This window comes from Tachypleus tridentatus, chromosome 3 (genome assembly GCF_004210375.1).
Source record: "Tachypleus tridentatus isolate NWPU-2018 chromosome 3, ASM421037v1, whole genome shotgun sequence".
Taxonomy (NCBI): Eukaryota; Metazoa; Arthropoda; class Merostomata; order Xiphosura; family Limulidae; genus Tachypleus; species Tachypleus tridentatus.
In genome coordinates, this window is record NC_134827.1 from 4,422,178 (window position 1) to 4,665,970 (window position 243,793).

General features: G+C 31.9%; 4 protein-coding genes across 37 annotated transcripts; 2 read left to right on the forward strand and 2 right to left on the reverse strand.

Moving 5' to 3' along the window:
• The first annotated feature begins 15,325 nt into the window (after window positions 1–15,325).
• On the forward strand, window positions 15,326–71,273 carry LOC143246241 (general transcription factor 3C polypeptide 4-like). Of its 4 annotated transcripts, none has more exons than XM_076492613.1 (14): window positions 15,326–15,491; window positions 17,308–17,440; window positions 28,493–28,610; window positions 29,352–29,548; window positions 37,446–37,575; window positions 38,179–38,264; window positions 40,335–40,492; window positions 49,189–49,324; window positions 50,000–50,098; window positions 51,690–51,798; window positions 56,701–56,746; window positions 63,877–64,121; window positions 65,512–65,566; window positions 70,067–71,273. In XM_076492613.1, the coding sequence occupies exons 1-14, from the start codon at window positions 15,357–15,359 to the stop codon at window positions 70,496–70,498; spliced, it is 2,079 nt and encodes a 692-aa protein (XP_076348728.1). In that variant the 5' UTR covers window positions 15,326–15,356; the 3' UTR covers window positions 70,499–71,273. The 4 variants fall into 4 exon arrangements, with proteins under 4 accessions (XP_076348728.1, XP_076348729.1, XP_076348731.1 ...); XM_076492615.1 differs by having other exon boundaries at window positions 15,346–15,491; window positions 17,322–17,440; XM_076492614.1 differs by lacking the exon at window positions 50,000–50,098.
• Tcs4 (Threonyl-carbamoyl synthesis 4) lies at window positions 67,946–109,562 on the reverse strand. Of its 23 annotated transcripts, none has more exons than XM_076492624.1 (10): window positions 109,269–109,562; window positions 108,791–108,951; window positions 106,726–106,825; window positions 91,743–91,900; window positions 89,053–89,182; window positions 87,688–87,892; window positions 82,530–82,809; window positions 72,034–72,105; window positions 69,301–71,380; window positions 67,946–68,367 (listed from the first exon to the last, which is right to left on the reverse strand). In XM_076492624.1, exons 1-9 carry the CDS (start codon window positions 109,302–109,304, stop codon window positions 71,293–71,295), a joined length of 1,230 nt encoding a protein of 409 aa, XP_076348739.1. In that variant the 5' UTR covers window positions 109,305–109,562; the 3' UTR covers window positions 67,946–68,367; window positions 69,301–71,292. The 23 variants fall into 23 exon arrangements, with proteins under 23 accessions (XP_076348739.1, XP_076348740.1, XP_076348748.1 ...); XM_076492625.1 differs by having other exon boundaries at window positions 109,412–109,556; XM_076492633.1 differs by having other exon boundaries at window positions 82,530–82,650; window positions 109,269–109,545.
• A 7,139-nt stretch (window positions 109,563–116,701) lies between these two features.
• On the forward strand, window positions 116,702–161,079 carry LOC143246245 (transformer-2 protein homolog beta-like). Of its 7 annotated transcripts, none has more exons than XR_013025871.1 (12): window positions 116,702–116,833; window positions 125,725–125,879; window positions 135,813–135,887; window positions 136,887–136,901; window positions 140,547–140,598; window positions 145,754–145,882; window positions 147,422–147,481; window positions 151,266–151,381; window positions 151,541–151,722; window positions 153,070–153,352; window positions 153,727–154,017; window positions 159,168–161,079. XR_013025871.1 is itself a non-coding variant. In XM_076492645.1 (10 exons), exons 1-10 carry the CDS (start codon window positions 116,810–116,812, stop codon window positions 153,759–153,761), a joined length of 756 nt encoding a protein of 251 aa, XP_076348760.1. In that variant the 5' UTR covers window positions 116,702–116,809; the 3' UTR covers window positions 153,762–155,960. The 7 variants fall into 7 exon arrangements, 1 of the variants encoding a protein (XP_076348760.1); XR_013025873.1 differs by having other exon boundaries at window positions 151,541–151,635; XR_013025874.1 differs by having other exon boundaries at window positions 151,541–151,635; window positions 153,070–153,166.
• A 1,485-nt stretch (window positions 161,080–162,564) lies between these two features.
• Window positions 162,565–236,146, reverse strand: LOC143246244 (bifunctional 3'-5' exonuclease/ATP-dependent helicase WRN-like). 3 transcript variants are annotated; one of them, XM_076492642.1, is made up of 27 exons: window positions 235,959–236,146; window positions 232,533–232,752; window positions 227,389–227,481; window positions 225,607–225,736; window positions 219,418–219,487; window positions 218,410–218,474; window positions 215,496–215,607; window positions 212,403–212,477; window positions 211,345–211,427; window positions 208,057–208,163; window positions 196,805–196,911; window positions 190,778–190,938; window positions 189,544–189,635; window positions 184,926–184,998; window positions 183,502–183,610; window positions 178,664–178,846; window positions 176,155–176,251; window positions 173,619–173,672; window positions 173,215–173,270; window positions 170,637–170,668; window positions 170,073–170,120; window positions 168,506–168,788; window positions 165,757–165,874; window positions 165,164–165,430; window positions 164,694–164,946; window positions 163,951–164,096; window positions 162,565–163,087 (listed from the first exon to the last, which is right to left on the reverse strand). In XM_076492642.1, the coding sequence occupies exons 2-27, from the start codon at window positions 232,737–232,739 to the stop codon at window positions 162,938–162,940; spliced, it is 3,171 nt and encodes a 1,056-aa protein (XP_076348757.1). In that variant the 5' UTR covers window positions 232,740–232,752; window positions 235,959–236,146; the 3' UTR covers window positions 162,565–162,937. The 3 variants fall into 3 exon arrangements, with proteins under 3 accessions (XP_076348757.1, XP_076348758.1, XP_076348759.1); XM_076492643.1 differs by lacking the exon at window positions 170,073–170,120; XM_076492644.1 differs by lacking the exons at window positions 218,410–218,474; window positions 219,418–219,487; window positions 225,607–225,736; ... (1 more) ...; window positions 232,533–232,752; window positions 235,959–236,146 and adding an exon at window positions 218,281–218,304.
• Between the last annotated feature and the right edge of the window lie 7,647 nt (window positions 236,147–243,793).

Below are 243,793 nucleotides of genomic sequence, written 5' to 3' on the forward strand. Positions count from 1 at the left end.
TTCTGAATTAAATAATCTTCTGTTACATCATGAATATTTTAATAAAAAATAAACCTTTTTAATCAACGGTGGTTCTAAATTAGGAAACAAACAAATATTTTTGCCAGTTTTGTTGTCTATACACCTCATTTTATACTCTCAATACATAGACTAAGACCTCTATTTTACCAACGAATAGTAGGATTGACTGGCACATTATAACGCTCCCATGGTTGAATGGGCGAGCATGTTTGGTGTGACGGGGATTTGAACCCGTGACCAATAGATTGCGAATCGAACGCCCTAACCACCTGGTCATGAAAGGGCTATGTAAAAGATATCGTTAATTTATATATTACTTTTTGGCTTTAATCTACATAGCTAGTAACGGCCCGGCATAGCCAGGCGGTTTTCAGCCGTGAGGGCGTGTTAATGTGTCGGTCAATAACACCATTCATTGATAAAAGAGTAATCCAAGAGTTATCGGTGGATGATAATGACTAGCTGCTTTCCCTCTAGACTTACACTACTAAATTAGGGACGACTAGCGCAGATAACACTCATGTAGCTTTGCGCGAAATTCAAAACAAACTAATGACAATATTAGGTTGTACTTTTGTTGCTAAGCGACCTAACATAAAATCCATTGTTTGAACGTAGTGTAACCAAAACGCACTAACTTTCCTACGTATTAAAAGTTGCTAATCTAACTTATTTTTACCAATAATTATTCTATGAATAATCTTAATGAATGATCTTAATTTTGATTGGCTTACAAAAATATTTAACGACGTTTAACTTCCTCGAGGACACTTTTCTATCTCTTGTTACTGAAATTTGGTTTCGCAAAATTTATTCATTTCAGTTATCTATGAAATGTGAAATTGAGGTATACCATTAATTCTGACAGGCTATAAACTAGCCTTTATAGTCTAGTTTAACTATAAACTAGTTATAGTTTATAACTATAGTTATAGTTTATGACTAATGTAAGTCATATGGCTTACATATGAATACTCAATTTTGTTGGCATAAGATGTTCCCAACAGGAGTTATTTCAAAATACGACCATAAGATATTATTTTGTTAGGAAAACACAGATGATTACCCAAAATAAATGTAAAGGGTGTTCGGAAAGTAACTGTGCAGTTTTGTAATCATATTTTATTCAGTCTATGTCAAACCAGCAACTGACAGCGGTGTTTAGAAACAAAATAAAAAGGATCCAGGTCTGTATTGATGCCAACGGGGTCACTTTCAACATTGTTTATAATTGTCATTTATATTTACCTCCTGTATTCTATATTGAAACATGTCTGTTAATAAATATATAAGTGAACAGTGACTTTCCGAACACCCTGTATATATAACCTTCACTTGAAGGTTAATAACCGCAGGCAACATGTTTTTAAACCACTAAAGCTTATCTTGTTCAGTTACAGCTGTTTGTTATGCTCAAATCCTAATTTGTTCATATACAGTATGATCATCTGCTATTAGAAGCAGAAAATATAAACACTGTTTAAAATGAAGCCTTGCATCATTTGATATGTTCTCATAAAATCTTCAAACATTTTTTTATTGTGAATATTACTTAATCTAATCTAATGTCTTGTCATGAAAGAATATTTCTGTAGTTTTTAAAGTAACAAAAACTTATTTTGGAACGAAAATACATCTAAATAAATTATAAAGAAGTTCTCAGATTGTTTTCTTTTTTTTGTTTTCCAAACTTTCCACTAGAATTCTTTACTCACCACTACAAATGCTCTGGGTAGTCAGCATCTCAATATCAACAACAAATTACTGCTCCAACCATTTTATTTATTCTACAAAGTACATTGACGTAGAAGATTATAAACTGTTCTGTCTAATGTTATTTAACTGTAGGCTCGAGCTATTTTCAAGTCTAAGTTTCATTAGTGGTCGTTTAGACCACAAGCTGTGACACCAAAAAAGGTTATGTTGAAAGACAGCAGTAATATAACCGCTAAAGAATAAAAAAAATCACACGCGATATTACACATGAATCAATACATTTTAAAATAATTATAAGCTACAAAATATAAACCAGTACTTCGGGAAACGCAGACCAATTCTAACATGCATCTAAATGCCTAGTTTACAGGTGGTACTCCATAGAGTTGGTTCCCCAGTGGCACAGCAGTATATCTGTGAATTTACAACGCTAGAAATCGGGTTTCGATAATCCTGATGGGCAGAATACAAATAGCTCATTGTGTAGCTTTGTGCTTAACTTCAAACAAACAAACTGAAATATTTTAAGTAAAAAATTGTTGAAGTAAAGTGATAATTATTATTTTTACTCCAACTATAGAATTTAACATGCATTCAAGACGTAAAGGGAGTTTTGTGGTCCAGATAGGATTATAGTGAAAGGCGGTTGATGAACAGCACCCACCTCATTCTATTGAGCTTGCCTCGTCTTATCAACTTGAAGTCACTCCTGTAGTTAACCTGCTGCCACAGTATAGGGCAAGTTTAGTAGCAACGGGTCACGAACGCTAATCCTCAGATTGACAGCCAGAGTCCGGCTTATAGGGGTTTGTTTAAGGTGAAGCACAAAGCTACACAAAGATATATCTGTGCTCTGCCCACTACGGGCATCAAAACCCGGTTTCTAGCGTTGTGAGTCCGCAGACATACCACTGTGCCACGGGGGAGAGGACTCACAAGAGATTCATTACAAACCTATATTAATGTATTAAAACTTAATTAATGAACAACGTTTACACATATGCACCATATATTTTATATAAATTAAACCGCTATATGGGGAACTTTATATCATATTATAGAGTCGTCAGCTCATACTTAAGAGCATAAAATATCGCTGTGAATTTCGTCGTAGCTTCTTTAAGTAAACACTGTTATTTAATGGTTAAGATCTTCTTCAGTAGTTATTACAAAATGATTTTTCGCCCATATAAGCTAACTTATCAAAAGTGTCTTTCTAATAAAATAACATTTTATGTGATTCATATAAACAAACAATTGATCGAAACTATATTAAATAAATTATATCAATAACATTAACTAAACCGCATTTCTATGACCAGAGATACGACAACGAAAATCGATCAAAATTTCAAACTAAAATAGCTAATGAATATAATTCATTAGAGTTCATTGAAAATTTCCATATGGTTAAATGTTGAAGAATATTTTTTAAATATTCATCATTGGTGTTTTTAAGCTACATATCATATCATACTTTATGTAATATTGTGTAACTTAGGCTCCATTGGATTAAAAATTACATTATCAGTTTTTGATTTTGTTGTTTTCCTCAGTGTTGCATGATACGAGAACATGCCCTATGCTTTTGTGACAACATCATCATTGTGTGATTAGCTATTCTTGTCAAAGTTTTAAAAAGTGGTCTCAGGATTTTAGCAGTAAACATGAGAAATAAAAATGATAAAACTTGGGTCTTGATCTGAGTAAAGGAAACAATGCATATATTCTATTTTGTAATATTGCGCTTTAACAAACGGGCAAATTATATTAAAATGAAATAAAATTAGTGGCAATAAAAAGTTCTAGATGTAGGGAGAAAAAACTTCATAAAAGATTAAAGATTTTTATACGTGTTTGTTCTAGAATCTAAATTTACTGCCATTGTTTGAACGTTACTAAGATAATATACACTAGACTTGATAGCATCGTTTCTTACATCCAAACACGTCTGAAAATAAATATTGACAGCGAAGAGAGGATGACACTGCCTCTCATAAAGCCTAGATGTTTTAGGAGTTGCAACTCAACTTTCGGAACCGATGGATTGGGATACTATTAAATGTTACTTATGTGTGCGTTATTGTTTTTAATGTCTTAATAAAACTATCCGTAAAGCAATAAGATATAGCATGAAAAAACTATATGCTACACATTAATTTTTACACAAACAAGATAGTCCAAATAATGAAGCACCAATTTCGGAAAATAAAAAACAAAACGAAATTAAACACATATTATGATACTCAGATAAAACAGATATCCAAAGAAAGTGAATAATGTAAGTTCGCGGAATAACAGGAGAAACGATCAACAAATTTACAAAACTTATTCTAAATTATTTGAACCTGGCTGTCTTTGTGAAGTAAAGAGGCTATGCACAGTGTAGCATGCAGTGAAAACAACCTTTATTCAATAACACAAACCACAATGTTTGCACTAATAAGACAAAATACAAAAGAGCGGCATCTGAGGGTTCGAATCCCCGTCCCACCAACCTTGCTCGCCCTTTCAACCGTCGAAATGTTATAATGTGACGGTCAAACCAACTATTCGTTGGTAAAAGAGTAGCCCGAGAGCTGGCGGTGAGGGGTCGTGACTAGTTGCCTTTCATCTGGTTTATCACTGCTAATTTAGGGACAGCTAAAGCAGATAGCCCTCGTGTATCTTTGTGTGAAACTCAAGAAACAAACAAACAATACTAAAGAGCTAAAGGTTAAAAGCGGGAATAAGCTCGTGTAGACTGAACATTATATTATACAGGGTGTTTGGAAAGTCACTGTACAGTTTTGAAAGCAACGATAACAGCATTCATTCAGTCTATTTCAAATCAGCAACTGACAGAGGTGTTTAGAAACAAAATAAGGATCCAAGTCTGTATTGATGCCAACGGAGATCACTTTCAACATTGTTTATAATTGTCATTCATATTTACCTCCTGTATTCTATATTAAAACATGTCTGTTAATAAATATATAAGTGCACAGTGACTTTCCGAACACCCTGTATAATTAAAACTAAAATTTCATACTTTTTCCGGATGACTTGCGCCACCGATGTGATGGTGGGCCGTCCACATCAGAAAATAAGAGAGGTTGTTGATTCTAGTTATGACCTCACCAACCCGTAAAAGAGTTTAATGTTTACGCTTAACCTTGAAGAAACATTTATTGGGGGAACACAAAGGTTATATATTAGGTGAATACCTCATAACAGTAGGTAGATATAGCAAAATTTCTTTCTTGACCAACGTATTGTATAAAAACTGCACATACACCTGAATAAATGATTTTTTTTCTATGTTAAAAATAGTGGAGCAGCAAACACATATTACGCCACCACGCATTTCTTCCCTCCTTTTATTTTCAGGGTGTCTCAGCCATCCCTAATTTTAAAGTTTGAAACCAATTAAGTTGACTCGCAACAATAATAAAATATATAATAATGGTCACATTAAACAAACTCAAAAAATAAAATTTTGCTTTAAATTTCGCGCATAGCTACTCGAGAGCTATCTGTGCTAGCCGTCCCTAATTTAGCAGTGTAAGACTAGAGGGAAGGCAACTAGTCATCACCGCCCATCGCCAACTCTTGGCCGTCACATTATAAAGCCCCCACGGCTGAAAGGGCGAGCATGTTTGATATGACGGGGATTCGACCCAGCGACTCTCGTATTATGAGTCGAATGCCTTAACCACCTGGTCGTGCCGGGCCAAAAATAAACCTAACATTGGTTTAGTTCAAGTCTTAATAAGATAGACTAACAATGGTACAGTTTGCCTGGTTACGTTACATATAAAATAAAATACATATCAAATTGTCACAAACACAAACCAATCTAATACATTACACAAACAACAAAAATTAATCATTTAACTCAGATACAACTATTACAACACTGGATGAAAGATACGTTGTAACCGAATGTGCATGGTGATGACCTTTGAGAACGACTCCTTGTAGGAGAAGGAACGTTGGCTATAAGTACAAATACACAAAAACATCAGATGTGTTACAAAACGTGTTTATACTCAACATATATCTGTGGATTTCCAAAATTAATCTAACTCAGATTTCGCTAAATCAGGGTGCAAAGTAAAGTTCAAGTGATGAATAAAGGTACTTTTCTCCATTGCACGTAACCTTCAGGGCCTCCGAAATGTATATCAACAAATTTTTTTCAGCATCCCTATGTATTGTAAATGGTATATTATACCACATTCTATCATGAATTGTTGCTGAATTAGCAGTGTAGTGTGAAATAAATAGTTGATAATTCTGACATAAAATACATAATACCATACTAAAAGGCACTCTGGCACGCACTCTTTGAACCCATCTGTGTAAATAGGGTTAGTAAAGAATCGCTGATAAAGCGTAAATCAAAATCATAAAATGAGCTATTTCACATTAAAGAAAGAGAATAACCTTTAATAAAAAACAATACAAAATTTAAATTAGAATATTAAAATTAAATTCACCTGTACCAAAATAAAATAAACATAAACATAAAATCACCACACATTACAAAGACGCATTAAAATAATTTACAAATACATTAAGGCATATTAAAATAGTCCACGATTAATCAAATACAAAAAATTAAATTATAATAAAGAAAAATTAATAAAATAAAAATTTTAATAAATCAATAAAAATTAAACCTTCTCACAAAAGTCAGTAATAAACATGAAACATAAAATCATGTTAAATAAAGTTCTTCAAAAATGCAGAGACCACACAGGGAAAAAAAAATTAATGAAACACAGAACACAATCAAAGTGCGAAATCACACTCAATGAAAATATAAACAGACACACACACACAGAAAGAATTACAATAACTGTCCTGAAATCATTACATAGACACATTTTACTTTTGTGCAAACTTTAGGACCAAGACGATCCATTTGGTTGCACTTGGAATTCAGTACAACCAGTGGTTTAGAAGGTGTGTGTGTGTTTTCTTATAGCAAAGCCACATCAGGCTATCTGCTGAATCCACCGAGGGGAATCGAACCCCTAATTTTAGTGTTGTAAATCTGTAGACATACCGCTGTACCTGGGCCCGGCATGGCCAAGCGCGTAAGGCGTGCGACTCGTAATCCGAGGGTCGCGAGTTCGCGCCCGCGTCGCGCTAAACATGCTCGCCCTCCTAGCCGTGGGGGCGTATAATGTGACGGTCAATCCCACTATTCGTTGGTAATAGAGTAACCCAAGAGTTGGCGGTGGGTGGTGATGACTAGCTGCCTTCCCTCTAGTCTTACACTGCAAAATTAGGGACGGCTAGCACAGATAGCCCTCGAGTAGCTTTGTGCGAAATTCCAAAAAACAAACAAACAAACAAACCGCTGTACCAGCGAGGGACAGGTTTAGATGTAGTTACGTGACACACATGCTAACATTGAATCTTATTATAATAATACATGTATTTAAAATACCTTTAGTAACCTTCCATTTTTGACGAAAGATTAAATAAGATATTTTAACTATTGTAAATAAAAGCATAATACGATTTTAGGTTATTTTGCTTATATTTTATATAGTATACATGAAAAAAAGTTAATTGATTAACTATTTGGAATTAAACACAAAACTACACAATGGGTTATCTGTGTTCTGCCTACCATGAATATCAAAATCCGGTTTCTAGCTGTAGAAGTCTACAGGCGTGCCGCTGTACTGCTGAGGGACGAAGAAAAACCTTTTTGTAACATCAAAACAATCCGGATCCAACTTCCCTAGGGGTATTAGATTAGAAGTGATAATTCTTTCTTCCTCTAAGCCTAACTTTCGTACCTTTGGTAACGCTGTGTGATAAAAACTTTAAATCAGCAGCCTTAACTGAGTTTTCAAGAATGAGAAAAGTGTTTGAATTTCTTTTCTCCTGGAGCAAAAACAAAAGACTTAATTTTATACACAGCGTTAAAATATTACAGAGAAGAAGTATTTAATATCAAGACAACTTTTCCATTATAAAAGTATTAAATTTGAAATCATAAGGTAGTAACACTAACATTGTAATTGTGTCTAAGATATTAAATTTGAAATCATAAGGTAGTAACACTAACATTGTAATGTGTCTAAGATAATTTTAAAACGTAAATGAAAAGAAAAAAGAAGAGAAATGTGTGTGTGTATTTTCTTACACAGAGGACAAAAAGTGAAATAAGATAATAAATGAAAACAAGAAAATAAAAAAGAAATTTATACTTTTGGTTTTACACAAAACATACACTTGAACAGAAATATATATAAAATATATCCTTAAGACAAAATATATATACAAAATGTACACCCATCTCAGCGGTAGTAACAAGATCCAACTGTCCTCACCCTCACCTTAATGCTGTGACCAGATCTTCTAAAGCAGTCGTAGATTTTAATCTAACCACACTGACCACAGTAGTGGCCCAATTAACTTGCAGGCATGGATTAAGGCTCTCCTTGTCTTAGTGAAATCCGTCTGCAACAAGAAGATCCTCTTTTCCAAAGAGGTATGTGATGTTTATCGTTGGAAGACATTATTCTTCCTTCCTATGCATAGTCCAGTCCTTAATCCATTCCCCCGGCCCTCTCTTGTAGTGCCACTTTAACAACTGGATCTTCTTCCAGATTAGTCAGACGGTAGCAGTTGTACATGGGATTATCGAAATTGAGGCTGGTCCCAAGGTCTCTCGGATTACAGTATTGATATTTTTTTACTTGGCAGCTGTGGGGTCTGTAAGAACTGTTCAATAGGTTACTATTTAGACAACCAACTCCTAAATTGATTCAAAATATTAGTTTATAAAAAACAGGATATTTATGTCACTATATACAGATTTTGATCCGTGGTATCGTCCTTTTTTATACATAATTCTCTAAATAGAAAGTTCCTAATTTGAAATAAACTTTTTCATTTCATCATTTTATGCTGTGCAAATATAACACGTTTCCTACCTTATTCTTCATTTTACCCATCGGGTCTAGTCTGCTAATTTTCTTAGAATAAAACTCACCCAACTTAGTCAACTTGAAATTTACCTTCTAATTACCCTGTTCAAATCTTCTGTTATAAATTTGATTTACCAAATACTCTTAGAAATCAATTAATCCGAGAATATCACGCCATTTAAATCACCTTGTAAAATTATGTGGTCTAAATTAAGTCTAAATTAACTTATAACTAACATATAAACCATTTAAACGTTACATTATTTTTATAATATTAACACAGGTATCTGTTTATATACATAAATATATAACACACATAGAGAGAGAGGAAAATGACTAGCTTCTTATCTTAACAGTAGTTAAACAGAAAACTGGTTTTAATTATCTATTTTTGCCTTCTAACAACAACACTACCCACCTTGCAGTTAAACAACCAAAAAAACTACCGTATTTACATGAGAAATCGATTGGCTTAGGTTTTGTAATGAAAATCATGTGAGCTATAGATTTCTTTTTTTCATATTTTCTTAATTGGCACATTGCGATTCGAAATCGCATGTGTATGAGAATTAAGTTACAAATCTATTTTTCATCCCCGCAATTTTATTCCTTGGCTGCTCAAGAGGCGTTTCGTTTAATGCCATAAGTGTGCAGGGACAAAAGTTTCTTTGAAACGCCAATTGCATATCTAATGTAAAGATTTGTAAAAACAACATTTCAGGTCTGTTTGTCTGCCATGAGTCAAAGTGCAATAGACAGATGTCAGTGTGCCTGAACACCACACCTATAGAAAGATATCTCACAGAACCATAACAATAGAACTACAGTATAGACCACGTCTATTCGTTAGCCTCACAAATTTCTTATGGATATTTATGAAGTTTATCATGATGTTTGGAAAACACAGAGTATAACAATTTTGTAGCGTTAGAATCCCACTAACACATTTTATTATCTGTATTCTTCCGTATTTACTCTAGCCTTCGTGTTAAAGAAAGTCGCCAACCGACAAGTGCATCATAGGCTTTGGCAAGAACTGCCTTTATTGTTTTGGCGCCATACTCAATTATGTTGTACATGTGGTGTTGATACGAGCATGAGATTTTAACAGGATGCTGATCCCATGCGCGTCACATTGGCGTCAACAAGTGCAAATCTGTCTATTCATCATTTGCCATACCTGAGATATGAAATCCAATAAACGTGTGCTTTAATACACTCGTGACGAAGAACAAATACGATTGGCTAAACAAATTCTTTCCCCAATCAAAATATTTCTCACCAAAGATGTATGGATGAATAGTTCGTAAATTGTGTTCTACCCAAGTGACACATTTAAATTTGATTTTAATAGCTTTTACGACTTCTACCCTTGTTTCACATTAGACTCATAATGTTGTCATTATACATATAATCCGCATTTAAGGTAATATCTACCAAACACAACTCATTTACATTTTACCACATTCACGCTATGGCACATTAAAAGTGTGTTTGATTTTAAAAAGGTTACAGTTCAAAGTAAAATATTTTCTTCCACATAAAACAACGTGTTAAAGTTGGTGTACGAAATTTGCAGAGTATTATTATATGTACATACTCTTGGGAGAAAAATGTTGAATGAGGAAGAAATTTAAAATTTATATAGCCGGATTTTAACTATAAAGTTTTTTTTAATAATGAGTTCACCTATGAATTTATAAAAAAGTATTCCTTTATCATGTCTTCAGTTTTTGAGCGTTGCTGTGAGTTGAACTATAAGAAAGTTTGCTAAGTGACACTAAATTCATCTGCTTGTCCACTGAAAGATTAATACTTCTTAGACGTAAGTGGCTCAATAAACTTAGTTCCAGTTTACCATTCGCGTGGAAAAAGTGAACGAATTTTGATCATACGTAACACAAGCGAAGTAAATTTCACAGAAGCTGTGAAAACGACACGTTTGAGCTTTGAGTGACTCTGTGCGTTAGGGGAGAACTCCGAAAAAGTAAACAAGTTGAGAGTGGCTTGCATAACTAAACTTACGTGTTTTAAAAACTTTACAAAAAGATTATTTCATACTGTTTAATCGTAAACAGGTGTGTGTGCTTTTTCAAGATGAAAAAAAAAAGAATTTACATTATACGTGAGTTTAATGCAATATACACTTTAGACATTAACTTAGATATTGAAGTTTTATGGCTGACCTTAAGACAAAAAAATAAATAGAAGGTTGTTTACGATAGTGTGATTAACAAAAAAATAAAAAATCTACCTGCTCTGATTGAAGCTCATATATTTTGTTTCCATTTTTTCCTTCGGTCTGTCATTTTAGTCCTTTTCAAGATTTTAGTCACTCTTCGTCAACTTCAGTCCCGTGGGTTACATGCTTACTGAAACGAAAACTGTGCTGTCAGAATAAATTTTTCACTGTATATTCGAGAATGATACTGAAAAAATGAAAATAAACATCGCTTAGATAACACCTCAAAAGATGTATTTAATAGTATCGGCGATTAAGGAGAGTTTCAAAGTTCCAGAAATGAAAGATATTAAATTGATTCTAATTCTAGTTAGTCGTTTTTTTGTTTTTTTTAGTTTTTACTTCTGTACAGTGTATTCATTATTGTTTACCTTTTCTGTTCAGTTTTGTTTGTTTTGAATTTCGCGCAAAGCTAGTAAATTTAGTAGTGTAAGACTAGAGAGAAGGCAGCTAGTCATCACCATCCACCACCAACTCTTGGGCTACTCTTTTACCAATGAATAGTGGGATTGAGCGTCACATTATAACGCCCCCACGGCTGAAAGGGCGAGCAAGTTTGGTGCGACAGGGATTTTCTGGTCAGAACAAGTTTCTATATTTTTAAGACCTCTACCCTAAGTTTCACAACATTTGGATTGCCTGGGTAATGGAAAATAGCTAATCATAATTTTCCATTCTTCCCCAGTTCACATAACACTTCGATTAATAAGATGTTACTTCACATGTATAACATACAAGTCTACTCGTCTTTCAACTATGCTTAATTTGGTGACTTCGTTGCTCTTTATCGGTATTTTGATCTTTTGGTAGACCTGGGAGGGTCAAGTTCACCTGAACCTCTTCCTCCCCCTCCATCTTCCTGTTAACATGAAGATGACCCAGGAAGGTCGAAACGTTGTTCATGAACAATGAACAAATAAATAAAATATTTATTCGCTAAAATACATGTATATTTACCAGACTAGCGGTTTCTTGTTGTTTGCACTTAAACTAGCTGCTGAGACTAGAAATGTTTACCGAAATAAGTCTTCGTGATACAAGAAAAACGTAAATTATACCACACTTTATTAAAGTCACACAAATGTGTCAAGTGCGGTATCCCATACTCCTTGGACTACCTACACCATTAACTGCTCTAAATAATATATTAAAAGAAAAGAATCCTCAACTCATACCGTTGGTATTCCTTGACTTCCACGAATAGTGAACAAAGTATAGAAACGAATTCATACAAGCGCCCATAAAGAAATGATTAGGACCTTTATTCATTCATACAAATATCATAACCATGCAAAACACTGATACAATATATATATACAAAACTCCCTAAATATTCCCCACTTCAGAAATATTCTAATTTAATTACAGAAAAGTAAATTTATTAATTTTTGCAACACTTATGTTTATGTATTTCCAAAGTTTAACATTTATTTTTTTTCTGAAAATTTCTATCTTTCACACAAAGTGTACACTCTAGTTTGATTTGGTTTGTTTTGAATTTCGCGCAAAGCTCCTCGAGAGCTATCTGTGCTAGCCGTCCCTAATTTTGCAGTGTAAGACTAAACGGAAGGCAGCTAGTCATCACCACCCACCACCAACTCTTGGGCTACTCTTTTACCAACGAATAGTGGAATTAACCGTCACATTATAACGCCCACACGGCTGAAAGGGCGAGGATGTTTGGTGCAACGGGGATTCGAACTCACGACCCTCGGATTACGAGTCGAATGCCTTAACCTCCTGGCTATGCCGGGCCGATACACTCTAGAAAGAGAATAATGGAAGCCTTATTGCGTAAACGTTTTTGTAATGCAGTCTGTTTTTCATTTATTCAACTGTCTTTACTACTTGATAATAGGTTTTTAAAAACAGCACAATTCAAATTAATGGATGTGATACAAACTTTGCGTTCTCACAATTCACAACTGTGTGATTTTTTTACGAATGGTTATACGTGTATATATTGTAAATTAACAAGGGAATGAAATAATCACTCTCTTTTTTATATGCTCAACTTTGTTAATTCATTTATTTTAATCACGTTTGAAATAATAACCAAAGAAACACATTTTGAGTTATATAGATCTGTATGCAAATTCAAATGACCTGGATATGTCCTAGTAGTTATAGAACTCGGTCGGAGTATCTAATCGTTTATCGTTTGAGTCCTATTGCAGCAAGAACACTTTCCACACTCTGAGATCGAGAGTGTGCTGTAAGAGTTATGGCCAAATCTCACTATTTGCTCTTCAATCAAATAGGTCTAGATTACTTCAATAAGGATGTAATCAAACCTACACATACAGTCCTAGTTAAACTAATGTTCTTACTGTGAAGAGCATACTTTTATTTAAAATTATATTTTGTGATTAAAAAGTGATTGTTGCACAGATCGTACTTATATTTCTAGTTGTCTAAATCTTGAATACCTAACACGTGAATTTTGTTTTTAATGCCATTCACTAGCTGATGCACGAGTTTTATATATAAATACATTTATATACATATATATACGTGTGTGTATTATACACTCACGTTTTCGCTACCTCCATTATAGTGAGTTGATACAAACTCAATGAATGTATATTTCCAAACATGATAGCTCGCAATAGATTAAGAGTAAACTTTAAAATATTAATTAAGTATTACAAACTTCTCTGAAGTTAAAGTCACTGCTTAATAGATCGTATAAAATCCGCATACTTCCTTAAGTCTTTCAATGCTACTTCGAAATATCAGTTTGAACTTGCTCCATTCAAACTTTCCTACTAAAACATAAAAAATGAACACAGCATACGAAATTTGTTAGGCCTGGCATGGCCAAATGGTTAAGGCACTTGACTCGTATCTAAAGGTCACGGATTTTAATCCCCGTCACACCAAACATGGTTGCCCTTTCAGCAGTGGAGGTGATATAATGTGATGATCAATCCCACTATTCGTTGGTAAAAGAGTAGCCCAATAAGTATACACGTGGGACTGCCTCTGCAGGTTACTGGTGAGGTCGAGTTTCATGGACTTCAGAGAACTCATGTGATGCCTTTACCATGACTGATGACATCACAACAACCAATCAATCCACCCAAAAGAAAAGAAACTGAAGAATGCGACACAAACCCAACCGCCTACAAAACGTCCAAAGACATTGCATTGCTGCCAAGTACCCTTCAACATGAGCATCCATTTACTACTCCCTAATATAACGACCCATCACCTCAATTGTTGAACTTTTTCAGATAGACACTTCTACCACCTCACAGTTACTGCCCGAACAAAAAACAGATGAACCAAGCTGCATTCACTTCTTCTTCTTAGGGTTACCTCTCAATTAGTGACGAAAAAGACAGACTTTTCCACAAACAACCCGCCACATTCAACCATATGTCCATGAAACCCAGCTTTCTCTCACGATAAAGTTTACATCACGTAGACCCTTTCCTTTCTTGCCTCTAGCAAACATGCTTTATGTTAAGTTCAACAGGGCACTGGCCTGGCAATCATTAGGTACCAACCAATAAAAGTAGGTTTCCTTGGGGTCCCGTTTCCCACACAACTAATTCCAGAGGTTGGACTTATAAATGTCCTGCTGCCCTGAAGCCCAGCAGACCCTATCTTGGCTGCTGGTTTTGTGTTAACTGTCTCTGGTTTTTGCCTGCTTTCAAACCATCAACCATCCTGTGCTCCTCAAACTATCAAATGTTTTTGTTTTGTTTTGTTTTCACGCAGCCATTCCAATACTTTACATTTAAGTTGTGTGAAGAGAAAAGAGTTTTCTAAACACTCTTAACCGCGTTTACCCCAAAACATTTACTTTTAAGCTAAACGTTTCAAATTAAAGTTATTATCATTATTTTACGACTTACATAACTTATTCATTTATTTCTGGGTCTTTGTCAACCATAGAGTAATAGTAAACGAACTTGGGTTGGTTTATTTTGAATCTCGCGCAAAACTACACGGGAGCTATCAACGCTAGCCGTCCCTAATTTAGTAGTGTAAGACTAGAGGGAAGACAGCTAGTCATCATCAACAACCGCTCACCATTGAGCTACTCTTTTACCAACGAATAGTGGGATTGATGATCACATTATATCACTCCCACGACTGAAAGGTCGAGCATGTTTGGTGCGATGGGGAATCAATTCCCGCGACCCTCAGATTACCAATCTAGTGCCTTAACGACTTAAGGCATGCCGGGCTTAAACTTGGATTGGTTTTCAAAAACAATAGAGACTTTTATTCGCCAAGCAAAACTTAATACATTCCACTTACAAAAATTATTATATCCAATTAATCATATTAATTGTACAACAGTTTATAAATACGTTTTATTTAAAAAAAAAAACTAAATAAGTTTTCTTTCTTTTTTACGGCTCTGGCTTTTATTGAACATAAGCGACCTCTAACATTTATGCTCATTACACAGCGCGAGAATTGATTAAATGTTTAAAATGTCTGATGTGTTTAAAGTTGTACATTCTTCGTCATTTTCTGGTTCTGTTAATAATGGTTTCTCAGTAGATTGGTCTGCTGATAATAAGATAGCATTCTGTACAGATAAAGGAATTCATATATTGGTAATATTAGTTATATATATTAAAGATTAACAGTGTTTTCAGAAGTGAAGTAAAGAACGTCTTTGATGCTAGTCTTAACACAAACTTACTGAGTGATGAAATGGATACTAGTAATATATAGAGTTGCGACTGCTAGTTCTGATTTCTGGAAATAACTAAAAGTAAACTGTTCTGTAGCAGTGCAGCTATTACTGCCGCATTGTAACTTGTATTAAACGTCGAAAACTATGAAAGAAAGATAATTTCAATACTTATGTGAAGTATATTTTATAATGTTTGTTATATAATCTATAGTATATGACGTATTTAAAACCTTTATAAGCATTTATGCATAATTAAACCATTTTTAGTATTTTATAAAAATGTTTCCAAGTGTGCTGTTGCTCATGGAAGAACAAATAGAATTTTAGGTTACGTGTCCAGAAATATTTAATACAAGTGTAATAAGGTTATAATTTCATTGTATAGGTCACTTTTGGAATATTGTGTTCAGTTTTGGGCTCCTTATCTTAGGAAAGAAATTGAGTTGTTGCAAAAACTTTAGAGAAGGGTTACTACAATAGTGCCTGGGATGGAGAAGTTATTTTCTCTTCAAAAAAGAAGGTTCTGGGGAAGGGGGTCTGTTATTGAGGTGTTTAAGATTGTAAAGGGAATTGATGATGTTGATGCATTATCCTTTTTTTTCGTATGTTTGTACATAACAGAACATTAGAACTACAGGACACAAATATAAATTTTGGCAGGGTAGGAGTCATCTTCAGTTAAGACAGCTTTATTTTTCAAACAGGGTTGTTAGCTTTTGTAATGGGGTGCCTTTAGATGTGGAAGTAGTAAAACTTGAGTGATTTAAGAGAAAGCTTGATAACTATATAAATTATATGGGCTGATTTTAAGATTTTTAATTTATCTAGTAGTTGCAGTTTACTTGAAGGATGAAACAGCTGAGGTGACCAGTATGTCCTATATTGCCCAAAATGTTGTTTTATTATAACATAAAATGAGTACATTACCTGTGATTGAGTTTCTTTCTAATAGAGTAATACTGAATATTCTGAAAACAATTTTAAAGTAGATTTTATATTTTTGGAAATCAAACTGCAAAAATGCACAATGAACTTTCCTCTTCACGTTCATACCACTAAGAAAAATAATAATTGCATCAATTTCTTGTTATCACTGGACAAAGATTAGAGTTCTTGAACATTTTGAAATTTTTAGGGAAACATCATGAAGTTCCAGAATAAAAAACAGACAGATGGTAAATAAACTTTTGCCAGCCTGTTCAAAAGGTACATAATATCCAGAATAAAACAAAATATTTACAATTTTTAATTCCGGAGAAGAGTAATAAGCCTGCCTATATCATGGATAATGAACACACTATATAAGCACAAAAAAAAACAGTAGGTTTGTCTTTTTTTTTCTATTAAACTGTTGGTTTGTTTGATACATTTTATAATATAAGAAGGCATCTCTGTTGTATTATAAACTGTGCCTTAATTTAAATATATTGTTGGAACATAACTAGCTTTTTTGTTTGCTAAAATAAATTTCAGCAGAACTAAAATGAGCTAGCAACTGATTTCTGTAAATAAAATCCAGGAAGTTTTATTTTTTAGTTATTTTGGAAAAAAAACTCTAAGTCATAGGAATATCTTGTTTCTTACAAATTTATCAGCTTTGAAAGTAACAAAGTTTTTTTTCAAATCCAGTATTTTCTTTGTATATGCTTAACAAAGTTAGGGATTACTTGAAAATGCAGACATAATTGTAAATACTCTATTTCAGTGTAATATGTATGAACATTTGTTTTTAGGTATCTTCTTGTAGTCCTCTGGAACTCGGACCAACTCTTCCTGAGCATAAATATTTCATTCCCTCACCAAAAGAAACTTTAAGCTTTGGTACTGGTATTGAAAGAAAGTTTTTTCCTGTTAACTTGACTACTGGTATGTATTTCATGCTAACCTGTAAGTTTGGTAATAGGTGCCTTTAATAGTCAGAAATCATGAAAAACTCCATTTATTTGTACATTGAAAAATATTAATCATCTTAATTACCAAAGTTAATTATTTTGTTATAATGCATGATTTTTTGTCTTCATTTTCATTAGCTTGTAGTTATCTTCATGGATTTAAATTAATATCTAAAGTTGTGATCAATGATTTTGAGCTTCACTCTTATACTGATTGAAAACAAGTATTCATATCAGTGCTGAGAAAATATATGATTACACTGTATACAAATCTTTAGAGTGTGTATAATATTGCTTGTTACAAATAGTTTCATGTAAAAAAGTTGTACAAAGTGAAAGTGAATTATTAATATCTTGTACATGTTGAAACTTTAAAATTCAAGTAACTAAAGAACAGCATAAAAATTTTATAAATCAGTCGTACTATTTTAAATATTAAGTTAGAATCACTTAGCAATACTTAAAATTAGGGTTTCACAAGTAGCTAATTCATTGCAAAACAGGTCTATATTTGGAAATGTGTAAAATACACATCATGTATTTAATTTTAAAAAAATCATAAGTTGGAAATAAATTGATGCACAAAGACCAGGAAACTAGTTTTAACTATTTTACTCCTAAAGGTTTTTTTTTTTTTTCATGTTTATCTGCTATCATCTGTTTATTAGAATCCTTGAGATATCTGTAGAAACTTCTATCTCAGCATAATCAGTTGCTAACATACAATATTTTCAAATTGGGTTGCTGAGTGCTTGTTATTTGTTGAAATAGTGTCTGTATAATGTTTCAGCAATACTTATGAAACAGTTTCCATGGTTAAGCTGAGAAATTTATTTAAAAAAAAAAAGTCTGACAGTTACATTGTCAGCAAAGGAATATATTTTTAATATAATATCATCTGTAGACAACATGAAACAGTTTAATGTTTAAAGGCTGCCCTTGCACACTCACTCTTTGGGAGAGTAAAACTTTAAACCAACCTTTTTCCGTGATCAAATCATCAGTTCCTCTCTTAAATTCTTGTGAGAAGCTGGCCCCTGTTACTGTCAACAACAACTCATTCCTTAAGTCAAACACTGTATTAGCAAAATAAAACTTAACTGGAACATAACTTTTCCAAATTTCATACTTGTGTTCTCTCATCCTTGTTATCTTTAAAACACAGCACAAAGAATTTAGAAGCTTTCCCCTCGGTGTAAATTCTGTATGTGGTAAAGGGACCTCCCAAAGAAGGTTCTGTTCTTTCAGTTTACCTCCTCTGGGATCTAAACATCCACCCACGTGTTTGCCGTGCATGGTGACCCATGAAGAGAAGGAGAGGATCCTGGTGGTTGAGGGGTCCAACCCTGACACACCACTTTGCCCTTGAATTTCTGTAGTTGGGCAGCCTTGGGGTGGCCCCCCCTTGGGTCAGTAAGCTGGTTCACTTGGGCTAGGGTCAACCAAGTACCAGTGTTGGATGTTCTCAGCAGGTATTGTGGACATTGTATCTGATGCTGGTGTCTTGGTATAGTGCTCACGAAACCCTGGCATTGTTGCAGTGTCCATGTGTCCCCTCGTAGGGCTCCATGGTGAGTGAGGTCAGTGGGCACCAAAATTTCCCTTTCTTTATTATGGATACTCCAATGAAAAATCTCAATAAAATAGTGAAAAAACAATCTATAGGTAAATGATCATGTCTTGAAGATTCTGAGCAGCAATCCTCACCATCTCTACCACCTGCTAGTACCTCACTTTTTTATATTGCATTCACTTTTAGACAAACCTTTAGGGCAAATGTCTCCCTTTTTCATTCAGAAGGGACTAGAGCAGGGGTTCTTAACCAGGGGTGCGAAGATGATTCCCAAGGGGTGCGAGGATGCCCATGAATAATTAAAGCAAATCTATATTTTTACATAAGAGTATGCTTTATATTTTTAGCTTTTTTTATATTTAAGTTTCCAGGGGGTGCGAGAAATTACTGATTTGAAAGGGGTGCAAACACTGAAAAAGGTTAAGAGGGACTTGCTGGCTCTCCAAAGTTAGTAAGAAGCTTCGATCTGGTGACATATTGGTGGAAACATCCACATCTCAATACAGTGAACTCCTCTTGCATTCAAAGGCAATTGGGGATATACCAATTGAGGTTACACCTCATGCTACTTTGAATTCATCACAAGGAGTTATTGTTGAGAAGCATTTGAAGAACATCCCCGAGTCGGAGATTCTCGCTGGCTTCTTCACCCAAGGAGTTTCTGCAGTGAGGCGTATCTCCACTCACAAAGATGGAATTACGATGCCAACACTTACATCACAACGTCCACCTGCCACCATCAAGGTAGGCTATCTTAAATGCAGGGTACAGCCATACATTCCAAACCCTCTTTGATGTTTCCAGTGTCAGTGGTTCGGTCACTTAAAGACATCATGTTGTGATTTCCTGATGTGTGCTCATTGTGGTGGCAAGGACCACGATGCCTATGAGTGTGAAACACTCTCATTGCATCAATTGCAATAGCTCTCACCCATTCTACTTTTATTCCTGCCCTAAATGGTTGGAAGAAAAAGAGGTTCAGCATTTGAAAACAATTCATAACATTACTCATCCTGAAGCTCAACAGTTGCCGTCCACCACTTCATCTCAAACGTTTGCTGCTGCACTTCATCCCACAACTACAGTGAGAGTGCAGACAAATCTTTCTGTGCCTCCAAAAGAATCATTCTCAAAACAAATGAAAAGTCTTTTGACATCCATGGTTAAAAAAGTTGATGAATCAACTTCAACATCCATCTCTGTCATTACATACATTCCAACAAACCAAAAGATCCACATCCTTTGGTTCCAGGTAAAGGCATTTCCTCGGATACATCTTCTCCCACCCCAAGATGCAAAACAATCATTCATTCACGTCCTCAGTCACTGGAATCCCCTTTCAACAGCAAAGACCTGCCCAATCGATCCAGGGCAGGATCCATGGAGGCCATCTTGATACAATAGAACTGTTGAGGTTTACGTTCTAATCTGGATGACATCGCAACATTGATAGCTTCCTACCATCCTGTATGTCTTTCCTTACAGGAAACATTTCTGAAACCTGCCAATACAGTCATCTTTCAGCAGTTTTCTCTGTACAGAAATGACAGGCTGTGTGATGAACGAGTGCATGGAGAGGTGGCACTGATTGTTGATCAACATGTGCCCACCCTGTCTTTACCACTCGACACACCCTTGGAGGCCATAGCCATCCGTATTTCCTTGAATCGTGCCATCACTTTTTGTTCTCTCTACCTGTCGCCTGGAGAGACATATGATCAATCATACCTCAACGCTCTCATTGAACAGTTGTCTTCTCCGTTTTTAATTCTGGGGGACTTTAATGGACATCATCCCCTCTGGGAAGTGCTGATATTGATAGGAGGGATCACTATGTAGAGCGTATGCTCTCTGATCACAACCTTTCTCCTTTCAATACTGATTCTTCTTATTTTCATGCACCTAGTCAGTCCTTTACTGTTATTAATCTCTCAGTTTGCTCCCCTTCATTATTCTCCCATTTTTCATGGAGGGTTGATAATAATCCATGAGGCAGTGATCATTTTCCTATAATTTTTAGGGAGACTGGCTGTGTTCTATGCCACCCGACCCGTGTGCCCCAATGGAAGCTGGATCAAGCAAACTGGCCCTCTTTTTCTGCTCTTGCAGAATTTGGTTCTGCCATTGTCTGAAAGACATCAATAGATGATTGTGTGGCAGTAGTAACTGACAATATACAAGCAGCTGCTCAATGTATTCGTAAAACCTCGACATGTTTTCCACTATATCCTCGTCTATGGTGGAATCCTGCCTGCCACATGGCACAGAAGGCTCAGAATTGGGCCTGGGATACTTTCCGTAGATATCCCACAATCTCAAAGTGCATCACTTTCCAGCAGGCCCAAGCACATGCTTGGTAGGTAAGACATCAAAGCCAGAAGGAATCTTGGATTAAGTTCACATTTGGCGTATCTTCTACCACCAGTTGCAAAGTCATATAGGACAAGATTCAAAAAGTCACTAAGCAATATAACTGTGTCCCCCTCTCGATCTTGCTCTCTGATGGCCAGGAAGTAGCTGATACTCTAGGTAAAAGCTTTTGCCGGGTTTCAACACATTTGCTTCTTCCTCCACCTTTTTGGGCATCAAGACTCGGGCAGAGTGATCAACTCTTTCCTTTCAAGCTGATTGTCTATATGACTATAATCGTCCTTTACACTGGTGGAACTCGAACTGGTCCTTCATCGGTCTGGCAGTACATTGGTTGGACCTAATGATGTACATTATGAAGTGCTGTGCGATCTATCTCCTTGCTTCTCTTGCTCTTCTTCTGATTGTTTTTAACCAGATCTGGCAGGAGAATGTTTTTCCTGATGCCTGGCACCAGGCTATTGTTCTACCTTTCTCTAAGCCTGGGAAGGATCCCAAGATTGCTTCAAACTACCATCCAATTGCTTTGACATCTTGTATCAATATTCTTTGACATTTGAGAAGGCTTATGATACAATATGGAAATATGGCATTTTGCAAGAATTCATATATATGAGTTACGTGGCAATTTGCCTATTTTTATTAAATTTTTTAATGGACAGGAGATTCCAAGTTTGTGTGGGTTTGACACTTTCCAGTTATTTTCTACAGGAAATTTGGAGTCCCTCAGGGCTGTGTTTTGATTGTCACAATTTTCAGTATAAAAATTAATGCCATCACTAAACAACTCCCTCTTACTGTTGCAAATGGGCTCTATGTTGATGACTTTCACATCTCATGTCAGTTGTCGAACATGAAGTACATTGAGTGGCAACTACAGACTGCCCTTAATCGTTTACTGAAGTGGACCACAGCAAATGGCTTTAACTTATTTCTCTCTAAAACCATTTGCATGCACTTTTGTTGCCAAAGGGGTATTCACCCTGATCCTGAACTCTGTATTGATGAAGTTGTGCTGCCTATGGCCCCTGAGACAAAGTTCTTAGGGCTTATCTTTGACCGTAAGCTGACCTTTATACCACACATCAAGCAGCTATGGGTAAAATGTACAAGAGCACCAAACATCCTCCATGCCCTCTCTTCCACCACTTGAGGAGTGGATCAATGTTCTGTGCTAAAGATATATCATGCTCTTATTCAGTTGAAACTCGACTATGGATCATTGATCTGTGGCTCTGCCAGACCCTCAGCCTTAAAGATGCTGAACCCCATTAATCATCAAGGACATTGGCTCTGCACTGGGGCTTTCTGCACTTCTCCAGTTCAGAGCTTATACATAGTCTCATGAACCTTCTTTGCACCTCTGCCGTTTGCAGCTCTCTTTACTATATGCTACAAAACTTTGTTCCTTACCAAAGCATCCCACCTGGGGTTATGTTTTCCTTCCTTGTAGAGCCATACTTTTTCAAAACAGATGATCTGCCATTGCTCCTTTTGGCCTTCATATCCAGATGCAGTTGGACGGATTGGTCTGTCCTTTGCTAACTTTGTGTATCTACTGGTCAGCCCATCCAACCATGGCTTCTTACAGTCCCCAATTGTGACCTGTCTTTAAGTCATCTGAGAAAAGTTTTCACTCCTGATTAGAAATACTGTCTGCTATTTGTTGAACATCTTTCGAACCATCCTTCCATTCCTATTTATACAGATGGTTCGAAATCAGGTGACTGTGTGGGCTCTGCCATGGTTTGTTGTGGTTTGGTGGTTGCACACAGAATCCCCTCTACAACTTTTGTGTTCACTGCTGAACTGTATGCCATTTCTCTTGCCCTGGATCACATAGAAACTAAGCAGTACTCAAACTGCACTATTTATACTGACTTCTTTAGTTCTCTACTGGCCCTGAAATCGCTTCATGTTTTTTCACACCCTGTTCTTGCCTATATTCAAAATCAACTGGCCCATTTCTCTTTAATATCTACTTCTATACAGTTTTACTGGATGCCTGGTCATGTTGGTATTCACAGGAATGAGCTTGCCGACACTGCAGCTAAGTCTATCTGCTCTGGCATTATCACTGCTGTGCCTGTCCCATACATGGACTGTATTCAAGGCTTGGCTCTGTGCCAGCTGGCAGTTGACTTCGAGTGAGCAACATGAAAACAAGCTTTTCCAAATAAAACCCTCTATTGGACTTTGGCCGTTTTGCTTCCGTAAGGATCAGAAAGAGGAAGTTGTTCTAACTAGACTACACATTGGTCACAGTTTTTTAACTCATAGTTTTCTTTTATCTGGAACTGATGCACCAGTGTGTAGTCTGTGTAACACTCAGGTCACAATAAGCCACATTCTACTTTCTTGCCATTGTTATGACTCAACAATGGTATCATTTTAAACATGTTCTGTACCAAGGTTTATCCATAATGTTAGACGGTGTTATTGATGATGGTGACACTGTCCAACTTGGTAATGTTTTTAGTTTTTATAAAGGAGTTAATCTTTTTAATGCTATTTAAGTTTTTTAATTTATACATTAGACCTTTATTAATGTGATTCCCTTTTAAGAATCAAAGTTTGATTTGAAATTAGAAAATGGCCGGAACATTAAATAACTCAAAACCAGGACTGGAAAGGCCAACTTCAGATAACTAATGCTGCTGTTTGAACTACCCATTAGTCATGCTGGCAAGTTATTACAATTTTGCTGCAAGTCTTTTAAAACTTTTATTTCTTTACTTTTTGAAAAAGGCCATAATGTCAAATAACTCGGAACCAAGACTGGAAAGTCCAACTTCAGGTGACTGACAGTGGTTTTTGTACTTACCTGTTAGTTTTCCTGGTGATTTAGGATAGTTACAATTATGCTACAGACAGTCTTTTACAACTTGTGTTACTGTAGTTTTTCTCTTAACATTGTAGCCTAGATGTAGATATTAGTTTTATGTTCTTTTATGTTTTCTTTAAACTTTTTGTTTTACCATAATTTCTTTTTGTGAATTTTTCTAAATTTACTTTTAACTTTTTACTGGATGTTTTGTGCAGATAGCATAGTTGCTTTGTGCCATAAAAGACAATATCAACCATCAACCAGAAGCTTTTATCTTATCTTGGAACCTTCAGTGATACCTTCTTTTGCCTTTCATATCTCAAGAAAAAATAAAAGCTCTTAAACTATTTCTTAATATAACCCTTCCATCCCCAGAATCATTGCATTAGAACCCTTTCCTATCGCTAAATATCCTTTCTTTGTTACAGAAATCAAAAGTGCACAATGTATTTGAAAAGAAGCTTAATAAAGCCAATGATATTCTAGTGTATTTAAAGAAATATTGATTACAGATCTTTTGACTTATTAATCTCCAAAATGTCAGATTTACATATTTTGAAAAATTACCTATATTATTTAAAGCTTATTCATGTACTGTAGAGGTAGTAATTATAGGACATTTTACTCAAATGTTTCTGTGGCATAAGCCTAGTTAAATATAAATGAGAAAGATCAAAGATCTTAGCAATAGCCCCTGAGGTAGTCTATTGGTAACAAATGTCCAGTTTGAATAGACTCCATTTATTACAACTGTTTGCTTTCTCCCATCTAATCACCCTACAATCCAAATAACTAGTTTTCCCCAGCTCCTGCCATTGTCATTTTTTGTTGTGTAACATCTTCAAAAAATATAACAGGGTAGTAAGACATGATTTTCCTGTAATTAATCATGTTGGCTTTCATTTAAGATATCATATTTCACTAAAGGGTTTTGTAAAGCATATTTTATTGTACTACAATTTTTCCCACAACAGAATTAAGACTAACTGGAGTTACAACAAACCACTCATTTCAAAACTTGAAAGGCACCTGCCCAGTTTCTGTTGGCCTAGTAAAAATAAGACAAAATCTCACATACTTAATTTTACCTCCTTTAAAACCCATGGAATACTCATTGTGAGAAATATTTCTAATCTTGTAAAAGCAGAAGGAAATTTAAAGTAACCTTGCCATCAACATTATTTTAAGTACTTGTTTCTAGTATTTTGCTGACCTTTAACATACAATGTTCTCCAGCCAGTTATAACATGGATTTGAGGGGGTGGTTTGGTAATTTGTGGAATAACTGAGGAAGTGGTTGTATTACCAAACACAGTACGTACGTATATCTTTTTTAAATGTTCTTAAATTGGTACAAACAAGAAAATAAATATGTATTGACTTCAGTATAAAGCCAGTAAATGGAATTTATTAAGTTGAATCCTTTTTTAAAAAGTCAGTAAGAAGTATTCAATCTTAACAGGTTCCATGCAGTTCATCCCTTATATAAAAAGTGAATTCATCCACTCTTTAAAACTATCACTATTAAATAACCTGTAACCTCTAATTTGAAAATAATTTCTGTTAACTATTCTCCTAATTTAACCACATTTAGTATTTTCTGTAACAACATAGCCTTCCATTTCAACAAGATCTCTGAACACTTCTCTTTTATTCCTGTTAGTACTAACATAAGAATAATAACAGTTAAGTTTATTCTTCATTCTACTATGTTTGTTTTTAAATCAAACAGGCATATTTTTAAAACTATTATATGATTTTTACTCTCAAGTTTCCTTTCTCCAATTTTCTTGCTGACCTAGTTATTCCATCCTAGCATATGCAGTTCGTACAAGTATTGTTAATGATTAATAGCATATTAGGTGTTGAGAATAATATCTATTATCACACTTTCCATCTTCAGAGTTTTGACTGATGCCTCTTCTAGTATTTCCTCCTTTGCTTTTCATAGAATTATAAATGTTTGGTAATGGAATCTCACTGTGAAAATTGGCAGTAACATGAAATTTGTAAAACTGTTGACTACTATGCTCTGGAAGAGAACATGAATGTGCCTGTGTGACTGATTGCACATTATGTAGATGTGTGTTTGTGATTAAACCTTAGCATGCATACAGGTCAAACTGCACATGCAACAATGTTTTAATGACTAACATTCAAACATTTAACTACTTAATTATCATAGTATCAAATCATAGATAACAATTTATTATATAAATTTTGAGTTAATTGTGTAAGGACATATTTTAAAACAACCTCAACTTCTAGTGTGAGAATTTGGATATAAAGTGTAAAGTAAAATACTTCATTCAATTTCATCATTGATATTCTGAAGCTATATTTTTATATTCTTCAATATTATGGAGCTAAAGAGCAACCAATGAAAATTCAGAAACCTCTTATTCACAATTTGCTAATTATTTATCAGCGCTGATTCCATTTATAGTTATAGTTAATAGAAAAACCTAGATTTCCACTTATTCATTGCCATAGTTGTCATACCATGTGGGGTTACAGATAATTGACAATTTAGTCTGATGTGAGAAAAAATTTTCCCATGAAAACACACTGGGGAGAATAGTTGAATTTCTGACTGCTAAAGTCACAGGGTTAGAAGAACTCAAACACTGGTATTGGCAATATCTAATTAGTACCATAGCTATTGCAAACCTTGTCCTGTCTGCTAATTTTTCTTAATTTTCAAGCTCCCTTACTACTATGCAAATTTAGTTAAAACTGGCTTTTAATGAGTAAATTTAGTGCTTCCCTAAACAACCTAACTTCTCTAAGTGAAACCCAGCTCTTTGTTCTCAGAGTTTTCTATTTGTTTTATCCTACATTGCTGATTTAGCAACATTTTGTGGTAGAGTAAATAAGTGCTCCAATACAGTACTTACCTCTGTTAAAAAGATTAGCTATTCTCATTCAGTACTGCCCTCTGTATTTTATATGAACTTTTTCTTTATGCATGTCACAAGCCTTGCACCCCCCCACCCCCCATTGGAATTAGTTAATTTGTATCTTTTGCAAATCATAACCCATGGACTACATGGGTAAAGCAGAAGGGGATAGCTGCCCATCCCTGTTGTGTCTTGAATGAATAACTCATTATGTTCTCTCTCTCTCTCTCTCTCTCTTGTTTTTCAAAATAGGGTTTCATGGTCACTCATTGAACTGTCCCCAGTGGTGACATTCCTGTGGACTTTCCAACATACTCTCACAGTTCTTCTTGGAGTGGAGTATTGGAGTTTCTACCACTTTCCAGTTCCAAGCCACTGAAGTTGCTGACCATTGAGGCACCCTTCTAAAAGGGCTTCACAAAAAAAGCTGGCTCTAAGCATTCAGTTGAAAGTAGAGCAGTAGTGTTCTGCTGGTGTAGGTGCAACGTTGCCTCTACAGGAGTTGATCTGTTTCATCACTGGAGGATGTGGCTTCCTGTAGCTATTTACATAATCATAGGAGTTGATTTATCACTGTACTGGATGGTGTGGCCTTCTTATACCATTTACAATAAAGTGGAGTTGATTAATCACTAAACTAGCTGATATGGTATCCTACCTGTTATTTCCACACATGAAAGCACCCCAAATTCTGTCTTTTGATCTACTTCTGAATTTTCTTATTATGGAGTCCTGTTTACTTCAGAATGACAAAGACCACACTTGGCAGCACTGAATGAGAATAGCTAATCTTGTGAGAGGAGGAAAGTACTAATTGGAAATACATTTTTGTACAGGAAAATTGTAACTTTTGTAGGTTCTAAAGGTTGTACAAGTATAACTGTGTGGTGGGTAAAACGTTTATCCTTCACATGATAATTATCTTGCATTTTGACTTAATAAGAGTATGAGACAAAAATTTACAGATGTCTTGATTGCAAATATTTTTCTAACTTTTATTAATTTTTTTGTGTATAACATACTGCTACATTTTACTAAAAACTTGCCATATTTTGTGTAGATAAAAATAAAAAATTTAGAATTACAGGTCACTTTCAGTGGATTAACCTTGTGAACAAGATGGATAATTAAGAATATCGCTGTTAAATTAAATAACTTTTTCCCATATGTACTTTTTCTTGTTAATTCTGTATATGTTTATTAATTTATTAGGAGGTAAGGATTTCATGGCTCAAACTGTTGTGTTTAAAATTGAGGAACAAATTAGATAGTAATTGGATCAGGATCAATCCATGGTACCTTTTTCAAAGAATGACAATCCAAGCTATATGTCAAAAACAATAAATTGTTTTACAGATGAGCTTAATACTGTTATGCTGGATCACACTGTAAGCCCACAAACAGCCAATGCAACACGTTTTCTTGCTTATAGACTATCCAGATGGTCACCTCTCGGCCTTGCTCCCTTAGATTCGTGAGTTCATTTATATTTTACAGTTTTGTTTACTGTTTGTTTCATGTATTTTTTTTTTATTTGAAACATGATGTGATATATTTTAGGAGAAAGAAAATTAGTTATTCAAATACAGCTTCTGTGAAATATAGTTCCAATATTAAGAATATATTAATTTTCATTTAAATAATCAATTAAAAATAAATTAATGGTGCAGCTGGAAAACATTTTGTCATGGTTATAATTAATGTGTTAGCATAGTATGAAATGTGTAAAGCTAACATTTTAAAAACATGTAATATGATCAGCTAAATTAGTTGTTTTTGAGCTTCATCAGCTCTCATTGCCCATTTTAGATTATCAATAACAAATGTCATGCAATTGATATAAAGGTATACCCTTGTAGGTGGGAAAGGTTGTTTGACTTAATATATGTATAAATCTACTATCAAATTGATTAGAAAAGTGTGTTTGAGGCTTTCCAGTTAAGATTTAATAACCATGTTTTTTCTCTTTTTTTGGGTTTAATTGACTGTAGTTCAAAACTGTTAAGTCCAACTGAGGAATCTTTTCAACTATGAACAAACAAGCAATGGAGATTTTTGTTGCAGAATTAGATAGGCTCATGGGAAATAAATTTGTGTCACATTTAGGATAAAAAATTTGTTTTTATAAGAATTATTACATACCTAAGCAATAGAAACTGTATGTAAATAAATATATTCATGTAAATCATCAAACAGATACTTCTGTTGTATTTAGGTGTCTTTTAGCTACCTTGACTGCAGATCATCGACTACAGGTATACCAGTTCTGTAAAAAAAAGATTCAGGAGGTAGAAGACTTATCATTGAAGCTTTATGGACATGAAAGGAAATCGTGGAAAGAAAGTTCTGCAGTTAAGGGACCAAGTGCTTTCCGTATCTTGCAGGACCGTACTTACAGTCTTGCAGCTATGGGTTTGTAAATGTTCAACTGTGTTTACATTATATGTAATTTAGAATTATTGTATTGTGTAAATATAATAATAAGAGTGTTAAGTCCAGAGCAGTTTTTATTTTTCTGATAGAAAAGGGGAGATAACTTTCCACCATTAGCACCACTTTTTAACACCATTGTGAAACTACGTTTCACTTCTTATAGATCTGTTCATTAGAACAACAAATGTTAATGGTATTTTATTAATGTTGTTTATGTTAGACATCTCTGTATTATTATCCTCTATCTTCACACATACATTTGTATGTTGCCCAACTTTCCATGAAGTTTTCAGGACATTGCTGAGACAACATTATTTGCTACCTGTTGTACAGTCCTTTTCTGCATGTGAATCGAAAACATAATGACGAATCACCTTTAAAGCTGCCAACTCCTAAGTTAGCAGTTTTTCTCCTTCAGTCTAATTTGAACATTATTTATTCCCTGACATGAGGCACTTTGAGTTAAGACATGTTCTTCTATTTGTTCTCAACATTTATTTATCTAACCTTACACCTACAGTTTGCCTTTTCACAATTAGCACCACTTTTTAACACCATTGTGAAACTAGGTTTCACTTCTTTCACTTCCTATAGATCTGTTCATTAGAACAACAAATGTTAATGGTATTTTATTAATGTTGTTTATGTTAGACATCTCTGTATTATTATCCTCTATCTTCACACATACATTTGTATGTTGCCCAACTTTCCATGAAGTCTTCAGGAAGTGTCTGAGACAACATTGTTTGCTACCTGTTATACAGTCCTTTTCTGCATGTGAATCGAAAACATAATAACGAATCGCCTTTAAAGCTGCTAACTCCTAAGTTAGTAGCACGTTTTCTCCTTCAGTCTAAATTGAACATTATTTATTCCCTGACATGAGGCACTTTGAGTTAAGACATGTTCTTCTATTTGTTCTCAACATTTATTTATCTAACCTTACACCTACAGTTTGCATTTTTAGTTTTCTTTATCATGCATTGATAATTTTTCAACTCTCACCAGGCTCAGACACATTTTTCATTGATGCTATACTTGTGAAGAAGAGCTATATTCATTTTATTTCCCTCTGCAAATTTTATGACTTCTAGTTTGAATGCTACTGTGTAGAATTTACAAGACTTTGTGGAAGGCACTGTGAGATGAGGTAGGTTTTATTTTTTAAGAATTTATATATACTCGTAACAAGGATTGAAAAGGGTCAAAAAGGTATGGGCTTGTCTTGGGTTGGTTAATTAAACATGCTTCATTGAGCAGATCACATGATGATCTTCACAACTAAAATAACATGTATTTATTTAAGAAACATTGAGAAATTTTGATGATTAATACTAAGATAAGTTGACAATGTATAAGTTAACAATTAGGCAAACCATGAAGCCTTTTTTTTTTCCAAAAATATGGTAATTGTATTCTTATGTATGAATATTATTTTATTTTAGGTATTAATATTACCTCCACAAAGTAAGATGCACCGGTTTGTAACGGTCTACATATATTCGTAGTTAACTTTATTGTTTTATTGTCCATTGAACTGTGTCTAACTAATAATTCTGCCACACAATTTATAAATCACTTGGTAAACACATAGATCATGTCAACATATTGAATGATATAATACACAAGATGCTCATGAGCATATTTTCTAAAAAACATTTTTTCCGTACTTAATGTAATCTTATTGAACTTAAGAAGCTTCAAGCATTTACATTTTTGTAATCATAAATAAAGAATATACAGGAAAAACAAAAATACAGTTACCTTTGATCTTGTTTTGTCTTTTTTTCTGTTGAATGCTGATAAAATTTAAGTCTGCTTTTTTTTTCCGATGATATTAATACATTAAATAATCTTTATTTACTCACATAATGTGCCTAAGAACCTAATAATAATATAAAGAGAAAGCAATGTTCTCTAATTATTGTAGTTTAACTGGGTCTAACTAGTACATGAGGGACTTTAAAGAATTCCTTTATTGCTTGATCTGAACATTACAAGATAAATTTTCAAACCCACAACAAAGTTAACAGTACTCTGTACTAAAAACAACATAACATTATACAACATTCAATGTAGGTGAAAACTCTTTTCTTGTATTTGTTGTAAATAATATAGTACAAAATGTTAGAGAACTACTGGCAATTTGTGAAAGAGGGGATGTAGCAAGTATTTCTAATTGAAGACTATTATAATTAAGCCTTTAGAATACCCATGTTATAATGTGTAATTTACACTAAATTCTATAGTTCAGAATGGGGTGATAATTAATTAGAGAAGAAGGAAAATCTAGAAAATAAATATAAAAATTAAGAACTTAGTTGTATAATATTAAATTTTGATATATTAAGAAGGTTAAGGGTGTACAGACTCGTATTGAATCTGAGAATGTCAAGTGACAATCAAGCAACTCAGCTGAATTATGGGAAGCAATGCACTACATTTGAAACAATACTTCACAATTATGCATTGATAAAATTATAAAACCATGTGTACTGCTATGGTTAAACCAAATACAAAATACTAGTGCACAATACAGTTTATTTTTATTGTATATTTTGTGTAATAATGTGTATTTACATAATTATTTTCAGTATAGTATGCATTTATTTTTCATTAGTTCATTTGATTCAGTTTTCAAATATAACTACTGTAATATTTTACAATTTTCTTTCAGTATGCAAATTTTTCCAGTACCCAACTTTCCACAAGAGCATACTTCTGTGCTTAGGAATGTAGATTTGTAGTTCTTATTGCTAGTAGTATTGTAGTACAACTTTAATTGCCAGTGTTTAAAAAGCAGTGTTCAGACCTCTTTTTCTTTTATTTAGAAATTTAAATACATTTTTAATGCCATCTTTCATTAGTTTCTTGGAAACCTTTATCTCATAATTCACTGGAAAGAGAAAATGCTTTCCAAGAATATTAAGCATGAAAAGTAATTCAGTAATTGTGAAATATTGGGTGGAACTTAGGTTCACCAACATCTCTTTTGAGTAAAGCATATTATTCAAAGGAAATGGTAAATGGAGAAGAGGCTTAAATTTTAACTTCTGGTTCACTCTATGAAAAATTAACTTTTATTTCAATAAAAATTTCTGTGACTGAGTTGAGGGTACTGCTATATGGGCTTTACTGTTGGTCCATCCCTTGCTTATGTTCCATCTTAGTTATCATTAGCAAACCCCAGGTAAATATTTGTAATATAATGTTCAAAAAAAAAAAATGTTCACCTTTATTCGTGCATTGTAGAATTTATATTGACCATCCAAATGAATTTGTGAAGTAGTTGCATCTCTCATGAATTTGTGTTGAAACGTGGCACACTCAAATGTTATACAGCTCAAAATCTTTAACAGTCTGCCTTTCACTTTGAGCACACACTGGTCTCATATCTTTTACAGAGGAAGTATCAAGAACCAATTGCCTTCAGCACTTAAAAAGATTGTGCATTGCTAGTTGCTGCTTCACTTTAATAGAGCTTTGACTTCAGTGTTTCATGAGTATTTTGGGTTGTTCTGGTATTTCAGGAGTTGATCAAGATTCACCGATAGGTATCTGTTCATTTAATGACTGTAAATTTGCATTTGGAAAATAAGATGAATCCTGATGTTGAGCAGAGAATGATCAAAGCTTTATGTGATGTGTATTAAAAATCTGTTTGCACTTGTGTTTGTTTTCCAAAATGTCTCAATATTCGGTTATGTTCCTTGTGATTACCATATATAATGCCTTGAGTCTAGGATACATGTTAATATGTATCATGAAGAGTACTGAATTTGGTGCTGATTTTGTAAAAATATCTTTACATCTCAGAGAGAGATGTCAATAAATGCAGTTTTCTTAAACCTAAGAACTGGTTCATGGTAATTAGTGTATTTTTATGTACTGTGAGCTTTTGAAGGTAGTGAAAGAACAAATTGTGATGAAACATGCACAAAACAAATTTGTGTCGTGTATGTTATTAATTGATGTATTACTTGAAGCTAAACAGATTTTTGCTTTACCTTAGCTGATCATAACTTCAGTTGTCAGAATATATTTAACTTTTTATTAAAGAAACGATTAATTTGATAAAAGTTATAGATTTCTGTAATTTGCTACTTTTCCAGTTAGCATATACAAAAGCAGGACAAGCCTGACCTAAAGGCAATAGAGGAAATTGTCGTAGTTTGAATAATGGAAGATGAGTGGTTTGTCAAAAAGTTTCAGTTTGTTTTTACTTAGCAATCATAATGTACTAACACAAATTATAATATTTTCACTGTTAAAAATATATATATGCACAAAATAATTTAAGTCATACCTACTTTAGTCTTAATGATTTTATGGAGAAGAAATTATAATAAAACACAATTTTTGGAAGATTTTAAAAGTGTTATGAGGTATATTTTGAAATACTTTTGTGTTAGTTTGTGACAACACAATATCCTGTGTAGTACTTGGAGAACAAAAAAAAAAAGTAAATTGAGCAAGTTGTCAGAAGTCTTGGTATGAGAGAAACTAGTTGTAACACGTGTGTCCTCAAGTCTCATGTTGCATTTTGATAGGAAAACTGATCAACAGCACCTATGTGATCCTACAATTTTTAATTCACTAATTCCTTTAGATATATAGGAAATTTTTTTATCTTAAAGTGATTTTAAGAGGTGGTTAAGTTCAGCAGCATTTTAATTGAGTGACTTTTAACAGTTTTTCTTCCCAGGAAGTTATCTGTTTTAAATACAGTTCTTATTGACTTCCAATTCATTTGATGGCCAGAATACCGTATGGAGAAAAACTGTATTTTTTGTATTTTCATACTTGATGTCTTTTTATGTTCAGAAACTATAGTGTCAAGAAATCTTCTGGTTTCATGTACATAACTTTTTTCACATGATTGGCATGGTATGAACACCTAGTGTTTTATCTTTTAGTACTGTTCTGTTGAAAGTCAGGTCTTCTTTACTAGTATACAAATATTTGTTTTGTGATTCTAAAATTATTCATCTTTGATATTTCCTCTAGTGGTTCACTGTTAGTGTTGCAGCTAGTATAAAGTTTACAAGTTATAGTATAAGAACTAATTGTTATTTTGATTTGTTTATGGTGGTAAGAAAAAAACGTAAACTTACCTTAAAGAAGTTGTTGGTTTTCAGTATATTGAAAGATGGGTTTGAAATTTTTTCTATTCATAAAAATGTCCAAAAAAAGAAATTTCTCATTTTTCATCCCTACAACATTAAACTTGACAGCTGGGCGAAGGAGAGGAAGTTTGTTGGAATGTTTTCAAAATACTTTCTTTGACTTGGCCATGTAGAAAATATATCATCAGCACATTGGGATCAAGGAATTTCTGAAAGTTTTATATGTATGAAAGGAAGTAATTCTGTTTTGAAATATTCCATGAAAATGTTGCACAGCATCAAAGAAAGTGGATTTCACATGGCTATCCAATATTTTGTGTAAAGTGCTTTCCAAGACAAGTATAAATGTTGTTTACACATATTTCAATTAGAGAGATAAAAGTGTCCATGGAACATACAAGGATATGCTCTCTTAAGAAATAACAGCATCATCAACTGGCACATTAATAAATAAAGAATCAACATGGTGAGATTTTTCCAACAACTGGAAAGAGATGTTCACCTAACCATTTAGCAAATGGTGCATGAAAGACCCAGTGTTATAAATCATGGATCTATGAAACAATCTATTTTGTGGTTGGTTGGTTTGGCATTTTATGGCACAAAGCAGCTAGGCTATTTGCACCCTATTTTGTGGTTTAATAAAACTGCATGTAATGTAAAAAAATAATTATGTTTTAATTTCTTTAAAATATCTAGATAACTAGCAAGAACTGTACTTAGAGACCTGTTAAAATCAGACACTTTATTTGGTAAACTAAACTAAACTAACGTGGCAGGGGTTCAGTTTAGAGAGAGAGAAATCAGAAGAGTTCTCTCCCCAACTGGGGTGTTCAGGAACTTTGTAGTTCCTCTTCGTCCCCTTACATGAGAAATGTTTTAAGATATCCGTGGAATTTTACTTTTTTAACATTTCAAAAAAATGTAGTGGTGTATTTGTGAGTGAGAGGAAGGACGGAGAACTGGACCAAAGCAGCGAAAGTGAAGTGAGCCAGACCTTGGCTCGAGGATGGAGTACACTGGCGGCTGGCTAATTGGTTTTTTTAAAATTTACTGTAATTGATTAGATACCCTTGACTGGGAAAACGGCCCTTTTCAGAATCAGGCTGGGACCTACAGGTCCGATGCCAGAGATTTTGCTGTGGGGGGAAACGGGAGTGCCCCGAGAAAACCACTTTCACGGCCTGGGCCAATAATCTACCCAGACCGTGCCCGGAAGTAGCTGGGAAAAAAAAAACAACAAAAAAAACACAAAATTGAAAAAAAACAAACAAACAAAAAACCTGATGAACTACGTTGATGGTGTCTTTATTTGGTAAAGATTAGAGCTATGTTTTTATATACCTACCCATCTATAACAAGTTCTTCTAATTTTCTTTAGAAAAGTTTGTTTAACTTTGTAATTAAACTATTTTCATGTAACTTCAGCTTTCTTATTGCTTCAAAAAGACAGTAGGGTAAGGATGGGTTGTCACTTTTATTATTACAGTATGATGCACTAATTATGCAATTAGTTGGGAGTTTTATATTTTCACCATTGTTTTTGGCTGACTGAACAATGCCCAACAGTAAGTTTGTGCTTACATTCATCTGCATTTGGGTTCATATTGTTAAAGGAAGAGGATAATTCATAACCTAAAAATTATTGTTCTGGTTCAATGAATTAAAAAGTAAATAAGTTACAGGTTCAAAACATTTTTATCAAGTTATGAAGCTTTATACCATAAACTGTTTTTGACCATATTATCAAATTTGTTTTGAGGCTTTGAGTCTTGAAGTACGTATGCAGCTTTATATGATGCAAAAAAGGCATTTTTAATTTAGGAGTTAATCTTTTTTATTTGTCCTTTCTTTCAAGCTGGATTTTTCAGTGTTACTGAAAGGAAGTCTGATTTACGTCATTATTTTTGGTAGTCAAGTTTTGGAGTAGTGTTGTTGTAATATCTAATATTACTAGTGTGCCAGACTGCAAATTGAAAGGTCTAAGATGATGAGAAATTAATACAGTATATAAAGTAAATTTCACTTTTTTATATTATTAACAACATTAAAAACTACATAAGATATACAATGTGTTTTATAGCCTTATTAAAGTAAGCCATGTAATACTATTTTAAAAAGCAAGCTACTTTATTTTTTAACATTGACTTTCACATTATAGTTTCAAGAAAGATTGGCATTGTATTGGTATGCTTAGAATTGCAGAGAGATAAACTAGGTACAAATGTTTGGCCGTGTGCATCTTAAACATACAAGGATCAGAGCCAGATTAAGACCACAGTGGGCTTATAAATAAATTCATTTCTATTGATCTCCATTTATGTATAAACGTTTTTGAATGACATTTTACCTACGAAAACAATTCTTTCCAAAATATAAAACTTTTAAGATGCTTGTTTACAACCTCAAAATTATAGAAGGGTATTTAAAATTTTAAAAAAACTACAGTGAGCCTTTTGGCACATTAGGCTCATAGACTACTACCTATTTTGTGTTTGTATAATCCAGTCCTGTCTGGTTCATGGAAATATATATAATTATAGTAAAATGGAATGTTTTTAAGTACTTAAAACTTAATGTGTCAAAGCATTAGTTATGAGATATTTTTGATAAATTTTAATTTTTAATAACAATAGTTTTGGAAATAAATGTTATATAACATGTGTGCACTTGTTTAGTCATGTTGATTAAGAGGAAATATATTTTTTGTGCTGATGTTGGTTCCTTTATGCTTGTAATTTTACTTCCAGAAATAACCTGGACTGAAAACTTTGCTGTGTCCCCTTCCCACCCAGGTTATCCCAATAGATGTTGCTATCTGATTGTAGCTATGAGGAGTGGAACAATTATTTTTTGGGAATTTTCTAGAAATAATAACAAGTAAGTTTGGTTATACTAAAGTTATACATTGTTATTACTAGTTACATAATTTATAATTTTATTCCTGATGACGAGAAACCCACTTGAAGTAAAAATACATTTTCAAGACGGCTGGTATGCTTATTAAAACTTTAATACCCTACCAGCATTTTGAGAATACATTATAATTTTCTTGTTTTATAATTTCTATTGTAAATGATATTTTAGAAAGTGTTAAGAGTCACAGGAGAAATGTCTTTCAGATTTTTGACTGTGATTTATTTAGTGTGCAAATTTGTTTAATAATAATAAAATTTACAGCAAAGCATTGGGGAGAAAATGTATCTTCTATTATGCTTTTAATTTTAATATTTAACTTGTATGTTACAAATTGTTTGTACTTGTCTGTAGATCTAATTTGTATATTTGTATTAAGAACTCATTGTTTTATTGTCTAGAACATTATAAACATTGTGATATTGTTATTAAAGGTATTCTTTCATTCGTAAACAGGTATACTTTAAAAAGGATGATGCATTTTTGTTGCTGAACATTAAAATTGTAAGAAATGTGATTGATACTTATATTATTAGTTTGATTCAAGTGTCTGTTATTTTATTCTAGAATAAATATTGAGTTAGGACACAAATGGAATTCTCAACTAGGAATGGTGACAAGTTTGTGTTGGCAGCAGACTGGTCCTCAGTCAGGTGAGATTGTATATTATTGATATATATAGAATTCTCCTTACTTTAATTTTCATACTACAGCTTAAAAGTTTTTGAATTGTTGTTGCAGATTTAAGTTAATTTTCTTAATGATTGGTTTTGTATTTTTAGCTTTAATCATTTCATCTTTAAAATGTTTGAAAAGTTAAATTTATGCTTAAGACTGAAAATACTTATAAACATCAATGTATTACTTGGTACTATAATGCAAAACATGATAATATGTTGCTCTTAATTTTATATTAAATGACAGGAGTTATTGAGCACTCACCTGAATCAAAACTTAGAGACTTCTATAAATGTTCATGAAATTAAAGAAATAAGTCTTTAAAACCTAACATTTATATGATTAGAAAGATCTTTGTTGGTGTTTTCCAGTTGGCAGTAGAAATAAACTATCATTACAAGTTTCTTTAGGTAAAAAATCAGAATTTCTAATGAAGTATTTTCACTAAAAATTTCTCTGAATATAAGGAGTCAAACTGCTCCAAATGCAAAGTAATTTTCATGTTAACATTAAAAATACTGTTCATCATCTGAAAATTCTCAAATTTAATTTCTATAGTTTCTAAGATCTTCTAAATAAATTTCACTTTTTGTTTCAATGAATTTTATATTTGACCTGTCATTTTCTCCACCCTAACTATATGAGGCCTGTCAGCTTGACCAGTCTTCTAACCACAATAAAAAAAAAATGAAATAAATCTAAGTTACCCTTTTTGTCTTTCTAGAATGACTTCAGATCATAACAGAAAGCTACATTTGTTTTTACCTAAATTCTATTGTTTTATTTCCCTTTGAACTGTGTCTAACACTCATGTAACACAACTTGTAACTTATTCAGCAGTTGTGTAGCTGATATTACCCTAGTGAATTATATAGTACACAGACTTCAAGGGAGCATACATTGTGATTTTTTTTTTTTTTTTTTACCTAATCTAATATGTTTCTCACCTTTACATTTCATTTACCATAATAATAATAATAAGGATATATGTGAAAAACAAGAAATATAGTATTTACCTGGGTCTTTTTTTTCAGCTGTCAAAAATTGATCCTACTTTTTTATACTAATGGTACTCCTTCACTGAGTAATTTTTTATTTAATTAAACAATGCACCTAAGAACACAGAATACTAACACATAAAAAGGCAAACAATGTTCTATAACTGTCATACTTTTTCTTCTTTCTAACTATGCAGTAAGAGCTGTTATTGAAGCAGTGTAAATGCACTCTCTGAAGTGATCAATCACGCTTCACTATCTTGCAGTCTGACAGATGAATCTGGGTTTGGCAGATGCCAGGAGAATGCTACCTGCCTGAATGCATAGTGCCAACTGTAAAGTTTTGTGAAGGAGGAATAATGGTCTAGGGCTGTTTTTCATGGTTTGGGCTAGGCTCTTTAGTTTCAGTGAAGGGAAATCTTAATGCTACAGCATGACATTTTAGATAATTGTGTGTTTCCAACTTTGTGGCAACAGTTTGGGGAAGGCCCTCTTTTGTTTCAGCATGACAATGCCCCTGTGCACAAAACAAGATCCATAAAGAAATGGTTTGCTGAGGTTGGTGTGGAAGAATTTCACTGGCCTGTATAGAGCCCTGATCTCAACCCCATCGAACACCTTTGGGATTTACTGGAACACCAATTGCAAACCAGGCGTTCTTGCCCAACCTCACTCATGTTCTTGTGGCTGTATAGGAGCAAATCCCTGCAGCCATCTTCCAAAATCTAGTGAAAAGCCTTCCCAGAAGAGTGGAGGCTGTTATAGCAGCAAAAGGGGGACCAACTCCATATTAATGCTCATGGTTTTGGAACGAGGTGTTCAGTGAGGAAAAACATGGGTGTGATGGTTGGGTGTCTACATACTTTTGGTCATGTAGTGTACTTGTTCATAAGCACAAATTCTGGTTATAGAATCAGTTCTTATAAACTGTTTAAATGAAGGATCTGAGAAGCTAACCATTATTTAAAAATCATTGTTGTGTTAATATGACAAGTGAATAACTTTCTCCACATGTATTTATTAGATGTTATGTATAATATTTTGTAGGGTTTTTAATGGTTGGAGCTCTCAGTGGCCAGGTGATAATTGTTCCTGCAGTTGTTCTTGCTGATGAAACTGGAAAAAACAATTTTCAGATGGGACAAACCTGCCATCTGTGGGAAGACTGTGATAAAATTTCTGTTAGCGCTATTTGCATTGTGAAGGTAAATTTTTGTTACGAGCTTCCAAGAAAATCAGTAATAAAAGATTGATATAATTATCTGAATATATGACTAGAGTATGCTTATTTACAATTGGGTTTTTCTTTTGTCACCTTTGCCAAGTTTTCACATTTAATGTGCTCTGCTGCAAATATGTGAATGCTTGTAGATATGTTCAGTTTATATGTATTAGTAAACTGCATGAATCTTAGGAACAAAAACATAATCTTATAACTTATAACTTACTCCATTATTTATAATATTTATTATTTTTTAACATGTATGGAAATTTCATTGCATAGTATATTGATTTAGTTTTAACTTAAATCTCTTAAGATATTATAGCAATTATGATCAAAACTTGGTTAACAGCAAAGATAATCAAGTGATGATTCATTTCTCTGTATACACGATTATAGTTTTTCATTTCCTTCTTTATTGATTATAGAAAAATAAGTGCTTTTAGTTTATTTGCTTTATAGATTCATATGATTTTGTTTCTGTAGTAAGCCTACTTTCATACAAAATTGTTTTAATAAGACTTAGTGTCTTTCTTACACTATCAAGAATAGCAATGCTTCTGCATTGTGATTAACTTATTTTCCTCCCTAACATGCTTATTTAACAATTTTTGGACCAAGGGTTTAAAAGTAGTTGTACTCTGTATCCAAGTGTTCATATAAACTTCTATCTATACCGTAAATCTTGATTGCAGGCTTATCTAATTTTGTAATAGTTGACAATTCACACAAAAAAGTACCATCATTTTGAATGCAGCACAGAAAATGTGGCCTATTATTTCATTTAAAAAGAAAAATGAAATAAAAATTGAAACAGATGGCACTGTTAGTTTATTCCAGTATATAGGGCCAAACTCTTTTCCAAGATGTATTAGGATTTTGTTAAAAATAAATGCACGTTGAACATTCTACATAACAGTAAGAATAAAAATTCACTTTCAAAAATTGAAATGGTAATAAGGCAATAATGTACAAGATTTCGTTTTAATTTGTCCTATCATTACACAGTTTTCAATTAATTGATAAAAATAAAGCTACGTCTAGTTCACATGACTGTAAGGAATTAATTTATTTACTACAAAAAAAAAACATTTCTACATCTTACTTTAGTAACTTGTAAGCCCAAGTTAACTAACAAAATTTCAGAATCCAAGCAGAAATGTCTTACTAATGATACTATAGATAACTTACCATTAAATATACAAAAATCCTTTGTTAATTGATTAATTAAATTAATAGATGCAGTAACTTTCATTAAATACTTCACTGGATTATGAGCAAATTTTTATGCACTGATTACTCATTTTCATGAATACTCTCTCCAAACTTTATTATTGTTACATCATGATGATCTTACTAGATATCTTAGGAGTACTTTTATTAATTTTTTAGCTGTAATATCATAACACTGTAACACAAATTTTGTTCCTGGATATTATGTGTTATTTACTAATTGCTTATGTTGTAAAAGTACAGAAAATGGTCATTATTCCCTTCAAACTTTGCTTTTGTGACCTGGATAATGAAATTTAGAAATCAACATATTTTCTATGTAAAAATGGGCAAATTTGCACATTTTCATTTACATAAACTCTGAATGAAACAGCAGGTGAATCAAGATTTACATGTATTTATACTAAAGTTATAGAGAAATGAACAAAAATGTTTAAAAGTGAGTAGTTTTTCAAGATTTGCAACTGTAATTTAAATCACTTTTACATATCAGCTCCCAAATATAGTCTCCCATCATGTTTTTGTTATACACTCCTTGGTAGCAGCATTCAAAGTCCAGTATATCTTGGTGGATGTACTCACCTTGCTCCTTTGAGTATGCTCCCATGTTCTTGAATTTATCAAGATGAGCATCAAGGATGTGGACTTTCAGGGACACCCTGCAGCCCATTTTGCTGTAGTTCTTCACTAGAATCTCAACCAATTCCACATAATTTTTGACCTTGTGATTGCTCAAGAAGCCCCAAACCACTGCGACAAAGCTGCCCCAAGCTTTTTTCCCTTTCTACTGAGCTTCTTGGGGAATTCTGTGCACTCCAGGATCTTACTTATTTGTGGTTCAACAAAGACACCAGCTTTTACCTTTGCCTCAGACAGCTTAGGGAAGAAGTCTCGGAGGTACCTGAAGGCTGCAGACTCCTTATCAAGAGCTGTGACAAAGTGTTTCATAGGACCCAATTTTATGTGCAATGGTGGGAACAACACCTTCTGGAGGTCCACTAGTGGCTCACACTTAACATTATGCCTCCCCACAGAGAACTCAGTCTGTTGTGGCTAGTTCTTCCTGTTGTAGTGCACTGGGGTGTCCCTTTTGTCCCAAAGGCAAAGATAACAGGGAAACTTGGTAAAGCCTCCTTGGAGACCCATCAGAAATGCCATCATTTTGAAGTCTCCGATAACCTCCCAGCCATACTCATCATACTTCAAGACTTCTAGCAAGGTCTTGATGCTGTTGTATTCCTCTTTGATGTACCCTGAATTTTAAAAGGTCTAAAATTTGTGTAATATAAAATCTTACTACTCAAGCAAACAAAAATTGTCTGTCTTACCTTCTAGAGTTTTTTTGCAGTGCTCGCAGGTAAAAGGAGGTGTCCAGGATTTGTCTTGATCCCCTACAGGCATGCCAAAATATGCCTTGTAGGCTTCAGACGTTTTAGCAGATGCTGTCATAGAGTACGTTTTCACTCATCTTGATAAATTGGCCATATACGTAGCAGAAGGCGTCTGAAGAATGCTTGCAGCTTCTTGATGCCATCTCTGATAAAATCAGATAGGTTTGTGTGTTCACTTAGGCAGCTAGAACTAAACTGAAGTGTTGAGCCCCTGTATATATATTATTATGGAAAGTACTAGAAATTTCTAAAAGGTTCTTGAAACTTCTTGTAAGGTTGAGAAAATTCTCTATCAGCTACTCAGCACCGAATCTACCTGGAATGTTCTGGAAAATGGGTAAATTTGAAAATTTCATTACCCAGGTTAAAAAAGCAAAGTTTAAAGAGAAACATAGGTTTTTTTCCATTTACTTTAGGTACAAGCAATTAGGAAATAACAATTTCTGCCCAAGAACAAAAAAAAGTATATATTTTTACATAGTGTGATTTGTAGCTCTCTCTGTAACAAACAACTAAAACTATAACTTACAATACTATCCATTCTTAGATTGTAAAGTTCCTTGAACAGTTCCAATACAAAAATAATGGTATGCTGATATGTTCGTTAATAAATTCTTTAGTGGTTTTCTCTTCCAATATCCATGGTATGTAGAAGGAATGGTCTCTTTTTTTCCCTTATAGTCATTGGCTGTCCTGTCACTTGGACATTTCTTCCTAGGTAGGTTGTCAGGTCAGTGTTTTTTCCTTGTTTATTCTATGGAAGTGGTCGTTACAGTAACCTCTAGAGTTATCCAGTTGGCCATTCATTTGCCAACATTTTTCCAAAGATAACTGTGGTGAGTGATCTATGTCTTGGACTACCCTATCATTCTCTGTTCAATAAATGTTATTGCAGATTTTTTAACCCTATAGCACTGCTGCCATTTTTTTAAACTTATTCTGTGGATATCATTGAGTTCCATTCAAAATTTAATTAAACCACTTTAATATGAATGTATTTTAATGAAATTACTATTATCAAATACATTGATTTTAAAGTTGTATGCTATCTAAGTTTTATTTCTTTAGTTTAAGAAGAAACATTTAAAACTGCAGTTTTTGCTGTCATATGGTTCACTTGTTGTTACTGGTCTAAACATTAAGCTATTTTACATGATACTGTGAGAAAATAGTATAGATTGTAGGTATAGGTCAGATTAAAGTTCCACCTGTCTGGAAAACTTTCAAGAATTTTTTATGGGGGTTTAACATTCCAATATTTCTAAGCTTAAGGTCAGCCATGCTTACTTGCAAAGTGAAAGCTATGTTGTCAAGGGACAGTTTTAAGTTGAATACTATGCTTTATAACCAATAGAAAGAGCAGCTTTTGCACTCTTCAGTTTTAACCTGAAGAAATCTCTTCCAGTATATGGATACATATAGTATGAGATAAAAAATAAGAAGCTTAGTCGATTGTTTGCTTGAGGGGTGTGTGTACTGCTTGGCATCTCTTGCCTTATATATGTATTAGTTTGCTAAGCAGTTAGATTGTATGTAGGTTTTATATATATATTTTAATTAGTTGTGTAGTATTTGTGTTTTAAAATGCATATTTGAAAGCTGTATGATTGTATACATTTAACTTGATGTAGTTTGACTTGGGGAAATTTGTAAGCAAGATTGCATCACTTCCATTAGTGAAAGAATTTGTGGATGACCTTTGTCCTATAATACTAAAGAACAGTATGGGGACTGGTTAACATACCTCTATCAAGAGTAATAGACAAAGAATTGGAAAGGAAAATTAAAAATAAACTATAAATAAAAAGATAGAAATAAAATTATGCATATAACAAAAAAGGTTTCAAAATTATTATATGAAACTTTAAAAGGTATGCACATATTTGCATTTCCTAAATTTAAACCTTTCATTGCACTCTACACTGATGACAGTATTTAGAGTTTTATTGATGTAATAGAGAAAATGAAAAAAATTAAACATTTACTTTAAAAAACATTTGATATTCATTTAGGAGGTCCTAGAGATTATGCAAATGAAATGTGTGAACTATTCAGAGTTTGAAGGCAAGTAGCTATAGTAAGTAATGAATATTTTATTATAAGTAGTAGAAAAAAATCAAAATTACATACTGAATTTTTTATAACACTACATAACCTAAGGATTTTTAAAGTCAAATTTTAAAACTATTTCCCCAACTAGTTTCAGTTTTGTAAAGAACTCTAATGAGAATTACATACCTGCTTACAATAAAGGTAGATCGTGGTAATGGGATTAATATAACATGACCCTTTGTAACACCTTAATTTTAGAGTTTGTCTTTTCTTCCACAAATACAATTTTACCCTGATGGAATCCAATCTAAGCAGCGTTAATATAATAGCAACTTTTTATTTTACCTCAAGCTGAGTCTTTACTAAATAAAGTCATCTACACCATTATACTAGATCCAGTAGAGCTCTTCCAACTAACAATACCTAAGAACACACTGGAATGCTTGATTTCACTACACCTTTCTCACTAGATGTACATTTATTCCAAATAATGTGGTATGAATATTTCACTTCTTTCTGGTACAGTGACTATCCTCTCTGTTTTCATTGAAAGATCAACTTCTGGTGTAGTAATTGCCATGTAGTTCACACATTGTGAAGATTGCCTTATTGACATTCATGTCTCCATATGAAATCAGCTGGCAATATTCACTCTTCTATGTTGTAAATTATACACCATGAGATGTAGTGAAACTTCCTGTAGTAAAAGGGCAACTTTCTTCTTGTTTGAACTTCCATCTGCTGTTTGCACCAGTTCCTCTTCTTTCGTTATTCCAATATTACTACTCTCAACTTGACTGCCCTTTAGTACATAAAATTTGCTCATCACTATCCTGAACTCCCATCTAATTCCACATGGCTCAGCTGCATTTAAGCATGCAACAATTATCCATCAAAGGAGTACAGTACTCATTCCTATTGCAGCTCACTCGTTCTATGCATTTGAACTCAATATTGACTGGTTCTAGCTTAGTTTTGCCTTTTTTATTTTTAGCTGTTAAGACAGGAATATAAAATATTTATAGCTTAATTTATTTTATTAGTGATTAAAAACATTGTATACAAAAACATAAAATACAACATTAAGATTTCACTCAGCTTCATTTGTCATCAGCTGTTCTGTGCTGCATGACGAGTGATTTTAACCACAGAAACATATTCAGGTTGTGTTGGAGTGTTGCCCAGGTATGCATTGTCCTCTTCCTTACAGACAATTGATATCTTTAGTCTGTTTTAACAAAGGTGTTTTGTAATAATTCCCAAGCATAGCTTTGTGGTAATTTTTTACTTATTTTTTATAGGCATTAAGAGGGTGGGAATGAACTTCATGTCTATAGCGGAAAAAATGCAGATGCTTAGGAGCTATTCATGTCTATGTTGACAATTAAAATAGGAATTGGCAGTCAAAAGAAGTATTATAGAAGACAAGGTGGAACTGCACTCATGTAACTTATGAAATTCTGAGAAATCAAGTGTGACTGACTGACTGATGGTGCTTTGCTTTTAAGATTATGATTGTGGCAACTTTAATAATTTTTTATAGTAATGTGATTAAACAAGAGTGAAAAGATTACAATTTAAATAAGAACTTAAATATATTAAAAATTTTATTTAGATTTAACATTTGGCTAACTAGTTTGCTACACTAGTGCCTTAATTATCCACTATTTCTGTTAGCCACAGTTTTTTGTTTCCTCTGGACCAGCACAGATATTCAAGGCAGTGGTGTATATATTTACTTTCACAGGAGTTATTGAAAACTAATGACCATGTGATGTCAACAACCACTTTAGTATTGCATGAACTATCTACTTTTGGTCCCATGTGTGTCTAAACACATGCACTGATTAGTTGAATTGAGAGAAAGAAGAAAACAAAATAGCACAAAATTAGTAATTTGTTGTCCAACCAAAGTTTTTCATTCCTGAAAAATCATGAATGCTGAATCACCTATTAAAATTTTGGAAATCTGGAACTAATTTCTCATTTCGTAAATTCTAATGCATTCTGTTGCATTCAGAATTTAATTAAACAACTTTACCATCAGTGAATGTGAATGAAATTAATATTAAAATGTAGGTTATTATTCAAAGTTTTATTTTATCCAAGTTTCAAGGCCTTTGTTTCAAAATAAATAATTAAAAAAACTTAAAACTTCAGATGTATTATCACATGACCAACAAGCAATGAAAATTTTCTATTTTGGCTCTCTGTATCCTCAATACTACAATGGCAGTTGAGAAGAGGTACATCTAGACAATAAGATGCTCACATTTGATTTCTTCATTTCAAAGTTCTCTGAATGAATGCAGTTGAAACAAGTAATATATGTTTTCAGTTCATGACATCTGTCACACCCACCTTCAACAAATTTGAGCTGTATAGCCTACATGTAGATAGTATGTACACTAACATATAACTATAAGAAAGAGCACATTTTACACTAAAATATAATAGTGATTATTTTGAAATTGGTGCACAATCCTTTATGAACTATCTAGATCCATTATCATCATGATTAGCAATTTCACCTTACAAATTATAATATTGAAAATATAGCTTACAACATTTTATTGGATTATTGAAATAGAGGAGCATAATCAGAATTCAGTTATGTAAAGTTTTGAAAAAGATCGAATGAATAGGGTGAAAATACAAATAAACTGCTTCATTGCAACCTTTGAGAAACAGAAATCCAACTGTATTTGTTACTTATATTTGTTGTTTTAAAAATATTGTAATGGTTATTTTCAGCACCAAACATTTAAGTTTGATTCTTGTTTTACAATGAATGTTTACAAAGAAATATTTTTACTATAAAGTGTGGAGACTTCATCAGTAATGCAAAACGTTTCAGCATTCTCCACCTTTGCCTTTGTTTCCCCCTTTTTGTTTTTCAGTTCTTAAATCAGAAATCTAACTAATTCTGAAAGCATTATCTTGAAAATGTTGGTGCTTATGTACAGTTATGTTTTGAGTCAGAGTTATTTCAAACAACTTATTAGGTTTATTTTGGTTTTGCACTGAGAGAAAACTTTTTTAAAATTTAATCTGTGATCCTTGAGAACATTTTTATTATTTCAACTTTACATGCTGCATTCTTTTTTTGATACAGTATAAATATTCTTTTGATGAAATGAGAAATTCAATACAAAATGTACTTTTAAGATCTCAGATGATTTTAATTTGGTAATTAAAAAATTGTTTATTTTTATTTACAGTGTTAAATTTCTAGGTTTTAAAGAAATAATTTATCAGTGAGACAAAACAAATGATAAAAGTGTGATTGATTGAAATAATACAATAAATATAGTGATTGTCAAAAAAAAATCAATATTTCAGTTTAGTTTTTCTGGAAAATTATATCTTCACACCAAGATTTTATGTAATTCTAAGAGAGGTTTTTTGAGAAGAGGTGAGGGAGTATGTAATGGAATGTCATTCCATAATTTGTATGCAATACACAATATATACCTTCACTAGCTTTATGTGATCAAATAATAGTTACAACATTTCATATAAACAAGTCGAAGTATGCTGCATCTACTGATATGCACTTTTTGCTTGCAGGTTTATTACAGTTGAATGTAACTTGTTATTGAAAGCTCATAGCAGTTTTTGTAATATTACGTACACTAATAAAGTTATTGTTCTGTAGACTGTACCATTCAGGATAACATTTAGATGTAAGAATAATACTTCTAAACTGAAATAGTGGAAATCTGCCCATTCTTTGCTTATTTTTAGACTACTTAATGGATTAGAAACCATCTACACTTAGGTTCTCAAAATATCCTCAGTTCAGTATTCAGGTGACACCACAGTATTATCACATTTATTGAAGTTGTTTTGTAAAATTAATAACAAATAAAAAAAAAAAATCTACATTAATGTGTGTTAATAAAAATTAACATTTTTATTAGGTGTAACATAATTAAAATATTTATTATTTAGAAATGATGCACTATTCTATTCATTTTAAACTTTCTTTTGAATGCAACAGGTATTAGCTGGGTGCTTCCTAACAGTTGTCAGCAAGGGTTTTCATTTGATTGGTAGTAAGATATTTGTGAGTGACACCTCCATGACCATTGAATCAACTGGATATACAGCTGGGCTTCATCAACTCACAGCCACAGGTACGATATGCTGTTTTAAAGAAGTTGTAATTAGTAGGTAATGATTCATACAGGATAATATAATGACTTAGTCAGATTCATAACTGAATACATAATATATGGTCCTTGTACTGTACTGTTTTAAAACATGGATCTTATTTTGTTCAGTAAAGAAGTGTTTTAATATTCAACTGAATGTAGGAAGGATAGCAAGTCTGGAAAATTCATATTTTTTACTTCTTCTGAACAATAGCTGTCTATCTGAAAGAAAATTTTGTATGTATTTAAATAGTTTTTTTTAGTAATTGGTCTAAAATAGTAAAGTCTAATAAGGAAACATAATTTTACCTTTCTTGGGAATTTTTATTTTATTACAAGATAAACACCTAGGGGACCTGGGGCATATTTTGAGTCTCATGTCAAGAAAATACAACAACAAGAAACATAAAATTTGACATCTGTTAAGGAGACAACACAAAGAAAAATCTCAGTACTTGGTTATATATCAGTGAGATTGTAACTAGGAAAGTAATTAATTAATTGTGTATAATTATCTTGAGTACAATTTATGTAATTTAAGAAAACATTATTTTAACGTAATTTGAGAATTTAAGTCAGTCGTTGCTATATGAAATTGTACTTTGCATCTACATGGTTTAATACATATTTTGAAAGTTTGGGTGCTTAATTTATCAGGTATGTGTATTTTGAAAGAAGAACCAAGTAAAACCGTTTTACTGTTGAGTTCTGCTGATGGTCGTATTGTAAAGATTGAAGTAGACTCTCAAGGAAAAGGTCAGTGTAAACCACTATGCCAACATGAGAACCATACACCTTCAATAATTTATTGTAATGTTTGTAATTTTTAGAATTGAAACATCACCATGAATAAAGCTATATAAGCTTCACTAGCAAATTAATGTATGCAGGTTTTGCAGCAAAATAGAATGAAAGGTAATCAGAATCATATTTCTTTATCCCTATTTATAGTTAAATCACTTTCTTTTAAGTGCATTTGTTTGATCCAGTAAGGGGTAAGCATATGGAGATGGAGTTAAACATACCAACATGTACTGTTTAACAGAATGAATAAAAGTTCACAAGTGGGTGATTTAACTATGTTACTTTCCAGTTTCTTTTTAGATTATGTAGACATCAGCATGGATATTTGTATGTTTCTTCAAATTCAGTAACACTGACACAAATATTACAATTCTTAGCACAAAAATGGTGAATCACTAACAACTCTACATGCATCTGTGCCTAAAGAAAGCAATATTTGCTAATAATCTGTGACTTTTATTAATTCTATTGAATAGTCAGTAATCTGTGATGTATTACAAGCTAGAGAACTAGAATAAAATAAAGCCAAAAACAAGCTCATTAAATCAACTTTTGATAAGTAGACTGAAAGTGGTCATTTAGAGTGAGCTTTGTGATTCAAGAAATATCCAAACTGAAATTTTATTCATGCATTGTAAGAATATGTAACAAGAATTTAAAAAAAAGTCGTATATGTGAAAATGCTTAAATAGTTCATGTTACACATTTGCTTTCTATACTACACCCACAGTACTATTGTATTAACTTGAATTGTTAAAAAACTGTCATGCTTATAAGTGCTATTGAGTTATCCCTTTAACTCAGTTAGTAGAGCCTTGGTATGTTGGACTCAATAGTAATAACAATGGTATTTTTTAATGTGAATACCACAAATTTTTGATTCTTTAAATGTCTATAAAACTAACTGTGACCATTCAGTTTTACTTCTAACATTCAGTATTTCAATAGCATCACAGTTTTAAAAATGTTTAAATGAGTCAGTTTTATGGTGGCTAATATATTGAAGATGAGGAAATCATTAAAACTTAATATAAAAAACTTCCTATCTAGTAGTCATCCCATTATTTTATATCTGTGAGGATATTCATCTGTTAAAAAATGAATTAAAATACTCAAAAACTGAGAGTTTAGCATTATGGTAAATTTTGAGAAAAGTATGGTTGCTTTTTTTTATTCCACTTGTATATTCTGTTTTCGTTTTTTTGTGGGTTTTTTTCAGAAACAAACTTATGGAAAGGCAAATATTCTAATGGAATCATAATCTGAATAAAATTCTGGTATAGTCTTCAAACATGTAAAGCAAACTTTTTTTAATCGTTTTTATATACATCAGCATTTTCTATGGACAAAATGCCCATCATTTTATTTATATTGGGCCTATTAACTTGAAACTAATGTCAAAAATTATATTTTATATATCTGATAGTTACTTTTAATCATTAATGTTTCCAGTCTTCATTTAAGTGTTGGTATTAGATTGTAGCAAGCTTTTATTGTTACTTGTTCCCATAAAATTTATTACAATTAACTGGGACTGTTCTAGAATTGATTTTCCATCAAGAAGAAATACTTGAAGAAGTTATCCATCCTAAGTGGTCTCCTTTTGGAATATGTTCTTCACCAAACAGAGCTTTAGTGTGTTGGACTCAAAAGTGAGTGCAGTGCTATTTGAGTATTTTAAGTTTAATACCAAATATTCTTGATTCTCTAAATGTTTATGATGTTTCAACTGTGATCCATCAGTCTTCCTTTTAATATTCAGCATTTCAGCAACATCACAGTTTTAAGAGAAATTGACAGTTAATATATTATAACTATTAAACATTTATTGTGTCTAGAAAAGTAAATTGTATATGGTAGATTTTGTAGTATTAAGTATGTAAGCAAAGCATAACATATACAATTCAATTATTATATTCTTATTTATAATATTCAGTTTACTCTATTAGGCTTTTGTTATAAGTCTCTTACATCCTCCATACTATTTCACCATTGTAGTTTTATTTTTAATATTTATAATATTCATAATAATTTATAATATTCATCAGTGATGTCGAGAAACCCACTTGTTGAGAAATTTATATGCAAAAACGGCTCGTTTCTCAACAAATGGGTTTCTTGACATCACTGATTATCATTTCATCACGGCGATTGTACGAGAAGTGTAAGTTTTTTGTGTTTTTCTCAGTGTATTTGTACTTACCTGTTACCATTATGTCTGAACTAGCATACCGTACACCACTATTAACAGTACACGCTCACACGATCGTTAAGAAACTGAGAAATTTAAACCAACAAATTATTAATAGAAGAAATGACATTTATTTTATTCAACAATGTAGAAAACTAACCCCTAATTTTGTAAAGGTAAAACTTTCAAAAAATTTTAATACATACACAAACATTATCCAAAATTTACAGACAAAACTACTTAAAGCCATGTTGAACACAAAATACAAAGAACTACATGACTTACAAAAACAAAAAATGAACCTAGACCATCAACTGGCATGCTGCATTAAACCAGAGATTTACGGACTTATGCAACGAAACATAAACCAAATCAATATTAAGAACGACAGAGACAAAAAGATCTGCCACAACAAAAAACTAGAAAAACTAAGATGCAAACAACAGAAAAGACACCAAAACAACAAACCGTTGACTAACCTCATAATTAACAGATCCGACCGTCAATTAAACACAGACGAGAAACATCTACTTAACAAAGGACTCAACTTCGCAATAGCACCTAGGTACATTCCAACCATAGAAATCAAAACATGTTTAGAAGACCTAGCCAGGAGCCTTGTGATACTTTCTACAAAGAAGAAAAACAAGGAAACAACCAAACACAACCAACAGAAAGAAGACAACTTAGATAATTTTATTGACATCCAACAGCCAAACTTCCCAGGTAAAATTACAAATTTATATTTTCCAGAAACACCTAAAAACAACATCTTAAACGATTTTTTCAAAGAATTTTCTCACAAAACCATCAACATAATTTCACAAAACAGAAAACTAAAAAACAATCTTACAAAAAGAGACATTAATTCCATTAAAAACCTAAAACAAGACAAAAACATAAAAATTCTAAAAGCAGATAAAGGTAACGCTATAGTCATATTGAACACGAATGAATACATCCAAAAAATGAATAACATCCTATCAGACACGAACAAATTTAAACCAATACACACAAATCCAACAAAGACACACGAGACGCAACTGAACAAATTACTACTACAAATGAAAAAAGCCAACACAATTTCACAAACACTTTATTCCTACCTACGTAAAACCGACTCATGCACACCGCAAATATAAGGCATCCCCAAACCTCATAAACCAGATTGTCCATTACGACCAATAATGTCCACATATGAATCATTTAATTACAATCTTGGTAAATACATAGCATGGGCATTCTCCAAATATGTAACATCAGCCAGCTCATTCATCAAAGACTCTTTTAATTTCAAGTCTAATCTAAATCAACTTAATCATAAAGCCTTAATGGCCAGTTTTGATGTTATATCCCTCTTTACAGAAGTTCCAACCACTGAAGCCTGCAAGATAGCCTTAGAACTCTATATCCGAGACCCTAACCCAACTATAGAAATTCCCAGTAACCAGTTAACAACCCTCATAGAATTCACCACGATAAAGACAAACTTCATGTTCAACAACCAAAACTATATACAAACAAATGGCCTAAGCATGGGCAACCCAGTATCACCAGTTCTAGCCAATATTTTTATGACACATGTTGAAACACAAGCAATCAATACAGCATTACATCCACCACTATACTGGTACAGATATGTAAATGACACGGTTGCGGGATTCAAATCTACAGAACACATACTTAATTTTTCAATCACATTAACTCTATACATCCCAACATTAACTTCACATGTGAACAGGAAGAAAGCAATCAAATATCATTTCTTAACCTCAAAATTACAAGAACTGACACACAATTCAAAACAGAAACCCACCGAAAAATCACCCATACTGGACTATACATTCCTTGGGACTCAGCACGTGAAACAAAACAAAAACTCAACATACTAAGAAACCAAATAAACACAGCCATAAAACTATGCTCACCAGATAAAATTAACGATGAATTAGACAAAATAAAACAATACTTCATCAACATCAATAAGTTTCCTCCACAAACCGTAGAAAACATTATACGCACACACCTAGACAGAAAGCAAAATCAACCAACTAAAGTAAATACAGCTCAGGAATCAAAAAACCACAAAACCATATACTGCTGTATACCATATATTCCTTACATCAGCAAACAAATAACCAACATTTAGCAAAAATTAGTAACAAAATATGACATTCCAGTTAATACCAAATTTATTCAAAAACCAGGCACAAAACTGAGGTCTATACTATGTAAAAACTACACTGACAAACACCACACCAACATTATTTATAAAATACAATGTGATAACTGCCACGACTTCTATATTGGAGAAACAAGTAGAAAAATGGAAACCAGATTCAAAAAACATAAAAAGTCACCTTTACACGTTTTTGAACACTGCAAATCAAATAAACACAACATAACCATAGAAAACACTCAAATACTAAATAAAGAAACAAACATAAACATAATTAAAGAAGCCTTACTTATACAACAACTTAAACCCAAAATAAACCAATATAAAGGAACGCCTTTATACCTATATTAATATAATAAATAAAATTATATATTCAAACATCTAATACCGCCCTCTATGTGAACCTGACGATGACCAAAGAAGGTCGAAACGTTGTTCACTCTTCTATGTAAAATATTTTCTCAACCCAAAAAGACCCGTTTTGCATATAAATTTATAATATTCAGTTTACTCTATTAGGCTTTTGTTATAAGAAGTCTCTTACATCTTCCAGACTATTTCACCATTGTAGTTTTGTTCCAATCATACAAACTTAAGGCATTTTTATCATGAAGTAAAATCATTCTTATAGGAGAGTTTGTCACTGTTAAACAGTGTAGTTCAAAAGGTATATGTCAGTAACTTACCAGAAAACAAAGAACTGTGAAATTCTGAGTATTTGGTATATTTCATTTTACTTTTCTGTGGATATGATGCTTATGATTACAGAAAATTAATCTCTGCTTTTGTTTTTGGCCATATAATTTCATCTGTTTTAATTTTATTCATTTAAAAAAATTATGCAAAATTTCTATTTTATACAACAAAAAATTATACCTCTAAACAACTGCAAACAAACATTCTATGCACTACTAAAAAAATTGCTAACACTAAATAAATAGTATGATTTATTTGCTTAAATAAATTACAAGAAAATGTGGCAGTAATTCTGTGTATTACTGCTGCTATAAATTTTCAGTATTTAGAAAATATCAAATCATGTTATGTGAAAAAACATTTATGTAAGTAATGTTTGGATTTCTAATAAAAGACCATTACCTTGATTTTATATGTATATGTATATATGGATGTACAATCAAACTGTATTTTAGCAAATATGTATATATTGTATTAATTGATTATATGATTTACAAATCGGTTAAATGATTTCAAAGTTAATACAGTCAACACCTAAATCTTCATTTAGCAGAAAACATTTCTTGTCAATTTAGCTGACTGTAAGAGAAATCCACCAAAAAAAAGTAGAAAAAAAGAAAGTTTTGGAAAGTGTGAATATTTGAATTATTAAATGTGACCATTTTGCTTATTATTTTTAATAACTTGTAAAATTTTATTGTTTAGATATTTTAGACAGATGTTGGTCGAAGTTCATACTTCTAGATTAAGTAACCTAAACAACTGAAGACTGTTTCATTAATAAAATTATTCAAACAAACAATAAAGAAGAGTAGTATATATGTAAAAACGGCTCGTTTGGGGTGAGAAAATATTTTACGTAGAGGAGTGAACAACGTTTCGACCTTTTTCGGTACCTTTCTTTTGATGACCGAGCCGTTTTTACATATATATTTCTCTACAAGTGGGTTTTCTTGACATCACTGATTAAAGAAGAGTAGCTTTAATTCACCCCACCATGTCCATTACAACAACTGTGTGCATTTAAATGGTAATGGTTTAACATTGGGATGGTTTATCATAAAAGACACAGCTGTATCTCTTGCATATCATTAGTTCAAGTCAGTGGTATATTTTATTCTACACAATATACAAGTTAGACATGGGATAACATTACTATTATTGCACAAATGGATCTTTTTTGTCATTAATTTGGAGAGAATATTTTGAATGCTTTCTTTTATTATTTCTTCGAATATGTAGTAAACTCAGACTGTACTCTTCAATGTTGTAACAATCTAATTTTATAAAATACTGTGTAATTCAGCATCTTCTCATGCCTGCTTTGAAATGTAGTGAACTTGTTTTTAGATATCTGACAAATTTGTTAAATAGATTTATGTCATAACAAGTGTTGAGTAGTTAATTGTGTTAAACCTAATGTTTGTTTTTTTTTAATTTTTTAAATTATACTTTCTTGAGATTTTAATACACAGAACTTTATTCCAGTCTTATAACATGGTATGACCACCTAGTAGTTCTGGAACCAGTAAAGGTAAGTCCTTACTTTTCCTAGGCTTATTGTGTTTTTAGGATATTTTCTATCAACTATAATTTACTGTTTATGATTTTATTTAAAATATAATCATTTACTTTTAATTTTTGTGCATTACTTAGCAGCTCAGCTAAGCTTCAGAAGAGAATGAAATCATTTAATTTTCCACAAATCTTGAATGATTGTGGGTACCTAAGAACAGTATTTGTGTATAGTAAGATTGAAGGATATTTTTTTGGTAATAAAATAATCTTTCTATACAAAATATATACAACTCTTGAGTATTTATTTCCTCAATGAAATTAATAAACAAAATTTGACTGCTTAATGTGTTTGTGCTTTAACTGAATATTTGGAGAAATATTTTCCTTCTTCCTATATTTTTAATTTTTATTATTAGAACCTATTTACTACCAAACTAAAAATGAAATGTAACTGTTAAAAAGTTATAAGAGAAGAGGTGTAATGTTAATTCAGCCTTATTTTTCATGTATAACTACAAAGTTAGGTTAGGTAGCACATTCAATAAATACACATCTTAATGTTTTTTATCACATTTTAGAAGTTATACATATGGCAGTCTTTACATCCTTTTGGAAGTTGGTGATAAGAACAATTTGTAGAAAGATATCTGTGCATAATTTCAAACTAAATATAAATTATAATTGTCTTCAACATATTTCAAAAATACTTAGTATAATTAAACTCACTTTACTTTTAGTCATGTTGTGTTATAACTAACTAGGTGACAAGAGCCATTAAAAATTCCTCTGAACTTGTTATTGTATTTCCCGTGGAAAACTAGATTGAATTGAAAGTAAAACTAACAATTGTCTGTGTAGAAAATAATGTAATACGAGGTCTGTTCAAAAAATATGCGGACTGTTTGAATTGCGCGGCTCCACTTGGTTCCAGGGGAATCCGCTTGGTGTCGCTAGGTTCACACAGATCAGCTGATTACGACGCCATTTCCCGATTACAGATATCTTCATTTGTGTATTAGCTATGCAGTTTTAAGTGAAGTGCGATTTTTTCGTTTGGCAGATTTTAGAATGAATGACCTGAAGGAGCAACGACTTGTGAAATTTTGTGTTAAACTTGGAAAATCTGCGACTGAAACTTTTGCTATGCTTAACACGACTTACGGTGATGTTGCTATGAAGCGTACGGCATGTTTCAAGTGGCATTAACGTTTGAAGGATGGTCGACAGTCCATTGAAGATGATGAGCGTCCTGGACATCCTTCCACGTCAACTGACGACCCACACGTCAACAAAATCAACACCCTGGTGCGGGCAAATCGACGTCTGACTGTCAGGGAGCTTGCTGAAGAGTGTGGGATATCAGTTGGATCTTGTTACGAGATTTTGACCGAAAAATTGAAGATGCACTGCATTGCTGAGAAATTTGTGCCTCAGAACTCGTGAGTTTTTGGCCAAACACTCGATCACTGTTCTTCCCAACCCCCAACCCCCTACTCACCTGACCATGCTCCTTGAGATATTTTCTTGTTCCCCAAACTCAAAAGACCCTTGAAAGGAAGAAGATTTGAGACGATTTCCGAGATTAAGGCAAATGTGACGAAGGAGCTGGAGGACATTACAAAAGAAGCGTACCAGGACTGTTTCAACAAGTGGAAACATCGTTGGGATAAGTGTGTGCGTTGGGGAGGAGAGTACTTTGAAGGGGTCCCAGACCTGTAACTTCTAAATAAAGTACATTTTGTTTTATGACGTCAGTCCGCGTATTTTTTTAACAGCCCTCGTATGTCATTCGATGCATTAAACTTTGAAACTTTGGCTTTCTATTGGTTTTAAATAATTCAGTATTGAATGTCAAAGAGAAGTATTGGTAATTTTCAAAAGAAAAATGCGACAAGAGGGGTATGATTTTCTATCTGATGACTCTATAATCAATGATATTATAACAAGTAATTTACATTAGATTAGATTTTGGAGGTTTGGTGAATAAATCAGAAAAGATGGGTGTCACAATTCTCCAAAGGGAAAATTCTAGATTTTTTAAAAGAAAGAACTTAAAAATTATATTTATTGTTAAATGTGGATTGTTAGTTGTATTTTTATGCCACATTTATTAGTATACTATAAAAAGAAAGTAATTTAATTAAATTTTGGACACAATTTACTAAAACCTCATGATATGCACAGAAAAATATGCATCAAGACAAATATAAATTATAATTGTCTTCGACATATTTCAAAAATATTTAGTATAATTAAACTCACTTTACTTTTAGTCATGTTGTGTTCATTAGAATCAAAACCTTTACTGACTTTTCTCTACCTTCCTGTTGTAAAATATACACACACATATATCTGTATTCTGTCATAGACAAAAAAAGAAACTTAAAAGCTTCTTGTTTGATGCATATTTTTCTGTGCATATCATGAGGTTTTAGTAAATTGTGTCCAAAATTTAATTAAATTACTTTCTTTTTATAGTATACTAATAAATGTGGCATAAAAATACAACTAACAATCCATATTTAACAATAAATATAATTTTTAAGTTATTTCTTTTAAAAAATCTAGAATTTTCCCTTTGGAGAATTGTGACATCCATCTTTTCTGATTTATTTACCAAACCTCCAAAATCTAATCTAATGTAAATTACTTGTTATAATATCATTGATTATAGAGTCATCAGATAGAAAATCATACCCCTCTTGTCGCATTTTTTCTTTTGGAAATTACCAATACTTCTCTTTGACATTCAATACTGTATTATTTAAAACCAATAGAAAGCCAAAGTTTAATGAATCGAATGACATATTACGTTATTTTCTATACAGACAATTGTTAGTTTTACTTTCAATTCAATCTAGTTTTCCATGGGAAATACAATAACAATTTCAGAGGAATTTTTAATGGCTCTTGTCACCTAGTTAGAAAGCCAGAAAAATTATAATAGTTGGGGGATAATCTCTGCTTTTTAAACATTATTAACCTGTATTTTTTGGTGCATTATTTCATTAAATGAAAAATTATTTAGTGCAGTAGTACCATTGTTATAAAAAATGGAGTTAAATATCATAAACAGAACAAAACAAATATACAGCCTAGGTAATAGTTTGTTTCTTCTTTTATATGTGTTATTTATTTTTATAACAATAACTAAGTTACTAAAATATAAAAATAGGAATAGTTTTTTTGTTAGTTTAGATTAGGTGAGATAAATAATAATAAAATTTTTTGCAGAATATGCTTGCAAGTATCTCATGCATAATGTGAGCTGCATGTTTGTCCTGTAATTTACAATTTATAGTAGCACAGACAGTATATACAGGGGCAAAAGACAATAAAATAATAAATTTTAAATATAAATAAATGTATACTGTTATGGGTTTTAAATTGACCAACCTTATAACGGTTTGAGTAGAGAAAATAAGTAAAATATGAAGTTTTACTGGAAAAAAAGAACAATTGAAATTTGTTTTGGAAGTTTTAAAGATTATGCAAATAAATTTTGAGAAGCAGAAAAGGTAATTGTTTTTTAACATGGAAATCACTTTGAACTTGGACTAGTATATAGAAAGATTAAATATATTCACAGGTTAATCTTTAGAAAACATATTTCTGTAAAAAATCTGATTTTTTTGCATACACTATATTTGTAAAAGTCTGCCTAATTTTGAGAAGATATACAAAGTATATTAAAAGTTATAGTAGTAAAGTATAACAAGCACAAAATGCTTATGAAGTTGGTTGATTAAACCAACCTTATAATGAAAAAGTTAATACTAAATCCTATAGTGCATGAATTCAGTTTTTAGAGGAGTATAAAAATACTTTTTATTTTAAATTATTTAATATTGAAAATTACATTAGTCTCATTTTCCAGGAGTAATTCATTATTATTATTAATTCAATCTTCATAAATTCTTTTTAGTTTTCCACCAATACATATATATTCTTGGTACTACATTTACTTTCATTGTAAACAGTCTTTCCATGCTCTTAAAACCTATTTAAATATATGCCACTTAATTACTTATTTTTTACAAACACAGTTAAGACCTGGAATGGCCTGATGGACAGGATGTTTGCCTTTGCATTCTGTGGGTCATAGCTTCAAATCCCTGTCAGCAAACATTCTTTTTCAAGACAAGTTTTCATTTGTTAATTGATAAATTTTTAAGTAAAATACAGCATCCTCAAATTTCCATACTATCTGATATTAAGGTCTACCTGCTGGATGTAAATTCAGTACATATGAGAAAAAAACAAAAAAACACGTCCTTAGCATCATTAATTAAACTATTACCAAACTTTTATGCTTTTGCTATCACATTTTTATGTTTAGCTTTCAATTGAGATATGAATAATTTCATGTGTGAATTTTGATAGGGAGGGTCAAAGCATCACGATAATCAGCAGTAGGATGAGCAGGAACACTTTGAAAGCAACTGTAGGCATAATATTGTACTTGGCTTGCTGCACAATATCTACTGGGTAGTTCTAAGTGGTTCTTGAATACTTTTACACATCATTTTATGACTTCCATGCTTCTTATGCTTAGCTGTTAAGCTTGTGATGTGCTAACAGATTTTAGTCACCTCACCACTTTAGGCCATTTTTTGCAGCCTAAACACCAAAACAGTGCAGGAAATGCCTTCTTTTTAGTCAACAAAAATTTCTAATTAAATTAATAAAAAAAATATTTTTTAAAAATAAAATGTCCCCCACTAGCTCGTGAGGGGCCTGTTAAATATAAATTAACAGAGTAACACATTATAGTGAATCATGTTGTATTATATACATACAAATGATTTGTGAATTTTATTTGTTTATTATGTGAAAAAATATAAATGAGGAATACTCTGTTGATTGTTTGAAAATTCTAATTTTGCGATTAATAAAGACTGTTAAAATATTCTAGGACTTGTACATGATGAATGTTAATGTTTCAGAGAATTTAGAAGGGTATAGATTTTTGTTTGCAGTAAGGGACATGTTCCTGTTGATGATACAAGTGAATGAAGATTAGTCCATGTAATGATTTTTTAATAGAAGATAAAATGGGCAGTAAATTGGATTTTTTTCAATGAGTTATGTAAAACTACTATGTGTTGAGAAACTACAGAATGATAAAATAATTTAGTGCTGGAGTTTCTAGTGACTAATCTTATTCAGGTAGTTTACTATATTTTTAGAAAAAAGTATACATTCAGTTTATTGTACCACTTTTTTTCAACAAAGAAATAAATTCAGAAGAACATATAGTCATCAAGTATTTCAGAAAATGCTTAAACTAATTGAATTTAAAATGCATATATGAACATAGTGTACTTGATAATTGGGAAGTAGTGTTTCAGGATTAGGGAATTTGCTTAAACTTATTGGTTACCAAAAGGTTGACAAAATATGCAGATTTTGTGCTTGTTTTCTTTTGGGAAAATTTTTTGGTTTTGTAGATAACAAAAAAAAAGGCTTTAATTATGTTTCCATGTGAGAAGTGGATGAGATAGATTTGTATACTTTTCATTACTTTAGAGGGAGTAAATGAACCTGGCATGATCAGGTGGTTAGGGCACTTGACTCACAATTTCAGGGGATGGGTTGGAATCCCTGTTCCATCAACCATGCTTGCCCTTACAGCCATGAAGGTGTTATAAAGTGAAAATCAATTCCACTATTCTTTTGTAAAATAATTGGTAGTGAGTAATGTTGACTAACTGCCTTCTCTCTGGTCTGTTACTACTGAATTAGGAACAGCTAGTGCAGATAGCCTTTGTATAACTTTGCACCAAATTTGAAAATGAATAAACAAACAGTCCATTAAAATTCATCCATCAGTTGAGAGAGTACAGCATTTTGTGAAGAAGATTTTGCTTCTCATGAACATCTGAACATGCTACTAAATAAATATTTGGCATCCATCCATCTGTCAGCACCTTCAAAACACATACCTTACAGGTTTAAGACGTAAGCTTGATGCTTATTTATAATTTGAATGATGCAAAAAAGTTAAAATAAAGAGACTGCTTTTGAATGTATTAACTATTATTCTAAACAACCAATAAAAAATCATAAGTGAATGAAATTGAAAAATGTTAATATGTGTGTTACTATTGAAATTTTTCTAGTTTTTGGTGTTTTTTCACATAGCCTTAACTAAGTTACCTATATAGTAACTTGTTTGAGTGACGATTATGGACACAGCACAGATAGCCCATTGTGTACCTTTGTGTTTAACTATGAACAAACAGACTATTTTCTATTCTTTTAAATATGTTTTGGGAAGTTTTATTATGTTTTTTAAAAGTAAACAGAATACTGTCAAGTCAGTTTCAAATATTTTCAGTTGTATTATGTAAAAACTAGTGCTAAAATAAGGTAACAAAGGCTTTATATGTTATGTAAATAACATATATTGTTCCTCTGTGACTACTAACAGGTATCTTGTACAAGTTATACAGAATGAAAACGTTTTTATTCATTAATATAGTCATCACTCACACTAGTTTCAACCCTGAAGACAGAAAAGGCTCTGTGATTGAAAGATAAAATTTAAATTTATGTGTAACTTTAATACTAGAAATAAATGACCTTGTAACACCAAATTCACTGTTTTTCTTTAATTTGACACTCATTGTTTCACTTCATGACTTTCTCAAAAGTGTTTTACTAAAATATAAACCACAACTGACAGTACGAGCTTCATTTTAGTATTATAAGGTAATTTAATTCTGTTAACGTATCTTCTGTACACCAGTATGCACTACAGAAATTAAATAATAGCATGTGTGTTACTTGTACAATTTTTTATTTTTTTTAGAATATCTTTCACAATAAAGTGTTAACATTTCTTTTTCAACCAGTTTCATTTTTTTACAGTGCCTTTGCAGCATTTTGTTCAAAATTATAATTATTTCCAATTAAAGCATTGTAAACAATTTCATGTTTATTACAAAAATAATAAACATTTTTAATAAACATGTGACCATTGAATTACAATAGTAATTCATTATTTTTTGACAAATGACTACAATTCTCATCTCTACTAAAAATTGTTGGTCAACATAGATATAAAATACTTTTGTTATTATTTTATGGAAGTAATTAATTCAGAATTATTTCACAAATTCAAAACTCTATGGATGGTTACAGCTGTACATCATGACTACAATATCTTCTGAAGCTTCAGTAGAAAACATGCTAGTTAGTATTTCAAAGACCACAACTGACAGACAGCTGACAAGTCCTCAACAGTTTTGTGATTACTGGGATTACTTGGATTGTATCAGAGCTCACTTTGGTATAGAAGATAAACCAACCACAGCACTTACTGAAATATTGCAACTGGAAGGTGATAAATTAGAACAACAACCTGTCCAAACACTACAACTAATTAGGTAAGTTGAGATGTTTCAAGAAAATGTATTTGCTAGGACTATAAAATCACAATATTTTTTCAACTATAGTGATGACCATTTTTTGTAACTTTCTCTTTATAATGAATTGGACTTTTGCCATAATTACAGCTCAATTTGACATGATGTGGCCTTCAAAAGATGCCAGATGCTATTTTACTCTGTTGTTTGGCTCACTCGTCCAAAATTATGGTGTGTAGTGAGTACCACAAATGTAGACAGATGAGACCATATACCAGAGATGTTTACTTTTTATTGAGATCAGGTTATTTTACTTCACAAGGCTAGGAAAAACCTGATATTTTCACTGCTGAGCTTTTATAAGTTATTCACACATCTTAAAAGTTAAAGAATCTTTTGATTAACAATGCTCAGCAGACCTTTTAGAATAAGTTGCAGCATGCAACACAAATTGTAAAAACAAAACATTGTGCAAACATGCCAGCTTTAGTTGCATTAAGTTGTGCTACTATACAACACACATCATTCTGTCTCAATATTATTTGAATTATTTTAGATTCACTGATTCAAAATGGGTAAACTGTTCTAACTCCTTAAACCTGAGTGGACACTACTAATGCCCATCCTGATTTAGCCATTAGACAGTGACACCAAATGTGCAACATGGAAGAGGCTTGAGACTATTTAAATAATCATTATTTCTTCATGTATGTAGTCCTGATGCTGAAGGGGAAAACAGAATTTAGACAAATGACATTTTATAAAGTATGGTGATAATTATTAGGAAATTGTGAAAATAATTACAACACAACACACAAAAATTTATTGATTTAAGAAGTTAAGAATCCTTACTATAGACTTTGTTTTATGGTTATGGTCAGCAACAGTATTTGATTACATCTTGAATGTTAAAGACCAGAAATAACAACAGAATCAAGTGTTTCATGTGATTATTTTGTTTATACTCTTCCAACATTCAAAAAGAAAAAGACTTAATACCACCCATCTTACATCATTCTTACTACAGTTATTTATTACCATGAATGTGTACTCAAAGCTTCACCAAAACAATACTTTTGATTTCACATAGAGAATATTTTTTTTTAATTTTTTGACTGGTTGTCTTATTACAGTTCTTGTAATATTCTTCACCTTGAACAGTTAGAAATAATAGAATACTAATCACTTTTTAAAGAACCTGTTAAGTTTAGACACAATCTGATGCTTTTGCATATATTGAGCACATCTAGGTGGATTTTCCTGTCATTGAACAGACCAACAGTGCTGTTCTTTACTGAGAAAATTGAATTTGTTTAATTTTAAATTATTTTGAAAACTCAAGTACTATTTAAAGTTTAGTATTACTGTTCAGAGGTTTAGTGTGTATAAAAATGTACTTGTATCTTTTCAGGTTTTTAATTAAGGTACAGGTTATGAATACAAATACCCAGGATACACAGTCTCATGTAAGTTTAAAGTTCTGCAAAATTATTAAAGGTATTATTATAACACACAAAGCAGGTTACAGGTAGGATTTATGTATAACATTTTACAATGTTCATGGCTGGTTACTGTGCATCTATAGACTTTTCAAGATTTAGTTGTAAATAGTCAAGTAAAATTATTCACTAATACAGTAACAAAAGAATATTGACACACTTTCTGTAGTGTTTACAGAACATGTGAAGTTCAGTTATGTCCCTGAAGAAAAATGGCAGTAAATTACAAGATTGAAAAACAAAATAGAGTGGTACTGTTATAGATATTGACTTTCTACTTTGTTTTACACATTAAATTTTGGTTTCTATTATTTGTAAGCTTGGTATTTAACTGTGTGAAAAATCTGCTATTGTATGTACTTTTATTGTATTTATTTCAGTGTTTTGTGTTAAGACTAAGTTTGAGTGAATTTATTACTCTGTTTAATTAATTCTCACTTGTTGCATAAAAGACAAACAGATTATATGAAAAAGTAACTATCATTACTAGCTGGGACATTGTGATGATCATATCTAATTTGTATATTAAATACATATTGTTGAAAAAAATAGAAGTTATATCTTAATGTTTCAGCTAACGGGCAGAAATGTGAATTAGATACATCAAGTTAAACAGTACAGGTACACTTCCCTTTGTAGTCTTAAACATGATATAATTTTCTGAGAAAACATCTTGCCTCGTTACACAGAAAAGCTGTATTCCTTGTCCATCTGCCTAAGAGACTTTCATACCACTAGCCTTGAGGCAATTCACACCTAGTTTCATGTGTTGTTAATGTGAACTGCAGTGGTGCATGATAATCATCATGCTACAGAACCCTCAATCAGTAGATGGATAACAAGCCCACATGCACAATAAATCCTCCTGTGCACTTTCACTTATGAAAACTTCATTCTTTTTCTTAGCATTATACTGAACAGATATGTTTAATTTCTCATCTGTATAAAGTGTAGTAATATTTGTATTGGTGTCAAAACTTTTTCATTTTCTTTTGCTTTTGTTTCAAAAGCTTTAAATTCTATTGTGCATTCTCAAATAATGGTAACTTACACTTTTTCCTGAGTGAGTGACATTATTAACACACAAGCCTTATTTCTACTATCATTTATGGAGGTTCACTAACTGTTAGGGACAGTACATTCATTGTTCAATATGTTGTGGATTATAACATGCTTACTTGGCCTCATACTGCCATCTTATTGACCACATTTCTTTCTCCTCAGTTAGGAATGAGATATTGGATTGTGACTTTTACCTCCTTTTTATAGTGTCTTACCATTTGAGAAACTACTTTCCAATCTCTTTCTGGTTTGCATTCCCAGTTATGTTCCTTCTTTTATCTTTTGCCTGGTTCCTTTTTTATTTCTTGTTTTTACTCCATAATCCAATATTTCTTGGGATTTACCTTGTCATTCCTCCTTGGTTGTTATCAGGATATATACTGTTTCATTTCTCTAACAGCTCTTCTCTCATACCAGAAATACCTCATCCTTCTCGTGTTTATGTCCTGACTTGTAGACTTCATTTCCTTCACTTGATTCCCTGTCCTTAAGTATCGTACTTGGCCAACTCGTGGGGATCAGATCTCTTATATTCTATATTGTTCTTTGATGCCCCATTCTTGTCATTCTATAATTGTTAGATTTATACTATTATATAAGTTTAATGTGAGTGTTAGGATTTCAGTGATTTTAAGTATACCATAAATGTTATATTAACTTATTTTAAAAAACAATAGTTTATTGCAGGTTTCTTTATGTAACTGCTTTCAAAATTATATATTGTGCATTTTGCATGTTGTGAATTAGTGAATGTTCTGTGTTATTGCATTGTAATATCTTGTACTATGTGTAAAATTCTAAGCTTCAGTCAGGCTAGAAATATGCTTCCAAAATGTAAGACAAAGATAGATAGATGATTGACAGTTTAACCCTTAAGAGCATGTAGTGGCAATTTTTAAAATAAAATTATTACAGATTGTATTGTAAAAACAGTGTAAAGAAGAAATAATTTGTCTTGTCAAATTATGTTCTATAGTGATTAAACCAGCTTGTGTGAAATTTGATGAAAAAAGGTAATTATTTAAAGCTCTGGTTACAACAGTGGTAACCAACAATTGGTGATTTTAAGGGAAGTTATCACAGACTGTATTGTAAAAACAGAGCAGGACGAATAATTCATCTCATCAAATTGTGTTCTAAAGTAACTGAACTAGCCTGTATGGAATTTTATTTTAAAAAAAGAGAATTATATAATGATTTCGATATAACTGTAATAACAAACAGTGTAATGAACATTTATATATATGTTTGACTTTTGATGTATAATTATAAAACACATGGACTGCATGTTGTTCATTTATTGCTGATAATTATTGCCAACAAGTCACTGTAAAGAATCTGGCCTGAACTTAAAACATGTCATGCATTACCATCCTGTTTTATTTCACTTAACCTTTTGTCTGAGGCACTTCTTTGCGCTTTAGATATTTTTCTGTAAATGTTCATTCCTTTCTCTTTGTAAGCTTCTTCTGCTCTATCTCTCCTTACTTTGTTTCCTAGCTGTTGAGATTCATTGGATTGGACTATGTTCTTTGCTGTATTCCTTCCTCTTCCTCCTTATGTATGCAGTATTCATCAGGCTTCTTTTTTTTTGCTCAGGTGTCTTTATTAGTGTCCAGTTGTCCCTTAAAACCTGGATTGATATTATATAGCTTCAGTCCTTATTGTCTTCCCAGGTTTTTCTTTTTTAGCCTTGTCCTTTACTCCTGTTCCTCATGTAAAGAAACAAATGATTATTTACACAATACTGTCTTGCACACAGTTATCAGAACAATAAATAGATAACTTACTGACAAAACCTATTGTTACCTTTTCTGTCAACTGCACCTATTTTTAACCATTCATGAGATAATCTATATGTATATGTTGTGACAAATTAAGGGCAATATACACGAGATTTGTTTGCCTTGTACATTTTTTGTGTATTTTAGTTTAACATTTCCATTCCTGTTATCCAAGATTTAAAAATAAATATATTTTCAAAATATTTACACATTTATAATTTATAACTTGGAAAAGTTCACTATAGTAAAATATAATGTGGTTAAAATCATTGTTACCAGTGCACATCAGTTTAAGTAAAAATTTATCTATTTCAACAGTTTTAAGGTCAAAAAATCATTAATACTCTTTCATTTCATAACATTTAGTTAGTGTAATTTGCTTACAAATAATGCAGTTATGGATTTTAGAATGTTTCTGCCCATCTTAAGACAGTTTCTTAGCAAATATAAAGAAACCTATCTTGCCTTAAGATTATATTCTAATTGGCCATATTCTATTTTTCATGTGATTTCCTTTGTTTCAGATTTTAGTAATGGAGTTCTTCCTTTCATTTATTTCTGTGATTCACAGTAAAAGATCTGAACAGCCAGAGCTTTCAAAATATAAGTACCATTGGATAGAGTAGATTATACATTGTTAATGTAGAGGGAATAATGTGGTGTACAATGTAATCTATAGCTTCACAGAGCCATGAGAATAGGTAGCTCCTTGAAATAATTGTTGTAGAAATAACTTCTGATCAGAGTAAACTAGTTGTTATTAATTCATAATAATTTCAGTATTAATTTTGCACACGTCTAAATTATTGGATAAAATGTACCTGATTTCCCATTTACAAATGAACCATTTTATACCTTCTTTTCTTCCTCTCTCTCTCTCTCTGCCTTAGTGCCAGTTTGGGAGCATGGTTGTGCTTGTTAATATCCAAATTGTTTTCAGCTTGACCCATTTTCATTCATGTTTTCTGTAATTTGATCAAGTGGGAAAAATATGTCAAGAGACATCAATGATTCCCAATCAGCCCTTTCTGGGTTACTTCTAAAATCTTAAGAAGTTCACACTAACAGATTTTACTGAAATAAAATGAAAGGTTTTCATATTCAGAAGACTATACAAATAAATGTTTCCTGGCATAAAATCATTGTTGTATTTCCTTGTCTTTTGTGCCTCAATCCACTACCATCGCTTTAAAAACTCTGTTGCTGTGTGTTATACATTTCTTAATGATGGAAAAGTCTGGTGATTAACTTTGGGATAAAATTTACATAACTAAGAAAAAAGAGTATTGTTCACTTAAGAATTTAAAGGAATCTCCAGATAAAGGCTAGTGAAATTTAATTTGCATTGTTAAACGTTAGGATATACTTGAAGGACAACGGGCTGATTTTTCTGTTCCTAAATTTTAAAATACTCTTTTTGAATTTATGCCACTAACACCATCACTTCAATACAAATTATGAGTTAGCAATGTGCATAAATACTTAAAATGAGAGTATGTTTTGTGTGTTTCTTTGTTTACAGAAAAGGTGGACATCAGTACTAAAGTTTAAGCACATTAAACAGTAATGGGTATGTTAATCATGCATGAATTTTACTTTTATTTATTATATCATATTTCAGAAAAAACTGCAAGTGGTAGAAGATCTACTATTACGTAATCACATCTTATCCATCATTTCCATGTTCCAGCCTAAGCTTGACTCATTGTTACAGATTCAGCACATTTCCCTGATTCTCATGTGTGACTGGTTATTTACTAAATATGACATAGTTGTATCTGAAGTTTACAAAGTATGTGGTAAAGATGCACCTCAAAATCTTAAAGATATCCAAGCTCGAGAGACTTGTCCAATATGTAAAAAGGATGTCCACTTCACTAATGCTCTTTATGGGTCCTGCTCCAATTCTCATACATTTGGTCGATGCTCTCAGTCACTACTGTTGTGTTCTAAAACTTACTTAAGGTGTTCATCTTGTTTAAGATTAATGATATGGCCAGCCGTGTGGAATGAGCAGGAACATTGTGCAGTGTGTTCCTACTGGCTTAGATGAGAAAGAACTTTCTAGACCTGACACCTTAACTTTGTAACCAAATGTCTCATAAATCAACAAAAGGCAAGAAAAAAAATATAAAGGTAAATATCGAAAGTTAAGTTTAGCCGGTATAAAGCAACAGAGGTATTCTTTCTCCCCTACTTAACAGTGATAGCATTGAGCTCGAGCAGAGTTTATGTATTTAGTGTTATTAGATATTTTAATTGTAACTTAGTGTGACTGAATAGAATTTCCATAGAATAAGCTCTTAAATGTAAGATGTCTCCTTAGTAGTAACAATTTCATAACCATAACCAAAAAAAATTATATTCAAAATTTAAGGTCTGTCTTTAATATATAAATGCATGTGCAATGCCACAGATAAGTGTTAACTTTTATTAATAAGCTTTATAGGTTATGAAACAAATTTTTACATTTTTTGTTGATTTTGATCTGTCAGGACTGAAGTTTCTATTGCAAAATGGAAGTCATGATGTTTAGATTATTACAAAATAATTCTTGTCCTTCCTTAAATAAGCTAAGCAGACCAACCCTTCAAACCAGAAAAATTGTTTGATTGAACAAAATAAGGAAAATGTTATAAATTGTGATGATTGTTAGTAGATAAGTGTTTAAAGCTAAAATTTATAAACAATTCATCCATTCAGTTCAATAAAACTAGAAACTAGTTAGGGCTAAGAGGATAAATAAAGTATGGTGTTTAACCAAAACTCTGTTGCAAGATATTTAAATTGTATATGATATTTAAATAAAATATTTTCTTAATCATATGGAATACTGTGTAGATATTATTAGTTTTGGGGGATTCTGATCTTTATATTCCTAAACTTGATGGACAGTTCCTCTACTGAGGTGGAGATATCTTTTCCTAGTGGACACCTAGGGAGAAAATTATGAATTATTTTAATCTTTATGCCAAAATCTTTAAATTGGATATATTAAGATTTCTTACAGCAAAAACATTTTACCAACCCATAAAAAGTGTCAATTTCACTGTACATTTGCCACTAATGTTTGTTTTCTTATTTGTGTTTTTAATGTAATTATCATTTTCTAAATGTTTCTGGCTTTATTAACAGTTGCATAAAGTTAATATGCTATAATTGGTACAAGGAGTTTGTTTTTATTTTAAAACTATAATTATTTCAAAGAAGTAATAGTATCATCAGTAATAACAAAATGATCTGTTCAGTGTATGAGCATCTAAAGTTCAAAAACTATTAAAGGCCAAAGTTTCCACTATTCTTGATGACAAGAAACCCACTTGAAGTAAAAATGTATTCTCAAGACAGGTGATATAGGTATTAAAATAAAGTACCGAACAAAGTTTCAACCTTCTTAGGTCATTTTTGTTATTTTTAAGTTTTAATTCCCATACCAATTATATTGTGAATAACATTTCCACCTATATCAGTCCTAAGCAAGAAATATCAATCAATTTGTAACATATCTAATTCTGTTGGTTACATGACTTAAAAATAAATAAATTCTTCTAACTAGTTATTTAGCACAAATCTTATGAATAATCTTACTTTGCTTGTATATCCACTTCATCCAGATTTTCAGCAATTCCAATGCCTGCTCTGTATCTTTCTATGCCATTCCTACATTATATACAAGACATTCTGTAGGTTAATTTATGTGCAATAAACCACTATAGTAAAATAATTTAGACAGATACAGTTACTTGGCTGTACTGGAAATATTTCCCTGCCCAGGTAAATTGGTAGTAAATATACAGTGCAAATCACTCCAAATTAGTCTTTGTAATTTTTTTTAGAAGTGTACATCAACAATTAAACTAACAAAATATCCACCACAATAATAAAACTGTAAGTCCAGTGTATTATGTTATTTTTTGAGCTCAAATATTTCCTTATTCTGGGTACAACACTTAATGTATCTGTTGCTGGAAAAGACTTAAACAAACCTGTCTACTAAGATTATTTCTTTAACAAACTGTTACTGCTACAAAATTTATATCAAACACTTTAGCTTAATGCCATTATTTTAAGAAAGATATTAAGCAACTCATTGGTAAATTTATGTAAACTTAAATTTAAAAAATTTATATAAACTTAATGAATTACAAAAAGAAAAACAAAATTTACATAGCTTTCACAACATACTTAAATTCTAAGTCTTGCATTTCACCATCTTTGAAATAAAGTGGCTCTAGCATACAAATTTTCAATATTAATTTTCTCAAAATTCTGAAAGCTGTTTAGGGGATAATACAAAAGTTTTTATTAGCCTATCATTGTTTCTCTTTTAATTTATGTTTAATCTGCGACACCCCTACCAAAGTCCAGGATGTAGCAGCAGATGTCAACAATGAATAGTTTATCACAAGTGTCTGTATCCATTCACTGACCATTCTAACAGCTATTTCAACTTTGAAAAACATCGGTTATCTTTCGTGATTTTGATCTCCTACCAGCAAGATGGAAACCATGGTGTCTGTCCAAGTGTTTGTCTCCCATTTGAAATTATAGGAGAATAGGCATGAATAATGTTGATACACATTTTATTTCACAAGCAGAATATTCTACACTAAGTTGTTAAGAAGTAATCACACTATCATTTACATTTCAGGATGGAACAAAGAATAAAAATGTAGATTTGCATAATGTTATTGTTGAGTGGCTCTTAACATGAGTGAAATGCTCAACAATTACTTTTTTGTGATAGGTGTAAAACTACTTTGGTTTTGAGTGAAACCAAAGAATGCAACACAATTAACCTTTTTGAAGTCTGTGAAATTAGTTAAAATACTAAATAAAATTTTCTTGTCATTCAGGGCAGGTACTTTTGCTTGTATCTCATAAAATATTATATTCTATGAAATGGATCACTGAATAGATGTAAACTTGTTTGTCAATATGAAGAAATATTTAATGTGTATTTAAAAGACAAATTATTTTTGAAACACTACATTATGGTAATTTCTTCATATACGTACATTGATGAGGTATAAATTTGTGAAGTAGATATACTTAAGTAAAATATTTTTCAGGATCAACTTTTTGAAAGTACATTAATCTTTAAGCACTTTTACTCTAACATAAGTACATATTAGAAAAAAGTATTACAATCAGCTAGAATTTTGCCAAACTCTGTAAAGTACACAAATAAGAAACCAATCACAGGACACAGAAAGTAAGGACTTTAAAGTATCCAATCCCACACAGGCAGTTCTGTCAGCTGATAATTAACATCACTTCCATAGCTCATGTTTCATTAAAGGTAGTTAAGGATGTTAAAGGTGAAGATGTCAAACTGTGTGGGTGTTGGACATACCTAGAGAAATTCTTCACGTTTAAGAAGTGGTAGGAAATTCTGTCAACCTACATTGATTGCTCAAAATGGTTGATTTCCAGCATACATTACATTGCCATCCAATCTACACAAGCACAAATGGAGGTAAAGTAAAGACTATATATATATTATATATTTCTAATACACTACATTATACAGTGGAACCGTGATTAACAGGCACCTTGGAACAATAAAATTGTGCAATCATAGACTGATCCTTTCAGTCTATTTTTTCTTGCAATAACAGGCACTTCAATATTCTGGATTAAGGGCAGTATCTTTACTCTTGTTCTCTATACAGACACTAAATAAAGTGGTAAGTTATCTTTGTCCATATGGTATACCACTAAATCCCAGAAGGATGACCAATGTTCAATCATTTGTGATATTCATTGGATTGGCTCTGAATCACATGTTGTAATAAACATTTTCACAAAGTGCAATCTTATTACTCTGGGGAATTCTTATTGTAAACACTCAGATACGTAGGCTGATAAATTCCATGTTGTGTTCCTGGAACATAGGTCAAGTTGTGTTTAAAATTCAGAAATTTAGTACATGGCTCATTTCTGATATTAAGAACATGTTGCTAAAGAGGGCATTTCAACACAGTTGGAAGAATGCTTTTAATGTCAAGGTTCTGCTGTATAGTATGTGTTATGAATTTTTATTATCAAAAAATATTTCTTGAAGTTTGAACCCAAAATTATTTGTCCAAAAGAAAAAATAATAAAATTTTTTTATTATTCATTGAATTTAGTAAAATATAAGAAAATTGGATCCAATATGCTTAAAAATAAAATGTTAATAGAAAACTGTTTTGGTTTTGGTAAGCATTTTACTTGAAAACTGCTTGCACCTTTTGTTATTTACTAATCACACAAAAACAATGTTAGTGACAGATTTAGGAACTTGATTAGGATATGTGCTAACCATAATTCCATAATAGTAATCATTTTAGGTTTTTATATGTTAATTGAATATATGAATGAACATATTAATATAATATACAATGGTTGTCTCTTCAATGTAAAATGTTGTTGCTATTTTACTTTGATTTTGGTTATATCAATGAAATCTGAAATTACAACTTAAATGTAACCCTGAGTCTGCCACTGTAACATGAATGATGGAACTTTACACAGAATCCCCTTCCTCCTTCCCTGAGAGATGATCTGCAATGGTGAATAGCCAAGACCCATACATCAGTGAGCATACCACTTTCTCCTGTGTCCAGATACATGTATTCACGGATGATGAGCTTGAGTTAATCACCACAAAGCTTCAAGCTGCTGGTTGGCAGACCAATATGTCTTGCACATAAATTTTCTCAAAGTTCTAGTTCATTGGGTACTGCATCACTATTGTCTAGTGATGATTTGCTTGGACAACTCTACAGTACTGGCTCATATTAACCAGCAAGGGGGCACCTGCTCCAGAGATATCTAATTTCAAACTTTAAATATTCTGTACTGGGCCCATGCATATCATGTTCATCTTATGTCATGCCAGGTGCTTTCAGTGTACTCTATCCCACAGAGTAGTAATTAGATCTGCTCATTTCAGGGGCCTTTGCCTTCTATGGGGTTCTTCCCAATGGGATGCATTTGCCACATGCATCAATACCAAGGTACCCTTCTTTTGATCACCTTTACTACATCCACCAGCTCTGGCTGTTGATGCATTCAGACAGGAATGTTCTTACAAATACCTTTGAGTGTGACCTCACATCAAATTGCTTCATCAAGTTATTTCTTTGATACACTCCACTCCTTGTTCAATTCTCTTAATTGTACACTATTTGCCAGCACAACCTTGGTTTCCAAGGTTACAACATCTTTTCCCACCTTCTTCAACCTTGATCCCCCATACTACATCCCACCTGGTTTTTTAGTCTCCTTGCTTTCTGGATATTGCACAGTTCTCTCCTATATCTTTCATTTTTCTAGATACTGTAAGGTTTCTGCTCATGCATTCCTTTCAAGCAGTCTACCCTTTTTGATTGTAACATTAATGTGATCCTCCATGCTCTAACTTTATCTCTGTTTGAACCACCTTGTGTTTCTTATTTCATTTGTTCCTTAAGACCTAGTTATTTCTTCTCTTGGGACTGCAAAAGTTTATCTTATTTGTTTGCCACTGATGTTTCATGTACCCTTTATCACCATGCCTATCTTCTCCTTTATTCTTCTAGTTCCTTTCTCTCACAGTGGCTCAGCAAGGTTGTTCCTTCTATCTCCCACCTTTACCCTTGGCTGGATCCTGATAGGTTTCTGTGTCCAGTCAGGGCTTGACATTGTTATATTGCATGTACAGCAACTATCTGAGATACATGCAATTGTCTTTTTATTCCCTGGCAATTCTCCTCACTTTGTGATCTTTCCTATGTTACCCTTACAAATTGGTCCTTCCTACTTGTCTCAGTCTTCCTCCTCCCACATCTTGTTCCATGTTTCATGACATCAAATCCATCCTCTCACATTTTTCCTCATTTGTTATCTTTGTTGTCTTTTGGAAGAGATTTTACAATCTGGCATGTGGACTATGTCCAGTACATTCATCTCCCACTATCTTCATCACATCATGATTTTGCCCTCCTTGGAGTTTCATCTTCCACCTGGGTCCATGTTCTGGACTTTGATGTAACTTTAACTGGTACGTTTTGTACCTTTCCTCTTTTTTTCGAGTGTCTTTCTTTCTTTCCATTTTTATTACATAAATCCTACTCAGTGGTGAACGGTGCTTAATCAGGTGTTCTTTAACTCTAAATCTGCACAATAAGCCATGTAGACTTGTGTTCTCATCCATGACTCCACATCCTCATCGTCAGCATAAGATTGTTGGATGGTTAGCTACCTCAATAATTGCTTCATAAAACATGTCCATTCCAGGCTATACCACAAATGGACTGCATTGGTAAAGTAAAAGGGGATTGCTGCCCATCTCTGCCATGGCTCAATGAATAACTCAGTATGGTGTGCTTTTCAAAATTTGGTCTCACATTCACCCATTGTGCTGTTTCTGGTGATATTCTTTTGGACTCTCCAATGCTTTGCAACCCCCTCTTGCTCATGCTAAGTATGGGAGAGTTTGCCACTTTCTAGTTCCATGGTCCACTACCCAAGTGGCCTTGGGTACAGAACAGATTAGAACCATTGAGTTGAGAGGAGTGCCATGGTGTTCTGCTGATGTAGGTGCAAGTGGCCTTCTCAGTAATTGATTTATCCCATTGCTGATGGAAAAGCCTCCTGATCAAAACATGTGGAGTTGATCCATCACCTGACAGATTGATGTGGCCTCCTTATACCATTACAATGCCATGAAGTGGATCCATCACCAGACTGGTTGACAGAGCTTTCTGTTACACATTCAACACACTCTGGAGTTGATCCATCACAAATGCAGTTCACCTGTTTTAGTGAAAGCCCTCGTCTTACCTTTGTATGGATATCAGTTTCCAGCTTTCAGGTTTTCTATTGGAGTGAACCAGTCAACAGAAGTCCTCATACAAACTGACTCCATCCTCTTGATGCTGGATGATGATTCCCAGATTGATGAAGTGGTGATGATCCTTGTGCCATATCCAGTAATCAGTGTGGGTTTGTGGTGTAGACAGTAGGATCCTCATCATACCCTCACATGAATTTCAGTACCCAGCAAGGTGGTTTATGATGTAATTGATTTACCAAGTATGGTCTGACACACCCTAGCCACTCTACATCTCGCATTTTTTGCCCTTATGTTTTACAAATTCTAAATGTGGGCAAATAGCATACCTGGCTCAGAAGCAGTGTGGTTCCCCTCTTCTGATTTTCAGATCTATTTCTTTCACTGTAAGCAGCATCATTTGGATGCTTTGAGGGGAATGTCTGTCATTCACTTGCACCAATCCCTCTTCCTTCTCAATGGGAGATTCTAATTAATCTTGTAAGAGTGGTAAGTACTGCATAAAAAGTTATAATTTTCATATACTTAAAATAGGTAATTACCTCCACTCTTTTCCAGTGCCTATACCTTCTGCCAAATTTCAAAGTTAAGGTTCAGTAGAGGAAGTCACATGTATCCTATGAGTATGTCATGCTCCTACTGATTAAGAAGTGGGGCATGATGATTTGTATGAGACACATATCTTCTGATTTTAACACAGGGAAGTGGAAGGCTTGAAGCATGTGTAAAGAAAAAGTTTGCATCCAGTGGGCAGCACTGAATGAGAATACCTATTGGAAATACATTTTCAGCATAGGAAAATTATAACTTCAAAATAACAAAACATGCAACTCACACATGTAAATTCATATTCAGAATATGAACATTTAAATTATTGAGCTCAAAATTGGAAAAAAACTAAAAAAAAATGAATTGCTAACTAATAATACCATAGCTATTCTCAAAACAAGAACATTAGTCCATGAAATCCACCACACATTGTAAAAACAAAGCTTAGAAACTGTCATAAAACCTTAATATTTAGCATTGACAGAACAAATTATCCTATTGTATAGCTTTAGAAGCTTTTTCTTGGGGAAAGTTTAGTTCTAGCAAGGTACAAAGTGCCAAGTTAATGAAAAATTCCTTTTTTACTCTACCTCTAATGTGCTGTTTTTGTTTTGTTTTTTATTACAGCATATCCAGAAGTACTTGGAGGTGATGGTAATCAAAACTGAAACTTCAGATGGTTTATCACAAAAAAGAACACAAGATATTCTCTGTGATTAATTCTAAGAGTGTCCAAGCCCATACTCGATAAGATAGTTATCAACTTTATTATGGAAAGATCTCGATTATTAAACATCATGGAGTTGCAAATATTCCAGGAACTTGTTCATAGGATGCAACCAGACTACAACTTAGTGTCAAGACTGTTTGTAAAAGAACTAATGAAGCAACTAGAGAGATAAATAATTTGGTAAATGCAATGATCAAAGTGCAGTACATTACCAAAGCTACTGACTTATGGGCATTCAGAAGATAAAGCTTTATTGTTGTGACTGCTTATTTGCTTGACATCAGTCTTCTTAAGAGGAGTTCTACTACACTAACATTCAAAGTGGTGGAAGGATATGTTCAGAGTATCAGATCTGAGACAAGATTATCAGGAATACAACTGACTTTAGATCAAAATTTTGTGAAGGTAGTTGAGGTATTTGGGGAAGACAAAGTAGAACTACTGTCTCAGAATGACAAAAGCATTGGAAAACAGGTCCAAATAATGACAGAAGATTCAAAAGATATCAGTTTTCAAAACAAGAAGGATGACATCTTTAAATATAAACTCCCTTCACATCACTGTGCATGTCATCTATTAAATTTGATTGCTGCAGTGATTCATAAAAGAAATTGTTCAGATCAACCTTTGGAAAATGTCTGATGGTTGTGGACCAAAGTTGGTCAATCAACAGTACAAACAGAAATTCTTGAAGCAGAATGTTAGCAGATTTGACCAAATCCGATAAGGTGGAATTCTACATTCTTGGCTATTGAGAGGATTTTGTGAATTAAACAGAAGGAAGAAGATACCAGTAGGAATATGTGTTCAGCAGTCATGATTATAATGTAAACAGTAATTCATGATTTCCTTGCTTTCAAATTGCTGGAGTGATCTTTACCTCTTTCATTACATGTATGTAATGTCATTCATTTATTAGTCAAATGGAACTATAGGACACTTTTTACTGATCTTGATATCAAATGATCTGCGAGGCCAATGACACAGTTATACATGTGTAGAATCTAACCATATGTTAAGGCTTAACGTAACTCAGTAAAGTTTGATAATCCTATTGCAAATGAATGGAGAGGCCTAAGAAACAGTTTGATAAAAATGTGATAACTGCAACTGTATATTAATTTAACATTTGCTTCAGGTTAAGTCCTGTAGAGCTGAAGTTCCTGAGAAGTATCACATAGTGATGAAAACACTGGATATCTTGCAATCTGAAACTAACACACATATGGAATGCTGCTTCCTACACTTTTATCAACTATAAGTAAGGCTTAATAAAGTTTGCCACTCTGTAAAACTATACTGTTCCTTAGTAGCTGCCCTTAAATAAAAGTCAGTATTACAGAAGTGGTTTGCCACCATGTTGGAGAATCCAGAATTTAATGCCACAGCCCTCCTACCACCAAAATTCGAAACTACATGGACCAACCAAAATTCCCTTTCTCCAAAAAGTGAGACAATTTGTTTATTAATTGCTTCCACTGAGGTTCTTTCATGAAAATGCAATCAGCCTCTGTCAGATGTCAACAGCTCTTATGGTGGGAGCTCAAAAGACTTGTTACACATACAAAATTAAAAATATTGTCTTTCCACTCAAAATATGTCATGAGATAATGCACCTATATTAAGAGATCCGAGTAAAATTGGGCTGTGAAAGAAACTGTTTATAAATTGAAGGTTTTTATTGTACATATCTCAACTCATACAGTTTCCTTTTCATATTTATGTCAACAATCATTAGTTTTAAGGTTGTTTTTTTTTTTCTGAGTCCTATCTGCTATATATCTCTACCACTGCATGGACTTTCTTTCACCATTAATATTTTTAATGACACTGTTCTTCTCACTAACCTCTGTTCTGTATCACTTGCTACAGGTGAAGGTTTTATATTTGTTTCCCTTTTCTTCTGCTCTTAAGCTTTTTACTACCATTATTTCTAATTTATTCTCATTGTGTTTGAAATGGAGAAGAAATCACCTAAGGCACAGGAAACAGATGAGACCTTCATAAGAAAATTTCTTTACACCAATGAAGAAGCCCCAGCAGTGTGAGAGAAGAGAGCTAGATTCATACCTTGCCAATTTGGTTAACAGTAGTATGAATATTCTAAAGTCTTTTCTAAACAAATACACTACTGCCTGCTCTGTTCCTGGACTGATTTTTTAGTCCAAAGTGAGCAAGACTAGGCAGTAAAACTTATAAAGTCTGTTGGCCATGTACACTGCAAGATGTTACTTGGTACTTAAATACTTTTTACACCTCTGCATACATGTAGTTACCAACAAAAGACATTCAGTATGCATCTACTCAAGGTATATACATTCCAAAATTTGAAACAAGAATAATCATAATTACTGACATACATCACCTAGAGACTAAAGTATACTATCACTTTCAAGATCTCAATTGGCAGTCAAATATGTACCAGTTCCAAAATAATAGAATAACAGTTAAACAAGAATTTTCAAATGAATCCTAAAGCAATTTGTACAAGACTAAAAACCTGTACATTTTTTGTACTCTTTAGCTCTAAAAACAAATTATAATACCTTCATGTTACCCAGTAACATTTTTATTTCTGCTTAAAATAGGTCAAATAAACCTACAAAATTGAAGATATGCCTACATATTTAACCAAAATTTTTAATATTGGAGTCGTGACATCTTGAAATACAAATCTAACTTTCTGCAGGAGACATTCTGCTGTCCCTCTGTATTGAACTGGTACACCATTTAGTTATCAATAATTATCTAACACAGATACATGGAAATATGATAAAAATTGTGCAGTATTTTTGATGTGGAAGTAAATGTGGTAACTCAGATGCATATAGAAATTCACAAGTATTAGTCAAATATAAATCCCTTTGGAAAGAACCTTTAATTAAAAAACTATTTTTGCAGTAGCCTACTGGAATGTCCAAACTTTATTAGTTATTTACTATTAGTATGTTTTTTTTCTTGTATAAATATGAATGACACAGATAACTTATGAACTTGGAAAATACTTAAAAAAATGTGTTTCATCTATAGATATTGCATAAAAAAAGCAAGTTAGAGAATGTATATATTTTTCCATCCCATTTCTAGTCCAAAATTTTTATATCATCAAATGTCTTTTTTCATTAAAAACAAAATTACTAAAATTGATCACTAAGTAAAATTTATCTATAGTTTTAGTATATTCCTTTATCTTTTCCGTATAAAAATACATTTCCCATTTTCTTAGTGTTAAAACATAAGTAACTATAAAGATTTTTATTTCTCACTTACAGTGCACAAAATTACCAATATTCTGTGTCTTTGTTTGCTTTGTTCTTTCATTTTGTTCCTATGTAATGCATTGTGTGAACCTCTTAAGATTAAATTCCTATATTCTAAAAAGTTGTACATCTAGTTTTTATAGCAATGGCCAGCAGAGTTAACTTGATTATCTGTGTTCCTCCAAGTTGTTAATTAATTATATTGCAATGTTCTTGAATAAAATAATTTCAGATTTTTGTTTTGGGTAAGAACAGCAGTAGTAAATTAGATAAAACTGAAGACTAATTTGTGGCTACTATATGGTTAAAACTTGTGTGTAATGTACTAGTCATATCAGTGTATCATGTCTAATTTAAAAAAATATATACAAGACAAAACATGATACCTTATAAATAAAATTTGACTGTTGTATTCCATCCAACCAAATGACTTCTGGTATTAAGGGAAGGACTGTGTCTAGAGTGTTTTATGCTGGCATAGATATTATTACAGTGTTGCTGTAGAGAACTTAATGGAGAGCCATATTTGACTTATAAAGAAAGAGGTGTTTGAATTTACTATCCATCATAGTAAAAATCAGTTAATTATTCTGGCTAACAGTGGTGTTTAGGTAGTATAAATATTGACTAGTAATACTTATGTAAACTGAAATGAACACTTACATAAAACTACTGATTATATCATTAAATTTCTTTGTGTGAAAAGTATGAAATACTTTCTTACCAAGCTATCATAATCCCATTGTCTGTACATAATTTTGGTGGAGGGCACACAAGTTCAAAGTCCATGTGATCACAAAGTAACTTTAGAGCAGCACGGATGTAATTATTGCAAGCCACACCACCTGAAACCACCAGAACTTTATTGTTCATTGGCAAAAGTTCTTTAAGTTCACAAAATAACAAAGCTCTATGTACTCTCTTTACAATATGGTTGGCAACAGCATGTTGGAAAGATGCACAAATGTCGGCTACATTTGGGAGAACAAGGTCAGCAATAATATCTATAAAATATAAAAAAAATTTACTAATTATGTTTTATTTTAGGGGAAAAAAATCAATTATTTTGACTAAAAACATTCAAGAAAATATTATTAAATTCTTTCCAGGCCTATAGAATATTTCTGGACAAGTAAGTGTATTCATGCTAATTACCAATAATTAAAAAGCAAGAAAAAACAAAAAGGAGCTATATACATATCATAAGAAAACATTTAAAACATAAACTACTAAATGTAATAAATGTATGTAGATCTGCATAAGACTGTTATAAATAAAGACAGCATGAAACTAAAATATTCTGAATCTTGGTTATTTCCTTGTGCAACAGAATCTTGTAAGTTATGACAAGCTGATGGTTATACCAAAACAAAATAACTTAATATAGCTGGTACATAATAAAAATAAACATAATACAAAAAATCTTAACATTCTAAACTTTCAATTTAAAAATACTTCATTGGTGGTTTGAGCACAAGAAATTTAAAAAAAGGTTATAAAGTCTCACTGATGCATTCAACTAACTTAAGTATGCTTGTTTCTTATATTTAATGCAAAGCTATACAGACTATCAAGCTTGCTGACCCCAATTTTGTTAACAAAATATTATTTAGAAAACGAATTTAGGTATTCTATCAAAGTATTAAAATAAAATATAAATAATCACAAAAATAAGTTTTTGATACATTTACAAGTATGTTTTGGTAACTTAAAGTTGCAGTTTTCTCTACACAGGTTCAAAGCCAATAAAACTGTTTGTTGTTTATTTTATTATAACGTAGTACAACCAACTGATCTGAAATGTCATATTCTTTCAGCTTTTAGTAGTACTCAAGAATTGCTTAAACAAGACTTTTAAGGCTGCTAATTTTTGTTACAATTTATTAATCTTGATATATGTATATGCAGCACACACTTTACACGCATCTGGTATTCAAAACTTATCTTTGGATTTCCACAATGATTGGTTATAATTATTCTTTGTGTGATTATATAGAATGAAGCCTCTTGTACAAGTGAAGACAAATATATATTTGGGAGGGAAGGAGAGGATTATTTTTCACACCTAAAGTAAAACAGCAAATGTTGAAAGAGCCTTCAAATTTATTCCAAGCATCTGTAATAACATTATCCAGCTGAAGATACATATAGTTATGCGACAATAATTTAAGCTACACAACATATAAATATTGGAAAACTTTAATCAGTGATGACAAGAAAACCCACTTGTAGAGAAAAATATATATGTAAAAACGGCTGGTTTGGGTTGAGAAAAGTTTTATCCAGAAGAGCGAACAACGTTTCGACCTTCTTTGGTCATCATCAAATTTACAAAGAAAGAAAGAGGAAAGTGAGCGATAGCTGACCACATGTTTGAAGGGGGTTGTGCAACTGAGTGTAGGAACATAGAGGGCATGCTTAGATGTTTGATTATATTTATTAATATAGGCATAAAGGTGTTCCTTTGTATTGGTTTATTTTGGGCTTGAGTTGTTGTGTAAGTAAGGCTTCTTTAATTTTGCATTTATTTATGTTTGTTTCTTTATTTAGTATGGTTATGTTGCATTTATTTGATTTCCAGTGTCGAAAAACGTGTGAAGGTGACTTATGTTCTTTGAATCTGGTTTCCATTTTTCTACTTGTTTCTCCAATATAGAAGTTGTGGCAGTTATCACATTGTATTTTATAAATAATGTTGGTGTGGTGTTTGTCAGTGTAGTTTTTACACAGTATAGACCTTAATTTTGTGCCTGGTTTTAGAATAAATTTGGTATTAACTGGAATGTCGATTTTGTTACTAGTTTTTGCCAAAATTTTAATCAATGCACAAACATTATCCAAATTCACAGAAAACAACTACTTAAAGCCATGTTGAACATGAAATATAAAGAACTACATGACTTACAAAAACAAAACATGCACCTAGACCATCAACTGGCATGCTGCATTAAACCAGAGATTTACAGACTTATACAACAAAACATAAACCAAATCAACACTAGGAATGACAGGGACAAAAAGATCTTCCACAACAAAAAACTAGAAAAACTAAGATGCAAACAACGAAAAAGACACTAACACGGCAAACTGTTGACTAATCTCATAATTAACAGATCCGACAGACAATTAAACACAGACGAGATACATCTACTTAACAAAGGACTCAAATTCGCAATAGCACCTAGGTACATTCCAACCTTAGAAATTAAAACATGTTTAGAAGACCTAGCCAGGAGTCTTGTGACACTTTCCACAGAAAACAAAAACAAGAAAACAACCAACAGAAAGAAGACAACATCAACAATTTTATTGACATCCAACAGCCAAACTTCCCAGAAAAAATTAAAAATTTATATTTTCCAGAAACACCTAAAAACAACATCTTAAACGATTTTTTCAAAGAATTTACTCACAAAACCGTCAACATAATTTCATAAAACAGAAAGCAAAAAAACAATCTCACACAAAGAGACATTAATTCCATTAAAAATATAAAAATTCTAAAAGCAGATAAAGGAAACACTATAGTCATAATGAATATATCCAAAAAATAAAGAACATCTTATCAGACACAAACAAATTTAAATCAATACACACAAATCCAACAAAGACACACGAAATGCAACTAAACAAAATACTACTAAAAATGAAAAAAGCCAACACAATTTCAAAAACACTTTATTCCTACCTACGCAAGACTGACTCACGCACACCACAAATATACAGCATCCCCAAACCTCATAAACCAGATTGTCCATTACGACCAATAATGTCCACATATAAATCGTTTAATTACAATCTTAGTAAATACATAGCATGGGCATTCTCCAAATATGTAACATCAGCCAGATCATTCATCAAAGACTCTTTTAATTTCAAGTCTAATCTTAATCAACTTAATCATAAAGCCTTAATGGCCAGTTTCTGTAAAGTCCCAACTGCTGAAGCCTGCAAGATAGCCTTGGAACTCTACATCCAAGACACAAACCCATCAATATACATTCCCAGCAACCAATTAGAAACCCTCATAGAATTCACCACAATGAAGACAAACTTCATGTTCAACAACCACAACTATATACAAACAAATTGCCTAAGCATTAGCAACCCAGTATCACCAGTTCTAGCCAATATTTTTATGACACAAGTTGAAATACAAGCAATTAACACAGCATTACATCCACCACTAGATTGGTACAGATATGTAGACGACACGATTGCGGGATTCACATCTACAGAACACACACTTAATTTTTTCAATCACATTAACTCTATACATCCCAACATTAATTTCACATGTGAACAGAAAGAGAGAAATTAAATATCATTTCTTAACCTCAAAACTACAAGAACCGACACACAATTTAAAACAGAAATAAACCGAAAAATCACCCATACTAAACTATACATTCCTTGGGACTCAGTACATGAACAAAACTAAAATTCAACATACTAAGAAACCAAATAAACACAGTCATAAAACTATGCTCGCCAGATAAAATTAACAACGAATTAAACAAAATAAAACAATACTTCATCAACATCAATAAGTTTCCTCCACAAACTGTAGAAAACATTATTCACACACACCTAGACAGAAAGCAAAATCAACCAATAAAAGTAAATATATCTTGCAAATCAAAAAATCGTGAAACCATATACTGCTGCATACCATATATTCCCAACATCAGCAGAAAAATAACCAACATTTGGCAAAAACTAGTAACAAAATATGACATTCCAGTTATTACCAAATTTATTCAAACACCAGGCACAAAACTGAGGTCTATACTATGTAAAAACTACACTGACAAACACCACACCAACATTATTTATAAAATACAATGTGATAACTGCCACGACTTCTATATTGGAGAAACAAGTAGAAAAATGGAAACCAGATTCAAAGAACATAAAAAGTCACCTTCACACATTTTCAAACACTGCAAATCAAATAAAACACAACATAACCATAGAAAACACCCAAATACTAAATAAAGAAACAAATGCAAAATTAAAGAAGCCTTACTTATACAACAACTCAAGCCCAAAATAAACCAATACAAAGGAACACCTTTATACCTATATTAATAAATATAATCAAACATCTAAGCATGCCCTCTATGTTCCTACACTCAGTTGCACAACCCCCTTCAAACATATGGTCAGCTATCACTCAGTTACCTCTTTCTTTCTTTGTGAACCTGGCAATGACCGAAGAAGGTCGAAATGTTGTTCACTCCTCTGGATAAAAAATTTTCTCAACCCAAACCAGCCCTTTTTACACATATTGGAAAACTTTGGGATCCTCCTCCCCTACCCCAGAATGCAGTATATACATAGCCAAGGAATTACGCATGTGCAAGGAAATAGGGAATGAAAAGAATATATGTCACAATGCACATCTTAGATGTGCAAGCTGTAGACACTATGCAGTGAAAGGGTTACAGGAAACAATTTTATATAATTTTAAACAATTATAAATATGATTGTTATAGCTTTATCATAAAAGTGAGCACTCTTTTATATAACTTGTATATGCAATATCATGAGTTATGTTAATAAAAGTCCATTTAGCAACTAGGAAGGTCGAGAAATTTGCTTTGTGAAAATTTAAAATATTCCTAATATATGAAAAACAAAATTGTTGCAACAGTTTATATCAAAAGTCAGGTTACTTTTGATTAATTAGTAAAAGGAATAAAAAATACAGTGCACTTAATGAAAACAAAAATTATTTGTTTTTTAGACTATAACACATTCTACAAGCCACAAGCTAACTTACAATAAAATTAAACAGTCACTTATTCACAAACTATATTTTGTTGACATATTAATTCAAATTTTACAAATTAATACAAAGCTAGCATTTACTTTACTACCATGTTTTTTCTCCTCTTCTGTAATGATCTTATATGCTCTGAACTTTAATCCTGAAAAAGAGAAATTGCAATCTCTATACTTTGACAATGGGGTAGGAAAGTTAAAGGCATGAGAATTTCCTTCTTTAGCTAATGTTTCAATAGCTTGTCCTCCTCCAACAGTTGAAAAGGCAGGAATGTTCCGGAGCTTTAGTCGTCGTGCAATCTGAATAAAAGAAATGTTGTAAATATCGACACATCCTTTCTCTGTGAAACACTAATTACTATGAACATGAATCAGTTTATACATTTATTTTTCATTTCATTGCTTTCACAGACTAAATTAGGCTCAACAACCTAAAAGGTAGGTATTCAACTGTAGGTAACCTTTTTTAAATTCACATAGTTTAGAGAATTTTTACTTATTAAATGTCAGGTAATTTAACTCGAGAATGAATAATACTCAGCAGGAAAAGGGTTATAGAAAAAGTTATGATTTGGATATGATTTTACTAAAGAACAATACTGTTTTCTTAAATCTCCTGTAAAAAAAATATTGTAAGCATAATTTGTTCCTTTTACTTTTTATTATTTTTGTTAGAATTTAATAAATACTATTTATTATGTAATGTAAAATACAAAATACATTACAAGCATTAAAGCCAATAACTATAGCAATGTAAACAAATACCCACAATGCAGAAGATAATTAAATAAAACCTACATTATAAAGAAACCTCAACAAACTGAATATGCCATGTTTATGTTCAAAGTTTGCCTCTTAAAATATTATAAAAGGTTTTTTAGGTTGCTGATGAAATATTTATGAAAACACAAAAATAAACCTATAGCATCTCAAGACAAATTAGAATTTGTAGATTTACAGTTTTCAAGAAAAATATATTTTAAATTAAAAAATGGAACAAGCATTTCTTTTATAAAATAACAATATCACCAAGCTGATTAATTACTTGCTAATGTCATGCTTAGAGCAATGTTGAACACAAAAAATGCAATGCAAAGGCTGCTATAAGACAATCAGAAAAAAAGCTAAAAACCAAAAGTTCTAGAAAAATATCTCCTTATACTCAATTTCTTAATATAGAAAGTTCATGGAAAACACTTCTCTCAAAATATCTTTTTTTTTTTCCAATGTGATATCAATTACATTGTGTCATTAGCTTATGTTATTTATTTTAGAACAAATTTAAAAAAATGTTTTAAATATTTTTATACAAAAAGCATATAATCTAAAACAATAACTTCACACAATACCCAATTTTCTGTCTACTCAAGAAAGTCATTAACACTAAACTAAGTTACATATTATTCAAACTTAAAAATACAAACTACAGTGGTAAAAAGAATGTAAGCTGCTTTAGTTACCTTATCAAATGCTTCCCCAGGGGCATCGTCAAGTGTCGAGCCCAACAACAAGAAGTTGTCAATATTCCTTACAATGGCAAGCTGACAGTGTCCACCCGAGACCAAAAGAACCAGAAATGGAAACTCAACGCTAAAACGACATCATATACCTTTTTCTGTTTTTCCAAAATTGTTAATTAAGAGCAAATATAAGAAAATAAGATACATATATCTGTGCAAAGTGCACAGAAAACTTGTTAATTATTAGAACAAATACAAGGCTAAAAATGATCAAGCTAAAAAATTTTGGTAAGGTTGGGGTAATTGGATATCGGTAAATGTCATGGTTAGTAGTCTATATAATATAATCACCTAAGTTTAATAATTGATTAGTAACTAGATACTAACAAGTTATTATCCTATGTTTCAGCCATTGTCTAAAGGCAAGTCTTGAGAAGAACTCAATGTTGGTAGTGGCCAGGATGTGATTTTGTGTTTTCTTGATAAAGGATGTTGGAATTGGAAATTCAAATAGGGTCTTAACCCATTAGACATTAAATCAACTACCTATTTGAATGTTTTCCAGAATGGGTATTTGAGTTTTTCTAACTTTTCTGCTCAGTTTACTGATAATGTAATCAATTAAGTGGATGTAGAAGTCTTTTGTTTTTATTTTTCTCATATTTGTGGGTCTCCCCTCCTATAAGCTGTGATAGAGGAGTTATGTATCTTTGCAACAGTCATGACAAGAGATAAGAATTTGGTATAATTTTTTCTATTTCTTTTGTGAATTGTATTGCAGGCTTTTATCTGTTGTTTGGTAAATTCTTAAATTCCTCTGTGTGCATGTGGCCATACTATGGATGTATCATCAACACATCTGATTCACACCAAATCTTGTGGAGTACAGCAGCTATTCTGAGGGTGTTAACTTCAAATTTCTGTTGAAAGGGTTAAGTTCCTGGCTAGGTCTTCTTGTTGTTAACATGTCTTTATGTTGAAAATAGGTTGTGTTCATACAGAAGATTGTGAATTCTATTAAAATAGACATTACCCATTATGTCATTCCTTAAAAGTTCTATCATTTTCAAGCTGTAGTGGAATATTTGTAATGTTTTGCTAGTTAGTACATTATATAGAGGTTGGATACATCAAAGATTACTGTAACATCTTTCAAGGTTATTGTATTTGCTTTTATAATCTCTATAAATGGTCTAAGTTCAACATGTAAAGATGTTTTACCTGTCAGTAAACTTAGCATCAAAACATACCTTCTAATTCCAATTTTAATACAAGTTTTGATTTCTTAATGTGTAAGGGAGCTCTTTACGCGAGTTCTCAAATTTTCACATCTATGTATCATATGATACCTTTCTGCTCTGAATTCTTCTGTTTTTCTTTATGTGGATTTCAGAATGTCTACCAATTAGATACTGATAGGCCAGAATTTAAAACAAAAATATTTTATTTTCCGAGATATAAATAGATTAAATCCACCACTAAAGCTTTTCTCAACTCTTCATGCTTCTGGAAATACTTATTTATTCATGCTTATTTGTCAGTAATAAATGTTTATAAGCAATAGAAAGACTATTTTATTAACTACTTGAGTATGAAACCTTTATGTTAATTTATTTGGGTAAAAAGCATCATTTTCCAAATACATTTTATTGAGTGAAAACAAAAGTCAATGTTTCAGTAAATGATGAAATTTAAACTTTTTTACAGACCAGTTAAAAAAACAAATTACAGTAGTTTGGGAGCATTCTGAAAAAAAAAAAAAAGAGTGTAGCCTTGTTTGTGAATTTTAGGTAAACCCTGAATGTGAAGGGGGAGGTGTTGCCACCACTGTGGTATACGGTTAGTTTGACTCTTTCTTTAAAAGTGCTTAAGTGTTTTAAGCAACTTTTTGACTTTTCTTCCTTGTGTTAGCAGTTAGGTTGAACTTGACTTTTGTGTAGTAGCCGTCTTCAATAGAAATTTGATAAAGTATTGCCCGTTCTCTGTGATTACAGCAGCATAAAAATGTTATAATGTTTCTTCTTTTTTTTTTGGTAGCATAGCTGTAAATTATGTCTTCTATGGATGTAGGCATATCCAAAGTATGCATTTTGTTATGTGTCATGGTACAATTTTATCTGTAGTACATTTTCTTTGGAATCTGTTTAATAATGGTCAAGTACTTAAGTTTATTACTGTATATTTACGTATTTGTAGTGTCAGACCTCAAAATATCCACTTCAAACCCCAAGATCAGACTCAGATGTGTTTACGATACAATGTTAATATGGCCACACACTACAGACAAGATTCCTGAATCTATAAACCACCTGAACAAAACAACACCTACAGTTCAATGCATAAAAAATAGAATAAAATAAACTCACATCCCTTGATACAAGTTACCAAGACACCTAATTTGTATATTACACAAGGTTACAAGAAATGCACAGATCTGAATAAATAACTTAACTACAAATTAAATACCCCAACAGCATGAAGACACATCACAAAATACCTAATTTCCACAGTTAAAAAGATGTGTAATTACAAAAGAGGAAGAAAAAAATCAATATCAATAAATATATATAACCTTCACTGACAATGATTACTTGGAATATGTGATAAAGAAGGAAATAGATGAATACCAGGAATAAAGCAGACATTGATCCATGTTCACCAGTGTTAAAGAACTCAATTCTAATACTCACTTCTGTGCCATTCTGGCAGTCAAAGCATGAGCTTCCATATGGTGAATAGGTATGAAAGGCTTAGCTGTTTCTTTGACAAGCTGTTTGCTATACTTAAGACCAACTACTAATGACAGTGGAAGGCCTGGTTTCACTGTTGTAGCAATAGCAGAGAGATCCTATAATGAAAAGCATTAGATACATGCTTATACTTTTTTTTTTTTTTTTTAATAGTGTGTTACAATCTGATACCTACTTTTAATAACACATCCTTGTAATGTAGCAGGTTCTAGAATAAATTAGGAAATAATACATTTTACATTAGAACACTAAAAGAAAGGAAGGCAAGTAAAAGCAGGTCAATAGCCTGTAATTCAAGATTATTTATGTTAAAATCATGCCATTTTTATACACTGAAGTGAAATACATCCTTTAATTTACTTGAACTAGTCCAAGGCTCTGCACTGTCCCCTTAAAATGAGGAAACCCATAGGTTCACAACCTTTTACATCCTGTTTGCACAGATATCAGTAACTACAGATAGAAGATCTGCATACAAATTTATAAAATTCACCTGAACAACCTGACTAAAATTTCATTATTTACTTGTTACAGAAGGATATGATAAAGTTCTTTCATCTACAACAACTGTGTATAGTAAGATACCTATTTTCATGTCCTTATTTTTAAAGCTTTAGAATTATTGTTTTTATTCAAACTGATGTCAATACATGTATGATTTAGTAAAACTCCATAAATAAATTTCTAACAGTTGTGTGACATTGTTTGAGATGGGTAATTTAGTGGCTTACATCAACAAGTGTCAAGTAAACCAACTGATTAGTTGAAAATAGTGTTTCCAATTGATACCGTTTTCAATTATTCCAACAATTAACCAAAATTACAATTAAATCAAATGTTACCGATATAATATAATCATTTAAATGTATAATTTTCCTACACAGAAAATGTATTTCTGATAGGTACTTACCTCCTCTCACAAAATTAACTATTCTCATTCAGTGCTGATGGTCAGTAATCCACTCCTGTTTAACCCATGCAATCTATGGATGGCACAGTTCAGGACATGCATTTTTATGAAGAAAAATATCACTAGGTTATTCACGTACAAGCAAACTTATACTGCATGGTGAGTATGCAAAGCCAGGGAAGATAGAGCACAAGTCAAAATGACTATACAATGCAAATTTAAAGTAAAGAAAATCTGGTCAGGCACCACTTGCCATACAATGGGATCCATATAATGATAAACAAAGAAAATGCCCCCTGAAAAGAAAAGAAAGTATGAATAGAAACTTACCAGTTGGAGTCACTCCAATGTCTGAAGAATGGCCACAGGTGGAAGACAAAAACCTGACAAAGAAGAAACCTCAATACGATGAAGATAATGGGAGACAAATGTATTAAATGTTGTCTACATGCCTGATTGTACAATTTTCTCTAATTGACCCAGACCAAATTCTGGGAGGAAGATGGCAAGAAGAAATAAACCAGTCAGATCAAAGATCAAGCCCAATTAGTAAGGGCTGAACATGAAAGAGCACAAATGGAGGAAGACTGCCAAGGGATAAAAGTTTGGGATGACTACCATGGAAAAAAACCAGTACAGATAATAAAACAATGAGAAGCCCCCACACAGAAGCCTATTCAGATTGAGTTGAGATTAAAGATGAAGAATGGAAGGAAAAGAAAGAGACAAAAAAGAAGGTGCTACCCTTCTGAGCAGCCGAGGTATTTGAAAGAAAGGAACAGTTTGGATAAAGTAGAAGCTAGGTTAGGTGATAAAATGTATACAAAACATCAATAGCAAATAAATCTGACCATCAATATCCACAAGCTAAGAGAAGAAGGAAATGTGTTATAAGGGAATGGTGAAATCTGGAACATGAGGAATGTGATTCAAACAGAGATAAAGTGTGGGAATGGAGTACCATATTAACATCCCAATCCAAAAGGGTAGATCATCTGTAATGGCAACACTCCCTAATGAGCAAAGTGAGGACAGGTGAAGTAAAAACTCTTGAGTTATTGGAAAAACAAAAATGCAATCAAGAAGATCAATGACTCCTGGTCAAAGAGCCAAGTGTAAAATTCCACCACCTGGGCCACAGTAGACTGGTCAGCTGAAAGGCCTCGAGTTATAAACCACCAGAAGAATTATTTCCTTTTTTTACTGATACAGTTAACAGGATGAGAGGAACGAAATTTCCTAGCCAATAACTTGATAAAAGCCACAGATGGATATGCAGAATGTGAAATGCAGGATCAGTGACTTAGGTTAACGAAGGAGGAGGGGGACAATATAAGAGAAGCAGATGCTGTCATTGCAAAAACCATAGGTGTGCTAGCCAACAAGGATCAATCAGAGGAAGCCAACAAAGAATAGCGTGGGTGAGAAAGATAACCTAATGAAGCAAATCAGAAAGGAGAATAAACAAATATATTTGTAGTGTCAATCTTAGCTGAAGACATCAATTGCCAGAGCCTGAAGATGAGGGACAGGAGACCATAGAAGAGGTAATTTATAATTGAGGTCAATAGCAAATACATCCCCTTGGGGAGAACTGCACCAACTTCAAAGCTTCGTGAAAAAGAGGGGACCTAGGAGCCACTCCATTAGATATACCCAGCCAAAAGAGGAAAGACAATCCACAAAAAGACAAAAGCACCCAGCACATGACACACAATGAGATGAATGCATTGCATGTGGGACCAGTATAACTGATCCAACATCTTAAAACACAGATCCATCAACTGGGTCCCCTTGGTGACTGATATGTACTATCATCATAGCATTATCTGAATGAACAGTCACCAGAAAATGTCAGTATGAAGAAGGAAGTGATTCAATACCAAACATACAACTAGTCCATATCTTCCTGGTAGTTGACCCTGCAGAGATGCATCTGTAGAAAGAGGTAGATGCAGATGTGGGGGAGAAAGTAGCATGCATGCTGATGTATATTCCTTGTCCAACCATCAAAACAGATCATCTTAGAGGGCTTACTAAGAAGGGTAAATGGAGTAAAAAGATAATCCTGTGCAAAGTTCCATTGATTTTGTAGAGCCAAAAGAGGGGATCTCATATGGGCATGAACAAATTCATTGGTTGGTTGATTTGGTGTTTTATGGCACAAAGCAGCTAGGCTATCTATGCCAAACATCCAGTAAAAAGTTAAAATTAAAGTAAAATTAGGAAAGTTATAAAAGGAAATTAAGGTTAAATAAAACAAAGTTAAAAAGCATAAAACCAATGTTTACATCTAGTCTTCAGTGTTAAGAGAAAAGCTACAGTAATACAAGTTGCAGAGGACTTTCTGTAGCATAACTGTAATTATCATAACTCATCAGGAAGACTAATAGGTAAGTACAAAAAGCACTTTCAGTCACCTGAAGTTGGCCTTTCCTATTCTGGTTCCAAGTTATTTGACACCATGGCCATTTTCAAAAAGTAATAAAAATTTTAAAAGACTTGTAGCAAAATTTCAATAATAACTCATCAGGATGATTAACAGGTAATTGCATTAATAAAAGGGACCAATGACATCAACAAAGACCACATTCTAAAAAGTGATAGAACCTCATGATGGATCCAAGAGGGCATGATGAACTAACAATTCTAAAGAATGGAGTCATAAAGGAGAAAGCTTGGTCTGGATCTAACTGATATGATTGTCGAAAAGGACCCCCCCCCCTCCAAAATGAATTAGATATTTAGTAGAGCTGAGAAAGGACTTCTCCAACCCACTCACGCAGACACTGAAAGAAGCTGCCAAGTATGGCTGGCTTACTCCAGTTCAGAATGAGCCTAAAGAAACAAGTTATCCATGTAATAGTGAAAACTTAACCCCAGAACATAAAGATGTGAAACAAGCACTTAGACTACCCAACAGAAAATGTAAGAGGCTGAAGTAATCCCAAAAACTGGGCTCAAAAATTGATAAACCACCCCTAGATGGACAAACCAAAAATAAGGACAAAACTAGAGTAATATAGTCATAGGGAGATAAACATTGATAACATCTGTAAATCTGAATAAAATGTCCACCTCAGGAGTGAGAAAAGACTCCATGATAAACTAAGGCAGATAAATGGAGAGGTTGAGGTGAGATAAATCTTTGATCAGCCTCCAATCCCTGGTTTTCTTGAGAACAACAAAAAGTCTGAAATAAGAACCTGTTGAAAGTTGGAGAACAAGTTTGATGGTCCACTGAGATAGCAATTCTTAAACCACTTCTGACATATGCTAGCTGGTTATAGGGTCCCGAGAAGGAGGGAAGGAAACAGGGAAAGGAAATATGGGGGGTGGGGAGAGAAAAGGGATCAGAGATCCTTCCGATAAAACCTGAACAATGAAGGAAGCCAGCAATAAATAAAATTGGCAAGCTGAGCTCTCACTAGACTAGAACCGACTCAGTGGTCACCAGTGCTGTTGGCAATGTGAGATGCATTATATATAAAAAGGATAGAAAGAGGCACCTCAAGCAGCACTGAATGAGAATAGCTAATTTTGTGAGTAGAGATTAGCAGAGATGCCAATCATTACAATTTGAGCGTAATCATTATGATTTTGGTGTATACATTACAACTATACACTCATACAGACAAATCTTACAACTTGTTGCAACTCCCGAATTATTATATATTATATAGGCCTATATAATAAAAGTGATAAACTGTTCCCCAGGGACTTGAAAGGGGTGAAAAATAAATTTCTAGAGAGTTACAAGTAAATTTTGATAATAAATAAAAGACATAGTCCAAATGGCTACTTGCAATAATCCTATTTGTGCTTGAAATAATAAAAAATATTTGTATCTCAGACGTCTACCAATAACTTAAGTGTGGTGCTTCTCCATACTGGGCACGTGGGGGAACCCTTAGTTACATCATCAGTGCTTGTCAGCCAATCAGCGCTCGCATAGATTGGTATTTCTCATTTTCTAAGCAGCATAGAAACACCAATGCAATCGTTCATAAGATGGAAAAAAGAGGCCTTGTTCACCAGATTGTCTTGTTTCTGGCAAATCTAAAAGGAATAAAACTGTGAAAGGGCTCTGTCTACAATCCTTACGCTCAGTCATTTGAAATAGTTGGCATCTCTGGATTAGTACTGTATTAGAAACTAGGGTTTCCAATTATTCTCTCTCTTGAAATAACCAAAATTCTGCTGTTAGATTTCTTTTAACCAATAATTGCATTTTATTGAGTCAAGAATCATTTTTCATGAACAATTTACATTATTTTTAAATTACATTGATTAGTTGAAAATACTTTCCAATTATTACTGTTTTTATAATTCTAACAATCAATTAATTAAAATTACAATTAAATAAATTGTAACCAAAATAATCAACTAATGAGAACTTGGGTTTCCAGTTTGTTTTATTTTTATTATCCATACAAGTCATAGCTTTCCTGCACTGAAAATGTATTTCCAATAGGTATTTACCTCCTATCACAAAATTAGTTATTCCCATTCAATGCTGCCTTCTATAAGAAAAAATTTTCTTTACATATGCCACAAACCTTCTGCTCCCCCATACTGGAATTGAAAGACTCCAACATGTCTCTTATGCAAATCGTCATGTGTTACTCTACCAACAGGTGCATGACACACTCATGCAACTTCCTCTACACTTCTCTACCAAACTATCACTTTGAAGTACACCAGATGTTAGCACCAGAGAAAAGTGGGGAGAAAGGGTGGGAAGTGCAAGTGAAGGTACGTATTTATTGGAAATACATTTTCCATATAGGAAAATAAGTCACAAGATTAGCTAGAATCCCACATTGAGAAGGAAGAGACCTGTGTGAGGGAATAACAGAAGTACCCCCTGATAATGAGATTCAGATCCAAAGATTAGAAGAGGGAAACCACACCATTTCTTAGCCAGGTATACTCTTCACTCATTTGTGGAATGTGTAGAACATCCAAGTGAGAGAGCATGTGGTAGGAAAGTGATCCCAATTAGAAAAAAGGTATTGTAATTCAACTGCACAACAAGAAAGATTGGCAAACCAGGATGCACCTCTGAGTGTAAAGTGGTAGACTGTACTCAGTAAGTCAACTACATAAGTTTATAAAATTGTTTATAAAGAGTTATTCAGAGCCAAATATTTGTGATGTCAATTAGTAATTCCACTTATGACAAAAAAACTTCAGCTTCTCCTCAACTGGTAAAACTGAGAAAAATTTACTGAAGAAGTGAAAAGTCTTGGCATAAGTTTTCTTTTCAGTTGCCCATGAAAAGTTTATCCAAAATAGAAGAGTTACACATTAAACACATAATAATACTAATGTTCTTGAGTTGCATATAATGCTTATGTGAAGAAGTATATAGTGATAAAATTTATCTTAGTTTCATAAAGGAATTAGAAACAAGTGCTGACACACTACTAAAATAGTGGCAGACTGTACTCAGTAAGTCAACTACATCCAAAACATCCTTACAGGGTATCAACATCTATGCAAGGATAGGATAAAAATCATACCATCTTTATCTCAATCTGAAGAACCAGGGATTAAGAACAATCTTAATTTCACAAGAATTAGCTATGAGCTATCAATCAAGGAATTTGAAATCCAGTATTAAAAGGATATATCTTATATAGAACCAACTCTTCCAACCATAGCACAAGCCAGGACCATCCAAAATGGCAATAACATCCCAACAAGAAGACAACATCAGATAGATAAGGACAGAACTGGAACAATTCCACGCACCATCAGTATGGCCCACAACACAGATGGAGGAGATTAAGGGAAAAAGATACACAATTTGAACTCATATTAGGACTTGTTTTGATTGGTTCACTCTAATCCAAAAATCTCTTTGCAAGGTACCTACATTCACACAAGGTTAGAATAATGGCTCCAAATCAAAGAGGTGAACTCTAGTCTGACATCTCACCCTGTTGTACTGGTTATCACAAATAGAAGGATAATATGTTATCTACACCTGCAGAACACCCATGCCTTACTCTATGACTGAATGGTAATGTGTGAAACACATTTAGCAGGGTGCCTCCATGGTCAACTACCCCAATGGCTTGGAAATGAAAAGTGCCAAGAACTCCCATACTCCACTTAAAGAAAGTGACAATGCAGTGGACAGTCCAGAGGAGCATCATCACCAGAAACAGTGCAATTGGTGACCACATAACCTTACTTTGAAAAGTAGATCATACCAAGTTATTCACTCTAGACATGACAGGGATGGGCATAAATCCCCTTCTGCTTTACCCATGCAGTCCATATGTGGTATGGCCTGGGAAAAATATATTTTTGAAGCAAAATATTGAAAGGCTATTCATCATCAAGTGATATTGTGGGACACCCCATTTTTATGGTGAGTGTGCAAAGCCATGGAAGATAAAGTTTGAGTCAACATGACTGAACAGTGTAGATCTAGAATTAAAGAATACCTGACCAGACACCACTCTCCATAGAGTAGGATCCATGTGATAAAAAGTAGATAAAGGCCTGTGGAAAAAAAGAAAGTAGGAACAAAAACTTACCAGTTAGAGTTGCATCAAAATCTGAATAATAGCCACAGGTGGTAGACAAAGCCTAGGAGAAGAGGAAACCCATGTTATGATGGAGATAGTGGATGAAAACATAATGGGAGTAGTCTACATTCTTGATTACAGAATCTCCTCCACTGGATGACAAAGACGAGAAGCAAAAAGAAAAGTGGGATGTCAGACCTGATGAGAAAACACCTGTAACAAAGTCTTGGAACAAGAAGGTAAGAAAGACTAGACCACAAGAACCAAAAGATGAAATCAACTAGTAAGATTGAAAGATGAAAGACCATGAAGGAAGGAGGATAGCCAGGGGATCAAGAACTGGGAACATGTACCCCGGAAAGTAGCAGTGCGGGCTATATAACAAAGAACCCTGACTTGACACAGAAATCCATCTGAATCCAGTCGAGAATGAAGGAGATAAAAAGAAGGGAAATTGGAAAAAAAGGAGGAACTACTCTCCCAAGCAACCAAAGTCTTTGAGAGAAAAGAATGATCCAGATGAATGAGAAGATAGGTAAGAAGATAAAGAATACATAAAATGTCAATGGCAAAAAAAATTGACATTTGATGTTCACAGGCTATGAGAAGAAGGAAATATGTTTGGGGGGAAAGATGAAACACTGAATAAGAGGAAAGTGGTTCAAATGTGGGTAGTGTAAGGGAATATAGGGCCACCTAAAAGTGAGGAAACCACAGACCCACAATCAATAAAAGGACCAGGTGAGAAATCCTGCCACATAAACCATAGTAAGCTTGTCAATGGGAAACACCCTGGCAGTAGACCAACTGTAGAATACCTTCCACTTGCATTTGTGCATCTCCATGAAAGATGGACAAATGAAACTAGCTAACAAGGAAGTAATTTGCCATATGAAACCAGATCACCTTTCCAAAAATGGACAAAAGCAAGGCATGAAAGATGCAGGATGTGAAAATTGGGATGTAGAATATGTGATCAAGGTTTATAAAAAAGGGAGGGAGGAATTGAAAGAAGGGCAGGAAGAAGAGGAGCAGTCATTGTAACCCTGGAAATCGAGGTTGAGCTGATCAAAAGGGAGCAATCAAGAGGACTCAACAAGGAGTGGAGTGAACAAGAGAAGTCACCCAATGAAGCAACAGGAAAGACAGGTACACAAAGATACTTGAGTGACCAATACTAGCTGAAGACATCTATTGCCAGAGCCTGTGAATGAGACACAGGTAACCAAAAGAAATTTAAATTAGTGTTGAGACCTGTAGCAAAGGCATATAAATGGGGTAAACCAATGGCAAAAATTCCTGAACATAAATTATCTAATCCCTACTTTGTGGGATATATCCAGATGAGGTGTAAAAGACAGTCCAAGACCAAATTGAAAGCACCCAATACACAACATGCAATAAGGCAAATGTGATGTGTGCTTGGGTCTGTCATAATAGATTCAAAGTTTGAAAACATAGATATCTGGATTGAGTGCCCCCTTGGTGATTAATATGTACCATCACCATAGAACTGTCCAAATTAATCATGAAAAAAACAATGTTGAGCAAAAAGAGAGAAATGACGGAACACCTGATGTATGGCTAGAAGTTTCAGAACACTGATATGCAAAACACTTTCATCCACAGACCAGTAGCCTAAAGCTTCCTGGTGATTGACCCATTCCCCCTTCCCTGAAGGACTGCATGCATGCAAATATGCAGATCAAGATGAGAGGGATAAAGTAGCATGCCCACCTACCAATGCAGACTGTCTCACAGGGAAGGAGAAAGGGAAATGGGTGTGGAAAGAATATCCCAAGCAAAATTTTGTCATTCCTTTAGTATCCACTGAAAGGATCTCCTATGAGCATGACTGAGAGGAATCAGTGATGTCATGGAAGATTACATCTCCAAAACCAATAGAACTTTGCAAATAGTAAGAACATGGTAAACCAAGAGTTCCATTGAATGAACTCATAAAGAAAAGGCAGTGTTCGACTGATATTTGTGTCAAAAAATACCTCCAAGTGGACAAGATATTGAGTGGATACAAAAATGGACTTCTCCAATTTGATTAATCATCCCACCCAAGCTGCCACAAAAAATAACTGCCCAGTATGATTGGTCTATTCCTGTTAAGAATGAGCCAGAAAAAGCCAGTCATTCATGTAATAATGAAATCCCTGCCTCAGAGCATGGAGATAATGTGCAAAAGCCCAAACTATTTGTAAAAACATGTAAATTTCTGAGGCAAGTCCAAATGGGAGGGCCCAACATTGGTAAACTACAATGAGATGGAAAAATCTAAGACAATGATGAGACTAAGATAATATCAGTATATTTAAATAAATATTGGAGACATCCATTTTTGTCATCCACAACCCTGAAGAAAATGCCCATCTTAGGATGAGAAAACATTCCATAGTGAACATGGGTAATGATAAGAAGCAGCTGAGGTGAAATAAGTCAATAACTGGCTACAAATATCTGATTTTCTTGGGGGCAATGAAAAAGTGAGAACAAAAATTGAATCCTTCTGACAAAATCTGAAGAACCCATGGATTGTCGATGAATGGATCCTAACAATGAAGGAATTTGAACAGCCGAGCCCCCACCAGACCTAAATCCACTGAACAGTCACTGGTACTTTTGGCAGTGAAGGGTACATTTTCAAGGAAAATTATAACAAATATCTAGAGTTGAGGAAACAAATAAAGAAAGGGAAGGTGAAGGGTGGGACATGGGAATTGGAAGCATATGAGGCTCTGGTTAAGACAAATGGACTACAGTGTTTGTAAGGATGGACTGTGGCTGTACCAATTTTACCCAAGGCTCAATAGTTTATGGGACCATATCAAAGACAACATCCCAGAAACTGGGCCATACATAAATCCTTAAAATATGGTGAAAGTAAATGGACCTGACCCAATACAGCAGCACAGCCTATAATGTTCCAACAGCAAATAAACCAACTATGTAATGCCAGAGCCAAAGACGATATATAGGCTAAGATGAAGGAGAGAAGGGCAAGGGTATCTACAGAAACCCCTTGGACTTCTGTGGAGAGACTCAAATACAAGATGTATGAAAGAAAGACTCCTTAGGAGGTTGTTAAGGATAAGACACAAACAAAAACATTGGGCACAAGTAAGACTGACATTTGATTCAAGAGCTGCCCCCAAGTGGGTAAAAGTAAACTAACAACTCCTGATCTAAAAATAAATAATCTTCACAACGATAAAAAAAGGCAAACTAATCATACCTCAAGTGGTATGGTATACTAATCCCCTCACTTAATTGCAAAGCAAACTAATCAACCTGAACCTAAATATCAGGTGGAGGGGAGAACAAAGACGGTTGGAAAGATTATTCATGCAACAAGAAATGATGAGGTGAATAAGAAATAGGTGAAAGAGATAAAACATCACAAACTTGATACAAAATCCATAAAGACTGCATTAGGTATAGAAGACTCCTCAGATTGAGAATAGGAAGGAACAGCAAACTCTGGAAGCAGAAAAAGATAAAGTCCTCTTCAGCCTGCACAGGCTCAGCCAGTTCATGTGGAGCCTGGGCAATACCTGTGGACAAAGTTTGTCCCATATGACGTTTAACCACTCAATCTATAAAAATAAGATAAATCCACCATCAGTTCGCATGCACCAGCAGCCTGGGAAAAAACACTTGTCACTTGTGTAACTCCTAAAATGGTAATATTAACATCATAATTCATTAAACAGATAAGGTTCACCAAAATTGAATGTAGAAATAAAGTGGCAAGAATTAACTGATAAATATTAATATAGGAATTGGATTGAATGAAAGCAAATGATGTGAAAAAATAACTACTCTGTAAGAAAATCAAAGTTGAACATAAAGCATTAAGCACACAAAAGAGCATGTCCAAACTCAAATCCTACCAAATGAGAAGTGATAGTTCAGTAGAGAAGTGCAGAGTGTCATGTACTACAAGTTATAACGGATGAGCCCCCCAATTCATTAAGTAACATATTGCAGTTTCATTTCAAGTAGCCTGAAGCTGAGTTAAATTGTAATTTAGATTTAAAATTTAAATAAATGTCAGTATGTATCCAATTTATGGTATTTGCCAACAATATTGATATACAGTTTCCTTTTTTAATACAAATATATTTTAATATATAAACAATAACACAATTTACAATAATGGATATTACAAATAATGATCTTTACAAACTTAAAAACAGTATTGAGTTTTCTTTCTGGTGGTTTGGAACTTCCTTGATGTCGGGCCTGGCATGGCCTAGCGCGTAAGGCATGCAACTCATAATCCGAGGATCGCGGGTTCGCACCCGCGTCGTGCCAAACGTGCTCACCCTCCCAGCCGTGGGGGTGTTATAATGTGATGGTCAATCCCACTATTCGTTGGTAAAAGAGTAGCCCAAGAGTTGGCAGTGGGTGGTGATGACTAGCTGCCTTCCCTCTAGTCTTACACTGCTAAATTAGGGACGGCTAGCACAGATAGCCCTCGAGTAGCTTTGTGCGAAATTCCAAAAAACAAACAAACATCCTTGATGTCTAATTGAGGTTTAAAAGGAGTGAGTTAATATCAATTTCATACAGGTACAGGGAATTAACTTGCTCTGTATCAATCTTTCTTTGCTGGCCACACATCGAGTGCTGAAGTTATGTAATGATTTTACAAAATTACTAATAATGTTTGATGTGAATGCACTGAAGTTAAATGCTGTGTAGTGTTCAAAATCTATAAACATTCCTGGTGAAACATCTAAAGTCCCCGATTAATAAGTGTTAATCACAGTTATAGCTTCCAAGTTTATAGTACCCCAACAAAGCAAACTAATAACATATACTGTCTTTTGGTACATAATATTGGTCATATTTATAGTTGTAAGGAAAGTGTCTCAAAACTTCATCTTAGGCAACAATATTAACAACAAACTAATTTACACATTCAAACATATTGTGGATTCTTACACTCAAAAATCTCCTACAACTTTAGTAAATAGGCAAGAATTATTCAATAAAGATATAATAATACAAGGTATGTACATTTCTAAATATATATTTAACTTAAACAAACATCAATATTAAAGTAACTAGTAACAAATTACAACTGAAGAAAAGACTTTTCAAGATCGTTTGTAAATGTAATTCTACAAAAATGCATATTCTAACTGAGGAAAACGTTAGGACACCACCACATTTATTCCCACTTAAAACGGCTCAACTCACACACAGATGTATCACACCAGGTGCACATGATTAGAAGATCGTTACTCAGCATTGTGAATGAGGCTTGTCCTATTAAAACCTCAGACATTTAGTTTGGTGTGCTCCTGACTGTTGAAGTGAGAGTGAGCACCATGGTGAAAGCAAAAGAGCTATCTGAGGCCTTCAGAAAGAAAATTGTAGCAGCTTATGAGTTTGGTAAGGGATTTAAAAAGATCCCATAAGGTTTTGAAATCAGCCATTCCATTATCCAGAAAATAGTCAACAAGTGGAGGGCTTTCAAAACAACTGTCAACATGCCCAGGTCTGGTCACCAAGCAAGTTCACCTCGAGAGCAGACCACAAGATGCTAAAAGAGGTCTCCAAATTCCCTAACATGTCATCACGGGACCTACAGCAGGCTCTGGCTACTGCTGATGTGAAAGTGCATGCCTCTACAATCAGAAAGAGAATGCACAAGTTTAACTTGCATGGGAGGTGTGCAAGGAGGAAACCTTTACTCTCTAAGAGAAACATCAAGGCCAGACTGAAGTTTGCCAGAGAGAATGTAGACAAAGACCAGGACTTCTGAAATAATGTTCTTTGGACAGACAAGTCCAAAATTGAATTATTTGGACACCAGAACAGAGGATATATTTGGCATAAACCAAATACAGCATTCCAGAAAAAGAACCTCATACCAACTGTGAAGCATGGAGGTGGAAGTGTCATGGGTTGGGGCTGCTTTGCTGCAGCAGCACCTGGACAGCTCACAATCATAGAATCCACCATGAATTCTACCGTGTATCAGAGGGTGTTTCAGGATCATGTGAGACCATATGTAAGAAAAGTAAAGCTGAAGCGTACCTGGACCCTGCAACATGAGAATGACCCAAAACATACCAGTAAATCCACCAAAGACTGGCTGAAAACTAAGAAATGGAAAGTCCTAAAATAGGCGTGTCAAAGCCCAGATCTTAATCCCATTGAGATGCTGTGGGGTGACTTGAAACAGGCTGTACATGCAAGAAACCCCTCAAACATCTCACAGCTGAAAGAATTCTGCATTGAGGAGTGGGACAAACTTTCTTCAGACCGATGTCAGAGACTGGTATATGGCTACAAGAAGCGTCTCACTGCAGTTATTTCAGCCAAAGGGGGTAACACTAGCTATTAGGGGGTAGGGTGTCCTAACTTTTTCACATGACTGTATATGATACTAAATCTATCACTAGAGAAAGTCAAATGTATCATTTGAGCATGTCATACTCCTTTTAGTAAGGATGTGATGCATGACGATTTCTATGAGAGACATACTAGAATCTTGCAATTCCAACTGGAGGACCAGAAGGCTTGTGGCTTGCTTAAAAAGTTCATATACAAAGGGGAGCACTGAATGGAAATAACTAATATTGTTAGAACAGGTAATTAATGTTTTGGAATTGCTTGTACATTTTCTTTTGTTTTATTAATTATCACATTTTAATAAAGTCAAAAACTGATTTTTATAAACAATTTAAGACCTCACTTTTAAATTACACTGCCATTATCACATGCCATTATTAATTATCACATTTTAATAAAGTCAAAAACTGATTTTTATAAACAATTTAAGACCTCACTTTTAAATTACACTGCCATCGTCATTTGACATGTACTCCTTTATTAGCATGCAAAACATTTAAAGCTCAATATAACTGTGGTAGAACATTTTTAGAAAGAAGAGGTAAAAATTGTAATAACATCATCAAAACTAGTGTCAAAGTATGCAGGGATCAAAATATTACATTCCAGAGGAACTGAACTTTGCCTTAGGAATTTGGTCTTTTTAGTTGGCTTTCCTGATCAGAAATGCTAAATCCTTCCATATTCCTACAGTAATAGCCAATGAAGTAGAATATATTGCATGGATTAAATAAAACAAAATTCATGAGAAATTGCAATTATAATCTTTCTAATAAGCTTTCTCTCAAGTGAATTTAACTTGACTTCATTATTTCAATCTCTGAATATGTTACATTTTTGCTAAATACTTAAACATTTAATAAAAATAATATTATCAGTAGAAAATGTCATTAAAGAAACTGTTAAAACATTTCTATACCAGTAGTTTTCTACAGGAATAAAAAAATATCATTAAGTCCCATCAGGCAGTGGAAAATAGAAAAAAATAAAATGCAAGTATCGCAAACAGTTTTAAGAAATTCAAATAGGATAAGAAAATATGCCTAAAAAGTCATACAGTTAACACTAATACTTATTGTACACTTAGATATACCTTTAATTCATATTGACTTCTTTCCAGTGCCATGTTAACAATACCTTGTATGTGCTTGTGATGTAGATCACGAGCAACAGGTGGTATAATTCCTCCATGCCTTAAATAAAAAATCACAATACCTTTATTCTTTAAAATGTATTAACATCCTATTAACATAATTGTGCATTAACAATTAGTTTCATTTTTCTTTTGAGTTATAGTATCATATCTGGTTACCTCCACAAAGAGAGAAAGGTGCCATGGATTAATCTATTTTTGGGATGAGGTGTTAAAACCTACTAAATTGTTAAAATTATACTAGTAATGTTAAGGTAAAAACTCACAATAATCGAATCATTTTTTTTTTAAAATGGTGAGAACTGTAACACTTTTGACAGGGTATGAGTCATCTTCAGTTAAGACAAGTTTTATTTTTTTAACAAGTTGGTTGGCCTTTGGAATGAGTTGCTTTTTATTGTAGTATCTGCAGTTAATTTAAGGGAAGGACTGATAAATATTTGAAGGATATTTTTGCCAAAGCACTGGCTTTGTGCATTTTATTTCAGAGTTTAGTACAGTGGATAGGTTGACCTAGATAAACCAATAGGTCCCTTGTTGTCATCAAATTATATATGTGTGTATCATAATATACCAATTTTTCTTAAACTTACACTTTCTTGTGTCACATGACTTTGTTTCTGGTTGTTGAGCATTTTTATTCTGTAACATTAGGCCCTGTAAAATAGAATTCTCAACCTACAAGCACAGTGCATGAGAGTACTACTCAATCCAAAAACCTCTAAAGACCCCACCTGATTTTCCATGTGTCCAATTTTATGATTAGATTGGCATAACTGAAAATAATCTAACATGCTTACTCTTAAAAGAATTATTTTCAGCTTTGTTGAAAATCATTGTCACTATTTTCTTTAATTTCAAAATAATAAAAAGAAACCAAGCAAATGATTGCTGCTCTTTAAATGAACTCTTAAATTGAGTCTATACAATGATTTTCTTTGTGCAACTTTCAATTCAAGACTCAGTTTTTCTTTGGCTCTGCTTTCTCTTTGGATCTTTTTCTTTCTAATAAATCACTTAATCAATGAGCTAATAATTACTTTGAATACAAGTGTTCAGTAATTTATTTATTTTTGTTACTATTATTGATTATGCTTAGTAAAATATATGATAATTGTTTGATAGAGACAACTTGTTCTTGTTATTTGTTTCCTAGTTTGTCTTGCAATATAATTAACAAAACATGATAATCAGCTACAAATTTTATGCCAATGTCTGAGAATTTCAGTTGACTAAAGCAGCTTTTGTAGATTTCAGGGTAGTTATTCTACTTGTATTCTATGAATTACTGTCACATGAACTTTAAAATGTATGATTATCTAAAACAAATTTAGAGGCAAAAGCTATTTGCATGCTATAAAAATCATTGTGAAGTTCTTATGTAATTGGATGGTTGAATATTATATGCACAATTAGATTTTTTCTTTTGCCTTAATTAAATGAAAATTGTTTATGATTATCGACTTCCTAATACCTCAAAAAATATATTGTGAAGTACTGTACAAATTCATAAAATTTGGGGTAGGCCTTTACCACAACTAAGATTATTACACACACAATACGTAACAAATAAACTATATTGTACACTTTAGCCCAATCTTCACTCTTCAATTCAAATTTTTATAAACAGAAATGACAAATTATAAAAGTGGATATGAAGCCTGAATTTGGGCTATTTTGTACTTTATTATCACAATAGTTTTATTTTTATGCTAAACAATGGCTATTCATGCAAGGTTTGGTATCAATAGAGCATACAATAATGAAAAAACAACACAAAATGATTTTACTTTTCACAGTTTATTCACATGAAAAATCATGTATTTTAAAGAAGTTAAATCTGTGTAATAATTTGTTAAACAAATGTAAGAATAAATTACTGTTCTAAACATCCCTAAGTGTAAAAAAAATAAAGGATAATATATACAAACTGTGAACAAGGCGTTCTAGTTTATACAAATAACAAATACATCTTATAATGATTAAATACTTGTATAAAACTTACTCAAGATGAATTTGCAACTGAGAATGCAATGCCTCACCAAGTATATTTCCATCTGCATCAACAACTGCTGCCCCTGTGTCATCACAGCTTGTTTCAATTCCTAAAATTACTGGTAAACTTTGCTTGTTTGTATAATACAAACGCCTCCATAAGTTACTGACCTGTTTGTAACATACATTACTATTTAAAATATTGCGACTATATTCATACATAAAAATCCTATTTAATAACACACTCGTGACATATACCGCACGTTGCATAGCAAATATATAAAAATTACAATAAAAAATACTATAAATATAGTCAGTAATTTACTTATTTAGTAGTACTACTAATATTAATACAATTTTTTAATATAAAATCCACATTAACGAAGAAGAAAATCAGATTCACAATAGATCACACTTTTCGAACTTTATATTTACAACCATTTCAATAATCACGCGTGTAAAACATAATACTTCAAAACGTGCCCTACACAAACATTCACAAGCCTAAAGCACTCTAAGAACATTCGTTAACTCCCAGTTTCGTCACTTTATAATTAGTTACACCACAGAATCAGAAGGTGGTATCTATCTATCTCTCTGGTGTTTGGGTATATATATTTTGTATACCCACGAGGATCAGGTACACCAGACCTCTTCCTCCATACATTACATTGTTGGAATGGACTGATTAATATGTAATAATATCAACTTTCAACTGGTCCATTTCAGGGCTTGGCCATTTATATTTTTATTTCATTTTTTTTTAAGTCTAGTATGTAGGTGGCTGTTTTATTTTTATTTTAGCACTATTTTATTAATTATTATTATTTAAATTTGATTTTATCTAAAGATCAGATGTACAAATGTAACGGGGAGAGGTGTTGGAAGCAATAGCACCCTGGATATTGATGTGTAATATTGTGAATTTATCCATGTTTAACAGAGTTCATGATGTATGTTAACATTTGTAGTAGGTATTTTTCGATGTTTTTCATAACTATTTTTGGGCCTGGCATGGCCTAGCGCGTTAAGGCGTGCACTTCGTAATCTGAGGGTCGCGGATTCGCGCCCGAGTCGCGCCAAAACATGCTCGCCCTCCCAGCCGTGGGGGCGTTATAATGTGACGGTCAATCCCACTTTTCGTTGGTAAAAGAGTAGCCCAAGAGTTGGCGGTGGGTGGTGATGACTAGCTGCCTTCCCTCTAGTCTTACACTACTAAATTAGGGACGGCTAGCACAGATAGCCCTCGAGTAGCTTTGTGCGAAATTCCAAAACAAACAAACATAACTATTTTAATGATTATGTCTGTTAGACTGTTTTCATTATTTGGATTTGTGTATTCTGTCAATATTTCAGAGAAGGTAGAAGTAATTGTATTGGTTGGTGTGTTTTCAATATTCATAGGTGTTGTTTTGTGTGTCTTCAGTTGTTTTCGGTAGGTCTTCATTACTTGATGGTTTTTCCTGCATGAATGATGTTTTCTTGACTACTGCAGCATAAGAGTTTATTTGTGTGCTTATATTTTGTGGTGTTTGAATAGCAGTTGATTTTGATTGTTCTTGGATTTTGTTTATTTGTGGCATGTTCATGTTTGAATTTTTAAGTTCGTTTAAGTGTGCCTTAATATATTTGTATTTTTGGCATCCTTTATAATTTGCCGTGTGTTCTTCCCCACAATTGCAGCATTTAGGTTTGGGGTTTAGTTTGGTACATTGTGATATGTGGTGATTTTCTCCACAGCCTACACAGAAAACGTGGTATCTTTGTTACGAGCGGGAAATTGAAAACGGCGCAAAAACAGCAAGAATTTAAAACACAAATTAACAGCATCAGAAATAAAATTAGAGCAGAAATTAAACAGCTAAAACAAGAAAAAATGGATAACTTCTGCTCCCAACTAAATGAACAAACCGACCCTAGAAAGTTCTGGTTACACCTAAAAAGATTCATTTTGTGAGGTTTTCTTAAGTTCCAGGGGTGTAGATCCTGGGGGATGGGGATACACATCCCCCCTTCATTTTATGTGGGGGGTATGGTGCATACAATCATCCCCCCTACAGTTTGGTCTGTTGAATTGTTTTATTGCATCACAGGCCTACAAATTGTGTGTTCGTTCTTGTGATTCTCGTCTTCTTACCAATCGAATTACATAATTAGGCCTAGATGTAGGCTTTTTCAGTAGCCGAAATGTACATCTTTAATATAGGCGTGCTTCTAAGCTTTTCGATCTTAACGATAGTTCGTAAGTATCAGTCAGTAGGCCTAAGTATACATGCAAGTATCGTGGCAACACAATTACTCTGTGACTGCATGTTTACAGCTTTCAGGTTCACATAATCAGAGATTACCAATTTGCAAATAGAACAGTCCACATAAGTGGTTGCAAAAATCATCCCCCCCCCCATCGGGTGTAAAAAATCTACGCTCCTGGAACCTACTACAAGAAAATACCCAACACTGGAACATAAAAACACCTTAGCGCAAACCAACAAAGAAAAAGCAGAAGCCTTCAGACATCAACTACAAAATACATAATGACCCAGACGTGAACAGATATTTCCACAACAAAGTAAACAACCATGTAACAAATAACATAGAATTATACAAACCATATTTTCCAAACAGTATTATTAACAGTAACACTAATAACACTTATGACTATAATACTCTACTGCTCACCAAAAAAATCACACTAACTGAATTCAAACAAACAATCAAAAATTCAAAAACCAAAGCACCAGGAAATGAAGGCGTACAAACAGTTATCCTCAAAAAAAGGCACTCCAAAATTATTTGACCACCTATTAGCTATCTTTAATTTATCTCTATACTCTGAATACACCCCAGTTTCTTGGAAGCAAGCTAATATATTAATGTTCCACAAAGAAGGTAAACCAGCCAATAAGCCAAATAGTCATCGACCAATCAGCCGGACCAGCTGCGTAGGTGAAGAGACTGGGCCTGGTTATGGTACATACCAGCCACATATAGAGTACAAATCTTTCTTGACAGGTCTATACAATGTGGTCCATTAGAATGGTCCATTAACATGTAAGTAAATGCTAGGCACATTAGATAGGTCTGTTTTATAATGGGAAGATCAATCTGAAAAACTGTCAAGTTTCCGAGTTTAAGTAAATGACTACATCTGATATTGAAAAACATATTATAGATATTATATTAAACGAAACACGGTTTTAATTAGATGCAAGATAAATGTACAGTGGGTGTACTTGCGTAGACAATTTCTTTCTATAGGATTAGAAAATCGTTCAACAACATTTGTCTCTCTCGAGATGTTTTTAATTGACTAATTCACTGTGTTGACAAAATAAGACTGATGTAAATCCAATGTTCTATATTAACAGAAAACGTCCAGTTTAACCCGAACATATGTGACTTGTCATTAGTTTACAACATAGTTAAAGTTGTAACATGTAAATACCATATACCCAGTCAATGCGAGACGTTGTTGTTATTGGCCCTGTGAAATATAAGTAAGCTTACATCACACAATGTTCATAACCGTTTTACACTAGGTCTGGCATTTTCGCAATGCACAGTCTCGTAATAAGATTACAGGAACCCAAAAGTATAAAAAATTGGGGGATGCAATAATGTGTTTCGCCACTGTAGGTGCAACTAGCTAATCATCAACAATCTAGGCAGTTGAAGTAACAACGCTTAATGCCTAGTCAATCAACACTTTACACAAATGAAAATGATAGTTAAGTACTTAAAAACTCATTTGAAAGGTTGTTGAAAACATTGCTTTATAAGCAACTGTGTAATATTTCATGATATAATTTAAGTACTAAATTTTGTGATTGCTGCTTTGGTTTTGGTTTATTTTGAAATTCGCGCAAAGCTACACGAGGGCTATCTGCGCTAGCCGTCCCTAATTTAGCAATGTAAGATTAGAGGGAAGGCAGTTAGTCATCACTACCCACCGCCAACTCTTGGGCTACTCTTTTACCAACGAATAGCGGGATTGACCGTAACATTATAATGCCCCCACGGCTGAAAGGGCGAACATGTTTGGCGCGACGGGGATGTGAACCCGCGACCCTCGGATTACGACCATGCCGGACCGGTTGCAACTTTATTCACTTCATAAACTAGAATCGTCATATGGTTGAAGAATCGACGACTGAAAAAAACGTTTGTGACCTTCGATTTTCTAGTCATTCAATAAATGTTCTGGTGTAAACACCATTCAACATTTTGAGAGAATTACTAGCTTGATTAGGCTGAATAATGAGAACATTAGGCGTTATGGAGCGTAGTCTTAGCTAAATTCTACCTTGTATACTTGAAAGATATATGACAATCCTGCTTGTAATGAGGAAGTTGTTTCCTTGAGTTTACCTTTATATATAGTAGTAACAAGCACGACTATTAATCGTGGATGATGATAACTTTTAGCTGAAAAAAAGTCTTAGTTTAGCCAAATTCTCTCAGTGATTGTTTACTTCGTGATGTGTGAGAAGAAGAATGAGTTAAGTTTGATTGTTCTCAGATGGCAGCATATTATGGGACTGCAGCTAACCTAGAAGTTAATCTGAGTAGGTCATCAAAGTGATGTATGGGAGCTGAAAAAAGTCTTTTATAAACTATCAGAATTTGTGACAGTGACTAATGACAAAGTATATATGTAGCAATAAATGAGTATAAATAAATGTGTGTGTGGCTTTGTGTGAACATCACTTAGAACCATTCACGTGTGTTTTATAACTATCGATCAATTACATATATAACACAAAAGTAAGTAACAGAGGTGCGGATATACATAGGATTTAATTTAAGACTTTGTGTTATAAAGTTAACTAGAATTTGCTACTTAAAGATACAATGCACCTGTTATTTTTATTAATTATTGTAAGATAAATGAAATATTTGGTAAGTAGTAAAATTTGTGATAATAGTGACGAAGAAATTCAAATTATTTTGAGAAAAAATATGCAGTTTTACTTTTTGGAAGGAGAAATTCCAAATATTTTATTAGATGGATTTGAAATATCTAGGTGATAGAAAGAAGAACAATTCTTGGTTGAAGAATATACCGTGTGTTCCACTTGCCCAAAATGGAAAATAAAGGACAACACGGCTACGGCTCAGTCAGACAACTGCCAAAGCTTCGGGATTGGAAAGTTCTTAAGTTCTCATAATACACGTTATACAAGTGCTATATTGCATGATTGCAATACTTAAACAACTTATAAAGCTGTTGTATTGCATCATCCACAAAACGCATTTGCACCTAAATGCCATAAAGCCTTAAAACAGACGATGTTTTTAAAGAAAATTGGGGAAAATTGGGTGGTGTAATAATTTTTCTACAACTGGGAGACAAGCAGTAGCTTAACTCTCTATCAAAGTTTCATTTTGGCTCTAATTCCAGCATTTTCTCATCTGGAAGGCCAGATAATTACTTTCAGCTCTTTCTTCCACATTGGGTGAACCATCTTAGCTTGAGATAACGTCTTTGTCTATAAATTCACCACTCTGAAACTCAATTTATTTTTCAAGACAGTTCAAGAGATCCATCTGTGACATATGTATACATCTTGTCAATGTGCTCCGTGTGCTTTTGCATAGCTTGCATTGAAAACCTAGAGTAAATGATGCTGATGTTAAGTATCTTTGTTTATGCAGCCTTTGAAACAGAAGGAAGACTGCCACTGATCTCGAGCATGAGATAAACGAACGTGTACCCAAATGACAGAAAAGTGTCCAGATTTATAGTATCAAGAACACTAAACGAGAATGGAATATTTAGTTGTGTAGCAGTTAAAAAAAAAACATTTAGTTCTACCTTCAAATATTGTCAAGAGACTGAAATTTGCTAAAATGTGCATAAACTGGACTGTTGTTGATTGGAAAAGGGTGTTATTGTTCAAAGCGTAGGTTGTACGTCTGGCGGAAGAAAGGTGAAATATACATATCTTAATTCATAGCATCTAGCATGAAGCATGGGGGAGGCCGTGTGATGGTGTGGAGTGCTTTTCTGCTAAGGTGACAGGTATTTGCAAAATAGATAGAATAATGAACTAGCGCAATTACTATCAGATACTGATCAGTCATGGTATACCCAGTGGTTTGCGTATAAGGATCCTACTACCAAGATGATAATTGCCCCAAACACTCATCCAACCTACGCAGGAATTACTTAGCTAAGAAAGAAGCTGTTATAATCATTTAAGTGATGCAAATGCATCCATAAACACCCGATCTCAACTCAATTGAGTATGTCTGGAACTTGATAAATAAAAACTTGACAAATCAAAAGTTACTTTCAAAGACACTTTATGCGATTGTATTAGAGACATTTAGAGTAAAGCTTCAAAGGACAGTTTGATTAAATTATATATTTAAAAACGGCTGGAATGGGTAGAGAAGGCACTAATAGAGGAGCGAACAACGTTTCGATTTTTTTTTAGGTCAGTCACTACTTCGCGTCACGTTCGGTAGGTTGACAGTGTGTGATAACCGCTTCTCTTTGGCTTTACAACGTTTAGTGAACGGTGTGAACTCCAATCTGTCAAAACCATTTCACTTACTTCTAAGTATGTTACTTTAGTGCATTTAATTTACGAGAAAACGAGAATCGCGTCCCAATGTACAGACAGATTAACCAAGGCGATACGTGTGTGCTCGTAACAGTGTGATCAACACTCCGTTAAAACAGCGCGAATCCTACAGTGAGCCAGTCTACAAAAGTTACAGACGTGCCTGTAAAGATAACTCTGACAAGAAGGTCGAAACATTGTTCGCTCCTCTATTAGCGCCTTCTCTGCCCATTACAGCCGTTTTTAAATATATAAATTTCTCTACGAGTGGGTTTTCTCGTCATCATGGAGTTTGATTAAATATGTTGAAACAATGCCTTGAAGACTGTTTGCAATTAATAAAAAGGGGACACACAAAACACTAACCATTGCCGAACTCAAGCACTTCCACCGAGTTTCTATTGTACTAAGAAAGAAAATTAATAAGATTTTGATGTTTAATCCATGGCTTACCTTCCTTTGTGTTTTGAAAGTAGTGTGAAATCTAATTTTTGACTTTGTCCTAACACTTTTGCACAATAATGTATGTTACAGCCAACAAATGCTGTGAGAAGAGGATCAATCGTAGGTGATATCATCACAAGAGAAAAGGTACAAAGTTTCTTGCAAAATCATAATCTCTATTTCATCGAGGACCTATTCAGTTTTCAACATGTTTAGTTTAATAGAGATCTATCTTGTGAGGAAGAGAGCTGCTGACTTATATATTGTTTTTTATTTGTGCCCGTAATAAAGATTATTTTTAATTTTTTAAAACATGTCTAGTATGTTTGTTTTATTTGCAGATAAAAACTCAGCCGAGTTTCTAATTCAGATCATTCTAAAAATTATCTTTGATCCTTTTACTATCAGGCTCGGCATGGCCACGTGGTTAAGAAGCTCCACTCGTAATCTGAGGGTCGCGGGTTCGAATCCCCATCACCCCAAACATACTCGTCTTTTCAGCCGTGGAGGCGTTATAATGAAGGTCAATCCCACTATTTGTTGGTAAAAGAGTAACCCAAGAGTTGATGTTGGGTGATGATGACTAGGTGCCCTTCCTATAATCTAACACCACTAATTTAGGGACGGCTTGTGCAGATAACCCTAATGTAGCTTTGCACGAAGTTCAAAAAACAAACAAATCTTCTGCTATTAAGCAGAATTATCTGATACTTCTGTGGAAATCAATTTATTTGAGAATAACACATAACTGTACATGTATTGTTTCGCATAGATTTTTTGTTGTTGTTTTCCCAGATGTTGTTACCATATTGTTTTATTAGTTATTTTGAATTATTCGAATATTATTTGAGTTCAAATTTTCGTTAGAAAAACAAAAACATAATAACACAACAATAGATTTTTTTTCTTATAATGCTTTAGACTCCTAGCGTTATATGTTGTTTGTGTTTAGTGGCAAGTCCAAGGTTGTAAGTTGTGCGTTTATATAACATTTCATTCGAAACGTGAAAGACAAAATGAGTTGTGGAAGTGATAAAGAGGTAAGTATGCGTTTGTTTGTGTGATAAAAAATATATATTATAACTGCATAATCATAAGATTAACACTTGGTTTTGTTATCTGTATCAATACTTCTTTTCAATTTAAATAAGTAAGTATTGGGAAACAAGACCTAATGCCATGTTAAAATTATATTTAATTTTAAAATTAGGCCTAGTAGTACTACTGTTTCGTAAAATATTACTTTATACTATAATTTATAGCAGTGTTAGGCGTAAATATTGTACAACTTGCAGTACAAAACTCATTCTATTCAGTGTACTGTAACATACAAAAATGTTAGCACGAGATATCTGCGTCTTACATGACCATAATTGTCTCAGTGTTCAGTCTAGTTTGTATGTTTTTTATTAATAATAATAACAACATACTATATTGTTTAATTTAAAGAGAACAAGGAGTCTGTTACCATTGTTGTTGTATCAAGACTCGTATCCACTAGATTGGCTAGAATAAAGTTTAAAAACAAAACCTCTTAAATTGAGCTTTTATCATTCACATATTTATCAAACCTTATGTAAACTGCATCTACCACATCTGAAAGCAACCCCTTGAAAAGGTCAATTACCATGATAGAAAAATAAGACTGTCTTAGCTGAAGATGACTCCCATTTTACCAAAATTTACATTTGTGTCGCCTTGTTCTATCCTTTTTGCTATTAAAGATGAGAAATTAATGATTAAGTCTCCCTTTCATTAGAGAAAACAATTTCGGAGATCATAACCTGCCATCAGAAAACAAGTTTTTCCATCCCAGTAGCTCTCTTTGGAACCATTTCAACAATTCAAGGTCCTTTTTTAAGATAAGGAGACCAAGACTGAACACAGTATTCCAGATGAGTTCTGCCCAGTGATTTGTACAATGAAATTATTATTTTCTTCATCTTCTATTCAGTATTGTTGTAAATATACCTACCATTAGCAACATCACACTGCTTGGTTGATGCAAGACTGACCAACAAAAACATCAATATCATTTCTTTCTATGTTGAGGTTCTTCTCATCAGAATTATGATGACTCTCATGTAATACCTTTCACTTACTACAAAAGCCATCTGCCATTTATTTATCTAGTTCGTTGAATAATCTTCATCCTTTTGTAAAGCAGCAGCAACCTCATCATAGATATGAACACCTGAGAGCTTAATAGTCAGTAAGTTTGAAGCAGTTTTTATCATTCTTTTGCCTACATTAATGTAAATCAAGAAGAGCAAAGCTCTAAATACTGAACCATGTAGTGCTTTTGTGATATTAATCCCAACTATCTGAACTATGTGTACAGCCAAATTTAACCTTCTTCCATCCAACTATTTTTTGATTCAATTAACTAGCTTTTTACATTTATCTGTAGAAATATTTTTTAACAAGTGTTGTGTGTGTCACTTAAATACTTTCCAAAAGCTCAGGTGAATCAAAACTACATACTTATCGTCAATAACAATAATCTTTTAACAGAGTATTAGTGAATCAGTAAGGAAAGATTAACTACTAGTTAATAACTTTGCAAAGCTTTTCTCAGACTTCTGAATTTTTTTGCCATCACTGATGTAAGATTATTAAGTCTATAACTACCTGCACATACCCACTTGGAGAAAAAAAAAATCAATATTTTAGGGAATTATTGATTTCTTTTTAAAATTCTTGCAACATGCTAGCCTTTATTGTTACTGTTTGTAAAATATTTTGTAAGTTGATCATCTTGAAACAACAGTCTTAACTGAAGTCGTACCCATTATTTTCAGATCTAAAACTTACATCTTCTCATTCTATTGTATTCATATTTCAGTAAGAAGAAATTAGAGGCATTTGCCATATCAACACAGATGTTGTTACCAGGAGTGCTTTTATGCCAGATGAATTGATAAACCTTGCCTATTATGTTATTATTAAACTTAATGGTAGAAATAAATCAGTACTTTTATTTTTGTTTTTTGTTGGCCAGTATTCACTGGATTTTATATATCAATGCTATTACCAGCCATATAAGCCCTACCTTGAAGTTTACTATATCCTGATATTTTGCTCTGAAAAACATGTTACAATATCATTACCAAATCCTGGAGCTAAGAATTTTTGGGGCTATATTTTGGCCAGTTTCTTTCTTACAGTATTATCATTACTTATATATATTACTTAATTTAGCCTAAAACCTTCTCATTTTTATAATTTTAGCTACTTTGATGACAATAACTAAAGAACAGATAAGAAAACCAAGAAATGTATCACCTGTGTAATCCTGTTTTTTGTCTTCAACTGCTCTTTTATGTTAGCCCCAACACTTTACATCAGTACTACTGGTCTACAAAATAATTTTTAAGTAAATAATGCAGGGAGAAACAGAATCATTTTATTTGAACAGCTAAAAAACTTTTTTCTGTGAGAAATTTCTGGCTCTCTAATCGTGCGACTTGAGCAGTTAGAACTTCAGCATCAGCTCCCACTGTGTTTATTGTGAGAAAACAATTTTCTCATCGGTTAAATCATCAATTATCTGGAAGTACACAAAGAATGGATCATACTCTAAATCAATCAGTTATATTCTAGGCTTTCTATTGGTTATAAATGTAATAGGGTTCAGTCTCAGGAAAATGTATTAGCAAATTGCAAATTGGAGCAATTCAAAGGTGGGTGATGGCAAAAGGTTATTGCATTTTCATTGATTGCTCTTAAATTCCATAATATTGAAGGATATAAAATACAGAATGGGAAAATTAATGAAGAAATTATACTGAATATTTTATGTAACATTTCATAATTTAAAGGGGATGGATGAAAAAATCCAAAGGTGGAAATTACTCAAGAACAAATATTCAAATTCTCATACTAGGGTAACTTGAGATTGTTTTAAAAATTTTCATATATAATTATGAACTTAAAACTTGTATTAAAAACTGAGTTACCTATGATTTGATATCAAGTTTGTGTATTATGGTAATTAAGTAGTCTAATTAAATTTTGAATGTAATTCACTAAAATGTTGTGACATGCAATTTCATCAGCCCATGTGCTTAATAGTTCATACCACCATGGCATCTGTTTACATTCTGTATGTCATGTTTGAATCATGGAAGGTGACAACTGACTTCTCAAGTTTTATTTAGATTTTACTCTGCCCTTAAATCCAAAATGACTGTTAAAACTTACTACAAGTGATTCTAGTACTAGTAGTAATACAAAAAAAGCAAGAAAAACAACAGAAAAAAATTTTGGTATCAACAAAATTGGAAATCATCAAAAGGTTTGAAGGCCAGAGACTCGCAGAAATTGGCAAGGCTTTCAGCTTCTCACCATCAACTGTATCAACTATTAAAAAAGAAAGTTATCCAAAATGCTAAGTTTTTAAAAATTGCAATTGCAAAATTACTAACTAGGCATTTTCATAAAATTATGGAAAAAAAGAGAGCATCTGTTAGCTCTATGGGTGGATAGCATGAAACAGCAAGAGGATTCACCGATAACTAACATGTCAGAAAAAGGCACTTTCATTATTTGGAGATCTGCAGAAAAGACGAATAGACAGAACCAGGATCCAGTACAAGTGTAAAAGAAACTACAACTTTCACTGCAAGCAAAGGCTGGCCTGTCAGGTTTAAAGAAAGGCACAATCTACAAAGCCTAGGAGGCAATTAGTGAGGCAACAAGTGCTGAAAAGGAAGCAGGAGTAGCATACACTGCTGGCCAAAATCTTGAGGCCAATGAACATAAAGAAAAAATATGCATTTTGCATTGTTAGACTCAAACACTTATTTGAGTAAAGCTTCAAAAGATGACAATAAGAAAAGGGAAAATAAAAATAATTTTTTTTAGCATTTAATAGGGAAAATGTGAACACTATGAAATTAATCTAAATACATGCTGGTCAACAGTTTAAGACCATACTGAAACGAAATGTTAATCGGTAAACACTTAACGAAATTTAATCATTTGTGTTCAAGCATTAGCATTGTTGACATCTCCTGTATTACATTGGGTAAAAACATGGCAAAGGCTAAAACGTTGACAGAGTTTAAACATGGCAGAATTGTTGAGCTGCAAAAGCAAGGTCTGTCTCAACATGCCATCGCTGGTGAGATTGGGCATAGTAAAACTGCTGCTGCAAATTTCTTAAAAGACCCTGAGGGATATGGAACAAGAATTTCAAGTGGTCAGCCCATGAAAATTTTGCCAGTGTTGAGCAGGAGGATTTGATGGGTTGTCTGGCAAGACACCAGCTGATTGTCGAACCAGATTAAGGCTCTTACGGATGCAGAATGCAGCTCAAGAACAGTAAGACGGTATCTACGAGAGAAAGGCTTTAAAAACCGTAAACATCTTTAAAGGCCACGCCTCCTTCCACACCACAAAACAGCTCGGTTAAACTTTTCTGAGAAGCACCAAACATGGGACATAGAAAAGTGGACGAAGGTTTTGTTCTCTGATGAAAAAAAATTTAACCTGGATGATCCAGATGGCTTCCAATGTTACTGGCACAATAAGAATATCCCACCAGATACATTTTTTACACAACACAGTGGTGGAGATTCCATCATGATCTGGGGTGCTTTCTCCTTCCATGGAACGATGGAGCTTCAGGTTACACAGGGGCATCAAACAGCAGCTGCCTACATTGGCATGTTGTAGAGAGCATCCTTATTGACTGAAAGCCCTCACTTGTGTGGAAATGACTGGCTCTTTCAGCAGGACAACACTGCAATCCACAATGTGTGCAGGACAAAGGACTTTTTCATGGCGAATAATGTGATTCTTTTGGACCATCCAGCGTGTTCGTCCGAACTGAACCCCATTGGAAATGTTTGGGGGTGGATGGCAAGGGAAGTCTATAGAAATGGACATCAATTTCAAACAGTGCATGATCTTCATGAAGCCATCTTCACTACTTGGAATAACATTCTAGCCAGCCTTCTGCAAACGCTTATATCAACCATGCCAAAGTGAATGTTTGCAGTTATTCGCAATGACAGCCATGCAACTCACAACTGAGACCTCTTGTTGGGCATTTCCTACCCTGTTTAGGACTTCTTTTTGGTATAGTCTTAAACTTTGGACCAGCTAGTATTTAGGCTAATTTCATAGTGTTCCTATTTTCTCTATTAAATGCTAAAAAGTTTATTTTTATTTTCCCTTTTCTTATTTTCATCTTTTGGAGCTCTATTTAAGTAAGTGGTTGAGTCTAACAATGCAAAATACATATTTTTTTCTTTATGTTCATTGACCTTAAGATTTTGGCCAGCAGTGTATCTGCCAGTTCTGTATTGGAAGAAGATGCCACACAAGAAGACCTATCATGGAAAGAGAAGTCAGCACTAAGTCACAAAGCTTTCAAGCTCCCTGATTGTGGGAGGCATTTTTAAGGGTGATTTCAAGTTAAAACCCTTTATGATTCATCATTCTGAGAATCCATGGGTTCTTAAGGAGTATATCAAGACCAAGTTACCACTCATTTGGAGGTCCAACAAGAATGCCTCGGACAAGAAAAATAATTTTTGAGGATTGGTTTATTTACTTTTTCTGCCCTGAAGTGGAGGGATATTTTTCTCTGAAGAAATCTTTTTATAAAGCACTGCCTTGTCGAAAACACACCCAGCCACTTTATCAAATACCACTTGTTTGATCCAACTCATAGATTGAGGTGTCATAGCTACTTTTACAGCATGCTACTTACAATGTATCTTTAGATAAATAAATGTGGCAGTGGACAGCAACAGAAACATTCCATCAGAGATTTCTGAAAATCGTTCAACATCAAGGATGCCGTAGACAATATTGCAGAGTCTTGGGAATATGAATGGAATTTGGAGAAAGCTGTGGCCAGAATGTGTACAATTTTCAAATTAATCCCTAGTTCAGAACTTATCAAATAAATTGTCATTAGCAAATCAGGTATGGTTTAATGGAATCAAAAAGCAAGACATCAATGACTTACTGGTATTACAGCATGAATTACTGACCAGTAAAGAACTTACGAATATTGACCAAGAATGGACTGCATATGAAGAGGAACCAGAACTGCAGTTGTTTTTAACATGAAAAATGCTGTCAGATTCTTTTAATTTGATCAAACTGTGAAAATGACTCAAATGACCCAAGTTATGATTCAAGCCTTAAAACATAACTATAGCATTCAAAGCACCATAACCTCATAAAATAATTTATAAAGAAAAAGGTAAGTGCACAAAACAAACAACATAAACAGCATTATTCAGCCAACCAAAGTCTGCACCACTGCTTCCTTTTGCATTTCTTCCTGACCATGATAATGATGTTGACACTACTGATCCATTGGTTTCTCTTGCTCAAGGTGATAGCTGCAAAGCAGATCCTTCTGCCCTTATCTTTGTTGATAAGCTAGCATACATACTGATAAGTGATGATCCTTTTGCCTGTCCATAATTAATGACTCTGAAGCAGAAATTCATTCTGTTTCTTCTCTTACCAACCATTGACATGATACAATGCTCTTCATCCACACTATCATCTTATGTGTCAACCAAACCACTTTCTGTATATACAGTACTTAATTTGGATGTAATAAGTTTAGCAGTGGCTTATATTTTATGTTTACCCCATTGTCAGTTTATTATGTTTTGGCTAATTTTTGTTGTTGAGAATTTTTCAATTATATAATTGTAGTCAATGGGAAAAGCTACCTTGCTTTATGAAATTTTACATTACAAAAGATTTTTCAGGAACATAATACTCTTGTAAAGTGGAGTCTAATTGTAATTAATTCTGACAGCTACAAACCCATTAGCTTACTAAATATCCTTGACAAGTTGATTAAAAAAAAATTAAGCACAAACAGCTTAAATGCTTACCTAGAGACCAACAATATTATTAATAATACACATAAATCAGGCAGAAAACATAGACAAACCACTTGACTACCTTATTAGACTTACCAAAAACATCTGCAGCAATTTCAACAGAAAGCATACCACAATAGCTACCTTTCTAGACATCCAAAATACCTTTGATTTGATGTAGCACAATGGGCTTCATTATAAACTAATAACCTCGAACCCACCCCTGTTAGGATCAGCGATGTGGCTTCTAGGTCCTTCACATTAGAATAAGGAAATTGGACAATCTTTATTATTTATGGTACAAACATAACTTTGGAAGCTGGACAGTTGCTTTTATTTAATCTGAGTTCTTTCTCCAAGTTGTACAGAATGGTAACTTCTACCTGACTGTTCAAGCATAACATAATTTACTTAACTATGTAACATCAAACTTATCCAGAGAAATTTGCACTCTCACATGACTAGACTTTCCCACACAACCTTAAGGGAGGTCAGAAGCTCAAGGCATCATCTGATATTTTATTGGAGTATACAACTGTCTGCAATCATGTGTCAGGGAGAGATTTACAGCTATGATTACTAAGGGCAGACTAGGTGTTATCTCTGAAGAATGATAAAGAACAAAGGTAGTTATAATGACATTAACTTTCATGACCAAATGTTATACTTCTTGAACTACAAAATGTTTTGATTACACAGATAGTTGGAATAATAGAAAAAAAACAGTAATAATCTGAAGCTCTAATTTTGATTAGTTGCTTACTTTCTTCAATTGATGTCATAACTGAACAAACTTTAATTAATTGAAAATAATGAAAATCACAATTGTAATATTTTGGTTACTGAATAGTTGGGATAATTGGAAGCACTAATTTTGATTAGTTGAGTGTTTTTGTGGTATTAATCAATGAAATTAAAATTGTTATTACTAGATAGCTTGAATAATTAAAAACACTAATAATCAGGAACATTTATGTTTTTGTAACTTTCGTCAGTTTCACTTAATTTCATTCAATTTATTTTATGTAACATTAATAAGTGTAATTTATCATACCAAGCAATTAAGGTAATTACCCGGATCTAATAAAACATTGGCCTAAAATAAGCAAAAATATTTTAAATAAGATCTGTGATGTTTTGAAGAAAGATTGTTGAGAAGAATATTTTCATATATAGTACATTCAATGCTAATCTTAATGTATACAAAATATGATGCAAAGACTGTCTCTAATTTTGTTGGATTTTTCAAAAAGATGCCTTGTAAAATAGAGGATTTCCAACAAATTGAACCAGAATTGGACTTGTAACCAAACCTTTTAGGACATGAATAGTTTATGGTTGATCCTGGTATTAGTACAGTAACTTTATTGGAACATAGTATTAAGAAATGAGATGCCACAGACAAAATCTACACACACAACATCCAAAAGGACAAGACATAGCAACAATGCTACAAAAATGAGAAGTACTGTAACATGCCTCAACCTTCTTCCAGTGCTTTTTCAATATACCAGTGAGAGTAAAAATAAGATTTAGCATCTGAAAAATAGCAGGGGTAAGGTATTTACATTATTATTTATAATAAGATATGTATGCAGGCAATTTTTTTCATTTTATTACATTTTCTAAAGCACATAACCCCTTGTCTGCCTTTCCGTCTTAGATAATTGCCTCGTATTATTCCTCTGTATTTTCACCAAGAATTTGTTGGGAGATCTAATATGTAATATACACATCATCTTAAGGACATTATGCAGTGTAGAAAAAGTTATGCTCCTTTCCTTGAAAACAATGCTTTTAAACTTTTTTGTTTGTTTATTGGTAAAATAAAAACTTTTTTTCTAAAGGTAAAACAGTGATATTCTGTGAAGAAATGTTGAAAAATGGAATAATCTTGAAATTTGGTACTTTCTTTTAAAATTGTTTTATTAATTGGCTTTATTTATATGCACACACACTTCAATTTTGGTGTTTGATGAGACACGTAGTCTTCCAATATGTTACTAATGGTAGCTATTAAAATAAACATTGAAGCTCAGTTGCTTACTATAACATATCAACATTTTCAGGGTAGTGATGATCAACAAGAAAACGTCTCTCACAATTCAAGAGAGAAGAGTGCATCCTCACATAGTTCGTCTAAGCAAGGTGTACAGAAGAAATCAGTGTCAAGAAGTCGTACACCACGTTCACACTCAAGATCCAGATCATACTCAAAATCAAGGTATGTCAAGTAGAATATGTTAGCTTGCATTTTTATCATCCTGTCTTTAGTCTTGAAAGTAGCCAAACATTTGTGTCCAACCTATTAAGATTGAAAGGATGGTGGTGTCTGTCCATGTAGAAATAAGAAAACAGAGTATGATTTCAATCAAAGTATTCTGAGATTGAAATGTTGCTTATCTTGTCAAGCAGAATCTTAAGTTTAAATGAATAATCATTCAAGGGATTACTTAACAAAACAGTAGTTTGACAAAACTATTTTTCATTACTTTAGCCAAACTACAAAATTCATTGAACTTTAAAAAACAAAAAATAACTGATTTGCTTTTTATATGTAAATTATTGCTTCATGCTGCAAAATAAAGTATAAATCATGATTTAAATACCAAGAGCTGGCAAAGTATTAGAAACCAGGAAGCCTAAAATTTGTGTTGCAAATGTTGTAAACTGCATATGTTTCCACATTTATTGGAACTTTTCCATTTTGGATTTCATATTGAAGGCATCTGAAACAGCATTTCAGATGTGAAATGCTGTTCTTAAAAATTTCTGAACTTGAATTCAAAATTGAAAAGTTGCAAGCATTTGGCTGCAACTTATTTTTATAAAGATTCCAAATTACCACATTTATTAAAGCACCTGTTTAATATCAGCTTGATATATGCATAAAACAAATTTTCATCTAACTAAATGTACACAAGTTATTTTTCTGCTAAAGTGACTTATCTGCATGTGTGTTTGATTCTGTATTTTAAGAACTCGTAAAAAAAAGCCCTCCATGTGTACATTTTTGTGTGTAAAAGCAAGATAAGTGGCACTGAGATTGCAGGTTCATCTAACAACACCTGCACACAGGTTGCAAGACAACTTTAGTTCTAATAGTCTTTTTGAGACTTAAGTTGTTCTGTATGAGGTATTTATTTTATAAATATACATGAATGCAACATTTTCAACCCATTGATCATTAGAATATGTAAAAGCTTGTAAACAGACTTTGAAAATAGAGTATAGTTAATTATTTAGCAAGTTGGGTTTCTTTTTCTCATTAAATGTATTTAATGGGCCATAATTGGCTATAATTGTTTAGAAGTAGGTCCTGAATTTAAAGTGATTTAGAAGCACTGCCTGAAGCACTTCAGCTTAAACTTAAGAAATGATAATGGAAAAACAAGAGCATATGTTTAATGGCTGATTAAGAAATGTTGTAACTAAACTATCAAAGTGTTGAATGATATGTCTCAGTTCCATCGAATACTGACTAATCTTTTAACCCATTGTTCTGAATAAGGCTGGTGCAGAACTTCTAACAGGTGAATAATGTAAAATAAAGCAAACTAATGGATTTGATCTGCAAGTTTTTATTCTTTATTTGTAGGCTATAGTCTCATCTGATTATTACAGAGTAACTCATTTTGGCCCCATTGGTTTAAGCTGGTTTTCACGTGGGTATATAACATGTAATGTACAGAGCTGCAGTGATTATTACATTGTTAGAGGAATCAGGTAACACACTTAGTATTTAAATATTTATTCTGATGCTCACTTAATTAATTACTTTTAGATATTTGTTATTCAAGTGACCTCCATCTTCAGTCTTTATAGACTGTCTTTATGATGTATGCTGTTATGTATAAAAAATATTGATTGTTATGTTAGATACTGAAAAGTTGTGCTTGCATGTGGTCATAAACTTGTTAATGAGCCAGTGATGAGAAGAGGCATGAGAGCTATGCTGTGATTCTAGAATTTGAAACTACTTTATTGACATTGTGAAACAGTGAACACTTAAAATCGAGTACTTAGCTAAGTTACAGTCTCATGAAAGGTGAAAGCTTAGAATAAGAGAAGTTTCACTTTATAAGTAGTTAATATGTAGTGAAGTTTGGTATAGTAATTAGTTGGTACAGTTTAGTTTTTTTTGTTATTCCGTTCTTTTCCTTGGCATCATCTAGAACAAATGTGTATAAAATTATTAATCAATTATGGGAGTTGTTGTTTTTCAGTGAAATAAAATTTTATTTTCTTTACCTTAACTCTATGTATTCAGTTAATTTGACCCACCTGTAACCACCATAAAAATGTGAAGTAAATCTAAATTACCTTGTTTTTCTCGTACAATGACTTCATATTGTAACAGGAAGCTACATTTTTATATCCTAAATAGCTCAATTCTGTAAACAGTATCCAACTGTTGATACTTAAAATTTATCATTTTATTGCTTTTTCGACCCATGTCTAATTAATAATTCTACCAAACAAAAAATAAATCACTTGGTGAAAATGTAGCTCATGGTACCTTGTAGAATTACATAAAGTATGGTCTGCTTGTGAGAATGTCTCATTGAGAACTAATATTTTTATGTTGTTTTTTTTATCTTACCTATTCTAACCTGATAAATTTCTAAATTTTACATTGTAGTTACTTTTGTAATAATCTATACAAGATTCAGTGTCATGTAACTCTTCCTAACTCTGCTGGTTGCACAGACTTTTATGTGGTGCCAAATGAATCTTCTTGTTTAGAGGTTTTCACAAAGATAAAGCTTTTTGCATTGCATTTTTCTCAGGGAACCCAGGAATTTCCTGAAAACTTCTTCCCCTAAACTGCTGCACTTTCCAACTTCTAAACAATATAAAATGAATAATCTCTGCCCCAAAGATTGCACAATGAGAGTGGGTCACATTTTGTTATGCTTAAAATGTTGACAACCACTGACTCTAGATTTCCCTAAACCAGTTGATATGTGAGAGTCTTATTGATCATTCTAGAACCCACAAGAAGCATACAACTAGTGGTAGCAGGGCATGTGACATGTCATTTATGGATAGTATTTGTTTGTGCATGCACTCTGACATTATTATTTTTCTTTTCAGTGTTATTTATTAATTGCTGTGGCAATAAATGGTTATGTAAGTTGCCCAAACATATTCTTTTATGTATGTGGTAAATTTGCTGTAAAGAAATAAAAGCGAAACATCACAGAATTTATCAAAAAGCATGTTATGCATATTTTGGAATAAAACTTATGGACATAACAAATCCTGACTGATGTGCAAAGTTTGCATTATTTGTGACAAAGAGTAGAGAAAATGGACTAAATGTAAGAAAAAGTCTGTCTTTTGGACTTTAGTGTGAGCCTAGAAACAATGGAGGTGACTGGAGTTGTTGCTTGTACAATATGCAAGATTACAACACTTAATGTACTAGGGAAATTTCTTATCCAAACCTTCCACCTACTATAAGACTTGTTGCTAATAGGCATGTACATACTTCACCACAGGCTGGATACAGTTTTTTCTGATTCTGTAGTAAATCAAAATAATTATAGGGATTGGTTTCAACCTGAAACATCTGGTAAGCCACAACTTTTCACACAAGGTGAATTTAATGATTTAGTAAGAGATTTTTGTCTTCCAAAGGATTCTTCAGAGATTTTAAGCTCCAAACATTGAGCTAAAAACTTGCTTTCTCCAGGAACTTCATTTTAATGGTACAAAAATTGTGAGAAAAAGTTTATACCATACTTTTTGCAAACAGATTCACTGGTTTATTGCAACAGCATTGCTGAATTGGTATCAATGCTAGAAGCTGCAGTCTGTGAAGCAAGTGAGAAGTGATTGCTCATTGATTCTTTCAAAAGAAGTCTAAAGGATGTTCTCCTTCCACATTTGTAACATATAAATAAGTTCTTATTGCTCAGATATTTTACTTGAAGGAAACACACAAACATCTTGAACTCTTTCTTTATAAGTTCTTATTCAAAGAACATGGTTGGCTATTTTGTAAGGACGTCAAAGTCCTTTGCATGTTGTTGATCATCAGTCTGGTTATGAAAAGTTTCCATGTTTGTTGTGTAAATGGGACAACAGAGCACAAAATCATCACTGAATAAAGAAGCAATGGCAATGGTCATGTAGAGTCAGCCTGATACCAGGATCAAAAAGTATTGAACTTGAAAGTTTGGTTGACATAAAGAAAGTCCTAATACCTCTACATAAAACTAGCCTTGAGAAAGCACTTTCTAAAGGCCTTGTACAAAGATGGTGACTGTTTCAAGTACCTATATGGGCAATTTCCAGCTTTTTCAGAAGCCAAACTTAAACAAGGGATTTTTGTTTGGCCCCATATTAGGAAATTGACTTTGGATGAACAGTTTTCATAAAAGAACAGTGAGGAAAGTTGTAAAAGATGTTATTGAAAAAACTTTTAGGAAACAAGAAGGATCCAAACTACAAAAATATTGTCAGTAAAATGCTCAATAAATTCCAAGAGTGGGTTGTAATATGAACTTGAAAGCTCATTTTTTACACTCAAATTTTGACTATATCCCTAAAAATCTTGGTGTTTTCAGCAATGAATGAGGAGAAAGGTTTCATCAAGAGATCAGGAAAATGGAGAGGAAGTATCAGGAAAGGTATTCAATTAACACTTTGGTACATGATGGATGATTACTGCTTGTCATTGAAATGAGATGTTTCAGATGCAAGACAAAAGAAAGTCCACAACAGGTAATTTTTAGACTAAAAGGTGTAGATTTCATTGTGGTAAATAAAATAATTTGATCTAAGAGAGGTTTTTCTTTGCAATTTCTAAAAAATACTTACATGATAGAAAAAAACGAATAATATTTTCAACATCTGCCATATCTGAATTTTGGAAAATCCATTAAAACTAAAACATCTTTTTTGAAGTTGAAATTTGCAGGCCTGTGTTATCATTTGTAACTTGGTTAAAGAAATTTGCATTATAGCAGCAATGATCATATAAACTGAAAAAGGGCTTGCCATAGCTAGGTGGTTAGGGCTCTAGACTTGTAATCTAAGAGTCCCAGGTTCAAATCCCTATCACACCAAACATGCTTGCCCTTTCAGTTGTGGGAGTGTTATAATGTGATGGTCAATCCCACTATTTGTTGGTAAAAGAGCAGCTCAAGAGTTGGCAGTGGGTGGTGATGACTAGCTGCTTTCCCTCTAGTCTTACACTGCTAAATTAGGAATGGCTAGTGCAGATAGCCCTCATGTTTCTTTGTACAAAATTCAAAAAACAAACAAACAAGCTGAAAAAATGCAGAATAATACTTCAAGCATTAAATTTGTATTATGGTGGCTCTGTAGATGTGGGCCTATGGCCCACAGGTTTGCTAGTAGTAAACTAATATACATGAAAACAAGAAATATGGTACTATTATTTTTTGTTGACAACTGTTGATGCATGTTAAGTCTACTGTTTTTTATATTAATGATACTAGTATATTGAATTTTTATTTAATTAAATAATGAATCTAAGAACACAAAATAACGTGCACGAAGCTGACAATGTTTTTAACTATCATAGTTTACCTCGCTTTCTTACTACCTGTTAAGAGCCTTTAAAAAATTAGCTAAGCTTGTCTCTGTGAATACAGTAAGAGAAACCTTCAGAGACGAGGTGAAACACAATACTTTGTATAGTAAACAAAGTAATACAGGGTGTTCGGAAAGTCACTGTGCACTTCTATATTGAAACATGTCTGTTAATAAATACATAATACAGGAGGTAAATATAAATGACAATTATAAACAGTGTTGAAAGTGACTCCCGTTGGCATCAATATAGGCCTGGATCCTTCTTATTTTGTTTCTAAACACGTCTATCAGTTGCTGGCTTGAAATAGACTGAATAAAATATGATTACAAAACTGCACAGTGACTTTCCAAACACCTTGTATAATACATCAATCAATAGATTAAAGACTTTCTGTTAGTTATAAATAATATAGTATAGGATATTGGAGAGCTCGTGGCAGTTTGTGAAAGAGAGGATGTGAATGGGTGTGATAAGCCTGATTTTCTAGTTTATGTATCTGTAAACAAAAAAGTTGGAGGTTATAAAAATTATGCTTTTACCTTAGTAGTATCTATATGAGTGAATTGTGTTAAATTTAGTACTTTTAAGATGTGTGGTAAATAAGTTAGAGAAGATTGAAGACCTAGAATGTTACAATTCTTGTGCTCATGGAGATTAAGGATTAAAAAAAATTCCATATAAATTAAAGTTAAAACTTGAATTAAAATTTAATTTTTAACTACATTTTGATGCCAACTTTATTCAATTTATAATGATAATAATGTAGTTTGATTAAGTTTAAATATAACTGAAGGGTCATAACATGCGCACTTTGACTTACCTGTAGTTAGAGGGTTAATGGCAGAAGGTTATCTGAGTCTCCAAGAAATTTAAACAGACTTTTTATCCATTCCTGATAGCTACAATCTATTTTTTGTTATCTTGTTGTTACTGGGAATGGGTTGTCACTTTTGGTGACTTGCATTCAAAATTTTATTCAACTACTATTTTATGAATTTGTCATTATCTTTGGTATCAAACTGTATATTATCATTCAAATTTTCATATTGTATGTTATTTAATTTCTTAAATCAAAAGTAACTTTTAAAAAAAACACATGCAAACATCAATTTGTGTGTGTTACGTGGAATGTTGAATGCAGCAAATTGGATGTTCATGATATCAAAATATGAAGTCTATAGTTTTGTAGAAATTAGGAACTCAAATTACCAATATTTAAAAGATAGAATCTAAAATAAGAACCTCCAATCTTTTATTTATGTAATTAATCAAATACAGTGGCTCCCTGCTTACCTCTTTTGGTTATTGGAAATGGTCCTTTATATACACTTAATTCTGTATATGACATGTGAATAACCAATCAAAAGCTAGTAATAATGTCCCACAAGTGTTTTTCCCAGCCATTTTCAAATATAATGGCATTGTTTCTTTCATTCCTGTTAGGATTTTGCTGGATTGTTTTTGTTTTTTTTACCCACATACAGTTCCATTTCTAAACTTGATAAATTATAATGAATATATATGGTATTGATATAATAATATTTTTTTTGGTCATTCAGATATACATAAATCTAAAACAAATTTTGTTTTACATTCCCCAAATGCAGAATATCTTAAGACTTCGCAACTGTTGACAAGCAGCAACTGAGTACAAAGGTTGTAACTAGAAGAAATAATTGTTTGGTTTTCTTCTTTGTTTACTGTTCTATCTTTGAAGAAAAATAAATGTAAAATCTTATTTGTATAAAGTAATAATGTGTATACATGTATAATAACTGAAACGTGATTGTATTTTACAAAATACTAGTCCATGAAAACACAGCCAAGAGTGAAGGTCAGTTTTATATTCTTGGATGCAATAAAAAGAGTACATGTACACTACATCACTAACTTCTATCTTAGCCAGCAGTTGCTGAAAGATCAGTATAATAAAAATAATAAAAAGAATATATATAAATGTATAATGCTATGACATTTAAGCTATTTAGATTAAACAATTGTGTTTTTGAGTTACAATTTTAGTTGTTCTAGAAAAAAAAAACTTAATTTATATTTACTTCCTAATTTTTTATAATGGTTACAAGACCAATCAAATCTATCAAACATGTACAGAGATTCTGATTTGATAATAAAACAGATAGAATAGAAGATTTTTATTTTGAAAAATTTTGATAATCTGGAAGCTATACAGATTTCACATACGAAATTTGAAAATTTTCTTGTGCATGAAAGTGTTTTTAATCTTAAAATGATAATTACTCAGCATGTTGCATAGTCAACATTCTGAATGAAAGAATTACAAGAAAATCTTTAATTAAAATATCTTAATACTTAAGTTAGAAATTTTATTATGCATACAAAACTGTGTAATGTTTACTAATAACCTGCACTTTTGTAAACATATTCATGTATTATCAAAAATCATAGTATAATTACTCTCATAGATACCTTCATGGTTAAGACCTGAGTGGATTCCACCCAGCCTGTAATGAAAGGGTTAAAGTGTATAAATGTATGGTAACAAATAAATTGAAAAAGTCAGTTGAAAAAAATTGGCTCAGTAGGAATTGGAAAAAAATCCAACTAGTTGAATAAGTCAGTTGATATTTAATGCAGTTGGTCATTAATATACTATCATAGTAAAACCTACTTATTTGGCTCACACTTGCTACTTTTCAAAAATATGGTTTTTATGGTCACCCACTACATTGTCTCCAGTTAAACAAAAACAAACCTTTTTGGCATGCATCCAATGGGGGATCTAGACACTTCTCTGAGTCTTCCTGACTCAAAGAAGTTCTGCCCCCTTCTAGTCGAGCATGGGAGGTCCTTGCCACTTCACAGTTTCTGACCACTGAGGTGATGAACCTTTTAAGAATTCCTTACTGAATGTGCACTGCATTGGAGGTAGTTTGGGTGGTAGTAGCACTATTTGTGTGGTGCAGTTCACCACTGAAATAGCAAATGTGCTCTCATCCTGAAACGAAAATCTGTGTCCAGTGGAGACAATGAGTTGGCAAGTTAGACTCAGTTAATACAGCAAGGGTTCCCAGCTTACAAACGTATGGCTTTTTAAACACCTAAGATATTTTTTTCATGTTTTGATTTAAAATATGTAGAACAGCTTGTTTGTGGTGAACAAGAACTACATACATGTATATATACAGTTTTGACTTGTTTCAATTTTACCAAGTCTTTTCCACCAACTGAATCACAGTGTCATATGGTGAGTGGTGCAAATGAAATAGAAACCCTATAACCCAAGTGTTGTGCCCAGAGAGCACCAGCTATCTTTAGGGGAACTTTGGAAGCAACCAGCTACTAGGTGGTTTGATTAGTCTTTTGCCCCTGTCTTGTCATTTTACATGCTGGAATTGCTGTGGACCTCCAGGCATAGTTTACCATCTTTGTGAATCTGTTGTGAAACATTAAGTGTTTTTGAAGATTTATTAATTCAAGAAACTTGCATAAATATTTAATATAAGCAACAATTTAGAACTTGCAAATTTGAACTTGTTTAGGCCTAAGATTATTTCAGGTAGTAATCAAATACAAAAGAAAGATTAAGAACAGAAACATGAAAAAAATTACTTGAAAATTGTATTGCTAAATGCAAAACACATGTGAGATCTTCTAGTCCTACTGGATCTTGTATTTTTTATTTACAAACCTTCAGGTATATTGAATTTGATAACAAAGTTCCCTCACTTTGACCCAAGAAACATGATTGACTTTTGGTCAGGGTTTTCATAATCTTTTAAGAATAAGTATGTGAAACTGTTTAAGTAGACACTGTTAGTGTAGTTTAAAGCTTGGGCTGAAGTTCTGACATTGTGCTGTTAGACATGATTCTCATGGGGTGGTTGGTCTAAGGACTAGCTCCACAGAAAAGTTCCAAATTGAACTGTTACAGATGCCATTTTCTGCTCATATTTTAAACAATGGTGAGAATAGAAATGAAAAATAAGTAACTGTAGAAATTTACAATACTTACATGCTTTAGCTTTATAAGAAATAAGGAATTTTTCTTTTAAGACCTTTTGTATAAATACTGTGATTGCCCTACCAGGTATTATCTGAAGTAGAAGAAGCTAGTTATTAATGTGTTTGTTTTAAGCATGTTACATTTATTGGCTAAGTCAGTAACAGTACAACTATATTTTGTTGCACATGGGTGAGCTGAGAATGAACATTAAGAGCATACCAGTAACCATATGATGAGAATATATGATTTGTATAGTGTGAATTACACTTTCCTTGCACTTCAATTTAAAAGATTAAAAGTGGCTTCAGAATGGTCAAAAGACAACTTTTTAAAGTTAGAGAAAATCTAACTGCAGTTGACAATTTCTTCCAGTAGTATCTGTTCCATTTTAAGTTTTCATTTACAAATGCTATAAATATACTTTCAGATGTTATTTTTATATAAGAAATATTATATGTAATAAAACCAATAATGAATCTGTGGAGGCTTTTAACAAACATTTTACTAGCAGTTAGTTGACATTTTTAGACTTTACTATACTTAATTTTCTGTGTTATGTAAATACAATTTAAAGTGTTGTACTTGTATCTTTGTATATACAGAAGTCATTCACGGTCTCAAAGACATCGTCGCCATAAAAAGTCAAGGTCAAAGTCTCGAACACCCAAAAGGAGGTGGTAAGTAATATTTTATGAAGTCTAATATTCTCATAACTCTGTTTATCCCTTCTTATTCAACATTATTATTTTCACATTTTTCTCTAACTTTGAATAGTAAATTTATTTTAAACAAAAATACAAAAATTATCTTTTCAAAAATGAGTAATTAAAACATTTTCTTCTCGGTACTTAACGAGTGTGTGTTTATAATTTTCTTATGCCCGTATTTGTGCTCAGTTTCTTATTACTAGGTCAGTTCGTGGTTAAAATGTAATTCAAAAGACATAGAAATTACCATATAGTTGTAATTGTTTAAATGAACATTATTCATGTGGAGCTTATAGAAGAAGATGCATTATATGATCACAAGATCACATAGCAGGATGTCTAATTCAACCACTTTTAACTGAAGTGTATTTCTACACTAATATTAATGACTTAAAAGCAGTATTTTTCATGCATTTTAACACTTTTATTTTTAAACCTCATAGCAGTGACTATGAGATTCTGTTTTGTTTGAAGCATGTGAAATTGAAAAGACTATTTAAAAAAAATATATAAATACATTTACAGTCTTTTCTTGTATAAATGTCAATAATCTGTTCCAAGTAAAATAAGATGTATCACTAATGAATTAATGATAATTGTGGGAGAAATTGTTTCTGTTGGAGTATATATATTTATTTACTGCTGCAGGGGTTGGTAAATTAATAGAATGTGGTAGAAACTCAAGGAACAGAACTTGCATCTTGCATTCTGTTTTTTTATGGCAGTTAGAAATGAATAGTAAAGTGTTTTAGATCAGTAAGCAAGCATCAGATAATTGTAAATATCTTAGATAACCACATAATGCTCAAACAGACAAATGTTTTTTGTATACTTTTGAAGTATGTAAATGGAGACTTAAAATTTGTGTAACTGGCTATATATGCATACCTAATATCTATAAGTAGAGTATTTAAAGTCATATATATCAGTTTAAAATAGAAATAATGTTATTTTGTTTGTTAATTTCAGTTCAAAGAGCAGGAGGTAAGTTTTTCCACACAAAATATTATGTGTGTGTGTGTACTTATTTTCTTCATCAAATAGATTTAAGAATAAAAGTTTATGTAAAAATAAATCAAGTTGTTTTTTAAACTGACTTTCAACAATTGTCTGTATGTATGGAAGTGTTTCTTTATCTGTAAAGCTTTTATATGATTTGTTACTTTTAGTATGTTATGAAATTTTTAACATACTTTTTAAATAAAGCCATAGGGTTTATATAAACTTTAAATTGTAATTAGTTTGGTATTTGACCAACAATATTCTATAATAGCCAGCCTAGTAGGAACATGTAAAACAATTAAAAATTTGTTGTTGTTTTTTTGTCTGTGTAATTGAAAGAATAATGCTTATCAGTCGTTCCATGTGTGTATGCATGCTAGCTCACATGGAAACTCAGCATTCTTATTGGATAGTTGTCCTGTGGTATAACATTTATATGAGTGCAAAAGTGAACAACATTTAGTGTATGAATGCAAAATTATAATGTTGATAACATGAACTTTAAATACTATTACTTCAGTAATATAAACAAGTAAGAATACACACAGAATTAATTCTTTACTTTTCCATGGAAAATAGGTAATACAATACTGTTATGTATTAATTTAAGTTACAATTAGTGGTTGAAAACTAGACCTGAAATTTAAATAAACTTCATATGTGAAACACAAATTTACACACCACTTTGGCCTAGAATTCCTATAGAGAGGAAACCTTGGGTGCCCTTCCCCCCAGGGTCAGATTGCTGGTCAACTTGGGCTAGGGCCAACCGAGTACCAGTGTCAGATGTTCTCAATGGGTGTTGTGGGCATTGTCAGCTGGTTTTTAGGTGTAGTTCTCACAAAATACTGGCTTACTGTAAAGTTCTTATTTGGCATTGTAGTGCGTACCCTTGTAGGACTTCATGATGCGTGGGGACAGTGGTCATTGAAATGTATTCCCTTTATTATGAAAAAAATAAAAATCAAGATAAAAAAATTTAGAAAAACCAAATTATTGGAAAATGACTATGCAATGGATGATTCTGTTGCACAGTTGCCATCACATTCAGATTCTGTACCTTGATTTCTAATTATGCATTCCTTATCCGAGAAATCCTTAGGGCAAATGTCTCCCTTTTTTTTTTATTCAAAAGGGATTAGAGGAGCTTGCTGGCTCCCCCAGCTCAGTAAAGAAGTTATGATCTGGAGACATTTTGGTGGAAATGTCTTTACCACAACATAATAAACTTCTCAATTCAAAGGGCATTGAGTTACTCCCCATGCAACTTTGAATTCTTTCAGTGGAGTTATAGTTGAGAGGGATTTAAAGAACATTCCTGAGTTAGAGATTCTTGCTGGTTTCTCCAGCCAAGGCATTTCTGTGGTGTGCTAAATCTCCACTTGCAAAGACAGAATAATGCTACCCACAAATGTAATTATTTTGACATTCACATCACCATGTCCACCTGCCACCATCAAAGCAGGATACTTAAGTTGTAAGGTTGGGTCATATATTCCAAACCGTCTCTGATGTTTTCAATGCCAGCAGTTCAGACATTCAAAGACCTCTCGTTGTGGATCTTTAACGTATGCTCATTATGGTGGCAAAGACCACGATACCTGTGAATGTGAACTTGAACCACACTGTGTCAAATGTAGTGGTTCCCACCCCTCGTACTTTTGTTCTTGCCCTAAGTGGGTGAAGAGTGATTTTCAAATCACCTAAAGATGACACAAGAAGGTTGGAATGTTGTTCTCTGCTTTATTTTAATAAAAGTTTTAATACCCATAGTACCCATCCTGAGATCCATTGATTCTTTGTTAATACTTTATGGGACAAGAAAAAAGTTTAAACCCTTATAGAACAACAAGGACAAAGTAAGGACAAACAAAGACAGTTGATTTTTACACTTTTTGATTCATTACTTTCAGAAAATCATTATTTTACAAGTCATTTTTTCAAGAGTTAGTTGGATCAAAAAAAAAGTTTAAGTTCTTAATCAAAGACGGTGATTATCCATAATAAGGTGTTTATTCGAACTGTATTGTATACACATGTACAGAGATATATTTAATTTATTCTTATTCTGTGCTTTCACGCTAAATACAACAATTACATATTCTGCTTAATAGGCTTTATTTCATTCATGCCTAACTACATAATACAACAACAGTATTATTGAAAGGACTTATCTATTTAAAATATACACCTTTCTCATAATAAGCATTCCACTTGATAATTCTGCATAAGTGAAAACTATCCTTAGACATTGGCTCGTATGGCACAGTACTTGCTTTGTATCTGGGAGGTCAAGGATTCAATTCCATCTATATCTAATATTTCCCTAACCAATGTTTTCATAGTCAAATAATTTTAGTAAATATATCATGCATAAAACATGGGTTTATCCCCTAGTTTAAATGTTAAGAAATGGCCAATTGTATCAATCGTGTTTATTTCTGGCATTTTAATATGACGTGCTTAAAGCAGAGTAGCAGAAAGTTTATTATATTGTTGTGAAATGTTATATGATATTCCTCAAAAGTCTGCAGAATACTTTAAATGAATTTACTTTGTTGAGCTTTTGCTAGTTACAGCCATCATTGATGACTGTATATTGCATATGGCAGCTCTCATTTTTACTGATTTCTCCACCATATGGTTATGTATTTGAAGCTTCAATTGTGTGTGCAAAAATTCATGCAAATATGTAGCATAGAATGAAACAACCTCTCAAAATTAAGAATATATTTAAGTTTTGGAAAAAATGCAAGAAAAATAATTATCTCGATTAATTTAATTTATTCATTGCATCAATAATTATATTAACTTTTGCAATTCTTTTCATTTTATTTTTTATCTCTGGTTAGTCAAAGAATTTTTATTGTCATAAAAATTGATGAAGGAACTCTGCCATAATATTTTTATGAAATGAGCGAGGATTTGTGAAATGCCTATAATTTATTTTAATTCCTTTATTATGACTACATTTGTGTAGAAAATAGTTAATTTCAAGCATTATATATGTTATTTTAATAATATCATGGGTTCATTGACTTTTGCACAGTTTTTAGGCCCAGTGTTTTTTTGGCTGATGGGTATTTAGCTTGTTCAACTATTACCAATTAAAAGAACACTGTTAAAATAATGGTTAATATAGCTTTTCATAATTTAAAAAATATCCTTTTTTTAAAATAAGAAAACTAGATGTTAAAAATGTTAACACAATTAACTTGAATGCATTTAAACATGTAGGATTCAGTCAAAATTGAAAACTGGAAGCCACAGCAAATATAATTATATTTAAAAGCACAATTTCTTTTCTACAATATATTTGAAAGAAAGTGTAATATCAGGATCAAACTAATTGCATTCAGTATAAGATTCTTTTATTGTTTGGCTGTTGGCATTTCTTAATTAGTTAAAGTCACTGTTAATGTGTTTCAGAGGTATTGTACCCTTTTGTCTTTTAGAAAATAAGGTTTATGTATTTCTCAGTATGTGTTAGTTAACTAGTACATTTTCTGTTTATGACCAGAAATAAATTAATTGAACATACAAAAAGCTAGTATTTTTATTTTAAGGTACTTGTATTTTTCAAGGATTTATGCTAAAGTTGTAAAGTTATACTTGTAATTTTTGTAGGGGCCACAGCAAATCTCCTGTATCAAGTCGACGTAGAAATCTTGGAAGCCGGGTAAATTAAAGTTACTAGTAAATCACTGATATTTTGTGTTGAACATAGTTCAAGGAGACACTGATTATTACCATTGCATTATTAAAAAGATAAAAGAATAATTTTAGAAAATAGTAAAGCTTATTTATTACATTTAAAAACTGTATTGTTTTAATATAATGCATAGGCTACTAAGGTGTAAATTTCTTTCTCATTTTGAATGAATAAGGACAAATTAAAGAAAAGAAGAGTTCAAAATTACAAACTTAGCTATAATAATCAGTGACCTGTTAAAAATGGTTATCAAAAACCACTATTGGACTTGCTAATTTCACTTTTTATTTCCTTTATTTATGATGTTTGTAGTCTAAACCCTTATTTGATAAAAGGCTGTCTTTGCTTATAATTTGAAAAATGCTGGAACAGTTATCAGATGTCTGAAATATATATTTATCCAAGGGAGTAATACAAGGATGGTGTTAGGATCTGATTCCTCTTATGACACCCATGAGGACCCTGTCTTTCCCCATGTCTTGAACAACTACACCAGCTGATATTTCTATTGTGTTAAATGTCAAAGTTCAGTTCTGAGCAGTTTAGGTTTGTAAAAAGTGTTCACTCACAATTTCTGTTGTGTAGGGCAGAAATATCGCAGATTATAGTTTACTTGTCATGTATATCTATGTCTTTTAAAAGAAACATAGGTATATTTATTCATTTTTTATATTTAGGTTATCATTCTGTTTTTCTTTTGAATAGGGTTACTTTTTTCAAAAAATATAAATGCATGAAATTGTTCTCCTAACTTTTTTTAAGTACAATAAAACGTAATAAGTTGTAGGAAAAATTTTCCAAGCAATTATTAATTATTTTAAATTGGTTTAGATATCAACTTACAATGTACACTTACAGTATAAAGACAGTTAGCTTATTGCATCTAGACAAATCAGTGTAGAGAGCTGAAACTTTCCATACAGATTATTTATATATAATGTGATGTATATGTATTTTAAAATTGCTACCCTTCCATAAAAAAAAAAATTAAATAATTAACATTTTCTATTACTACATTTAAGTATTACATCAATAAAGATATCACTAAATGCTTATGTGCAGTGAGCTAAAGCTCTGATCTATATGATAAAGAGAAATGGTGCTTATACTGAAATTATTCTGTTATTGTGTAATTCTTAAATAATTCCTTAAATAGTTCACAAAATGTTGAGTAGATAGCACCTTATTATTCAAGACTCAGTTAACCAATCCTACATTATAATAGTTTTAGCCGTATTCCAGCAAAACTTGTAACTTAATGCTTTTGATTGTTGTAGTTTTTATGTATGTAATTATAACTGTATGCATATGTGATTATATTTCAAACTTTAATCATATATATGAGTTAATTTCGTAACTTTTACTACCCATCAGACGGGTGGTTAGACTGAAACAACCATCCAAACAATGAAGTTGCAGAGCCACATTGCTTCCAACACTATTTATATGGCATTTCAACATTCTTCTTTTTTAAATAACATTATATACTGATTTTGAAGTAATATAATTAAATACTTTCTGCAAAGATTCAAGTTATAAACTGTTTTAACCATGAAGCATCCCTTAACCCTTTTGTTACAGGTCAAAGGACATCATCACATTTGTTGACTTGCATTCAAAATTTTATTGAATTACAATTTAATGAAATTTTGTAAAAAGTTTGGAATCATATTGTAGATTATAGTTCAAACCTTAATCTTATATAAGATTTAATTTGTTAATTTTAAAGTAAATATTGAAACAACACACTTAAATATAGATTTTGGTGAGTCACCTGGTATGTTGAATGCAGCACTGTTTAAAATTAGATGTTTGTGATGTCAAAATACTAAGTCTGTAGTTTCATACGAATTAGGAACTCAAACCACCAATATTAACAAGCTAGAATATAAAATACAAACTTCGTATATTTTTATTTTGCTGAGATATGGTTTATGTACTGAATCAAATACATTGGCCCCCTTCACCTTTTTCCATTTTTGAAAATGGTTCCTTATATAATTTACTTCAATATATGATATGAATAACTAATCAGTAGCTCAGAATGATCCCATAGTGGTTTTCTCAACTATTTTAATCTGTGAAAAGGCTACCCAGTTCTTTCAAATGAAAATTTCAAGAAGGTAGGTTGTGTCTTTAGTCTGTTTGAAGTTTCATATTTTGTAAAATTTAAATATATCTTAGTTACTGAGCTTAGTAATGTATAGTGGAATTTTATGGTATCAGTATAGTGATTTATGATTTTTTGGTTATTCAACTGTGTATCTATAAAACCTAAAAATATTTTTTGATATCCTCCATGTGTGAAATTTTAAAAGGCTTAGCAACCTGTGTCCAACAACGACTAACTTTATATTTTGTTACAAAATCTGATTTTTTGTGTACAAAATACTTGTAATCTTTACTAAATTTATCAATTTTATGAAGATACCCATTCTGTATCAAAAATTACTGTGCAAATACTTAACATATGCAAATGAGTAGATAAACTTGTGTATATTATACCGAGTCCATTGCAAAGGGTTAAGAGAGAGAGAGAGAGAGTTTTGAAGGTTATAGTTATTGCTGTTTGTCAGCTAATGTTGTTATTGAAAGATATTGTTTGAATATTGTATTTGGTGTACTTTTTTCTCATTAGATGTTTTTTCTTTCTGGTTCTTTTTCCTGATTCCATTATTATTGATTTATTAATATGTACAATAAATTTTTTATTAATATTAGTGTCTTGGCAAGACATTTATTTATAAACTGTTTTGAATTTATTTCTATTTTTTGTTTTTGTGAATGAATTGTGTTTTTGTTGTTTAACCCTGATTGTAACATCATCTTCATTTTAGACTGTTACAACTGTTAGGATCATATAATATGGGTTGGGTGATATACATATAAAAGAGTGAAGCTTGACTTGGCTTCTTGCCAGGTTTCATTAGTTGAGTGTCATGGTGTTTTTTGTTGTTACCTGATATCAGCTGAACTAAAGAGAAGGCTATCATAAAGTAATGGTTATGGGGCTAACAAGGCAAACAAGGACATGTAGAAAAATAGAGAATCTTGTAAATCAACTGGTAAAAACTGAAAAAGACTAGTGGAAATAAATTGTTGAGATTTTATGTGTTGCATAAAGTTTTTAGATCATAATCAAAGAAGTGTTCTCGTGGTTTAGTTTCATATATATTGTGTGTTTCCTTTAGTTACTAACCACTTCAGGTTTTCTTCACTGACAACTGTTTGCATGTAGTAATATATTATAATATAGATATATATTCTTATCTGTGTGTACCTACTAATAGACAAATGCAATCCTTTCAGTTTTAATATAATAGGAATAACAAATGTAAATTTTGATAATTTTGATATTTATTGGTGTAAATATTTTGATATTGATGGAGATACTAAATTAATATGTAGCTGTTACTGTAATCTCTTGCTTATATTTAAATTTATAATTCAGTTATTTTATCTGAAAAATAACCAGAAAGCTGGTAATGACTAATGAGAAAAAAAGATCATTCTTTCAGCTTTTTGCCTGATGAAATATGTACATCTAAATGCTTTAAGTATACTTGTTTGTATGAAATTCCATAGTAGCTTTACTTGTATTTGGCATTATTCTTCCAAACACAATAGCTTGTGTTAAAACTGAATATTTAATTTGTATATTGAGTCAATGGAATTTGCACTAAAATGAAGAGATGTCCACATAGTTAAACAATCACTTTGCATATATTAATGCTAAGTGGAAGTGGTTTTATATGGTTTGAGCTAGAATTGAATTAATTAGTTTAAATACAGCAATATTGTTTGGAAGTTAGATACTGACAACTCTCACCATCCTTTGTTTTTATACAGATCACTAGCAATGTAGGATGAATTCATTATATTAAAAACTTTTGTTGGTTACTATTAAATTACTACATTTTATATACATAAAAAAGTGAAAGTTTTAGTTAAGTTCTAAAAAGAATTGTATATTGTCAATAATTCATTTGGTTTACTTAAATAATGAAGTATACTAGAACTGTCCTTATGCAATGTTTTAAAGTTTTCAAAGAAAATAAAATGACATATAACTTTACATAAAGTCAGAAGAAAAAAGAACAACATTAAGAAATTTAAATTTCTAGCAAGAAACTGAACAATTTAAAATAGCATTTCATTATTACTTTTTTTCTTCAAGGTTGCTAAGTTTAAGTTGAATATAAGACTTAGCACAACCTTATATTACTCATTGTTAGTAAACAAAACTGTAACATGCCATATAAGAATAAACTTATTTAAAGTAATATTATGATACTGAATAAAATAACTTGTACAATTTTATTAACATCTTTTAAATATTGTTTTCAAGATAGTGGTTTTTTTTCAGCATTTGAAATTACTTTAACTTGTAAAAAATGTCATTTCTCTCTTTTAATAAGCATAGTTATTTTAAATCATTTAAATAAATCAGATCTTGTATACTTCTATATAGTTTTGCACATATATCAAAGATTAGATGCATGACCAAATCAAATGCTTTATAATGATAAATTTATATGTATAAATTCTTATGAGATGGTTCACGTCGATATAGTTTTTAGGCTGATTTACTAATTCATCGTGTTTATATTTTAAAGTTTGTTTTTAATGAATTTATGAATTAATGTACCATACATTCAGGTAAGCTTCACAAAGCTAGTTGGAGGAAACATAAAAAAACATTCTTGAATCTATTATAAGATTTAAAAAAGATAAAGAAAATCGTCACATGAAGACAATCATATTTATCAGTTTGTATGTCATTTATATGATTAAAAAAATAGAAGATGAATAAAAACAGAATTACTATGCAGTAATGGGTAACATAGCAAGTTAAAACTAAATTTTGGCTGATGGATTTATTTTAATTAAGAAAAGGTAATAGTAATTTATTGCAAGCTGTTATTGTATATTGGTTTTGCAAAGCACCTGAAAAAGGTGAAAATAATACTTGTATTCAATGATTTACCATCCTATAAAAAGATGATTATATGGAATAAAAGTATTAATAGTAATTCTTCCTTAAAATGTTTTAACTTGGATTGTGGTATATTCAGTCATCATGACTCAGAAATACTGAGAAATTGATTTTGATTATCTGTAGGAGAATCCAGAACCTTGCCGATGTATTGGTGTCTTTGGGTTGAGTCTCTACACGAAGGAAAGGGATTTGAAAGATGTTTTTTCCAAGTATGGTACAGTAGAAGATGTTCAAATTGTCTATGATCGACAGGTTTGTTTGATTTCTAATTCATAAAATGTGAAATTAATTGAATACCATGTTAGCTAGTGTTTTGAAATGGCTTTGCCATTTCTATTTTAACCACTTTTGTAGTTAAAACAAAAGTTATAACTATATGGAGTTTCTCAAGAATAACTTTGATTTTAACTAATTTAAAATGGTAATTGTTCCACACACACAATTCTAAGGGATGCTATGCTAAAATAATGGTACAATGAGTAGTTTATTAAAAACAGGAACCAGTCCTAAAAAGACCATACGTGTTTTGGTGTTCTTAGGTAGCCATCTTTGGGTGTAAGAACACTGAAACATGTAGGGTCTTATTAGAGCTAGTCAAAATAAATAAATTATTTATTTTGCAATTATTTTAGCATTGTACTCTTAACTGTATACAACTTTGACTTTTTTTAAATACTTTTTTTACGATTCATTGTTAACAAGAATTTTGGAGTGAAGATAAAGAAGGGACTATAAAAAATATATCAATCAAACTTTATTTGCTATTCCCAGTGCCAACAAAACCTTTCACCAAATACCAGGGTTTTCTAGGCTGCATTGGATAAAACATAGTTGTGGTTTATATCTTATTTGTATTAGAAAATTGGTTGAAAATGTGTTAGTGTGAATTGGATTAAGTTGAAATAATTTTAATCAACTTTGTTTTTGTCTCAACATAACAGAATTAGGTTAAATATTTTTTAACATTTATTATAACAAACACTGTCTTTTTGGGTTCATCATAGTGGTGGCCAATAATGTAAAACTGTATATGTTGAAACTTTGTTTAATGTTTTTTTGTTTTTTTTGAATAAATAAATATGGAAATACTACTTCATCAGTGTATGGTATTTTAAGTTCTAAGAGAGTAAGAAAGATATTGACTGGTTTTGATTTCTTATTTATGAGCATATAAACCACAAAACTTGTCGTTTGGAAATGTTAACTCATAAAATCTTGCTTACCAATAATATTTGATTATATTGTTGTGAAAGCATATTTGGAAGTATCTTTACAACTATTTTCTCACAGGGTGAATTTGATTTGTGTTGTATGGTTGTATGAAAATACATTCTAATGTAATTATATTGTTATATATAAGAAACCCTTGCCTTATATCAAAAAGAATAATTTCAAAATAGTTAGCTTAATTACATTTTAAATATACTATGTATCACCTTTTATTCGTAAGATGTTTCTTTTATTTTTGTAGTTTACATATATTTTTATATTTAATTGTTTGCTGTATGACATTGCATCATTGCAATTGAATTTTTAAGGTTGTTCATAGACATTACAACAAAGGTGCTATAATACAGTTAAATTGAAATTGGGCTTTAAACTAGTTTTAGAGGTTAAGAAATTTTTGCTCTGAAGTTTGTTGTAATTACACTGTATTATTAAAAAATAATTTAACCTAAGAGCTAAATCTTTTTTGATCATTTAAAATGAAAATAAAGCTTAATATATTTATAGAACTTTGATGTTGTCATTAATCTAGTGCCAATTTTGCTTTTTTGGGATTTTTTACAGAGTGGTAGATCTCGTGGATTTGCTTTTGTATATTTTGAAGCTATTGAAGATGCAGAAGAAGTAAGGTTTATTGTTGATTTTCATGTTTTAATTACAATATTTATTAAAAGTTTTTGTGTGATCATATTTTCCTTGATATATTCTCCCTGATTTTTTATTTTTACTAATTTTTTCATTTGTTCTTTTTTCTTTATAATGCTTGATAAATATTTAATATATTTGTTAACTTTCTTTCCATGGGTATCTTTTTCTCAGCATGTCACAAGATTTTAGTGCAAGTTAAATTCAAAATTTAATTAACTACTTTCTTTTTATGGTATATTGGTAAGTGTACTATAAAAATGTAACTAATAATCCATATTCAAATAGCATATAAGTTGGAAGTTCTTAATTTTATATAGTAATATTAAAAAAAACCCACAAAAAACACCTAAATTTCCTCTAATGTGAAAATTGTGACATTTTCTCTTTAGGCATCCTCTCTTCTATAATCTATTTACCACTCTATCAAGAAGTATGAAATTTAATATAAATACTCATTATAATGTCATAATCACTCAGGCAAAGCACAATGTTTCTAGCTTTTAATCTTATTTGATTACAGAGCCAACCTGTTTAATACTATATAATCCATAGAAAGCTATGATTGTACTATGTAAAATGACATTGCATTGTTTTCTATCAGAGAATTGTCAATTTTGCTTTCAGTAAAATCTTTATTCCAGTGGGAAACACATTGACTAGCTCTGCTGAATTTGTAATGTATTTTGTCACACAGTTAAAAAGCCAGAAAAATTGTGGTAGTTATGAGACATTGTTTGCTTTTTTACATAGTACTGATAGTATTAAAAAAAAAAAAAAAGTTCGAGTGTTATCAATAGTCAACAGCAACAAAAAAGACCCAGATAAGTACTTTTTTTCTCATATGTATTCTCTATTTATTATTATAAAAATAACTAAAATGTAGAAGTAGGAAATTTTAGTTTAGTTATTGATGGATTAGGTAAAATTTATAATAATAAAAACATTTTCATAAGATACTCTCAAGAGCAACTTGTGCATAATGTAATTTGATAAGTATAATGTAAGCCACACATTTGCGAAGTGATTTACAACTTATAATGGTGTGAATAGTAGTTGACACAGTTTAAAACCAATTACAGTGAACAAAATGGAGGTTTGTGTTACAACCAGAAGCAGGTTTTTTCTATACTTAGAGTAAGGTACTAAGGACTATTTTTTTTCTACAAGGGTTGACTATGAGGTCAGCAGGTTGTTAATAGCATATAAGTTTTAAGTTCTTAATTCTACAAAGCAATATTTTAAAAAAATCCTGAAAAAACATTTGAAATGCATTTAGAAGGTCTTAGGGATTACACAAAGGAAATTTGAGATGAGGAAAAGTATTTTTTAATTTTAACATGAAAATTACTTTGCACATAGCCTATTCAAAATAAACTCTCAATATATTTATGGATAAATCTTTTATTTTATTAAGAATACTTCACTAAAAAATAATTCTTTTGTGTGTGAAAGACTACCAGACTTTGTGATGATATACACAACTATAATGAAAGCTAGAAGTATTAAATCTCTAGACTTTAAATGAGTACAAAGAGGTCACGTGGTTAGTCAAGTTGACTGAGCCCGTGTTGAGAGAGTTTAATAAACCTGAAAATAAGAGTACACTGCTCACAGAATGATACTATGATGCAATAAACCAAGAACATGCCACATCTCGTGCTCATGCAGCTGTTAAGAGATTCCAGTTTTCTCTTCAAAACCATGTTGAATCAAAAAACTTGTATATTGACTGGCTGTGTAAATCAAAAGAATTCCATCTTTCTCTTCATGAATAATATCAAGCATTTCATAAGGAGGAACTTGAGGTTGTTGTAGCAATATTAATTGTAGAAGACACAATTTGCTTTTGATAGATTTATTTGTTAAAGTGTAATTGTTCTATAGTCCTAATGGTATCTATGTAGTGTCTAACTAATTACACTACACAACAAAGTTTTTGCTTCTTGAACACTGTTGGGTGTTCCTTATAGATTTTTGGCTGTTGATCACGAAAATCACATCCAAATTTGCCCATTATGTACCGTTTCATCAAAATCTTCAGTTTCACCAGGACATTACTACAATGGAAAAATGATATCAGGGCAACTGGAATCTGTCAATGCTTGCTGACTACTGCTGGACACTGCAACATGATGCACCGGACATTGAATACAAACGAAAATCAGGAGCAAAACACTTTTAATTATGTTGAACTTAATAGTATATTAGAAACATAAATGCAATTAAATATGTTATTGCCGGTAAACAGTTAACTGTCTATTTCTCAGAGTTCCTATGTGATGAAGCAAAACCAAAACTATATTTGTGCATACCCATCACAAATACCTGTCACAATCAGCAAAAACTTTTCAGGAAGCAAAACTTTTCAAAAAAATGTTGTGCTGTGTTATAGCTCATAAATTAAATATGTTGGAAGTAAGATGGCTATATTTTGTCATTATGTTGCATTATAATTTTTATATGAGCAAACTACTTGTCAAATCTAAACACTATTTTGATTTTATTTCTAGTGAAGAAAAATGTATTTTGGTTCCATGTTTAGCTCTCTAGCCACACTGTAATTGTGCTAGGTGACTGATGCTAACTTGCAGCTTTATCACAGGCCCAGTAGTCTCTGAGTGTATACATTTATATTATACTATACTAGAACTCTTGCTTTTGTGATACTGGACAAACTTTATTATTATGCAATGTACAGCTCCAAACTTCACGAAATTTTTATTCTGTATGCATTTCCTGTCACAGAGAACTTTATTTTTCTTCATTCTCAGAGTGCAGATTTGACGTCATGAAAATGCCATGTGCAGATCTAATGCACAGGTGCCAGAGGTAATCAGCTAGTATATATAAACACACAAACAAATATCCTTCATTTAGTTTGTTTTTATTTTAAAAACTATTTTCATATTTGGGAACTTTATCATTTAGCCAGTCTTGATACCATCTTTTAATTCAGCATGGTTTTGAAATAGAAAATGGAGCTTTTCAATACAGCTGCACATTCATAAGATGTGCTATGTTATCAGTTTATCTCATCGTAGCATCATTCTGTGGAGCAGTATGTTCTTATTTTCAGATTTATTTAATGTTTTATATAATTATTTTACAATTATCTAATGAATACTGTAAAACATATTTCAAGTTTCTATGTCCAGAAAATTTTCAATTACTAATGCATCCTTGCTTTATCATATATTCCTATAGGCAATAGATTTTCATTCAGCATGGTATTTTTTCAGAAACTCATTAATAGTGTTGAAATATTGATACTGAAGATAGGTGGTGGTAATAATTTCACTGATGCACAGTCTTCAGATTTATTAGTCTTTTGTACAAAATGGAGTTAGCATTTGGAAGTCATAATATTTCATATTGGCAGATATATTTCCTTTAATTTGTTATGGCTAATAGATTTTGGTGACAAATATCTTTGAATAGATGTTTAAATAAATGGTTTTTAATGGTTATACTCATGTCACAGAAGCATTAATAATTTTGCATATTATATAGTAACTCTGCTTTATATATGCCATAAATGGAGTATTCAAAACGTGTATGCTGTAGTGAAGCATTAGTTGTAAATATGCTATTGTTCAATACAGCAAAAAAGCCAAGTATGCTAAATGAATGAAACTTCATTACATCATGCTCTTGATGACAACATTACAGATTTAACCATTTAACTATAATGTATCAGATCAGTGAAATAACCCTCATCAATATAGCAGCTAAATTCTCTTTCAATACGCAATTTCTACAGGCCAAAGAAAGATGCAATGGGATAGAAATTGATGGACAGAAAATTAGAGTAGACTATTCTGTTACAAAGAGAGCACATACCCCAACCCCAGGAATATACATGGGTAAACCTAACTTGTAAGTATTATTTTAGTTTTGTGTGAAATATTTTAGCTTCAGTTCTGTCAGTAATGTACCCTTAACATTTGCTATTACATAACAAACTAAACAGTTTTATGTTTTAGATTTATATGTGAAGAAAATTATAACTTATGTTGCATACTTGTATACATTTAGTCCGAAATATGATGGTAACTACAGAGGACGCTCTCCATTACCAAACTATCGTGGCCACAGATATTCACATTCGAGGTCCCGTTCGTGTTCACCTCGTAAGTACTACTGATAGGAGACTGAAAGTGGAGTAAAGCATGGATCCAAGAATAGTTGCCCCTTGACGACCTATCATGGATTTTTTTGTAGATACACATTTCTCTCTTGTTTTCATTTTGATTTTATGATGCTTCATGTGAAATGGATACGTGTAATATTTTAATGATTATAAGCTCTGATTTCAATTATTTGCCTAGTTAAAAGTATATTCCAATGAATTTTGATTTTGTTGATATTTTTGTGTTTGTTTTGTATCTGATACTTCAGATTCCTTTAGACAGTCTTGAAGGCTTTAGCTAGTCTTTCATAATGTTGAAGTCATCTTCTCTCTCTCTCTCACACACACACACACACACACGAAATTTCAGAGTAAACATGTTGAGGTATTTTCAAATGATATGAAAATAAATAGGTTTATTTTTAGGTTTAAGTTACTGCTATTATTGCACTGTAATTTTCGGTCTGCTAAAGTGATTGATATTTTATAATTAGTTTTGTTTAAGATAGATTGATTATTCTGAGTTTCCAGTTTAACATCTGCAATTATATGATTTTTTTTTTAATGCTACATGAGTTCACTTTTTGTTTCATTGTTTTTAGCCCAATTTATAGGCCCCACTTTGAACCCGTTAAAATAAATTAAGATTATAGTATGTTTATTTTTCTTTATTGCACTGGTGTTTTGAAATATGTAATAATATGATAGTTAATCCAAAAATCCACACATGTACTGTGCCAAGTTTAGAGGGCTTTTATTGAGTGTTTTTATGTCATTGTACTGTTATCTGTTCTTTGCAGTAATAAATACACTGAAATACACTTAGGGAGTAAAACATTTTATATATATAAAAAAAAAAGCATGTTATAATGTAAGACATTTTCTATTGCTTCCATTTTCTGATAGTGTAGAAAAAACACATTATAAATGAAAATATTACTTAGCATGAACATACAAATTCCATTTTTCTAATTTTGTCACCAATTAAAAAGAGTGCTCCCAATAAAAATCTAGTTTTTTTAAAAACTTGTATAGGTAGCTGAAAAATTTCAAAGAATCAGTAAACAATATTGATTACTTCTCTTTAAAACTTATATTTTGTTAATGCTTGCTTTAGATATAAAACAAAGTTTGGCATGTGCCTAGAAGGAAATTTAGAACTGTAAAGACTTCAAGTGTTAAGTTATTGTTGAAGATAGCTAACCAACTTTGGCTATATATAATTTCCATTGTCATTTGAAATTAGAAAGTGGAAACTTGTAGGATGTGTAGAACTTTTCATGTAGAAAAAAATGTATTTAATCATTTCTTTGTGGAAAATTGTTATTTATAGCATACACATTATAAAATTTCATGATGTAAGAAGACAAGGAAAGGCAAAAATAAGAAATCCTGTGGTTTGAGCACTTTTGAATAATCAAACTTTCTTCATCAGGGGCAAATTCATAATTTTGTGAATCCTAGCTAAAGCTCACAGTTTCTGTCTGAAGATATGGCCAATATATTGAAGCTTTAAAGACTACTACTGAGCAGTAAATATGTTTGAATACTAACATTATACAACTGCAAATGTTTTGTATTGGTATTAACTTGTCACAGTTAAATTTAGAAATTGGAATAAAGGAAAGTGGACTGAAGCTGATTAACACCGAAAAAGTAGCATATTTTTATCAAATAAGGGAATAGTTTTGTCTAGTGTTCAGGATAAACTTAAAAAGGTAAATTACTATTCTTTTGCACTTAATCTATATCTTCATTTCTAGATAAAAACTTTGTGTTGCACAAGAATTTTATATACAAGTGTATAAGCTAATTTTGAATTTTCACTGAAATATTATAGTCCTATTGGTTATAGTATCAGTTTCAGTAATAGAGCATTATTTATGTCATTTTTTGTCTCTGTAATCTATGCAAAAACATTGTGTACTGATATAAACTTGACAAATATTTTCAGTGTTGAAATGTTAGGTCTTAAATAATGGGTAAATTATTGCTAGTAATATCTGTAAGATGAGGCATGTTTTTACATGTATGTTATGAATAAAGTGAATTATTCTATCTAATGATTGTTCCATTTGTTTTAAATCAAAAGGGCTTGAAGAAAGAAATAAAAGGATGAAGAATTAGGAAGTGAAGAATTTAATTGCTTTGCGAAGATGGCGAAAATAATTAATATAGCAAGATTAGAAGTGGGGTTGGTTAATGAAGAGAAACAAGAATGGGTCAGAATAAGAATAATGAAGTTCTCGTCTGTGGAAAGTTCAGGTGCAAAGAAAAGCACACAGTTAATATGAAGAGAAGTTGGAGAGTAATAGAAGAAAATCTTAGTGAAATTTTGTCATGAAGAAAATGAATAATGAAGGCTCTGTTGATGTTTGTACAAGTAAGCAAGCAACTTGCAGTGGTCTTTATCATTTTTTCATAATGCAGTATAAGGTACTGTTACAAAAAAATACCACTTGCAAAAATTACTGTTTACTTAAGAAAAAAAAAAGGCACAAAGAACATACACTGTTCAATGTAGTGCACCAACCCCCAGTCCTGAGAGGCTATACATAGCAATGTTTACTATCATTCCAAATTTATTAAGTAAATTGCTAAGAAATTTGGTTATCTTTTAGTGAACATTAAAAGTATGTTGCACACATAAGAAGTATATTTACTAAAGATTTGTCTTTGAATTTAGTGAGTCAGTCTGGCCCAGACTCTGAGTCGTTTGAGTGCAACGTGATTTGTCATGTTAAAGAGTTAAAAAAAAAAATTCTTTTTCATCTAACAGTTTTTATACTTCATTTAAATATCCTCTACAACATCCTAAAAGAATATCAAAATTTTCTTACTGGGAAAAATATACTTTGCCTTGTACTTTCTCTAATAACAACTGTAGCAATACTTGAAAAATATAAAATAAATCAAAAAGTATATATATAATGTATAGAATAACTGCAAATTGTAAGAGACAATTAGTTACTTATCCTAAACAGCCTTGGGCTTGTAACTGTTTACATCTGTTTTTAAGTTTACTGTTTTGAAAATCTTCTAACTAGTTTAACAAAGCAGTTCACTTGTTTTTCTGATAGAGAAAAATTTAATTTATTTTTTTATACAAGTTCTCTTATTTATTAACCTACAAAATTTCAGTTTTTTACATTTTGTTACTTTTATAATAATAAATAAAAAATCTACATAAAATCAAGTTATTTAGTACTTGTGTCTGTACTGTTGGTTGTTTGCCACCAGATAGACAAAGTACATAAGCCTACTTTATTTGTAACGTTGATTTTCACAATATATTTTTTTATTTCAAATATATGCAGTTTAAAACAAACAGTATTATTATTATTATGTATTAAAACTACTCTAATTTAACTGGTTTTCTAAGTAAGCTTTAAGTGGGTTAAAAATTCTTAATCTGGTCAAACTCAACAATGGCAGATAATGGAACTGAAGCTAAGTATTTCTAAACCTTTAGTTGAATGAACTAGCTTTGTAGAGAATTCACTAAAGTAAAATATTTTTTTATTATTTAAAAGTAATTCAATAATAAATGTTACAGAAAATTGACATTTTTTGAAAAACAGAATGTGACAGGAGGAACATAGCTTGTGGGTTAAATTTCTTGTTTGTATGTTAGTAAATAATACAACTTGGAAGCTCAAAACTTACATTAGTATAAATATAATTTGTATAAAACTTGTAAGCTAATGCAGAGCTCCAAAATAGCTAGATATCTGCATAAAATATCCATAATATTTTGAGATACCTGTCATTTTATATTTTATACACATCTATTACAGATGTACCATCACCTAGATGCTCCAGTATGAATTGATGTGCCAACTGGTTGCACATTGTGAAAGTGACTGTTTTTAACACAGATGTATTATGCTTGAAAAAAAAGCAAATTACAACTAAGAGTATGATGATACACCAAACTACCAACAGATTGCAATTACGAATGTCTGGATAGCAATGCATCGATGATAAATTTTAGAATTGGTAACAGTTGCTGATAGAACCCTCAAATATTCATATTTTCCATAGTTTGCAAACATGATTATTTTTCCTGTCTTATTTATCTTATAATAAGCCATTTCTTTGTAATTTCAATTTGTTGTAGATTGGTTTTTCTGGTCTTAACTCACCTGTAAGCATAAAATCATGTGTATCACATCCACCATTAACAATGTAGCATGTTTCATGGACCAAGCATCTTGGAAAATTAATTATCACTGTTTCTGTCTTAACAAAAATTTGCAGTAATTTAGTAAACTTGATACACATGTATTAAAAATGTTTTAAAATAAAGTATTTGCATTTAACAAATTTTATGATAGAGATAAATTATGCTTTCATTTTAAAATCTTCATATATTTTATTTGCATAACCTCTAGAACCTCTTAAATTAACATCAGATTTTTGGTAACATTGTGTAAAGAAACCTACAGACAAAACATACAAACAAATTATACTTCAGCCTCTTTTGATGATGAATATGGGGCTGTTACTGATTTTTCAAGGAACTAATAAACTCATTAAAATGTCAAATGAAGCTGAGAAAAACACTAATGAAACTGCAGTGATACCCACACTTAACAAAAGTCATTTGGTATGAAATGAATAGTCTAATTTTAAAGGCATATATAAAAACTCAAAAGTGAACACTTTTAGAAAAGATTATTAAACCCATAGTGATCAGTTTCCTAATTTATCACAATTGTGTCAAATAGTTTCATGCTTTTATGTTGTAAGTATTGATTATGAAAGAGCCTTTTCTGTATAAAATGGGCTCCAGACAAAATTTGGATACTTTGTGACAATTAAAAGATAATGTTTAATGAGAATTGTAATGTTAGGCCTAAACATTAAATTTTATGACCCAACTATCAAAAGAAAATTAAAATAAATGTGTAAATTATACGTGTTTCTACAGTACAATCTTGAGGCCAAATATGATAATACTGACACATATAATTCAGTTGCTATGCAAGTTGCCATACAGATGTTTGTCTATGATACTGAATTACTTACCACCTTTGGCAAATTCTAATTGAGACAAATTTGATCAGTGCTGTATAGATTTTGGCAAAATTACCTGGAGCATTGTAATATATGGGAAGAAATAATCTAGTGACAAAGTATAAGATAGAAATAGAAACTGAGAATTTATTTCAAAATTAAAACTTTACAATATTACAGTTTAAATGAAAAACTATTGTCAGTGTACATCAATAAACTTGAAGTCAAAAGATAAAGTTAAAATATCATGATTTATACTTTGATCCCCTGCAATACACACAGCAATGAACTACTCTCTCCTTGAATTTAAATATATATTTGTAGGACACTTATAGCTTGTTTGACCTTAAATTTGTTTATTTTCAAACAAATCATACAATTCAGTACACTGCAAAATTAATTTTAATACAATAAAAGTCATATTTAACCTGTATGTCTTGTACATTCCGGCACTTTCATGAAATTTTTTTGGAAAATGTTTTTACTTTTTTCTTGAAAAATTTCATGAAAAACTAAATGCTAAAGAAACTTTCTAAAGTTTTAGTTAGTATTAATTTCTTTTCAAATAATCAATTTCAGTGTTTTATTGTGTGCTGCTGCTAAATCTGAATGGGAATAGTGATGAGTATGTTAAAATGTTTATGAAAGATACGAACTTTATACTGATTATGGTTACATACAGAGTAAAACAGCATTAAGCTATCATAGCTGAAGACAAGAACTTGGATGTTTAAATACTTTATTCCATGGGGAAGAAAAAATGAGTTAAATAAAAGGGAATCCCATACAAGAACAACACTTGAAATTCTCTTGTGCAGGATTAGAGTATTTTAATCTGTGAGACTCCCTCCTCCTCCCCCTTTTATTAGCAATATTTTTGTATGCCAGCAATACCAAGCAAAGGGCATGTGTGTGTACCTGATTCAAATTTATTACTCATCATGATCTCTACTAGCCTACCTTAAAATTCTTTTAGGCAAGATTAAAGTAAATTAATTTATGAAACATTGGGTGTAGTGTAATCAAATACATTGATGAAAAGGCAAATTAGATCTCAAATCAGTCAACAGATGATAAAGCTAAATGTTTGTATTTGAAAAGCTCACAGCCATTTTTATGAGCCTTTATGTTGTTAAAAATTCCTAGCAGATAGTGTTATATGAAAGATAAAAACAGTCAAGGTAAAGTATGACAGTTCCTACAACAATTTTTAAATTTTGATTATGGAAGTGTTTTGATAATGTGTTGAGTTTCTGATATAATGTACCTTGACACATTAGCATGTTGCATTGCAAAGTGGTAGTGTGCTATGAAACATTCTACTCTTTTATAGCTGTTAAAGAAAAAAATAGTTACAATAAAATACATTACAATAACAATTTCATTGTGATTATTAAGTAAAAATATGACTGCAAGTTATTTTATTCACAGTTATCTGCTTTTCAAGGTATTTATGCATGTGGTTTACTTCTCACTTTACATTGAATGTCACGTAATTTAATTTTGGAAATCACTTAATATACTGTTAAAAAAACACAGAGGTCCTGAGCTGACTAAAGTGGTTCTGTTTTTGAAAAATAAAAAACAAAATCTATGTGTAAACATAGAAAAACAATAAAACAGCTTGGATAAGTCCTGGTACTAGTACTACTATAAAAAATAAGTTCAGTACTCAGTACATGAGAATTCTGGCAGAATTTCACCCCTGGTTCAGGTGTTTATATGGTCTGAAACTACTTGTGTTGTTACTCAGAAATGTCACGTAGTTGCCAACACAAATCTAGAGTTTCACACTGTCTTATATCATTATGAAGTGGTTCATTTAAAATGTTTTTTTCTCAAGGAGATTAAATGTTTCAAAATTCATGAAAACACAATGGAAATAATAACCATAAGATTCATAAACTTGCTGTTACAGGTTCTCCACCAGTAACTACGTCGTACAAAAATTTGCATAAGAACAGTTGAATATCGTAAAATGTATCACCAGATAATAGTTTGTAATTATTTATGATTCATCTGACAGAAAAAAGAAATACATCTCTTGTGCCAGGGGTTCAGAAAAAAATATTTGAGATACAATTATCACCAGTCACTCAAAACTTAAAGAAATTCTGCTTGTATATTTTTCCTGCTGCTGATATAAATATGTAATATTTTAATATTTTTGACAAAGTATATTTAAATAATGTTCTATATTCAGTGTTCCCAGTTACATTTTAGATTTTTGTTGTTGTAGTTTCCGCTCGTAACATTTTCAACTATTAATATTATTTTAATGTATTATAAAGTTAAAGTAAATGCTTCACATATGAATGTTGACAAGCAGATAGCTCTATCAATTAATGAAAAAAGGGTATCTGCTATTTGCATGGTAAATGTATTAAGGGTGGCAAATCACAAACAGTGATTAACTGTAATTTCTACTTGCACTGATATTTCACCATACCTTAGTTGCTTCTGTAAAATTAAGTAAATTTTTCATAATAACAGTGGTATGTAACCTATATACAGGGATTACTGTTTTCCACTGAAAGATGATAGTGACTTTATTGCAAGCCAATGGAACATTAAACAGCAGTTGAAGTAATTCTTTGGCCCTTGTCTTGAATTGATCACCTTACACTAAGGAATAAGGTAAGATCCAAGTTAAATTTTTATTTTTAATTGCAGATCTGTTATAAAGAAGTACAATCACACTACAAGTGTAATTAAATACATTATACTCTTACAGTTGTTTTAAATTGGTAAGAAGAATTATTTCTATGTTCCTCTTGGATATGAATATGTGAAATGTAAGGAGTTAAGACTTCACTAAACTAAAAGGTGTTTAAGAAGTTTTGTAACTTCACATAAAACTTTCACGTATATTATTATTTATCATAAACATGGATAGATCTACCTGTTTTCTGAAACTCGTAATATAAAAGCTAATAATGCATTATTTTGGGATGAAGCTCAGAGAACTTATTTATTATATGCCACTTGATGATTCAGGATTAGGTTTTAAGGAATTAAATGCTGAAAATCTGATTTTGATATTTGAGTTGGGTACAGCAAAGATGATCCATTTTGTAGCTTTTTACTTAATGACAAACTTAACTTTGAGAAGCAATAAAACAAAAGTATGCTAAACTTATGGTCTAAAAAAAGATGACTAAATATTTTAATTAAATAACTAATACAGCAAACCACAAGCTCTGAATACAGTACCTGAATAAATTAGATAATGTATGTTTACTTTCCTGTAGTTGTAAAAGCATTATTTATGGAAGTAATCCTTTCTTGTAACAAGCCTGGGCAGGCTGATACATATATATGCTAAAGAATTTGCATTAAACACACACTATGTTCAACTTAGAATTAGTGATCAACATGGCATCCGTGCAACCAAGCATACTGTTGCGAACAGGAATATAAGTTTGTTTGGGTTAAAAAAAGAAAAGTAGTAAGAAGCTCAAAATATGAAAACCTAATCAGAATTAAAAGCAAGCAATATTTAACTAAATTATAAATAGGTTTAAATGATGATGATCCATATAAGAGTTAGTCCTTTGTTTGTTCAAATTTTATTAATATAATACAAATGAACAGACTCATTTTAAATAAGGATTTTGAGTTTTTCTTGTATATTTTTACAGTTAATTATAATGAAAATCACATGTTACTTACAGAAATTTGGACCAAAAATGAAGTTAAATTTTTACAATATAGATGGATATAAAATGTAAATTTGGAATTCATAATAAATCAGGAAGTACTTTAGTATTTATAAGCAATTAAATTAGTGTACAAAAAGTAATTACTGAAGTTGTAACAGCTAAAGCAGTAAGTATATACTGTATTTATAAAAAATACCAATTTTAATATTATAGCAATTTATAGGTTTCAGTAGTAGTGTATATATGAGCTTATGCTATACAATTAAAGTATTTTAGTGAAAAATGTGTACATTTTAGAACTACAGAAGGGAGATGTTGAAACTGAGAAGCAAGGGAATATTTTAGCATTTCAATTGAAAGACAAATGTCCTGTTACTTTGCTTAATATGATACATAAAGGTGAAATGAAATAGTGAAAAGGATTATCACAAAACTAAACAACCAATAACCAAACCCAGTATAGTTTTAGATTATACAAGTTGGACAAATTGATTGCCTTTGTAAATGTGTGGTACTAGAAGATCTTTTTTTCATGTAAGTGACGTCTCAAATTTAAGTTCTTATAACATGTATAGTTACAATGTAATTTGCCAGTTATTGGAAAGCATTCCATTCTCAGGAGCTACAAAAAGTGGGTAAAGACAATGTCACACAACATGAAAAGAAAAGCAAAAGATGGTGACTAACTGCTGTGAAGAATGTTTTAATAATTTTCATACTTTAAAAAATATTGGAACTTTTAATAAACAAGTCTTTACTATGCATTCCTTTTCATTTTGTTCAAAATTCATAATGAAAATGTGAAAGATTATGTTTAACACTCCTACGAAAAGACGTTTCTAGTCCTGATTTCTCCAAGCCCGTTCCCCTGGCTGTGGTTTCGCTAGATAGTAGATAGGGACAGTGGGAATCTCGTTAATCCATTCATTAATGGATTTAAATGGCAATTTCATTTAAATACAAAATTATTAGCCTAACATTAATAACCTTTCAAGTTGCTCTGGGGCCTATTAGACCCCACTTTTTTAGTAGGAGTGTTAAGAAATTTTGTCTAATCTTTTACAGCTGTGCTGAGCTGCTACCTACAACGTTCCTGCCATTTAAGGGTTAACATGTTAATGGAGTTAGTTGAACATGCTCTATAAATTTATAGTACTCTAGCAAAACGAATTGTAATGAATACTGTTGAAACATACCTATGTTCAGAATTTATAAAATGCAATAATTAATATGTCTAAACAATTCAAATTGTCAGCAACAATGGATTAAGAGGATAGTGGAAGGTCAAATCTGCAGGTAACTTATTTTAATAATATTTAGGCTTATTGGTTTTCCAGTATTTTGTGTATCTAGGAAAACATTCTCTCAGATATGAAAAAACTTGCTCTTTGACAAAGTAACAACTCAGTACTATAAGATGATAATGGTCAATCCTCTGTTAGTGTGGTCATTAAGGGCAGTTAATCTCAGAGGAGTTACAAGCACCAGTGTGCTACACAATCCAGATCTTTAGAGTAATCACTGGACATCATGCACTCTTAACTTCTTTTGCTCATGCATTACTCATATTGTAGGTAATATATTCGAAGCAACTATGATGGCATGTCAATGCCATTGAAGGCACATCTTTGTTGAGTGATTGTGTTTAGTGAAAAGATGCAGAAGTGTTTATGTTCAATAAATGTTTTGTTGATGTGAATATCATATAAATAAATCAATACAGAGATATAGTGCTTTATCATGAAGTCAAATATCCAATGAGAGTTTAAAAAAATCAGTTGAAAATGTAATTTCTCACCACCTAAAAATACACCCATGGAATGATAACTCTAAAGAAAAGAGGACCTATCTAGGAGTTCAGAGAAAAGCCCAAGCAGGGGTGTTTTTGTGTTTATGAAAAACCTTTAAAGAAAAAAATATAATTAATAAGGACAAACACTTGCCAGAATAGAACAGAAATGCAGAGATTTTGATGATGAAAATCCTAGACTAAATATTCCAAAACTGTCAGACATACTATTGAGCCACAAGACAACAACTGTGCTGAAATTTGTATGCACCTTGTGCATTCACAAAGAATGTTTGTACAAGATGAAAACTAGGGATTAGTTTTTCCTTTTGGCATCATTGGATGAAAGAAATGGCATTTCTCCTACCGAGTTTTTTTGGTTTAAGTTTCTCAGTTTAGTTAGGATCACACGAGCATAATGGAGTTTAAACAAATAAGACACACAATGAAACACTGTGGACTTACAACAGTTTCTCATATCTAAATCTTACAGTTGTACCTGTTTGTGGTAGCTGGGATATATGTCCTAGACACATTGAAAGGGTTAAAAAATGTTAAAATTGTAGAGGTTATTAGCATTTATATTAAGTGAAATATTTACTTTCATAAACATCCATTGTATTTGCACACAAATAAAATAACATTTGACAATATACAAAATGCATATGAATCAGACATGTTTTTCTTTAAAACAGCAACATGTACTATCAACATTGTAATAAAGATTATTTAAGGTTTCAAAGGGAGAGAAAAAAGTTTATCGACAGATATCTTGTTTGTTTTTCAATGCTTTTGGCAGTTGACACAGAACATAAACTTTGTTTACACTACTGTTACCGAAGGAACAGAGAATGGTTTTTAAGACGTTTGTTAATTTTGTGTGGTTGGGTGCTATTTCCTAACCAGCCAGGTAGCTTTCTTTTTCCACACTGAATATCTGAAGAAGGCTCACTAGTTGATGTTCTGGATGGAGCTTGAGAGAACTAAAAGAAGGAATACAATAATTAATAATTACACTCATCTTAATCATAAATGATTTTGCTTAAAATTTGCTTCTTTCATAATACTGACTTTCTACATAAAACAATGTACCATCAGTTATAGGATTGGCTTCTTTTATACACCATTTATTATTTTTTTGTTGGAGTTGAATCAGTGGGATAACTGCATAATTCTTATGAATACCAGCAGATTATAGTATTGTAAACCACCCACAACTAACTAGGAAAACCTTGTGGATAAAACAAAAATGCTTGAGGAAATATTAAACCTTCTAGCTCAGATTATGTAATGCTATTTACAAATTACTAATAAACTTGTGAATAACAAAAAAATGGATTCAAAAGTTCCAGAAACATGACACCTATTGAAATTTATCATTTAAGATTATATTAACTATGGATTTATATCACAACAGCAGTTACATATTATTAACACGAATATAATGTCTATATTAATATGCTTTAAAACTATTTACACATTTAATTAAATTTATTATTTTTCCTGATTTGCTATTAAGTTCAAAATATCCAATTAGCCACATACATAAATACTTCTTTAATCAGCTTATATCTAGACCCCTAGATTAAATGGTTATCAGTTTTCATGTATTTTGCAAATAAAAAAAAAAAGTATAAAAACAAGATGGTGCAGGTAAATTATAAATATGTTCATTAAGAATTATTTTCAATGCTTTTAAGTATATTACCCCTGAGAAACACCAAGATTATATATAATCCAGGTAGTCTGAACTTTCAGTGTATGTTTTCACAAAGATTTGACATTATTAATGGATTTAAGGTTTCATTAAAAAAAAATTATATTTTCTTCCTAATATCAGCAATACCTTAGTGAGAGTTGAATCTACTACAGTCTGTGGTAAAGCATCAGTAACCCCAAATCTGCACTTCAGTATGGCAATAACAATTTTTATGTGATTGATTTCCACAATATCAGGTAGCTGGTCTTTGACTGGAGTTAACCTACTGATATCTGTGAAGATAAGTAATGAGAAACTTGCATAAACAATAACAAATGAAATTTATATACATGGTTTATGAAGAAAAAGTAATATTTGCTCAACTTTGACCAATAATTTTCTGTTACAGCAGTTTCAACCCTTTTTTCTTCTCTCAAATATTTATTATAAAAGTTATTATAATTTCTTTTTATTGTGTGAGGTACACGTTCTTTTCTGGAGTGCTTGATATTTAGAAGCCACAATACAAATGCAATTACTTTTATTAAGTGTTTCTACATTTACTATAATTCCAAGGGAAAGGGGAAGAGATTTCATGCTGTTCATTAGCAATTCGTTGTTCTAACATTTATTAGTGCAATTTTACTCATTTTGTTGATTAGTGAAGAATATACTTAAAAAGATAAATCAACAGGTAAAATTTAGTTTAAGTTTGTTTAATTGTTTCAGTACATGGCCTGCTTTACCATGGGTACAGGCTTCAGGCATTTGTTGGGCTTTTTTGTTTTTATTATGGTACTATCTGTAACATATTAGCAGTTTTCTTCATATTTTGAGTTTTAATTGGAATCAGTGTATGATAATTATTAAATGAAGCTGGTAAAAATTACCTGAATTTATTGGTGGTGCTCGAATTGCTTTAGTTATAAGTTCCTCAACGTGAGGTGTTATGCCCAAACGACTTATGCTGACAGGCAGCCCTTGCTGAATGGCTAAACAGAGGTGGTTAACAATAGTACTGACACTTAAGCCTCTCTCAGATGCAACCTGCTCCAGGTCTTTCCCCATGCTTTCAAACAAATAGTAAGTGGTTTTCTGGGTCTCTGTCAAGTTTCTGGCTAAATGTTCGATGTTTGGCCCAAACTAATAAAAACAATAAATAGAGATGATCGTTTTAAAATGATTTTTTTCTCCATACAACCCATGTTTTGTAAAAGTAAAGGTGACAACTATTTCTTAATTTTTATGTTCTTTAATGTCTAACTGAAGTTTAAAATTTATGAAATTATTTATGTCTTATTAGAGGAATATTTTAACTGAGCAATAACTTGGGTAACTGAAAGAGTACATTATATCTTACCTTATTAGTGACCTGATTTTCAGGTAATAAATCACTTTTCCACTTGTGCTGCTCACAAAAGTTTTGAACAAAGTCAACAATTTTTTTACCAAACTTTGAAACTCGTGCTTCTGGAATACCCTCGAGCTTGCAGAGTTCATCTGTTGTTGTTGGTCGATAAGTTGTCACATCCAACAGGTTTTTGTTACTAACTACCATGTATGGTGGTAGTCCTTCTTCACTAGCTATCTCGTTACGAAGTATTACAAGCTTTGTATACAAGTCACCCTATAGAAATTATATTACATACTTTTAGCATTACAGTACTATCCATTAAAGTCTTATGAACTAAATTTAGCATTTCCTATATCCATAATATTTAATATTAAATTAACAGAGTAGGAGTGCCCAAGTTCCTCCAAAAAATTGGCACAAAGAAACCTAATTAAAAATGGACACCTCAAATAAATATGATATTAATCAAAACAAAGCTAGATCCTAAGTTTTGACTAAGAAACAATTATTCTTTGAATTTGGTATTATACTGTGTCTCTTAATAAATTTAAATGTTTACCACTTCATACACTTCAGCATATTAGAATCTTGGTTGTTACCTTGAGTTTGTCTTCACGAGGATCAGCAGGCTTTCTTTCTCCCCTTGGTTGCATCAGACCTTCAGTGACGATCTTTTCAGTTGACATCCATGTGTTGCAGGGTACAAGTGGTAAAAGTCTGTTGGAAAAAATTAATATTAACTACCTATATAGATCAGTATGTAGGGTTAAAAAAAAAAAAAAAGAATGAGCATAGTTAATTGAACATAGTGTCCCAAATATAATGATTTGAATGTATTTTTACCAGTTGGGTACACTTTCTGTTAATATTTTCAACTATAAACCCAGTAATATCGCACAAACTTTAGTTAGTTCTAAATCAGTATGCTAAGCTAACAATGCAAAATAATTACTATAGTAAAAGTTGTTTTCTCACAGTTTAATAACAGATAGCTATCATTCATGTTCTTGACTAAGCTGTAGTTGTTAGAAGGGTGTTTTAAGACACACCATTAACCTTTTCACTACAGTCTCAGTTTAATATTCACAAGATCATATACACATTTGCATGAGTAAAGTATTTATACTTTAACTTGTGATGCATTATATTTATCTTTACAAAATCTGATAGACTTTTAGTAAAGATTACAAGTATTTTGCACACAAAAATCAGATTTTTTAATGAAGCATTTTTAGCAAAGATTTGTTTATGAAATATCAAGCCTGTTCCATTACTAGTATAAGTGCAAAGTGATTTTCATGTTATGATTAAAAACTATTTTTTGTCCAAAAAAATCTCAATTATTATTTTTGTAATACCTAAAACCTCCCAAATACATTTCAAACATTTGTTTTCAGTAAGACTTCTATGTTATTTTTCTCTACCCTAACGAGGTGGGGTCTGTCAATTTAACTGATCTCAGATTATGTTTTTTCATTCTAGAATGACTACAGATGATAACAAGAAATGACAAATGTTTAGCCTAAACATCTCATAATTTTATATATTTATATGTATTTATTATTTTTATTATATTGACCTTCTAATCGTACTTGGCTAATATTACTTGCACTAATAATGCGTACATGCACTTATGTTATCATATCCAATAATAGAAAACTGGCCTTGTCTTGGTCGTGATTTAGTAGATTAGTATTCTGTTGTAATATACAGTAAAATTTCATTTATTATATATGTGTATATAGATTATTACTATTTAGAAACAAGTTATTAAACTTATTTTTCTTAAAATATAGAGTAGTAAATAAAGAAGAGCAAACAATTATATCCTAGCCATGTACTTTGTACTCTGTTGCTGCTTGACATAGGTTACTAAGCCTTTTTAAAATTTCACATGTGAAGGATATAAAACAAAAAGAAATTTTGTTTTTTAGATTTTAGCTGTACTTAATTCTCCTTGAAATTTCATATTTTTTAGACTAAATCCACAATCTGTCTCCTCGAAATCTTGATTCAAATGAATGAGGTGGCTTTTTCCCACATTAAAATGACTGAAAACACCACTTAGGGACATTCTAAGCTGTTAATTGGTTCCTCACATATCACGTATTAAATTTAGTACATATAAGGGCCCATTTCAGAAAAAGAAAGAGGTGAACAGGGCCACTGTTTTAGATTCAGAACATAAGCCATATACATTTTAGCAAAATGAAAAGTATTTTGACATCACAAACATCTACTTTGAACCACTGGTGCCTTCAACATATCATCTGACTAATGAAAATCAATATTAAGATGTGTTCTTTTACTATTTACTTTTAAATTAAGAAATAAACTGATGTATAATACTAAAATTTGAATTATATCTACAATTTGGTTCCAAATTTACTGACATAAATCCGTAACATAGTAGTTCAATAAAATTTTGAATACAAGCTAACAACCACAATGACACGACCTGTGATCCTGGCCCATCGTGATATGGTTAAAGTGTTAAAAATCAAAGTATTTGTAAGTTTGCATACAAACTAAATTAAAGAATGAAAAGTTAATTACTTTAAGATTAATGTAACTTTTAAAGCTGGTTAGTATTTACTACAATTACATATAAAATCATCAGCTCACTTAAGCTTTGGAGCTACCTTACAATATTCAGAGTCACCATCAAGCAAGATACTATAATCAAGATGGGTGGAACTTGATATTCAAGTTGTTAGCTTCACCAGCTGAAATTTTCCATAATCAAGCCTACTGAAGTAGAAAGCTTTATTTGCTCTAAACTACATTTCTGAACTGATGATGGTATTGTTACCTAAAACTGGCTACAAAAAGACCTTGCATAGTACGCTACCCTTTTACAAGGTGATTAAGATCACAATTCTCTGAGAAAATGGACATCCTCAAATAGTGGAAGATTACAAAAGTTTGTGCACATGAAAAATGTTACTGTAGGGCTTGCACAAGTTGCTTTAATAATGTACAAAACATAAGACAACTCGACTTAGAAATATATTTCTCTTAATTTCCTAAATAACAATAATTTGAGAAATTCTATAAAACAGATTAGATACATCAATACCTTAAAGCACATTTTTAACATATATTTCTATCAGGTAGGAGTTAAAGGTGAAAAACATTGGTACTGTGTCAAGCTCAGATACAGTAGGAATTGTTAAAAACTGTTTAAAAGAAACTACACTATATTAACAAAACTACTAAGCATCATTAAATTCAAAGTGCTGAACGTGTTGACATTTTTAAAGCTATGTTTAAGCTAAATGTAATTTTTTACCTTTTATAAATTCATTTTGGTGTTATTTGTGTGTGCATATAATGTACATGACTTACTCTTTAGATAATCCTTTTCCATCAACAGGTACATTTTGGTTCCTTGCCTGTGAAAGAATGAGTGAAGGTTGTGGATGTTGTTCACACTCTAAATTCTCTAGTTCCAGACTTCTTTCTAGCATTAAACATGTTTTGTCTTTATCTTTTTGTGTCTTTCTAAGCCACTCCTGAGCAACTGAAGAAAGCACAATTTTATAAAACTGTTGTTTACTACATGGTTTGTAGCCTCCAATATCACCTATGGGCTTTTCCACCAAGTATTTTTCACACACTAAAACTCTTGCTAGATGGAGAATAAAAAAAAATCTGTAATAAGTCCTGGAAAATGATAAAATTCAAAAACAGAATCTGAGATATAAATTATACTCTTCATTTTAAAAAAGTGCAAAATAAGATACTTTGATAATAAAATAGTTTGACATTCAAACAAATTGCCTTACTAGCTGTATGTTCCTCAGGGTTATTTAACCAAGATGGAAGAGCATATATTTGTAACAAGTATCATCTTCAATCCAAGGCTATGAAGGAGTGTTGGAAATAGTACAGAAAAGTTGTCCCATTACCCTGATAACAGAACCAAGGATGAGTCCTGTTTGTGAAATTGAAACCAGCTCAAACAGTTAAAAAATGGGGGTCTGCTTTACCAGCAATAATTAGGTATTGCCCATTTAGATCAGAATCTCCTTAGTTTTTCATTAACAACTTGAGTGTGAATAAGTACACTATTACTGTCCCCATCCAAAAAATAGTCTGACTGTCAGTCCTATGGATGCACTCTTCTTACTTTTAATCTTAACAAGAACTAATCTGATATAGCAATGGAGTGATTAAAAGCTTAAATAATCACTTTCCTTTTATGAAAATATTTTAGGTACATATACATTTTAACCTGTTTTCTTTTGTCTAATCATTTTGCCAATTTCTTTTAATTTTATATTGAAATTGATTTATAATTATTAAAATACAGTTTCTTGAAAATATTTTTTTGTTAATTTTACACAAGTTCACAGCTTTCACAAAACATAGAAACTGTACACATTTAAAACATTACTATGCCTAAAACTTTGTAACATATGTGCATTTATAAATGAACAGAGGATTGTCGATATTCCAGGGGAACGAAAGAACCTAAAAAGTGTTTAAATGCAATTGTGAACTCAAGCTTCAGAGAAATATAGTTGTGAAGATGTAGTATTTTTTAAAATTAAGTCATATACTGTGACCATCAATTTGTTTTACTTTAATAATGTTAAACACAATTCAAAATAAAACAGAAATTACATAAATTGGTCAAATTCCACTAGGCAAGCAACAGTTAACAGATACTGGGTATTGCTATAGATTACATTCCTTTATATCTGTGTAGTGTTTATTATTCAAATCCATTTCAGCTTTTTGTTGGTAGTTTGTGTGACATTACATCATCATACAAAAAAATAATAATTTTACAAAAATCTTTCCTTACTGGCCCTATTATATCACATAATTTCACACAAACTACTAATAAACAAATCAGAATTAGTTATTATATACCATACTGTAAATGCTTGAAACTTTGATTTTTCACCTGTGATGGGCAGAGCACAGATAGCCCATTGTGGAGCTTTCTGCTTAACTAGAAATAAATAAATAAAACTAATCAATTAAGTTTTGTCACTTACCAGATGCGAAGCTCTTGAAAACATAATGGTATATAAATAAAAAGTTATTAAACAGTGGGGGAAGGAACTGAATTTGCACCATTTATTTAAATTCATTTTACTTAAGTAAAATTAAATGTCTACATCACAGTTACTAAAAGTTATCTTAAAAAAAGAATAGTGAACTATTCAAAATCACTTGAGTTTGACATTAGCTTACCTAGTATAAATCCATCAGTCATGGAATAGAAAACTACTAGGTATCATTAAAAAAATTAAAATGTAGAGGGACAAGCCAAAAAATATATAAAGTGAAAATATTTAAAATTATATGCAAGTCAAGCTAACCTTGTACCTGGTGTCAGATAAAATATGAAAAACCATTAAATTTAATGCTAAACATTTTACAAGACAAATTTTTATTCGTTTTAAAAACTAAATAAGCAATTGTTCTAATTATTACCTTACTCAGTTTTCCTAAATAAACTCACCTAATGCCTTCCACCAATCTTCTTTCTTATCTCTGTTTAAAAGTTAAAGTGCATTAGATGACAATCAAAAGGTTTTTTAAATCACCTATATTACTATTAACCTTATCACCTACTACCATGGCCCCCTATATATTATACAACGAAAATTTGTAATTTTACCTCCTCTTATTTTTTTAGGACAGTTTTTAGCAGTGAAGCTTATAATAGGCAAAAACATAAAATACTCGACATGTTGCAACACATGAATTCCAGAAACAGTGAAAGGTACAAAAATTAAAAAGCTTGTAATTCTAAGATTAAAGACAATCTACTCTGGTCAAATATAAAATACTTTCTCTCAAAACTGTAACTTTCAAGGTATTTATGTTCATCTGTAGATTTTGTAAAATTATCAAATTTGTACTAATTCAGTAGTCCTACATGATACAATCAAAATTAAAGCTTCTTACCATGGAATATCATTGTCAAATCAGAATGATCATACAACCAAAACATAATTTTTTTGTGTTCTTACATTCACTTGTGTCTATATACATTTTTGAATCTGAGGCTGACTGATGAATTAATATAAAGGCTGCACTAGAAACAGCATTTGTTTTTATAAACCCTGAAACAACTTTAGTTTGTTAAACAATCAGTTTGATATTTCAATCAATACAGCATGGCATGCAATGGTTAATACTTTACAAAATTATAGTTGCCAATTAAAAAATTTACAGTACCTTTACAAATATTTATAAATGAGTAGCTACAATTCTGATTTGATTACTATTACAGTGGTTCAATAACAGCTTCTCAAAAAGGATTATTGGCCATTTTTGTTAAACTCTAATGAATCATATGTAAAAATACTTGGTTATAAACAACTTCATGTAGCATCTCATGTTTATGTTGAAGGAATAAAACTATTTCAGAGGTACTACCTGTATAGGCATTTTAATTATAAGGTAATATTGTGGCAAGTGTCAAAAACCAGTGACATTTACCTGTACTAATTTAGAGAGTGAATTCCATCATACCATCTGTGACTCAATAATAAATTACATTAAGCAAATACTTAAAACAGTTCTAATCTGTTCTATTCAATAGCTGTATATTATTTTAATAAAATATTACTAATTTCCAGTTATCTTTTAGATGTGTGTGTGATTGATATCCTCCAAATTTTTCCTTTTCACTGTGAAAATACTTAACCAAATCACATGATGTAACTTAGTGAAAACTTACTATACAGTATCTAGTTTTGGCTTTAAAAAAATCACTTACTTCTGGCACTGTTTTATGCTTTGAAATTTCTAAAATTTTATTTGGAGACTGTTTTGAATAAAACATTAAAAGTTACTTTCTTTAGTTGTAAAATTCCAATTCTTTTAATGTTGAACAGAAAATTTTACCAATTTGATTGATAACAATTAGCACATTTCTTTTGATACTTTTATTATACGAACTGTAGTAGTCACCACTTGTGGCTATAAATCATAAAAAATATGGTAAAAGCTGACCAAGACATCAGGGCATGAGCCAAGTAACAATATTTTTGATGGCAATATTATTTGTTGAGATTAATTTAACTAACAATTTTTTTTTCAATAAACAATAAGTTATTTATTTATCTACACTGATTGAAACTGAGAATCTTGTCTGTCTTATTCATTAAGTAAGGATTTCAGTCTCATTTCACTCATTAAAATAATCTGTTCACTGCCTAGCATACACTCTAAGCCTAACTATGCTTTAATATCCAATGTCTTTTCACAGAAAAAACTTTCTAGAGCTTTCAAACAAGCACAGTTTAGTAAAAAAAACATTTTAAACAATTAAAATAATGTCTAGAAATCATAAAAATTCCTCAAATCTGTGGTTTGTTCTTACATATTCACTTTTTTGAAAAATCATAAACTACTACTCGCTGCTCTACTGATACTACATTGAAGTAACTAGTTTATAACCAGCTCTGTCCAATGGTATTTAAACTCTATAGTTATCATGAAGTTAAGCTTCATTATTAGCTGTTTACACTACATACTCTGACATCATAAAAGTGTGCAAATAAGACACTGTTAATAGTCAAATAAAGATTGAAAATCAGTGACTACAAAACTTTCAGAATTATATTATCAAGATTTTAACAACTGCAAACTTGCACTTTGAAATGGGTAATTTTTTTTTTCAATCATTAAATGTGTTGTTTAGAGGTGAAACCTATCAGAGCTGTGCAGAAATGTATTAATGTTCAAACATTTTAAATTTCTTTTTGCAAATTACACAATAGAAAATGCTACAAAATGATCAAAAATCAATTCTAAACTACATTTTGAGTAAAAAATGTTGAAACATAATTAATTTCAAAATTCTGAAATTTTAAACATGTGCAATTAACATGCGAAATGTGCTTGCCAGTGTTAATTTCATATTTGAATTAATGACCCAAAAGTCAACTGAAGTTGTATAAGAAAATCTAATATTTCAATTAAAAGAAATGAAGTAAACATATTTTAAAATTAGACTGATCACGGCTTTACATTTGTGGTCTAAAACTTGTACCTTATTCTAGCCACATTCTTTATTTGATACTTACTTTCCTTTTCCATATATTGGATTGGTCTTGTATCTTTTAGGAAGTTTTTGATTTGCCTAATAAAATATAAACATAATGATCCATACAAATTCTTATAGTGGAGAAAACAAAATATTCAATTTTGATTTTGTTCTATAGATCTTCAGAAAAGTGTGGTTTCAACTAAATTGTTCTACAGAATATCAGAGAAGAATGTTTTTGGTTTTAGTTTTATACTGTTCTACAGAATATTAGAGAAGAATGTTTTTTGGTTTTAGTTTCATACTGTTCTACAAAATACATCATTCGCATTCTGTAGCAATAAAACAAATTTGAACGGTATAGTTATGAATGAAGTACACAAACAAAAAATGTATAACTTAAGATTAGTATAATAAAAGCAATTAAGAAATTCACAAACTTACAGAGCCTCTTATCAGATAAATTGGTACCATGATTCCAAAATTCTCGCCAGTTGCCTAAAATCATATTTCAAATGCATTTTGGGTTAAATAAATTTGTTAATTTTAATATGATTTTAATCAATGGTTGCATTGAGTGTCTACCATGATCAATTAAACAACATCATTATAAAATTTTAAAAATAGCACAGCCAAGATGAAATAGTCATATTTTTTAAATGAAACATTACATTATTAAAGTGGATATGCATTTACAGGTACTAATAGGTCTTGAATGTAAAAAATGTAAAAGCAAAAAAGGGCAAGAGAAAGATTAGAAGGTAGATTGACTTAATCCACACATCAACTGTGTGTGTTGATAATCTAATGTTTTACATCTATATTAGTTTTACCATCTTTGGCTACTGAGTGATCTGCATCTTCTATTCCTGATTTTACCTAATGTTTTTCTACTACTTTATGTAGTACTATTTTACCTTTAACTGCAAATGTTTTTCGTTCTAAAAAAAGCTAGAAAGCTGTATTACTTTTTTCATTAGTCCTCGTTATTTTTCTTTTCCATTTGTAGTAAACCCCTTTTTCTGTTATTTCCACAGTTGGATTCAAATCCAAAACTGCTTGCACACAACTCTGATGCTCCACTAACTTAGTTAAAGGGTTACCTCACTAACACTTAATAATAGGCACTTTTTTAACAACTCAGACAAGCATATCTCTAGTATATCAAATATGTTTTTATTCAAGTTAAAATCATCTCTTTGTTTTATAACATTATCTGACTAATAAAGCTCCCTATAAATAAGAGTGTAGATGATCTCCTAACTGATGTCCAACTATCTCATGAAGAAAAAATTTGGAAGTTTAAAAATGACAATGCTTCTGGACCAGATAATATTTCCCCAAGGGTTTTGAAGGATATTAAGGGTTGGATATGTGAGTAACTTGCTACTATTTTTTTTGTAAGTCCTCGAATAGTAGGAAAGTGCCAAATGGGTGGAAGTTAGCTAATGTAACTCCTCTTTTTAAAGGAGGTGATAGAATTTGTCATGGTAAATACAGACCTTATTAGTCTTACATCAGCTGTGAGAAAAGTTCTGGAAAGTCTGATAAAAGATGCTTTACAAATCTTTTAATATTCTTGAAAAGGTTACTTCTTATGCAGATGAGGGTAAGGGTGTATCTGGATTTTCAGAATGCATTTGACAAGGTGCCAAATGAAAGGTTTGTAAAAAATTATCTTTATACGTGTGGTGTATCTGGATTTTCAAAAGGCATTAGACAAGGTGCCACATTAAAAAAAATTATCTCTGAAGGTTTGGAGGATAAGTTAGGTAACTGGATAAAAGAGTGGCTGGATGGAAAAGAGCAGAGGGTTGTTACAAATAGAGTTCTATCAAACTGGATTAATGTCAATAGTACAGTAACTCTGGGACTTTGCTCTTTTTAATTTTTGTCAATGACATAAATGAATGGAATGGTCAATACATCATTTAAATTTGCTGATGATATTAAGGTCTTGGGTGTTGCTGGAGAGACGAAATTGTTGCTGATTTACAAAACGATTTAGATCATTTAGTGAATCAAACAAATAAGCAACAGATGGGTTCTGACTGCAATAGGTGCAAGTCTCAATAACAAAAGCACCATGCAGTATTAAATAACACTATGTAACACAAATTTTGTTCCTGGATGGTATATGTTATTTCTTAACTGATTATGTTGTAAAAGTACAGAAAATGGCCAATATCCCCTTCAATCTTTGCTTTTGTGACCTGGATAATGAAATTTAGAAATAAACCTATTTTCTATGTAAAAACGGCCAAATATGCACATTTTAATTTGCATAAGGTCTGAATAAAACAACATATGAATTAAGATTTACATGTATTTGTACTAAAGTTGTACAAAAATGTTTAGAAGTGAGTAGTTTTTTGAGATTTGCGTCTGTAATGTAAATCACTTTCACGTATCAGCCCCCAAATATAGTCTCCCATCATGTTTTCGTTATACGCTCCCAGATCACAAAAGCAAAGTTTGAAGAGAAAAACAGGTCTTTTCCATTTACTTTAGACAAATGCAATTGGGAAATAAAACTTTCTGTCCAGGAACAATAAAAAGTAAAAATTTTGTTACATAATGTAATCTCAAAACCACGACTAATAATACGAATAGAATTTGTTCTTAAGGGAAAAAAAAACTATTACACCAATGATGAAGTAAAGGGTACCATAGTTTAAATTAGTTCTATAAACTAGGTATTTTATCCATAGAGCACCCTCTATAAGTCAAACCATTCCTGAACAGAGGTAACAATGAGAAATATATATATATATATGTGTGTATGTATGTATATATATCACTAGTATTAGACTGACAGCAAGTCACTAAATGTCCTTCTGTAACTATGTCAATTCTGAGCTTAAAACAATCAAACATGGGTGTTTTACCACAAGATATCTCCTGATCAAACAGTTAATAATTATGGAATACATGAGATCTAACCTGTTTAAAGAACATTCAAAAGTAGAAATTAAACTACCTGTATGGCTTCAAAAAGTAGCTTAGTCTCAGGACCATAATCCATTTTATCTGCTTCATTCTTAACTCCATATGTCAATTCTGTCTTTCTCTGTAACCTGGTAATAATAAAAAAAATTAATTTCTTCACCAGAACATCACCACATAATAAATGTTAACATCCCTGTGTTTTTTTAAAAACTAAGACTGAAATTAGGTACATTGTGAATATATATTTCTTGATATATATACTGAACTAATTTTTCTGGAAGTTGACAGGTGGAGGAGCCTCAAAATGTTTATGACATAATAAATACAGGACATTACATAAAATATTACTTGTATATATGTCATTAGTAAAAAATGGCAACTAGATATGTACTGCATCCAACATGCATGTTAGAATACATGTGAATACGTTAGAATAGTGGTGGTGAACATGTGTAAGTGTATTAATGTAGGGTTATTTTGTTTAAGACAAACTGTATAGCGAGAAAACTTTACCAGTTTTATAGCATACTAATAACTAAGACTGTAAGTAATATTTCAAACAAAATAAAACAAATGGATTAATATAAAACCAAAGTATATCAAAAATAACTAAGGATCGTACATGAAAGGAAAAACAAAATATCAAGTTTCTCATTAACTAGCACTCTTTTTAAAGAAGTGTGTAACATACAAAGAGAATTAACATATAAAACATTGTTCTTAAACATGGACATCAAAAATTGCAAAACAAAATTTGTACAGTAGGTAAAAAAAGCAAACAACTGTGAATTAATATCTTGTATCTCAAAACTTTATAAAAATACTAAATAGACTAGTGTGACTGTTTTATTAACTTTTGCTAAAATTACACTGGCAGAAGAGAAATATCAAGAAGTTTAAGACTGTTGTGGCTGATAAATTATATAATGGATTCATGCTAGTAAAATGAAAGTTTAATAATAAAGATAAAAGACAGTTAATAAAACTTCAAACATTTTTTAAAATGATATCTGGGAATGTATTATTTATACTTATTAATTGATATTATAATAACATCAGTTACTAATTCACTTAAAATATTCAGTAGAAGTAAACAGAAAAAAACACATTTTATAGAATAAGTAATTTTATAAATATAAGTATATATAAATATATATGGCTGAGTTTTAAGCAAAGTTACTTAGATTTTACATGAGCCAACACTTACATTCATGGTTTGTATGTAAGTGTACACATAGTGAATGTAGTACAACATAAATTGGCAAATATTTCCAGTCTTCCTGAAGTTACAATAATTGTACTGTGAAATGTTCAAAGCTTTTATACATAAACATTTCTCATCTTATCAACTGTTACAAATGATACTGGTCAAGAGTTTTAGCTCTTCATGACTATAGTGTGTCCAGTTTCCAATAATATGCAAGAAGATTCATTACAAAGAAAAGCACAAGACATACTTCTAAGAGTATTAACAATTCTACAGGTAATTACAATGATTGTACTTTCAGTTTTTCTAGGTTTAACTGTCACAGATTTAATGTGCTTACAAAGATTAAATACAGAAATTAAAAACCAATTAACCTCATTGTTTAGCATTCCCAAAATATGGATCAGTGCAAAACATAATCTTGTCAACTTTCTACTGGTTGCTCTTGATAGCAGATCACAAGTAGCTTATACTTTTATTCAGCACTGGCCACATTAATATACCTTATATTGATCAAGTACTTCTGGTTAATAATTTGCTTGTATTCGATCAGAAAGTAAACAAACATGAAATAGACCAACCATACCTATGATAATCTGTATTTGCTGATTTTGCATATTCAAGAAATGTAGAAACAAAGTTTGTGGAAGGCTTAGATTTATGGACCATGCACCTTCTTAATACAGACATAACTAAAATAGTTTCACACAATTTAAAAACAAAGATAAAAAGTTTCTTAACTTTGTAATTCCATATGCACATAAGTTAATGAAGTGTTTAGTGACAATAACAGAGTATGATATAAAAATTCCGGTCTTCCAAAACCTCAAAGATAATGATGCAATAGTAAAAAAAAAAAAAAATTAGCAAGGTACACAACACTCCAATTTCAATTCATAAGTAGTTCTGGTAAATTACTTTGGGTAAATATTTACATGATCTTTTTTTACTTGAGATAACTATATAATTCTGTAAAAATATAACTGAATAACCTACAATAAGCCACTACTTGCTTCTTAATAATTACAAATTAAATTACATTTTATGCCCTTTTTTTTTAGAGTACTTTTGTTTCCTTGCCTTTCAATAGTTTAAATTACATTGTCACTACTGTCAAAAAGCAGCATTTTTATGAAAATCTTTTAGCTTCCTGACCTAAAAAAAGATATGATGTGTATTACAGTAGTTCACAATAATGTGGAGAAAAAAAAAGAGGGGGTTAAAAAAAACAAACTGGTACCATATAATTAAGATATGCAAAAAAAAAATCACTATGGACACATCACTAAAAGTCCTGTATTACTGAAAAAAGAAAAGCACTAAAACAGCATACTTTTTAGTGCAGTTATCACAACAGCATTCTCCTCCACCAATGACTGGTTTGCCTTTTCCTTCAAAATGTGCAATTAAGTTACGCCTTCGACAGGAGGTAATATTCAGATACTGACTCATCTTGTTAATCATTTCTTTCCTGTGCTCCAAAACCTTGGGATTGTTTATGGTTTTAAGGAAAGACCTATAAATTAAGGAGACATAATATTTTACTGTTAATAAAGAAATATTCACCATAAGTATTGAAATTTTAAAATTACCTATTTACAGTAAAGTTTTTTTTTAATAAATATCACTTACAAAATGTTAAGCTACACAAAATAATGTTCAATGAATCAAAACTTTATAATGAAAATATTCTATAAAAAACTCCTAATCATTTCAGATATCAACAAGATATATGTTTTTGTAAATATTTTTACTAACACCATGACCAATAAAAGAAGTTTCAGTATTCAGTCTTAAAGATGCAATACCTATTCAACATGAATCTTTACATATTTTTTTAACAGCAGAATCCATTATATGTTAAAAAAGTTTAAAAATCATTCTTTGGTTGGTTGTTTGACGTTTCATGGCCTTAAGCCACAAGGCTATCTGCACCAAAAAATGACTAAAAAATTAAAAGTAAAATTTCAAAATTCGTAAAAAGGAATCAAGGTAAAACAAAACAAAGTTTAATTTTTGAATTACAAACTTAAATAATGTTAAATCCAATTTTTAAATCTAGTTTACAGCAGTAAGAGAGAAAGTAAAGTAATACAAGTTTTAAAAGACTATGTAGCATAAGTTTAATTATTATACTCACCAGGATGACAAATGGGTAAGTTCAAACATCAGTGTTAGGCACCTGAAGTTGGCCTTTCCAGTCCTGTTCGAGTTATTTGACATTACAACCATTTTCTAATTTCGTATCAAACTAATTTTACTTTATTTAATTTATGAATTAAAAACTATAAGGTGGACAGTGTCACCATCGCCAATGACACTGTCCAATGTCAGGGATAAACATATCTAAAATGGTGCTGTCATTGAGAATTATAATGATGGCATGACAGTAAAATGTGGACTACTGTGACCTAAGTATCACACAGACCACACACTGGTGCATCAGTCCCAGAGAAAAGAAAACAGTGAGTTAGAAAACTTTGATTAATACGTAGTCTAGTAATGACAACACCTCTTTCTGATCCTTACAGAAACAAGATGGCCAAAGTCTAATAGAGGGTTTTATCTAGAAAAGCTTGTTTTCATATTGCTCTCTCCATGTTGACTGCCAACTGGTACAGAGCCAAGCCTCAAATACAGAACCACAGTCCATGTATGAACAAGCACAGCAGTAATAGGGCTACAGCAGACAGACTTAGCTGCAGTGTTGATGAGCTCGTTCCAACGAATACCAACATGGCCTAGTATCTAGAAGAACTGGATAGAAGTAAATATTAAACAGAAATGGGTCAGTCAGTTTTGAATCTCAGCAAGAACTAACTCTAAGTGATTCCAGGGCAAGTAGAGAACTAAGTGAGTTAGTATAAATACTGCAATTTGAGTACTACTTAGCTTCTATGTGATCCAGAGCAAGAGAAATGGCACACAGTTCAGTAGTGAACACAGAAACTGCAGAAGGGATTCTGTATGCAACCACCAAATCACAACAAACCATGGCAGAGCCCACAGCATCACCTCCATTTCCATTATATGGATGGTTTGAAAGATTCAGTAAATAAAAGATAGTACTTCCAATCGGCAATATACGCTATTCTCAGATGACTTGAAGAAAGCTCACATTTGGAAATTGTAATACTACGAAGGTCAAAAAGTACAATGGCAGATCATCTGTTCTGAAAAAGCATGCCCCACTGAGGAAAGAAGACACAACCTTAGGTGAAATGCTGTGGTAAAGATCGAAGTTTCTAACAGTAAAGACAGTTGTAAATGGCAGATGTGTAGAGGAGGTTCACAAGACCCTGTATACAAGCTCTGGACTGGGAAAGTGCGGAAAGCCTCGGTGCAGAGCCTAGGTCCCTAATGATAAACAGGGTCCAGCATCTTCAAGGCCAAGGTCCTGGCAGAGCCATAGATCAGAGACCCATGGTTTAGTTTTGACAAATAAGAGCATGACATATCTTCAGCACAGAACAACAATCTGCTCCTCATGTGGTGGAAGGGAAGACACTGAGAATGTTCAGTGCTCTTATACATTTGGCTCATAGCTGCTTGATGTGTGGTATGAAGATCACCTTATGGTTAAAGATAAGCTCCAAGAACTTTGTTTTGAGACCACAGGAAGCACAACTTCATAGACACAAAGTTCAGGATTGGGGTGAATACCCTGTTGGCAGCAAAAGTGCATGCAATTTGTTTTAGACAGAAAGAAGTTAAAACCGTTTGCTGTGGTCCACTTCAATAAATGATTGAGGGCAATCTGTAGCTGCCGCTCAATAAACCTCACGTTCAACATGAGATGCTGAAGTCGTCAACATAGAGCCTGTTCACAACAGTGAGAGGGAGTTGTTCAGTGATGGCATTAATCTTTATACTGAAAAGTGTGACACTCAAAACACAACCCTGAGGGACTACAAGTTCCTGTAGGAAAGAGCGGGAAAGTGTCAAACCCACACAAACTTGGAATCGCCTGCCCATTTTAAAATTTTTAATAAAATGTGCAGATTATCACGTAACCCATATAAGTGGAGGTCTCACATAATGCCATACCTTCATGTCGTATCATAAGCCTTCTCAAGGTCAAAGAATACTAATACAAGATGTCGTATGAGAAAGGCTTCTCAGATTGGAGTTCCAAGTCAAATCAGATAGTCCATGGTGGAGTACTGTCATAGGAACCCACACTGGGTGAGCAAGAGAAGGTTGTTTGATTTGAGGAACCAAACAAGACAACTCATTAACCATCCTCTCTAAGATCTTACAGAGACAGCTCGTCAAAGCAATTGGGCAGCATTTTGAAGGAATCTTGGGATTCTTCCCAGACTTAGAGAAAGGTAGGAGAATAGCCTGGCATCATGCATCAAGAAAAACATTCTCCAGAACTGACTCATAAACTTTCTTAACCATAGAGGTCAAAAGACTTTTCATATGATTTGAAAATGAATTTTTTGGAGACGTCGAGAAATCAATTTGCACTCCCACTGTTTTAGTTAGTGGAACAAAGTGCAGCAGCATATATCTGAGGTGAAGTGCTGTATCCCTTTTTTTTCCAACCACTTCAGGCAAGAACGAAAGAAGGATGGGTGAGAACCATTACAATTAATGCAATGAGAGTTTGTTTCGCACTCACAGGCATCATGTTCATTGCCGCTGCAAGTAGCACATGACACAGAATCATGACATGATGTCTTTGAGTGACTGAACTGCTTACAATAGAAACATCTGAGAAGGTTCAGAATATATGACCATACCTTGCAATTAAGATAACTTGCCTTCATGGTGGCAGGTGGACGTGGTGACATAAATGTCAAAATGATGACATTGGTCAGCATCATAATTCCATTTTTGTGAGTGAAGATACACCTCACTGGAGAAAATCCTTAGGTGGAGAAACCAGCAAGGATCTCTGAATCAAGGATGTTCTTCAAATCCCTCTCAACAATAACTTCTCATGACAAATTCAAAGTAGCACAGGGAGTAACCTCAATGGGTATATCCCCAATTGCTTTAGAATGTAAGAGGAGTTCACTGTGTTTAGGAATGGATGTTTCCACCAATATGTCACCAGAGCAAAACTTTTTAACTGACTTAGGAGAGCTAGCAAGTACCTCTAGTCCCTTCTTAATAAGAAAGGGAGACATTTGCCTTAAAGGTTCGTCTGAGAGAAAATGTAGCATATGAAAATGAGGTACAGGTGTTACAGAGGTTGAAGATTGCTGCTCAGAATCTTCAAGATGTGGTCGTTTACCTATGGACTTTTTTTTCACTATTTTATTTAAATTTTTATTTGGAGGATCCATAATAAGGAAGAATATTTTGGTACCCACTGACCCCACCCACCATGGACCTCAACGAGGAGACACATTACAGTGCCAAACAAAGACACTGCAGCAACGTCAGGGTTTCGTGAGCACTATACCCAAATACCAGCATCAGATATAATATCCAAAACATCCGAGGGAAAACATCGAACACTGGTACTTGGTTGACCTTAGCCCAAGTGGACCAGCCAGTTGACCTTAGGGGGCCCACCTGAAGGCTGCTCGTCTACAGGAATTCAACACCAAAGTGGTTTGGTAGGGTTGGATCCCTCAACCACCAGAATCCTCTCTTCCCCTTCATGGGTCACCATAGCAAACACATGGGTGGATGTTTAGGCCCCAGAGGAGGTAAACTGAAAGAACAGAACCTTCTCTGGGAGATCCCCTCACCATGTACAGGAATCCTCACCAAGGGAAAATTATTCTTTAACTATTAGTTAGAAGTAAAAAACTTATGAGTAAATTAATACTATGGTGAAACCAATGTCATTAAAAGTTCATAGTGATTATTTATTAATTTTTAACTTAATTAGCATGATAAAAGTCAAACTTATTTCAAACTTATATATTCAAACATCTAATACCGCCCTCTACATTTCAACACACAGTTACACAACCCCTTTCAAACATGTGGTCAGCTTCCGGTCAGTTACCTCTTTCTTTGTGAACCCGACGATGACCAATGAAGGTCGAAACGTTGTTCGCTCTTCTATGTAAAATATTTTCTCAACCCAAACGAGCCATTTTTGCATATAAATTTTACAAACTTATTTCTGTTTACAAAAGAAGATTAAAATTTATGAAACTAAAATCAACTTTTGATCAAAGTTTTCACATTATATAAACTACTTACTTGCTTACTATAAAATCACTCTGTGCAAAAAATACTTGGCAGATACTTGGCAATCCATCCCTTCCAGCACGCCCAATTTCTTGATAGTAGGACTCAATATCTTTAGGTGCTAGTGCATAAAAAAATGCTACTGAGAATCCACTGTCACCTAACACACATTAATTATTTATCTAACCACTAGAAATAAATTTAGAAAGTACAGTAACACCTATAATAAATATATATAAACATGCCAAGCCACATCATCAAGAGGAACTGTAGTTCTGATGGTCAAGTGATATAAAAACAAACTGACAGAGAACTACTAGACATTCTTTATACAGCACAAATATATTTTAAGGTGCAGCCTGAAATAATCAAGGTTAAATGTGTAGAAAAAATATAAAAATATCAATATCTGTCACAAATTTACAAAATAAAAAACAAGTATTTCTGCCACGTTTTCCAATAAAAGTTTAGCCACTTTTGAAAAGACAGTACATGATATCTAAACTTCCACAACATTTCACTTGTTTGTGAACAAAATATAAATCAGGGAATGTGTCTACTGGGACATTTATATTAAACTCTTTACTTATGTTTTAAATATAAAAAAATGCAGCACAATTTCTCTTTATGTGCATTAAAGTACTGATTAAAAAAAAGAGAGAAGAATGGGAGAATGTTTGGAGTGAGTATAAAATGTAGGTCAAAATTAACAACTGTTGAAAAAATTAATATGAAATAAAATAAAATTTCGACAATTCTGAAGAGGAAAGGGTTACCAAGGTATATTAGCTATTCTTACTCTCATTTATGTGATGAATGTTCACCTGTTAAGACAACTAATTTTAGATGTGAAAGATCATGTTTGTCATTGTAAAAATGTTGGGAGACTGGTTTCCCAACATTACTGCTAATAATGGTTGTTGTATTAATAAAATATCTATCTTTGTTGTGTATCTGTAATACAAGATTTTTCAAAAATACAATAAAAGACTCCAGGAGAGAATTTATCATTTCTCAATTGCTGAAATTTACTTTCAGGTGGTACTTTTTGCCCTCTAGGCCCCTCTGAGGCTCATCCTGGACCTTCACCCCACCCTTTCTCTCTTCCCACCTTCTGATTATATTCAGTCTCAACTTGGGTATCTTCTCTCAAAAGTTGGTGAGAATTCTGCACAGATTTAGATTAATATCTGGCTATAAATAGAAATATAGGGTCAAAGAAATGCTTCTTGGGTATGAAAAAATTGCAAGAGGTTGATCCTGAGCATATAAACATTCAGTATGATATGTAAAATACAATACTTCTGATTTTTTTTGGCAATATATGCAATTTTCTGGTATTTTTATGGTTTTAAACATTTGTTTGATAAAATGAATACAAGAAATGCAAGTAATTAAATTCCTATTTCATAGACCTTTGCCTTTAATATATTTACCTCCATAATGAATAATCCTTCGAACATCAGGTTTATCAATTCCCATTCCAAAAGCAACAGTTGCTACTACTACCTAAACAGAAGAAAAAAGTTTAGTGCAAAATCAAAACTGCCAAATTATTTATCAAAAAACAACCAAAACAATCAAAGATAACATTTAGCTAAAACATTATCAATCACAAGTTTAGACACCTTCATCTTAATTTTTATTTTTTCATAAAAGTTCTTACTTTACAGGACCTTAAATGTTTTTATATAAACCACTTAATAGCACTAGTTTGCTTCATGTCATTGTTTGACAATAAATACCTTACCAAAAACTTGAATATCAAATTCAAAATTTAAGTATTTAATTTTAGACTAGTTTGAAAATGTGTAAAAAAAACAACAAAAGAGTGAAAGTATATTGCTGTGAAGATTAAAATAAACCTGAAAACAAATGCACTTATAATTGCATGATTGCAGAGTTCAGCATCTTTTTGATAAACACTTGTGCATTTGTACAACTACTAAAGTCTGAGTTTACCTAGTTACCCTTGTTTTTTTCTAAATCTTCTTTAGGTGCTTTGGGAATATGCTATGAACACATCAGATGACAAGACTAACACTTAGAAACAAGTTATGTGACAAAACAAAGTAGGAACATACTATATGATAAAACTAACAAACTGGGAACACAATGATGATGAAATGCACAAGTCAGGAGCATGCTATATGATAAGTCATGATGATGTTACAGGATGAAAGTAACATGTTATAAACATGCTATGTGGTGAAATTATAAAATCAGGAACACTAAAGCTAGCCATAAAGTATGCTGATGAGATATTTAAGGATATCTGTTCTAAAACCTTTTAATTTCCACTAGAAAAAGGCACAATAAAAAAAATCTTAAATAATGTACAATAACAAATGAAAAGAAAGGTGTGAAAGGAATTAGTCTTAACTAATTAGTTGGATTTGAAAGTAAATTGTCTCTCATTTGAAAAACAAAAATTACACTTGTTGTGTATTATATAAATTGTACATTAACTTTCTGTTTGCAATATAAGAATTGTTAAAAAAAAAAAAAGGTGGGGACAGATTTTTTAGGGACAAGGAAACACCTAGAGACTTTTTTTTTTATAACTGATAGATCTCTACTTATCATTCAAAAATCTTTAAAATGTCTTATAATAAATAATAAACAGCAACATGATTTGATAATAAATGTAAAAAGTACAAACAGTTGTAAGAAAAAAAAAAATAATGTTTGAGTCAAACAAGCTTTGCTCTTGCAGTTTCTTCATTCAGGCATGTTATTTTGGAGTTACATATGTTTGTCTTGACATTAAACTTCTTTGGTTAACATTACCATGTTTAGATTTAACTCAACATGCATAAATATTTAATTAAACAAAAGCTAGGAAGCCCACATACTGTTTTATCATTAGGATAAAACTGCTCAAAAAGGATTTTTAAAGTATCATTTGAATATCATATCTGAAAAAATCTTGTCTTACATACAAATATACTTGTTTTTTTTCTAAACTTTGTACTATTTTGACCACATGTATAAACGTTTAGGAGAGTTAAAATCATTTTGGTCAGAAAAGAATAAAAGCTTTGCTTAAATTACAAAAACTTCATCTAAAAGCTATACACTAGTACTGTAAAACTATAGTACACCTGAAGACAAAAATGATCCCGTCCATAATGGTGTTAAGAATTACAAAACTTATTTAAAATACCACAGCACTTTGACCTATCTCTTTCTTAAAAAGGTTCTTTATAATTAAATGATATTATAACAATACTACAATTTAATAAATGCAAGTAAATTTATAATGAATACCACTAACAATTATGCTTTCACTTCTTTACCAGTCTCATATGGAAAAATTTTATCAATTTCTCTATGTGTATGTAAAAGATTTCTTTTTCACTAAAGGTGAAATTGAAGAGAGAACCATAATTCACATACCCAAATTATGTTACAACACGGTGAAGTAAACCTGACTCAAACCCCACTGATATTTTATAATCTGTTTTTCTTAAAATTGACACAAAGCTATTAGAGGGCTATCTGTGTATGCAAGCCATCCCCAATGTTGAAGTGAAAGGTTGAAAAAAGAAAACAACTAGTCAATACCAACTCTTCTGCTATAGTTGAATAGTAGGACTTGAACATTACTCTTATTAGATATATATGTGCCCAAAATGTGATTTTGTTATTGGTTCAAATCCACAACCCAACATACTAACCATGGGACCTTGCTCAGATCACCTAATCTTACAATTTTAATTTGCACAGGATTTATAATTAAATATCACTTGTGAAATGTACATTCAAACTCTAGCTGGTAAATATTTACATTTTATATTTCATAATGTTGTTACATATAAATAGATATTTACATGTTATATTTCATAATGTGATTACATATAAATAGATATTTACATGTTATATTTTGTAGTCTGGTTACATATTTGATGCTTGAATGAAAGAATAAATTACTGATTCTGATAACACTCTTTATGTTGGTTTTATTTCACACTTTTAGTTACAATTTAACACAAACCCCCTCACAGGATTTTATCTGTTTTGTTTGTAGTGTAAGCATAAACCTATACAATAAAATGTCTGTGCTCTGCCACGATGAGTATCGAAACTCATATATATCGAGTTTATAGGGTTGCAAGTCCACAGGCATTGGACAATATCACTATGCCACTGGGAAGGCCAAAAAAAGATTTGAAACTCTGCAAGCTAATGAAAAGTAATAAAAGCCACAAAAGCAAACTGTTCAATAATCTTGCAAACAACTGCAACAACAAAAACATTAAACACTGTTTGACAAGACCACAAATCATGTTTACATAAAAGTTGGTAAAGCTATACAAAAGCTATGTTAAATCTTGTTTAAATTACAGGCAAATAAAAAGCAAAGAAAGAACAACTTTGAAAATACAGTTGTTTTTCTGACAAGGTCTAGTCTTACAAACCCAAAAGCATTTATATCAAACAAATCGACAATATTCTTGCAGGATCTTCTAAATCATCCACTTTTACTACTAGCCAAAGCTAAACATTTTGATAGATGCTAAAATTCATGTAAAGAAAAAAACTGCAAAAAGTTCAAATGTATGTGGCAAGCTAACAATCAGATTCACATAACTTCCCTTGAAACAAGATTTCAAAGAGGTAGGTTGAGTCTTTAGTCTGCTCAAAATTTCCTATTTTTTTAGAATGAAATATAGCTTAATTACTAAACTTGATAAATTATAATGGAATTCTATGGTGTATCAATATAGTAATTTATAATTTTTTGGTAATTCAATTTATTATTTTTGGTTATATTATGTATATATATATAACCTAAAAAAAATTATTTCATTTCATGTCCTCCAGGTGTAAAATTTCTTAAGGCTTAGCAAGCTACAAGAAACAGCAACAAAGTACAAAAGTCATACCAATTCTATGTTCCGTGTTTAAAGAAAAATAAACTTAAGAACTTGTTTGTAAATAGTAATAATGAATACACATAAATAATGTATAATAATTAAAATGTGACTGTATTTTACAAAATACTAGTCCACTGAAACACAACCAATACAGGTCACTTTGTAAAGACTAAAGATTAGTTTTATATTATTTAATACTGTAACATGGATGCATGAGCCTTGAATCATTGTAACTTCTGTGATGTTAGCCAAAAATGACTGAAAGGTCAGCATAATAAAAATAATAAATATACATAAATGTATAATGTCATGACATTTAAGCTATTCAGACTAAACATTTGTTTTTCAGTTATAATTAATTTGTCATTCTAGAAAGAAAAAAGGATAATTTATATTTATTCCCAAACTGTTATGTTGGTTACAAGATCGGTCAAATCTACTGACCATGTAGAGATATTCCAATTTCAAAGTAAAAAATAACATACAAAGTATAAAGTTTTTCTTAAAAATACTTTTACATGTCAGAAAAATTTGAAATTTCCCATGTGAAATCTTTATAACCTATAGGATAACTATAAAATTTTTAAGAAAAACTTTATGAAAAATTACTCTGCAAATTACATAGTAAACATTCTTAAAGAAAAAACTGTAGGAGAAAATCTTTAAAAGTCTTAACACTTGATTCAAAAACCTGATTTTTTTTTTAAACAAAAGCTTTATAGCTTTTACAGATAATCTGCAAAATATTGTAAACATATGAATACATTATCAAAAATAATTGTATAATTACACTTGAGGATACTTTAGTGGTTACAGCTGGGGTGGATTCTACCAAACCCGTAAGGAGAAAATAATATAATAACGAAAATTCACGCAAAAAGCATAAAAACTACTACAAATGTTTTACATGTTGCAGTTAGTATACTTATAATTATTCTGTACTGTGATGCTTAGACCTTAATTAATACAAATGTTGATAAGTTCTTTCTGCACTTCTTTTTTTATATAAAGTATTCCAAGTGTTTACTTGGTTTCATTATAGCAAATTATATAGTTTCATACTAACAAACAGCTGGTATTTTTCTTTCCTAATTTTTTTATCATCAAAATGAGGTATCAAAAATGTCAAACTTTTCTTTATCTAAGGATGTATATGGCTCTACTAAGAAAATACCTGGACTTGGTCATGCACAAATTGCTGATGTGCCTGAGTTCGTTGAACAGTGGTCATTCCAGCATGGTAAGCAGCACAGGACAAGCCCATATCTGTGAAGATGAAAATAACTTGGAGAAAAATATTCATATAAACATATCCAATTTTTTACTGTAAACAACTGTAATAAGCCTTTTCTCTGTTCTGCAATGTGATTGGTTGCTCCAAAATAAAACACAGTACTTCTACTTAATTGTTTTTTTCTTTTAAATACTATAAACAATTTATAAGGAATTTATATTACACTTTCTATTCCAACTGATGCTTAATCCCTAGTTTTCATAAAACAATAAAAAAAAATTATCTTTTTTACTAACGTTCTGATGGAAAACCACTGACTGAAACTGGGGAAAAATACTGAGAATTTCCAAGTGGTTTAAAAACCACTTGCAGTTGCATACAAATTCATCTCTTCTCATCCTTAATAATTATATTTGATTTATTTCATTACTTTTTCTGATTAAGTTAAAAGTAAATATTCCATTACGATTTTGGTTTCTTTAATATTTATAAGGATTTAAACTAATAAATGAGTTACACAGATAAAGGAATAATAAATACATACAATTTCTTCTGAATAACTGTTATTTGCATTTTTTAAAAACTTTTGTCTCTGTATAATTATTGTTTTTATCCCAAAAATTATTCATAGTCTAACTACTTAAAAGTTTTGGACTTTGTCAGTAATGTATGCTAAATACTTTCAAGTTCATACTGAGTCTAGAAATATTACAAGTTTTTTTAGCTATTTTGCAATAAATAAAATGGTTAAAACAAATAATATGCTAAACATATGTATTTGTTTTTAGGCTTCCATTAATTTCTACAATTTCCAGGCTATTTAGTTTTTCACATTTTTCTTATATGATGGCAATAAAAAATTACTTGTGATAAAGACTTTATATAACAGTTTTTGTTCTAAATGATGCTTAATCCCTAATTTTCATAAAACAATAAAAAATTATCTATCTTTTTTACTAATGTTCTGATGGAAAACCACTGACTTAAACAAGGGAAAAATAAAGAGAATTTCCATTTGGTCATTAATAAATATTGTATTTGTGAAATATCCAAATCTGTAATTATGAAGTTGCACCAAGAACCAACACTTTTATCAATTAACAATTAAGGTCTGATGGTGGTTATACTCTGACATTGAGAAATTACAATAAACATAAATATATATGAGAAATACCTTGAACTGTTCTAGCAACTAACTCAGTGGAACTTCTAGTAGGGCAGTAAATAATTATGGCACCATCAGATACTGTCTGTCCTTCATGATTTCCTAAAATTTTAGTCAAATCTTTCTCAATTGAAGAGCTTTTCATATAAACTTCCAAATACAGATTTGGTCTAAAGGATAAAAAAGAAAGCAAAACAAATCTACAGATTGCCTATATCAAAATAATATTAAGTTCAAAAACAATATATATTAGTTTAAATGACACTGATGAAAATCTGTGTTTATACAAGGTATTCTTTGCAATTTCTTTATTGTTGTTTTCATTACAATTATTGGTTAGAATGTTAAATACATTTAATTTCAGTATTTTAAATTTTTGTTAGCTTATATATGTATTTAAGACTAAATTAAACTCCTACATTGGCTCAACTTATCAAAATATTATTTGGTTTATTGTCAAAATTGTTGTTTACTGTGAAAGTACCAAGCTGACAAAACAATGTATTTTAATATTTATACGTGAGAGCATAACTACATTTAAGTAGTTGTGCTCACTGCCTGGTTGATTTTTAATATTTTTGCTCTAAGAAGGTAGCTTGCTCTGATCAGAAGTTAATATTAATTTGTAAGATCTTTGCTATTTGATTTATTTAATAAGAAAATCTAATTTATATTTTCTCCTTACAGTTTACTTGTACTCTGGTACATGGAAACTATATCCGAGTGACAAATCTGTTAAAAACTTATTACCTTGTTTGCAACTGATCCACGACCATTTTCACTGTTATTGTATAGAAGCAGAATTTTTAATTATTTTTTCCACTCTGAACTTGCTTAGAATTTTATGAAACTTTTACAGCAATTGTACAAAAGCATACATATATTATACATTTATTCTGTTATCTACAGAAGGATCACTAACAATGCAAGCTTCGTTATTATTACACAAGCATACGTTACCACAAACTCCAATTCTGTAACTTGTGTATTGAACAAAATATATGCATAAATTTAATATAAAAGGGCTTATTTCTCTGAAATAATTTCAAAGTCTGTTGGAAAATAACTGGGATCCCAAAAAATTGTAAAATATGGTCAATATTTTCTTAAACTGGCTTAAATTTATAGGTCTTCTATTTTGAAAGTTATTTCCAATAACTATTTATCTTCCATCACATAAATAGCTATTCTTGTTCAGTGATGCCCTCTGCAGGCAAAAAATGTTTTGCACATACTGCAAGCCTTGAAACTTCCACCCATCTAGAACTGAATAATTCCAATGAATCTCACACACAGATTATCATGTGACAACCCTCCACCAAGAAGAGTGTGACACTTTCTAGAAACGTGTCTCATATTCAATTCTATCAAATTATCAGAGTATTGGTAGAAAATGGAAGTATCAGTTTTAATGAGAGAGGAATGGTGGGAAGTGTGAGAGGGGATAAGTATTTATTTGAAATACATTTTCAGTATCACAAAAGTATAACTTTCAAAACAACACATTATCTCCTCTCATATAAATAGCTATAATCCCACATTGAATAGGATGAAAGACTGGTACAATGGAAATGAAGAAACATCTTTCAAAAACAACCACAGAACACTCCCCAAAAGTAGATCTTCAAAGTCAAAGATAATATGTGGGAAACCAAAAGACCTCTAAACCAGGTATACCCAGTGCAGAAAGATACTGCATATGTATATGGGTGGAAACGTGTGGAAACACATCCAAATTGGAGAGAATTATGGTAAGATAGAGGTATGAACCACACATTATAAGTGATCTTCTGGAATACCCTGTTGCATAGTGAAATCTAGACATCCATTAGTAATAAAGAGGGAAAAATGAAAAAAAAGGCCACTGAAAAGGAAGGAAAGCATAATGAAAGATCACTTACCCAGTCAAAATCTCACCAAAGCCTGAAGAATAGCTGCAGGCAGAAGAATACAACCAAAAGATAAAGAAACTGAGATCTAATGCAAATAGTGAGAGACAAAGAAGATGAGATTCCAATAAAAAGGTAAAATGTCTTATTTAATTAGAAAACACCTGGAACAAAGTGCAAGAGGAAGACCATAAAAAAGAATATGCCAACTGAATTAAAAGCTGATTCCAATTGGTGAGGGTGGAAGTGGAAAGGTCAAAAACAGAGGATGTCTGCCAAGGAATAATGAGGCAAGAATGGATGACGTCGAAGGAAGAAATGCAAGAAATATAACAGCAACGACCATGTACAGGATATAGAAGTCTATCTTCAGACCAAGGATAAATGCAGGAAATGGAAGGAAGGAAAAATCAGCAAAAAGAAAAAGCCACCTTCTTGAACTGCTGTAGTTTTGGGGAGGGGAAAAAAGATACAGATAAAGTGGCATATATGTGGATCAATAAAGAATAGATGAAACATCAAGGGCAAATGACAACCACAGGCTAAGAGAAGAAAGAAATACGTCTTAATGGAAGAGGTGAAACAAGGAGCACATACATAGTAGTTTGAACAGAAGCAGAGGCAAATGAAGGACCAGAATTATAACAAAATCTGGAAGAACAGCTCTCCGAGGTGACCGAGGAATCTAGAAGGAAAGCATCAAAAGGGAAAGAGTAGGAGAGGTAAAAATTCTATAGCATAGTGAAAAATAAAAAGTGTGGAACAAGGCGACCAAAAACTTGAAATCAAGAAGACAGAAGACCCCCAATCGAAAAGCGAAGTTAGGAAATTTGCAATATAAAGAACAGTGGGTTGAGCAGGTGAGAGCCCTTGACCTAAAGACTTTGGTGACAAATGTTTCATTTACATTGATAAATTTCCCTGAAAAAAAGGGCAAATAGAAATAGCTAGAAAAAAAGCTATCTGTTGGGACAAGTTTTACCTCCTAGCCAAGGACCAGATAAAAACAGGACATGAAGACAATAGAAGGGCTGAGCAAAACACAACAGACCAAGACTGGTAGAAAAGGGATGGAGGAAGAGGTAACAAAAGGGTAATTTGGAGCTAGAGTTGTCACAGGAACCACAAATGAGCCAGCAAGTAAGAACCAATCAGAGGGACCTAACATGTAGTGACATGGATAAGCAAAATCATCCTATGTCAACTAGGAATAGACACATACAGGTATTTCTTGGTTCAATACTGACTGAAAGTATCTACAGCCAAAGCAAGAGGATGAAGGACTGAAGACCAAAATAGAGGCAGTTTGTTGTTGAGATATGCAGCAAATGCTCTGGTGTGACGAATACCCCACTCAAGATAAAACCACTGGGAAAAAAAGAAGATACAAAATATAAAAACACTAGGATCAAGAACAGGTGCTGTCTTGTTGACAGAATAACTGTTGTAATGGATCCTAATCAGATCATTTATGGCCAAATGTAAGAAATGAACAAAAACATGACATACAGTGAGAAAGTCCAAGATGCAAATATAGTAAGACCTCTTGACCACAGTATAATGTCTTGAAGCTTTCTGTTTATCAATCCATGCTCCTTAGCCCTGAAGAGATGCATCCAAAAAAATGTGCAATTCTGTCAATGTAAGCCTTAATCAACTACCTATGCAGATCACTAATAAGGATAGGATAAAATGAAATAAGAGCCATCAAAGGACCCTGTGCAAGATTCTACAGGTTGTGAAGAGTCAGGTTATGTGCATAACCAAAGGGAATAAGGGCTGCTGTGAAAGATCACATCTTTAAAAGCAATAAAACTCCACAAACTGTAATAGGAGTAGTAGTAAAAACATGGAAAACTGAAAACTCCATTAAATGAAGTTGAAGAGGAGAAGGTTGGGCACAACTGAGATCGTTGATAAAAGACAAAACAAATGGACAAGATACTGAGTGGGCTGAAGGACTGATTTCTCCAATTTGATCAGTCAGCCCATTCAAGCTGCTTCCAGCAGCAGCCAGTGAATTTGATCAGTGGACTCCTATTCAGAACAAGCTAACAGTAGCCATTTGTCCATGTAATGATGAAAGCTCAACTTGAGAGCATGTAAATGACAAGTGAACTTTTGAACATTTGATGAAAAACAAACATACAGGGTTAAAGCAAGCCTGAAACACAGAGCACAAAACTGATAAACCACTCATGGTGAACAAACCAAATACAGGGACGCAATTGGCAAGATATCAGGATATGCAACATCAACCTAAGTCATTCACAAACCCAGAGAAAAAGGCCTCTTAAAGGTGAAATGGCTCCATGGTAAAATAGGACAGAATCAGAAAATTATTGAGGCAGGACAAATCTATTACAGGCAACCAGTCTCCAGTTTTCTTTGGGACAACAAATAACCTGGAGAAAGATGATTAACAAGTTCCATGACCTGTTGAGACAAAATATCTTGTACCTCCTCAGATAAACACTGTAGGATTCTAAGTCACAGGTAAGGAAATGAGTACCTGAGACAAAGGAATGGGGAAGAAATAAGTCCCTTCGATGAAATTCAAATAATAAATGGGAATAAATTTCTACAAGAGCATACGCACTGGACAAGAACAAAATGGATAGTCACTGGTACTGTTGGCTCTGTGCCCATCTACATCAAATAAAACAACAAGAGGAGGACCCCTGGATGAAGGCACAGGTAAAGTTAAATAAGATAGGAAACAGGAATAAAGGCTTGTTTCAACTATGATTTTAACAAATGTGAAACCATACAAAAAAGTGTAGTGTGTTGATGCACAGACTCCACAAGTGATTCCTAAGCCTCAAGTACATCACGAAAAACATACTGCTAAAGAAAAGGGGTCATTTGTAAATTCCTGAGATAAAGGGGTAGTAAATGAACCAGGGACAAAGCTGCATCTTGACTTAGAAAATCCCCAAAAAAAAGAAACTTGTATGAGTAAAGTGAGAGGTTAAGAGGACAAACATTTCCTCTAAAATACCCTCGGGAACTCTGTTGATCACTTTAGAAAGGAGATGAATAGTATATAAAAACAACAAAGGACATAAAAAATTGGGCATGGGATAAACTCACAGGAAAATCGGGGACAGCCCTCACATGGGTGAAATTAACCCCCTCAACTGCTTAAAGTCAAGAAATGGATAGTCAGCCTGATGGTAAGCTAAAGCAAACTGACCCATAGTCTGTGGATGGTGAGGCATGATGACACCCTCAACCAATTATGAAGCAAATTACTCAGCATGAATCCTGGCATCTCGAGAGGGTGGGAAAACCAAATACTGAGAAGAAAAAGGTGTTACACAAGAAAGAAGAATGAGGATCATGAGAAACAGAGAAAGTGGAAAACACACCTGAGAAATCATGTTTAAAAATGCCATACTGAGCATAGCTGATTCCACTGATATAGCACAGGAAAACACGAAAAAATTTGATGCTAGAAAAAGGGGCAATCAAAATCCTCATAAAACTAAATAAGTTTGGCTTACACAAGAAAAAGTGGGGCAAGATCAGGGAAAGAAGGTTGACCCATGTATCATGGTAGATAATTGCATATAAATCCAATGATGGATCTCCCTCACCTGCAGCGTGTGAAATAGTTAGGAGGTATGATACCTAAAGTGGTAACATTAACCTCAGAATTCATAAATGAAATAAATCAAACAAAAGTGTTTGATGTGTAAAAATTCAAGAGTGAGAGAAAAAAAAAAGAGTAAATGAAAAATCTTTCCACAATGTAAAGATAAAAATAAAATAAAAATTAATGAAGAAATTACACTTTGGAAACTAAACTATTAAAAGTGTTCAAATCATCCAAAGACCACAAAACAAAAGACATCTTAAAATGAGAAGTGAATGTCTGGCAGAAGTGAGTAGAGAAGGTTGCATAATAATTTGCATACAAAGTGGATTGGAATCACTAAATTTGATACGGGTGCAAGTTTCAAGGCTTGTGGCATGTACGAAAAGTTTTTGCATATAAAGAGCAGCACTAAACAAGTTATTTATGTGAGTGGAAGTAGCATACTTATCGGAAGATTTCTTTGAACATTCATATTATGGTATTTGTAAACTGCTAAGAGTTTTTTTGTTTTCCAGATTTCACTTTTATATAATTGAATAACATTACCTGTCAAAGCTGGAGCAGGTAACTGTTAGATTTTTTAATCTAAGTGAAGCTATAATGTCTTTTTTTACAAGAGGTGTTGCTGTTGCTGTCATTGCAATAAAAGGAACCTGTTCAAATGAAAACAAGTGTTTATTAACTTGCTTCAGAACAATGTAGTCTCATAATGCAATTTTCATTGTCATATAAAAAACACATAAAAGACAAAATAAAACATTTATACACTTACACGTTTATACAAGAATACATACTTATGTCACAATCAGAAAGAAATAGGTCTAAATATTAACGACAGCCCAGTCCTTTTCCATCTGAATGTGGTTACAGCAAATACAAGTACAGTGGCTTGAAAACTATTGTGGTTCAAAAAACATATCTTGTAGTCAGATAATTAGTTAAATTTTTAAAACTTTCTGTACATGTATTTTGTATTAAACCTAGGCACAGTGGTCAAGTCCTTTGGATCTGCCCTGTAGTGTCAAATTAATATTTACAATAATTTCATATTTACTACATGTATTATAAAGACATTTCCCAAATGCAAACAAGCAAAAAAAAAAAAAGTACTAAAAATTTGTCTGTAAATTTACAAATTTAGTCTGACTCAAATTAGCCTGAGTGCAAGGTAATTTAAATATTAAGAAGAAATACACTAACTATAACAAAAACATAAAGCAAAAGTTGAAAAAGTACAAAATAAAATCAAAATGCATTTTTCCTTTTAAGAATGACTGTAGATTGTAAAAGAAAATTTAGGCCCTTAATCTTTACACAGAAGCTTTCATTTCATTTTGTTGTTTTATCACTCTCTAAATCACATCTAATAAACTAGTGTAACAAAACAATAAATTACCCAATAAGATCATAGCTCAAGTTATGGTAACCAAAATACTGAATACGAAAGAGAATATACAAAGAAATTTTTACTTAATTTTTTCATTTAAACTTTACTGACAAATATATTTTAGATTATCAGATAAAAATTAAAATAAAAACAAGAAATTTAGTACTTGCATATAGGCTCTTACACTCAATCATCAATGTGTCATCAAAACTTAAACCTAGTTTCTGGTGGATGATCAAAGGATGTAAACTTTTTTTAAACATTCAAATATCCAATTTAGAACACACAATGTTAGCACTAAAAGAAATATTATGTCTGAAAACTATCACAAATTAACTGGTTTTCTAAGTAAGCTATAAGTGGGTTACAGAAATTTCATGAGCTGGTCAAGGTTATCCCTGACAGCAAGAAAGAAACTGTTGACCAGTTAATTGAAAAACTGTTGTAAGAAAGAGGTAGTCTTATATAAGAACTTCAGTGAATTAATATCTCATCTTTCTATTGGTTATAGATAATCCAATAGGAACTATCAGTATGAATTACTTGCCTTTTTTTTTTTTTAAATAAAACATGTGACAGGAGAGTTTGAAACATGGGTTTGAGTTTTTGATCTATATCTCAGAAAAGGGAGAAGACTGAAGGCTTTCAGTTTACATTAGGTTTTAGCATTATCTACACATAAATAATGTGTAATTTATTTCAAAATTAGAAGATCACATAGGTTTGAAAGCATATCTTAAATGGGTGATTTGGAGCAAAGTGTTGTGTTACACAGGAGTGAAAATTTAGAGTCTATCTTACTATTTCTACATCAAATTAAATCTTATATAAAATCAAAATGTGAATTACAACTGTGTTTTAATACCAAATTCATTGTAATACTTTGACAGTAACATTGTTTAATAAATTTGTGAATGCATGACATACACACCTGGGGTGAACTGACATTCTAATAAAAAGGACTTGAATAGTCATGAACTTGCATTAATCCTTACCTGATATGAAGGTTACATACTTGTGACCAGTTCATGAAACTTACACTTGCTTCACATACTTCTGTATCATCCATGAAATTTGTATGTCACATGCAAGTGTATAGGAGATACCAAACAGTCAAGCAGGTCAGACAAAATTACATAACCTGTCATCACAGGTATACTGGTGATGCATATTTGATAAAAGACATGAGACACAAGCTCCCTTGGTGTCTTACATATACAGCCAACACTGAAATCAAGTGGATGTTGAAGTGTAGAATTATACAATTTCCTTTGAGTATGTATAATGAAAATTATCCATAATTAAATTAAGAATCGTGAGAAGCTACACTATGAATTCCATCTGACTTAACAGTGCAGTGTACTCTGAGTCTTTTTTCTGGAGAGAAGCAGTGGGAAGTCACACTAGGAATACTGTTTTGAACTTCATTACTCTCTCTAATGATACCTAAACGTATTCAACCAATCTGACCTGCAGCAATGGCTTCCAAGCTATTAGTGATGTAATACTACAAAAAATATGTATATTTTGTTTATATTGTTATATCTAATATTTCATACTGTTTATACATCCAGTTTAATTTAATAGTAAGTTAGAAGGTTTATTAATTTATTTTTGAGTAAAAATTTAGTTTAGAGATACTGCTAAGTGTTTTATTAAATTCCTGAGCTGGATATTTCAAGCAGAAACTTTTCTTGAAACACATTTCAATTGATAATACACAATATTCATCTGAAACAGCTAGTTTATAGTCAGAAAACCTCATAGACATATATCATAAATAGTAATTTATAATATATCTTATTACATACTTATTATAACAGATTGCTTATAAAAAACAATCAAACATGTTACGTGACACAGTTGCTATCATAAACTTCTTACATCAGGATTAAATTTGTTCTCTACAGTAAATTCTCTTTATTTCCATTTATTATTCTGTCAAAGCAACATTTAGCATGATATTGTATTGCATTATACACTAATTAGCCAATAAAATGGAATCCAGTAAAAAAATGACATTTCTGTTACAGAAGTTTTCAACAGTGAATTTATTCATGGAAACAGCCATTCTTGGTCTTACATAAAAGATAATTTTGAATTTGTTGGAAGTGAAAGTGCAAGTGAATAAAAATCTTAAAGTGTTTTGTTGCAGCACAAGTTGTGTTTGCCCAAAAAGAATATTTATAGTCTATAATAATAAACCACCAGTGATGGTTAAAATAATGAAAATATTTACTTGCGTAACAGTACTGTTACTTTAGAAAATATTCACTCAATTAAAAACAAAAAGTACCTTTTGTTGATAACAGCTTAAGCAAAAGTAACAAATATATACAGTACTTAAGTTGCAATAAAGTGAAAAGTATCGGTAAAATAGGTAATGAGAGCATTATTAACAAGTTGGTTGCCACAATGTTATAAAATTTGTTATTATAGCTGTGCTATCAGCATTATAAAGCTTATGTAATCTTATTATGTGGTCTTATGTGATAATATTTGACATCCCTAGTCTGTTAGTGTGTATGTGTGTTGTTATTATAGCTGTGCTATCAGCATTATAAAGCTTATGTAATCTTATTATGTGGTCTTATGTGATAATATTTGACATCCCTGGTCTGTTAGTGTGTGTATATACCGTGACCTGTCAGCGAGTCAGACGGCACGATAATAATATTTACTGTGTGCAGAGTGACCCGCTGGAATATTCATCATATATTTTCAATAACTCACTATTCTTTTCTTTCCAGATTGCAACGTCTAATTGAATATGCAAAAACTGAATTATAAATGAATATATGAAAAACCTCATTTACATCTAAATCATTTTATGGATTATCAACTCAACAAGGTACAGATAGTGATAAGCCATTTAGTTCTTTTTCTTATACAGATAGTCATGAATCATCAAACCCTTACTAATAAAATCAACTATGTCGGGTGGTCATAGTCAACTCTCAATTATGTCAAATGCCGATAGTTAACTGGAATCTCTTAGTCAAAGCAAAAATACTGACAATAAAAGTGATGATGCTGTATTCCCAACCAATACTTGACACAAAGTGTATGGAACACATTGCAAAAGCTTTCCTTTCATTGGCAGCCCAAGCATACTAAGAATAATCCATTCAAAAGATATGAGGGGAAAGTTATAAGTGGTAAAAGATGAGACATTCCTGATGTGCTGCATGGCACTGGAAACAACTTTACACTACATGCCAAGGAAAAAATTACAAATGAAATTAATAGGTGGTGCAGCCCACAAGTGGGTTATGTGGCACATCAGTACAAATTTGGTTTGACCCACCAGCAAGTCACATAGCAGCCAATGTATGAAAAACAGTCCAAATTCAATTTAAATTCACTTATAAAAGGCACTACCAAATATGAACTCAACAAACTTTATTGTATTTTTATTAAAACAATCAGTATTACTGTCCACAGTACAGCTCTTAGCTACAGGAGCAGCTGATTTTCAAAGTTCTTACTAGACAGATTAGATTGTCTGTGTGAACAAGAGCGCTGCAGAACTAAACAAATGCAACAATACTTCATTTTTCCCTAATTCTGGAAATCACTTTTTAATAAGAAGAAACACATTGGTTACAAACATCCCCATTTTGAATTGTTTTTCACAAAAAATAAAATTTTTATTTTATAGATAATAAAAATTTAAACATCTAATTACATACTTGAAATAAGCTTCAGCATAGCATATGCAATAAATGTTTATAGTGTACTGTGTTGCATTCACAAGTTTAACTTTGTATTGTTTACTTTTACAGATCCTATCTGGGCATGACTTTGCACTGGATTAACTCAAAGCTTAAAAAAGAACATACAGAGCTTGTTTGCTACCATCTCAATGGCCACCATACCGACAATCTGATTACCAAAGAGCTGGAAGTAGTTCTCATCAAATACTACATTCAAGACAAAATTACTAAGACCACTACTAACAATTGGTTCAACTTTAAGGCATTCAGATTGATTACAATTATTTTTACAAAATATTTTTTTCATCAGTAAATTTTATATCAGTGACTAATATAAATATAGATAAACATATATTAATTTTAACTTTTTTTCTTCCAACAGGACATTGCATTTCATATCACCTTGACTATAGAAGGACATTTCTGAAAAAAAACATATGGTTATATTTTAGCATTCCTCACAAAACCTTGTAAGATTCCATTAAAGTTTATAAGCATTTTGTACACAAAGAACAATATTATTTTAATTACACCTTTCTAATAAAAAGTTTATTTATCACTAACAGTTATTTACATTCTAACTGTTAAAGTAGTTCAAGTGCAGATGATTTTCATTCTAAGTATAAATATACATTTCTTCATTTTATATGCTTAATATTACTTTACATAACCTCTAGAATCTCCTAAATGAATATCAGAAGTTTTTAACATATACATTTATCTTATTTTACATCTTTGCTACTTTCTCACTAACTAACTGTTTTATCAACAAACAATGTAATGAAATTATTATAATAAGGAAAGAAAAGAGTGTATATCTCCTACTTTTTGTAGAATATCTTTAAAGACACTGTTTTGGTTATTTTCATAATTTTAGGTCTTTTCCTTTATATCTGTAGTTAAATTATAACATTTTATATTCCTTACTGTCCTTTACCATTTAAACTTCATCTTGACACAAGTCAGTGGTGTCCTCAAGGCACATTACAGTGTTTCTGGAAGACATGCAAAATGTTTGTGCACAGCACAATACTGTGACCCTTGAATACTGGTGCAAAGTATAATGTACATTTAAAAATGTTTAAACTTTAAACTCTGTATCTTGAAACAGAAGTAATATATAATAAATTAAAATATAAAAATTAGATCTAAATATAATTTAAACTGTATCTAACTATAACATTTAAGCAAGAAAATTAAGTTCTATAGTCGAGCAAGCAGCCAACAACACATGTACTCTATGACAATTTCAAAGCAACCATTATTAGATAATAGTGTAAAATGAGCTCTTTCTAATGACTATATACCTGCATATGTAACTTCTATACGTAGGCTATAAAGCTCAAACAAATTTGTTGAAGGCAAGTGTGTCACCTGTCATGGGTTTATAAAATTTATTACATTTCAAATGCAATTATTCAGAGAAATTTGAAGTGCACCAGTCAAAAGGTTATGTAAGCATCTAATAGTTTAGCATACATCTACATATCTTCATTAATACGGTGGCAGAATTTTTCATAGTTCATTTGTCAGGTAACAATACATCTTAAGTTTTTTAATAGATTTTTAAAGGTTTATTTTCAGATAAAAGAATTAAGATTTTGAATCATAACATACTACAATGTTAATTTGCATAAATTGATAGTAAAAAAATGTTTAATTACATTTTAATGTAATAAAGTGACTTGTGAAGAAGAATGTTCAAAACGGTGCCCATTATGAAAGAGTTAATCTATAAAAATAATGCAGTTGCAACTGAATTTCTGTTCAGATCTTTCTCATTAGCTTCTCAATATAAAACAATACAAATATTTCATTAGAATTATAAAGGCATTTGTTTGTTACATGTTATGATTTCAAATAGCCTAAAACTGAGTTAAACTGTAATTCAGATTTAGAAGTTAAATAAATGTCAATATGCATCCAATTTACGATATATGCCATCAAGATTGATACATAGCTTTCTTTCTTGATACAAATATATTTTAATACATAAATAACAATACAATTTATAATAACAGTTATTACAAATAATGATTTATATACAAAAGTTTTACAAACTTGCACACAATATTGAGTTCATGATGAGCAAATTAATTTCAAGTTGATATAGGTATAATTTACTTAACAGGGAGCTAACTAGCTCTTTACCAATCACACAAGTTATTCACAGCTGAAGTTATGTAATGCCTTCATAAAAATACTAATATCCAATGCTAATCTGCTGAAGTTAAACATTTTGTAACATTCAAAATTTATAAACGTTCCTGCTCAAATATATGAAGTTCCAAATTAATAAATAGTAATCAGTTATAATTTTTTAGGTTTATAGCAAACCAATAATATACACTGTATTTTGGCAAATTGCATTAGTTAATTTTATAAGCATGAGGCATGTTTCTAGAAATTTCAACTTGCACAACAATACTGACAAAACAATAGCATTTGCATACCCACACAGTACACTGTTGCTTCTTACACTCAAGAAGCTTCAATAACTTTAGAATAGGTGGGAATTTCACAATATAGATTTAACAGTGTAAGTTACGTACACTGCTATATACAAATTTAACTTAAACAAACGTCAATAATAAAACAAATATATAATAGTAAATCCATCACATGTTCAAGAAGTTTGGATTAGGATTACATATTAGCTTAAAAAATTATAATGAGTAATTTAGTACTTCTTTGAAGAGATGGTGAATAAATTAGAAAAGAGGGAATACTAAGAGAGGAATTTTTCACTATTCTCACACTAGGGGAAATTGAGGATTTTTTCTTAAATATTGTCTTAAAAGTTATAAAATTTAAGAACTTAAATCTTTCCTAGACAAGTGGTAGCACTACATATGTGGGGATGGCTCAGATTGTTTATGAAAATGATATTTTAAATATCTTGTGAAAAAGTTCATTAGAACTTTACAGTATTAAAAAGTGTTTTCTTTTATTTATAAGAATATCTATGAAATAACTGAGTCAAAATTTCTGGGAATGTTTATAAATATCACAATAAAAAAAGACTGAATGTTTTGTTTTTCCTTATTCTGCTTTTTTACTGCATGATAATAGAAAAACCAAAACAATGGTGTCAACCAATTTCAATGAGATGACATATTTTCAAATGGAGTATCTGCTTTTATCAGTATTATCAGTAAAAAAAATTAAAATAATAAGAATAATTCTTGTGTAAATGATGTTATCATTACCCTTTGAGTTATATAGCTTTCTTAGAAAATTTTATTTCTTTAAAAGGCTTAGGTACAGGGCAAAGCAAAAAAATTACCAGTAAATAACAGATAAACAATAAATATTACAATTGGAATTTCAATGTATTTAGAACTTGGTTATAAATACAATCTTGCTGTGTCTATTGAAACACTGCATTAAAAAAAAACAAAAAACACAAGCAAACAGTAAAGAAAAACGTTTCAAAAATGAAATAAAATAAATGAAAGGATGGTTAATATCAATCCTTCAAAAACAATGAAAACAAGATAGGGGAATGGCATTTGCATCATCCCTACTATCTTGTTTGCATTGTTTCTCAAATACTGACAATATTAGTCATCCCTACATTTACTTCCTCTTTTGAAAAGTTTTTTTCTTTACGTGTATACTAAAAAAATATGGTTTATTAGCTACAGTTTTATGCTATATTTACTCATCTATCATGATAACAACATGTTTTAATTAAATTCTAAATGTAGCTCACTAAAACTCACAACAGGCACAGAAAAATATGCCCATAGTGAGAAAGACAAATGAAGTTATGTACATACAAGTTTGTTTGACCACAAAAATTCTTTTCAAACAGAGTATGATTCACCTATTTAATGAATAATGCCTGCAAGAAAGCATAGCTTAAATGCTGTGCATAAAAAAAGACAAGATAAGAAAACTCTCAGAAAGGGCATGGAAACTAACATGTTTTGTGGGTCAAGGTAAGTATATACTATTATTGGTAGTGTTTCTCCTTTCTCTTATGTTTTGATAATTATGCTTTTACAGCCTGTGCTCCTAAACTTTGGAACACTCTCCCTATCGAGCTACAATACACACAGTCTGTCAGGTTTTTAAAATTATTTTCAACTCGTATCTCTTTCACCTAGCATTCAATAATGTAGAGACGAGTTAATGACAGGAACTTTAAGTAGCTAACACTGGCTGAATGAGTACTGTATAAGAAAGTAAATTATTATATTATAATAACTGCCAATATGGCAAAATTATATCAACATGGTACTGCTAAGCTATGCCACATATCATACACACATCTGTTTTTATACTACTCCATTTATTTTTACAAGATCTCCTCCACTAAACCAAGGGCTGAACCTGTAAGTAATGGTGCTGAGTAAACCATACTCTATTCAAGTGATGAAGAACATGTAAATAAGATACACCTCCACAGCATTTACAATATTATTAGTAGTGAGATAACAGTCCAGTGAGCTTTACTTTCTACACAAGCATCTTCAATGTATGATACATACACTTAATTTAGTAGCAACCAGTGATGAAGAAAAGGCTTTGGTGACTGTATGTTAAAGAAAGCATTCTGACTGGAAAAAACAGAACTACAGCACTATAGCAACTGATTTCATACAATGAGAATTCAGCAAACATTTTGTTGATTCATATGCTACACAGTGGAATTCGATGTATGATGCATTCATACACATGGAGAGCATGATAACAAAGAGAAAGGTTTCAGTGAATAAAAAGAGTGATGAACTTGGCATGAGCATCACTCATTTCCACCTTCTGGACACATACTTTATCAAAGAATGCATAATCTTCATGTGACCTGTAGCATATATGTTAGACTTACTTTTAAGTAAAACTAAGACCACTTCTGCTAACACTTACCACATGTTTGAAAAAAACCGAAACACATTTGTGGTAAACTACTCCAGACTTGCAAGACATTTGTTAATACTTTGATTTCATGGATTTAGAAGTACTTTGAAACTTCATTTTCACCCACAATTTAAACTGATGTGGATTAGCTTGAATGCTAGCAAAGAAACTGTAAAACAAATGATGAGAAGAAGAGAGGCAGAAACAAAGAAAGTTCAGCAAATACTGATTTATGATGACAAGAAACCCACTTTAAAAAAATTCCATTCTAAAGAAAGCTGGTTTGAAACTGTCTTTATCAACCTGAAGATGACCTAAGAAGGTCAAAATGTTGTTCTGTACTTTATTTTAATTAAAGTTTCTAATACCCATACCAGCCGTCTTTAGAATACAAATTCTGATTTAATTGGTTTTTCATCATTTTTGAGCATATTTTGTATATTTGACTTTTAACTTTATACACTAAATTATCGTGTATTCTTAAATGTTGGAGTTCTTATTTATCTTATGAAACCCAGAACTTGTCTATTATAGCTCCTGGACTGTGTTTGTTAGATAACTCATTGAACAAGTCACATCAGTTGTCTACCACGTTGGAAATTCTGGTTTCCCTTTTCTGTCAAGTGTGTGTGAGATAGCAAAATCCTTTTTGTGGTTATGTTTATCATTCATTTATTACATCTTCCTATTGTTTAGCTTACCAACCTACCTACTAGTTAATCATTTCTACTTTGAGTAAATATATCTCTGTATGTACAATGAAATTGATACAAGCTTTTCTAGCTGTAACATACAGATATTAACAATGTAGCAATAGATTATGCAAGTTTATGATCACTTTCCTGATCTACTCAATAAATACATACCCTGCCAGTAGCTACATTAAGAGAGAGTCACGAGACAGTGAACAATACAGTTAGTGAATTATTGATGCTTATTAATATCAAAGGCTACCTTTGTGTTGTTGCATTTTTTTTTGGAATGAGGTTTTTTCTTTCTGATTCTTTTTCCTGATTCCATTATTTGAGATGATATTGATGTTTATGATACAATGTTCATTAATTTCAGTGTCAAGTCCTGACTGGGCACTGTTTCGTTAGTGTTGAATTTATTTCTAAGTGTTGTTTTAATTGAATTGTTTTTTGTGAGTACAAATTTATAAAAAAGAAAGAAAGAAAACAAAGAGCTGAAACAGTTAAGAAAAGTAATTTGGAACTTTCTAATCAATTCTGCAGTAAGTTTGGAGAAAAGAATGGCATTACATATGTTATTTCATATTTTTCAGCTGTAAGTTGATGATTTATTTATAAACTTGACGATCAACTATTATGTTGTGTTGAGGTAGAGGAAGAGACAAAATATAAAATTTTACTGAAAAAAGAACATTTGATATTAATTTAGGATATCCTAGAAGTTTTGTAAATGAGACTTGAAAACTTGAAGATGAAAGACAAATTTGTTCTTAGCATGAAAATTCTCCTTTTAGTTAAATTTAGTTTAGGCTGACTCAGCAATGCTTTGGAAATTTGTAGACAAATCTTAACAGAAATATTTTATTAAAGTATCTGATTTTCTTATAAAACACATTTAGTGTTTACTTAAAGCTTGTCAAGTTTCATGAAGATAAACTTACTAAATTCAGATGTCTATTATGTATAGCTTTACAGTGCCAGGGTCTGGTCCAATGGACTGAGCTCCTTGTAGGGGTAATAAAAATTACCTCCTATAACTTGAAGAAAAATACCTTACCTTATGCATTACATGACATTGAATTATTATATCCTAAAGACTACTTTTTCTGTATTTTAAATTATTAAGTGGCAATTACTTACCTCAGAGAAATGAGTTCGAAGATCACCCAACTGTCTGAATGATGGTCGAAAGTCATGACCCCACTGAGAGACACAGTGAGCTTCATCAATAGCAATTAAGCAGATTCCTACAATTAAACAATTATTCCTAAATCACTTTTTTCATGAAGTAATAAGCTGCAAAAACAATAGAAGACAATACTTATAATGTTTAACAGCATTAATTTAGAAGAATCACAGAATTTAACTCTAGAATTACTGATCAAGTCAATGTCAGTTTCTTATAGCCTTTTAAATATCAAAATTACATATGCAAATACTAAATGTGTTGATTCATAAATATTTTAGTTACAGAGTCTGTAACAAGTTACATAAAAGGAAAAAATAATCATTATTGTAATAAATTGTGCTTATTACTTCCGGGGCTCCACACACACACACACACACACATTTTTCATAGAAAATGAGTGATCCAGTTGTATAGTTTTAAGTCAGTTCTTTCATTTAACAGAAACAGACAAAAACACAATCTTACTAATATCATGCAACATACAGATTGCACTAGTAGTGAAGAGAATAACAACAAAAACCTATTCTCAAGACAGCTGGTATGAGTATTAAAACTTTAATTACAATAAAGTACAGAATAAATGTTTTGACCTTAGGTCAGTTGCATTATTTAAGCAAATAAAAAGTATATAGTGTACTGATATCATCATTATAAAATCAAAGGCTTAACTTTCACTGGCAATTGGCAACAAAAAACAAAAAGTAAAACATCACTACTACATTACTTGTCTTTCATGCATACTTTTTAGTTATTGTTATAAAATTAAACTGAAATATAAAAATTAGAAACTTATTAAATTAGATTAGCTGAGATAATGAAAATAAAATATGATAATATACTCATTATGAGCAGCTCCTGTTACATCATTCAATTCAGTTATGCATTTACAGTGTGATTTACAATTTACACAGAGGGATTATTAATCACAAACGTTTAAAAAGAGCAAGAAACAATAAAATTAAAGTTTAAACAAGTGTATATTGTTATTATTATAAGCTTTATGGTATTTAGAATACACAACTATAGTTTTCTGTTACAACCTGCAATCATGTCAGAAAGAAAAAAAAAAGAGTAATTTAAATTTTTTATGGGTTTTTACAAGATTTCAAATCAGCCTGTAAAGTTATGATCCAGAAAATAACAAATAAAATATAAGGTTCTAATGATAAAAAACAAATAGTGCTTATTTAAGAAGTTTTAGAGGTTAGGCAAATGCAATTTGAAACTTTTCAGAAGAATACAAGTATTTTTAATCTTAACACGAAAATTATCTTGCATTCAGAGCAATCAACACTTTGACTCCACACATTCACAGACAAATCTTTAGAAAAATCTGGTTTTTTGTACTTGAAAAACTTGTAATGTTTAGAAAAACCTGTCTATATTTTGTAAAGACATATTGAGTAGTTTCATAATTGTAGTACAAGGCTTCATGGTGCTTGCAAGGTCAGGTAAAATACATAAGCCCATCTCCCTCTCCCTACAAGCAGGTAAAGGTGTACATCTCATGACATGAGTAATTTTCAAAATATAATTATACTTTAATGTCATGATATGTGAATACATTCGACACCAAATGTAGTCAACAGATCATATTTCTGTACAAGTTCATTATTTTATGTCATATTTTTTAAAACTTCCTCAATGTCACCCTAATAAAAGAATTGTGACATTATCTCTCCAGAAATCTCCTCTTCTCCAACTGATTTACCATCCCTTCCAGAAGTACAGGAATCAATATAAATTACTCTTTACAATATAGTTATTACCCAGACAAAGCAAAATATTTATAGCCTTCAACATTATTTGTTTAAAGGAACCATAAGTTAGAAAACCAGAACCCTCTTGCCATGCCCACCTGTCCATCTGTTCTGTTACAGCAAAGTCACATGGACCTATCTGTTGTGTTCACTGAGAGCAATCAAACCCCTGATTTTAGTGTAATAAATCCGAACACTTACTGCCATCCCACCAGGAGAAAACCATCTGTCACATCACTTCTTTCTTTAATTGTCATTAGTTCTCTCTGATGTTTAATACTGTATTATTCATAACCAATAGAAGCCAAAGCTGTAACATATCAAATGAAATATTACATTATTTTGTGCCTGTTTCACTTCCATTTCAAATTTTATTCCCATAGAAATGATTTCTGCCCGTGTCACTTCCATTTCAAACTTTATTGTCATAGAAAACACACTGACAAGCTTATGTATTATTATTCTGTATTCTCTAATGCACTAACTTATTTAATAAAAACGTATTTAGTGTAGTAATACAATTGGTATAAAGAAGCAAGGTTAAGTTTCTTTGACAACATAAACTAAAAAAACCAAAAAGCACACCAGATAAGTATTATATTTGTTGTTTTTCATCTGTATTCTTTATTCATTATTATAAAATTAAAATCTAAATATTAGAAGCTTATTAAGTTGGATTAGGTAAGATATAGTAAAATAATTTTTCATGAGGTGCACTTGTGAGTAGCTTGTTCATCACATAATTCAACAGAGTAATGAAGCTACACATTTGCCAAGTAACTTACAACTTGTATGGCAAGATTATTAGTTAGACATAGTTCAAAGAACAATTAAACAATAAAATGTAAATATAAGTAGGTGTATAATTTTACCAGCTGTAAGTTATTTAACATAAACAAATCTGATTTCATGATTCAAAGTCATGCTAGAAAGATAAAAAAAAGGTAATTTAGATTTATGTGTTGTTTTTTTATGGAGTTATAAGTTCTGTCAATTTGACAAACACTGTATAGATAAGGTAGAGAAAATATAGTTTTCCTGAAAACAAATGTTGGAAATGTATTTAGGAGATTTTAGAAATTATGCAAATAGTATGTATGTGTGTTTTCTGAAAGCAAAGCCATATCAATCTATCTGCTGAGTCCACTGAGGGGTACAAATAGTATTTGACAATTTTAACATGAAGAAAACTATTTGTAAGTCTGCAGACATACCGCTGAGCCACTAATATATAGTTTGGAAACTAAAGGTCAATTCGTGGTCAAGATTTAAGTCAAATTGATCAAGTCCAGTGAGAGAGTTAAGAATAAAACCTTTTTAAATTAATTTCTAATGTAAATCATCTGTGAAACCTCTCTGTAAATGACACTGAATGACATGAGTGAGAGAAAATAAATAAAAACCAATAAGCAAGCATTGTAATTATCATGGAAACTTCAACTTTTATCTTTGTTATAACATAAATTATTTCATACTAACCTACTTTCATATGCAGCTTATCAAGTACTTCAGTAACTGCTGTTGCATACTCTGGTGTAATATACAGAAGCTTGTACTTCCCACTACAATTGAAAAACAAACAAAACAAAAAAAATCATTATTGAATCAATCTGAATGGACCAATGTCTGTATAAAATGAGTAAAAAATAGTTAGAATTCATTGAATCAAGAGTTTGAAACGACGACTTTCCCTTTAAAAATGAATGGATTAAAAGTGGATTAACGAGATTCCCACTGTCCCTATCTACTATCTAGCGAAACCACAGCCATGTGAATGGGCTTGGAGAAATCAGTGACTAACTTAGACTAACTAAGTTTATTTATGTTTGAGAAACCTACACAAATTTTTTATGTTTCTAAAAAATGTTCAGACATTGCTGTTTAACTGTACAAACCTTTCAACGAAGTTAATTTAGTTTCTGACTTTTGAGGGTTTGTTTTTCATGTGTTTTTTTTCAACTGAAACTTCTGTTTGATTTGGTTTGTGCAGAGTACAAATCACATCATACAGAAATGCTATTTTAAAACAACCATACAGTGAAATTCACAGTTTCTAAAGTTCTCAAATTAATATACTCTTATCCCCAGCATTATAAGCTTACAATCTTCAAATGGCACTAGTAATGTAATATAAAAGCAAACTGCAAATATTTTAGCCATTTAGCAACTTTTGAAAATTTCAATGCACTTTTTTATTTTGTTAGTTTCATATAGCCAAAAGTGAAAAATACTTTTTGAGATACTAAGCAAACTAAGATGGAGTTCAACAAACAGTCACTTGTAGTAAACAAGATAACAAGCAATTTAATATTGTAGCAGCTTTTAAAGTAACAGTGAAGTGTTATTAAGAAAACCAGCATATCACATTATATCTTAGTCACTGCTGTTTTACTAATGCAGTTTTACTGTTGTGCAGTTGTATAAAGAAGTATGGTTAATTAAACTCTCTAAGAGTGTGCAATGTAAGAAGGTATAATTTTATAGAACCATTACTGATTTGTGATAATATAGATAAGCAAATGTGAAAATACACTCACCTCATTAAATCTCCTATCACAGTGGATTTTTCTTTTTGAGCTGAACCAAGCAAACAAGCCTGAATATTGGCTACTCTAAAATTTAAGGAAATTTTATAATAAAGTAAATTGTACTTGAAAGGAAAACAAGCTATACTTAAGGAGAAACTCATTTCAGAAACATGGTAAACACTAGTAAAAAAGGCTAACTTCAACCTAAAACAAAAAGAAATGAAAATACTTTATTCTTCATGAATCATTTATAATACTCTCAAGTAATACTATTATTTCTTTAACTTCTTGACCACAGGTAGATGGAATGTAACCATGACATCAGCCATATGATAATATATGCATGCTTTTAAAACATTCAGCAAATTATCATTGAACATTTTAAATATATAAAGAATCAGATTTTTTCATTAAGTATTTTAATTGAAGATTTATGCTGAACTTTTGCTTTCAATAAATTTGACTATCCAACATGCAAAATCATTTTAAGATTAAAAATATTTTTTCATCTGAAAATTGTTAAATTTCATTTGCATAATCACTAAAACTTCCCAAGTAAATATCAAACGTTTTTATCAGAAAAACATATTTTATGTTATTTTCTTTACCTTATCTCTAATCCCATGCAAGAAATAATACTAAATTACCTATTTTTCTCTCTAGAATGACTGCAAATTGTAACAGGAAACCACAATTGTTTATTTTAAATAACTTAAAACATGTAACAGTATACATCTAGTTATATTTACTAATTTTCTTCTGAACACTGTGTAACTAATAATTCCATCACTCAAGTCATAAACATGAGCTAATACACATTATTGTTTTGAACAGCACAAAACTGGAATACAGAACTCTTACTCTTCTTAGACTTGGTACTAACAGACCAGTATTTTGTAAAATAAAGTGACATTACCATACATTATATATGTATAGATATTATTATTACTTGTAATTTTTTTTAATTTCAATTATTTTTTTAAAATGCAAAACAATGAAGAAAAAATATAAAGAAAACAATGATCTCCACTACTTTCAGTGTTACAAAGTTGTTTTGTACTCATGCATCCTACATATGAAGCCTCATCAAATTTTGCACAGAGACTAATAAAAAAAACAAATTTTTGTAGATTTTATACAATAGTTTTTTTATTCATAACATTAAATCCCTTTGCACTCTGACTAGTAAAAATATTTCATTAAAAATGAGTCTTTTTGTGTACAAAATACTTGTAACCTTTACTAAAAGCCTACCAAAATTTGTGAAGATACACATGCTGTATCAAGAGTTATAGTGTAAATACTCAATGCATGCAAATATGTAGATGAACTGGTGTATGTTATACTGAGCATGTCACAAAAGGGTTAATACAGAACACAAACATCTATTTAACCAAACAATGAACAACTAGAAGACAAAAACATATTACAAACAATTTTCAGCTCATAAACAAAAAAGTGATTAATGGATTGAATAGATATTACTATATAAAAGGTTTTTAAAAAGTATTATTAAATGCTCTCACTAACTATTTTATAAAATTTACTTATATTTATGAATAATTTAAAATACTCTCAAAAGATAATACAAATAACTCTGACAGGATTTGTATAATTCTGAACATTAAAATGGTTCTTGATGGTTTAGTTTTGCTTGTGTTGATCAGCTTTAAAAGTGTAATAACTGGAACACAGTTAATTTCAAACTTCTTTAGTCTGTTCATGTATAGTTAATCATAGAGCTACACAACAGGCTATATGCTGTGCCCACTACATGTATAGAAACAAAGTTTCCAGCATTAGAAGTCTACAGACATACTGCTGTGAATTTCTTTAGTCAGATGTACCCAGGAAACTTTTCTTAAATTGTCATACAAATGTTATGTATGCAGTATCACATTGTAACTAGCCAAATGTCAAAAGGTTGTAAATATGTACTAATACAGGTAAAAGTTGCATATGCCAAAAGCCAAACATTCACATTATTTTGAAGTTATATCTGCTTCCCCCTTCCCAAATCCCAAAGAGGGGTGAGTCCATCCAAAAGGATGACACAGCTGGTTGTAGAAATTAGTACGAGTGATAAACTTTCCCCACTATAAATATTATTTGAGACAGTCACTGGTGTATGCAGTATTAAACTCTAGTATACAAACTTTTTAGCATTTAGTCTGGATATGACCAATAAATTAGAATAATTTTATCCAGAAAAAGACTCCTCACAATCCCAGTAGCCACTATATTCATGACAGAACATTTTTAATAAAGTAAATACATATCTACATTCTAAATGATATTCATAAAAATCATTTAAACAATCATCATGCAAAATATTCAAAATCACACCAACTTAATTATAATGAAAAGCACTACAACTATATACTTCTGCAATACTAGCAAATTCTTGTTTTTTAAATTACATTGTACAACTCCTATAAAGAGACAATGAGATTAATTCCATACAGCTTTACATGTCCACTTCATATACTCACTTGTCTCTATTCTTAATAATAAAATAATTTCATTTTATAATAACATGTTTTTGTTTGTTGATTTAAAGTATAACTGATGAAATCTTAATCTACCCTTCTACATCAAATACAGTTGGACTATGTTTTGATTTGTTTTTCTTGCTAGCTAAAAGAACTTTCCTGAAGACCAGGAACATAATTATAAAATTTCAAATCTATATATATCTTTCAATTTTACCTAGTAAGTCAGTAGATAAAATCAATTACGCAACTTTGTGGATTTGTAAATGTTCAGTCTCAATAAAAACTGTCATGTTTTTATATTTCTATAATAATCCCTTAACACACAACAAGATTACTTTGCAACTTGTATTCAAAAACATATTCAGTTATAGTTTTCACATTGGTTGAATACTAATGCATAAGTATAAACCAGTTTTCAGACTGTTTGTCTATATGTCAATCTTATCTCAACTGATCCTTTATTAGAATATATTTTTAAGTTTAAAAATTACATTTAAGATAATTTTCAAAATAATACATCTGATTGATATTCAACCTGACTTGCCCATATCTCTTTTGCTTAAACTCATCTTCAAGAAAAAGATTATTATTGTAAGATTCAACTAACCTAAGAGATGTAACTTGATCTTCCATTAGAGATATTAGGGGCGAAATCACAACAGCAATGCCATCTTGGGAATACACAGCTGGAAACTGGTAGCATAAGCTTTTCCCATAACCTGGAAAAGAAATATATCTATTCAGTTCTGTTAAGGTAAAATTTTTACCCATAAAACAAAGTAACATTTTACCCTTATTACTGTAAAGTACAGAATATTGCAAACAAATTACTGTAATGGTAAATAAACATGGGAACACAGAAGACTGGTATCTTGGATGTACAAGAAGAGTTCATATTACTTAATAATAGGCAGCAAAGAGACGTATAACAACTAAGTGATACTATTTTTCAGATTATTATATGATTTGAACAATCCAACATATCTTTTAAGAACAGCTTTATACACCTTGACACCATCTAAACAAGTTATTCTCTTTATTAAAATAGCAAATTAGTAAGACAAAGAAATAAATTGTGAAAGCAAGAAAAAGAGAAAAATATAATTGTGAAAGTAACAATTTCATATAAAAATATAGTATTGTAGTGCATAACCTTTATCCAAGTTGATGGTTCAAGTAAGTTCACAACTTCCTAGTCTTTGTGTATGGGGCCATGACTAAACATAGCATAATTCATTGAGCATTACTGAAGGAAACAAGTGAACATACTTGAATAAAGATGTATTTTTATTCTAATTAATATAAATATATCAGTTCTTAACTGTTATATATTAATAACTACAACATAAAAATCTTTAACATGCTTAACTAATACAAAAGCAAAGAACAACTAAACAAAAGAACTTGATCTGATGAAGACCTGCCCTTTACAGACAAATTAAGTCCATAAATGTTTTCATTCCAGTGCACTCTTCTGTGCCTAAGCTTTCTCCTAAGAAAGGAAAATTAAATTTGTTTTCAGTTTGACTTGAGTAACCAAAGAAAGTTTAACTATGTGCAATTAAGGTATGGATTGTATGACTGACATCACAATGTACCTTAAGTTTTGTGTAGTTTCAGCATAATAAAACATGGTGTAAAAAACATTAAGTCAATGTTTGAATTAGTTCAAAGTTACTTATAATAAAACAAAAATAAAAAAGCACTTTACTACTTCTAAAATTATCATATAATAGTTTCATAGAAGATTACAATTGAAAATATGAACGTTTTGAAAACAAAAATCATTATCACTATTCTGTTAAAAAAAGAACAGCATTAAACAATTGTCTTAATAACTTAAGTGGTAGTGACTTAAATTTAAATTGTTAACATAAAGAACCTAACAGTAAAATAAGTCACTCTGCCAATTTTTAGATATAGTTTAGATAATTTACTCTTGTTTTCCACACAATAAACCAGTTTTTGAATTACAGGCTTCAGTTTTAAAAAGTATACAAATGACAGAATATATTTATAATTATACATAATGTCACATTTCAAAAGTTCAATTCCATGTATTATTGTACAAATAAGCCAACTATAAGCCTCATACATCAGAGTATTTCACTGTTGACCTTTCCTTAATAAGTTGGCAATTAAACCCCACCTAGTATTCTACAATTTAGCATTAAAAAAAATCCATATATTTTTCTTCTCAGCCAATTCTTAGATTTTTTTACCAGATTAATTGATTTCTTTAAATTCTTTATTCAAAATGTTCTAAAAACAAAACTCCAAAATTGATCCTCATTACTTCACCAATAGCCATTTATATCTAAATAAATATAAATTGGCAAAACACATGCAAAGAAAAAAAACCAGGAATTTGGGCAAAAAATTCCATTTGAAGCTCTTATGTATGATATCTGATGCTTTTATTAAAAGAAACCAATATAGTTTAATAGATTGCATAGCAAATATATTATGTTAAAAGACTAAGTTAAAAGATACAAATTAAATGCTTAAACAAATTTTAAAAGTTTGTTTAGTGCATAATATGTTGTTTAAAAGTACCTTAGTTAGATTTTCAAATTTTAAACCTGTTTATATAAAAAGAAAAACCTTCCCAAACTAATAATAATCCTATGTAGCTTGTTTTACTTCAAGTACAACAAATAAAAATATGTGCAATTTTCCAATTACTTATGAACCATTGCACAAAAACCATCATAATATAAACCACTTATGTTTTTCAGTGTGTTACAATATATATTAACCATAAACCAGAGTCCAATGAAGAAATTTCTTTGGATTTATCATGGGTTATTATTTTCAAACATTTCTTGCACAAAGTTCATTAAAATTGAAGCTTGCACTATTTTGTTTAGTTCAATTTCTGCTGTAATTCTCACATATTGTCCATGTTCAGGTTCTACACTATATACACAAAAAACAAAAAGTCCCATGGTATACCCTTAATACTGGTTTCTTTGACTTCTTGTAAACTTATTTTCTGTTTTATTTAGTTTTTATCCAGATTGAAAAGATGATCCTGACAATTAAAATATGTAAGCTATTACTTTAGGAGTAAAAAAAGAAACTCACTGAACCCATTAAACAATTATTTTGAAACAACAAACCTTTAAAGCAAGCATCAATAAAGTATGTGTTTATTTCTAAATGTAATATGTAATATATCCCTTTTAATTAAGTAAATTGCTATAATTTATGATATTAGTATTAAAATATTACATTCCAAGCTATCACTGATAATTTTTTTATTATCACTAAAGTTTTTTATAGACACTTTCAGTTTCTGATTTCCTAAGGTTAATGCACTGTGAAACCTACTTATGCATATTCAAACTATGGGACGCTCCCAAGTTTGTTATCAAGTTATACATACTCACCTGTTGCCATGATAACACAGTTATCTTGTCAGTTTCTGATTTCCTAAGGTTAATGCACTGTGAAACCTATTTATGCATATTCAAACTATGGGGCACTTTCAAGTTTGTTATCAAGTTATACATACTCACCTGTTGCCATGATAACACAGTTATCTTGTCCTTGTAACACAGAATGAATAATTTTCCACTGCATCCTAAAACAGAGAAGAGAGCTTTATACATTTTATTTTGTATATAAAAACACAATACATATGTCTGTAATATCACTACTACATTTGAAAGAGACTAACCCAGCTTTTGGTTTTCTCTTTTTTGCAAATAAAGTCCTATATGTCATATATAGAGCAAAAGCAATACAATTTAACATGCCTCAACCTCTATCTCAGTTGTAGTGTGTTTGATAAGTTTATTAACACAATTTTAATCTTAAACAAACATGAAAAAGGTTTAAGTTCAAAGGAAAATATTTAAAACATTTTCAAAACATTCAGTTTTGGATTGTATAAAATTTGAACAAAAATTGTCATTAAGACTTTGCAAAATTTGAACAAAAACTGTTCCCAAGACTTTCCAGGTAGAATTTTCACTGGAACACAAAACTGAATAGCAGCCATTCTTTCACTTCCAGAAAAGTATGTAATTACAACTTGTTCAATAAAGTGCCATTCTAGAATTTCATTCAAAAAACTGTATGTTGAATAAAGGCAGTCCCTATTCCTTGACAATTCCCACATAGTGTTACATTTTTCGTACAGTAAAGAGACTTCGGGCTATCTGCTGTGTCTACCAAGGGAAATCAAATCACTGATATTAGCATTGTAAATCCCAAGATTTACTGCTGTCCCAGCAGAGGCTCCCCCACAGTGATCAATAAAATCTTTGAGTTTTAGCCAAATGATTAAAAAAAAAAATTAGGACTCTACCTACTAATATGTTTAAAGATGTTTAATATGTAGGGCTTTTATAAAACATGATTTAGAATTAAAGATGCATACAATAAACAAATACAATTTAATAAATGTGTAATTTTCTGATAAATTGCAACAGGCATTTATGCATTAGTGTGGGCTTCCATTATTTGACTAATTAATCTCTGGAGGAAACTCTCTCTTTACAAAAAGACAAGTACAAACTTACGGTCGAAACGAAGTATGGCCAAAGTAATGGCGTAGAAGCCTCAAGTGGTCCTCTGTTGCAGATGGGCAATCTGGAATACAATATTTTTTACTGATCAATTACTGATCAATAACTCATGGTGAGTTAATTTGTAAATGGTTTTTTAAACATCAATTCTAAATTATAGGTAACACCAAATTTACAGTGGGTAACATGTTTAGACAACGAAAATAAGAAATGATATGAAAAATAAAATTTTTAATAATACACTTTTCACAGAAAAATTTTCTACAACTTATGTAGATTCCACTTTACTTTTAAAACAATTCATGCTACTTAACTAGAGAAATGATTTTATGTAAAATTATTTACTTCTTATTTACTCTAAAGCTTTTAAATAGAAATGTGTGTGCAATATACAATGACCATTACAAACTGGCAAAATCACATTAGACAAAAAACAGTTTCATGGTATTCAAACTTTCAACTAGCTTTTGGGAGCCCTGCTCTTTTAAGTTCTTATGGGCTGATTTTTTCATTATTGCTGTAACACAATTAGCTTACTCTAACAAACAAAAATTATCACGTTAAATTTCTATCAAGAAAAATTATTTTATTAGATATTCCTCATTAAAAAAAATTGTGGAAAATAAGTTCCCTTCTGAATTATATGATAATGTTTTAAAAACAACTAATTGTTTTATACTGAGGTTTGAGAACTGGAGTTTTTTTCTTTGTACACTGGTCATCAATATTATTGTTTTCATTCATACTATAATTATTTAAGTTTCAGATTTTAATTCTGCTTTGAAAGTAATATTAATATTTTCCTTGCCTGAAAGTGTAATTAAGATAATTGCTTACCCCTCTGATCCATGAAGAACTATTATCTTGCATGTAACTATCATAGAATTTATTGTGCATACCACTAGTCTTGAATAACCTCCATATTTGTGTATTGCATCAGTCTATGGCACAATTATCATAATACTGTTGCTCTCCATCATTTAGATTGGAAGACATCCTCCACCCACAGTAATTCCATATGATAGGTTTATAGGCTTATTCTTGACAAGGCAAATGAAATGCTCCAGAAGCAGCAAGGAATGTTATGTGGTACTACAGAGAGGTAATTATCCATCTAAAGTACATTTTCAAGTAAGGAAAATGTTATCTTCAGAAACTATATTTACCTCTCAGCACCACAAACAGCTATAATCCCACACCAAAGTTGGTGAAGGTGCCCACAGTGATGACTTACAAAGATAAACTTCTTTCTGAAATCATTATAGAAAGAGAAAACTTGTGTGGTACAACATTCTTAAGATCAGAGTTGCCTAGTAAATCTGCACCCACTGGGAGATCACATCTATTTCAAGTATTGAGTACTTTGCACAATTTGTTTTAATGCATTCAGTGTTTTAAGTACTATACTGAAGAAATGTGATAGCTACAAAAAACAAAGCTGCAATAAGCTGGATGGAAAGAAAGTAGAAATAGAACAAAATTACTTTTAACACTAAAAAACAAAAGTAGTTTATTAAAATGGAAGGAAAATAAAAAATCTTATCCCAGACAGTGCCGAGGAAAGAATGAGACGATGATCATGTGCTAGTGCTCACATGGATTACCTTGTGTAGGAGGGAGTTTGTGCAAGGGTTGTGGTGCAAAGATGCAAGTAGCATTTCCAAATTTTTGTTTACTAACCCTTACTGAATGATAACATCTATCAGCAAGCATAAATAACAGACAGAGATGAGAAGGTTTATTTCATGCAACAATTTCTATAAAACATTTCATGCTACATCAAAATAATGAGTTGTAAACAGAATTCCCATGCTGAATGAAATTTCCCCCCTTTTCCCCACACTTTTCATCAATATATCTGTAATGTATCCCTGACTTTAATATGTGAAACTGAAAAATGTTACTCATATTGTTTAATAAAGACAAAACAGGTTGTTCGTTGAGAGTCACAATTTGGAAAGTTTTAATTGCATGACCACACTGTTTCTAAATTATTAATAATCCACCACAACAAAGGCAGTTTATTAATTTATGCTAATGCATACCAATCACAATTTTTAGTTTCAATTTAAATCACAAAAACTTTATTACAGCATAAACAACACTTTAGATTTTAAAAATTGTGATTATTATGTTTAACTTTTAATACATGGGAGTTACATATTTACTGCTGTAAAACAAGAAGTCTTTTTAACAAAGGTGCTTCTTTTAGATCACATATTTATTAATCCTCTAGTTAGGTCAAAGTGCTCATATCATGACTTTTTTGTGTGTCACACTTAATACTTCTATTAATCTACTTTATTATCAGTGTATACAAATACTTGGCATCAAAACATAGTTAATAATAAAATTTTAATTTCAGTTTTAATTTAATAAGGAAATATTTCCTAGTATGAGAATTGAGATTTCCTCTCTAGATATTCCCTCTTCTCTAATTTATTTATCACCTGCTCCAAGAAATACAGAATTTAACATAAATTACTCATAATATAGTTATTACTCATAGTAAATATTGCTCTTACAGCCTTCATTTGATTTGATTACACAGCCTTAAGCTAGAAAATCAGACTCACTTGTCACACTCATCTGTCAACATCTTTTCTTTCACCAACTGTCAACAGTTCTCTCTGACATTTTATACTATGTTATTTATAACCATAAAAAGCTAAACTTTTAATCTATCAAATGATGTATTATGCTACACTGTATTGTAAAGTACACAAAGTATTGTCTATTTCACCTTCAGTTTTAAAATTTCTATTGCAGTATTCATATCACAAAGAGGATCTTATCATGCACTTACAAAGACAAATAAATTACAATAGTTATAGGAGATTGTTTGCTTTGTAGTTATTAATTTTCTATGTTATGAGACGCATTATTTAATTAAGTAAAATTTAATGTACTAGTATCATTAGTACATAACATAACTTTCATCAACAGTTACTAATAAAAAACATGACACAGGTGAGTACTATTTTTCTTTTTTTCATATATATTCTTAACTATAAAAGTAACTAAAATATAATAATTAGAATCCAGTAAAACTAGATTAGGAAGATAATAAAAAATGATAATAATAATAATTCTTTGCAGGGTATGCTTGTGACAGCTCATGCTTTATGTAATTCAATTAGGTAACTTGAGTTATGCATTCACCATATAATTTATGACTTTTGTGGTAGGATTATTAATTATACATGGATCAAATGTAAATAAAACAATACAATTTAAGCATAAACAAATGTATACTCCCATGAGCTTTAAGATATTCTGCAGAAACAATTAAAGTTTTCTGCTACAATTTGCAATTATTCTAGAAAGAAAAAAAAAAGAGCAACTAATTTTTTTTTTTATGATGGTCATGAAGTTGGTCAATTTGACCAACATCATAAAATCAGTTAGGAAAATAACAAACTATAAAGTTTTTTTTCTCAAAAATGTTTGACATTTATTTAGGAAGTTTTAGAAATTATCCAAATGAAACTTAAACATTTTTAGATGAAAAAAGTATTTTTAATCTTAACCTGAAAATTACTTTTCACTCAGAGCAGTCAACACTATTATATATTTAAAAATGGTTGGTATGGGTAGAGAAAGCACTAGTAGAGTTCACTCCTCTACTAGTGCTTTCTCTATCTATACCAGCCGTTTTTAAATATATAACTCCCTACAAGTGGGTTTTCTCATCATCACAAGTGATCACTATTATTCCATATATTTATGAACAGACTTTTAGTTACAATTCTTTATTAAAATCTGATATTTTGTGTACTTTTGTATAACGAAGATACACATTTAAAAATTATAATACAGAAAATCCGATGGTTAGTTTTGGGTTACAGAGTTGGTTGAATTGACCAAGCTCATAGCAAGAGGGTTAAAACAATATTTTCTGATGGGCATACACACAGAAAAATTTCAGCTGCTAACACACTACAGTAAACTTGTACTTTCAACCTTTATAAAGCAACTTCACACATTAAAGAAATCATGCAGAACATGTCACTGTGGCACAAACTTTGAAGCTGTATGGATCAAGTTCACTTATGTCAAAAGTATTGTGCTCTTTCTACTAATTGACCATGATGTTCTTAAAAATATTTTTATGTTCACCCAGGTTTAGTTTGTTCATGAGAGATTGTCAGATTATACTCACAAATAACTAAATTGTAAATTCTAGTTTCATATAAAGGATACTTAACATACAGAACTAGATCCACTAATAAACCATCCACAATTCTTACAATTCTATAATGTATATTCCTTCATAATGTATAATAATACCTAAATAGGCTAAGGAACTGGCATAGACATAAATGTTACTTACTGTACCCAAACATATTTGTCATTGATACTGACAGTAAGCATAATGAAAATAGTTTTATGTAGAGAATATACTAAATAATGACAATCTAGCTTAAAATATGTAGCATGTAACTTAGATAAAATAATTTTTCATTGTGCTTATAACTCTGTCAATTTACAACTGTATTAGTGTAACTTATTTTCACAGAAAAGTCCACTGATAGTGATACTGCATAATAGTATTAGGCAACTCAAGTGTTAGGTTCTTCATTTTGTTCTCACAAAATGTTGCTTATTACATTGAATAAAACTACTACCAATTAAAACTTTTTCTAAAAGCACTCACTTATTCAATTTCACAGTCTGGCGTGTTCTCTCTCAAAAAGTTTTATACAATGAAGCAAAATGGCGCATTTTCTGGATTACTGTAATGCTTAATTTGATCTAGATTCAGCTAATCAACCATCCACAATGCATTATATATAAAGCTACTAAATTAACCAAAATTTGCAATTTTTTTTAACTGATGCATGTGAGCTTGAGAATATACCCAGATACGGAAGCCTTACTCTCGATGAGTAGTGGCAAAAATAGTAAATTTTCCTAATATATTACACATATGTACAATGCATTAAATTATTAACTATCAGATTAACAGGACATATTCAGGTAATCACTGGTAAAAGTTCAACTGTTTCTACAAAGATTCATGGATAACAGTGCTATATCATCAAAAACCTTTACATGTGCTATATTATTAGTCACTGTCAATTCTACATCTCAATTTTTTTTTAATTCAACCATTTTCTAAATTACTGAAAATATACATTTCCACTCATATTCTGCTTTATACAGATTTTTCTTCACAATCACTGTTCATGTTATACTTGTCCTTAACAGTTTCCATGTCAACAACCCTAGCCCAAGTTGTATCATGAATCATGATGTTTTGTGTTATTGCCAATGTTTAGTTATGTTTATTTTATTATAAATTAATATCAAATTAGTAATACATTATTATTTTATATAATTGTTTTTTTTCATAATAAACTGAATAAATACAAGTACAGTTACAAAACAGACACTCACCAAAACTGTGTAGATTTTGTTTTGTATTTGGAATGCCAGGATATATCAAAATAATTAAATTATTAATTTTCATTTTGAAACCATTCAGATATTTCCTACATTAAAACATCAATGACATAATATACAGAGACAGTTAAATGTTCATACTGATTACTAAAATAGACTGTTATATTAGTGCAATAAAATTTGCAAGATAAAAAATAACTTATTTAATGGGAACAGCTAATCTCAAAATAATAACAGAAGAGCTACTGCACTGTAACAACCTGATCCTTCCTGACATAGTTTTAAGAAGATGAAACAAAGCCTTTTACAGAGTCCTTACACTCTGTTCAAGTGAGAACATAACTTCTCTTTACATAACCTATTTCAGCTGCCTTAATACTCAACAAGTACCAGTAAGCAAAGATAACAAGACAATAAAACAATATTTATACACAGTATATGCATACTGATGTGCTAAATGGGCCAAAATTAAATTGTATTAATGTCTTTGGTTAACCCTTTCTTACACAATAGGAGAAAAGCCTGATTAAGTTAACATATCCTAGAGGTTGTTATAAGTACTAGGTCTGTCTGAAAATTTAAAACAAAGGAACTAGTGTTAGTATGATGTTGTAAACAATACCTTAATGTAAGTATTACTGCTACCAAAACAAAAACTGAAAGAGATTTAGTTTTTCCTGATGTGGTTGTAACTCTTTCAAGAAAGGCAACAATAGTTATTATTTATTTTAGAATTACGTGTTTGAATGAAAAAATTTTAATCATCAACCCACGTACCAAAATCTTGCTCATCTTGATCATCAGTTTCAAGATTTTTTTCGTCAATTTTAAGATCATCACAATTTAGTGAATCTTCTGTGTTTTCTTCATTTTCATTATAAAAGCTTTTTTCTGCTTCCTCACATGCCTATACAAAAACACATCACAAACAGTATAATTATAGTACCTTCCATATTAAGTAAAATACTTTCTATTAACAGAACCATGAAGTAGAAAATGCAATCTAATGTTTAAAAACACAACTACACAAATGACACATAACAAATTTATTGAATATTCTGGAATACATATTGTATCTTCCATAAATCTATACAGTAAATGCAAAATAATAAGTAGAAATAGCAATGTGAATCTACAGTATAATTCTCTGTACAACCATAAATACTGTAATGGAAATGTTAAAACACACAGACTGGGGTAAATTAACTTGGATACAGATCTACAATAGATAAGTAAAGGTACCTAGTATAATTAATGAAGAACAACTGAAATAAGCTTAAGTCAAGAAAAGGTGAGTTATGATTTACATTAGGAAGATTTTATTTCATAAGAAGGCTCTCTTTAATTAGAAGTTCCACATCTGCATTACCCATAAACTTCAAAGTTCACTGATGAGAATGTCCAGAAGCTTGACTGTATGTACATGAATAATAGAGGTACAAAATGATAAAAACTCTTTTACAAAATTCCTATGTGTTTATGGATATGTACAGTTGAATAATCTCTAAATCGTAAAACAAAATTCACGTTTTATTAAGGAATAAGAAACTAGAGTTGAAACAAAGACACACCTTCGAAGATCTCTGTAAAATCAACAAGTGCATCAGGAATACATTATTGTACTTTTGGATTCTATTAATAAGTATGATAGAAAAAATACAAATGAAAGAATCTTCTTGTAAAAATGAGATCAAATGTCTGTAGCATTTTCAAATATATATCTGTTGCCTATTTTCATGAAAAATTAATTAGCTATGCTGTCACCTACTGTAGAATATGAATTATTAAATAAAACATTTAATAACTGTATTATGAAAAAAAAATTTAAAATAATTAACAAACAAAACTTTCTCTTCAAACAAAAAACAGTGATCATAAAAAGACCAAAACATTAAATCTGTTAAAAATGCAGCAACAACAAATGTAATATATACAATACAGATGACATTTACCATGGCTTTTAAAGCACCACCAAGGTTGATTTGTCATTTTCATTCTGGTTTTTGATAGTGATTAAAACAGCTTTAATTCTTTAAACCCCAACCAAAAATCCCAATTTACCCATCAAATGATAATAGTGTCCAATAATATTTACATTTCTTTGGTTGAAAACTACTCTAAACCATGTTATTATCCACAAAATTAAGAAAAATGTAAATCTTATAGGGTATAGTAATAATTACTAACAAATTATGAAAATAATTCCAGCATAACACTAAAAATATTCTGAGCTTAGAGTTAACACCACTCTTCAGAAAAATTATTATTATAGGACACATTTATTCTAATTAGCTGATTAATTTCGTAACAATTTTATAACAGTAATTTTGATTTGTCAATTACTTTACATAACATTAATCAATGTAATTTTAAATACGTTAAAAATATTACAATTCCTCCTTTGTCACACAGGAAGTGCCAATTATAATATCTGAAATAAACCTAAGGAGTGGTTTATAGTTTGTAATTCTTGAACATTAGTAAATGATTACCTAATTAGAAGGTTAAAACTGTAAAAAAATATACTTTGTAACTTTTAATTTCTTGGCATTAACTCACTCTTATTATTTCCTGATCAATATTTTCTGTCTCAAGTAGATCAACACCATCTTTGCCTATAAGATTTTCTTCAATATCTTCATCTATATCTGTCTGTTTGGAAATAAAACATCTGTGCGAGTTAGAAACATTTAACAGAATTCATTTATAACTTTTTCTCTATATCAGCAAAAACTGTTACATAGTGATGTTTACTACAATTAGAGCTGGATAATTAGCAGAATTCATTAATCAATCAGATGCTTGACTCAGTCATTTTAATTCAACAAATCAATTATTCTCACATAAAACTAACTGTATTTTCATCTTCTTTTGGTTTTTGTAAAATACATATTCAAACTAATCTCCTTTAAAAAATTGACTTAATCCTAAACTGTGCTAATTGAAGGTATCACAATTCAGGATTGAGTTAATTTTTTTACTGCTAAACTGTTGTATATGAAATTATACAATATATCCAAGACAGTACAAAACTTGTAAGGAGCTGAAAATAAGTTTAATATCATTTTGTGGGTTTCTCCCTACAAATTGTTCACAAGACTACTTTACTAAAACTACTAAAGTTTTGTTGACTAAAACATATTACTTCATGACATTGATTATAACTAAGAAAAATATTAATTAAGTATGACTAGTGAGATTACTATAAGATACAGGTTATTATAAGGTATGTGCATTTAATTCTGATTTTTTACTTTTATCTTAACACATCTATATCAAAGTTTTAGGTAAGATCAAGTAAACTAAAAAATAATAAAAAATTTTCTACGAGCAACTCACGAATAAGCCATGTGCCATACATTTCCATAGGGTAGCACGAGCTACGTGTTTATCAAGCAATTTGCAACATGAGTGGTAGAAATATTAATCAGACATGGTTCAAAATGCAATAAAATAAAACATACATAGAATTGGTTGATTGATTGATTTAGTGTTTTATGGCACAAAGCAGCTAGGCTATCTGTGCCAAACATCCAGTAAAAATATAAAAATAAATTAAATGTAGTAAAATACATAAAAGGAAATGAAGGTAAAACAAAACATCATTAAAAAATAGAAAATGCATAAAACCAATGTTGACACCTAGTTTACAATGTTAAGAGAGAAACCAGAGTAAGAGAAGTTGTAAAGGACTTTCTCTAGCAAAATGGTAAAGATCATAACCCACAGGAAGACAAACAGGTAAGTACAAGAACCACCATCAGTCACCTGAAGTTGGTCTTTCCAGTCCTGGTTCCAGGTTATGTGTCATTATGGCCAGTACCAAAAGGTAAAGTAATAAAAGTGTTAAAAGACATGCAGCAAAATTGTAATAACAACTCGCCAGGATGACTAACGAGTAGTTCAAACGAACAGCAGCGTTAGTCACCTGAAGTTGGCCTTTCCAGTCCTGGTATCGAGTTATTTAATGTTCTGGCCATTTTCCAATGTCCAAATTCAATTTTCCAATTGAACTAGAGAGATTGAGACTCTGAAAAGGGAACCACAATTAAAAAGGTGTAATGAATAAATATCAAACACTTAAATGAGATTAAAAAGATTAATGGCCATTAAAAACTAAAAACTTTATCAAGGTGGACAGTGTCACCAATCACACTGTCCAATGTTACAGACAAACTCTGGGACAGAACATGTTTAAAATAGTGCCGTCGTTGAGAGTCGTAACGATGGCAAGAAAGTAAAATGTGGCTTACAGTGATTTGAGTGTTACACAAATTACACACTGGTGCATTAATTCCAGATAAAAGAAAACAATGAGTTAAAAAACTGTGACCAATGGGTAGTCTAGTTAGAACAACTTCCTCCTTCCGAACCTTACGGAAGCTAGACGGCCAAAGCCCAATATAGGGTTTTACTTGAAAAAGCTTGTTGTCACGTTGCTCACTCCAAGTGGACTGCCAGCTGGCATAGAGCCGAGCCTTGAATTCAGGACCATAGTCCATGTACAGAATAGGCACAGTGGTTATAGTGCCAGAGCAGATAGATTTAGCTGCCGTATCTGCAAGCGCATTCCCGCGAATACCAACGTGGTCTGGTATCCAGAAAAACTTGATAGAAGTAGATGTTAATGAGAAATGGACCAGTCGGTTTTGAATATCAGCGAGAACAGGGTGTGAGCCAATGTGAAGTGATTCCAAGGCCAGTAGAGAACTAAGTGAGTCAGTATAAATAGTGCAGTTGGAGTACTGCTCAGCTTCAATATGATCCAGGGCAAGAGATATGGCAAACAGTTCACCAGTGAACACAGAAGCTGTAGAGGGGATTCTGCATGCAACCACCATAGAGCCATAGACCACAGATCCATAGTCGAGTTTTGAACAAATAAGAGCACGATATATCTTTAACATAAAACATTGATCCGCTCCCCAACTGGTGGTAGAGAGGACACGGAGGATGTTCAGTGCTCTTGTGCATTTGACCCGTAGCTGCTTTAAGTGTGGTATAAAGGTCAGCTTACGGTCAAAGATAAGAACCAAGAACTTGGTCTCAGGGACCACTGGCAGAGAAACTTCACCGATACAAAGTTCAGGATCAGGGTGAATACCCCATTGGTGACAATAGTGCATGCAAACAATTTTAGAGAGAGACAGATGAAAGCTGTTTGCTGTAGTGCACTTCAGTACACGACTGAGTGCAGTTTGCAGTTGCTGCTCAATGTATCTCATGTTTGACGACTGACATGAGATGTGAAAGTCGTCAACATACAGCCCATTCGCAACAGTGAGAGGGAGTTGTTCAGTGTTTAGATCCCAGAGAAGGTAAACTGAAAGAACAGAACCTTCCCTGGGAGGTCTCCTCACCACGTTCAGGAATCCACACGGAGGGGAAAATACATAGAAACAGATATATATTGTTACAAGTTTAAAGATATTTCTGATAAGTAAGTGGATTTTCATGTTACAATTTAAAGTCATTCAAAAAGATAAAAGGGTAATTTGGATATATTTCATATATTTCTTATTTTGGTTAAAAGGACAGTCAAATTGATGGACATTGTATGCAGTTAGAATACAGAAAATAACAGATAAAATAGTTTTATTGAAAATGTATAAAATGTATTTAGGAGGTTTTAGAGATTACATCAACAAAATTTGAAAATTTTCAGATGAAGAAAAGTACTTCTAATCTTAACATGAAAGTAACTTTGCACTCAGAGCAGTCAACACTTTAACTCCATATATTCATGGAGAAATTTTTAAGAAAATAGTTCATTAGAAATCCTGATATTTTATCTACAAAAGACTCGATGCTTGCCGAAAGCTTGTGAAAGTTCATGAAGATATTTAAACATATTAGAAGTTTAGTATGGAAGCTACAGAGGTCAGTTTGGGGTCATAAACTCAGTTGAATCGACTGAACCAGCAGCAAGAGTGTTAAGTGGTGCTACAAAAGAGTAAAATAATCTCCTGTTTGATACAAAAGGATCTCATAGTTAGGAAGTATAAAGAGATTACTCAATCAGCCTTTACATCTAAGAAAGTGTTGTGTTATGTATCATGTAGGTGTTATGCAGATGAAGTAATAAATTATATCATAAATAAATATGAAAAACTTGCTTGATATACATACCAGAATAAGCAGTTGCAGTATGAGTTTTATTAAACTTACATCCTGAGGAAAATACAAGACCCATCCTTGACAGCGAGAAACCCACTTGAAATAAAAATGTATCTCAGAACAGCTGGTATGGATATTAACACTTTTATTGACCTTGGAAGGTCAAAACGTTGTTCTCTCCTTATCAATAAAAGTGTTAATACCCATACCAGCTGTTACAAGACCCATCCATTTGGTCACAATCACCACAACTAGCCTAGTTTTAGTAGAAAAGATTGCCTGCACAAAGCTTGCAAATAGGCATCCCTGTCCTACTATTGCTTAAGGGATATATCCATTCAGCCTCATACCAGTGGGGTTATACCAACCTTCCATGCCTTTCAGCTGTACAAACAGGCCCTCTAAGCTGTTATCTGCAGACTTTGTAAAGACTTCAAAAAGCTAGCAAAGATGAGAGTAAAGATAATAATTTTGATATATTGTACAAAAGTCTTTTGCAACACAAACAACATGGCATAACAATAACCATTACAGAATACACCATCACAACAGAAAAGGGGATTTAAGGTCTAAGAACTCATCATATATCATTAACAGATCACTAATACTTCCATATATATGTATGTAAGGAGGGGAGTGACCTTGAAATTTGTATGTGTAGGGAGTATCGGTATAATAAGCCTAAAGTAAAGACAGTATGGTATACCAAGCCTAGAATCAAGAGCATGAAATTTATCATGAAAATAAAATATGAATTTAATTTTAAACTGAAATAATTCCTGAAATGAGCTTCTTTCTATTATACCACCAGCATTTTAAAAAACAACAAAGCATCTTTAATCAAAGGAGACTAAGTTAAGAAATCAACATTTTTTTGTTTCATTTTATACTTTCAGTATGTAGACTAACAACGATGTAATACTTTTGTTACTAATCAACGAAAAAGGCATTGTTGAAATGTATTACCAGAATAAACTAGATTTTCTATATACCTGAAGTTGTTAATCTAACTGATTTTAACCAATAATTATTCTATGAATGATCTCAATTTTGACTGGCTCACAAAGGAACTTACCAATGTTTGACTGTCTCAACTGCACTTTTATGCCTCTTTCTTGAACAAGCTTGATTTTGCAAAATTTATTTATTTCAGTTAGCTATGAAATGTGAGGTTAGGGATGGGGTGAAGGTACTTACCTCATTATTTCTGATGAGCTATATGTTAATCAGATATAAAATTCAACAATGTAAATTAACTTCAAAAAATAAACAAACTTTCAAATCCTTTTATAATACAAGCATTTAGAAAATGTAATTATAGTTATTAATACCAATATTCAAAATATACAGAGAAAATGGTACAAGTAAACCCACAATTGAAAATACTGAGCTTGTGCTCTACTATTTTAACCTAACAAAAAAAATGTATTTTAGAGACAAATAAATGAGCTTTCCTTTAACTGTTCTATTTATGCAATACTTTTCAATGTAAATGGTCAATGTAATCAAAAACAAACTAACATATTAAGCATTATAAAAAACACTATATGCACAAACGATCATGATCAGATAAGAAAAAAGCATACATCAAAATCTACAGTATGTTGCTGCTGAGAACTGGGTTTACTCAATGAATTTTTTTCAAGAACAGACTTGGCATTTTTAAGATGATTAACAACTTCTAATAACTGCTGTTGTGAGGTAAGACTTTCTTCAGATGTAGTAGAGAGTAATGTCAAAGTTTCTTCTGCTAAATATCTGATGTCTTCTGCTAGCTTCTTACAATATTCCATTTTACTTCTGTTTCTGAAAAAACAATTCAGTGGCAAATATTTACAAGAAAACACACAAGCTAGACAATATTCTGAACAGAGTTGACTACTTCAAGATGAACTTTCATAACCATTTGTTTACTTTAGTTACTCTTTCAACTCTCAGGAGTTTAAACAATAATATTTTTAAATCCTGAACACACTAACAGGTATTCATTTATTTTCTATAATTTAGTGCTGCCCCTTATATCCACACTTTTTCTTGCCACTAAACTTAAGGCTCCCACCTGAACTCATATTTCCATGTGATATTGCTATATTGTTGCATGCAACAACTCTTTTTACCAACAAGATTACAACACAGCCTCATATTGCAGCTGACTACCTTTATACTGATTGTTCAACGACCATTTCAATATTAGGCAATAAAATAGGATACATCAGAAATGGGAGATTAAGGGTGAGAAATGTGAGGTGAAGTATCTGATAGAAATACATTTTCAATGTTGAAAAACATTAACTTTCAATACAATATCTAATCTCTACTTATATACAGTGAGGATCCCAAGTCAAAGTGGTGGTGGAACTAGTCTAAAATTTTAGCTAGGTAAGATTCTTTCAAGAAGTATCCAGCAAGGACCTATAGAATAAGATACCCTATACCTTTGAAAAATATAATAGTACATTTGTGGGAAACTGCAGCTCATTTGTATCTGGGTATACTCTTCACCCAAGTATTAAAAGAACAGTGCTATAATTAGGAAGGAAGACACAAGCACAACTCAAGAACTACAACAAGCTTATGGCACGAGTATGCCAGGCCGTACATGGTCAGTCAACTCCAGTCCAAAACTAGACAGCACAGGCGAGTCTCTATCTTCTCCACTTCAAGACCAAACAAAAATGTAACATTTAAACTGCAAGTAAGTACCTGGGAATCCAACATCCAGGTAGAGATAGGATGGGAGAAAACCAGTAAGAGGGGTGAATTGTACTATACTAGCAAAAAATCATCACTCAAATCTCTACTGAATGTAATTGGTCATACTCAAGAAGCAGCCTCCATAGTCCACCACACCAGTGGCTAGGAAATGGTAAGTGGCAAGGATTTCCATGCTCCACCAGAATTAAAGAAAAAGAAAGAAAAAAATAGATAAATCACATTGAACAGTCTGAAGGAGCACATCACTATAAGACAGTGCAATAAATGACCACAAAAACCCTATTTTGAAATACATACCAGCACTAGGAGTTGGAGTTAACTCCCTCAACACAGGTTTGGTCAATCTGACCAACTACATTATCTCTGTGTTCTCCTTTTAAATGTTTTATAGATTTAATACTTTTACCTTTTAATATAGTGTGTACATCTTCACAAAATTTGGTAGTCTTTAAGTTAACATTAAGAGTTCTTCCCCTACCAAAAATCATATTTTTAGTGAAGTATTTTTAATAAGCTAAAATAAAGATTTGTTCATGAATGAGTATTTGTTTTGAATAGTCTGTATGCAAAGTAATTTGTTTGTTGAGGTTTAAATTGCTTTTCCTCATAACAAAAATCTCAAATTTCCTTTGTGTAATCCCCAAACCTCCTAAACACATTTTAAAAGTTTTTTGGTAAAACTTTGTATTTTATTTAGTATTTTCTCTATCATATCTCTATATGGGATTTCTCAGTTTGACCTACCTAGTGACAAACAAACAAAAAATTGAAATAACCCTAAATTTCCATTTTTTTCTTTCTAGAATGACTTCAAATTGTAACATGAAACTACATCCATTTATCCTAAGTAGCTTTAAGCTTGTAACAGTATACAGCTATTTACATGCCTCATTAAACATTATTTATTATTTATTTTACCTAATATAATCTTAAAAAACCTAAAAAAATCATATTTTTACAGTTTAGTTACTTTTATAAGAATAAATAAAGAATAAAACATGAAAAAGAAAAAATAGTCTTTAGCCAATCTTCTTTTTTCTTACTTTTGACTGTTTGATGACAATTAACCTTATTTTTTTTAAATTCTTAATTTCAAAATTGCAATTACTACCCTTTTCACATTTTTTTTTAATTTGATGAAATTATTGTTTGGCTTATAACTCAGAAACAGTTTATCTATTCATGAAAAGTAATAAATTAAAACAAAAACACATTAGCAGTTTCTATTAAATCACACATTCTTTGCATGGGAACTTGCAAACTTTGCACTCACATTTATAACTCTGCAATTCATTTATTTCTCTAAATTTGTTTTACAAAAATATGAATGCACCTTTTAAATACCCATTTTAGAACACAAAAATACATCAGTCATTAGAATAGAATGTCTAGTTTATCAGGATTTCTAACTAAACTATAAACATTTCGTGATGACAAAAATTCCACTTGGAGTAAAAATGTATCTCAGGGCAGCTGGTATGGGTATTAACACTTTTACCAAAATAAAGCTAAGAACAACATTTTGACCTTCTTAAGTCACCTTCAGGTTAACAAAGAGAGAGCTTGCAAACTGATGGGTTTCACAATTTTTTTGATACCTCAACAACTCAAGACAACAGAAGATTAAAATTTTATATTATTACTTGTAATTATGTATATTTTGTAGTTCTAATTATAAACAAGAAACTATATGTTACCAAAGTTATAAAATCTAAAGGAAAGAATTTAGTATCAATACATCATGAGATAGAAAGTGAAAATACTTGTTAATATTTCCTTTTGAAGTTAATTATATCTTAGAGAGTATAAAACAGACATATACTGATAATAAAGTTGTTTAATTAAATGTTGAATACAATTACAAAAGGTCATAACATGCATACTCTGAACCTGCTAAGCAGAAGGAGCTGCTTTAACTAATCTAACACACTGTCACACTAGTAATTATTTACAGAGGTTGTGAAGCTTGCTGACACAAGTTATGGTATGGTTAGGTGGATTCCATACTGCATAGAAGTGTACCTATTTATTATCAATTTTATTTCACTAACTCACAAATCAAATTAATAACAAAATATTATTTATTTAATATACTATATACAGGGCTGATTACTTATTAGGTTTACTTGAATTAACATTACTAACATGTTACAGCTTAGATAATGCTTACATTCTGTCACGTATGTATACAGTAATATATCCAACCATACAAAATACATAGCACATCAACTGCAAAAAGTCAGACGCAGGCAATACACAACTATAAATTACTAAAGTCAACACGTATTACAACTTACTAGTTATATTAACAGGATTCGATGGCCAACAAACACAAATGTTCACTGCTTCAGAATGTACCATTACTAACATTAGTAAGACAAAAACTAAATCTTATAAACATGGCAAACAAACATATTTAACACAAAAACATACCCCACCAGAAACTAAACCGTTTACTCTCTACCCCAATGAAGCACGATTGTTTAAAAGTAGAGTACCGTTTAGACATTTATATGTATATATATTATAATTTTATTTTGTATTGGTATTTATGACAAGTCTATTGCTCCTAATTTTGAGCAGCTGTTGTTGTTTTCTGTTATTAAGCAAATAGCTACACAAAGGGTTATCTGTGTAATGCCCACTAGGGGTATCAAAATCCTGTTTCTAGGAGCATAAATCCGTAGACGTACTACCGTGACACTAGGGAGCTTGAGCATGACCATTCAACAGCATTATATCGACCTACTTTTGAACTACTGACCAGGGCCCGGCATGGCCAAGCGTGTTAAGGCGTTCAACTCGTAATCCGAGAGTTGCGGATTCGAATCCCGGTCGTATGAAACATACTCGCCCTTTCAGCTGTGGGGGATTTATAATGTGATTTATAACATAGATGATAAAGGCTTGATTATTACTCTTGCAACACACTCAAAGTTTAATGTGTGGAGAAAAATATATTATTTCTCAAGAATTTGAAACCCAGAGATCTACAAAGAGTCATCCCTTGCCCTTATACTACTGTAATCGCATTCTTAGATGCGTTGATATAATTCTTATAATTAGATACACCCAGTTAAAAAAAAAAAAAGCAGGATCGGAAGCGAAATTTTAGAGTAACCTAACATTGAAAACGTGAGTACGTAAGCCGCGTGAGAAATAAATAAACTGGATATGCCCCCCAGTAGTATTGTGCTATGTCTGCGGACTGTTAGAAACCGACTTTCGATACCCGTGGTGGGCACAAATAGCCCTTTGAGTAGCTTTGTGCACAAGACCAAAACAAACAAACAAACAAAACAATATATATCTGAAGAAAAGTCAAAACAGTCTTTATTAATGACAAAACAACAACACTGAGCATAGTTGCAGAGATAAAGGAAGGCTCACCTCTACTGAGTCAGTGTGTGAGTTGGCATCTGTCTTTTTTTTTCTCAAACAAATTTCCATATAACTAAGGCTACATTCTAATACAATAAATCTTGGTTGCCACGTGGTTGGTCATACTCTTATAGCATTCATCAGACCGTCAGCTATGATATACAAATATTATACACAAAGCCAGCAAAGTACATTGCATCGCTGGCTATTCCACCACGGATATATTAGGTTGTCCAGAAATAAATGTCGGAATCCTCACAATGACATTTAGAAACTGAATACTGAGTAACTTATCATTGATTGGTTGGTTTAATCCAACGTTTGTCGTTTACAAACTGTCTTAGTTGTGCGCTATTTCAACTCTACTCAGTGTTAGTTTCGTAACTCCCAAGACAGCATAGACAAAAAGGACTTTCGTCTCATTTTCCTCTTCGAATTCAAACTTGGACAAAAAACTACTGAAACTACACGAAACATCAACAAGCATTCAGTCATAGGTCTCGGCGTGGCCAAGTGTATTAAGGCGTGCGACTCGTAATCTGAGGGTCGCGAGTTCGCATCCCCATCGCGCCAAACATGCTCGCCCTTTCAGCCGTGGGGGCGTTATAATGTGATGGTCAATCCCAAGAGTTGGCGGTGGGTGGTGATGACTAGCTGCCTTCCCTCTAGTCTTACACTGCTAAATTAGGGACGGCTAGCACAAACAAACAAACATGGATCTGTTACTGAACGTACAGTTCAGTATTGACTAAAAGTTTCGACAAGGAGATGAAGTCTTGAAGATCACGAAGGTAGTGGAAGGAAACCATTCTTAGGTGAAAACACATTAAGGGAAGCAGTTTAAACAGACCCTCGCACAGTAGTACGTGAACCTGCAGAAAAGCTAGGCTCAAGCAAATCAAGCATTGCCAACCACCTTAGTGCGATTGGAAATACGAAAACGTTGGATAAGTGGGTTCTAGATGAGTAGGCTGAAGAGCAACAAAATCGGCGTTATGAGACCTGTTAAGGATGATGCTCCAAAAATTGAACTAATTGGGAATCGAGGTTCTGCATCATCTACCTTATTCCTCGGACCTTTTTCCTACATACTTTCATTTTTTTTCAAGCGCTTTGGAAATTTTTTAACAACAAACGCTATCAAAACCAGACAGCTGATACCTGTTGGGAGCAGATCACAGATAACTCACCGTGTAGTTTGGACTGAACAACAAACAAATAATGTAATAAAAAAATAAGAGTATAAAACAACAATAATGCATAACTATCAAATCTAGTATCTAGAAATATAATTCAAGTTTATATTCTACACTTGATACGTAACCAGCCTTACTTTGATTATTTATGGACTGTGTTAGTTTTTTCTTAAATATTCAATTAATTCTCGTTGGAAGGTAGTTTTTAGCATTTGTAGCACAACCATAAATTTAACAATGCTTTAATGAAATGGTTAATAAACTTTAAAGGTCTGGAAACGTTTGTTTGTTTTAAACACAAAGCTACTCAATGGACTATCAAAGCTACGTCCACCCTAAATGTAAAATTCCAGTTTTTAGTGGCATAATCTTATAGACGTATTGCTGGAAGGGATGAGAGACCATTGGATAAGAACAATGCGAGAATAAAACTCAGTTGTAGTTCATTTTTTTGGGCCTGCAACACAGACGTGCAAACTAACAGTCTTGACCCATGAGGAGATCTTGTCCATTAATTGATTATCTGAACCATTCTTATCATGGCAACATACTGCCATGCAACAGGATATTTCATTAATGAATGAATACTATGAGTAATGTTTTGATAGTTTTGAGAAGGGCAACTAAAGAACCCAGATTTAGCATGGATGATTCTTGCAGTGCAGCAAGGTGGAGCTCAGTCAGAAAAAATAAAGATATATTTCGTAGATGCATGTAATCTATACCATCAGTTATGAGCATAGGAAGGTATGCTGAATCGTTGTTGTTTACCATCAAGCTATGGTTCTTTGAAATATGTTGCAGACAGTGGTTTCCACCATTACATAAAGGCTAAGTAGCATCAAAGTGTTACCCAAACTTGTGTTAATATTCAATGGTGGTTCTATTGATCACATTTGAATCCAGATATTCATCACTGGTCTGAACATATATTTACTGACCAGTAAAAGATCACACTGAGATAAGATAAATTCTACCATAAAGGATAGCCCTAGATATCACTAGTCCATCCCCAGTAAGGACATCAATACTTACTTGTTGACATCAACTGCTTTCTGAAGTGTGCTGAGACTTATAAATTAGTTGATACTTTGATGCAGTCCAACTGGATAGCCCAGTTTGGAGCATCAGGAGAGATTAATGTGGATCAGGGAATTAATTTCAGCAGCTAAACATTCTATCAGTTATTTACAGCATCAGAATGAAAACAAAAATTTTCTCTTATCAAACCCAGCCCAATGGCTCAACAGAGTAGATGATACAGACTTTCCAGTATATGCCTTCTAAGATTATTAATCTTGGCCAAACCATCTGGAATAAACATTTACCATATGTTATGATGGCAAACAAAGCAACTGAACAGAGAAATACTAGTTGTTTGCTTTATATTCTCAAATTTAGGTAAAAAAATCTGCTTCCTGTGATATCACATATTATCATCATCATTGAGAGGACGTCTCATAATGCTCACAATAATATGTGGAGTGGTTAAGGTTTGCATTTCTTCATTTGTAGAGGTTTGCATGTCAACAATTAGGAAAGGATGCCAGGTATCAGAAGAAGTCATACAACAATACAGTAAATAAATGGAAGAACCAACATGGAGACTGTGTCTGGTTTTGGTACATCTCAGTGGCATGAAATCAGCTTAGACCTGGCATAACAAAATCTCACATCATACTCTGACAAACAGGTGCACAGACATACAAGTTACAGCACATGGAGTATGTTGATAAACTACTATATAACAGATGAACCTCTAGTACACTGGCTTTACAGAGAACCAGAGGATGAGATCAAAGAGACAGAGGAAAATGTCAATGCTATTTCAAGTTGAGTTGACTCACCTTGTACAGAAAAAAAGCTGAAAATGCTTATCTGACTAACTACAAGCCAAAATAAGAAAATGCTCTAGTTAGAAACAAAAACAGATCTGATGCTCAGCTGAATTATCAAATACGGCTTCTTGATCACTATACCTAAGACAGATTAAATATAAAGAAGTAAAAATGGTTTGCTGATCACAAGATTAATGGGACCCTAAAGGTTTAGTAACTCATACCTTATGAAATTTGAGTAGGGTTTCACTATTGGTAATATAGTATAGATGTTATGTGGTAACTGCTTGAACCACTTCATAAACTAGGGTGGTTATTAGGTTGAAATATTGATGTCTGAAAGGCCACTGTGACCCTTGTTTTCTGAGCTATCAGGTGAACTGTTTTGAACTGAAACATTTTCCAATATTTTCAGATAATTACTTACCTGATCTAGCTGAGAGGTCATAACTATATGGTGCATGTTATGACTCAGGCTAACATAATTGCAGTAATTTACCAAAGTTGGAATAAAATGTTTTACATATTTAGTTACTCAGTTTTAGTAGTTTTGACTTTTTTGTTTTAATACATTTTGTAGTATTAAAACATTGTCTTTCTATAGCTAGCTAGGGTACATATATATCGATCCTTAGTTCTATTTTTAAAATTAAAAATATATATTTATTTTACTTGTACTTATAAGGTATCCCTTAAATTTACTGTGTTCACCACGTCTGAAGACAAACCATTCCAAATGCCATCCAACTTCCAAGAGAAAGGGTGTAATTCTCTTACCAGAATATGTGACAATGTGTAGATTTGATACATGTACACGATCTGACAAATGTGTATGGACATCACACAAACACATTAATAACAATATTAAACATGAACAGAACGCAATACTGAGGCAACATGTGGATGAAAACAAAAGATTTGATCTCGATGTTAAGTCCTTGAGATATTAGGTTAACTATGCTTATTGGTCAGTAATTTATTATTTGAAGACACAGTGTATCTGTCATTTTCGCTAATACTCTTGAGAAGATGTTTTAATTCCTACCCTGACGTATGCAATAGGTTAGGGAATCTTAATGAAAGGATAAGACTGGTGGAGAAATTGTACAATCTGTCTTTTTCAGTAACAGTAGTAAAATATATTTTGATTGGATAGAAATGAAATGTTAATGATGTGGTGTAATAATTAATAGTAACTGAAATTCACGTATATTTGCATAGATATCATTATAATTGTAAACCTGGAAAAATACATCCTTTTCCCTATACATTATCTAGTTTTCTTGAGAGTTTTTTGCAATTCCCTCCTCAGTCAGGCCAAGCCTTTTCCACTATGTCTTTGAGCTTAAGAGGTTCTCATATCCCTCTGTTGTACTCACATTCCATCCAGTAGAAATTCCATGAGTAATGGACCTTCAGCTCATATTCCTTGGATCACCCTGTTGTCCTTCCTTCTTCCCTTTAGACTAACCTTCCTTGGTGGTTGGACAAGGACAACACTATGATTGGTGTACCTCTTGCAGACATACATCTATTTACCAATGTTTCTCTTGTGGCTTGGGTACATATCTTCATACTCTAAAAATTTCTGGTAATTCATCGTCTGTGTCTCATTTCCTCTTTCTTAAGGGGACAGTGGTTATTATGTATTATGACAATTCCACAGTGAGCTCATACATCACGTAGCAAGGGGGTACCAAATACAGGTTATTTTGTTTTTGGATTATGGAGGATCAAGTACAAATTCTGGCTTACTATATTCCATGTACTTTTGAATATTGTTGTGGAATCAATTATCGAGTCCACATGGGGTCATTTCCTCAGAGGAATCTTTCGATCTTGAAGTTTTCTGGTTGTTATGCTCTCATCTGGGCACCTCATATATAGTTATTGCCACCCATATGAACAACAGTCTATCATTCTTCTGGTCTTTCAACCTCAGGTTTTAGGGGTAAATGACTTCAGTCAGAAATGATGAGGCCTTTACAGTTAAGCCTTCCTTAATTCTGGGTGTGTTGATACTGGTAGGAATTCAACCAGTCAATGCTAGATCCTCCTTATAATATTAGATTTTGGTAAATCATGCCATATTCCTACAACTGAGACTAGTAGATGCTTGCCTTCTTGGTAATTCCAATTGGAGGATGTTTTATTTCTCTGCTCATACAGTTGAGCTCAGGGAGACTTCATCCATCTTATGATACTAGTCATGGTACATGCAATGCCTTGTAGAATATGGTTAAGTAGGCATTTCACATCCTTCTCATAATGCTAGGTGCATAATGTTTCTTTGATGCTCTTATGATTAGTTAGAATTGTTATTTTCCTGCATGTAATACCAGGTACAGGATGACTTCCTGTTCTTACAGTTGGGATGAGGCTTTGACAAAGCCCCATGAGTCTGGGTTCAGTTTGTTGTATTTTCTGTCTCCTATGGTTGATTTGGAAATTTGCCTGGTAGATGCTGTTTACTTTCTTGCTCATTGTAATAACAGTTGCTTGAAACATGACACTGGTTACTTGTGGGAGGGGTTGGTGTATATATTACAAATGGGCTGCTTGTCCTGGTCATCATACATTGTATATATTGGTTTTGATCTTACCTGAGGCCTTTCACCTCGCAATACCAAGGATGGGATATAGAACCTCATCTGTACAGTTGAGGCTGAGTAGATATTTAAGAATTCTCATTTAATGCCTCTATCTTCATTATTCTGGAATCTGGCATTGGCATTCCTTTTTTTTCTTTTCATATGGGTTTGCTTCCATTTTTTCTTCATATTACTTGTGATTTTTTAGGTTTGTTTCTAGTCATGTTTGTATGGTTAGTTACACTGCACAGCAATTGTTTTGAAAAGTTTTGCTTCCTGAAAAGTTTTTGCTGATTGTGACAGGTACCTGGTGGGTATGCACAAATATAGTTTTGGTTTTGCTTCATCACGTAGGAACTCAAAGAAATATACAGTTAACTGTTTACAGGCAATAACGTATTTAATTGTGTTTATGTTTCTAATATATTCTTAAGTTCAACATAATTAAGAGTGTTTTGCTCCTGATTTTCATTTGTATTCAATGTCTGGTGCATCACATTGCAGTGTCCAACAGTAGTCAGCAAGCATTGACAGATTCCAGTTGCCCTGATATCGGGCAACCTGATATTTTTTCCATTGTAACAATGTCCTGGTGAAAACTGAAGATTTCGATGAAATGGTACGCGATGAGCAAATTTGGATGTGATTTTCGTGATCAACAGCCAAAAATCTGTAAGGAAAACCCAACAGTGTTCAAGAAGCAAAAACTTTGTTGTGCAGTGTTATGGAGCAAAATTCATATTGCTTTATTTACACCTGATACATAGTTTCCAGAGTTCTTTCTTTTACTGGCTTCAGGCCTTGAGACTGGCCATTTCATGGCTCTCACTTCTTTAAGAGTGAATAGCATACCTGTTCCAGAAATGATGCAGTACCTGTGTGGTTCAATTTAGTTACAGAACACATCTCTTTGATTTTCTACAGATTCTTTCCATGGGAGAGCTAATTTGTTTTACCTTTTCATTGGTCCATTCATTTACTCAATATGTAATTCCAGCTATTGAGTGAATGGAGGTGTGTGTCAGACCAGAAGTTATGATTTCCCAACACTGAAATTAGACTTCCAACAGACACTTACCTTTGCTAACACATTTATAACCCTTCTTTCCCACTTCCAGTGTTCTTC

Bases quoted from the DNA above. Each gene is read 5' to 3' on its own strand.
- LOC143246244 (XM_076492642.1), bottom strand. From the start codon at position 232,739: ATGGAATATTGTAAGAAGCTAGCAGAAGACATCAGATATTTAGCAGAA. The intron at 165,431-165,756 runs GTAACAACCAAG...TAATTTCTATAG, and splicing joins CTCGTGAAGACAAACTCAAG to GGTGACTTGTATACAAAGCT. The intron at 163,088-163,950 runs GTATTGCTGATA...TCCTTCTTTTAG, and splicing joins TAGATTCAACTCTCACTAAG to TTCTCTCAAGCTCCATCCAG.
- Tcs4 (XM_076492620.1), bottom strand. From the start codon at position 109,050: ATGCAACGTGCGGTATATGTCACGAGTGTGTTATTAAATAGGATTTTT. The intron at 72,106-82,529 runs GTAAGAAAGTAT...TATATAATGTAG, and splicing joins AATGGGATTATGATAGCTTG to GAATGGCATAGAAAGATACA. The intron at 71,381-72,033 runs GTAAGATTATTC...TTTTCTCCCTAG, and splicing joins GAAGTGGATATACAAGCAAA to GTGTCCACTAGGAAAAGATA.
- LOC143246241 (XM_076492613.1), top strand. From the start codon at position 15,357: ATGTTTAAAATGTCTGATGTGTTTAAAGTTGTACATTCTTCGTCATTT. The intron at 56,747-63,876 runs GTAAGTCCTTAC...GGATGGTTACAG, and splicing joins TAGTTCTGGAACCAGTAAAG to CTGTACATCATGACTACAAT. The intron at 64,122-65,511 runs GTAAGTTGAGAT...GTATCTTTTCAG, and splicing joins CAAACACTACAACTAATTAG to GTTTTTAATTAAGGTACAGG.
- LOC143246245 (XM_076492645.1), top strand. From the start codon at position 116,810: ATGAGTTGTGGAAGTGATAAAGAG. The intron at 125,880-135,812 runs GTATGTCAAGTA...TTGTATATACAG, and splicing joins AGATCATACTCAAAATCAAG to AAGTCATTCACGGTCTCAAA. The intron at 140,599-145,753 runs GTAAATTAAAGT...GATTATCTGTAG, and splicing joins GTAGAAATCTTGGAAGCCGG to GAGAATCCAGAACCTTGCCG.